Source organism: Rhopalosiphum padi, chromosome 2 (assembly GCF_020882245.1).
Source record: "Rhopalosiphum padi isolate XX-2018 chromosome 2, ASM2088224v1, whole genome shotgun sequence".
Classification (NCBI taxonomy): domain Eukaryota; kingdom Metazoa; phylum Arthropoda; class Insecta; order Hemiptera; family Aphididae; genus Rhopalosiphum; species Rhopalosiphum padi.
Window position 1 is genome coordinate 83,601,379 of NC_083598.1, and position 288,358 is coordinate 83,889,736.

General features: G+C 28.3%; 18 protein-coding genes, 2 long non-coding RNA genes and 1 other non-coding gene across 30 annotated transcripts; 11 read left to right on the forward strand and 10 right to left on the reverse strand.

Moving 5' to 3' along the window:
- Positions 1–4,167: 4,167 nt before the first annotated feature.
- On the reverse strand, positions 4,168–17,289 carry LOC132921835 (uncharacterized). The gene is given in 22 exon segments (XM_060985063.1): positions 4,168–4,797; positions 5,616–5,798; positions 5,899–6,136; positions 6,741–6,893; positions 7,463–7,480; positions 7,482–7,640; positions 9,039–9,209; positions 9,298–9,465; positions 10,098–10,250; positions 10,341–10,573; positions 10,634–10,760; positions 10,846–11,002; positions 11,081–11,259; positions 11,523–11,620; positions 11,688–11,966; positions 12,074–12,277; positions 12,365–12,515; positions 12,720–12,943; positions 13,947–14,080; positions 14,265–16,819; positions 16,896–17,090; positions 17,163–17,289. Coding segments are annotated over 22 exon segments (5,955 nt in total). The 5' UTR covers positions 17,220–17,289; the 3' UTR covers positions 4,168–4,678.
- A 169-nt stretch (positions 17,290–17,458) lies between these two features.
- On the reverse strand, positions 17,459–19,501 carry LOC132921836 (cytochrome c oxidase assembly protein COX18, mitochondrial). The gene is given in 7 exon segments (XM_060985064.1): positions 17,459–17,680; positions 17,760–17,870; positions 17,972–18,093; positions 18,171–18,318; positions 18,460–18,597; positions 18,908–19,135; positions 19,137–19,501. Coding segments are annotated over 7 exon segments (1,029 nt in total). The 5' UTR covers positions 19,248–19,501; the 3' UTR covers positions 17,459–17,509.
- A 214-nt stretch (positions 19,502–19,715) lies between these two features.
- LOC132921837 (viral IAP-associated factor homolog) lies at positions 19,716–22,136 on the forward strand. The gene is made up of 5 exons (XM_060985065.1): positions 19,716–19,903; positions 19,988–20,120; positions 20,581–20,812; positions 20,880–21,085; positions 21,830–22,136. Exons 1-5 carry the CDS (start codon positions 19,898–19,900, stop codon positions 21,937–21,939), a joined length of 687 nt encoding a protein of 228 aa, XP_060841048.1. The 5' UTR covers positions 19,716–19,897; the 3' UTR covers positions 21,940–22,136.
- Positions 22,137–30,593: 8,457 nt separating this feature from the next.
- On the forward strand, positions 30,594–41,072 carry LOC132921073 (chorion peroxidase-like). The gene is made up of 15 exons (XM_060983903.1): positions 30,594–30,678; positions 33,935–34,081; positions 34,747–34,823; positions 35,360–35,453; positions 35,543–35,934; positions 36,478–36,651; positions 36,911–36,989; positions 37,152–37,297; positions 37,428–37,669; positions 37,985–38,117; positions 38,213–38,450; positions 39,930–40,022; positions 40,082–40,251; positions 40,338–40,446; positions 40,604–41,072. The coding sequence occupies exons 1-15, from the start codon at positions 30,671–30,673 to the stop codon at positions 40,680–40,682; spliced, it is 2,181 nt and encodes a 726-aa protein (XP_060839886.1). The 5' UTR covers positions 30,594–30,670; the 3' UTR covers positions 40,683–41,072.
- Positions 41,073–42,811: 1,739 nt separating this feature from the next.
- On the forward strand, positions 42,812–57,672 carry LOC132921072 (chorion peroxidase-like). The gene is made up of 15 exons (XM_060983902.1): positions 42,812–42,883; positions 48,218–48,364; positions 48,837–48,913; positions 50,693–50,786; positions 50,876–51,267; positions 51,441–51,614; positions 51,983–52,061; positions 53,147–53,292; positions 53,422–53,663; positions 54,448–54,580; positions 54,668–54,905; positions 55,811–55,903; positions 55,963–56,132; positions 56,219–56,327; positions 57,128–57,672. The coding sequence occupies exons 1-15, from the start codon at positions 42,876–42,878 to the stop codon at positions 57,207–57,209; spliced, it is 2,184 nt and encodes a 727-aa protein (XP_060839885.1). The 5' UTR covers positions 42,812–42,875; the 3' UTR covers positions 57,210–57,672.
- A 907-nt stretch (positions 57,673–58,579) lies between these two features.
- Positions 58,580–93,461, forward strand: LOC132920220 (uncharacterized). Of its 5 annotated transcripts, none has more exons than XM_060982440.1 (10): positions 58,580–58,658; positions 81,068–81,294; positions 84,939–85,389; positions 89,842–90,318; positions 91,511–91,634; positions 91,749–91,963; positions 92,056–92,248; positions 92,336–92,548; positions 92,638–92,856; positions 92,937–93,461. In XM_060982440.1, the coding sequence occupies exons 3-10, from the start codon at positions 85,054–85,056 to the stop codon at positions 93,311–93,313; spliced, it is 2,154 nt and encodes a 717-aa protein (XP_060838423.1). In that variant the 5' UTR covers positions 58,580–58,658; positions 81,068–81,294; positions 84,939–85,053; the 3' UTR covers positions 93,314–93,461. The 5 variants fall into 5 exon arrangements, with proteins under 5 accessions (XP_060838423.1, XP_060838426.1, XP_060838422.1 ...); XM_060982439.1 differs by lacking the exon at positions 58,580–58,658 and adding an exon at positions 67,457–67,576; XM_060982443.1 differs by lacking the exon at positions 81,068–81,294 and having other exon boundaries at positions 58,600–58,658.
- On the reverse strand, positions 68,209–69,195 carry LOC132920223 (uncharacterized). The gene has a single exon (XM_060982446.1). The coding sequence runs from the start codon at positions 69,111–69,113 to the stop codon at positions 68,439–68,441; it is 675 nt and encodes a 224-aa protein (XP_060838429.1). The 5' UTR covers positions 69,114–69,195; the 3' UTR covers positions 68,209–68,438.
- A 1,043-nt stretch (positions 93,462–94,504) lies between the features above and the next one.
- Positions 94,505–98,849, reverse strand: LOC132920222 (RPII140-upstream gene protein). 3 transcript variants are annotated; one of them, XR_009660710.1, is made up of 8 exons: positions 98,516–98,848; positions 98,271–98,436; positions 97,946–98,034; positions 96,530–96,663; positions 95,903–96,017; positions 95,705–95,835; positions 95,033–95,162; positions 94,505–94,834 (listed from the first exon to the last, which is right to left on the reverse strand). XR_009660710.1 is itself a non-coding variant. In XM_060982445.1 (7 exons), the coding sequence occupies exons 1-6, from the start codon at positions 98,665–98,667 to the stop codon at positions 95,727–95,729; spliced, it is 765 nt and encodes a 254-aa protein (XP_060838428.1). In that variant the 5' UTR covers positions 98,668–98,849; the 3' UTR covers positions 94,505–94,834; positions 95,705–95,726. The 3 variants fall into 3 exon arrangements, 2 of the variants coding, with proteins under 2 accessions (XP_060838428.1, XP_060838427.1); XM_060982445.1 differs by lacking the exon at positions 95,033–95,162 and having other exon boundaries at positions 98,516–98,849; XM_060982444.1 differs by lacking the exon at positions 94,505–94,834 and having other exon boundaries at positions 94,880–95,162.
- Positions 98,850–100,238: 1,389 nt separating this feature from the next.
- Positions 100,239–103,225, reverse strand: LOC132921027 (pre-mRNA-splicing factor syf1 homolog). Its single transcript, XM_060983833.1, has 2 exons — positions 103,025–103,225; positions 100,239–102,950 (listed from the first exon to the last, which is right to left on the reverse strand). Exon 2 carries the CDS (start codon positions 102,936–102,938, stop codon positions 100,365–100,367), a length of 2,574 nt encoding a protein of 857 aa, XP_060839816.1. The 5' UTR covers positions 102,939–102,950; positions 103,025–103,225; the 3' UTR covers positions 100,239–100,364.
- Positions 103,226–103,337: 112 nt separating this feature from the next.
- LOC132922680 (large ribosomal subunit protein uL16m) lies at positions 103,338–104,834 on the forward strand. Its single transcript, XM_060986324.1, has 6 exons — positions 103,338–103,496; positions 103,575–103,646; positions 103,730–103,890; positions 104,021–104,152; positions 104,216–104,326; positions 104,516–104,834. Exons 1-6 carry the CDS (start codon positions 103,451–103,453, stop codon positions 104,729–104,731), a joined length of 738 nt encoding a protein of 245 aa, XP_060842307.1. The 5' UTR covers positions 103,338–103,450; the 3' UTR covers positions 104,732–104,834.
- A 3,314-nt stretch (positions 104,835–108,148) lies between these two features.
- Positions 108,149–108,359, forward strand: LOC132923549 (small nucleolar RNA U3). Its single transcript, XR_009661204.1, has one exon. It is a non-coding gene; the product is annotated as a small nucleolar RNA U3 (small nucleolar RNA).
- Positions 108,360–112,565: 4,206 nt separating this feature from the next.
- Positions 112,566–117,202, reverse strand: LOC132920435 (facilitated trehalose transporter Tret1-like). The gene is made up of 3 exons (XM_060982834.1): positions 116,729–117,202; positions 116,338–116,452; positions 112,566–114,190 (listed from the first exon to the last, which is right to left on the reverse strand). Exons 1-3 carry the CDS (start codon positions 116,819–116,821, stop codon positions 113,010–113,012), a joined length of 1,389 nt encoding a protein of 462 aa, XP_060838817.1. The 5' UTR covers positions 116,822–117,202; the 3' UTR covers positions 112,566–113,009.
- Positions 117,203–117,606: 404 nt separating this feature from the next.
- LOC132920438 (transcription factor 15-like) lies at positions 117,607–119,407 on the forward strand. The gene is made up of 4 exons (XM_060982836.1): positions 117,607–117,984; positions 118,057–118,132; positions 118,211–118,341; positions 118,970–119,407. Exons 1-4 carry the CDS (start codon positions 117,942–117,944, stop codon positions 119,041–119,043), a joined length of 324 nt encoding a protein of 107 aa, XP_060838819.1. The 5' UTR covers positions 117,607–117,941; the 3' UTR covers positions 119,044–119,407.
- Positions 119,408–120,577: 1,170 nt separating this feature from the next.
- Positions 120,578–135,239, reverse strand: LOC132920434 (arginine-glutamic acid dipeptide repeats protein). The gene is given in 22 exon segments (XM_060982833.1): positions 120,578–120,838; positions 121,718–121,806; positions 121,940–122,082; positions 123,169–123,444; positions 123,510–123,784; positions 123,844–123,972; positions 124,082–124,263; positions 124,327–124,483; positions 124,551–124,743; positions 127,062–127,163; positions 127,221–128,961; positions 129,076–129,198; positions 129,274–129,479; positions 129,542–129,649; positions 129,716–129,754; positions 129,950–130,067; positions 130,069–130,098; positions 130,163–130,243; positions 130,301–130,399; positions 130,498–130,728; positions 130,818–130,959; positions 134,956–135,239. Coding segments are annotated over 21 exon segments (4,437 nt in total). The 5' UTR covers positions 130,863–130,959; positions 134,956–135,239; the 3' UTR covers positions 120,578–120,768.
- A 223-nt stretch (positions 135,240–135,462) lies between these two features.
- LOC132920436 (isocitrate dehydrogenase [NADP] cytoplasmic) lies at positions 135,463–137,527 on the forward strand. Its single transcript, XM_060982835.1, has 2 exons — positions 135,463–136,282; positions 136,381–137,527. Exons 1-2 carry the CDS (start codon positions 135,805–135,807, stop codon positions 137,139–137,141), a joined length of 1,239 nt encoding a protein of 412 aa, XP_060838818.1. The 5' UTR covers positions 135,463–135,804; the 3' UTR covers positions 137,142–137,527.
- Positions 137,528–146,631: 9,104 nt separating this feature from the next.
- On the forward strand, positions 146,632–147,654 carry LOC132920250 (leucine repeat adapter protein 25-like). The gene is made up of 3 exons (XM_060982492.1): positions 146,632–146,751; positions 146,824–147,226; positions 147,290–147,654. Exons 2-3 carry the CDS (start codon positions 146,870–146,872, stop codon positions 147,521–147,523), a joined length of 591 nt encoding a protein of 196 aa, XP_060838475.1. The 5' UTR covers positions 146,632–146,751; positions 146,824–146,869; the 3' UTR covers positions 147,524–147,654.
- A 1,090-nt stretch (positions 147,655–148,744) lies between these two features.
- Positions 148,745–153,967, reverse strand: LOC132920249 (Krueppel homolog 2). Its single transcript, XM_060982491.1, has 5 exons — positions 153,583–153,967; positions 153,306–153,492; positions 150,531–150,712; positions 150,356–150,423; positions 148,745–150,283 (listed from the first exon to the last, which is right to left on the reverse strand). Exons 2-5 carry the CDS (start codon positions 153,461–153,463, stop codon positions 149,930–149,932), a joined length of 762 nt encoding a protein of 253 aa, XP_060838474.1. The 5' UTR covers positions 153,464–153,492; positions 153,583–153,967; the 3' UTR covers positions 148,745–149,929.
- A 6,008-nt stretch (positions 153,968–159,975) lies between these two features.
- LOC132921444 (uncharacterized) lies at positions 159,976–162,386 on the reverse strand. The gene is made up of 3 exons (XR_009660869.1): positions 162,283–162,386; positions 161,971–162,157; positions 159,976–160,439 (listed from the first exon to the last, which is right to left on the reverse strand). It is a non-coding gene; the product is annotated as an uncharacterized LOC132921444 (long non-coding RNA).
- A 4,163-nt stretch (positions 162,387–166,549) lies between these two features.
- LOC132920204 (uncharacterized) lies at positions 166,550–175,297 on the reverse strand. Of its 4 annotated transcripts, none has more exons than XR_009660708.1 (11): positions 174,797–175,297; positions 173,450–173,643; positions 171,159–171,262; positions 170,844–171,035; positions 170,640–170,782; positions 170,422–170,566; positions 168,992–170,351; positions 168,739–168,930; positions 167,819–168,383; positions 166,819–167,732; positions 166,550–166,751 (listed from the first exon to the last, which is right to left on the reverse strand). XR_009660708.1 is itself a non-coding variant. In XM_060982393.1 (10 exons), the coding sequence occupies exons 2-10, from the start codon at positions 173,610–173,612 to the stop codon at positions 166,880–166,882; spliced, it is 3,720 nt and encodes a 1,239-aa protein (XP_060838376.1). In that variant the 5' UTR covers positions 173,613–173,643; positions 174,797–175,297; the 3' UTR covers positions 166,550–166,879. The 4 variants fall into 4 exon arrangements, 1 of the variants encoding a protein (XP_060838376.1); XR_009660706.1 differs by having other exon boundaries at positions 168,992–170,354; XR_009660707.1 differs by having other exon boundaries at positions 168,992–170,354; positions 173,450–174,101.
- Positions 175,298–208,567: 33,270 nt separating this feature from the next.
- On the forward strand, positions 208,568–232,914 carry LOC132919760 (alpha-N-acetylgalactosaminidase). The gene is made up of 10 exons (XM_060981582.1): positions 208,568–209,134; positions 212,257–212,428; positions 217,040–217,214; positions 223,381–223,555; positions 224,312–224,406; positions 227,282–227,443; positions 228,383–228,580; positions 230,022–230,186; positions 230,270–230,342; positions 232,532–232,914. Exons 2-10 carry the CDS (start codon positions 212,265–212,267, stop codon positions 232,651–232,653), a joined length of 1,329 nt encoding a protein of 442 aa, XP_060837565.1. The 5' UTR covers positions 208,568–209,134; positions 212,257–212,264; the 3' UTR covers positions 232,654–232,914.
- Positions 232,915–240,393: 7,479 nt separating this feature from the next.
- Positions 240,394–284,230, forward strand: LOC132921255 (uncharacterized). The gene is made up of 4 exons (XR_009660846.1): positions 240,394–240,863; positions 268,950–269,077; positions 275,820–275,923; positions 283,967–284,230. It is a non-coding gene; the product is annotated as an uncharacterized LOC132921255 (long non-coding RNA).
- The last annotated feature ends 4,128 nt before the right edge of the window (positions 284,231–288,358 follow it).

The window sequence follows — 288,358 nt, forward strand, 5'->3', positions numbered from 1 at the left end:
TTAGTATTATACTATTAGGTAGGTACCTACTTACGGGTTACTAGTAGTTATTAAATACAGAGTGAAAGAATGAAGAATGACTTGAAAAATACAAGTAAATTAACTGAACAATACTGTGTTTTATACTTTTATACTTTTATTAATACGTTATGGTTTAGTTTGATAGTTAGCTTAAAAATTATATTTATGGTTTTTATAAATTTAAATTGTTTTAACAGCTGTAGCATATCTTTCATATTCTATACGATATTTATGATTTATTATTATTTATTTATTTATTTATACTTTTAATATTTTAATTTGATAATTAACTTAATTATAAATTAATTATGTGATTTTTATGTAAAACATATTTGATGTTTTTACCGTGTCATTTTTTCCGTATCTATCGTTTTTTTAGGTTTATAATATCTATATTTAGTTAGTGAATACTGGATAGTTGATACACATAAACAATAAACATATAAAAATATGATATTGTTCACAAAAATGTATATTACTAGTAAGTAACTAATTACAGTGAAAATTGACCATTGTGTCCCTACCTAATCTACGATAAACAAAAGAGTTTATTTACTACGATTACTTATTACAAATTAAAATAAAACACAGGTACTGAGCGTCCTAGACACGAGGTATATATCAAGATTGCGAACCTAAACATTTCTAAAAATATATTTTGCTATTTTCATCGTTATCGTTAGTTAATGACAATGTGTCTTAAGGCAGAATATTTTTTAAAATACTTTGATAGTTCGATGTATACAAATCGAATTTTGGTCAAGTAATTTTTGAGATAAAAAATATTAAAACATAAAATTCTTTTCTTTAAAAATGTTATTTTGCAACGACTTAAAATTATCTATGTTAAATAAATATTTTTCATACGTTAGTGTTTTCTGATATAATGAGTGTTACGTTATTATCACCCCATGTCCTACATTATTATTTAATAACTTTAAAATTAAAATAGAAAATTCAACAGGCTGCAGCAAATTAATTTTGACGTTTATGTTTATTTATGATATTAATTTACAATTGCCATTAAACGTCGTCTATAATCTGTACCTGGTAACCGTCTGGTTATCTTACCATGTACATATATTATTATTTATTTATTACGCGTGTCTGGCATTTTATGGTTAGCGATGGCCGATGACGGCGGGCATCATATAGACGTTTAAGCATACTATTATTAAGTATACTCAGTGTAGACCACTGTATGTGTTTAATCGAGCAGTATGATTTGTTGATTTTATTTGTAACAAAATTTGGTTAACGTTCATTATTATACTGTACCTACCCAAAAGTTGAAAATATTCAACTATCTCACCGAATGTTTGAAAAGAGTTATAGATACCTACCGATAACTTTGAAAAATAACAAAATTATTTTATTAAATTTATTAATCATATTAATCATAATAATTTGTAATATGAGAAAATGGTTTCAAAAAAAAATTCTAATACAAACTACATAGTCTAGTGTACGGAACTCTGGTGCAAATGGTGCAATATTAGTATTACTGCATCCAATAAGTTGTTATTTTCATATTAAATTTATAAAGAAAGATGATTGTCGGATTACTCGGATTTCATTGGAAGCGTGGACTTATGTATATGATATTGTTGGAGGGAAGATTCGAAGATTCCAAAGATGTATCACTAATTCTCAGATTGTCTTTGCTTTGATTATAATGTTAATGGATATAAGGGTAGGAAACACGTTCAAGGATTTGGGTATAGTATTTTAACTATATTAACGTTGCCCCTCAGATAGAATCTTCTAATAGTTGTAAAGCTAAAAGCATTAAAAATGTTTGGGTGTGTCAAACGTATTTGTACTCAGTTCAAATTGGTCGCACGTTGCACTAATCAAATTATTATGCTGTGTGACTGTGACTTTGTACAATTTATGCTTGAATACTGATCTGTATTGTGGAATCCGCATGCAATTAATCATAGCTGTCTCGGGGAACGTGCACTGCGTATATTTTTGTACGTAGCTGGGTATGTATTAAAAATTAACCATTAACCACATGATTAACTATTATCCAGCCATTTATTCTCTGCAATTATCCACGTTGGCTGATAGGAAAATACAAGTGAATTTAACTTTACTTTAAAATGTACTCTCAGGTGAAACTGACTACTCAATTATCTTCCCTTACATTAATTTCAAAATCTTTACTTTGGCCACACGTTAATAACTATCCGTTTGTAACACAAACTATGCTGCTAATGAGCCACTTGTATAAGAATGATGAGGATTTTATAGCCAATATTGGACGGAGTATCTATCATGAAAAGACAATTTAAAATTTTAATAACTCTTATTATTATTGGACCTTATTTTCTAAATATAATAGCCAAAAACGATAAACTCACTAGATGAGAACTTTTAATTCAGGTAAAATTAACCTTTTAAATTTTGATATTGGTGTCGTGATCTATTGGATGATTGATGGTTCATTCCATTTAATTTAAATTTAATTTATATCAAGTCAATAATTAATAAATAATTAAAATTAAAAAAATTAATTAAAAAAAATTAAAATAACGTTGGGTTCTATCACTGGATGGCCTCCCTCCTCATGTGTTCATGTTGTAAATAAAATTGTACGTATGTGTGCTCAAATTTGCTTATTATGCCTTATTGTAGCATAGATTGTAAATATTCTAATATAATAATAAAAAAAAAAAAAAAAAAAAATTTTGATATACATTCATCCAGCAGCTTTACAATTCGTTTATAATAACAGAATAACTCTTCATTATTAAGTTGTAATATACACATAATAGTTAAAAATGTGGTAATCAGGGCAAGCTATCACTATAAACAATTAGGTATATTATGTTCTATGTATAGGTATATCTAACTGTCTAAAATAACATTTATATTTTGGGAATTTTGAAATGTGGAGATTATTAAAATTAGAAAATATATATAACCTAACTCAACTATAGTTGTATGAGATTTTATTTTTATCGATTATAATAATGTGCATTGTTAATATTTATTACCTACCTTGATAATTGATAATTTGATATCGTAATTTGTGAATCATAAATAGTCACATCATCTATAATGCTTTAAAAATATATATTTTTTGACATAGCTATGTAAAAGTAAAATACATTTTTAATTTGTTTTATTAATCATATTATGTAAGATCTGACTAATGACATTAATTTTCCACATCACACATAATATAACACATTTACAATCCATATACAGTGCATATTTTAAATATATTGTAATATGTTATTGTAATATTATAGGTATCTATCGGTTATTTTTCAATCATTTTTAATATAAGACAAAAGTTCGGAGATCTCTTAGTTATTTATTTCTAGGTGATTGTGATCCGTACAAATTATAAATAATGTATTTTCAATTCATTTTATCAATTATTGAATTATATATTATACTTCATTCCATTATGTATTTATATTTATTAAACATATTTTGATATTTTATATTATAACAAATAATACTGTATTAGTTTCTTAATAACTAGGTACCAATTTATTGTATGAATCGAGTTTCAGTACCTAATATTTAATTAACAATTAACATTTAATATAATATAATTGTCATGATTTGACAAATAATTAATAACTTCAATAGTTATAGTACTATAGTAGATATATAGACATATAGTACTTACCTATTTTCATATAACAACGATTTCAATGAACATGTTTTACCGAATCTAGTGTCAGTTATGTTTTGATGAGATGTCTATAAACGCGTGGTAATGTGATATGTGTATTATAGTCGAACTGTTTAAGTAAATAACATATCAATATCATAATTCATAACATAACCCTCAAGTATTTATAAATTATATATATATATATAAAACAACCTCAAGCTTTTTTATATGTACCACTTTGATGACGACAGTACGACACTATTTAACTTTTTTTTCCATAGAGTTGTTCTAACTACTCCCACGACGCCCATTTTTTCGAATAGCATTCAGCTATCGATGCCGAAGGGCTTCAATAGTTCAATGTACCTTAAGTGTCCCGTTCACTGCAATTGTGTCACTACTTAAGAAAATACAAAATATGTTGTTTAGTATTTGAGAAGCTGAGATTTTCCGGTTAAATTCAAAATGGTTAGGTTCCCAATAAAAGATTGTTTTGCAATAAACAATAGTCAATAACACAAAACGCAAATTTATTATTATATATTTTAAATAATGTTAGCGGATTCTGAATTATATTGCGTTAACATTTTTGTAATATTGTGTTATATGTACATGACAAAAAACGCAGGATGATATTATGTATCGCTTCAGAATAAAGTTTTTTATCTTTATAAGACTGGACTCCTTAAAAAAAACAAAATAGTTTTTATTTTATAAATTGTTATATGATATAAAATAGTCATTACCGACATGACCTATTTTTTAATTAGTCAAATAGGTAATATAAAATATATTGTAAAAATAAATTAAAATATTAATATTATTAACTTATAATTAGTGTAACATGTAACATTAACTTATTCGTATTGTTTTACAACATAATTTTGGAATATTAAATATATTTAATATTAATTATAATATAGGTCAAAGCCCAAAACCCAAAGGTATTTATTTATGTGATTAAGATTAATATTTGTTATTTTATTTCATTTTAAATTTTACTATATTAGAGATCCTAACTTATTTCAATAATGTTTTTGACAGCCATTCTTCGTAAAACAGGACATTGGTATACACTCCTGGCTTGTTGGCTCGTCCGCAGCCATAACCCCAACTCGTTATACCCATAACAGTTTCACCTGAATAAAAACACGTAGAGAATAAATATATATAAGATATTATTAAAACACAGATATCTAAAACATAAGAACATATCTATACCATAACCATAAGTATAATAATAGTAATAATAGTATATAAACATAAAACATTTAAATGATTTATAAAATACGAATAATTAATATTAATTTGTTTATGAATAACTCATTAAAATATACGAAAATTACGTTAGCTATCGTCCTATCGATATACCAAATAATTATATTATAATGTACACACATTACACGATTGTTAATTTTTATACAGGTAGCAAGCAGTATATTTGTCCCCTAATTTTTGAAAAATAAATATTACTACCACATTTACTATGTATACATACTACTATATTATATCTATCCATTAATTAGCTAATGTTGAATGGATAAACTTTTTCCAATGATTTAAAATTTAAAATTACACATATTTTTAAGTTCGTAATATGCATTAGTAATATGCATTATGCACTTATGTATTTTTTTCGTATCGCACACACAAATTAGAATGATATGGTTACAATAGTAAATGCAATAACATGATGTACACATAGCAATAGTGATATAAACTTTTAATTTTTAAATTTTTAATAAAATATGTATATTTATCATCATCACTCGAGTAATAGGTACTCAGTAGTCAGTAGTTGACACATATTATTATAAATTCTAATGTTTTAATATTATTAAAAAAAAAAAACTCGTTTTAAACTAAATCAAATAGCCAATAGGTATACATAGCGATTAGCTTAATGTCATTAGGTATAGGTTTTATTTTCAATTTATTTATTGTTTTAAACTTTTACCTAATTCTGTAGAGCACACCATAGGGCCGCCGGAATCGCCTTGACAAGCATCGGCTCCGCCGTCTAAGTTTCCCGCACAAAACATCCCGCTGCTAATTGTCGTTTTTCCGTACACATAAGCAGCTTTACATATTTTCATGTCTATTATTGGCACTGATGCTGATCTCAAAGTGTTGGCGAAACCTGTTAAAATTAAATCAACCAAAATAAAAACTGTATACATCGATTGTTGTTATACCATATTATTATTTATCATAGCTGGTATTTATTGTGGTAAACATACTCGAACTGATGGAACCGTCTGATCCCCATCCGGTGATGGTACAGTTCATATTAGAATTTAATTTGATGATTTCCGTTGGCAAACAAATTGGCTGAACGTATTGATTGAACTTGATTCCCGCGCCGCTAGTTTTCAATTTGATTACGGCTATATCGTTGTTCAATTTAACGGTTACCTCGAAATTCTCGTGAATGTAAATTTCATCGATGTAAATATCTTGTTCGGAGTCTTCGGGCGTCTAAATCAAATATATGAATTCGTTTAGGCGCATGTACCATGTTTGGTAGTTATTTGATTAATTTATTCTATTTTGAAGTCAGAGTGAAATGTGGAGTTTGATACAAAATTATAAACCAAGGTGCAGAGGTTTTCATACGGAGAGCGATCGATTGGAAGCTTTGATTTTAAAATTGAACGAAGTAGATGTAGTCTGCTGTTAAGGGGTTTTCTTTTCAGTTTCAGGTGGGGCCCCCGATTTATTCTTTTATCAAGGATGATTCTGAGATATTTTATACTAGAATATGATACAATATTTGAGTACCTTGAAAGTGAATAGGTGTAGGGTTGGCTCTTTTTAACGTAAATGGTAGAGGTTGCTGCTTTGGCGTATACCAGCTTTTCACATTATTATAAATATATGTTATTGTCCAATTTAAGAACAATAAGTGAATTTTTATTTTTAAAATCTAATTTTTTCATTTTTAAACAAAGTATAGGGAGGTGAGTTTATGCATTATATTGTTATATTGGTAATTATATCCCTTAAATAATTCTCCTATTTTATAATATAATATGATAGGTATATAGTTCCTATACTGCAGGTAACTAAGGTAAGTACTTACCCCCATGTTGTAGTCACCAATCCTAACGAAGTAGAAGTCTTTATCCAAATCACGTACGCAATGCGCCGCTGTCAATACGTGGTACTTGGAAATGATTACCGCTCCGCAAACGTGTTCCGTTTGACCGGCTGGTGTTCTCGATCTAATACTAGCCTATAAAACACGGTTTAGCCGACGATCAAGAATAAGTAAACGAGAATAATTATATATAAGATATAACCACTGGTTAAATGCAATCCAAGCCAATTATCCAGGATGGCCTATAAAATATGAATTACCGTATTTTACTATTGTCTAATAGGTGTATTTATATTAAATGGTAAAAAAATTCCATTCTACCAAAAATGATGTAAGTACTAAGTAGTACCAACTATAATATATAATTTGAATTCACAAAAAAGTAAACGATAACTTATTTTATAATGGTTTTGGAAATTGTATTTGGTCTCAATTGTTTCGAGGTCCGATACTTCATGAAATTCCATAAATTTTATTTTTTATCGTGAATATTGCAAAATTTAATTGTTGAATCATATTTAAATTGTTCCACTGAACAATATTAGTATAAGTACCTACCAACGTAGATTTAGTCAGATTATCTGATTTTATATTATTATTATTATTTAACTATACAGGTAACGGCGCAGATCAAACAATATTATTTTATTCGAAAACACATATATTATATTTTACTTCACTCAAATTAATTATAATGCACTGACCTGCCAAGGATGGTCCCCCTCTTTCGGTCTTAAATCCCGACGCAATTCTCTGTTGCACCATACTCATAGACTTTGGCACTGTCACTAACCGCCTTCCACACTGATTGGACAACAGTTCTTTCAGGTTCTTTTTCTTCGGCAATGTACTTTTCGTCGTCGTTTCCTGTGTGTCGTTCGTCTTAGCGATTAACAATGAAATAAAAAATGGAAAATTTCAGTATAGTTTACAAAACTCTAATACACAGTATGGCAATAAAATGCGTCACATAAGTAAATATCTAATATTTGTGAATAGACCATTATGATGATTCTTTTTATTTCATACCTATTCCAAAGCAAAATATTCTTTTGAGAATTTAAACATATAAAAACCGAATTTTATATAAGTATCTATAATATTAGTATAACTACCGTATGTCATATATATACCTAGTTAGTTATAAGTTTATATATTATATTATAAGTTATTATAAGTATTTTAAATTTATTATATGATGTGTGAGATTAGCACAGAGATACCGGGTGGCGGGTAGGTAGCTATTTCGCAAAATGTTTGTCTACAACGCTCTGTGGGCTCTGACTTCTCATCAGAACTTTTAACTTTTCGAGAAAACAATAGTTAACCTTTTAAAAGTATCACCTTATATACATGGGACCAATGTCGTAACCACGGATAGATGCAAGAGGATGGAATACAATGCTTTATAAATATACAAACATTTGAGAAATTATTTACTAAAAATGTAAATATGGCCTAGTTTATAATCAATCATGTAAGTAGTTATCAGCTCTATATTTTTAGTCACTTTAAATAAATAAATACTGTAGATATAGCCGTAGGCTTAGATCATATATATATGATCTAAGGCCGTAGGTATCTTTTTATCGATATTATAGTTTAATGGCAATTGGCAGTATAGGTACTCTGATACCAGTGATACCCATGCGATTATGGGAATGAGTAACAGTAGCGGGTATTCAGGTACCTTTAATATGCAACGTTGAATACTATTATACCTATTATTAGAGTAACACACGTAGAGACTGTTTACAAGGTTTAATATTACACTGTTTTTTTTTTATTGTTTGTGGTCAACATATAATTTTATCATAATATACATGGACGGACATTTGGTTGATTTTTTTTTAGAGGTGAGGGGATTAGTAATATCCAAAGTAAATTGGCCCGCACCTAGAGATTATTAACATAGTCCATTAATGACGGATGTACCACGAACATATGAGGATAGGCTATTGAAGTAGTTGTAAGGGCGGAACCCCTTTTTTCTTTGGCCACCTAATATAATGAGTAGGTATATTTCAATTTATAAATTTATAATATTTGTATTTTTATGTACACAACTACGCAAGTAGGTACGTATATAGATATCAGTAGGTAGGTAGGTAGGTATATCACCGTATACGTCCAAGTTAAAAGTTAAAATTTGCATTTAATCAAAAACATAATTAGAAGTTTTTCACGTCCCGGCCTTATTATTTTCATCGTACAAGATTTAAAATACCTCAATATATTTTCAGCAATGTTTTTACAAAGCTGAATTTTAAATTTAATTACTTTTTTAGAATCCGAATGGCAAATAACAGACACGTCTTCGCTGTGTTTACAATTGTGTTGTCCCCATTTCTCATGCAAACAATGTTCCAAAGATGTTTCGTTGCCCACGCACCGCAATTGATCTAACCAGATCAGTCCATTTCCGGGACCAAAAGCTGCTTCTTTTTTAAACTAAATATATTTTACACAGAAGAAAAATGAAAATAATGTATCTTGCACATCCTTAAACAGTACAAATTAATTGAAATATAACGCTCACTTCTGCAGTTCCCTTAAAACCTAGACCGTTACAAATGACCAGTGCTTCGTTCGTACCAAAATCATCATCACACACCGTTCCCCATACACCAAACTGACGTACTTCGACCCTGCCTTCCATACCTGCTCGACGTTCGTTACCACCGACTAAACGTATCTCTAAAGGCGACTGCACCATAGAAAATTAATATTAAAGTAGGTTAGGTTAGGTTAGATGAAAAGTACAAACATTTTAGTGGAAGTAGATCAGAAGAAAAAAATAAAGGAATTGAAAGTCGAAAGTTGAAACTCAACACATTTGTTTACAAATATGTAAACACATTTTTTTTTGATAATTAAAATTCCACATTAAAATGCTGGCATCAATAATTATTAAGCTCTATTAATTCAAATGCCAGCGTTTTAACTTGGTTTTTTTCATTTACATAAAAATAAAAACACATTAAAATAAATTATTTATATTTAAAAATTCTCCATTAAGGAATATTCTTCAATTTCATTAAGCTATTAATCTATATATCACATTCAATTATTGTATAATTTGTATGTGTAACAGATTTAAAAAATAAAAATATTTGATTCAAAATTAATACATAAAAACAGTTTAAACAAATACATCAAACTCTGGCATATGAATTAACATAATATATTATAATAATTAATAATAGCTACAAATATTAATGCACAAAATTATCCTTTTTTCTTAGGAGCTATTTTCTGAATAAATTTTTTTGGAGCCTTAGTTGTTGTACTAGTTGTTGGAATTATCGGTGTAGTAGCCTTAGAAGTAGTGACACTCACATTACAACGTTCTGGTGATTCGTCCGATCCATCAGTACAATCTGTGTATGAATCGCATAAGAAACGTACTGGAACACATTCTCCAGATTTACACTCAAATTCATCATTTGAACAAGCTTTTCCACCAGCAACTCTACACACTACACCAGCTGACTATAACACAGGAAAAAAAAAATTAATTAATATCAAATATTAATATAGTATTTAGAACAATAAAAATAAATTTTCCATTTAAAAAACTACCTCTTGAGCATTGCAATCATGAACTCCCCACTCTTTAAATTGACAAGAGTATAGTGAATTTTCAGTTCCATTGCAATCTAGATCATCCAATACAAATCTTGTTTTGTTAGGCACTCCATAATAGGAATTTGGTTTTACAGCAACAGGATTTAGAAAACCAAGTTCTCGACAGATGACATTAGCTTCTCGTAAATCAAATTTATCATCACATATAACTCCCCATTCACCTAAGACTATAATAATAAATTAGTATTTAAATTAAAATTAATCTAAAAATTTTTTTTTTGTAATACTTTTGACTTCAACACGTCCTTCATTAGTGGTATTTCCACCCATCAGCCTAATCTCATATCCCATCATATCTTTAGTACATTTAGTTTCATCACTACGATCTCCACAATCATTATGTCCATCACATTCCTGAAGAAATGTTTAAATAATCATTAAATGATATTTACTAGTTTTGTTAAATATTAAAAGTTATAAATACAAATTTAAAATGTACTTTTGATTTATCAACACAATTTCCATTTTCACAAATAAATTTTCCTATACAAAGAGCTTTATCAGTTTCGTAGTAATCCCAATCTTTATCAGATTCTAAAACTGTTGTAGTATCAACTTTTGTTTTTTCATTTAATATACAAGTTTGTTCATTTTTACTGAAAATAATACAATATTAATGAAAAACAAATTATTTAACTAGTATAAAATTTAACAATTAGATAAATTTAACTAACTTATGAGAAAATGATTGACAAACAAAACCATCTGCTTGCATGCAACGGTTAGCACAAGTATTAACGGTAGTATGAAGCCATTTTTCAGCTTCATGGCTTGTTAATCGAGCTTCTGGAGTTTTAATAAAATTGTCCAAAATATTAGAACAATTTTTTTCATCCATACCGTTACTACAATCCTAATAGATAAAAATAAAATGACATTATAATTACTTGAAAAATACTTTCAACTAAAAAAATATATGAATACAAGATATCAGCTAATTTGACTAGAAGATAAAATGTAGATTGCATTCATTATTTAAATTGTAGAGATATTTAAGAAAAATGTTTTTCTAAGTAAAACAGTTCAAAAAGAAACCAATACATTTTTAATCATCCTAAATTGTATTTATATTTTAATAAATAACTATTATTTAACACAATAATTTATTCAACTTACTGCTTGATTATCACAGACCCAGGCTTGAGTAATACATTCATTAGGTTGGCATTCAAAAAATCCTGCGTCACATTTTGGTTCTTCGATCATTCGACTGACTAGAATTTAAAACATATTAATATATAAAAACTATTTTAAATATTGTAAAAATATTTTCTATACAACCTTTTGGCGATTTAGTGGCAGCATTACAAACTGGTATATCGCAAAATTCACTTCGCACTATTCCATTTGATGTTTGTACATAGCACCATGGCAGCAAATCAGTACCGTCAGGATTTCTACATTTGTTATGTTTGACTAATAATGATCTTCGAGTTTTTTCTGATACTCTGTACTTCATAGCTACTAAAACTTGCTGATCTTCCCAGAATAAACAGGCATTACCAGATGAAGTCGTATTTGCAGAACCAATGTAATCTGAACCAGCCCCATTCACACAACCTAGTAATTTTATTTGTCAAATTAATATTATTTATTAGTTTTGATAAGCATATTATTAGTTCATACAATAGATTATTGAATTATCATCTTTAATGAAAAAACCTTACCAATGTCATCAACATCTCGTTCGCAAACGTAAGGTAGTCTATCAGTCTTTGTTCCACAATCAATGGCTTCCCAGTAATAGTACTCAGAGTCACACAATTTTGTGCTGTTCGGATTAGAAGGACAAGGGAATGATTTTTGTAAGACAATACATAGTGCACGGTTTGTTTTGATATTGGGCGAAAGAACTTTTTTAAATTCCCAACCTATAAGCATAATATATAATTACTTATTAGTATTGCATATTAAACTACATGTTAACAATACATAACACAACTAATCATGTTTATCACCTGGCCACCAATTGTGGTACACAAATGGATTTTCAGTGCCTTCCCAAATCCATATGGGACTTCCTAATAATGATACACCAACTCCTGAAGTCAGGATAGGACTTTCTGTTTTTTGTCTAGATAACCATTCAGATATGAAATCATTTTCTTTCTAAAACAAATAAAATAGTCCGCTATAATAATAGAATAGTTGATGATAAATGTATAATTATAATTATATACTGACTATTAATAGTAAATATATTTTGATTGAAACTTAGTAAGTATGAAAAAAAAAGTTTGAATTCAATAAAAACAAGTAATTTTTACAAATGAATGTTTTTACTTTTTATTATAAATATTTTAGAATATTTACTTGTGAGCTAATATCTAAAAGTTTTCCTCCACGTTTAAGACAGTGTTCCAATGCTTCAGCTTTGCTATAGCCAATGTCTTGAACTTTACTTTGTTTTTCTGGTACAGGAATAAATAGTTTATAACATTTTCCATCATATGACACCTCTTCTGGTTGACATTCAGAGCCTGAATTCGATCGACATTTTACCCAGACTGCATCTCTTTCAACATTACAAGTTTTATCTATTAAAATGAAAAAATAAAGTAATAAATTAATATACAATTAAGTTAAATATCTTATCGATTTATATATTTATAGTCTTGTATAATTTAAAAAGAACAAAATTATAAATATTTTATATTCTATTAAATTTTAATGAGTTGTTTGTGTTTACATATCATTGAAAAATATATTTAAAACTAAAATTTTTAGGAACTATTTTAGGATACAATTTTCATGACATTAGGATAAAGTTATAGAATATATAACGCCTAAAACATCACTTTGTCTGACCAATCATAATTAAAAAATGAAAAGAACATGATTTATCAATTTATAAAAAGAACTATATAATATATTGTTTTTAGGTTTAATATAAAAAAAGTCTACTTTTTCCATAAATATTAAACAACAATGCAACAGATACTATTATATTTAATATGTTGTTTATAGAAGTATTGTATAAATGTTGTATGGTAAGATTTATAAATTTTGATCAATGGATAATGTTTATGGTAATAATAATAATAATAATACAAATATTATATATTTTTTATTATAGTAGGGATCACCAATTCATATTTTAAGGAGGTACTTTTAGATTCAGGGGCCATCAACATTGAATGTACAAGTTTATTCAAAATTAAAAGCAAGATCAAAAAAATCAAATAAAAACTAATAAAAATCTCTTTCAATTCATCAAAAAAAAAAAATAATAAATAAATAATTAAATAAAAATGATCTTCTTGTTTGCAAACTTGATAAAGTTTGTACACATTCCACGCGAGGAATACAGACTGCTATTTAGTAATATAGTTATAATTAATTAATATTTCAGTTTTGAATTATGATTTAATATTAATGGGTTCAGATGAATAGATTATACTTGGTAAGGCAGTAAAAATAATTTTGTATATTTAATGTTTATAAATGTATAATTCTTTTATTTATGTAATATAAAATTAATTGTTATAACTATTAACTAAATAATATTTAGTTTTTGTAAAGTACTTATACCAAACTTACCATTTTGGAGTTTGCAATTATGAAATACACTTTCTTGACCATTACATGTTACTTTGGTAACACCTATATTTCTTAATAATCTAGTAGGATTATCAGTAGTCACAGTTAAACCTTGCCATGTTTGTTCTGCTCCTCTAATAAAAGTAAATAATAAATTACCATATTGATTGTTAATTATTTTAAAGAAAAATTATGTAATTTCATGAAGCTCAAAATATAAATACAATATTTTACATTAAATTAAGTTACTAATATTCTAAAAATATACTATTTAGTTATTGTTTAAAAAAATTATAATGATAAATTAATATGAGGTACCTTTTAAATCCAAGTTGTTTACAAACAATATCTGCTTTATCAATTGTCCATGAGTTGAGTTCATCACAAACTACACCCCATTGAAAAGGCTTTTCTTGAACTTGTAAAAATCCTTCAGAACTTTTTGGACCACCACGTAACCGAATTGACTGAGTACTATTTGGTTTCAAATCAATTCTCACTACTACATTGTTGTTTAAAATTTTAGGGGGTGTATAAATTATAGAAGAGTTTGGTAAAAAGTTATCTGGTAAATCAATAGATGTAGGGTTTCTTAAGATTTTTGACTGTTTATTTTCAATTAGTAAAGTTTCTACCACGGCTTGATTATGATTTTCTAAAGGTTCAGTTTTAGTTACTACATTACTATTACTAGTTTCTTGATCAAAGTCTCGTCTCACATCAATGAGTGGAGTATAATCTTCTTGTATCGATGTTGGTGTAGTGTATATAATATAATCATTTTCTTCTGTGGTTGATGTAGTTCTTACAAATTGATTACATTCTACATTATATGGGTAATCACAGACAGATATAGTAGGGTTAAATAATGTTCCAGGGCCACAGTCCATTTCAAATGTTCTACCATTTGCACAGCTCAGAAATTTGGAACATTCTGTAGGATGTGGTTTAATACCATTGAAGCCATTTGGACACTTAGAATTGGTAGCTGATGATGAGTACACCGGAGATTCTTGTGAAGGAGATTGAATATTATCCGTATAGCTAGGATTTTGAATTTTACCTAAATTTTCTTTTTGTTTAGGGTATTGTACACCATTGTAATTATTTGATAATTTTTTACCAGAAGCATCTCTATTAAAAATCAATTCTGTGTTTTGTCTTGACTGTTCTGTATTATCAATAGGCTTGGAAATATTTGAAACAACTATTCTAAATTGTTTATTTGTTCTTGAATCTCCATTAGTTCGTCTATCTTGTGGTATTGGATTCAAATATTGTTGTTGTTCAGTTTCACTAACCTTAGGATGATCTAAATAATCAGGTGAAGATTTTGAGTTATAACCTTGACCATTTGGAATAGAAGATTGTTGCCCATAATTTATGTTAGTTTGACTTGCATATCCCGATGAATCATAATTATTTGGTTTATTATAATCTATTTGTTGTTTGTTACCTAGATCAAAAGCCGATGCTGGCTTGTTGAATTGATTATTAGGTGTTTGAAATTCTTCATATTCTGGTTCTTCATTTGTGCTAGGATAAGAACTTAGACTAGAACCTTGTTTCACTTTAAGCTGTCCTCGAATCCAAGAATTTGGATTAACAGTAGAAGGATTTGAAATTGGTTTTTGATTTCCGTTATAACCGTTTTGTGAATAAGGTTGATATGGAGATGGAAATCGTATGTTATTTTTTTGTTGATTAATTTGTTCTTGTTCAGATAAATAAGTATTCTGAGTTTCTTGAACATTACCATAATTATTGGGTGTCCTATAGTTATTTTGATTTGGTAAAAATTGATGGCCTTCAACAATTGACTGACCTTTTGAAAATAGTATAGTTCCTTGTTCTGGATTCACATATCCATTGGGATTGGTCATTGATGGATTTGTATTAAAATTTTGTTGATTAGAAAATTTCTCTTGAGTGGGTGTAGGATAGTTTGAATTACTATTAATTGGCTCAGGTTTTGATTGTGGAGTAGGATACAAATTGTTTTTAGTAGGGAATTGCTGTTGAATAGGTCCTTGATAATTTGGGTTTCTATTTACTGGCTCTAATTTTGTTGGTGCATTTTGAATAAAGTTTTGTCTGTTAGGTTGTTGCTGTTGAATTTGTCCTGGATAATTTGTGTTACTAGTAGGTAGTTCTGATCTTGGAGGGATTCTTGATATAAATTCTTGTTTTCCAAGTGTATTTTGCGGAGCAAAATTATGATTTTGTTCATTTGGATAAAACTGCTGTGATTGTTCTTCAGTGTTTTGTTGAGTATATCCATTAACAATAAAATTAGATCCATAGAGTGGTTTGGACTCTCCAGTTTGTAATCCATAATCTGTAGTCACGGCTGAACCAAAGTGTTGTAAAGTATCTGTATTCAAATTTTGACCTTCAACAATAAATTGTGTTCCAACTAATGGATTATTTGATTGAGGCTGATATTGATTAGTTGATTGAGGCTGATATTGATTATTTGATTGAGGTTGATATTGATTAGTTGATTGAGGTTGATATTGATTAGTTGATTGAGGCTGATATTGATTAGTTGATTGAGGTTGGTATTCATTGGCGTTGTTAATAAATACTTGATCTTGATTAGAAGTTTCAGCATTTAAATCAAAATTCTGACTAGGATTTCTATTTATGAATGATGAATCAATTTTTGATGGATTTCCATCTAGACATTGTACTTTAGCAGGAAAATCACATTCTAAAGTATTGGGATTAAATAAAGTTCCTGGTCCACATGACTGGACATAACCACGGCCTTTAAAGCAATTTAAAAATTTTTGGCAATCTGATTGAATAGGGAATAAGCCAGTTGTTTTAGAAGGACAATTTTTTCCATCCGATGATATAACTGCATTATTCTACAATAGTAAATGTAATAACAAAATAAATACACCTACTTTGTTGAATAAAATAATAATTTTATAAAATTCTTACCTCATTGTTTATATCTTGGGGACTCTGTGTCTGTTGTTTATAAATTGAAGAAGCAATAGGTTTGATTTCAGGTTTATTGTTTTCTCTGGGACCTCCATTTTTTACTCCAGAGTTAGCATTTCCATTAAATGCATTCCAGTTCAAATGTTCCTCAGTAAGTGACGGTCTAGTCACTGCATTTGCGAAGTGAATAGTCTGATAATCCGATTTACAAAAATTAATTAATACATAAAATAATACTTCTTTTTTTATACCTAAAATACTTACATACAATGCTTCATTATGTAAAAAAAGTAAAATTACAAAAATGGTGCAACTCTTCATGTTGATGCGCACATTTAAACTGAAAATATTATCATTTTACTTGGGTTTTCTAATACTTATCTAGGTCCAAGAGATCAAAGGTTGAAAAACATTTACAGAAAAACAAGGCTATTCTATAGGCTTATCTGTATACAACACAAGTAAAATGGACCTTGCCAATATGTCCGGTTAGATAACCCTTTCTTGATCCACAAACAATAGAAAATATGTATTTATATTATAAAAATAATACTAATTACTTACTAATAAATAATAACTTTATTTCCAGAAAATAATTACAATAACAGCAATCAAGACATTTTTAACTTAGATTTAGTTTTATGTAATATATATTCGTATGGATGTTCATTGTTGTAAGGCGTTGTTGGTATTCCAAAACATTTACGTACTTGTGGAGACAATAAGAATAAGTTTTGAGAAAGACCATAAATACTAGATGCCGTCCAATATAAGCTCACACCCTAAAAAAAAAAAAAAATAATTTACATCGATCATAATAAATAAATTTATTTTTAAAACAAAATATACAAATATACATACTGATGGCAGAAAACATGAAAGTGGCATCATAATAATAGTGAGACCTCGAAAGACGTTAGTTATAATTTTTTGATTGCGTGTTGGTTCTTTGTTTCGGGATTGTGTTTGAACCTATAAATATATAAATAAGATTTGTATAGTTAAAGAAATATGTTTTTTATATAAATATAAACAAACAGTACTAAATAATTTGTTTATTTAAATTAAATTACCTCAATAATTAAAAGATTTGATAGACACATAATTAGAGGTAAACACAAAGTTGGGTCTATGGCAGTTAAGTTTGTAAACCATAAAATTCCACCATCAGTTAGTTCATAAAACCTGGCAACAGCTTTTAAAAATGTGGATCTTTTATAACAAAACTTGAAAAAAATATGATATAGTATTAGGTATATTAGTAAATTTTACCATCATCACTTGGTGGTAACATTAATGTGAGATTACGAGTTGCTATCGACATACAAATCCATAATGGTAATTGTACCCAAACTACAATTGTTGACTTTGCAGGATGACAGTTTTCTTTTACTATTAATTCATTCCAATACTTTTTTACCTACAATAATAACCAAAATGTAGACAAATATATTAAACATGGAAATATTGTTTATTAAATGAGATATTTTATTTTAATAATAATTTATATCAAAGAGTTCTAAAAAATAATAATAAGATACCTAATCATTTATATACTTACAGCTTTGTTATAAACACGTTTAGCTTTATTTTCTGGCCATTTATTCAATTTTAATGACTTAACTACTTCTTTTTGTATTTCTTTTACTGTTGATTGAAATTCAATAGAAAGATTTTCCAATTTTGAATTATTATAATGCTGAAATAAAAAATAAAATATTTTATTAAGTACCAAATACCAATCTAAACCTAAATATAGAATAAATTTTTCTCGAGTTTCTATTTAAATATTATTTATTTTATTATTTATACACAAAGCTTACAAGTAGTGAAGTATTATTGGAGAATTAAGCTATAGAAATATTATATTATCACTTAATTTGAAATATCACATTTTTTATAAGTACAAACCTTATTTAAAAATAAACTTTATAACATTCAACTTTGTATATAAATATTTTAATTTTAATTTTTTAGGAATAAGATTACACTAATGGAATTTTACCTACTTGATACACTGTCAGTGGTAGAGTTATCACTAATCTCAGAGTTACAGCACTAAGTATTATTGTAGCCCACCAAGGCGTACCGGTAAATTCATGAAATGAAATTATAAATTGTTGGGCATAAGCTACCGGTGTACTGTTTGACAATGCCATAAACCAAGAAGGAAATGTTACTGAGGAAACAGATGTAACATTTCTGTTCAATGAATGTAAATAATAATCGTTTTTTTTTACTATGATGTGATGAACATGGATTTGGTCTTTTCATATAATAGCTCAAATATCGGCAATCGATGAATTTTCTTAGGTTTGTTTGACGAGTGCATAATGTCTGCAAAATCATTTTATAATTTGCAGTTTTCAAATGCTATATAAAATAGAATAATTTGCAATTATGAAAAATAAATAAAGTGTTTTAAAACTTTAATAACATAACATAGTGGATTCTATGATAATGTGACACATGGTCAAATAGTCCAAATGTTTAGCGATTTATTTAGTTTGCGATTATAAAAATAATAATTAAAAAAAATATTAAAAATAATAAACTACAAATTAAAATTAAACCCTAGTTATATTATTATATGGATTTTTATACGGTACCGACAGTCCGATATTTAACCGGACAATTGTATATTTTGTATAATATTATATGATAAATGATAAATGATAATATTGTTGTTGTTATTATCTTTAATAATATATGCACAAATTTATCTATGGTATACTTTTGGATCCACGGTGCTTGGATCACAATATAAATATTCCAAGTTACTATCACAGGATATTTGATATCCAGATAAATTATCATTATAACCTCAAAGATCTATATTCTTGTTTCCCATACCTAAAAAGTAAATACTAAATAGTATTTCGTAGTTAAGATAATCCTTAAATCTTTCACCCCATTTATGGAATAAGACGAATAAATAGTAGTAATTTATTTAATACCATTATAGCCTACAGAACTTAGAGAAAAAAAAGAAATCAATAATGCAGGTAAATATGATATATAATTCCTATTTTCAATAAAATAATAATGTTGTTAAGTAAACAATTTATGCAACTTATTCCTAATTACAGAACCCCAATGAAGACACTGAATGGAATGATATATTGCGTGCTAAAGGAATACTTCCACCTAAAAAAGAAAAAGAAATAACAGAAGAAGATGTCATTAATCTTGTAGAGCAGACAGTCCGTGAAAAACAAAATGGTAAGCTTGAGATTAATTTTCCTTTGTGTAGAAATTTTAGATTATATATTATTGGATTTTAAATAATTATTTGTTTATGATAATTTTTGACACAATTTATATTATTTCTTTAATAAATAAACTGATAGACAATAATAAACAGTTGTCAATGAACAGTGGCTTTTCAAAATGTCATGTTGTGAAAGGATTTTTAATTTTTTTATGTTTAATAATTGTAGGTAATATGTATATATTTTATTTTTTTATGTATTTTAGCTTTAAATTTAATATTCTAACGTTATATTGTTAAGTACCTATAGCTTTAAAATTGAGTTATATTTATGTAATGTGCTACATTTAATGTATTGATTTTATATGGGTCAATGTGATTCCAGGTCTCTTATGTAGTAGAAATTCTTCATACATTTAGAATTATATGTTTATTGAAAATTATGAAATTAATATTTTTTTTTACGCCTAGGAGAAAAAAAAGATATGGTTGATATGTCATTGGACGAATTGGATGAATTAGAAGATGATGAAGATGAACGGATACTAGAAGAGTATCGTAGACGTAGAATTGCAGAGTTAAAAGAACAAGCACGGAAAGACGTTTTTGGTGAAGTGATAGAAATAAGTGGTCAAGATTTTGTAAATCAAATCAATAAAGCAGGACCTGGAATTTGGGTGGTTTTACTGTTACATAAACAAGGGTAATTCTTTTAATTCTATAACATTTTATATTTTATTCACTATATTACCTACTTTTCCTTTTTACAGCATTCCAATTTGTGCATTATTGACTGAATATTTAAATCATTTGGCAAGAAAATTTCCTGCTACAAAATTTGTTAAAAGTATTTCAACAACTTGCATCCCAAATTATCCAGATAGTAATTTGCCCACTATTTTCATATATTATGAAGGTGATCTAAAACAGCAATTTGCTGGACCAAGATTATTTTCATTAACAACTACTCAAGATGGTAAGTGTTAAATTTTTATTAATATTAGATTTTTAGAATTTAAAGTAGTGGTCTTAAACTATGTCATGACAAAAGGAGGTTCATAATTAATTAATTGTACTAATAATTAATAGTATGCACTATCTAAATATTTTATGATTCATACATATACATTTTATCTAAATAAACTAATAGAGATTAAATACATAGGCTTTTATATTTGAGAATTATAGATTATAGGCCATAAGCATATTTTAACTTATGCGGGCTATTTCACAACATTTTTGGAGATCTGTCTGTTATGATGTACCTATGTAAGCAAGTTGAATACATATATTTTGGAAAATATTAGTCAGCTGTATTAAAATCAATCTTGAATCTATATGACTCATTCAATGATGTCATCAAATCGACCATTAAATAATTTAAAATATATATTATGTTGTCATCAACACAAAATTTATAAAATACTTACTCAACATTTATGTATATTTTTATGTGTATAATATTATGTTAAGAGGATGCTACTGTCGCATGTGTTTTCTCTGTCTTACAAATAGATAAGTAAAATTAATTTTGTGTCATTTAATATTAGAGTAAATAGAGCAAATTTAAAGATGGCTTTTTTAATATTCTAATTTTTAAGTAAGATATGGGTATTTTTAACTTAAAAAATATGTACAATACTCATATCTTATGTTATGCTATATTCTTAGATAATATTATATACTTTCTTTTTATCTAATTGATTTTTATTAATTTTAGAGTTTGAGTGGATGTTGGGACAAACTGGCGCTGTAAAAACAAAATTGAAAGATAATCCCAGACCAAAAACTAGAGATGTATTATTTGACAATTTACTCACTAATATGTGAAGAAAAGAAGCTCAATATGTTCTTAAGTTATATTTATATTGTTCTTCCTTACTGTTTTATGTTTGTCAATTTTTTTTTTATAACTAATCATCTTGTGTTTGTTTTTATTTTTTTTTTATTATTATTATTTTTAATAACAAAATAAATAATGTAGCAATATTAAAATGAAAAAAAATTAAATCTTTACTGTACTTTTATACAGATTTTTTTTTGCTTTTTAGAAATTAATTACTTTTATTTTGAATAATAATATCTAAATATTGTTTTCTATTGTTACTACAAGAATCAAAACTATTAGTTTTATCACTTATTTGTACTGATTTTTTTTTCAAAAAATATTTTCAGTTTATACAAAGAGTATCAGGCTCTTTATAACACAGATAAACTGATATTATATTAAAAAATAAATATTATGTACAACAAAAAATACTTTTTTTTGTGACTTCAATAGTTCCATAGTCCATAATTATACTCTTCTTGCACAGAACATATAATTAACTAAATTTTATAACGGATCATATCACTTAAAATATAGTTAAATAGATTCATGGATATGTTTTATCTTATGATATTGCAGTTAAATTAATTTTAATAAAAATAATTTTTTGTTATAGTACCTTTTAACTAATTTATGAGATATTTACTTAAAAGAAGTATATAGTTATATATAAATTCAACTACTTTATTACTTATTAATTTAGATTTTGTTTTTTGTAGGAATTACATAATGTAAAATGTAGTAACATATATTGACATATGAAATAGTATATTATTTCATCAAAAAATTTGAATGTACTTATTATTAATAGATAAGTACTATTATTATTGTACTACTCATATACTTTATTAACAATAAACAATTACATTTATTTTCAATTCTAAAGCAAAGCCAGTTATTTTATAAGTTTTGCATCGTGTTTTTGAATAATTATTTTATTTCTTACATATAATAATAATAATAATAATAATAAACGTGAAAATACTGGAATATAATGTAAAAACTATAAAAATTTGGGTTTATAAAATTTGGTGTAAAAGTAATAGGTAACTACAAATATTTTTATTGAACACATCGTATTAGATAATGTATATTAATACAAGAACCAAATGTATTATTTTATACTATATACATAATAATATTGATTATATTTTGTTGGGCGAGTGCCGAGTTGTGATTGATATGATACGTACAGAAATAGGCGATTATAAATGTTTGGACTGCAAATAACGTTGAAAATGCTCATTATTTTGTTCATTTATTGCGATTTACGGACATAATTCCTATTAACCTATTTCTGTGCATTGTGCATTCAATAATGTTTTAGTAAAATAAACATGCAGTGATCACTGATCAGTGGTTACCAAGATATATTTTGATATTTAACGACTGTACTAATTATAGCAATAACACTTCTATGCGTATTTGTAATTTAATTGGATGATACCAAAGTGATAGTCTTTTTTATATAGCACTTTAACTTTCATCGTTAAACATCAATAATAATTTACTGAATGAATTTAATATGCACACTGTGTAGTGTAAAGAAAGAATACCTAACATTAATTAAGTAGGACGACGTCCGGAATCCATCACGTGTATGAACAATTACTAGTAAATCATTAAGTAAGTATTATTTAGTAGGTATTATCTACTATAAATAAACAGCGAAAAAAAATAAAAATAAATTAATAACATTCCTTAGTTATATTATTACGATAAGTACAACTGTACAAGGTAATACTACTACTACTATGTTTATCATAATTCAATAGGTACGCAGATAAATTTACTACGGCGCGTTAAGTAGGCAATTTAAGATCATTTTTGTAACTTAATGTTCATAAAACATTATACATATTAACAACATTATATAGATAAGGCAAGTGCTGAAGTGTTAATCATAAAAAACAAACAGAATAATGTGTAAAATGTGTAAGTCAGCTAATAGTAATTCAGCTTATGATTTACCTCAGAACCGGGGCGGTTGTTTTAAAGGATCAAGTCTTAAAGCTTAAGGAATTTTTCATAACGTGTCCATCTATGAATATTAATTATTAATGTTTTTATAATTAATATTAATCAACTAATTAATTAATTATTAGTTAAAATGTTAATTTTTTTATTTAACTAATTAGTATATTGAATTAGTTATGTCGTATCTGTAATACATGTAAAAATAATAACCTAATAAGTGATCAAATATTTAAAACACTAAAATCAGGAAGTCATATATTAAAACAGGATTAAATTATACTTATCTAATAGTGTTCTACAAAACATATTAAACTGTAAACTCGTTAGAACTACAGTGGTCGCCGCTTATTAGACTCACTTTGAGACCAGACCTTTGAGTCCATTAATCGAATGAGTCAATAAGGTGAAAGGTGAATGGTCCCCAAAAAATAATAACAATATTTGTTTACTTAAAAATATTTATTGAAATTTAAGCTATTACGTATGTAACATTCTGTTTAAATAAAAATAAAATATTGTAATAACCTAAGACCTAAGTAGGTACTTAATTTTTCTACCATACTAAAATCACGGAGTTTGTTCATTATAACACAAACAAAATGTCAAATGACAAAGAAAACAGATTTAAATTTGCACATAGAATATTTAAAAATGTAATCACAGGCAATTACGCAGCATATACACCGAACACGACCACGTTTATTCGTACGCTACATCGCTACTTATCGTACTAACATTTGCTTCTGGCTTCTGCTTGGTTTATCGTGAAAAGGTAATTTGATTTATCTCCACAATAAAAACAAAATACCTCAGTACCGATTTATATTGTAAACTTTTACGTAAACCGTAAAAACACGTTTTTTCAATGTATGTACATATTTTCTTTATTTATCTAATTTTCAAATGACCCCATTAACCGGTGTGTGAGTCGAATATTATTGGGCCAAAATATTTGTAAATATTTTATATTATTTCATGTTTGCATAATTGTATATTTATACTATTGTATTAATATTGTACTTTACATCAATACGTGATGTATTAAATTGTTTTCTTTCCTTTTTGGGCAATAAATTATTATTTTATCTTGGTTAATTTTTTAATTAACTTCAGAAGTTAACTAGTTTGTCAGCAGACAAGAAATTACTGATGAAATAACTCAGCTTTTATGAGTTGATTTAAAAATAATACCAAATTAAAATTAAAAAGCTTTTTGACATTTTTGATTTTAATAGTTTTATATATTAATAATCTGTATAACTAAACGGTTTTAAATAACAACAATCTAATGTACTATAATTTCTGTTAGGTTTCTTGAAAAAATAATATTATACATATTTTTACGCAAATGTATTACACTTTATGTGATCCACATATATTAATTATTAAAAAAGTAGATTAACTTTATTTAAATAAGTTAAGTTAGGTATTTTAGGCTTAAAGGATAATTTTTTTATTTATTAACTACTAACTTTGATAACGTGTCCTCGTATGCACCTTATTTAACTTAAGTTAATTATTTTCGCTTGTACGCCTCTGATAATAATACATATTCTGATTGTGTAGATACTGAAGTTGCATCAAGTTGCAACATCTGTTTAGCTAGTATCTAGCAGCTGGAGGGTCAATACTCTCTTATTCCAGTTCATCATAATGTTGAATGGTTGTGCGAACCAAGCGTGATTCGCTTTTTATAACAATATTTATTCTTCAGTAAAATTATTTATTTATTATTTAAAAATTAGTCAACGCATGATACTATTATTACTTATTTTGATTCTATAAAGTTATCTAATGTAATAATTGAAAAGATTAGATTAGATAAAAATATAGGTATATGTATAGCCATATAGGCACCTAATAGCTAATAGCTATAGCTTATATATATATATTGGCATATAAAAATAATATATACTATTATATTACAGTACAGTTTTTTAAAACATTTTCATTGCTACTTAATACGATCACTAAAGAATAATGAGAATTATTTTCGTTTAGACGATTTATCTACAATCCGTAAATAATTCGATTTTATTTTTTTTAACAAACGGTACACTACCTATTTATATGACTACATGAATAACAAAATTAGTTATACTTATATGTATATATCATTATTTTTCAAAAATTATCTAGAACTAACGGAAGGTGTTTTGTTTTTTATGTAATACGTTTTGTGTGAATTGGTAGGCATAAAGGTAACGGATTTTTCAATAAAAGTGTAGACATAATATGTATATTGTCTGGACATTATCGTACCTACTAACCGATTTTGATGGACAATTTTAACAAAATTATACATTGTTCGGACTTAACTATAGAATTTCCTTGTAGTGGTCGAGGTAAAATAATAATTAAAATAGTTTTTTTGTTACATTATATAATTATAAATAAAACCTAGTTATGTAGTTAAATCTTTAAACTAATAATAAACTAGTTTAATTCTATAATATGTATTTTAACTATGGTTATAAATTACAATCACAGAAGGTAAAATGATTGTTTTTATTATATAATAACATTAAAAAAAAAAAACATACTATAATATCTAAATAAAAAAAAATGTATATAAAAATAAAAATTATTACATAGTTGCTCAGCATCATCCTATCCAGTTAAATTTTCTCAGGTTGGTTATTATTATCACCCTTCCCATCATTTATAGACCCTTTACACAGTGAAAATACCAGTACACAAAAACACATGTTTTAAAATATGAAGCAATATAGGTATACAATTTTATATCTAATTATTTAATATAATAAAATCAATGATAAAATGATAAAGAATTCATTATTATGTACTTTATACAGTATATTTTTTATTTTGCGGACCGGTTTTCGTTATTATCTGACAAGTAATACGATATTGTATGACTACTATGACTATCATCTAAAGTTAAGACTATGATAATAATATCTTCTGACGTTATTTCTATTACATCAATATGGATTTCTTAGTACCACTGAGAGTGTGAAAATCTGAAAATTAAATAATGTGTCATCACTCATCAGTCATCACTTATCACCATTTCCCAGTTGCTATAGGCTACTAGAAGAAATACTGTTAACAATAATTATGAAACATTCGTCAAGCTGGTCTAATCGAATTTAATATTTTTACAAAATACAAATGAACCTATATAATAAAATAGTTTATAATTCGTTTTTTTGAATAATTATGTACCATTGATCTAAAATATTTTCTAATCAGTTAACAAATATAAACATAAATATAATATAATTTATTTATAGATAGGTGGTATATGTGATTTCATTCCATTTTAGTGTTTGAAAGAAAACCAATTAAATATATATTTTGTAAATAAACTTGGAATTTTAACATCTATTAATAATTATATGATATATATTATATATATTATATAGCTTTACTATAAATAAATCGTAATTTCACACTTTTTAAGTGTTAAAAAATAATAATAAATCTAGCTATTCGAGGCAATAATAATAAATTAATAACACGTAAGAGTGTCATACTTATTCAATATATTATGTAAACGCCAAATTCACTAACTGTAAAATGTAAATTGGCGACGTACAATTCACATTGTAGAATAACATAATGATTAATATCATATACATTATCTATTTAATTATATAGTATTATTTAGTTTATTATACTAAAGTATAGTAGTAATATATTATATTATACACGATACACCAATTGAAAAGTTGCGAGAATATATGCTAAAGAATTATAAAATTAGCGAAGTATATATTATATTAAATATACCTTTTTAAGGTGATTCACCAAGTATGGTCATCATCTTTTTTTCAATTTTGATTTTTGAAATATTTACGATACAAACTTTTATTTTTCAAAGAGAAATTCTTCTTCTTTTTACTGTTAATTATTTAGTGGATAAAATTGTTTTAATAATATACTTATTTCAAATTTCAATATATTTTTTCAGTTATTAAAATGTAATATATATACTGAGCATAAGAATTCTTAAAATAGATATAATATTGAATGTAGTGATTAGGTATTATTATTAATTTATTATTTCTAACATCAGATTTGGTAATTCGTTTAGTATGTGACCTACCGAGCGAAAATCGAGTCTAGTATGTGACCTATCTGTATTACACCGAGTTTAGTATTAAATCAAATAGAAATTATGGTCGCAGACTAGAAGGACTTCGGATACTCGGAACATGTAGTAAAATTTGAGATAATTCGGAACGAAGGTTTTTTTATTGTGAGAGAGAAAGAGTAAGTTAGAGAAACTTTAATTTTGATTATCGAAAATTAAATATTACCCGGTTCTATTATAATATCAGACGAATGAAGATCATATTCTTATTTAAAAAATAGAGGGTATGATCATAGAACAGTAAACAAACCAAAGCATTTTGTTGATCTAACTGCTATTGAAGAAAAAATGGGTGAATAATGCGCAGTAAACGAATTGCGTCCCGATAATATTTAACAACTACACTAATTACTTCCGATGTCAGTACATTATTTTCTTTCCCATTTAAGACAGACTCAGAACTGTCAATAGCAACATTAAATATTATATTGCTAATGGTAGGTTAAAAATATTGTTTTTCATTGTTTCGTAATTATGTACATCGGAAGTATTGTTTTCGTCGTTGATTCGTTAAACTAATAAAAATGTATTATTAAAAAAATACAAGTAATGATAGGTTATTGTATTATTATACCTATTAAAATGCTATTATAATATTATTTATGGATTGGTTAAAATTTTAATGATACAGTTTTGATATAATCTAAAATTCAAAACGTGTTATTTCGTTCACGTCATTATTCATTAATATTTTTTTTATACATTCTGAATTCAGGGACGTAAATAGATGAGAGTGTGTCACTAATCTCAATTTTTATATCGGGACACAATTCGTATGTAGCCGAATAATGAATATGCTTGATGAATCACCCTGTATAGAATAAATATGGCATAGGTAGGTCGTACTACAGGTAATTCAAAATTGAATTATTTTAAAATTACATAAATATTTTTTTCGAAATAATAAAACAAAGATGATGATTTCTAAGCTAAGAATTTCATAGACTATTGATATATACATAAAAAAAAACATTTTAGAATATAATGTGCATCATTATGGTAATAATTATTAATTGTTCTTAAAAACTAAAACAATTTGCACCCAGTTTAAATTATCGTAATCAAGTTTTGTATGGAAGTTTTGTGAGTACTGTTACATAATGTTTTAATTGATACATTTTTGAAACAATAGAAAAACACATGGCGCACGATGTACTTAAATATGACGATATTATATTATTACGTAATATTGGGAAAGTTAAATAGTCTTACGAAAAAAATAAAATATACAAATTAAATCACTAAAAATCTTGTGTCTTTTTAATGAACTGTGAATTATATTAATACCATTAATAATACATTTATGGTGATTTAGTTTGTATTTAATTATTGGTAAAGCTAATATAATCCGCAAAGTATATTTGTAGAAACAATAATAGTTCAAAGTTCAAACACCGTTAAGATTTAAATAATACTATAATAGGTATTGCTGTAAAATACTACCTATTTGTTAAATTTTTTACTTAAAATAAATGTATAATGATTAATTAGTAATTATTTATTATTCATATTGCGTAAAATAATTTCATATTGTTTTATTTTGTGAAAAAAATTATTAACTAAAGATAGTAACTTTTTGACCTAGAAGGATATAATTTATTAATTTTATTAGAATATTTTCTAAAAAAATATGTGTATTTAAATGCCTGGTCGCATCACTCGCAATACATTATACATATATACTACTTTCTTCGAATACTTTTTGTCAGGAATAACATATTACGTATTATGTAGTCTTTCAAAGACGCGAAATCATATATTTTCCGAATTGTCCTCAACTATGTACAGTGAAAGGGTATCTTTTATTTTTAGTCATAAATAATATATTTATATCGCTGCTAAATATGGTTTCAAAGATTTTAGTACCTAGAGGTTAAGAGAGTGTATTGTATAATAATATAATAACGTTATTCGCTATATAACTGGATAACTCAAAGAAAAAAACATATACTTTCTCCGCTGACTACTAATTGAATAGCAATATAATATTATACTATATTATTATGCACCCATATTGAACAATGTATCTATCTTTATTGTTAAAAATATAATTAAATATATTACATATATTTTTTTTTCTCGGTATTTGAACGATGCGAGAATATATTTTTAAATTATAGTTATTAGATACAACTCATAGCAGTTGTATAATAAGTGTAATTTTTCACATGTTATGCCTCTTATATAAATTTGTATTTGCGTGCGTTGTTTGTTAGACTTTTATTTTTCCAGACTATTTTTAATAGATGATTAAGTATATTGTCAGTTTATATTCCAAATTAATGATCGGGAAAGTTGAAGTCAGTAGATATCATAAGATTTATATTTGTATCGTTTAAAATAACTGTAATACCTAGTACCTACTTGTATATGGAACAATCTGCTTTGACTGATGCGATTTCCGAGTGTGATTTTTTTACTAAGATTATGCACTTTACCGGTGTGACGCCATACATTTTCCGAGTTGTCCTTGACTATAGTGAAAGGCATCTTGTATTTTTACAGTCATATGTAAATTTGGTAGGGGAAATTTTTGTGAAAAAAGGGGTCATCGAGACTGTTTCTAGTAGTGTACTCACATGTTCCTTATGCGTAATAGTAAATACACGTGCAGAGTGCAGTAGGAAATCGCTTTGATGGATAGGTAAGTTCAAGTACCAAATTTGTATTAATAATAATAAAAATAATGAAGCATGAAATATTCAAACATACAGTTCATAATTAAACTTTAACGTTCTAAAAAATAAAACCGGATAGTTTTTTAGAAAAATGTTATTGCATCGATAACGATTATTTTTGAAATTGAAATTTTATTTGTATTAATTAATCCAAAAAAAGTATTGGTATAGGTATATAATATATGATAATGATTTTGGATTTTGATGAAAAATTATATGGCTTAATCATAGGCGAATGACTTTTTATCATTAACTCAATTGTTTAAATTAAAAAAAAAAAAATTATACATACGTGATATTTTGCTCATATTATGTACATTGAAGTAAAAATATAGTTATAAATGTTTATAAAAAGTTATTGTAAAATCTAGAGTTATGTGTATTATATAATTTTAACTACATCTCTATTCCCTGTTTATGTTCGTTAGATATTTTTAAATTCATATTTATACGTAGATAAATGTATCAGAATGAAATATGAAATCTTAACAATTATTCGATACAATTCTGATAAAAATATATAATAATAATACTATGATAATCGTTTTTATATAAACGTAAAATTATTTTTTATTTAGTGCATTTTACCCTAATATAAGATACAACATAGGTATAAATAACTTATGGAGAAGTATGAAAGCATCAATTGTATTTTTGTATACTTATTTTTTTTGAAATTGTAGCTATAGATTTTTGTATATATTAAATATAAAAAAAAACCTTAAAATATTAAATGTATATTGCTTTATAGCTAAAGGTAAGTTATAGAATTTTAATAACGAATTACTAATCATAGAGTTTGATACATATTTATTGAATACCGGGTTTGAAATATAAAACATTAAAAGAATAAAAAATTTTTTTTGGTGTATGAAATTCATATATGTATTATGAAATATTTTTCAATAGGGTGTATGTAAGTATTTATAGTATCTAAATATTATAAATTCTGAAAAAATTAGAATATTTGCGCGTAACTTTACAAGTAGGTAATGGCATAATTATTTACCAACGTTCAGTTTACTGACATAATATGAAGGGGTTTCGTGTGAAAACAAATTTTAGGAAAGCTAAAAATTGGTATGTTATTAAAAGAATACCATACAATATGATATAGAATAAAGTATTTCACCATAAAACTCTGTGATAATAAAAAATATAATTTCTATTGGGTGCCTACTTTCTCTGCTGATGGTCAATTACATTTGGCATGGCTGGCATTGTGTATTTTTATTTTTATACTAATACGTTTAAAATCCGTTTTCATCTATTGATTAAATTATATTATCGCTCAGCAAACAAGAATTATATAAAATATTATTCTAAAGCTATTATTTTTTTTAATGTTTCACCAATTACGTATAAAATGTGAAGGTTTATTATTTATAATTTGCAACATAAGTTTAAAAAATTATCAGAAACAGTAAGTCGTGATTTTGCTAATAATAATTAAGAAATCTTTTGCCAATCATTTATTCATTTTTACTATTATGTAATAAAGTATTTAATGTAATCATTTTTATGGAAATTATTATTGATAATGATATAATGGCACAGTACATAATCACGTTCGTTTTAGTAGAATTGTATTTCGCTTGAACTAGTAACATTTCAACACTCGATTTGTTTACTGTAAAACGTTTATATTCTTTATTATTAAATTACTCATCATTAAATGCTTAATGCACATGAAATTATATGCTATAGAAATTGTGACCATGATATTTAAAGTCCCGCATAATGGCAAGCATAATATTAATATTGTTCAGATGTTAGTGAAAGTGTGGGTGAGCCAAAAACACAATATAATGGTTTATATTAATATATTCTAGCTACGTAAATCTGTTGTATAAAATCTTGATAACAAATTTAATCTAATCATTTACGTAATTTTTGTTTTGTAGTTTTCTCTAAAACCATTTATTCAAACTAGGTATATCGTTAACGGTTTATATCTAAAAATCTAAGTTAACCTATTGGATGACGACGTACCTACATAATTGGTAACGGAAGACGTGTAAGCAGTAGGTACTATAGTTAGATTTAATTGATGTCAATAAATATATAACGCTAGGTATATAATAAGGCACCACACATAGATACAACACGTATTTACAAATTAAAATTTTTGAAACCGACATTTATTTTTTACAAAAACATATTCTCCACAGGAAATTCTTTTAAATTAAAATATTTGATAATTTTTAAAAGCCGAGGCCTTGGAAGGTCTATTTAACCTATTTTTCTGAAGTCTTGAATTAGTGAAATCTTTCAAAGGATATTATATATTATATATTAATTATGTTGTAAATTAAAAATGAATTGCGTTGAAAACTAATTAAATGAAACAGTAGAAATAAAAAAAAAGTAGGTACTTGCACAATATATACATCACATATAAATTATAAATTATATTAAACCATAAAATTTAATCTTATACTTTTATAATGTACATATTTTATAGAATATTAATTATTAGATTGGTTATTCTGGATAAATTAATTATATATAGAGATGTGGCATGTATGGCTATTTTATGATTAAAGCCTTAAAGTCATTACTTTAATCTCAAAATAAGATGATTACTTTAGAAAATGAATAAAACAAATCATGCTCGTTTCAAAAAATATTCCCCCCCCCTCGTTCACTGTAATTGCGTCACTAAAGAGAAGTAAAATGGCTGGTTCAAATAGAATAAATTGAATTAAATTAATTTAAGGTGCAACTATATTGTTCTGGACTATGAATATAATACAGTAATATATATTACAGTATATTTATAAATATATATATATATATATGTGTATAATATTAAAATTGTCTTGCTTTTAATTATTAGCCGTTGTGGTCACTGGTCATTCTTCGAATTATAAAAATGTAATACTTAGGCAATGTTTGATTGTGACATTTTTGTATTTCAAAATTAATAGCTTATCTTATTTGCAGCGTATAAATAATTAATTATTTTAAGTTAAAAAACAAAATTAATGTATAAAAATAAAGTTTTATATAAATATTATACAACCATTACGTATAATTTATTTTATTAAATTAATAAAAGTTCTATACTTAAATGTATTAACACGCATAGTCCATAATATATTAAGAAATTATAGTGCACATATTAAGAAATATTTATATTATATATTTCATAACAAAGATAATAAAAAAATTTAATTTCAGAAATTTTAGAAATTTTCATAATGATTTGTTTCTTTTCAGAGTATTTATAATTGTCAGTTCAATACTGACGATATGCACTTTTGGAAAAACTCAATCTATAGATGGCGAATGTGCACTTCAACTAACTGGTTCGGGAAGGACTAGTTTTTTTGATTTTAATACTAACACATTAAGAGGTGGTCCACTGTAAGTATAAACATTTACGACTATAAACTATTTATTAATCAAAAATTAGCCAAATTAAATCTATATCTGTTTTCTGCTTATTTTGTTCTATTAGAAATTTAGGAAACTCGATTCAATATATATTTTAGTCTGTATATGTAAAATATACGTGTAGATTTTAAATATAATACAATTCTTCAGCTAACATTAATACAATTTTTTTTTTTTTAAATAATGATTTTTATTAATAACAATTTAAATATTTTTGAAGCTCAATTTTTAAAATACGTATAATAAGCACAAACAAATATATAAGTACATAGTTCATTATTGATGTATTAGTGTATAGTGTATATTACTAATAAGTTATAATATTTAAGATACCATAGCTACAGAAGTATTATATATCCCGTTCATAAGTAATTAATTTAATTTATAATATATTGAAATACAAATTTATAATTAATAAATAATCATAAAATACTAATTATTTAAATAAATCAAAATTAAAAAACGAAAATAGGTACAAAATGTACATTAACTATAATCATATTAACAAGCTATTAGTTTTCATTAAAAAAATATGAATATAATAATTTTGTAGAACTATGAATATTATAAATTATAACATATTAGGAAAATACAAATTAATGATCTGTAATATATTTATTTTTTTAATATTCAAGTGGTTTTGGTCTACCAGGTCAATGTATCACATACGAAGCAGTCAACCAAGCATATATAGATGCCAGAAAGAGAATAAGTAAGTATAAACACAACTTGAGTAAAAATCCATGTTTAGATACCTGCTCCGAAAATAATATTGATTTATAGTGGTGAAATAAAATGTATTTATAAAAATAATTTTCTAGAAGTTCTTAACAACGTATGCATTTCACTTTATATGAACTCTACCATGTAAAAGTTATTTTAATCAATTTTAAGTGTAAAATTCATGAATACAAATATAAATATTATATAAATAAAATCGCAAAAAAAAAGTTAAATACTCCAGCTGTACAGAATGAAGACGAATGATAATCAGTATCGGTGAAAGGATTTACAGTTTTCACAACCGGTTTTACTGGATCATTGTTGTTGGAGGATCCGAATACTTTTTGTATCCATTTAAATATTGCAAAATAGTAAATACTAGCTATTGCTTATAGAAAGGAGATAAAATAATAGACAAATGTAATTTACATCCCGTGACCTCTAATATACAATTACAACTTACATTAACAATAATTACAATGTATTATTGCGAAGGATGATTTATATAAATATTCAATTTTTCAGATGTGGCACAAACAAATAAAGATAAGTGGACAGCTCAAGAATTGGCATCTGTTGGCGAACTATTGTTGGATATATCCATACAATTGACTAAAAAGTAAGGTGTACTCGCATACCCGCGCGCGAACACATTGCAATGATTATCGAGGCATTCATAAACATCATATTATGTTTACAATATTATAGCTATGGACTTTCTTATGAAGAAGTAGAAAAGGGATTGCCTCAAATAGATACGTCGAGAACTTTGATCAGAGAGATATGTCCGGCGTTCTTGTCCAACGTCGAGTGCAGACCGGGAAAGTACAGGAGATATGATGGTCTATGTAATAACGTTAAGCACCCGACGTGGGGCGCTACCAATACACCATTTTCGAGACTAGTTGGACCGTTGTTTTCGGACGGCATGAGTGGACCAAAAGTCAGCAGCCTCAATAATCGAGATCTACCGACAGCTAGAGTAGTGTCCAGAACAATGCACCCCGACGAAGGGTACCACGAACACGCGGCTACCGTTATGTTGGTCGCTTTTGGTCAGTTTATGGATCACGATTTCACACTCATGGGAACGCCTGCTGGTAAGGATTAGCTTAAAAATATTTTACACGGAATATATTATAATTATATTATATTGACCGTTTATCAATGAGGTATATTTTGTATTGTTTTTTATATTGATTATCAGGTAAAGAAACTTAAATGCTTAAATAATGTAAAATAAGATATTCTTATCATATAAGTTATCTGCTATAACATTTAAGGTTAACTTTAATTCTTAGTGAATCATTATGAATATAATAATATAAGTTATATAGCGATAGTTATACGTAAGTTATATAAATAATATTAATAGACAGGCAAGCACACAAAAAAAAATTAAGGAGGTTCATACAAATTTTTTAAATAACCACTATTACATCGTACGAACGGTAAGTAACTATACGTATAAATGGCGTTGAAAACAAAAAATAAAGTATACCTAATGATTTAAATATTGATCAGCAGATTGATAATTATAACAAATTATGTTCTCGTAATTATAAATATACTTTTGTTCTGCGATTATTAAAAGAAATTTCAAAAAAGAGCTTTATTTTAATGAATATATATATTTTTTTTAGATCCAATTACTAAGAACGAACCAGAAGAATGCTGTAATAGACCTCCACATTTAAAACATCCATACTGCAATGAAATTCCTGTTCCTGATGATGATTACTTTTATAGTAAATTCAATGTAAAATGTATCGATTTTGTAAGAGCTTTTCCATCTGTACGACCAGGGTGTCGCTTAGGTAAGGAACTATGTTGCATCTTTACGATTTTGTAGATATATAGGTAATTTTATGTTTTTAAAAATAGTATACAAAATACTTATTAGTAATATTTTTTTAAGCGCATGCATTCATAAAAAAAACAAAAATAATATTATAATAAATGTGTAATTAATGTTATTATATTTTGGAGTATTTTTATTAAATAATAACTACTTACCCAGTATAATATTTTTTTGTTATATTAAAACAATACAAATTATGTCTTATGTTATTTTAGGTTCAAGAGTACCATTCAATACTTTGACTGGTGTAATTGATGCAAATACAGTTTACAGCGTAACCGAAGATTATGCCAGGTATTTTAAAAAGTTAAAAATGTTGATGCACTTTATATTAATTTTAAGGGGATACTAGTTCATATTTATTAAATTAATATTATAGTTTAAAATATTATATCGAATAACTATTTCGAATCTTTGACTATAATTAACAAATATATAATGTTTAATTACATATAGACATTTAAGAACCGGTTATGGAGGTTTACTTCGTATGAACCCAGCGTTTGTTGATCATGGATTAAAAGATTTATTGCCATTGAGACTTAAAGATCCCGATGAAGGATGTACTAGATTGAACCGTTCACAATATTGTTTTGATGCTGGTATATTAAATTATATTAATTTATATTATTAAATAATAGTTTTATATTTAAATATTTTACATATCATACCTACCATTTATATAAGCTATTTTAAAAAAAAATATATACATATATAATATTTAATTTACAGGAGAAGTTCGAGTAAACGAACAACTCGTACTTGCTACTATGCATATAATATGGGCAAGAGAGCATAATAGAATAGCTAAAGAGTTTGGTAGAATTAATCCACATTGGGATGACGAAACTGTTTTTCAAGAAGCGAGACGAATCGTTATAGCAGAAATTCAGCACATAGCTTATAACGAGTTTTTGCCTACATTACTTGGAAAAGGAGTTATGGAAAAATTTGGACTACTTTTACAAAAAGAAGTAATTTAAATAATTCGTAATACTATTGATTCAAAATTTAAATAAAAAATCTTATAATACTAGGTTTATTTTAATTGTTAAAATAATATTAAAAATGTATTATCACTTTGACACACATTTGAAGTATTAAAATATACTTTTAAATTATAATGTGTTTTAATATTAGTTTTATTAAATTATTGTCATAATAATATGTTTTAGATACGTTTATATTTTCCTGTGTGGTTATCACTTATTAATATCTAATATGAATGTATAACTTACTAATTTTTCATCATAGTAAATATTTATTAAGTAACATATGTTTATATTTAGGGTTATTGGGATGGCTATGACTCGAATGTTAACCCCAACATTCTATCCGAATTTTCAGCAGCAGCTCTCAGAATTGGTCACACATTTTTACCTACTTCGATTGAAAGATGGAGCAAAGCTCACAAATTCATAGGTAAATTAGAATAAATTAATATGCATTTATATATATATATATATATTGTAAAATAAGTAAAAATATTAAACAATTTTTAATTCACCTTAATTTAGCATCTAAAAAATTGTCGGATCTCATCCGCCGTCCATACGATTTGTACAGAGCTGGAGTTCTCGATGAGTATATAATGGGCTTAACTAATCAAGTGGCTCAGGCTATGGACGATTCAGTAACACAGGAAGTCACAAATACGTTGTTCAAGAAACCAGGTAATCGGTTTGGAGTGGATTTAGTAGCATTTAATATTCAAAGAGGTAGAGATTTTGGATTACCTGGATTTATGGAATATAGGTAAGTGATCACCTAGTCTTTGTAATACGACGAAATTTACATCAATATTTATTTAAAATAAACTATGAATTTTAAAATATTTAATTATTAGGCAATAGCTTTGTGGCTTTGTTGTTACTCTAAATATAATACAAATTAAAAAATGAGTAGTTTTCAAGATCATATCATGTAATTAATTATTCAAAAATAAATAACCGTAGATACAAATCATTTTAATTAAGTATTTAAATTAGTGTTTTTCAGACATTATATTTTAAACAATGTTTGTTATTTTTGAACTATTTAAAGATATTTTAAACGTTCTAATTAATTTTCTTGGTAAAAAAAACTTGATAATATATCACGAGGTTCCTATAAAATTTTAATTCCATATATTCAACATCAATTACATACTAACATTTTAGTATAAGTGCTTCAAATACATTATTTAAAAATTTATTCAAATCACAAAAATATAAAACATATTTTTTAGTAAAAAGTTCACCAAATTTAAAATATTAATGGTTTAGACTTGAAAATGTAATAAAGTGATCGTAGTAAGATGATCTTACATCAATATATTAATATCTAAAATAAAGTAGCACAATATTTTTAGTAGAAACTTAAAGTTAAACTTTAAATTTTGATGAAATCGGATCTTTAAACAAAAAATAATAATTAAATTTTTTTTATTTCAATTCAAAAAATATTAATCAATAATCATAAAGCATTAAACTTTTTGCCATTATATAAATTATTATTTTCTACACACAAAAGTATAAAATAAAATAATTTCAAAAATATTTAGACTGGCTTTAGGCTACTCTATATTATCATATAATATATAACAAAATCATATTCACACCGTTTCATGATACATTTTTATTGACTTATATTATAGTTTATAGTTAAAAACACGATATGTCGTCTACCAAAAATATGCAATCAAATAAATTATTATTTTTTGATTCTTGTAGTATGTTAAAATATATTATATATACTATAATGTATGTATTTATAATTTAACTAATGTATATTTTTTATTTGATAATTAGTAGTCCTCACTTACTACTTACTGCACTCTTGCCCTTTAGGGGTTAGTTATTAATTGATTTATTTTAACAATAACTAAACTATTATTAATTATTATTATTATTAATATTATATAATATAATATTATGTTATGTTCTTGGAAAAAATAGTTCAAACGTTGTTTATAGAATAGAAACCTATTTAATACTTACATAAATAAATTGTAAAATTTCTTTAAAAATCGAAACTTATTTCTTCGCTTAGAATCTTTTAAATTATTTATTTTATTTTATGATCTATTAGATTATCAACGGTTTCTTACTGAATTAAAATTTAACATATCCATTAAGGTGACCTACTTCATTTAATAATTTCATTCAAAAACAGCAGAGTAACATGAAAATATTTGAATACAAATGATATTAGTGAAATAAATTTTATATTAATTTAATTATATGTTTGTGTTAGAAAATTTTGTGGATTACCAGCATCTGACTTATTCCAAAGTTTGTCCGGAGATATGCCTAACTCTACTATTCATCGATATTCAACAATATACGAGTAAGTAAACAATTACAGGCTTAAAGATATTATTTATAAAATTAATTTCATTCTTACAGCTCTCCAGAAGACGTAGATTTATGGTCTGGTGGTGTATCCGAAAAACCATTACCAGGAAGCATGGCAGGTCCAGTTTTTTCTTGTATTTTGGCTACTCAATTCAGTTATGCCAGAAGAGGTGATCGTTTTTGGTATGAATTGCCAAATCAACCATCTTCGTTCTCTCCAGGTATTTAAGAATATAAATATAAATTATCCACTTAGAATCTAAAAAATAATCATTACAAATACGATTTTTCATAATATTTACTTTAGATCAACTTCGTGAAATCCGAAAAGCTAGATTAGCCCGAGTGTTGTGTGACAATACTGATTTGATCGACACTATTCAGTTATGGCCAATCGTTCTTCCTGATCATGAAATGTAAGAAATACGTTTATACGTTTATAATATATAATGCAATTTATATTTCAGTTTTTAAATTAATGATTTATTAAAAAAAATTTTAATAAACATTATGCACATATTAAATATGTGATATAATAAATATCTCGATTACTATAATAATATCTTTGTTTAGAAACCCTCGAGTACCATGCCGCAGTGGAATTATTCCATCAGTTAACCTGAACAAATGGGCTGATTTTCCGACGTCGTGAAATCTGAGTTCATTCACTTCTGTTTAAATACCACCTATTATATTATACATAAAATGACATAATTTTACAATTATTGACTTTTGAATTGACGACATATTACAGAGATTATTTACTGTATAATGTATTGGTAATTTTATAAACACACAAGCATTCATTTTTTTTTTTTTTTTACTATTATTTTGTTATTATTTTTTTATTACATAAATAAGTGATGTAAAATTCAATAGAGTATATTTTTATTAAATTAAATTCAAGTACCATATCATTCAAAAGTACTTAATTTTGATATCTTAATATAAATGATTGACTGTCGGGTTCCTTATTCTCGTTTTACTCAATGTTAACCAATCAAAGTATTAAATATAATACCAATTTTTTATTTTTGTACAATTGTTTTTTTTTTATAATTATATATATATTTTTTAAATTGATTATTTATTGCAGATTATAATATTACTATGAAAACTTAGGTATATTATTATGAATTTAGTGTGTAAAAAAACCAAAAAAAAAAAAAACAGTTAAATATAGTAGCTAATAAAAAAGTCAAATATGTATGTATTTAAATAAATTATGTTGATATTTATTATTTTCATATGATATTTTTTTAAGCTTAACTATATTACAATGAAAGTATAGAATTGTCAATCATATTGCTTATGAGAAATGACTTGATAAGGTAACTAGATTATTTTTATAGTATTATGAAAATAATAAACAATCTTACGTATCTAAAAATATTACCGTAGCGCAAAGGCATCACTAAAAATGTCATGAATCAAGTTCGATCAACAGTGTTTAAACAGTAAAGAAGCACCAGACAAAATTAAAACATATAATCTTACTTATATGAGAAAGTTAATCTAGAATCTTTAATCGCAATTGTTGTGTGATTTACTTGTTTAACTATATTTCATTTATAACAACTGGATATCCCGATAAATTCTTGTACTTTGGCAATCACTTTTACCAAACATTTTTTTATAATAATATGAAAAAGCGGAAACATAGTCCCACGCAGTAGTGTAGCGAAATAGCCTATCTAAAACGCCGTGTCATCAACTTTTTACGGGTGGAAATAAATTAACATTATTTTATCATATTATTCACTACATGATACTTGTGTGATACCAGAAACGTTAGACCTACGATATCGGTGTATCCGGAGTTTCCACTCATTTTTTTTTTAACTAAAATCAAAATTTAGTCAATCAAGTATAATATTATCGTACTTCTATTTTTGCTTTAAATAATTCTAATTGCTTATATTTATTGTTCATTTAAGTACATTAAACAAAAATATGTATGATGATAATAAAAACTGTTTATACAATGTGGTTTACGTCACATTTTTTAGACAAGTGAATTATTCAATATTGATTTGATGAGTGATGATCACGTTATTGAAAAAAAGCAAACATCTAGACAGAGCCTTTGATGGAACACCAATTGTTGTTATACGAACCCAATAAACGTACACAATAAAATGGGGACTCATTTTTGTCTTTAAAATTTTTAATAGATTATAAACAAATAATGCACATAACGTAAACATTCATACCAACGATTGCTGATTGAAATGTTATATGTTTATATCATTCAGAAAACAATTTATATCATGTATTATTGCAATTAAACCAGTAATAACTAATAAATAATTTTTACAGAAAATAATTTGATTTTCAAAACATTGTATTTATTGAATTATAATACTTCTTTGATCTTTCTTCAAAAAAATTTTTCATGTTTTTGTATAATGAATACTCTAAATATAACATAAATACTATTCTCAATTTAACGAACAAATCATTTGGTATTAGTATAATTAGTATTAATGCAAATTATACAAGTGTTCGAAATAATATAAGATTACACTAATGCTTTAAATTAATAATGATTTTGAATATAAATATGGTATAATTGATAATGGTGCTAATTTTAATAATAACATTGGGAATGACAATTTTCTTTCACATTTTACATATACTAATTTTATGTCATTCATTTTCCGAGGTATCCTTGACCAATAGTGAAAGGTATTTAGTAATTTTGTCATATAAAAAAAGTGGTGGAAATTTTTCGTGGGAAAGATGTTGGTCTTTCAGATTGTCTCTTTATCTGTGCACATATGCATCTGATACGTAACAGACAACATTGAATACATTTTGTTGAGCGATATTCATAAAAACTTTGATGGACAGGTAAGTTCTGGCAATAATTTTGTATCAATAATATAATTAGGAGTTTAATGTATAAGTAATACACTTGTATGTTTTATACGATAATGTTAAAAATATAATTAGAAAGAATATACGCATGTGGTACTGCAAAAAAAAAAATGTTATCCGCTTTGATAAATTGAATTATTTTTTAAGTAGGAAATTAGGAAATATTTTATACTATTATTTAAAAATAGGTATATATTATATTGATTCACATGTTAATTATTTTTTATAACATACACGAATACATGATCACGATACATCACACTTATTTTAAGTACTTATTTACTATGTATGTCATATAATTGAGGTATATCTATTCATATATTTAAAATTAATATTTATTTTATATAAGACTATAAACTCAAAATTGACTCAACCGTTATGATCAAGAGTTGTATGAATTAAGAGGACACTGCTCCAGTATATGTTGTTTCCATCTTATAAACATGTAAATATAACACGGCCAATTTTCGTTCAGTAGAACCAAATTCCATATTATTTTTTTTTTATTATTAGTGTTAATTGATCCATTATCAAAGTTAAAGATAAGAAAATTATCTGTGCTTAAGCGTTGGATTTTTTTAATAATTTAATTTAAAAACTAGATATGAGCATCTTTATCTTATAATATTTGCAATACTCATATCTTATTAAACAATTAAAATATCAAAAAAAAACCTTAAGCACAGATAATATTTCTTAACTTTGATAATAGATCGATAATTTGCATAAATATTAAAGTTAATAAAACAAAATTCATTCAACTGAACGCAATCTTGCTATATTCTAAAATATCTAAATTTATAATACCAAGACATATATATTTTCAATACATGCAGGGATAATGTCTTATTAATTTTACGAGATTCGAATGGTGTTTATAGTTTTTTTCAATCTGTATGTAGGTCGTTATAGTTGTTAATGAATTTAGTTAAGGTTCACAAAAATAGAATATTTTTTTTTGTTTATTTAAATGGTTGCCATTGATTATATAGTATATATTATTATTATTATTGTTATTATTATTATTATTATTATCATTATTTAGTAGAAATATGGCATATAATATAAATATTTTTACAAAGTTAGAAAAAAAAAACAAATCTTAGAATCTTACATTTATGATCAAAATTATATTGGTAATGATTACTTTGACTGATACTAATATCTTTGAATAATTTATATCTACGTTTTGCGATAAACATTATAACAATTTATAAAATCTTTATTTTATAAAGATAATAAAATACAATTTAATAAATTAATTTGAAAATATAGCAAGGGCCAGATAAAAAAAGGTACACAGACTGCAAGTTGCCCATTCCTGATATATCAACTGAAACAAAACAGAGAACGATAGAAATATATATTAGTTTTAACCTGTGAAAAATACCGAACTTTAAAGCTAATAATAATATAAAAACTATCAATTTTACTTGTATTTTATGTGTATTTCATACACAATTTTTATTTGGTTTATTATATCTTTTTTAACTTATTAGTAATTTCTTCCAAAAGAATCATTATACGATTTAGATTTAGGACATTCTACTTGATAATTGTATTTATATTATATATAGACACCCGTTAACTCTTTTATGAATTGATTACCAAAACTGCATATACTTAAGTTAAACTATCTGATTAAATAAACATAAAAAAATCAAAAGTAAATAAAATGTACAATATATTTCATATATTAAACAAGTACTTCCGGATTTTATTCTCGGTTCTCAAACGTCATGCTTCATAATGATCTTTCTTTAATACAGTGCAGGAGAAAAATAGGACTTGTCGTCATACCATAATGTCCTATCAACATGTTTTCAGGTAATTCATGCTGCAGGTTAAAGCATAATTATTGCCAATTGACATTATGAATCGTGACCAGTTTTAGAAAATTATTATTAAACTGAAAGTAAATTGTCGTTATAATTAATAAATGGCCTCTTTCTAAAAATAAATTTGTATCACTATAATTTTACTATACTATACCTGTTAACTGTTATAATTTTAATAAAAATATAAGTTTACTAAAGGAATTACAGTAATATAATAGAAAACCATAATTTACCATTACTGCTATTTATACAATACTAAAATATATTATTCCTTTCTATATTGGTACCCACTTTCTCTGTAGATGGTCAATTACTTACAATTATTATAACAATATAATTATATAATTAAAGTTAAAAAGTAAATTAAATTCTTCTTTATTGAGTATTGACATACAGTACCTCTTACACAGAAATATTTTTATGTATTTTGCAAATCGTGAAATCTCACCCAAGTAAAACATTGATAAATATTTATAACTATTTTTAATATATAATAATAATTAATTTACAATATGTAAAACAGCCCAAGTTTAGCGTGAGTTATTAAAATAACAATTGTATGGTTACATACTTTAGTATAGTTTAAATTTATTATTATCATAGTTTTGAAGAATTAAATAATCTAAATATATTTTATTCTATAGTGTTATCTGGTATGTAGTACTTAATTTATTTATTATTTTGAAAATTGACAACATCTTAGTTTTTATTCTTATTATTTTCATTAAAACACAATGCTTTATAGTACAATTTAAAACATTATAAATTTATTATTACAATATTATTAGTCAATAGTGGCTTTTTGTGGTAAATTAAAAAACTAATTCTCCTAACTAAATATTACTAATTAGTAATTACGATTTAATTTCATAGATCCTTATTATTTAATTGTAATCTTATTATATCTTCGAATTAAATTATACAACATGCATAATAATTAACAAAATATGTCTATAGTAGTATATAATTTTATACTTACAGCACATATACTTTATATTCGATACGTTTTTTGTTGAAAAACACTGCTATTTTTCATATTATTCATTCATTATTAGTATTTGTTACGTATTAATACGCACGTCGTATTAATAGCAGTTTTACGCAATGTTTAATTAATATAATTTATATTATTATTTCTTATTGTAGATAGTAGCTAGACTGCCAGACATATTAATCATTATAATTAGGTACTTCTCACAAGTACGATGCAAAACATTAAAAAAAAAAAAAAAAAATTAAGACAATGGATATTGATATTACTAATCTTGGTTCTTGTACAAGCGTTTCATTTTATATTACATGCATGCATGGCTATAAAGATTAATATTAATTACTGAGCATTTGTGGAGATGAGCGCTTAATGGTCACAGGGTAATAGTTACAGTCTTTAAATGACGTAATACTTGTGATTTTTTTGTATTTAATATAAATCGCCGATAATACGTAAATATTTCAAGAACAATATGGAATTTATTTTGGTGTGTATTTTTTAGATAATTTTATTATTATTATTATAGCTAACGTCAAGTTTATTTAATTTCAGTTATGTTTAACATTTCGCATTATAAGCCGTGGTATATTTTTGTATTTAAATATGTGGGTACACTTAAGATAATATGAAATAGTATGGTGCAGTTATAGTCATAATAAACCACACACCCATCGTAACCTACCTTGAACTTTGAGTAACAATTATGATTATACCTATATGTACTTAATGATGGTCTGTTTGAGTTTAGCACCACTTTTTGTAAGGCGAATTTCCATTATATATATGTATATTGTATAGAATCCTATAAGTTATAGTGGTTATTATGATTTGTCAGCATCCTATTCAAATATAGCCCGCATTATTATAAACATAATAATGATGAGTAATGTAATTGGATGTGTGGATGAACCCAAAATATAGTATTTAAAATAGTTGAATCAATTGAAACGTTCTTACGATTTTGGCTTACTGTTAAATATACAGACAAGAATTTAAAGTTGCTACATAAAAAACTACGATGTATCAATAATTTGTAACAAATATTAGGAATTAATTAACTTATATTTTAGTAAAATGTAATGCGTAAAATATGTAATTATGAGTTATGACTGCAGTCATACTAATTTAAAATTTCTGTTTATATGTTTTCAAAATTGACTTCATTTCTATACCATAAAATTTTATGAAATGATGTTTTTGCTATACCTTAAATAGTTAGTGAATATATATATTTATTATAATAACAGTGTTCGTGAAATTCCCAATTACTATTAGGTTATAAATAACAGCAGGTCATAGAGTTCATTTGGATTTAAGATGTTGATATTCTCAATAATCGTGTCTATAATAGGTTGGTCATAACATGTGTTTTTGCTAGATGCTATGCAAATATATTATAGGTATGATGAAAATAAATGTTATATTATTTATTGCTTTAAAAAAGTTAATTAATTAATTTAAAGATGAACTATTTACTATTTATTCAAATCAAGTTCTTTTTTCTTATCAAAACATTGTCGTGCTATCAATAATTACGATATTAAAATTAAAAGCAGTATAGAATATAAATTATTATTAATTTATTTAAATATTTTAAAAAACTATTTAAAACCGTCATTTATTTGATACAAAAATATTTTCTTTTTTGTATAGATTCTTGTTATAAAAACCATAGCAAACTGAATTATATTCAATTCTTTGTTTAAGATTTTACAAAAATTTGAGTTGTTAATAGCTTATTGTTGTATAATATATTTAACTACATTATTATTACTATAATATATTTTATATAAATAAATTAATAAGGATATTATACAATGTAAATTATAGATAAAAAATGTATGAGGATTCTAAAAAATAGATAATTAAAATGCTCATACTAATTAAATATTTAATTACTAATATGTAATTAACGAGTTACAACTTGTAAGGTATGATAATTTGAGAATAAAATAAATTATGTGATTTAAACTTTGCAAAATTTAAGCTATTTATATAACTATAAGTATAAAATTTCATTATAGTACCTACTGAAAAAAGTAAACAAAATTACTAATTTTGTAATAAATTGTGTAAATAAGAACGTTTGGCTTATGCTTAAGAACTAAACATCGTTATTAAATATTTTTAAAAATTAAATTGGTTAATACACAGTAAATAACTTTAATTATTTGAAATGCAAAAACGTAGTACTTTAAATTAATCCTTGATTGTGCCTTTATTACCTACAAATATTCTTAAACAGTCCTTGATAATATTATATACTTTATGGATAAGCATAGTTTATATACACAGGCATACACAAGAGTATTTAGAACACTAGTGTTCATAAACATTTTATTCTTAAGAACTTTGCCTTGTAAAAAATAAAGTTAAAGTCTATTAGAGATATGATTACCTTAAATATAATACGCATTTATAATAATAGATGATTAAAAATGTTTTAGTACTCGAGATCATTATTATAATTTGTTTCAGAGTATTTATAACTGTCAGTTTAGTACTGACACTATGTACTTTTGGAACAACTCAATCTTTGGATGGCGAATGTGCACTACATTTAACTGGTTCAGGAAGGACTAGTTTTTTTGATTTCAATTCTAATACATTAAGAGGGGGCCCACTGTAAGTATCTAGATTTTTAATTTTTCAGTATATGTATTTTTAAGGTTGTAAATATTAACTAAAACTATTATGGTAAAAATTCACATGTTTTAATTTAAATTAATCACGATTATTTTTAACCATTAATAGCTTATTTAAAAATGAAAATATAAAAAAATCTCTCTGATCAATGCACAGGAAATATTCTTCTTTATAAAATATATACTATAGGTACTATTGTCTTAAACCGAATCAGAGATTTGTAACCGTGAAAATACGGAATCTCCTTGTTCCTATATTATGTGTAATGTAGACAGAGAAATTAAATGTAGGTGTGGCTGCCCCTTAATCATGAATGTGTTTTATTGTTATACTAATATATAAAAACTATACCTAATATTTATAGGTAAAAATTAACTGTATTATAATACCACCACGTTTGAAGATGTAACATTATTGTATCATACTATATTTATTATTTTTTATTCATTAGAGGCATGGGTCAACCAGGACAATGTATCACTTATGAAGCAGTCAACCAAGCATACATAGATGCCAGAAAAAGAATTAGTAAGTATTTGAATACAAAAAAATTACAAGAAACTGCTGAATAAAAATTAGCTTTGTATTTACTAATAAATAGATTAAAAATTGTAATGTTTTCAAAAAAAGAAAATATATAAAAACTGACCATAAATTTAACTTTTAATACTACAATATTATTAGTTACAATTTTGCTCTTTCCGATATTTATACAAATAAAATTGAAGTCCCTGTCTGTTAGTTATTAATCTGTCCGGGGTAATACATGAAACAATCGAACTAATTCAACGATATTTTACCAGGACCAGGAGAACATAGTAACTAATGTTTATCCCAAAACTCAACCCCCAAATGTTGACACAAAGACAATTGTTGTCCTTAAACTACGAGAGCTTAGTTTTTGGTTCACTTTATGATTGCCATTTGTTACGCGGAAGAAAAAATAATTGTCTTGTTTTTACAGGTATTAAAAAAAAAATGTCTATAGAATAACTAAAATCGCCGATATGAAAATCATTGTTATTTACATTTATTGTAAGATTAGGCATATTTATTTTATTTAGGTAAACCTAAATAATAAACAAAATCGATTTCTTATGAAATAATTACACTCAACCAATCGATAAACGTCGTAGTTAATAATAGATAATTTTTATCCGGTTGCAGTTGGGTTATAGTATAGATACAGTATAGTATATTAATAAAAAGCTTAAAGCTATCGTAATATTTTCCATTCCGCATACAAGCAGAATAAATGATACTATTTATGAACTCTATACACTATTACTAGTGAAAGGTGTATGCAATTTTCACAACCGGTTTAACTCGATAGTTGATATTTATGATTGAAGAATCTGATTATTAATTTGCATTTGCTTAGATATTGTAATGCCTATAATGATTGATAAATAGGTATTTAATTGATAGCCAAAAATAGATGGAATTGCAATAAAAACTTTTATGATAATTGAAATCAACCTCGGATAAATTCTATTATGGATATAAAACATCCTAAGTAAATAGAGAGTATTATATAATATTGTATGATGAAAATAAAATTAAAAAAATGTATATTTAAAACTCGAAAAAAAAAATAATAGATGAATGATATTTTTAATCGCGTATTGTAAGATAAGGGTAACTTTTAATTCAAATTTTAAATCAATTCAGCACTAATGGGCACTATTAAATGTTCAATATTCAATATCCACATAAGGTTTATACACTCGATATTCCTTAAAGACTTAAATGTAAAAATTTACCACATCTCATTATTAAAGATTAATAAATATATAACTTTTTTTAGGAAATATTTAAGTTACATAATCTGGAATATATCATAATATAATAGTATTAACTATATATTTGTAATATAATATTAATAAATAATTAATTTAATAATATTTATAATACGTGTTACGTCAAAATTATATAGATAGTGTAATGAATACAGTAACAATATAAATGATAAAAATGTATGAAAAGGTATATACTTTATACTTATATTTAATTAGGTACAAAAAACTCATAATATATATTTTTATAGTACTCAAACATGTAATATAAGAGAAAAATAGAGCCTCAAACATATTATTATTTTGTGCTCAAATGTGTCGCGTTATTAGATGACATTAAAAAACATACTGCAGCCGTTATATATGATGACTCAGATTTTCGAACCATATGATATACTTACATGTGTAATAACTCTAAGTTCTATCACAGTCACAAATTACATTGGCAAATTAGCAATGGTAACATTGAATTATTGTGAAGGATGATTGATACCAATACTCAATTTTTCAGATGTGGCACAAACAAATAAAGATAAGTGGACAGCTCAAGAATTGGCATCTGTTGGCGAACTATTGTTGGATATATCCATACAATTGACTAAAAAGTAAGGTGTACTCGCATACCCGCGCGCGAACACATTGCAATGATTATCGAGGCATTCATAAACATCATATTATGTTTACAATATTACAGCTATGGACTTTCTTACGAAGAAGTAGAAAAGGGATTGCCTCAAATAGATACGTCGAGAACTTTGATCGGAGAGGTGTGTCCGACGTTCTTGTCCAACGTCGAGTGCAGACCGGGAAAGTACAGGAGATATGATGGTCTATGTAATAACGTTAAGCATCCGACGTGGGGCGCTACCAATACACCATTTTCGAGACTAGTTGGACCGTTGTTTTCGGACGGCATGAGTGGACCAAAAGTCAGCAGCCTCAATAATCGAGATCTACCGACAGCTAGAGTAGTGTCCAGAACAATGCATCCCGACGAGGGATACCACGAACATGCGGCTACCGTTATGTTGGTCGCTTTTGGCCAGTTTATGGATCACGATTTCACACTCACGGGAACGCCTGCTGGTAAAATCTTAGCTTAAAAAGGTTTTAAGCGATAAATTAAATTAATTTAAAGTACAATAACGATTACCTGCAATATATGAGTTGTTTGGTAATCAACTACAGGAAACAATCATTTTTTAAAACAATTAATTAATAAATAGCCAAATTTGAATAAATACCATGTTTTTTTATAGACCCAATTACAAAGAATGAACCAGAAGAATGCTGTAATCGACCTCCGCACTTAAAAAATCCTTACTGCAACGAAATACCTGTTCCTGATGATGATTACTTTTATAGTAAATTTAATGTAAAATGTATCGATTTTGTCAGAGCTTTTCCATCAGTTAGACCAGGATGTCGTTTAGGTAAGAGAGTATGTCCATAGTTTTATTTAACTTCTTATTGGAACATTAAGTAAAATAATATATAGATATTTAAAAATTGAATATTTTTATCTTTTTTAGCACTGTTTCTAAGAACCAAAAAAATAAATAAAAATAGAAAATAGAATGTATAAGCGATGCAAAATAAATATTTTCTTTGCTCAGGATCTAAATTAATATTTGATTAGTTATTATAAATCAGCATGACGTAAATAATGTTAGATAAATAGACGTTAAAAAATAGTGTTTATAGAATTTGTTAACCGAGTTATATAGTATTGTATTATTCCGTCGTAATATAGTAATATTGTAAACTAATGCAATTTAAAAATTTACATTGTTATTTTTAGGTTCAAGGTTACCGTTCAACACATTGACAGGAGTAATAGACGCAAATACAGTTTATAGTGTGACTGAAGATTATGCTAGGTAATGAACTTCTTATTAACATTAATATAATTTTTACTCAAATCCAATTTTTAACAATTTCGATTTTGTTTTTTTTTATGTAAATCAAAAACGAATAACCGTAGATACTTAAATTTTCACCAAATGTTTATATTATTGTTTTTTATTTATGATAAAATTATTAAAATATTTAAACTATCTTTGAACTATTTACAGACATAAAAATGTTTTTTTTTTTTTTTTTTTTTTTTAAATGTCAATTAAAGTTATTTGTTGTGTAGAAACGCTTGAAAAATAAATACAAAGTTCGTCATGAGTTATTAATTTCTTAATTGAAAAATATCAAAGATCGAAAGTTACAACATCTTTTTTGTAAGCGTAGTTAGAATTTTAATGAAAATCATAGTAATGGCGAAAATTAATAAATTATTTTGTAATAAGAATTCATAAACATTTTAGTTCTTATATCTATAAGACTTAAAAATTAAAAGAAGGTTCTTTAAATACTTAGCTAAATTAATTTTGTATGAGCATTTTAAGTTCAAATGTTCACAACATTTAATATTCAGACATAAAATAATTATTTCTCTTTAAACAATTTTTAGTAACTTATTGTATTTCAAAAAAAATAATTACAATAGATATTTGAAATTTTTACCAAATGCTAGATTATCATTTTCATTGAACGATACAATTTAAAACATGTAATTTAGAATTATTTCTCTATAAATGTCAATAAAAAAATTATTCACTATTTTAACCTATAGGTTAAAATTCTTGAAAATTTAATACAAGTTTCCACAAAAGTTATTCTTATATTTACATAAAAGATAAAAATATTAAAAATACATACCTAGTTATAGTTTTATTTTTATAATCATTTAAAGTTAGGAATTTGTCGAAATTCTTTTATAGGTATATAGTTTAGGCATGTTTTCGACTTTCAAATATTGAAATAAAGCGATACCCCCATTAGAATAATTATGCCAAAATCAAATTTAATAAAACAATGTATTGTAATGTTGTGGTATACTATTGTTCTTAGCTTCAAAATGTAAACTATAATTATTATTGAACAATTTGTAACTGTCTTTGATTTTTTATAGGCATTTAAGATCCGGTTATGGAGGCTTACTTCGTATGAACCCAGCGTTTATTGATTACGGATTAAAAGATTTGTTGCCATTGAGACTTAAAGATCCTGATGAAGGATGTACTAGATTGAACCGTTCACAATATTGTTTTGATGCTGGTACAATAAATTATCTTAATTTCTATAATTAAATAATAGTTTTATATTTAAATATTTTACATATCATACCTACCATTTATATTAGTATTTAAAAAAAAAATGTATACCTATATAATTTTTAATTTACAGGAGAAGTTCGAGTAAATGAACAACTCGTGCTTGCTACTATGCATATAATATGGGCAAGAGAGCATAATAGAATAGCAAAAGAGTTTGGTAGAATTAATCCACATTGGGATGACGAAACTGTTTTTCAAGAAGCGAGACGAATCGTTATAGCAGAAATTCAGCACATAGCTTATAACGAGTTTTTGCCTATATTACTTGGAAAAGGAGTTATGGAAAAATTTGGACTACTGTTACAAAAAGAAGTAATTTAAATAACTTAATATAATATTAATTTTAAACAAATTAAATTTTTATAATTCAGGATTTATTATTTTAAGGACTAAAATAATAATTTAATAACATGTTAAATACATTTTGAATGAAACTATATTATTTATAAATAAATAAAATAATGTTTAAACTTAATATAAGAGTTAAAAATAATTTTAATTCGAACGATGTTAGTTTGTTAAACTGCATAAACCCACATATCTAGCAATAATATGTAAAAGTACTTGTATAGACTGTACATGCTATATTTAAATTAAATTTGAGTGTCAATGATTGGTAAATTGGTAATGTTTATACTTACATAAATAACTCATAATTATACAAAATGTCTATTTAAATTTAAAATAAATATATTACATTCATTTACACAAATCCATATCAAGATATACAAGTTTTGTAAATATTTTAAAATTTTTCACTTTTTAATTGTTATTTGTTTAACTACAAGCTGAATGTTTTTGTGTTTCTGAAAATAATTACAGATTATTTAGTACATTCAATATATAAATTACATAATTTGGCACACTATCGAATTTTTTGGAGTACCTACTAATTATTGTTTAATATAAATTAAATTTATCGTATATTATTTATATATAGTTAAATCACTGTAATAATATTTAGTTTTAGTTATATTAATATTTTTTTGTGTGGGTGTATCACTGGTTATCAGCTAATATCAAACTAAATTATAAATAATTATCTTAACTAATACTAATAAAATAATTACAAAAGTAAATATACATTTTTATTTAGGGCTATTGGGATGGTTATGACCCGAATGTTAACCCCAACATCTTATCCGAATTTTCAGCAGCAGCTCTCAGAATTGGTCACACATTTTTACCGACTTCAATTGAAAGATGGAGCAGAGCTCATAAATTTATCGGTAAATAAGTATAAATCAAAATGAATATATATATATATTATAAGATAAATAAAAATACTAAACAATTTTTAATTCATCTTAATTTAGCTTCTAAAAAATTGTCTGATCTTATCCGCCGTCCATACGATTTGTATAGAGTTGGAGTTCTTGATGAGTATATAATGGGGTTAACTAATCAAGTGGCTCAGGCTATGGACGATTCAATAACTCAGGAGGTAACGAATGCGTTGTTCAAGAAACCTGGTAATAGGTTTGGAGTAGACTTAGTAGCATTTAATATCCAGAGAGGCAGAGACTTCGGTTTACCCGGCTACATGGAATACAGGTAAAATATTGTTTTATGATTAATTGATTATAGTGTAAAATGTTTTCTATACATAATTATTCTAAGAAATGTAATATAATAATACTTCATTAATTGTTGTTAAATACTGTTGTTAGATATCTTACATTTTATAATTCTAAGTTAAAGAATTCCTAAATAGATGCGAACATCAACTGATTCAAATTATAATTGTTAAGTTTATAAACAATATTAGTGGGAACTGAGAGATCGTTATAATTGATTATTTACATTATAATCAATTTAAAATACAACAGTAAAGCTCAGATTGGTAACCTGCAAGTCATAATGTATTAAAAATCGACATAATTTATTCTTTTTAAATATATCTATTTTGGTTTTTTCGAAAAATTTCACCCTTATAAAATAAAATAAGCATTATGACTTTAAAAATATTTTAATTACTCATAAAATTTAATATGCACATATATTCATATTGTAAGGTCTTAGAGGACTTAAAAATTAGAAAAAAACTTTTATTATCTCGAAAAAAAAATTAATTAAAAAAATATCTTGTCTGTTTGTAAAAATGAAAAATGTTTTGGATTTTCTCTTTATTCATTTAAATAATATTAGTACAAAAATTGAATAAATCTATAATTAGCTAATGGTTCCTTTTATAAACATATAGAAAACCACGATTGGTCAATCAACTTAAATTAAGTTGTATCATTTTTTTCTATTACGAAGTTAATGATGTTTATTGTTTATACTTGATTTTAGGTCTAGTTGAAATTATTCTATACTATATTATATTGTCGTGGTGAATGCCATTATATAAAATCTATTAATCATATAAATTTACACTTAATAAACCAAAATTAATTTTGAATTTAAATATTTAAACTATACTATTTTTACTGAAATACAAATTGTATTTGTATTAGAAAATTTTGTGGCTTACCGGCGTCTAATTTATTTCAAACTTTGTCTGGAGATATGCCTAACTCTACTATTCATCGATATTCAACAATTTACGAGTAAGTAAAAAATTACAAGCTAAAAGATATCATTTATAAAATTAATTTAATTCTAACAGATCTCCAGAAGATGTAGATTTATGGTCTGGTGGTGTATCCGAAAAACCATTACCAGGAAGCATGGCAGGTCCAGTTTTTTCTTGTATTTTGGCTACTCAATTTAGCTATGCCAGAAGAGGTGATCGTTTTTGGTACGAACTGCCAAATCAACCATCTTCGTTTACTCCAGGTATTTAAGAATATAAATACAAATTATCCACTTAGAATTTAAAAAATAATCATTACAAATACGATTTTTCATAATATTTACTTTAGATCAATTACATGAAATCCGAAAAACAAGATTAGCCCGAGTATTATGCGATAACACTGATTTAATCGACACTATTCAGCTATGGCCAATCGTTCTTCCTGATCATGAAATGTAAGAAATATTTAGATACACTTTAATTTTAAATTTTATATTATCAAAATATCAACCACAAGTCTACAATATTAAATTATTTCTAATAAAATAACTCAACTCTAACTTTTTTAATATCTAACATAAATAACATTTAATATTATTTATATCATTATATGATTTTAAATGATTTAAAATAAATTTATAATCAACAACAAAAAATTATACTGTTATACATTATAATTTTATTGTTTTGTTTTTAAATTGAATAATATAGTAGGTAAAATTAAATGTTTTAATAAATTATGAAGAATTTGAATTTTTCAATTCTGTAATAAAAATAATAATATGTGTTTAATTTACATATCTTGCATTTTAAAATCTGAAAAAATATCAAGAAATTATTCATTTAAGTGTTTAATATATTAGTTAATATAATATAGTATTCTGTATGTGTTTTACATTTCGTTAGAAAAATAATTATAAAAAAAATGTGACCTTCAATAGTTACTAATTAATAATTAGTTAAAAAATTTAATAATTTTAATTTAAATTACATTAAAATGAGAAATATTTTTCTGATCTCTCTCAATTCGCAGTTATTTAAAAACTATATAATCCCATTTAATTAAATACAAAACGGTAATTAATTTAAAATAAATTAGAACGATTAGTCCGATTAAAATATCGTACATTTAGTAACATAATTTTTATTTTGGAAAGTAATTCACATGAAAATATAATTCAATACTATATTAGGTTTTGGAATTTTTATAATTTCATTAAATAATAACTATTTTAATTAACCTGTCTTCTTACAGAAATCCTAGAGTACCCTGTCGTAGCGGAATTATTCCACCATTAAACTTAAACAAATGGGCTGATTTCCCAAAGACCTCGTGAAACATATAACCATATGTATTTTAGTTCAAGCACCACCTATATAAAACGATATTTTAATGATATTTTTTCTTAAACGAAGAGAGAGTTTTGTAATTATTGTATTTATTGTAATAGAATATATATAATTTTATAGTTAATATTTACATACTGATCCACTTATTTTTCTATTAATTTGTTGATGTATTAAATTAATTTTGTTGTAGTTAAATGTAAAAAACGAAAATAACCTACGCAGTATTTTTTTCAGGAATAAGATTTGTGATACTTTTGCATTTTTTTTTTATAACTGCTATTCCTGCAATGTTAACCTGTAACGAAGCTACAAATTTGTTTCATTGTCAAACATTGTATAATATGATTTTTTTTTTGAAAAATATTTTTTGTATTTTTATGGATATTGCCTTACGCATCTAAGATATTTTTCATTTTTTTTACATAAACACGTTTATTTTAAATTAAAAATATATGATTATTGTTACTTAAAAGAGCTATTGTCATTTAATGTTTAAACCCAACAATTAAAATATAAAATATTATGTAAATTTTGTAAATTTTAACTTTGAAAATGGTCATAAAACCATTTTTATCGTAGTTCACCATCTGGTAGAAGAATATGACGTATAAAAAATTAAATTAAATCAAAAAACTTATATTTTAACTTTTATACTTGTATATCTATGTAGGTATTGATAAACTTTATTAGCAATTTAAATCTATCCATTTATGTTTTTTAATTTTTTTAAATACAAAGTTAATTTTATATTTTTTTTTTGGAGTTTTAAAATCATTTTTACATTTTTTTAAACTAGTTCATCTATAACCTATTTATAATTGTTTTTCTTTTTTAGTATTATATACTTGAAGATTAAAGATACATATTAATTATACAGATAGGTAATAAAAATGTAACAGTTAATATAATTCATATATTTATGACCATTAAGCATAGTTTAAAAATAGCAATATTACATTTCAATAAATTTATAGCTTAAATTTCGAGGTTTTACTTTTTAACGTAAACAATCAAAACATTAAATACAAATACTTAAATTGTTCTGACTTTGTGTACTATTATTTTCTATTAAAAAACTATATATATTTATTTTATTTTATTGTTTATATCAGACATTCTATATTTTTCTATCGGGTTATCATAGGACAGCGATGTTTCAGTAAAACAAACGGAAGATCTTTTTAAAACATAATTCGATTAACTGTTTGCTATACCGATCTAGATATTATAATTTATAATCTATCCAAGGTTAATCATTGTCTAACAAGATATCTTTACGTAACTGTATGATCTTGGTATAGGGATGAGAGAGGTAGGGCAAAACAACCTTGACAAAAGTATAGAAGCACCCAACATATTTATTACTATATTAGTGTACCGACGGTATCAGTGCTAGTTTGTAGAAGTCATCAGTGATAGTGAAATTTTCAATAAGGGTAAGTACATTGTTATATATTTTGCTTTTTTGTGGTACTTTTTCTTACATCGATAGGTATATCAAATATTTAAGCAAATTAAAAATGTATATTATATAATTATAATAAATATTATAACAATTTTGAAGTGACAATATCATAATCAAATCTTAAATATAATAATAATAAAAATCTACAATAACTGCAGTTGAGCAACAATAAGTGAAATCTTGAAAGTTATGTTCTTGTATAATGTATGTTTAGGCCAATATTATTTTGTTGTCTAGAATTTTAAATTGCCATTTTCAGTGCGTATAATACGAACAAGACTTGATTCTTTAATTATTTTTACACTCAACATTTTTAAGTTTTGTCCACGTACCTAATGTATACACATTATTATATACTATCTATATAACGTTATATATAACGTATTTACTCTTTAGATATTTATTTTTTTTATTTAACTGTTATGCACGTGAATTCAATATTTTCGATTTTCGTACTTATTTTAGTTTAATTAAAAGTTAAGATATAATATTAATTTGTTCTTAAAATAGCATATTATAATTTATTGTATTTTATGCATAGTGTCATTACATAATCATTCATAAATAAATACCTGTTAAAATTATAAACGTGGAAAATGATTTACGGTTTAAGGAATATTTAATAAACAACATCAACCGTCGCGTCCTTCGTAATAATCCGAGGCAATAACCCATTTCATATGACATTATATATTTATGAAAAAACGTCTTTTCTAATTAATATGAATCAAGTGCCCGTTAAACAAACATGTCTTTATCACTATTACACAAATATTTGTTAATGCGTCTTTTACTATATACGTGCTACTGTATACTAGGCGATCAACACTAGTTGTTACGACTGTCAAATTCGTCTAACTATAGGATTTCAAGGTTTCTAGATTTATAATTATACATACATGTAATAATGCAATTGGGTTTAATTTAGAATGTATAAAGGTGTCAAGCGTTATTATATTTGAAGTTCGATCGTATCGAACAGGTTTTCAATATAAATATATATCGTTCATAATATATCTACGTAGTATGGCGAATATGTCAAAAAAAAAAAAAATATATAACGTTATTGTTATTATTGAATAGCTATATGCAATAATAATATTTAATATAAACTATAATATTGTTATTGTTATGTTTGTGGTCGACTTTAACCTTACCTTAAAATTGCATACACAAAACGCCGTCTTATAAAAAATAATAGGTAAAGATTTATTCGATTTTTGTTGTGTATATTACATTATACCATTCTCACGTGTAACGATGTGTACCCATCAATGGAAATAATAACCAAAATATCAAGTACTCGCGGTTTATACGGTAATTTGAATCTTTAATTGCGACTTTTCGTGAACAGTCTAACAAAGCTCCAGTTTATCCGGTCGTGGTTGATGGTCACCGTTGATAGTGAAAGTGAAACATCTTTAAAAAAAAAAAAAAACAAATAATAGTTACAATAATAATGATAATAATAATAAAATGACCTCCAAGGACGCGGTACGTCCAGTTGCCAACGACGTTGCATAATCGCGATCACAATAAAATAATGTCCATTAAAAATTAAATATACTCATATACTCTGCGCATTGCCCGGCACATGACCCCTAGTCACGTATTGTGAGAAAAACACGATCGTAAACTCGGAATATAAGCTCTCAAGCGAACCGTTTTACCTGCCTACATGTGTACAGAAATGTAATGGGTGGGTATATTTTAATATGTTAAATATTATTATATTTATATAGTTGCATAAGATATTTTATGTCAAGTAGTCAGCGAGCACACTATTAAACATGGGGGTAGGACTTGTCAGCTGGCACCTCTGCCGGGAACTGTGAAAGTTTGCATTCCGTTTTGCATTTGCATGGTGGGTCACTCTTGTAGTACCGTCGAGACGGTTTAATAACAATAATAAAAGAGATTAAAAAATAAATATAAAAATAAAAAATAAATTATTTATACGCGTACGATGTTTTTGTAGTATTCTACTTTCCAAGGACTTTTAGTCCGGTTTCGAATATTTGTTACAAAGTTATAAATCCCTCTAAAAATATTTCCGATTACGAATTGTATCGTAACTGCATTCTTCGATTTCCATATTATTAAGTATTATTATTAGTAGTAACTGCCTAAAATATTGCTATTAAAATTGTGAAATATAGTGATCTTGATTGTTTGAATAAAAAAAAATAACATTAAATTTAATATTTTAAATAATAATAAATTGACCGTAATGCGGACCAGTTTAAACATAGCTAAAATCGAATGACTTACTATAATATTATATTATTCTATGAGAAAATCGCGGAAGGTAATTAAATTAACACTGTGTTAATTATATTACTGTTATCTGCAAAGTTTTTTTTTTTTTAGGTTAAGGACTGAATATGCTTATTGAAAAGTTTTTAGTTATAAAAGAGTTAAATATTACGTAATAAAACTCAATTTTATTTTGTATTAGTTAAGTTTGACAAATTGTAGCATTCGGCTTAACGATATTATCGTATATAACACATATTATCTACATTTATATGCAGCCATGCAGGTATTCTATTCTATTATATTTTGAACAGTAAATTTATAAATATGTGATAAAATCTTTAAACGAACGTACAATAAAAATCAAAACATTTGTTAAATTGTGAATTATTTAGATGATGCAATAATTTATAGTTTTTTGTAAATATTATTATCATAACATCAACATTTTATAATGGATTTTATATTTTTTTAAATAGTGATGTGCGATGTATATCTCTATTTTTTTAATTATCTACTCACATTCTATTAGAATGTTTAAATACAAATTAGATGCCTACGTCCTACATATTTATATTTTTATTTATACACTCATACTTATAAATTTTTTATTGGAACCTCGTAAATTGTAATTTAATTATGTTCCTATACTATATAGCTTTACGAGATATAGATTGATATTACACAATAGACGCAATTATAACTATAATATTAATTAGTTTACTTCGCAGTAACTTAAGTCACTTTATATAAATGTATATATTGTTATTATAAAAGTATTACACAGTATAAACTATGCGTTTAAATCATTTTAGCTAATTAGGAATTATTCATTGCAATGCGTTATTATTTATGCTATTTTAAAATCATCTAGTATTTTATATGCATGATAGGACACTGAGAGGGGGTACAATAGATCAACGCTATGGATGTAAATTCGATCGTAACGCGATTACCTTCAATAAAATGGATTGTATTCGTAAACCTGGAGAAAAAAAATTATAACAATAATAACCTAGACCTTAAACTTGCGTGTGGCCGTAGGATGATCTTTGAAAAACTTACGTAAGAAAAAAATACTTGCAATTTATTGCATCACTTATTTCTATTCGTATATAATAGTCATGGCATTGAAATAATCGAACATGTAAGAAATAATTAACATATGAAAAATGTTGATACTATTTTTATTAGAGTATCGTGTGGAAATACGGATGAATGAATGATTGTGACCTTCTGACAAATCAGATGCATACCCAAAACCAATACTGAATTCAAAAAATATCAACGTATAAAAATAATATTATAACTGATCTTTTGTTTTTTATATGTTATTATACATAGTACCCACCTACCAATCATTATTCATTACAATTAGTTAACTAAATTTGTATACCGCGAGCTATAAATACGAGTTAGTAGCCTTTAAATATTATAATTTATGTTTCAATCGATAATTATCATCAAAATATATTGAGCAACTACATACATTATATGTATACATATATATATATATATATATATATTGTATTTTGTACTTTGTTGAAATGGATTTGGATAAACATTAAATTTTTAAAAAGACATGGAACTATGAAAGGTATATTCATAGGTAATATAAGACAATAACATACGTACAACCAACCAGCCAGTTAAAACAAAAATAACTAATAAACAATATAAAATAAATATCTATGTATAAATTTATAAGCTAAAACTATATGCCATAAGGTTAGATTTTGAACTAAAAAACCTAGATTATATTTAAAAATTCCTAAAAATAAGAAAAATTAAAAATGAAATAAGTATCATTTTAAAATTATTGGATGCACATAACACATTTTGTACATGAAAAGCAATGCTTTAGGACATTCAGAAAATTTTTAATTTATTTAAGTATATAAAATCTGTTAAACATTAAAAAAAATAGGTGATTATTTAACTTTTTGTCTATATATTTTGGTAGCACATCAAAAGAAAGGATTTAGGTTATCTAGTAAAAATATTAAAATTTCGTTTATGATATCGGAAATGACTTTTATCCTCTTTAATTGACCATACTACAATAAATTATCATATTGTTTCTGCGCTACTAGGCCGTAGATATTTTGAATAAAAGCTTACTTAATTATCTAGTAAAATCGAAAGGAAATTCAATAAGTAAAAGTGTAAGTGTAGTGTGTACAATGTACGTAAGTCTGTAACATATTTGAATGATATAATCTAATATAGGTAAATAATACATATTAATAATATACTAATGTATTAAACTAAGATTGCATTTTATGTATATCAATATTTATATCGAAGTATGAATTTATGATTGAGAAATGAACACCCATCATAAAAATAAAATATTTTTAAAAAAATCGACGTATTTTACAAGTACGAGTAAATATCAAAATATGATACTTTGATCATTTTTTAATTTACTTTTACCTATAAAAAAAAATGTTCTCTTTAAAATTTTCTTTTTCAATATTTGTACGTATTTAATTCAAGGGTAACCTATTTTATTCATTGAAAAAAATACGTGGTTATGATTTAAATCATAGATAAATTGCGTTTTCATATTTTTAAAAACAGGTAGTTACAGTATATGCATTAAAAATAAATTAATTGTTACAATCGTTTCATATAGACAAAACTATCTATATCGAAATGCTCAAAATATTAAATTATGAAAAATAAATATAACACATGTTATAAAAATATTTTAATAAAATTATAAACAATTTTTTTTTATCACCGTCATTTATGGCTTTTCGAATATTATTTTTCTTCGTAGAACCTTTATTACCCATTAATCTATATCTTAAGCCTTAACCAAAAAACAGTACTTCCTATAACTACTAATATTAATATAGAGTTTATAATAAAAAGCGAATAATTGTTATAGTATAAAAGTTTTATATTGAGATAAAATTATGATAATTAGTGATAATTTTACAATAAAACGAATAAGCGATTGAAATAATAATGTCAAATTATTAAAAATACATTATTTATTATTTATCTTGATACAAAAATCAAAATAAATTAAAGTGTGATCATTTATAGTTTATGCTGTATTGTATATACTTACCTAACCTTAATATAATTAATTTTAATTAAAAAAAATATATATATGACGTAGTTCACCATAAATTTATTAAATTAACAAAAATGTATTTACATTTTTGTAAACTCGGGTTATCTATCGGGACATCCGGAGTCGTTATTATTATAACACTTGGCGTTAATTAACTACATGTACTACTTGGTATAATAAATATTATATGCTACTTCATACTGTGATTTTTACATTTGCATATCGTATAAGAGGTACAGTCAAACAGTTATTAAATGTAATTAAAAACATTATTCATAGACCAGTAATTAAAAATTTAAACTTTACTTTTTATACACCATATTATAAGAACAATATTAGTGTTGATAGTATATTAAAAATTAAAATAATTTTTATTATTATTTATTTCAATTACCAAAAAAGCATGGAAAATCTCAAATTTATTGCACGAGTTTTTGAAATGTATTTTTTTATACGCTGCACGTATTACATTGCGTACCTACTTATTGCTAATGAACTTAGATTGGACGGATATAAATATGTATATAACCTTACAAACTACCTAACGTTGTTAGTAATAATACAAATATACAATATAATACATAATTTGTACGTTATTATTATAATTGCAAACGTTGATTTAAATTTAAATAATATATATCTCACGTACTTTGATATAAACACATCAACAGGTTGTTACAACCGATAATATTTCTTGGTTTACCTAATTAACCGAGTCAAGAAACTCAACGTTGGTTTTTTAATAACGGATGTAGTAAACTAAACGACTAAATGTTTTTTTTTTCAAACATGGCTAATTTAATAGTGTAATTATACTGAAATATATTTTTTTTTTTTAAATGCAAATGATATTGTATAACAGTCTGTTATTAACAGACATTTTAGCATCACAAGCATTTTAGAATTTCCATACAATTTTTATCGAATTTGACCTTAATACATATTTGTACAAAACAATCATATTCGTAAAAAAATATGCATAATATATTATTATTTATTATTATTAAAACAGGGTAATTTGTAAATCGTACACGTTATGTGTGATGGTGACATTTACATTGGAAAGCATTTGCAATTTGATATCCTACGCGTGTAGGTAGCTACACGCTACAGTATAGTTACCTATATTTATATACCTATACACTTTTGCCATGGAAACGGATGTTTTAAGAATAATTTACTAACCTAATTTTACGAAAAAGAAACGCAACAATTAAACATGAACCTTGTGTATTCCATTGTAGATGTATGTTATGTATGTTTTTTTAAAGTTTTTTTTTCATATTAATATTATTATCATTTATTTATTAAAGTTACGTTAGGTAGGGTCATCAGATAGAAGTACACAGCCTTGTGTCTATTTTATTTATTATAATACATTATGCACATATTTTTTCTCTTTACCATCACTGTTATTACTTTTGATACGCAATGTAGGTACTGTCCTCAATGTTCAGCAACCGTGAACCAAAAACCGGAATAAATCGTTGCCGCCGAACTCTGTGCGCGTTTTTTATTCCGACGATGACCCTATAGAATCGTTGTACCTGGGTACGATCACAATAACATTATTATGATATTTACATAATTATAACGCCTACTATATCTTATATAATAATAAATTCGCTCAAACATTCGACATCTATTGATCTGTGGAAGAAACCATCTACGAAGAGTAATATTGGAACAATTTTATTATTATATTGTGATGTTTAAATATTACGAGGACCGATAACATAATAATACGGCGATGACGTATACAAGGTCCGGCATGTATTAAACATAATATATAATATTAACATTGAGAAATTAGCTGCAAAAGAACGGACATAACTTATGATTTGAAAATAACCGCCGTTGGAAGACGTCGACCTTGAATCGAATAATAATAGTTATTTAATCTAAAAAAAAAATCTCTTACGACAAAAGATGATAATGTATAAGAAAGCCGCGCCGTAGAGATACACTTGTATTGTATATTAAGTGATTCTCCGAGATATTCGTTAATTGGTAAACATATATGTATTTTTTTAACCAATAATAAGAGACGACTTACCTCTACACAGTTTCTAATTATAGAGTTTGATAGGCTGCAAATTTTTATTAATAAAAGTAGGTATGTTTCTCGTATCTTGTGTACCAGATAAGCTGATAAATAATAAAAAATAATTATTACAAATGGATTTCTCAATAATAATCATATCTAAATATAGAAATATAGAATACAAAATATAATAAGGTACCTGCAGCATAAACTTTAAAATAATCTACTCGGTAAAATATTTAATTCACAATTTTACTATATAGGTAGGTAATTATGACTTAGAAATCACGTCACCTAATAGAATCGTAAATATCGTAACATATATGTATAATATTACTACTCAAGGGTGGCTACTACTGCCGAGAGTTTATTTAAATTAAATTAAATTATATAATAATACTATTAAATATTCGAATAAAAAATTATTATTCATCATTGTTATTAGTTCAATTCTAACCTAACCTTTTTTTACTATTATTATTATTTTTTATATTTTTTTTCACCCCCCTCCCCTCCCGTGGAATTGACCTCTTGTAATAACGCTCTTGTATAGTATTATAGTGTAATATAAAGAGTTAAAATGATGATTAGCATTTAAATCATTATTGGGAGGTATAAAATGAACTGCTTAATTATTTTTTTTTTTTTGTTCAAACATCATCAATATAATGACGGCATTATTATTAATACAACAAATAGGTACCTATACTGCAGTTGAACGTTCATAATATTATTTAATGTAATAGGAAACCACGGGCTAATTTATACTATTGTAATAGTGCATTTTGTTTGAAAACGGAAATTAAACGTATTATTAATCACTCCAAAGTGTTAAGAGTTATCGTTTTATTGTCCATATCTTAGTTTTCTCCGGCAGTGTACCTGCGGGAGATCGCCCTTGATGAATGATGATTACCCATATATCCTATAGGTACACTACATTTTATAATATTATGATTTATAATATATCATGCACAATATCCGGCCAATAATAATCGTTATTATTAGCGCTATTAGTTATTGCTTAGTAGTTAAACATACAATAATATATTATGTAGAAAACCTCGACGTTGCTTGTGACGCATTCATTTTGTGATATCGCGGCGTCGACGATTGAAGCGTCATCAATTCGGTCAACAGTAGACAACAATATATATAGGTAATATTATCATATTGACTACCAATAAGTGTTATACAATATTTAAATAATCAATGGAAATATAATAATATGTATTAAGTAATACATAACACAATATAATTAAATTACATTTTACGATAATAATCACGAATGGTATTTAGATCCAAAAAATTACAATCTACGTCATATCCAACACACAAGCATGTATATATAGGTCTTTTCCGTACATTTGCATGCTGTTTATTCGATCGCCGACATCGGTCCGAAACGTTTAAGTAACTGCAAAAATCACTTTCGCGCAGAACAAACTTTATAATACCCTCATCGCAAATCGTCGTAGACTCAATACAAGTCGATATAAAGGTAAGTCATTTGTGTCGTGCATATGCGCTGAAGTATATTATGATAAAATTTAGTTGCATATTTATAATGGGGCCGGTTAGGGCCCCACAGGTACTTCGAAATTGAGGAGGGGGAGGACACAATACTTTTATCTTTTAATTTTAGTGTTATTACTTTAAATAAATATTAAGGGTTAATTAGATTTTAGCATTAGATCCATTTTAGCATCACTATTAATAATTTAATTTCCATTTTTAAGTGAGCCTTTATCTTCTAAAGACCTTAGGAACACTATAAATTTCATGTTACGCCACTGATAATATTATCAAATTTCCATAACGGATTCGTATTTTCATGTCATAAAGATTTATACATCAGAGATGGGTTTGAAAGTGAGTTGTCGAATGATGAGGCCACCCCCTATGCGGTATAATATATACAAAAAAAAAATTATTGAAAAAAATCCCAATAATATATGATAATATAATATTATCATATCATACTATTTAACCTAGTCAATTTTAGTGGGGCTCCCTCTTTTTGCTGCTACCTGTACAGTTTTCACGTTAAGTCATTTGTTAGACGAAAAAATAATGTAATATAAAGCCGAAAATGAGAACTTAGCCGAATTTATTTTACCAACCAGTATACAATTCTAAACGTGACCCTGATTTTAGCCCAAATTTTAATCCCGATACGCACCCCCTTCTATCTGGCTATTATCTATCGTGAGCAATAAAACCCACCGCTGATGATGTATTTGTTCGTTGCTATTACACATATATAGTATCAGTGCAGGTGGTCGTAAATTACAGTTTTTAATATAATCATCAGGCGTGTCCACTGTCCATAACTCGCGCGCGTTATCGTCCCTGCGATATCCTCAGACTCGCGCGTATCCGTCGTCGTCGTCGTCGTTGTCGTCGTAGTCATCGCGATCGTAGTGGTCGTAGTCTTCGTCGAACAGAGGCGGCAGGCGATTGCCGCCCGATTGTCTGATCGCGTCGAAACACTCGTGGTCGCAAGCTTCGAGTGCCGTCGGCCTGGCGGACGGGTCGAACCGGAGCGTGGCCGTTACCAGCTGAACCGCGTCGGCCGGTGCCCAACTCGGGAATTCCGGTGGTCGCGTGACCAACGCTCGCTGATGCTGGGTGCTTGTGCCAGGGAACAGAGAAACGCCCGCCATGAGTTCGGCGTATACACAACCCGCGCTCCACACGTCCACCGCGGTGGTGTAGTCGGGCGCGTCGAGCGGTTGGTCGAACAGCAGCTCGGGCGCCCGGTATCGACGGGAACAAGCGTAACGAGAGTTTGGCCGGCCGTCCGACAGGTCCTTGGCGCTGCCGAAATCGCACAGCTTGAGCACGCCCGTGGACGGGTACAGCAACAGGTTGCTAGGTTTCACGTCCCGGTGGCACAGGCCCGCCGTCCAGTGCACGTACCCCAGGCCCCTGAACATCTGGTACGCGTACAGCTTGCCGTGGCCGGTGCTCGCGGTCCGACCGGCTGCGGCCAACCGCCGGATCGCGCGGTCCAAGTTGGTCGGCGCCAATTCCATTACCAAATTAAGTCGACTGCCGCCGTCGTCCGTGCCGTCTGGCCCTGCACCGCACACATAACGTCACATAATATACACTGTTGTGCTCTGATCGATAGGACGTCGTGTGTTGGCTTAACGCAAAACGTAGCGAATTAAGAAAATAATAATCATAATAATTGATTTATTCCGATATTATTAATCATTTTAAATGAATCGATAGCGTATGATTGGAGCGTTTTAAAATGTATTGTACAAACTCAGAACGTTATCTGAGATTTTTTGATATATTATTATAATATAATGACAGAGTGTCTAATATTAATTCTTGAAAAAAAAATTCACTATTGGTATGCCTATATATTATGTCACGCGTTAGTCTGCGGCACGAGTTAGCATGACATGATGAGGATATGAATATTATCTGAACTGTGTATATCGATTTTCATTTATCGATCCCATACGTTAGGTTAGGTTACGTTTTATATTGTAATAGGTAAACTTAACTTCGTGCGCGCTGTATTTTTCTTAAATTGTTTGTAATTGGGTTAGTAATACAGTTATTCCGTTTAAGGTTATGGCACGCATTTCACTATACATATAATTATTACTTATACACGTTTTAACAATTTTTAAGCAGTTGAAAAATTACATACATTCCTTCACAAGCATTCAGTGTCATGATCTCGGTCCGAGTTTGATGAATCATACAATAATTATAACAATATTTTATAATTTAGTATAGGTAGGTATTTTCAAAGTCAATGAAATTGTTATTTATACTATACACCTACGTATAAATGTATAATGTTACATCACTGAACTCATACATTACACATACAACCATTTTTCGTTATTCCGATAAAAAAAATGAATAATAATAATAATTTAATATTGGTTACCTCCACAGGTAAGGTATACAAATAAAATGGTAAAAGTAAAATTTGGTATTGTGGTATTTTGATTATAGGTCGATAAGGGTCGATTGTCTTGTCGATATTTTAGCCGTTGGTGAATCGTTCGTCTCATTAATATAATTTATTGCGTGCAGAAGACTGACAAGCGATTATTTCGACAATTCCCGACTTCTTCAATCACTTGTTGCGAAAATGTTACTTATAACCAGTTCCTGTCAAATTTGATGTAAATCGATGAATGAATACGATCAATAAACACGAGAAAAAACTCTAAACGAATTTAATGCAACCAAATCAAATACGATAATCTTACTTATATAATATTATATTAATATATTATTATTATCAATATAGTAATTAATAATTATTTTGAAGCATGATAATTAAAAATAATATAAAGCTAATGTGAAAAAACATATTATATTAATATAGGCCTAGTTTCAATTTGTATCGCAGCGATCTATGCAATATGTATATATTGTTTATTCGTTATTTAATATGCATATACTAATAAACAGACATCAGTCCGATAACATCGCTAATAAGACGTCATAGTTGTTTATTCGTATGAAAATCTTTGATCACATGTTTATTAAGTTTTGTTTAAGACGTCCTATCCCCTTACCATATGACTTTGTAACCAAACCAGCTAATTTGAATTTTGAATAAGAACTCATCTTATAACTACACTTATCTATACTTAATTCTATACTTATATCTATTACGTTATCTGTGTCCCATGAGTAGAGCTGCGAGTTAAATATACTATATACATAGTATATAGTATATATGTATAAAATATTTAAATATGCCCTTAAAATTCCTAAACGCAATTTGAAATACGCTAAAAAAAATATATATAAATAATCAAGTGCCAAAAAATACAAGTTTCAAAAGTATTTTTGTATAGTCATATAATTCAAACAATCTGTAAAAAAAATCTAAAAATAAAACTGTAAAAAAATTCACAAACATATATATATATATATATATATATATATATATATTATAATAAATAAGTGAAATAAGTGTGACGTATTTAACTACGAACCATGTAAATTAAAAAATAATAATTCATAACATTTACTAAAAAAAATTTGATATTTGGAAATTAAAAAAAAATATTTTTAAGTGCAATAAAAAAAAAAAACATTAAACTATAAAAAATAATTAAGATATACAATTAATTACCCAAAATTCTTAAAGAATTGTAAAGCCAAAAGAAGAAGAATTAATTACCCAAGCAATTAAAAATATCAACAAATGCGTATTAATAAAAGTTAAAATTGTAATTTATCCGTTATACGATTCAAACTTTTCTTTAACTTTCTATCAAGAATGTCACATTTTACATTTTAAATAAATGCACTTTTCTGCATATTTACAGTCCTGCCCTTAAGTAATACCCTCTATAGCTACAATATGGTCCGGAATACGAATCCAAAAGCAAATAATTGTCATACGTGTTGGCGCAAATAGGTTGGGAAAGGACTTTGAGGAACTTAAATTCACCAAAGCTCGATATATAATATCCCCCAAAATAAAGTGCTTATCAATTATAAATATAAAGTCAATTATTATAATTAATTTTATAAATTATTTTCTACAGTTTTAAAATCAAATCTGATAAATATCATTGAAAAATAAAAAGTTTGTTTTCGCAGTAGAAGTATAATATTACTGATGAGTGGTGATAAAACACAGGCGATAAGAATTGTTGATTTTCTTAAAAAAATTGGGGTGTGAGGATATATACGAACAGATGGTGTTTCACCACTATCTGTATTTTTCTGTAACTGATTAAAAAATATGGATTTAAAATTATGTCGAATATATATAAATAATGATAATAATAATAATATTTGTACGTCAATATTGCTATATTCGTGTTGTGTTAGGGCCGATAGAGGGGTGTAGGGCCCCATGTTTTTTAAAATCTATATCGAGTGTGTGAAATCCGCCTCGAAATAAATGGTCTACTTGGAAACCGGTGGCGATGCCACTTTGTGGACTGTATAATAAAATGACGTCGCGCGCACACGACGATGGTGTACCGTATACCTATTTTTTTTTTTTTTTTCGTTACCGGAATAAAAGTGGAACAGCAGTCTGACGACGTTCGGGTGCTGTAGCCGTCTGTGCACGTCCAGTTCGTGACGGCCGCCGCCCGGCGACCGAATGCGCTTGACGGCCACTGTACGCGCCGTCCCACCGCCACTGGCGGCCGACAACACCGCGCGGTAAACGGTGCCGAACGTGCCGCCGTCCAAGACGGTGACGTAGGAGAGTTGTAATAATCGGCCGCCGCCGCCGCCGTCGTCGTCGTTGTCGTCGGCGGCGGCATTACCAAACGCCGTCATCGGCGTCATCGCCGTGACGTCGTCGCACCACCGACGGACAGTGACGAGTAGGCTTCAACGGTGGCGGTAGGGGCGGGCGCGGCGGCGCATATAACGATGATGATGTACCGCACGATTGATGAATTATTATGTTATAACTATTTATCGTCTTATGTAATGAAACGCACAAGGCATAACCATAATAATAATAACTATACGCAACGAATCGCAAATATAATAATAATATCGTTTACAGTAGGTACATACGCGATTGTTTACAAATTCAACAAACTTTTATTAATTGTTAATACCTACGATATTAGCATATAATATTACCGAGCCGCTCGCGGGTACGCGCAAAAAATAAAATTATTATGTAACGTATTTTAATATTGACCTATAATATTATAGTTTAAATATTATAGCATTGAAAATCGATTTTAATTTTCTTCATAATATAAATAATAAAATCTTCTTTTATTTATAAAAGTTTGAAATTTGTTATATTTTTAAATTTTTAGCATAGATAACATTTTTTTATGAAATACCCAGGTAGTTAAGTACCTCCTATAATATCTACTTGGTGGATGTACATCACTATACAATATATTATTATCTTAATACATTATAATATGACTTTAACCAGTCCCGTTTTTTTTTTTTAGGAAGAGTAATGAATTGTAATTAATATGGAAGTTTTGGCCCAAAAATTTAAAATATATCATAGGGTATTTTGGTATTACTTTTAATTCGATTCGCGGCAGGCGTCAAATATTTGGTATAAGTGCGTATTTAAATCGGTCTCGTACTCATTGACCTATTTTTGTTGATAATCGTTTCTATTATTCTGTACTGATTAAGTTGTTGAATGGTTAGGTCAATAAACGATATTACTTTTTATTTAATTTAATCTATTTTTTTTATTTTGACCAATGTATTTACCAGGATTATATTTATATAGCCTACCTAGTATTTAGTGTTGTTATTCCGACTTATTCGTTTATTACCATTATGAGATAGGTATAATGAATGGAATATTTTCTGCGATGATCGAGGAACAGTATTTCAATATAATATTATTTTGGTTTATTTAAAGTGCGGCTTAGTGCTTTGTTTCAAAAAGTTTTAATTTTTTGGAAATTATTATTTTTCTATGGTTTGATGTCGTTGCGAAACAACAATTATTGTTCATCTTAAAATTTTATATTTTTTTTAAGGGATAATAGGTGTATTTCATATTTTGAAGATATTTTCGGAGGTCCGAAGTACCTTATTTTGAATTACATAAAAATCGGATTTTGAATGAATATAATTAATTTATTTATAAATACTTGAAGTTTAAATGGGCAGGAATTGGATTATTATTTTATATCAAAATAATAGGTAGGTAGATACTCTAAAAAATGTTCTGCCTAGAAAAATGAATTAAAAAATGTATGTTATCATTCGAAAAACTAAAAAACGATAACAATAAAAAAGTGATTTTTTATTTTACATTAAACTACATCTATGTATGTAAAAAAAATTGTAACAATAAATGCAGACACTTAAATGATCACCTTGTATTGTTCTATTATAATAATATACTCAATGAAACCGTTTTTGTTGTTGTTTTTGAAGTGCAATAATATTATCGTTACATCCGCCGATACCGTTTGTTGTTTTTATAATTTTATATTATAATATAATTATATTACATTATTCAATGTTATTACTTATTATCGCGACGAATACCCTAGATATTCGCGGGTCGCACCGTTGGCCGACCGATCACGAAACACGTTGTTAATCGAGCGCATTAACCTTCACAGCTATAGGTATATATTATTATTACATTTTTGCGTAAATATATCCATACGAATATAACATATTTTAAATTGCCGCGGTGGGGGTATTAAATATTATATTATGTTAAACAGAAGTGGCGATAACTAATATTATAATAACGTTTGTCGCGAAAGCGATAATTTATGCAAACGCCATTTCCTATGTACTTTACGTACTATATGTGACGTAGTGGCCGTAGTGCAATACCTATGTTTGTCGTCGTCGTCGTCGTCGTTTATTTACTTAGGTCGGTGCGGCGCCGTACGAGTGAGTACGATTGTACAACTGCGGTGAAGGCAGATACTCAACGCGATATTTGTAAGTTATTATAGATGGCGACCAGTGCAGTCTACCTACCTACGTATTTGGATAATCCGTGTCTTCGGGTTTTTTTTTCCATTCTCGCCAACGGGTATTTGTAAATTGGCAGACCACGTTGTAATATTATGTTTATGTAGAACTACGAGTATAAAATGTTATTCAGTTATTGATAGATATCTATATGAGGAATATGTGATGTAAATATTTAAAAAAAAAAATAACTACGATATGTATATTATATTATTAATTAAATACATAAAAAACCCAATCATCGTGGGCGTTATTCTATGAGAAAAATCGACGTGTTATTTGATTACGTGTATAATATAAAAAATTACATTGTTTACGTAGTTTTAACAAATTGTCAATACTCCAAATGTTCTTTTGAGTGCTTAAATACGATTAGAATTCATTAATTTTTGCTTATGTGCGTGGCTATTAAAAAAAAAACACGTACTTAACTACTATCTTTAATATGTAATAATATTATATTATAATATTGCCTAAATGCTAAATACACAAATATGAAAATACCCGTAACTTAAAATATTTATAATAATTTAAGGCCATCCTCCATCCACTGGTAGTTTAAGGTATCTTTAAAAATCTAAGAACTAGAAGACATTACTGGTAATTTAGCGGAAAGCGCTAAAATGCAATATTTAAACATGGTATCAAATAAAATACGATTGACAATAAAATTTATCTGTGTAAAATTATTCTGCTTATTATTAGGGAAAGCAGTAGAACCACGAAAGGCTTGATTGAAATTTGGGTTCGACTGACATAAAAAAAAATATTATGTTTTGTATCCAGTTTGCTAAATAAAAAGAAAAAACCTGTCTAAATAAATATTTACTCAGATAATAATATATTGAATAATGTTGGGGGCTTCAGTTTCACCCACCAATCCCCTTAGATTTTGTCAACCCCTTAAAAATGTTCATAAAAATTATTATAGTAATAAAGTTACCATGGTAATTATTATAAGATACTGAATACAATTTTTAAACATTTTTTATATACCGAATACAGTGATTATATTTAAAGGATCTAACAAATTGTTAAATTATATAGATATTTGTTTAGATTAAACATTTTTTGTTTCTATAAAAACAGGATATTGTTCTATGATAGTTCTGAGTGGCATTAGTGTATGTGTATTACTAATTACTATAATTATATAAAACAATATATAAATAATTTAATTATTTGTAACATCTAGTGACTTCAGAATAACCTATGTAAAAGCACAGTTAAATGATAGCTTTAGCCTTTAGATATTATAGCTACCAGTCTGTATGAATTAATTATAATGTTTAATATCCTAAATTGTATTCAAATATTCAATTATCTTAAGACAATAATGCTTATAATAACAACATACTTAAGACATTCGCACATAATTGTTTATAACCTACAAGAACAGCAAATGTCCCTGAACTAAACTTAAATAAATGTTCATTATAATATGTATGTATACGGAATATACCTAAATAGATAGATAATATGTTTTAAGAGATTGTTTATTGCACGTTGTGAAATTAAAAAAAACTGATTAAAATCTAAATTCTGCTTAAATTCACAGTCGTTTCAATTATAATACACACCAATTCCAAGTAAATTTTATTCTACAATAAACTTGTAGGTAGATACTAGATATATAATAATATCTATATTATAGTTAATAACTTTTAAATATATATTTAATATATTATATCATATAATATTATGTAATGTAATTATTAGTCAAATAAATGGCTATCGATATTTTAACTTTAAATCTTACAATTAAAATATTTCTTAATAACGAATGATTAGGGCTGAATAAAAATAGAAAGTCTATCTTTCAAAAAAAAAAAATTAGAAATTTATTTCATTTTAACAAATTGAGAAACAACATATTGAATTATGTTAATATATATTTATTAATTTATTCGTTTGGTGGAAAGGTATATACATACTTGATGATTCACAATTTACCTTACATATTATTTACCCACATTTTTTCCTTTAAAAATAAATTTATTGAAATTCAGATTTTTAGAAATTTCAAATAAACTTACCTATAGAATATATTTTAAAGTACTTTCATTTTTTTTTTCATGTCTTTTAAGGAGTGTAGTACTGTAACGAAACAAACTTTATTCTTTTAAATTAAAAATGCCTTTCTTACTGTAAATTTTAAGTTGATGATTTTTTTTTAATGCGTATATATATGTACCTATAAATTAAAATCCATACGAGTTTATTTATTATATATTATGTACTGAGAATCATAGTCTAGGTTTAAATATCTTATAATGATTTGAAAACCATAGTACTAATAATTATTAATTAATAAAAATATACTATAATTTGTTAAAAATGTCTGAACATAATAATTATTATGTACTTAAGTACAAAATAATTTAGAGATTAGAGTACTAGAATAAATATATTACATCACTTTTATATTTAAATATATATAACTATAATTACTATGAACTATGTATCCTTGGAAGTTAGTGTAAAAAGCTTAAATACTCAAAAACTACTTTTTTAAATTTCGCAAAGGTTGCATCAAAGTTTTCTTTAACAATTTATGTAGTAAAAAACTGATGATTCTCGTTTAAAGTTAGTATATCATTTCAAGTCCGCAATAAACATTCCATAAATAGTATAAAAGTTCTGTAGACAGAAATAAAATTCAACAATTATAAAATATACTAAAAAATTCCAAAAATTAGAATTTGAACAATTGCATTATATTAATATTATTAAAAGGATAAATGGGGCGATCATGCTTATTGGCGAATCTCCCTGTACATATTACACTAAATTGACTGTAACAGTATACACATTTTTTAGACTTTTCTTAATAATAATTTTTAAATTTCTCTTGGTCCGTTTAATTTATTGTTATTCTTATTATTACAAATAACAATTAACGTACTAAAAATAAGATATTAATATTAATAACCATAAAGCAAAAAAATGATAATAATATGTTTTTGTGTAATTCATTTATAGTTGACATCGGCACCAAAAACAGAATTTTTTAATGACGTGATCATAAAGTATATTTATTAATAAATACAATATAAGATAAAAAAAATGTCACAAAATAATATTTTACGCTTTGCAATGCCTATTAACAGTATTGATTTTATTTATATATATATAAGTAATATACAATCTATACTAAAATAATATGACATAAGATAAATAAATAAAAAATCATGATACGAAAAAAACTATATGATGAAAGAAGCCACCTATTGCTGATACTTTCTTTTCTATGTAATACCTACTTATATTATGTTTATTAATCATTATTGTAAGAGATCACGATACCATTTACACGCTAAGGTGTCTCGAGGATTACCGATAATTGATAACCACTAACCAGTAACTAATATAAAATAAATAAATTCTGTTGTAGTGTTTTTAAGATGATAATTTATGCAATAATAATAATGACTAACTATCAAAGATAAAGATGTGTGTTGGCTATCGGACACTAGCAGAGCTTTCCGTAATTTAGAATTGTCAAATTTCTTTCATGTGTCTATACCTAAATGTTTATAACCTGATAATTTAGATTTTATTTATAAATAAAAATAAAATTTGTTTCTTGGTGTACCTATCTGTAGATAAAGTAAATAAGTTGAGTTTTTTTCCACGGTCGTTTAAACGATAATTGAGTGGAACATTTTATTTGTATTAGTAGTTGTAGTATTCTATTAATAATATTATAATAATATGTATACATGTAAGCGAATTATTAATCGCTTCATATTTTTTTACTCAAGAAATTAATAGACAAGAATAATAATTATATTGAACGGTTTGTAAAGGTCTCAATTGATATTAAAATTGTACGTGTATTGCTCCAGGCAAACATATATCTCTATGAATTATTTAAAGGTAGTATAGAATAAAATATGTTCCAATAATGCAGTGGCAAATATTTATCGCAATGATTCATATACACTCTAAACTACAGTGATTCTCAGAACCTAGATAGCTACTCATATATTATACTTCCTGTACCGGTCAAATGCGGAACAATATAATTAATCTTCATCGTGCACTGTAGTTGAAAACTTAATAAATCAATGCGTACCACATAGAGTCTATACGATATATTATTAAAGTATGTAATTATTCTTTAACAGCTGTTAATTGTTTGGTGTCTTAATTATTCGATATAATAAATTCATTATATTCGTGTAAATACTCTCGTCCAACCGATTTTAATATGTATTCATATAATATTATACTATATAAGTATTATTATTAATGGCCAAACAGAACCACGTGACTAACTGCACGGGGAATGTAACAATTACCCTTGAAAAACCCAGGACAGACTTGCTCATTGCCGTTGTTCTGACACGCGTTGACATCAGGTTTTGTAGGTATATTATATGCTATATGTATAGTATTTTATTTTTATTTATTATGTTTATAACACCCGTAGTGCGTATGTGTTTATTCATCATCGTTTACGGGGAATTTTATTATACTCGTCGAAGAGTTCATTTGAAGCTGGGTTGTTGACGTCCTCGAATATTTTCAAAATCCATTTGGAAAAATAATAAAAAAAAATTTTAAAAAAAATTATAATTAATAATAAACGTTAAAAAATGTCACGGTCTCGATAATTTTAGCGTGGTCGTGAATATGTATTTTTGTTTAATGACAGTATCTTAAAACTATAATACTTACTGCAGTATAGAAACACGTTTTGTTTTGACCATCGTTGTATAAGCAAACTGTTATAATAATAATTGTAATTTAATACATATTACATAGAATAATATACAATCATATTTCTATATTCACGTGTAGTTGACAAAATAAAATACAAGTGAAAGGAAAAGATCCACGATTTTATATAATAACTATATAAGTATAGAACATACCAACATTCCTAATAAATGATTTATAACTATAACGTTTGTTTATAATTATTTAGCTATCTAACCGCAATACCGAATTTTGATTTTAATAAAAAATTACTGTTTACTGTTTACTTAACATAACATGTTATTCATTAAAATACATAATATACATTACTTTATTCTTCGACTTCATCTTATTATTAATAATATTAATCATAATTTATTTACCTTAGAAGTTAGAACGCAATATACATAATAAGATTACAGTAAAATTTAAAAACAAAATACGCGCGCTGATTGTCTTTAAGCAAAATTATAGTAAGGTGTCTTTAAATGTTGAAAGTTAGAACTTAACACAAATTAACGATTATACAAAAAACAAAAATAATAATTAATATATTGATTGAATATATTTCATCAATATTTAATAATTAATATTATTATTATTCAATGATTTAAAATAATTTTGATAAGAAAATTAAATACCTATAATATATTATTGTAGTCATATTTGTTTTGTATATATTTTATATTTTTATATAGTACTATAGTGTTCATTTACAAACATAACATGAAGTACCTAACTCTTCCAATAACAGATAGATAAGTAGATAAAAAATATTAACATAGTTATTATGTAGAGTATAAACAAAAATATATATGAATATAATTATCTAATAAATAATAATATAAAGCATCAAATTGTTAAAAGTAGGTTCCTAAAGTATTATTTAAATACATTTTGCCCACTCGTTAAAAACTATGATATTTAATAATTGATGAAATTCTGCCAACTCTGAATCATGCAAGTAGAAAAATTAAATCTTATTATCTGTGGAAAATAAAGTGTTAGTTTTTAAATTTTACAACAAGTAATAATTATACAATATAGGTATATTATAGTCTAAAACGTTAAAACGATATTGTTTATATAGTTCTGCAGGTTATTAGTTGTTACACGCATGAAGAATGTGATTTCGTAATGATGATTGAATGTACTACTATGTATATTATTATATTTTCTCGTAAGTATATAGGCATAATATGTAAAGAAATATGTTACAAACCAAAAATCAATTACTGTAGTGATACATATTTTGTAAACAAAAACTACTTACCTATTGCCTTATTGAGCATTGGGTTTTTTCGAGAAGTTTTCGATTGATGACGTTGAAACAATATAATATAATGATATAGTGTGTGTATACATATACGAAACACAGATCGTACATATTTCTATATACATACCGTGCATACAGTATATGTGGTAGTATAGGTATATATAATTATTATAATAAACAATAATATAATTTGTATTAACTACAGTAATAAGTAATAACACAGCGTAGTGGTTTATCTTTACAGAAGATTTGTACGATTTTAATGATAATAATAACAATAATATAATGGCATGTTGGATATGCTAATTTCAACGTGTGTCTACGTCACAAGACCGTATTTAATACCCACCTGGGACTGTAATAATATAATGATTTCCCCTTCCCCTAAAAACAAAAAAATAATAATAATAATAAAACGTGTACGCACACACACAGACGGAGACGTTTCAATAACCTATACTATATGGTGTAGGTAATATATTTTATGTATGTGTGTGTGTGTGTGTGTGCATATCATGTACCTACCTAAATATATATATGCTTCTTTTTCTTATTTAACAGGTACACTTGCGTCAAGGGCATCCCTAACAGCATAGTATCTCGCGAGACCGTTCGCGTATCACGTATTCCGAAAACGATAATCGTTGATCGTTGACCGGCACGTCGTCGTGAGGTATAACGCCTGTACCGTGGACGCGCGCTCCTCTGTCCGCGTAAAATACACTGTGCGCCCGCGTGTTGGAAAGTTCGACTTCGCCGGATAACCGTAGCACGACCACGGGTTACAGGTAAATCATACAGCGATAATTAAATAAATATTATTATTACGCTGCAGCTTTACGCACGCGACAACAGTTTTACAACAACGCGTAATATATTATATTATTATACTTTGAGTGGACAGGTGTTTTATTATTTCGTCTCGACGAAGATTTTTTTTTATTTGAAATTTGCTATTATTAAAACCGTCACGATTGATGATCTGTTATTAAATCGTTAGCTAAAAAATAATATATTTTAATGATCGCGATATCGTTTCGTTTTGGATATGCAATTTTGTGTCGATAATATTCGTACAGTACATCTTCTAATATTTTAATTTCGTTGTTTCAATATTTCATTAAAATTTATTGCTCGTCCTAAAGCATCTCATGTAGGTAATATTGTATAGTTATATATTTAGATTGGCTATTATTATAATATGATGCCACACTTTATAGTACCTATTGCGAATCGCCACGGTGCGTTACGATAATTATTGTATAAATGTACTTTGAGACCTTATAAGCGCGTGTACATGGGACAGCGATTAATTTGAAAGACCTTCAAGCTCTATATAGTTTTAGTGAAGTAAAACATCCATTTATTGTTATTTATAATATTATTATTTATTATTATTATCGAAAAGTAAATAGGAAAACTTTACTCGAATAATTCAAGGATGATCGTTAATAAATTATTAGCGTAAATTTAATACACCATTCGTGTATAAGTCTCTTGGTAATATCTGAGGTTTAAAATGTCTCAAACGTTTTAGCGGTAAATACCTATATGTTAACTTTTCTATTATTATTATTTGTTACGGCATTTAGGTATGGTTTTTTTCTCCTTGCCCTCAATAGTTAAAGAAATTTTATATACCTAGGACTTTAACCCGTCGTTAGTCATTAGTCGCTTTGAAATACGTATGTATATATTATATTACGCATTTACTCCGTTAATCATATATTGGTCTGTTCGACCACTATGATTTTATGGTGCAATAATCATATAAACTAAAAACACAAAATATTTTATCTTATTCAAAATTATAAATTTTAATAAAACAAAACAAATTTATAATCAAATTTGTAAAACCTTATAAAAAAAAAAAAAATCAAGTGATAATTTAAGATATTAGATAAGTTAGATTTTACATACACGATTAATCGTATACTCGTATTTTATTGATCGATTTGATTGCAATATAATATTATGGATATCAACTATAAAGTATTAGTTTTATTTTTTCCTGTAAAATAATTTAGATATAAATTTCTAATAAAATTTAATTAATTTTAAATTTTAATTACTTGATTAAAAGGCATGTTTAGTTTTAAACACCTATAGACATAAAAATAAATGTTTATTAGAATATATTTAATTAAATGCGGTGATTTCGACCATAGTGTGACAAACTTCTAGTAGGACGGTAATTCCGTGTATGTAAATTACAGTCAGCTTTATAACGAGGAAAACATATTATTCGAGAGGTCAAATATCAAATATCCATTGTACTTGTAGGGTGAAAATTTTAAACATTTTAAATTTAACTACTTACTATATAATTTATCATTTTTTAAATGCTTCAATTATAAAGATAAATTAAACATATACATACATTATTAATTGTAAACTCATTAAGTCATAACAATTTTTTTTTGGTGTAGAATATGACCTTATAAGTTTTAACCATCTAATTTTTTTTTATCAAGATTCTCAATAACTGTAGTATATATAAAAAACAAGATAATATCATAATAATAATAATCTGAATATAAGATAATTAAGAAGTATTTAAACAAAAGAAACTCTGATGTGATATAACGTGCAATTTTAAAACATATTAAATAAACAGAGAAAAATTAATGTTAAAAAAGATAAGATAGATACATTCGAATAATGTACGTATATTATTGTTTTAATAAACGTATTAATTAGGTAGGTACTTTGATAACGATGTTAATAAACAATCGTTTAAAAAATAATTAATTATTAATATAATAAATTCCAAAAAATATCAAAATTAAAATAGTGACTGAGTGTTTCTATGGACAATGTTTTTTTTTTTTAATTATTTGGTTGATTGCACGAAACAAATGTAATGTCAACATTCAATCATCAGCTTATGTTTTACACGTTATTTTTCATACTTAAATATCCCTCAGGCCACTTTTAGAAACGCCAAGTACTAACAAGCGTTTCAAATTGTGTCTATTGCCGTGTATACATTGAATATATTATTATTATTGTTATGTTATTATATTTGATTTATTGATTGTCTCATTGTTACTATTATTATTTAAATCTAGTCTAATGATTAATATTTTGTATCTGTTATTTTCACGGTTAATTTTTATTTGATTGTCTTATAATTTAGTTTAATTTAAAATTTTACTAAAATTCTAATATTATTGTTTATTCACGCTTACTGAATTTCACAACAATATTTTTACCTATTTATTATATATAAATAAATAAATTTACCGAGTGACGATGGTTCCTTGTTTTCACATGTTTATAAGTTATAAAAAGTTATAACGTATAATTTCAACAATATAGTTTGATTTCCGTATAACTTGTATTGTAGAACCTGTTTGTACGGGGTTTAGTATAATTATTATTTGCAGACGTCGATAAAATTAAAATGAGTATAAAATTAAATTATTATAATAATATCTTATAAACATTTTATGTTGGAATAATACACACAAAAACAAATGTAAAAATATGTAAAAATTGGAGAAATTAATTTATATTAATATTTAATAAATATGTGACAGAGAACTGCAGGTTGGAATAAAAAAAAAATATTAACAATTTAAAAAAATACTATAAAAAGTAATCTTGTACAACAAATTTATAAACAATTAAACAATAAATAGATTTATGATAAGATAATGTTTTGGCATATTAGTACAATACAGATTAAATTCACGTTGCACCGTTGTTGTCAAATTAATATTCGAATGCGATAATGAAGATAAACACTTACGTAAAATGATATTGAGTTTTATACTAAATTAAATAAACCGAGAGCCTATAGAACAATATACAACTCCGATCCCTTCATTGTCATACCTACTATTTAACACTCCCTATATAGATTATAGACTTCTTTAAAATAATAATAATAAATCAATATATCTATGTAGCATACAAAGTATGTAATACATACAGCTTACAAAGATTATTAATATTTTGTTATTGAATCTGCTAAATACTATACGTGCAAGTATATAAACTATAAACGATTACAATACTATTAAAATGTTGTGAAAACAATACACAGTCAAGGGTAAATCCCCCGAAATTCGTTCCGTGATTTGAAGTTCTATTAAATAACAAACTGTGAGGGGGTGGGAGAAACTGCAACTTGCATGGTGATAAATGTTGGAATTTTAAAAATCCGGTTTCCGATTGGCAAAACAAAATTACAATACATTCTTCTTCTCGACGCCGCTGAAGCAGCAGCACGGCGTCTGTGCGACCGAGTAACTAAAGTACTGAATCTGTGTAATATAGGTATTAAAATTATTAATATACGTTTACCTACATAGGTAGTATTATAATAGCTTGTCTACCTATATGTGTATGTAATAATAATAATAATAATATCATAAATGTAGGTTCACAATACAAATAATAATATTATGTACGTTTGCTTTTTCAGACGCATAAAATCCTGTTCAGAGTTTATCGTACACGCGTACCTACATCGTCGTTTTACCGATATAATATTGTTTACACATTATATTATTTGCATATGAGATGAAAACGTAAGAAAAATGAAAGCACAGTGCTCTACCATCGTATTGTTTTATTACTGCTGCTGTACTATCGCGGTCCTGCGTCTGACGGGAGCTGTGTCGACGCGACATGAACGCGATCAGGACGACGACGCCGTCACCGTCCATCCTTGCCAGAGAGAATGTCGCGTGGACGAACCGCCAAAAACGTGCGAGTACCGTTTCAAAGTGGAATGGTACTACACAATGAGCAAGGCTTGCTACGACTGTCCGTACAACATGACCGATTGTTACAGACCTGACTGTGTGCCAGCCGACGGCGTTGCAAAGCCCATTATCGTCATCAATAGAAGTCTGCCAGGACCTTCCATACAAGTAATAATAATGTTGTATTATAATGCGATATATAAATCGACCTATGCAATTATCAAAAAATAATATATATATATATGTGTGTGTGTGTATGTATAGTACCTACAGACTACAGGATCGCATGTTCTATATATATTATATATGTGTATATTGTATATATTATGCGTATTATAATAATGATAATGTCATTATTCAATTATTGAGCACCCTCCTGAACTTACTTTCCCAGCCCGCGTCGTACTTGAAATGATATTATCATTATGTAGGAGGTATATACTTATTGTGTTGTTCACGCGCGCGCCCTCCAATAAGCGACAGAAAAGTATAATAATTTTTACGGCTAAGTAAGTTCGCTCGGCCAAACGTGCAGCGTTCACAACGCACGGTGTACAACAGTAGTTGGCAGTCGTCCGTTGTTTTCAATTTTTACAATGGTATGATGTAGCAATAGGGAATTTTTTTTCGTGGACCTCGTCGTCACATAGCGGAAAAAACAACGAGAAAAGAAAAGATTTACGTTTACGTCCTTGGGCCGCCTGCAGGTATATATTATATTATATTTATGTCGAGCACGCGTACCATAAATATATTGTTATAAATAATTATATTATTTTCCATTTACGAGTAGACACGATGAGAATATTGTCAGTCTAAAATTGTTATAATATGTGAAGATGGTGGAGTAGAAGAAAATAACTTTAAACGTGTTTTCGTGCATTTCGTTGACATTATCTATAATACTACTATTATAATTTAATTATATATAAGTATATAAGTAAAAATATTCACCTAGTACGTTCATCCCCCTTTTATCCTTAAATAATAAATAAACTTAACTTTTTTACTATTTAAGAAGTATAGTGACAAACTGACAATACATAATATTGCTTTTTTAAATGATGACAGATAAAATCCAGTGTTTTGTATATTTTTAAGCAGAAGATTTTTTTAAATTCCTATGTACTCATTTATCTAAATAAATTAGTTGTTTTGAAGTATTAAAATGTATCTACTAAGGGATAGTTCTCAATCTTATTATAAAATTAAAATGTATATGTATCTATATAAATAATATTTAGTCTATATTATACTCATTGAACTTCTGCAGATCTTATAATATAGTTAAAAAAAAATTATAGAATGCTGTGAATAAATCAATATTAATAATGGTTTTCGAATCAAAATTATACCTTATATTTTAACTATTTTAAATAAGCCAATTATTATATAAAATATTATTTATAAAGTTAAAAAACTCAAAAACTACACATATTAAAATTTCAATTTTGATAGGAATATCAACATTTTCAAAACAAATCATCTGCTTAACAAATATGGTTCTTGTTTGAAAAAAAAGATGTTTGTATTACCACAGAACACTATTTATTATCATAAACTCATTAAAATCCTTAAAATATGAAATACAACTACCTTATATTTAAGAACCATATTTTCCAAATTTATATAATGTATATCATTTATTCATTTATGGTGTGGTGTTCTGTGGTGAACCAACATTATTTTTTAAAAAGAATCGTCCTTTTTCTTGTAAATTATTTATCAAATTACTTTTTTGAAAATTTTAAGGTACTTGAATCAAAATTTGAACGAGTAATTTTTACCTTTGCGTATTTAAGAAGATAATGTTAATATATCCTAAATAATTTAATTAAAACATATAATGGATTATGAAAACTATAATGATTTGAAAATGTTACCTAGTTTTTAATGTTAAAGTCTTATAATTTTTAAAATATGAAAAATAAAAATTACTTACACTAAAATGCTAGATCCATTATCCAATATTAAACTACATATTATTTATTTTTGTTAAACCATTTTTAACGATTATTATATTTAGTATATACATTTTAATAACTCAGAAAAATAACTAGTTCAAATTTTGTTTTAGATAGATCAATATTTAAAAAAAAATCATTCGGTAAACAGTTTACTGTAAAACAAGTATAAAGGTTCATATTTGAAACTTATAATTTTGAGTCACCACAAGACATAGTATAAAATCTCTAAAAAATTTAAAATACGACCCAACCTTATAAATAACCTACTTAAAATAATTCAAAATTCAGGGTTTGAATAAATTCATTATTGAAGAAAAAATAAGGATGATCATACTTGGTGCTTGTCGCTTGGTAAATTACCCTTAGCTGATAGTTACAATTGTAGATCTTAGTTTACATATTATTATAATTTAGACAAGCAATTTAATTGAGCTTTATAGCACAGGGTGTAACTTTTGCCCAACCGGCAATCTGCAGTATATACTTATTACTTTTGATTATATATTAATTGAGCACCATCGAGAATTTTTTTCCAAACTGCAGTGCTTTTTACTTGTATTATTATTTATACAGAGGCGCGTACTAGTTCTTAGAAATGACTGATGGCCAAATGACCAATGTATATTTAAATTTATATTTTTTAACGTTAATCATTGTATTGCATGCTGTAATGCTGTAGGTATTATTATTTGTGCATGGACGATTTGTTTAATAATTACAATTTTAAACACGTATTTTAGTATTTACACGTTTAAATATGGAAACAGCATTGAATTATTTCGAACAATTTAAATGGCAAAATATCGAAATCGTATAATATAATTTATACTGGTATATCTATTAAATTGCACAGATGGCAATTAGAGAATTGAGATGGCGAAACGGTGATTATTTTTAATTTTCGTTGATGTTCTCCAATACTGGCAATATTATTGCAACATAATATTATGTATAACACATTATGTCTGTAATTAAATCCACGTGTAAATACCTATGATGTACATTTATACAAATATATTTATATATGTCTTACGAACACTAGTCTTTATTATAGGTACAAGTAGTACAACAACAAATATATAACATATAGGCTATTAAAATAAGGTATGTTAACGAAACAGCGATTAATTGACTTAACGGGTGTAGAAATAAGAGTTAAGTGAGACAAGTTACTATAACAGGAGTCGATAACTATACATATGATTCATTATTTTCTTATTATCTCCGAGCAAAAAAATTTTTATTCCACTAATGAAGAAAACAAAACGAAACGCTTTTCATTGATGACGAATATTATAATATTATTGTCATTTATTTCATTATTTGTACAACACATTATGTTACACCAACCGGCAACCAGCCATCAACTGTAGAATTGTTTATGAATTTTAAAGTAATTATTTACTATATAATAGCATTGATTAAAAATACAAATGTATTGATGTATATGTTAATGTATAATTTAATCAATGATAATAATACACAAATATGTAATCACGATTTTATTTTTATTTACAAAAATTTAGTTTTAAGAGTATAAATAATACTAAGTGTCTTACTATTAATAAGCTCTGCTGGCTATCCAATAATTAAGACATTTACGTTATTTCGTTTGACATTTAAAAAAAATTACAGTTACTTACTTATAATGAACTTTACAAAAACCTATTTTCAACATTCTTAAGTAGTTAAAAATAAAATTTATAGAAACAAATTATTAAAAGTATACCTAAAAATTAACATTTTCAAAAACCGATAAATTTAATAAAATATTTTATTTGTAATAGATCTTATTTTAAAAGTTTTTAAAATAAAAATCTAACAAGAAACAGATAAAACAAAGTAATAGAAATAATAAATAAAGGTTCATATCCTACATTCGGAATTGTTATGAGATAAAATTATAAAATGGAACTTACAAAACAGTTACATTTAATCCTCGGAAAGAGCTGTTTCATTAATGTTAATGCAATTTGTCCATATTACAGTTGAAAGTAGAAAATCTTAAATTATACTATTTTGCAGCAAATATTTTAGCCGGAAAATGAAGTAAAGTATTTAAAAATCGATGGCTTTTATTTTGTTTGCCCAAACACTGCAACTGTATTGTACGGTAGAAAACTTATATCAGATTCTCATTATCCCTGTTTCATTTTGTTTTCCATATTGTATTTGATACCCATATATATATCAAAACGTTCATAACCTACGAACTACGAAGGTATTCACTAAAAATAAAATCTCGATAACAAGTAGGTACAGGATACTAGGACTAGGTGTATAAGTATAATACCTGTATAGAAAATACTTATACATCGCGAATAATGAGAAGAAATCAACTAGTATATCTACAAAATATTATCGCATGCCCACAAACATTTAGTATAATAAATGAATTATTATCTTGTCAATCGCGTAAAAATCTTGAATTTTTTGTCATCTAATTGTTTGTATTTTCCGTTCTCCTCGAGATATTTGCGACATAACCCGATAGTTAAGTTTAGCGCGTGTATACAGATACAAATATTATTATAATTATAAAATAGTTACGCCGAACGCTTGCAAACGGAATTAGCGCGCGCGAAATGTTATAATATAATAAACACGTGCTTACCAATATACTAACGATCGACGTGTGTGTCACGTTCCACAGGTGTGCTTGGGTGACACGGTCATGGTGGACGTGGAGAACGCCATGATGGAGGAGTCGACGTCCGTCCACTGGCACGGGCACCATCAGCGCAACTCGCCGTACATGGACGGCGTGCCGTACGTGACGCAGTGTCCGGTGCCGCCGCACAGTTCGTTCCGGTACGTGTACCTGGCCGACAACGAGGGCACGCACTTCTGGCACTCGCATTCCGGCTGCCAGCGGGGTGACGGAGCGTTCGGGTCGTTCGTGGTGCGAGCCCCGAAGTCGCGGGACGTGCACCGCGACATGTACGACGTGGACGTACACGTCATCACGGTTACCGACTGGCTGCATGAGCTTGGCATCCGCAAGTTCCTCGCCCACTACCACGGTTCGGGCAACAATAAGCCCGAGACCATTCTGGTAAACGGCCGCGGCCGTTACAAAGTGTTCGACGGCGGTTACCGCACGCCCCTGACGCAGTTCAACGTGACCAGAGTGAGTATATTGTAATAACCTAACCGTCTGCTATAAACAATATAGGAAAATATAAACATAATTACCACTGCGCTGTTGTACGAGTCAGTGGCGCAGATGTCATTTAAAATATTCGTAACCGATTTATTTGTATAGCAGTATACTTATACCACCCAACCCGATCTACCAGAGGCTTAATAACTCTATTTTATAATTAATTATAAGCAAACTTTCGAGTGTCTCTTGAGTCTCTTGAGACATAGCGATTCGCGAAGTCTAATTTGTACCAATTTCGTGCCCAAGGTGTCTATATCCACCCGGCCCACCCACTTAAATTAGGTATGGCATTTGTCACAGTGAAACCATATTATAGAATCGGCGCCACTAGTACGATTTCATGTTTTAAAACTCTTGAAACCCAGGTGATTTGTTGGTTTGGGCAGTAGGTACTTAGTATACTAGTCCATCCACCGTCATCGCGTTTAATATACATAAAGGACCTATCCCTTTCCGCGAAAATTTGATCTAATGCACTGCAAGTTCAAAAAAAATGTGAATGAATAAAATAATAAATGGTTGCCACAAAAAATTAGGTACTCAAAACTCACAATAAATTTATATTTGATGAAGTATGATAATTTATAAATTTAAATGATTGTTAAGATGTACCATATTTGATAAAAATCTGAGTAGAATCTTTATACTTACAGACGTCTAATAACAATATTCAGCGTAATATATATATATAGCGCGATCTATGAACAGCGTTTATAATTATTATACGTGTGTAATTTTTTTAGTTTGTTACACAAATTACAATATAATTATAATAATATGGTTCAGTGACTTGAATAATCTTCAATTTTTCATAAAATATGGAAATAATAAATATATTTTTATGTGAGAAAAATATAATAACGACTAAGTACCTAGGCTTAATAATATTAAATGTAGATATTAATATCAAATTAAATCCGTTTGTTGTTTACTTAATACGAAAAAAATTTAATTTCCTATTTGTATAAGTCGATATTTTTAATTATTTAATTTATAATGAATATTCGACACAAAATAGGATTAGGAAGTATTTATCAGTTAATAAATGCATTAATTTAAATTTAATCGATCTTTTGTTACTCTTATATCTATATAAATGGAAATCAATTTTAATTAACTTCAATATTAAATATTTTAATGTTTTTATATTGTTTAGGGTAAACGATATAGGTTTAGACTGATTAACGCTGGATTCCTAAATTGTCCAATTTCAATGAGTATCGATAATCATACGTTTACTATGATTGCAACAGATGGATATAATGTTCAGCCAGTAGTAGGTAAATAATAATATAGTTATACTTAAAAAATAACCAAAATAATAACGTTATTAGATTCCATATATATATTATAACAACGATAATAATATGACGGATATGTAAACATGTTTACAGTCGATTCATTTGTAAGTTATGCTGGTGAACGTTGGGATTTTGTAGTGGAAGCAACAGCTAATGTTGGCAATTATTGGATGCGATTTAGAGGATTAATGGACTGCGATGAAAGATTTACTAAGGCCTTTGAAGTATCAATTTTGCACTACGATGGAGCAAGTGACGAAGAACCAGAGGGCACACCAACATATGACAATACACTTCATTCCGGAATTGTAAATATAATGCACAATTACAAAATAATATCAATAATTTTTTGTTTTATGATTATATTTAATTAATGCATTTAAATACACAATAATTACAGCAATTGAATGCACTGAATAAAGGATCGGGACTAATGGACACAGCCACTGTATCAGAATTAGAAGACGCAACACCTCCAAAACACGATCTTCGTTTAGCAAAAAAACCAGATGTAACGTTATTTATGTCTTATGATTTTTATTCTTTAGATAATCCACATTTCCATAAACCTATGTTATATGGATTCAAACAAGGTAATAATAATTTTATTTTAAGAATTAATGGAATACGATTATGAAATCGGTTTAGTGAATAAATATTTTTATATTTATATGTTATAGTATCGCATAAGTCTGAACGTGTTTATACACCACAAATTAACAAAATGTCTTTCAAGCTTCCATCATTTCCATTATTATCTCAAAGAGAAATGATAGAACCTTGGATGAGTTGTGATCATATAAAGAAAGATTGTTCAAAAGAATTTTGTGAGTGTACAAATATTATAAGAGTTCCTCTGGGGTCAGTCGTTGAACTATTTCTCATTGATAAAGGTAAATAAAAATATTGGAAAAAATAGAACGTATACCTACCTATAGGTAAAAGTAATTGACTATACAAACATATCCTTATTAATTTTAAGGTGTAACATACAACGCAAATCATCCATTCCATTTGCATGGACATCCATTTAGGGTAGTTGCGATGGAAAGAGTAGGAAACCATACTACTGTAGAAGAGATAGAACAAATGGACAGAGATGGGCGTATCGAAAGAAATTTACGAACTGCGCCTCTTAAAGACACCGTAACTGTACCAGATGGTGGATTTACAATATTACGTTTTATAGCCGATAATCCTGGTAAGGCAGAAATTCAGCATGAACAATATTTTTAAAACTTCAAAAATATACAATAAGTACCTATTGATTTTATATAACAGGTTATTGGCTATTTCATTGTCATATCGAGTTCCATGTTGAAGTGGGCATGGCAACTGTGTTCAAAATCGGCGAAGACTGGGACATGCCACCATCACCTCCAGGTTTTCCGAAATGTGGAAACTATAACGGTAAAGGATTAGTGTCAATACTAAATCCCGAAGACATGGATTCGATGTACGTGAAAAAAAATGAATCCAGTCAGAGTGATGGTTTAGACGTAGATATCGAAAGTCGTACAAATATGATATCCACATTAGGCAAATGGTGGCCATTCGTCGGAGGCGCACATCCTTATGTAGCATCTGCTGCTAGTATCAACTCTTCGTATTTCTCAATTTTATTATGTATTATAATAAGCTTTTTAATTATTAAATAACGTGAAGTTATAATAAATAAAAAGCTTATTGTTTATTAAAATGTGTATTATAAAATTTATAGTTATAAGTAATTGTATATTTAAATTTACTGTGAATTGTGATATGTATATATTATATAGTTATAAATAAAATAAATGTTTACTTTGATCGTTGTGAGTCATTATGTCTTATTCAAATTGGTTGATGGGTTACCAATACTGATTACAAATTACAATGTGGGAAATTGGGAACGGCAGTCCCCATGAATGTTTTTACACCACACTACCTAAAACAGTTACCGAAAAAATTTTCTTATATCAGAATTGATATACACATATTGATTTTAAATGTATTATTATAATAAAAAAAAACATATTATAATTGAAGATTCTTGATTATTTATTTAATGATTACTTATTTACTTACATGTAGACCTATAGTTACTAGTAAGGACAGTAGGGCTAGGGATTTTATGCCCTAAAAAATCTTATAATATACATACATTTATGCCCTAAAGAAGCAATAAATATGCATTTAAAAAAAATTATAGTATTAAATGAAAACCTTTTATTTTAATACCTAGATGATATTTGCAAAATTGCCAAAATTATAAATTGTTTATTACCAATTATTTTTCATTTACGATTTATTTTCTTTGAATCACAAAAAAAATCTAAAATTACTATATAACAGACAAAACAATAATATTAAGATTTAAAAAATCTTATTATGTTGTAGGTATGGGTACCAGTTTTAATTGATCATAGACCATGGTACAATTGGTATATATAAAAAAATCTCAAAAATATACTTAAAAAAAAATATAAAACGTTTACCGTGATTCAACTAATGAAAAAACTCATTAATTATGTACACCTATAGAGTATAGAGTATAGTATAATATTAATTTAATTAATACTAATAATAATAATTAATATACATAATAACCATTCAAGTACTTGCGGTAATTTGGTATGGTATTACTATTTTCATTCAAATCTCAAAATAGTTGATAAAATATAATATAAATAATGGTACCTACTCATTTTTATTTTTATTTTTATTATATAATATGGAGGAGCGCAATTTCAATGAAAAAACTGAGGGTTCTAAAGCGCCTAAAGCTCCTCTATCTTTTTTTTATAATGTTATCTTGAGGTTATGGATACCTGATACCTATTACTATTAAAATCTAAATTAACATGAAACAATTTGCATTTTTAAATTGTTGATTATTGAAATGACATTCCAGTATAATGCTATGTTTTTAATGCACACACAATAATTAAAGATGTTTTAATATTATTCAGGAAAAACAATATAGATTTAGGTAGATTGATGAACCTGGGATTTTTAAATTTTTCAATATCAATTATCATTTATCATCATTCTGTAAATTTTAACCAGTCATATACTCTGTCCAGAAATCTATGGCCCGACAAAAATCAGTTTTTCTGTGCATTCTCACGCATCTCTATAGTGAAACTGGTCTCAATGGCAGGTTGTTGCATGGAGATGCGCAGAATTGGTGTGTTCTATTGCTGAACAAAATACAATAAGGAATAATTTAGTTACACATATAGATATACTAAAATAATAACACTATTTACTTCAATACAAATTACTAACAATCATAACAATATGTACAAGTTAACAGTTCATTAATTTAAAAGTAATGTATGTAAACATTGGGATTTTGTAATAGAAGTAAAAACTTATATTAGAAAATTATTGGATACAATTTAAAGGATTAGTAGACTGCAATAAAAGATTCTCCAAGATCTTTGAAACATCAATTTTTCACTATGACGAAGGCTGGTAATGAAGAACTATATGGAGTGCTCCCAACATATGACAATACACTTCATTCTAAAATTGTAATAAATTATAATGTACAATTAATAAATAGTATTAAAACTTTTTTATTTTAAGTTTTACACATGTGAAGTAGTATTGTTTGGATACCCCCTTCAATCAATCTGTCCAACCCTGTACAAATTATCTATATTATAGATATTTATACTTGTTATATAAATTAATACAGATTGTATATATTCTTGTTTGCTGTTAATAAAAAAAAAAGTTATACACAATGATTACAGTAATAGAATACACCGAAAAAAAGATCAAGATTAACCAATACTATCACTGTATCAAAATAAGAAAATGCAACATTTCAAAGAAACAAGATGCACATTGATATATAACATCCAACCCTTATATTTATATACCATGTTTTTGAGTGTTATTATATAAAGTGATAAGCTTTAAGGCTAAAAGTTTAATAAGTTTAAGTTATTATTTGATATTAATTAATAGTTAATACACACACATATATATATATATATATATATTATATTTTAACTAATAGCTTATTGCCATATATGAACATTAATAAAATAGGTGTTTACCATAAATTATAATAGCAATTCTTTATTCTGAAATTGTTTCTGACGGTTGTAATCTTTTTTCATGTGCTTGTAGCTCAGGTGTATTATCATATTTGAATATCCGAGATGTTTTTTGTTCTTTGATAAAATACCTGCAATAAACAAAAACATGGTTGACTATTTGTTTTTCAATTTATATTTAAATGTGATATAACATACAGGTCTCTTTCTATTTGACTTTGATTTTGCCATTCTTTTACTTCATCCATAGTTAAAGAAGAAAACCTTAATATTAATAATGTAAAGCCTCCAACAATGATACCTAAAACACCTCCTAAAATAAACATACAAAGATTAAAGAACAAGTTCGTTATATTTTTAAAACTAAGAAATTTAATTTTAAAAATAAATAAATTTAGCTTTTTAAAATAAAATAATATAGTAAGTTGGACAATTTTTCTCCGTGTTTTCTTATTTAAACTAAGTATAAACTTTGTTTTTTTTTTGTGTGTGTTTGTTTATATTATGTATTAATACTTAATAATGTTTTAATGGTAATAGATTTAAATTATTAACATATTTCTTTTTTCAATAATAGATTAAAAATAATAAATAGTACCTAGTTAGTTAATTGAAAAATGGATTTTTTCTAATTTTGAAATACTACATTAACAAGTGATATCATATTTTCACTGTTTAAAATATTAATAACATTATGAAATAGATAAGTAAAGGCTAGAAGTAAATGTTATACACAGTCCAGAGTGTTTATATCTAGGTATTTATATTTACATAGTTTATATTATGATTTATTAATTATGTTACATTATATTAAAAAATACTTACCCAATGTAGATCCAACAATAAAACCTTTCATACCAAAACTTATTCTTGAAATTCCACCTACTATAAGACCACCTAATGCATAACTAAATACAGTAACGTTTTGTGTATATGCATTAACAGCTGTTACTACAGTTCTGAAAAGAAAAATAATGAATTATACTTTAACTTTGCAAATACACCTTAATATAAGTTATTTTTCAATTATAATTATAATAAGTATTAACCCACCATTATTTTTTTTTGTTTTTTGTTCTAAAATGATATTCTAATAGCTATAATATCTAATATATTATTTTTCTACTATCATGATTATAACTTTTATATTTTGTTCATTCATAGACTACATAAACATAATAAATGTACTATACAATATGTAATACATTGCGTTGTAAAGTAATGATAAAAACAGTTTGTATTATGTTAGAGTAGCATTTTTTTTTTCTTAAAAAAATTAACTTTTGTTGATTGCTTCAATCAAACTTCTGCCATATATTTTCTGACTTTGATTTTCAATTTACTAAGTATAGACTTTCCTTTAAAATGTTTTCCAGTCAACGACAACTTAATTTTTAACAAAAATTTCAGAAATTAATTGAGATAATTTATGTTTAACAGTAAAGTTTATGAAATGAACAATAGTTACCAATGATTAGGTTAAGTAATTATTTCATTTAAGCTAGTTATTTTCTAACTACATATTATATAATATACATATATTCTAACTTTTCCAATTTATTCTTTGCACTTATACTAACAAAATCACTATCATCCACTTGCTGTTAATGTTTTTCCATTACAATCTACACACATTTCTGATTTAATGTAATTTGTTCAAATTCAAACACTGATTTATAATAACTAGAAATTTCTTTGGAATTTATCTTTCAATTTATAAAAGGTTCTATGTTAATTTATAATTTATGAAATATTTAAACAAAATTTATAATATATCAACTTATGACCAATATTTATAAGTTACCGAGGATAGCCCATACAGTATGATTGAATTTTGGCATTTTATGGGCATGGATAACAAAATTTGTTTAATATTGTATAGTACAATAATAATAATAACACCTAAAATAATATACTTCAATATAATAGTATTGAACTTAGACCAATAAAAATCTTATACTGTATGTATAAAAAAAATAGCATGGTTATTATTTTGTGTGCTTATAATAAATATTTACTAACTTACTGTCAATACATATATATTTAAGATATTAAATTTATTAACAATTATAATTTATTATAATTAGAAAATAGGTTATTATCACCTTTGCATTATTAATTCAATAAATATAAAAAAAATAGGTAGACACACATATTTTTGTACAGTATTATCAATAATTTTGCTTCTCTCAGATATAAATCCAAAACATAATATATATTACATAAACCATAAAAACTTACGAAAAACAACCGCAGAACAGTGCTACTCTGGTTCCCCATTTAAAAACGCCTCTTGCCATTGCCAATGTTACTTGAGATTGTAGTTTAGCCTAAAAGGTCATTCATGCATGTTTGATATCAAAATTTAGATCTAGATTATATTATATAACAGCAATTCCCAAACTAAAAGCACTAAACAAAGGAGGTGAGATGTCAATATTGATATTGTGTGTACACTATACACTAAGTCATTTGTTCAAAGGAGGAGCAATTTTTTATTTTTAGGAATACGTGAACCAAAAAAGTTTGAGAACCGTTGGTATAAAATATGAATTTAATCGCATACTTTGGCTTCAAACTGATTTTGAAACAGTGTTGATTGGTTTTTCTGAAAAAAATCTTCATAAGCTCGTTTACTGTAGGATAAACTACCATACACACCACCCATCAAACTGCTGTAACATATTGTTGAAAATATAGCTCTTACATCTGCAGATGGATTACCATCTTCGCTGAAAGCAAATACAAATTTAAATAACCCCAAATGGTTCAATTTAAGTTAATTTTAATTTATTAAACATTTAGACCTACTCTGTAGCAAATGCGTTCAAAACACCTTGCCAACCACCGACTTTTTTTACAACCAAGACTTCTGTTCCTTCTATATCGTGTTCATTTTTATTTAAAAAAAACGCCGGTAAAAAACACCTTGTGTGAGATAGTTTTAATCGTCTAAAAAACATAGTTTTAGCACATTTATACTACACAATTACTTTAAACAATAAAGTGTTGGATGGAAGATCTATTTAAAATTTAAATTTAAAAACTATAAATTACAAGCATGTATATAAACATTAATTTACAAATAGGCTTATTAATAATTTGATTTTTGCAAAAATAATAATAAAGCACACTTAATTCATGAGTAAGTTATCACATATTCACTTTTTATCATTATTCACTTGATAAGCTTATCATCATGAACCAATCTTAGTTTATCATCCATCGTATAGGGCACAGCAAGGTCTTAGAAGATATTATTTTCTATATTTCTATAGGATAGTGGTATGGGCCCTATATCATAGGGTGACATAATGACATCAAACATATTTATTTAATGAATCAAATTTCTTTTGACTAAATAATATGTTCTGAAACAAATATAAAATTTAGAATTTAATATGATTGGAAAAAAAAATTATAGAGCAAAAGATAGTGGTCCAAATTATTTCATTTGTTCTGTGCACAGACATCTACAATATCGTTTTTACGGACCACTATCTCTTGTTCTACAATTGTTTTGTTTATGTTAACACAAAATAAATTTATTCTTCTGTGATGTACTGATGTCTGATGTGCATAGTAACTGAATTACTGCATATTATATAAAAAAAAAAATAATATATTTTCATGAAGATATGAATTTCCAAAACCAATCATTAGAGCCTTGAAATGTTTATTTTGTCATGATTTGAACGCCAAGACGGCTAAATTGTGAACCCCGGTAATGCTCAAAATTAAATCGATAACCATTTGTTAAATTTTTTTAATTAATTTTTTATATTTAATTTATTTCCCCTAATAAATCACATTGACCGTCGTCGACAATAATCTTATGTATTTTCATGGCTCTTCTAAAGAAAAAATATATTCTTAGACCTCAGTAGATCTTTATTAAAAAAAAATGTTTGCCACCCACTCAATTGAGTACTTACTAAAATACTAAAGAGTACAATTCTATCTAGAATTTCATCAACACAAACAATTAGTGTACCTATTTTATACTTGTATTGGTTAATGTTAAGAAATTTCTTGCATATTATTGAGTCTTTATGAATATAACATAGTTTCTTATGTATACACTCAATTAAAACATTCTTAACGTTGAGCAATTGAAGTATCAAATATTTTAAAGTATAAGTCTAAATGACTTGAGAGACAAGAGTACACGACTAATAACTAGTAAATAACTTAACAAAAAAGTAGTACATTTATATTTATATCTTTATTATTTGTACTTCTACAATTTTATACTTTTCTTTCCCATACCTAGTATAACTATCTATTTTTAGTTTTCCTAATTACTTTATAACATTATATAATGTAAAATATAGGCCCAGTTCACTTTACTGTTTACTATGATGAGTGGAATCTACTTTTCATTGTTCAGCCAAGATATTTAAAAATTATGTACTGCTTGTATTTCCTGTAGTGTTTTAATATTTGATGCCCAATATCTCGTTTAATCTATATATTGATGGATCATTGATAATGAATAATGATTTTAATATAATTTCATGCTAAAAATAAATAATTTAATGTTTAAAAAATTTATTAAAAATTGTATGACATAAAATACATTTTATACTCTTAAAAATAATTATTAACTATTTACATATATAAAAAAAGGGGAAATAGACAATAGTATAATATATGATAGCTATTCAGTATTTTTTTCTGTAAATGCTCCTAAGTTACCAAATAATTCAGCAGGCACATCTTTTTTAGTAGGCATATCTTCGTCATCGTTTTCTTCATTTTCTTTGTCACCATCGACTTCATTTTCATCGTCACTGAATTCAATTTCATCTGGATTAGTAACTTTTTCATTCGGTAAACGGTCTTGTTCACTACCCAAAACAAATTTGATAGGTTCCAATGGTTTTTCTTTGTTTTCTAATGCTTTTTCTTCTAACAACTTCATTCCACTCTTTTCTGGTTCAACTGAAATAACAGACATCATTTGTGCTGACATCATGTTCACTTGAATATTGTACATTGCTTGTACACTTCGTTTAATTCTTAACATTTCACGGAGAGTATCTTCATTACCATGAGCAACTTCAAATGAGGTCCATGTCTGCCAAAATTCTTCAGTTACTCTTGGGTCACAAATTTGACTACAATGTGAGTATATGGCTCTAGCACGATCAATTTCACCTAATTTTGTTTCAAGTTCAGCAAATCTTAGATACATTGTACGAGCATTATTGTTTGTTAAAACTTCCAAGGCTTTCATATAAATTTCTCTAGTCTTTGGTATACCAGATATTTCTGCTGCTTTTTTAATGTAAATATTAAACATTTCAAACTTCTCTTCAGGTAGAACAGCTTCAGTGGCTCTTTCATAGACGGCCATTGCTCGTCGACCTAAACCATGTTTCTCTTCAAGCTTTGCGTATAATAAATAAATACACTTAGCAAATTGTGGTGGGCAACTTTCTAGACATTCCTCAAAAAGATCACGAGCACGTTCAAGTTTTGTACCACCATAACGATCCAAAAATTTTGTTAAATATGTATTCCATATATCAAAAACATTTGGCCACTTAAATAACGCTACTCCTTTTTCATAAGCTTTAAACATTTCTTCAAAATAGTTATTTTCTTCTAAAAATAATCCATAATTAATTATAGTTTGTGGAGTTGCAATTCTTAAATCTATTACTCGATCATAACAAGCCATTGTTGACTTAACTGTTCCAAAACTCTCTTCCATATCCAAATATAATGACCATAATTTTAATGATTTATGTAATCGTATTTGAACAGTTTCTGTATCATCGTGATAGGCTACTTTCCGAGAAGGTATTGAAGTTGCTTGTCGCATAAGTCTCATTGCTTCATTAAAGTTCTCATGTCTTAATTCCATTTCTACCCATTCACACCAAACACTGGCTAAATGCTCGACTTTAATGTATGACACTAAAACAGCTTTTTTAAATACTAAACGTGCTTCTTCAACTTGTTTGGCTTTTTCATAAAACTTAGCAAATTCAACCCAAAGTGTATGCAATCTACCAACAGCTTTTTGAGGATCAACTGTTTCCACAGCTTCAGTAAAAGTATTTATTACCTGAACATCATTTCCTTCATAGAGCTGTACACGTTTTAACCATTCTTTAACATTGTGGGGGTTTTGTCTTAACAGTACTGAGTTTAAAAGTAATAATCGTCTTTCAATCAGGTTTTCCAATCTTGCCATACGTAAGTCAATTTCACTATCATCTTTCTCAGTACTATTTTGATTAGCATGAACAACTTCCATTCGTTTTTGTAAGCTTAATTCTTCAAATTGTGCATAAGCATCATAAACTTGTGTAAAATCACGAACCGTTGTAACAGTTTGAATAGCCTCTTCATATATATCTCTTGCTCTTTCAAATAATCCGCTACGTATGTAATAATCAGCTAACGAATTCCACAAATGACCAAGCTGATCAGTGTAACGTCTTAAACCACTACGTATAATGGCATCAACATTTAATGATTTAATTTCTAAAGGATTTTTTGATATTAAATTGCATAGTTCATTCCAAAGTTGATGCTTAGATTTACCATGTTTGGATACAAAACTGTCATTATTTACAATTTCAGACAAGCGTACAGCAGCTTCATCAAGTCGTCCAGATGTGGTCAAGTATTCAATATAATCTTCTGAATCTTCTGGAAATAATTTTAAATATCTCCTATATATTTTAACAGCAACTTCTGGGTCATGACTTTCTTTTATGAATTTTAAATATAACGGCCATATTCGGACATGTTGAGTGATTGGTAAGGCTCTAAGGGCCCTGTCAAATAGACGACGAGCGACCGTGAGTTTAGGTTGTTTCAACATAAATGTGCAGAACTCAATCCAGATGCGAGGCATCTTGTTCATATATACCAATGCTCGCTCATAAACATTGTTCACTTCTTCATAGTCTGGATTGTCTGTTGTTTTTAAATACTTGCGACGTATTTTTAAGTAACAGTGCCACAATTTGTAACTGCCCGGTAGTTGTTTCAAGGCGCGTTCATACAGTACACAAACTTTTTTGTATGGCCCCAGTTTATAATTGTCTATGTACCGCATCCAACACTTGACAGAATTTGGATTTCTTAATATGTCTTGTTCAAATTCTACATCTCTCTTATTCAGCCAGTACGTCTGGAAGATCACAGCATCTGACATGTCATTACCTACATTTTCTCGTACCACATTGACGTTGCTCTCGAGTTCCATTTTCATTGGATCAATATTCTATAAACAAGCATTATACATTGTAATTATTAATTCATAAAATTCAACACAAAATTCACAGCACATTTACTTACCAGACGATCGACCGTTCACGGTGTCGCATTAACGTCAGCGTCTCGGCGGTGAGCGAAGAGAATTAGAGAACAACTTCAACAACTATAAACAGTATGAACTAATCAGTAATCGCACCAAAACGTTAAATTGTAAAAATTTTATTAAAATTCTGCAAGTAGTGCATGTAAATGTAGCATGTACACGATTGATAACGTTTTGTGTTCTGTTGCGTTTTTAACCGCATTGTTTTTATATCAGAAGTGAGGAACGTTTTGATAACGGTAATGCCCATTGGCGACTGCAGACCTTATCAGTAAAATTAAAAACTATATAATTTTTTTCGTTCAAGACTTCAAGAATCAAAAATTCAAGATAATTGTAATTTTGATTTTCAACTTCTAAGTTCTAAAAGTCTACGATTTTTTTATTATAGTCAACTCTAGAAAATGACGTTACATAAAATGTTAAGGTTTTCGACAAACCAATTGTCTTGTAAGTATGAAGAAATGTATTCAAAAATATAAAAATTAAATAATTTTAATGTTTACACATTTAATATCTGTGTTTTAGGTACTGCTTTGCTACCACAAGTCAACAATGTTCGAGGCATTAAAAACTTTAAACCTCCAATTTTATATGATCGTAAGAAATAAAGAAGATTTCTCAATAACTACAGAATTGTTGTGATGTATAATATGTTTACTGTATACTTACACTTGTTTCAGATATTCAGATGCCAGAAAGACCTAAACTCCATTACATCGATAGGGTACCAAATTATAGTAATTCTCAAATGAGGCCTCCTAAAATGCATAAAATGTTGGGTTTGATGAGAGGCCCTGAAACAGTTCACAACAAACTTATACATAAACAGTATGGTATACAGGTAAGTTTTTGAAATTTAATTTAATTTTTAATAGTAAACATTATAATTTGAACATAACTGCATTCAAGTATATTTTAGTTATGCAGTTACAAAATAATTATGCTTACATTTAATTTAATTATTTCTATAGGCAACCGGTGGTGGCCGAATGAGGTTTATACACTTTGAAGTTATCCGTATGGGTTTATTAAGAAAATTAGACTGGTCCAGAATGTTTGCTATTTGGAGAATTGATTCGCCATGGCAAGCTGTTACTAAAAAGGTTAATTATTCTTATAAGTTTAGAATACAAACAAATTAAGAACATATATGTTTAATGTTACAGGGCCAAGGACAAAGAATGGGTGGTGGCAAAGGTAGCATAGATCATTATGTAACTCCGATTAGATCAGGCAGAATTATTATTGAAATCGCAGGTCATTGTGAATACCTAGAGGTATGTTTGAGCTTTTTCAGTTTTTCAATTATGTGTACGGTTAGAGGGCGATAGTGTTGTTGACCAATAACCTGTTTTTAATATTTAATATTATTTTTATTTTTTAAAACCTACATTGTCTATAATTTTATTACATTATTTCTTTAATTGTCCAAATCAGTTATTAACTAACAACTTTATATATTATAGGTAAAAGATATTTTAAGTAAAATATCAGCTAAACTTCCATTTAAAGCCAAAGCTGTTAGTCAAGAAATTTTAGAGTGGGATTTAGCCAAAGAAAAGTGGCAAACTGAAAATAATCAGAATAAATATACAATGGAGTATTTAATTAAAAACAACATGGATGATTTACAGCGAAAAATTAAAAAAATTGATCATTTATATTTTGGAAAATATGTATAAGATACTGTTGTTAATAATAAGTCTAGATAGTTGAAACTTAAATATATAATTTTGATTTGTATAAATAAAATAATTTGTATTAAAATTGAATTATTACATATAATCCTTTATTTGTATGATTAAGTTATAACTTATGAAAATTGTAGACTATTGATGAGTGGATTTACTGGCACTGGCTAACTAATAACTATGATATGATTTCTTTAAATATCAAGAAATTTGCAATAAAAATAATGTATTTCAGTAGTAATGGTCAAGTCTGCTTGACTAATAATGATGAATTAGATAGTGAATTGTGTGTAGTATGAGTATGTTAAGTAATATCATTGATTATAAATAAGTATTTATAATCAATGGTAATATGTAAGACAGCAACATGATAGTATTTTTTGTGTAGTTATTTTTGTAATACATTGAAACCTGAAATCTCTAAGTACTGTAAATAAAAAAATTAACTTCAAAATATAATTTAAAAAAACACAATAAACCTAGAGACCTACTAAGAAAAAAAACACTAAAGTGCCATTTTATAGATACATTTCATAGTGTAATTTTTGTCTATGTATTATAATATACGTTTAGTATCGATATCTATATTAAAATTAAATATTATTTATTAAACTTATAAATAACAATCAATCATTATATATGATACTTATAAAAATTATTTATTAAAAAAAAAAAAAGGGACTAAGTGAGGTTTATTCATTACTCGAATAGGACTAATAAGAGGTTAAAAGACTGACGACCTTTATAATTAGGCAGTGATATTTTGTCCAGAACAGAGTAACAGACTGAACATTTTGGAAGATTGTTATTGATATCAATAAGTTATTTTATACATTAAATTATTACTTTTTAAAATACATTTTTATTTTGTGTTTGGCCATATAGAAATTAACAAACTACTAGTCTACATACATTTATAGTAGTAGTCATAACTCATAATCAATAAATTTAAATATTAAATATTAGTTTAATAGTTTGTTGTAATTTTTCATAGTTGTTCATATCTTGATAAATTATTAAAAATCAATCAAAATGAAAAGAATATCAATAAAAAATATGTATGTAATTATAAAAAACTACAGAACATCTGCTATAAGTAATAAGAGGAATTGTGAAGACATTGAACCAAAAGTCAAGTCCGAAAATGAAATAAAGAAAATTATTTATGATAAACGAGAAGAATATATACAACTAATGATGACTCAGTCACAAGAATGTATTGATTTGTGCAATGAAATCAATAAATTAGAAAAAAGACTTAGAGCATCGTATGGGTTTAGTGTAAACGAAGATTTAACTCGTTTTCCTACTATCACGTTTAAAGAAGAAAAAATCGATAATCAACTTGATTAGATCCAGTCGTGATGACAGAAAAGATTGAACAAACATTGGGATAGGTACCTATCTACTGTTATATGATCCGGTCGTTCAGATATTATAATTTGGGCAGGTCAGATGTCATATAGGTCGTGTATACTCGTGTCACCTGGCTAAAATCCGGTCCGGTGGATCACCCGTCACCCTATTTGGCAGATCACTCAGGCTATTTGTCGAATCTACAGGATCATATTGTCTATAGTTACCTTTACAAGTAAATAATTTTTCTTACTGTAGATGTTTTGTTGATAATTTAAGTACATGTATTATTTTTTTCAGAAAAATTTTTTACCCGCAATGCTTGTACAATCTTTTCAAAGGAATTCTGAAAATCTGAAGCATATGGATGTTCATGTTTAACAGATATGTTGACCATTTTTCTTTCTTGAATAAATCTATCATCACTATTTTTACATTTTATTTAATCTATTTGACTATCGAATTTTGGTTATTCAAGTCTATTAATAAGAAAACGAGTTAAGTCGTCGTTTAAGCCCCGGTTCTCTGTCCTCTGATATCACGAGGTACCTGTATTTTTTTTTTAATGCGTGGTCTACGATGCGCGATACGTGATCACATAAAAGTTGAAATACCGAAAAATTTCCTGCAGTCACTACTGGCCTACTAGTCACTAGAGCAACATTTCACGCATTTAAAGGACGAATATAAAATATATTACTATTATTACTCCATTCTTTATATTGGAATGAATAAATATTTATTTATAAAATAAAATATTTTTTAATTTTTATTTATAGTGATTTATATAACTCAACAGTGGGTACCTAAGTGGCTAAGTATCAATTTCATATCTTTTATTTCACAAGCATGTAAATCATTGAAAATGTAATACAATTTTAAATTAGTTTTCGGAAAACTGTGTATAGAACTGTAGACCACGTCAATTTGATTTTCGAATCGTTTAATGCTGTGCATCGTCATCGTGCATGACGAATTTACGAAAAACGTATTGAATGTAGGTAAGCAGAATCATCCTGATTAGTGATTTGTATAAAATAAGTAACAGAAACGTTAAGATGATTGCGTCAAAGACAACGTCTGGGAAGAAATAAAATTGTAATTAGGTATACCATTAGAGAAAAATTAGAGCGGTAGACAGCAGTACCTATTACAATAAACAGTATTTTAACAATTTGATATTATCCAGTGTTTCTATAATCTATATGTGTTAAAAATTTCTAAACAAGGTTTAGGATATACTATCATTACTATTTCAAATTCAATAACTTATCTGTAATTACCTTTCTAATAGGTGATACAAATGTTTCAGTTAAAAAATAGTTTGTTCAACATTAACATTTGAAATAATTTATTCTATTGAAAATAAATAATTTTGAATGGAAAATTGTAATGTTCCATACTTTCTTAGTTATTAGTTATTACGAACTATTTACACACTTTTGTTTTAGTGCGTGCTCAATGAATGGGATAATAATAATTTAAAAATGCGTACTTGAATCGTTCTTTTTAGCGTGTGGTCGCATATACTTATATTGTTATATAGTATCCTATATTTGGGAGTTTTAAAGATAATTTGTTTGTATCTAATTGAACGTCAATTTAGACGATATATTATGTACATGGATTAAAACGGCAAACGCACGATTTGAGATAAATTCAAACTTGGTGCAAGTGAAATGGTTCAAACGCTGGCATATAGGTTTTCGGTAACAGCAGCGAGATCTATCGGTGAGAATTCTCGTTAAAACTGTCGACAATTCGTTAGTGGAGCGCCAAACGGACGACGGTAGATGGCACTGACGCGGGACGTTCACTGAGACGCGACAATTGAACGCAGCACATTGACGTTTTCCGGAAGGACGAAACGTTTTTCCGGTACTGATATTACACCGGCAATGCATTGAACCGGAAAACGCGTGCAATCCATCGCTCTGGTCATTTGAATGCGGTACCGCGACACCGCTACCTCGTGTTTCGTAGTGACGAGCCTACCACTTTTTACCGGTCTCAGGACTGCACATATATGGGTTGATTTGCAGTTGAAAATTTAAGATCATACTTCACAGGATCATTTCTGTAGTATGCATCGTCCCCTCCAGGTGCAAATCTGGAGTCGTCATTGGCCACGATGATGAGACTTAGTCCATGTATCGGAGCGTGAGGCGGCTGGCGGGGTCTTAGCTTTATGAGTCTAGACCTCCCAGCAACGATGATCGCAACTAGCTCTCGAGCTAGGAGGTACGTGGACAGTCTGAGTGGTTCACTTTTATCAATTAATATTTTTCCCTTAATTAAATATCCCGTAACCGTCATGGTTATTTTTCAATAGTTTAATTAAACTAAAAAAAAATTTTTGCCATCGTTAAATGTATTACGATATTATTGAAATCTTAAATTAGAATTGATATTGCATAATTTAATGTTATTAGTAATTACGTAGTTCCTGTTTAATATAATATAAAATACTTCATATAATAATTATTATTTTTGACTTAGTTGATTCTTAGTCGTAATCTTAATTATAGAAAGGTACGTATATATTTACTAATACGTATAAATTATGTTGGTATTCCACGAAAAATTATTATTTACGAATTTGTTACAAACGTATTTGAAACGCATGTTGTTAATTTGCAACCGGTGATTTCAGGGTCTAATTAGATTAGGTCATTAAATGACTAATAAAACAATATGCCTTGGTTGATGAAATATTTTAATTTTATTAAATACAATTAACAATGAGGAATACCATGTTTGTATTGACATGTTATGCTAGGTACTTACAATGGATTGTTAGTTTTTTAGATTTGTTACTCTGGTTATTTAACGGAGAGTCAAAAAATTGATTCTTTTTACGTTTTCTTGGTTTTTTATTATCTTCTATCTCAGCGCTGATATTACAAAAAAGTGATATTTTTTCTTTGACTCAGCATAGGATTCTGATAAATAAATTATATACATACATTGTCTTGTGAATTTAAATTAAAATAATTAAATACATTTACATTCTATAGGTAATACAAATATTATATTATATTACTAATATTATAGACTATAGTATTATACTATTCTAATACATAGTTGTTGCAAATGTATTTGAAATCAATATTTAGAAAATAGAATTACAAACCACAAAATGTTCTAGGAATACAATCAAATTGTTCCCACGAATCAATTGGAAGTTTTTGAGAAGCTGTAAATCGGGTACTTCCAGGCCAAAGACAAATACATTTTTCAATACATGATCTGCCTTGATCCAATCCTACATGGAATACTTTCGTACATTCGTATATAAGTCATCATTCAAAAATTAAATTATAACAAATTGTTTTTGATTTAAATTATCAACCATATAACTATAAAATTAGCTGATAAATATGAATCCTATATAGGTAACCGCGAATCAAAAATAACTCCCATAATAATACTCTTAGACTAGTTCTATTACGTAAGGTACGTGTGGTACCTACGTCAAAGTATCAACGTCATTCTCGCAGTTTCGCGCATCTGTTGGGATTTGGGAATCATTCGAGTAAAACAAGTTCGATACAAGTGCGAAGTGCATTGTATAACAATAATATAAATTATAACCAATAATATTTGATATTTTATAAATAATTGAAATTTGAAACATACATAGAAAAAAAGGACCTAAATGACCTAGTTCTCTAATCTAGTTTTTACAACAATGCTAAAATAAAATAAAAGTATTTTTTTGGAGAATCGTGGCTATACTTTTTATTGGTGACTCGATTCTAATTTTCATTTATCGTACTTACATATTTTTTGTTGTTTTTTTTTTCAATTCTTTATTCTCAATTCTCTATTTAAAGACCTTAATTAATATATCTTTATTTATTTAGAATTATGTATTACTTTGATTTGATTAATACTTTGAATCGTTAATATAAGGATTATTTATATAAATATTTTGTCTCCTACATATATTTCCTGAAGCAATATGGTAGGTACCTAATTAATAGGCTAATAAAATACAAAAAAAATATGTACAATTTCAGAATTACTTTTCCATTGCATTCCCTGGCAAAATGTATTTTCTACTATAAATAGAAGACGTAATAATGACGATTATCACTTTATCAGTATTCAGTTACCTTGAATTCATTGCAGTGTTCATCAATTGCGTCGATTTTTCTAGACTATACCTGAAATATATACATCTATTACGCCAGAAAAATATTTTTTTTTTTTTTTTTTTTTTCTTTATTAATATATATACAATCTGTACACAAGGCACAATAAGAATATAGGCTATAATATTACAGGAGGAAAATCTTGAGTGAAGAAGCCACCCACTGATGACACTTCGTCAACCAGAAAAATATAATAAAAATATTCATTAGAATATTATTAGATATTTTGTAATAATTTAATTAATAAAATATACCGAAAAATACAAATAATAAAATGCAAAATATATCTTGTTATAAATAGGATAAATTGTTATTTATATACGTAATAAATAGGGAACGGATTTGAATGCAAATTTTTGAATGTCCGAAAACATTGCTTTCTACGCCCAAAGTTTATTTCATACATCAAGGAATTAAAAAATGTAATTTTTATTTTGCATTTTAAGTGCATTTTAGATGTTTTTAAGTCATTTTTATATAGTAATGGATAAAATTCTAAAAAATGTATGAACATTTATTCTAAACATACAAAAATAAAAATTTATTATGTTTTTACCATCAGATAAAGCCAAACGAAATTATTGTTGACATGTGTAGACACACGTATATACATGCATACAACTTACAATATATTATTACACGCAATTAGGTAAAGATAAGCTAGATAAGCTATTTATCTAAAAGTTCAAAATTGTGTTTTTATTGAATTTATAAATACAATTTTAAAGTTTTTTAGGGCATTATTTTGGTATTAAAGCATTTTTTTAAGGCATTAAGTCGTATTTTTTTAGGACATTTTTCTTATTTTTTATGGCATTAAAGTTCGTTCACTAGTTATAAACCTACGATAGTACGATGTCTACGATGCACTAGCGTAATTGACATATATACCCGAACGTACCCATATGTTTTTATTATTTTTATCTGATATAAATTCTTTTACTGAAAAAGTGAAAACAGGACATTTTCAAACCGTTTTGATATATATATTTTTTTTAAAAGGTTGCTAACATTATTCATGCAATTTTTATATTATGTACATCGAATGCATGTAGTTTAAGTGTTATAAATTCATTTGTTTTAACGAATTAAACAAATTGGTAATTGCCAATTGGAAATAGTTTTTGTCAGTTATATATTTATTATTTATATACATCCATAAATTTACCTATTATAAAATATACATGATTTCCGCATATATTATATTTTAATCGTATGCATTGGCAATCGGCCATTTTATATATTTTATGGCAGGCCAATGACAATAATAAGCTGTCAAAAAAATAAATATGTATTTGTCTAATTACACCCTAATGACTAATATAATATAATAAATATACTATATTATATCATTAATTTAAGTGTCTGCACTCTGCATGTGTCTATTATTGTAATACTTACAAAACGTTAGACAGTGATGGATTTGTAAAAACAGTACAGTAACTTCGAAATAAGTATTAAAGTATCTATACTAATGAATTCAATTTTAAAAGAATCATTTTATATTTTAGGTAATTTTCGTAGGTTCTTATATATTTTAAATTATGATTCATTAGTTAATTTTTGAGGTTTATATGCAGCAGTTAATGCGCATTGAGTTAGTCCAAGAGTGCATATAAACGCATTTTTAATTCGCATTAAACTGATGCGATTTTATTATTTAATTCGATTCGTCGAATCAAATTAACTCTTACTCCGGGATTAAGAAATGCATGTAAACGTTTTAATGCGAATTAATATTTTTGCAGAATTTTTAAATATCAAATTATAAAATAATATAATTATTTTGGTCATAGAATCCAAAGTATAAAGCATGGACTAAAAAGCATTCGCAATTTTGCATTAACTTTAAATTGCACTCGACATCTAATCTTGATATTTTTGGTGCATATAAATCCGCTTCCTAATGCGCATTAACTCAATGCATATTAATTATTAACTACTGCATATAAACGTGGTATTAAATTATTTTAAAATAAATATTAATTAGTGAGTCATTTTTGGCAGTTTGAAATTGCCAAATCCACCTGAATTGTATAAATGTATATAAAACACTGTATCTTAATTTAGATGAATAATAATAAAATACACTACAAATACTTTACTCGTATCGATTGACCAACACCAATGCATAATAATGTAAACTTTTCGCAATGTATTTTTAATATATTATAACATTATTTTTGCATTGGCTAATCATTGCACTAAAGGATCTTAATCGTCATCACATAAGAAAAATAATGCACAGCGCCATATAGCCACGGTATTATAATATAATAATATGTTATTATGTTTTTCATATAAAAATTCCGTTTGGCTATAATATAATATAATATATATTTATAAAGTCATACACGTAATAAATAGTAATAAAATATAATGTACAATATATAAAATCGTTCTTTTGAATAAAATATAAGTACAGTAGTAGTACAATACGTAAAAAAAATGAGGAGGAAGTGAAGGCGCATATAAGCACATTTTATATAATATAAAATAAATTTTTAGAGAGTCAGTGACACTTCCATAATAATAATTACTGTATATAATAAATTCTAATAAAATCCTAAACATTATCTATGCGTGTGTGTGTGTGTGTGAGTGTTAACTGCTCTATAAAATAATATTGTTCTCTCATGTCGTACTTAAATCTCGTGTTCGAGAGTACGGAAAAATGTAATAGCATAAAATATTATTTAAACGGCGTATATAATATACGGATCATAGCAGTATATATATATGTATATAGTATATAGTTAAACAGCCGGTCCGACCGATGATCGTTTGGTTGCTGCGGTGTTTCGCTGCTGTTTGGAGGACTCCGGTTCGGAAAACATCAGGACGCCGTAAACGATGTTCAGTGCAGACGCGACCGCGAAAACTGCGAACACCCACCAGCCGACGGCGGCGTGCACGTATGGATAGCACTTGATGACGGCGAAGGCGACGGTGTACGCGAACGCTAAGGCCACGTGCTCGCCGACGGCATAGCGCACGACGGGCGAGTGGGGCACTATGCCGACGCTGCTGGACATGGAGAACACGATCAGGCCCAACAACGGGATGAAGCTCAACAGCTGCGAACCAAGCCGGTTGAGGAACAGACGGCGGGCGAGGTTGTAGATGGCGATGACGACGCCGGCCGTCAGCGTGCCGGCGGCCGCGAGCGTGGCCGACGATTCCCGGTGGTTCATGGCGGTGGACACGAGGGCGCCGGCCACTAGGAACGCGGCCAACACTGCGGCTACAAAGTGGCTGTTGAGCACGCGCACGCCCGAGTCGTCCACCATTGCCGTGGCGTACGACACCAACACCAACGGGCCGGACATTTGCTGGAGGGCCAGGTGCAGGCCCAGCGCCAGTAGCGGCCGGTAGACGTCCGGATGGTGGAGGCGCCGGTAGATGGCATCGGCCGCCGCGGATCTGTCTCCGGTCGAGGGTTCCACGCCGTCTTCCACCGATCGGGGGTCCGCCGGCCGCTGGACCCTTAACTTGAGTCTGGAGTATTCGGCGTCGCCGGTGCGGCCACGGGACTCCAGCCAGGCCGGACTCTCGGGCACAAACGTCCGGACGACAATGAACGACACGATGGTGGCCACCGTGAACACGACAGCCGTCTGCGCGTAGCTGAGCAGCGACCCGCTCAGGTACACGCACAACACGCCGATGGCGGTGTAGACGACCGGCCGGGCAGCGGGCCGCGATGGGAAACACTCGGAGCTGTGCGCGGTGGCCGCCACCGACACGACGCCCACAAACACGCCGGTGAGAGTGCGGCCCACCAGCAGGTTAGAGGTGGTCCAACTGCTGAACGTCAACATCCAACCTATGGCGCAGACCACGTGACTGAGCAGCACCGATCCTCGGGGCCCGAACGCGTTCATCAAGCTGTGCGAGATCAGGCATCCCACTGCCGCGCCCAAAGCGGCCAGACTAGCTGCGAACACGATCAATGTATACCGTTTATTAGAAAAAATACAAATAAACAGTTATACGATACATAATAATATAATAATATATTTTATGGGATTGAAGCTAAAGCTCATAAATATTGGTTTATTATTTTTACTGCAGCCTCAGAGCCAAAATAACAATATGTTATCATCACATTTTATTCACAAAACAAAGTACAATAATATCTTTAGATCAAAAATTCATTGCTGAACAATCGTAATTTTTCGCTATTTGAATAAATAAAGTAAATAGTTATAATTTGAAAAATGTATATTAATTTAACTTCCAGAAATATTAGTTTTTTCTTCGTTCTTTGCAAGTAAATGATATGGTACCGTAGCATTTTATAGTATAACTAGTATAAGATACAGTGTTACAACTTACAATTACTTTAAGCTATGTAAAGAATATATTTGCCGTGTACCGTGTACCGATTTCACATTTTATGCAATGTACAACAGGTATATAATTATTAGCAATATATATGCATACGAAATTAATGTTGATTGCCGATTCATGTAAACTAGTAAGCACCAAAAAGTAATAATTCAAAATACCAACATAGTAAATAAAGTTTCGTTACGGTGAATGGTAATAACGTAATACATACTGAATAAATTATTTTCTGTCATTCATGAAGTAATGAATAACGAAAAACTCGATAAAAAGTAGTATCTATTATTTGATTAATTTCCTCAAACAACGTTTTATTGATGAAAAAACTCGTATGAGATTTTGTGGTATTTTAAAATAAAATAAAAATTTGTCAACGACAATAATTATAATTTAAACGTTAATAATGGTAATAAATTATTAATTAATTTCTAATTAATAATAATGGTTGACATAGACATTCAGTTTATTGCAGATTTTTTTAAAAGATAATAATAATATCGGGAAATAAATTAATGAATTGTAAATAATTAAGTATATATTTTAAAGCAGTTTTTTCGTAGAATAAAATATATTTTTATGAATTTTTTCTCAGCTATATTTCTTAGAATCTTAGATGGTACTATAATATATTGATATGCTATACCTATATGTTTTTTATATTTATTACCTACTAGTAATTTATTGTCTGCACAGTCTACACTACATTTTTGCAAATTGTAGGTGTATGGTGTATACTGTATATTTTTATATACTACATTGAAATTTTATATTATAGACGTATAACTACATTTTAATTAAAAGTGTTTCCATAACACATAAATAATAACTAATTATCAATAATATTGTAACGACTAGCGATCAATAAAATATGACAACAATATTATTGTCGTGATGTAATATATTGTTATGCAATCAGATGATAGAGTGAGGGGGATATTAATGTTTCATACGCAGGAGTTACGGCCATCAGTGCATCACATAATTAGTTTTTAATTTTGTTAACTTGTATAGACTCAGGTTATATTTTTTATGGCTCGTAAAAATGATCAAAAAATCAATATTTTGAAAATCATCTGCAAATATACTGTACTGCCTGTAATATCTATAATCTATAGTCCTATAAATAATCTAAATTGGCTAATAAATTTAATTTAATATTTTTTAATTATTTACACTTTTTAAGAGGTATAAAAGTTACAGACGTTACAGTGTTTTCGGTAACATTTATTATTTAAAAAATATTTCCTACAGTATTATGGATAGTAATTCTATACGCTATATTTTACTATAATACCTATAATTAAATTAAAGCGGAATATCACAAAATGACGACCCACGCATTACGTAATACAGATGTACTTCAACACGTATAACTCACAAACCAAGTTTGAATAAATTCCTATACATATATTATATATATATGTGTTTTTATATTTCTAGTATTTCTACGAAGGATAACTAGTACCAGTTAATAAATAAAAATAAACAAATAAAAGCGTGGAAAAATAATGATGTATAGGTAAGTCAATGATATTGATGCATATTCTTATAATAAATTTACATACCGATCGGCTGTTTGTAAATAAAATCGATGTTATAATAAACAATAACTCCGATTGAGTCATGAGCATCCCACTCATTATTATAGATAATATTACACTATATTATTACATAAATTTTAATTTTTAATAATAAACTAATGTATATTATAAATTATAATTTAGTAAAACTTACCAAACCAAGTTGAATTTCTATACGACAGAGGCAAATTCCACATCGACACGCCAGTAAATCCCAAAATGGCCCCGGAAATCACGCACGGAAGCAGCGATATTACGGCTATAAATCCCTGTAAATAAAAAACAAAATCATCGCATGTCCGTTGTCATATTATATAAATATATAATCTAGAAAGGCTTAATACATATCAAATCTCTCTAATATTAGGCACATATATAAATATATATTTATTAGATAATATTTATTTTTATCGTTAAATATTTAATATATGATATTATAGAAAACAAAATACACGTGAATCGCGAACACGGAGGGTGATGGTAACAAGAGTTCGTAGGTACCTATATTGGCTATTATGAAAATATTAAGTAGGCATGTATATTACCTGCGTCACTGAAGAATTATTCAACGGTTTTTGGACGTTTATTACGACGGGCGGTTCGGGTGGCGTACTCGGGCCCGCCGCGTTCTCGTCCATCGTGAAAAAAATAAAAAAATTAACAGCGGGTAGTTAATAAAGTTAATATAATTTAGGGTCTTATGATCGTATATATATTATATAAAATAAAAGCTCGTCGGCATCACTGTATACGGCACGGGTTTTACGCATATATTACACTCGTATGGTATAGGTATTAAGAGCTGCAGTGTTATTGTATGTTATTACGACGGATGACAACGATTCCGATGAACAGGTATAATATTTATTTATACAAACGTAACGCGTTCCAACGATATTAACGGCGCACGGAAGTTCGAACGCTACTACAGTAAGTTGTGTACTGTACTGCGACGATTGCTACGGTTCTCTCCAGAAATCCTACGTCATTTGGACGGCTTCAAACCGGTGTCCGATGACTGTACACATTATTATCATCATATTATATTATATAGGGTGCACTCGATACGCAACGACGTCGGGAACTTAAATATATATATATATATATACCTACATGTATAGGTATACTGAATTATAATACATTATTAATATGTTTCCGCCGCCACTCGTTCCGCGCCCGAACTACAGCTAGAGATCCAAATCGACGCCTAATCATCTTAGTATTTTATGTAATCGAAACGGAATATGGAACGTATATTATCATATTAATTAATATTAATATATTATATACTCGCCGCAGGAGGATTATATTAAAAATTTAAAACCAATCATTTTCTCTCATATTTTTATTAATATATATATATATTATATGACGAGTATAATAATATACATTATTAATATATTATGATGCGCGCACAGCGCACACGTGTTGTCCGTGTAGATACATTTATACGCCGGAATATAGATCATATTTTTCTGGCCCTTCGTTATTGTTTAATCTCGTCGACCAAGACAGTTTGCCTGGATAACATGGGCCGGGGGTCACGTCTATTTAAATGCGTTTTCACAGCATCGTTTGGACCACACCTAATGCACAGAATATTTCTCGATTACTCACAGTTTAGAGTACCATATCGTATTATTATTATTTATTTTTATGACCGAACAAATCGGTTTGTTCATCATTCGAGTTCAAAGTGTGTAGACAAAACATAACAAAATAATATAATATTATAATTGTTTTTTACCCAATAACAACATGGAATTCGATAATGGTTCAAATGACTTTCAGATACAATCGAGTGATTAAACATAACTACACTAAAACATATTGCGGTTGATTATACATTAATAGATGTATTTTTTTTTTTAAGATCAATTAAATGAAGTGCCTTCGAAGAAAAGAATCAGATCGGGTGCCAATGCTAGAGAACGAGACCGAACCCAAAGGTAAGAAATGTTTAATTAGTAGTTAGTATTAATTATTGATAACACAATATTGTTCATATTTGAATTTTTGTAATTTAGTGTTAACTCAGCATTTGATGTACTACGTGGTATGATACCCATTGATCCTCCAGACCGCAAGCTATCTAAAATAGAAACATTGCAGTTAGCCACAAAATACATTAGTCATCTGTCCCAGATCCTAACTCCTGGTAAATATGTCTTAAATGTCATGATTTATTATCCTTAGGAACACAAAAAATATTGATAAATTATCATAAAAAAATATATCGAAAACATTTTTCTTTATAGATAACTGTAATAAAAAGTATATTAATAACTATGACAGATATATAATACATTGTTATATAATTATGGTTAATGTGTACTGTACAAATAAGGTTTATTTACTTTATGTAATAATTAGTTTTGTTTTTGATAGATCTAATACTTAGACATTATTATACGAGTATAACTATATTGTCATTTTGACAATTCTGAATTAGGTTATTAAGTAATTTTTACTCAATATATGTATATCTCTGTTAAAAAATAAAGAACTTGGGTATTTGAATTGCTGGCTGCTGCCATTGAACACAACAATATATCCCTAAAAAACAGTATAACACCTAGTACGTGTTATAATTCTGATCAGATATTTTTTACCAAATCACTAATTACTCTGTAGAATACTTTAAGAAAATCGATCGCTTAACTTTTGTTTATTATAAATAATTATAACATTAATCACTACTGTCTACTATAGCATATGTGTGATTTTAAAACATTAATATATATATATAGGTTTATTACTTTTGTAACATTATCATTTTTGTTTAGGGGGAGATAGTGAACAAGAACACAGCTTCTACGATGTATGTATATTTTGTTTAACAAATAAAATTAATTCTTGAATAGTATACAAAAACAAACTCCTTACAGATTTCACCAATATGTATTTATTATTTTATTATAATCTATATTATATTATGTATATTTATTAATAATTTTTTTTTTTTTATTTATAAATTATGTGAATAATATAGTTAAAGCTAAGTGTATTTACATTAACATTAAAATAAAAAAAAATATACTATAAATTATCATATATACATATATTTCGTGCACAGTAATATAAAGCACAAACTAAAATAAATCAAACAGGAACACTAAAAAATAAAACAAAATCGAATATAATCTGTTACTGTAAAAAAGCATGTAACATTTGGTTGATGACTTAAATCTCCAGAAAATAAATTTAATTTAAACACTACTTGACATTTTATGTACTATACTTTATTATATTAAAGACAAATTACTTATGTAATATTTATATATATATATATTATTAGTATTTAAACTAATTAAAGTTAACAAGAAAAATTATTTTTGCTACTTTAAAATAGCACCATATTTTTGGTAAACATTTCTATATTACATTTGATTAATAATTTAGAATAAAAAAAAAAGTTTTTGATAATGCATTTTTCAATGCAAGAAAAGTATGTTAATAAAATGTGTAATTTATAACTGATATTAATAATTTAATGATAATAATAATAATTATTATTAAAAATGGTTATTGATAAATAATAAATAATTATAGTATGATTTGAGCAGTAAAATGTACTTTAATAGTTCAGTAATTACATTATATTTTTACTATTATACAAGGATTATAAATGTTGATGGAAATAAATTAAATTTAATAGTTCTAATAATAATTGTAGTTTGTTTATCATTTTTTTTTTCAAAATTATAACAAGTTGTTAATCATTAACTATTTTATTACAAAAGATTTTAATTAATAGATTATCATATCAGAAGAACTCAATTTGTGCATTGAGGTTAATTAAAAATTTATATGCATTAATTTAAAGAGGCTAGTATTAAGCTAATCCCTAGAAGTGTGACGGATTGATTTTGATAAGGGTGCTGCAAATACAAAAATATACTTGCACTTTTTTTTTTAACTAGTTGCTAATTATTTTATATTAAGTACTTATAAGTACAATATTAATAAATTGTTTTTAATAAAAACAATTTAATATAAGCATATATCTTAATTTAAAAAAAAATTTCAAGTTACTATATTTAAATACGATATAAATTTTTCAAAATTAAACATTAATTTAAAATTTTATTGCATTTTGTTTTTACATTCAATTAAGTGCATAATTTAATTTTCACTTGAAATCTCTATAAATAAAATAAAAATATTCAATAGATAACATAAAAAATATGTACCAAAAATTGCATACACTCAATATTTAGTTATATAATAACTAATATTAAATATTACTTGTGCTACTACACTTATGACTTTTGTTAAATTACCAATCGCCTTATAATTGTGTAAGCATAAATTAAATATTTACAGTAAAAAAAAAAATATATATATATATTATATTATATAGTATAAATATAAATAATAATAATAAAAAAAAATATAATTTTTCTTCTTTTATTATATTAAATAAAACAAATTAGTACAACTTTAAAAATTAAACTTATTCATACTATAGATATCATTAATAATTGTTAATTTACATAAATTACCCTTCTGGTTATTACATAATTTTTTTTACAAAATTAATTATTTAATATTTTACCCGTGTGTTGTAAACAAACTGAAAAAGTTATGGCCTTCCTCGTGCAGCTTCTTCAAGTGCACGAACTTTCATTTCTCGCTCTCTTTGTTGTTGTTGCCTAAAATATTACCAAATAAAAGTATTATTGAGTACAACTAATACTGTTTACAATGTCTGATCTTAAAATCAAATATCCATACAAAAATGTCAAACAAATAAATCAATTTCTCAAATGTATTTGTCATAGACCTATAGGACTTGGTTTATAGGAATATAGTATTTATGTGGGATAGGAGAGAGTATTTTTATGTACTCTTTACTAGTATGAAAAACAATACATTAATCAAATTTATAACGCAATTAAAAATTATTATTTAAATAGTTCAATAGGATAGAGAAACTAAATTTATCACATTCACCACGTGGATTGTTTCTATCATGTACATAAAAATTTATTTTTAGAAAACCAATCAATTGTTGTTAGTTTTGATATTAAAAGTAATTATCCTCTATTATCAAAATATAAAGGTTAAGTATGTACATCAGTTATATGATATTTAAATATTTAAATTGCAAAATTTTATATACTCATAATTTTTTTTTCCTAGATTATAAATATAATAGATTCAAAGGTTTAATCAGAAAATGTATTCACAAAAATAACAATTAGATCACTTGAAGTATTTAAGCTTTACTATTTCACTATCTTATACTGGGTACCAAATGGATACTCCAATTTTTTACTTCTTTTTAGAAGTAAAATATCAATTGATTGTAAATTAATAATTAATCTTAAATCAATACTATATATATATGTATATAAAATTAAAACTTATTTTAGTAAGCTCAATAATTCTTTATCATATAGAACTTAGTATTAAAAATTAAGAGTATGGGAAATTAATATTTATGATTATGTTTTTTTAAACAATGTTCTAGAATTATATATAGATAATGCTCATTAAAACTATATAATTTGTAGCAAACTCAAACATACCTAATAAATTCTTCATGAGCCATTAAAGCTGGATGTGGAAAACGTTCACGTTCCATCATCATTTGTCTTTGAAAATGTTCATGTGCGACCTATTTTTATAAATAGAATATACAAATTTACAAATATTACAAATTATAACTAATTTTGTACAGTCTTAATCTATTAAAGTAAAAAAATATCAGTTATATTTTAAACTTTGAACTCAATATTAAATGGTCTTACTTGATCAGGAAATGGTCTAACTTGATCTGGAAACGGTCTTACTTGATCTGCAAATGGCCTGGCTAAAACATCACTGGGATGATGAAGTCCTAAAGTAGGATCACGACCAGGCATAAGATTTGGACGAGGATAACCGCCAGAAGCTAAAATTTATTTTAATTTAACTTATATTAATAATAAATTACAATAAACAGTTAAAATATTCAAATCAACCAAAATTTTATATTGTTGTGCACCAAAATCAATAATTTTATGAAAACACTGACTAATTAAAATCAGTTTTATAAACAAATATGGCAATATAATCATACAAATAGAATTCACATTTTATATGTTTAAATATGTAAACTATAATTCAGTTAAACAAATATTGGTATAAAAAATTATTTAAATTATTATTCCAGAAATGAAAATAGTTTTAAATTGAATATAAATAGTAATTTTTTATGTTAATGCAATTTAAATTTATGTTATTCCCACTTGTAATTGTAACTGTTTTCTTACAGATGCATAACATACCAACATATATGTTCAAACATTTTAATTTTATGTTGTAATCTTAAATATTAAAGTGAACTGACCTATCATAAAACTTTTAAATCTTAACTTTATTATAAAATTTTAAACTTATAAGTATATAAAATATTGAAATTTAAAAATTCTCATAATACGTTTTGAAATTAAATAAGAATATTGTAAAAAACCAATGAAAACCCACGGATAATGGTCTTACCTGTAAGTTTAATCATAGGCCAATTAAATTAAATAGTAAAGCTAACAATAAAAAATTGGAACTACAGAGTGTAAATTTGCAATGTTTATTTGTAAGATAAAGACAAACAAATGAGGGTATGATATATTCTTGATAGAATAGATCAAATATATATTTGTTCTGAGGTTTCCTAAAAGATAATTATCTATAAAAAAATGTATTTGTTTTATTATGTAAATAGGTTATGTTATAATTATTTACCCTTAAATATATGTTGGTAAATCTTCTTTTTTATTTCACCTGTATTATATATAAATTATAAGTTTATTTGATAATATTTTTACTTTATAATGTTTAGTAAAACAGTTGAAACAATTAAGCTAATGAGTTACAATTGACACAATTTAGTTTAACTTAATAAAAATAAATATCTTTTTAGATTTAATAAAAAAATAATTGATCAAGCTATACTATTCTTATATCTATAAAACACAAATAAAAATATAATATTACTCACAACCAAGTGGATAAACTGAAGGTGAAGAAGCAGAAGCTGAGCTATCAGCAGCTGCAGCTGCAGCAGCAGCAGCAGCTGCTTGTTGTCCTGGATGTAAATGTAGATGAGTATGAGAGTGTGCATGTGTATGTGCATGGTATTCGGGTGAAATTCCAGCCAACTGCAATCTGACCATAGGATCTGTTGCTAATGCTAGACGATTTGCTTCTTCAGCAGATGGGCCAGGAGGACCGCCACTAGAATTATTTTGGTTTGAATTTCCATTTGGCCCACCAGCTATAAATATTAATAATTTTTAATTAAATTAATTTTAATAAGCTTGAGTTGATTTATAATTTTACCTAGTCTATCCATACGTTCTCGATCTAATGGATTCATGTTACTAGGAGTACTAGGCTGACTAGGAGCTCCAGGGGAAGTATACAAACCAAATGGATGCATACCAGGTGTTCCCCCATAGCGACGCTGAAGTTCAATCCAATGTGGGTCAATTCTGGGAGGACCAGATGATCCAGACTTTAAAAATTCATCTTTAAGTCTATCATTCAATTCTTTTTCACGAAGTTCTCTCAATTCCCTTTCACGTTTTTCACGTTCCATTTGTTCATATTCAAATCTAAAAAATAATAGGTATTAATGAACTGAACTTAACAATTTAGTTTTTATTTAACTTACCTGTCTCGTGGATACATGTTAAATTGATAATGTAACATTGGATCAATGCAATGTGGTGGCAAACCTAATCCTGGCGCTGACCGTGGTATGGACACTGGTGAAAAACCAGCATGTGGCCGTGCATATTCACTAAATCAAAAATAACATAAACATAAAAATAATGACTTTAACTGAAAAACTTAATTTTTAAGAATACAAATTATAAATTGGCTGATAAGATATAATATAAAATATTTACCTTAACTGTCGTAATGCAGGAGTGTCTGGATACATTGGAGTGTTTGCTGGTGCACCTCTGTGTTGATAACTATTAACCCTATCATATGGTGATTGAAGTGCTTCAATGCTACCACGAGAAGGTGGCTTAGTTATCTGTTCATTAGGGGCTTGCATATGTTTATCATTGTTTGAATTTTTCCTCTAAAAATATTTTAATTATATTTATTAGAAGAAAAAAAACAACTAGAAATTTGAAATAATTACTGAATGAGATTTATCTCGTTCATCACGTTCCTTCTCAGCTTGTCGCCTAGTTCGTTCTTCACGCTTTCTACTTAGTTTGGACTCAGGAACTGGTTTAAATGTAAGATCAGTACGGCAACAGGAATTATAATCACCTCTGTTCCAATGCCTCAAAAATCTAAATTAAAATATTTAATATTAAGTACTTTAAATAAAGAAAAAAAAATTATAAAATAGTTTTTTACATTGCACTTTGACTACGATGACATTCACTATCATCAGTTTTAGGTTCAGGAGTATGTCCATGTAAATTAGGACTTGGTGAACTCTCTTCTTCATTGTTACCATCATCGGTACTTTGACTCATCATTTGATCAGGTTTTATCATTTCCATTCCAGGTGGCATTCCTGTTGCTAATTCCATAGCTCCCATATAACCTGTAATCATAAATAATAATTTAAAAACTACTTTTTTAAAGAACGCATTCAAAAAATGTTAAAATTCAAATTTTATAATATTTGTTTTTATTCAACAAATTATTTACATTAAAGGAGCACAAAATACTAAAACCAAGATTGATTGGGTAAAGAGGATGTCATATTTAGATGAAGTATTGTCTATGTCCTACAGATGATTTTGTATTCAGTAGAACTAAATTTGTGTTATTAGCCTTAATAATTTAATAGAGCAAATTGAACAATTATCAAACTTAAAAGTAAGAATATTATCTGTGTATGTAAATACTGCATTGTTTTTTTTTTAAGTTATCATAAATTACAACACTTATTATTTTAAAAAAAACATCATAAAAATCAACGTACAAACACAGATAATAGTTTTTACATTGGAATTTGATGATAGTTCAATCCATTTCTTTATTAAAGCAAATAATAAAAATTGGTTGTTTCTAAAAACAAATTGTCTTTGTTGTATATTTGTAAGACAATAAGACAAGAATAATAAATGCTCACATGCATACAAGTGATATCCTCTTAAATAAAAATGATATCATTTAACTTTTAATTTTTTGCCTTGAATATTTATGTATTATACATAGATACAGAGAATGAAATGTTAAGTGAATTAAATAGCAAACGTTCAATTGACACATTTGCAAGAATTGAATTTTTACATTAATCAATCGAATAATTAATAATTATTATGATTAAATGTATACTGACGTTTTATTAAACTAATTAATACATATATTTTCTAACTCTTAGGTTTTAAGTTTTTGTATTTAAATTAAATGTGTTTGGCATACCTATTAAATTATACTTTATTCTTTGTAGTAAGTAAAGATGACAATTTTTTTGTCAATTGAGCCAGTGCATTATATTTTAGTTATTTACAAAGGTTTTATTTACAATTTTTCATAAACCTACAAGCAGTATATATATACAGTGTGTCCCGTTTTAAATGTACCACTAAATATCTCAGCCCGATAATCTTAGATTGAAATACGGTTTGCTGCAATAGCTAAGGGGTACTGAAGTACACATTTAAGGACAAATTTCAAATTTTTAACTCTTGTAGTATGCGCATGCGCAACACAAATTTTTTTTTATAAATTGCAACACCTATTTATGTCACCGGATATGGATAGATTATTTTATTCTAAATAATTTTGATTCATTGACCATAGTTCTAAACCAAAAATTGAATGAGTTACACTTTTTGAAAATTTTAAAATAATTAAATTTTTTCGATTTTACCAAAAACATTACACGCTTGAATTAGATACAAAAGTAAGTCATTTTTGAACTAAAATGAAATACATTTAAATAATTTAATACAAAATTACCAAAAAAAAATGTATAGCCAAATTAAATTTAATTAATTTAAAAATAAATTTACCAACTAAATTGACAATGACGTTGTAATTTGCGTTATTATTGTGCGATAAAAGTTATTTAATTATTTCCAGTTTTATTATTAGTAGTTTGATAATAGTAAATTATTTCTAATTTTATTCTTAGTACTTCGATAATTATTGTAGATATTGTTTGATTATTGGCCCCCACGGTCACCTGATCTAACACCATTAGATTTTTTTTTATGGGGTCATTTAAAGACTGTTGTTTATGCAGATCCACCAGCAAACTTACAGGATTTAAAAAATAAAATAACGGTAGCGTGCAGACAATTAACAAAAGAACAAATTTTGGCAGCAACCTTTAGAGAAGTAAGTCGTCGATTGGAAATGTGTTTAGAAAAAAACGGAGGAAATTTTGAACATTTTATTAGATAAAAAAAATAAACATAAGTCAAAACAATGTAACGGAGTATTTTTTATTTAATTTCCTACTTCACATTCTTTATAAAAATCTATGAAAAAATCACCCAATTCAAATTTAAAACAATAAATGTTTTTTGGTAAAATCGAAAAAATTTAATTATTTTAAAATTTTCAAAAAGTGTAACTCATTCAATTTTTGGTTTAGAACTATGGTCAATGGATCAAAATTACTTAGAATAAAATAATCTATCCATATCCGGTGACAAAAATAGGTGTTGCAATTTATAAAAAAAAATTTGTGTTGCACATGCGCATACTACAAGAGTTAAAAATTTGAAATTTGTCCTTAAATGTGTACTTCAGTACCCCTTAGCTATTGCAGCAAACCGTATTTCAATCTAAGATTATCGGGCTGAGATATTTAGTGGTACATTTAAAACGGGACACACTGTATATGTGTGTGTATGTATGTGATACAATCCTATAGACCTACATAAATGTAATTTAAATTCTTACCATGTATTGCTGTATGAGCTCTCAAAGCTTCCAAAGATAATGGTGTGTGATGTGGCATACCTTTAATAGCACTTGGTTGGGGAGGTAAACTTCGACTTGATCCTAAATATGTTATTATATGTAGATATATAAAAAAAAAAATGATTTATAATAATTTACCATGAACAGATGATGACGCATGTTGATGGTGATGAGTATGCTGATGATGATGTGTATGACTACCATTTCCTGTATTACCAGCGCCACCATGAGTAGATAATGATGAAGACGTAGTGTGTGATAGAGTTGCTGATATATGACTTGAGCCCGATTGAGGACTATTTCCTCTTTTTAACTTGTGTTGTACCAACTGAGAAGATGAAGTGGTTGAATGGGATAAAGTATGTTTATCTGTAGAACTTGAAAGATGTTGAACTGATGTTGAGCTAGAATGATGAGTAATTTCTTCATCTAGGCGACTGCTGGTACTAACTGAATGGTGATGATGAGCTGTCATTGTTGTCGTTTCATCAGGACCTCGCTTGCTTGGTGGAGGAATAGGATAAGGTGCATATGGAAACCCATATGGTGGATATCCCGCATACGCAGGATGAGCATGAGGATGATAAGGATTATGCAGAACTGCATGTGCTGCTGCAGCAGCTGCAAATATTGAATGAGGGTGTAATAAAGGATGGTGTGGATGCATAGCAGCAAAAGGATGATGGGGTGGGACTCCACCCGCAGGAGATATTCGACTTAATTGTGACATTTGTTGTGAAGGATGCATTACGGGTTGAGGAATAGATGATGGTGGAGCAAATATTGGTGCTGATGAGGTTTGGGTATGTGTTTTGACTTGCAATGGAGATTTTAGTTCTGGTTCCTTTTTAATAGTTTCAACTGACATATTAGCTAAATCTGTATTAACAGTAATTGCAGAGCTTGTTGCTTGTAATGGTTGTGAAACTGCACCAGGACCATTGTAACCTGGTACTTTTACTTCTTTTAAAGATTGTAAAGGATCTGATATTTCTTGTTTTATTTTTAAATTTTGAGGTTCCAACTGTGTTTCATACACAGGCATATGTATTTTATCTGCTATTTGATTATTGTTATATGGATAAAATGGAGTAGTAAAAGATTGTGTCACAGGTGTAGGAACAGAAGGCACATTTAACGTTGACTTATCTCCAATTCTTTCTTGATCGTTAAAAGAGTTTTGAAAATTAGGTACAAGTATTTGAGATTGGTTAGGAGTGGGTGGTTTTATTGCTTCAGAACGTCTAGGTGAATAAGAAGTTAAAGCAATTGGTGAAGTCATACATTCTTCTTGAATTGGCTGTTCAACATGTGATTGAGAAATCTCTTCTGAAGTAGTTGTAGTAGTAGTTAATTCTTCTTTGACTTCAACATCGGTATCTGAAGGTGCTACATTTTCAGTGCCAAACTGAGAATTTTGCAACGAGTATGAAGATAGTTTTTCTACAGATTCTTTTTCCGCTTCATCAGTTGAATTTATTGACACTTGAGATTCTTCTGGCACATCAACATTCATGGGCTCATCATTGGTTTCATTTTTAACGTATACATTTTCACTACTATTATTATCAGCTGAAATCATCATTATATCATCAGGTTGAGATTCTGTGTTTTGTTCTTGAATAGGTTCCTCTTTAGGAATAACAACAGGAGTAAATTCAGATTCAGGTTGTGTTTCTGTTTGCATTATGTCAGGTACTTCTGTTTCTTGATTTATAGATTCGCTTGATGCTACAGTAGCAACTTGAGCTTCATCATCATTACCAGAATATCCATCTGAACTAGTGCTTTCAGAATTGTTTGATTCACGTTTCAGTGGACTTTCTTCTTCACCATCAGTATCTAAAGATCGTTTTTTTGGAGTATCACTCAAATTTCCCTAAAAGCATACAATTTTCAAATTAATAATTAAAATACATGGGCACATGGTTATATTAAATCTTACTTAAATTTTAAATTTATTTAAAACAACTTAAAAATTAATTCTATTCACCTTAGATTTAGATTTATCAGTTGAGGGAGATGCCACAGACATTTCTTTTTTTTCAATATCTTGACTGATTTCTGGTGTATTTGCTCTGCTACGTTTTGATCTACTTTGAATACTTTTCGTAGGCTAAACATTAAAGTCACTCATTAAAATTAAATTATAATGAGATATTTTTGAGCTACTTTATTTATTATAATATACCGTTTCTTTTGATTTATTACGAGTACGCATTCTACTTGGCGATTCAGCTGTAACAGTAACATCAGAAGTAGTTGGACTAGGACACTCGGCAGGTGATTGAGGTGTAGGTGGTAATTCGCCATATTTTTTGTTGTAACTTCGACATTCAAAACACAATAAATTGCCTTGTTTAGGTCCAATAGCTGCATTTTGCCAATCTCTAGTGCCTATAACATTTATTAACGATATATAAAACATGAATATTTAAAAATTTGTTATTTAAACTTACTTGTGGCAAAACAATGATGGCATCTAAATAATGTAGTATTATCCCTGGAATCAGAGTCATCTTCTGTATTACCACCATCATCTTCACTTACACCAGAACTTCCATCACCTGTACATAAAATAATCAATTATTAAATAGAATTTATTCAAACATTCAATGGTTATAGTTACTAACCAGTTTCTTTTGAAATAGGAGAAGGACGAGAACCTGTACCTAAAAAAAAAAATATTTAACTATTTAAATAGCAAGAAAAAAATTTAACTTTAATAATATAAAAAATAATAATAACTTAAACTGTTCATTTGTTATTTAACAAAAAAAATATATATATATAAATACATGTAAATGTGAATTTCATGGATTTTATTTTATTTAAAACTTATAATAATAAATTAATTTGTAAATTACTAGTTTCGTCTTTTTGAGCACTTGATGGTCTGGTAGCTCTAGTAGTCCTAATTCTCCTTAATGATCCTTGTCGTCTTCTTCTATGTGGTCTATTATTGTTTGCACCTGGTGTTTTTTTTCCATAAATAATAATACTCAACTAATTCCGGCTAAAATACAATAATTGTTTTATACAACAGTTATTTTAGAAAAAACTTAAATTCTAATAATTACAGTATCTTTATGGGGTAGTAAATCTTTTCTAATTCTATGGAAATTTTTTCCATATTGCCTTAATCCTTTTACAAATTTTTTCTAGAACATAAATAATAATTAAAACATATTTTAAATAACTTTAAGAACTTTTACTACCGTTTCCTCTTCAGACCACTTTTTATCAATTCCTTTAGGCATTGGACACTTAACTAGTGCCTGTAATGCTTTACCTGGATCATAACCAGAATCGTGTAGCTAAAAATTATATCAACATAAAAAGTTTAATTAACTTCAATTTAATTATAACAATAAAATTTTGGACAATATTTTGTATTAGTTTTCAATTTACTTACAATATGAAAAGCATTGATTGTAGTATCATCACGTGATGCGGCAATACAACCTTCATCGGCTGATCCCCCATCACACATACCAGCATAAGCAGCCATGGAACGAGCTGCACGTAAATAAACTAATAAATCACGATCCCTCACTGTACCAGATACCCAACGAGCTTCTTCTCTATCCTCTCCAACTATTCCATTTAAATTGTTAACAGCTGTTCGAAAATCTGGTAATCTAGCCTATGATTAAAATATGATTGATGTATAATATTTTTTTACTGTTAATTAAATATTAAATATCATTAATAAAAATGTAAATAATAAATTACCTGATGAGATGGCCCAACTCTAATCTCCCCTTGGGTTGAACCCATTGTTCATTCGGGTTCTTTATGATTATCACTTCTTAATCATTTTAGTTAATTTTTCTTCTATTACATATAAATTTTATCAAAAATTAAAAAACTGCACCTAAAAATGTAATAAAAAGTAAGTTAATATATTGTAATATTTAAGGAGTTAGGTGTACCTACTTAATTTAAAAAATATTAAGGCTATTTAGATAGGTAAATACTTTAAATGTATTTAGGGATCTAATACAAACAAATATAGATTGATAAAACTAATGCTTTAAGTGATTGTAATTATTCAATATTATCTAACTTATTAGATAGGGATTAATGTTGAAGTATTCAATTTAAGTGTTACTAATAATACATTGAAAATATCTGCTTAACTATGCTACTTAAGAGAATATTCTTAATATTACTATAACCTATAGATATTAAACAAAGTAAATCAATATAAGCGAATAAAATTAAATTTAAAACAATAGATGATTCACAACTTTAAAAATATATCTAGTATCCAAATAATAAAAAATGTAACAGAGTTGTTATAGAAATATAAAATTTAAATTAGCTAGTGGATAAGTACTCTATTTCAAAATGTTTTAAAAATACATAGATAAATAAAAAGTAAAAAAGGTAAAATTTACTATTATCCAAATAATTTTTTTTATTATTTTGATTTAAAAAGTAGAAATGATTAATATATACCAAATGTCCCCAAAAACAGGGTACATTTTATCACTCATTACCCTGTAAATATTTTCAATTCTGTTTGCGAGACGTTAAACTAGACTAATGGATCATAAATTCCTATGACTTATAATTTTTTAACCTATGTTTTTTGCGCATGTGCAACACAACTTCATTTTTTTAAATGGCAACCCTTATTGTGAATTAATCAATTTTATCCAAGCAATTTTGATCTATCACAACATGTATTCTAAACCCAAAATTGGCCAAATTAGAGCTAGGTTTAACTAAATTTAAAAAAAACGTATTAAATTAATTTTTTTTAGTTAACATATTTTCTTGTTTTAAACACCATATAAGATACATTATACATTTATTATTACAGTAATAAATTATTTACCATATATATATATTTATATATTGTAGAATCCGTCAGATTAGATAGTAAAATATGTAGATTAAAAAAAATGTATTAATTAATTCCCGAGGAGATTAGTGGATTTAAACCAAAAAATAATGTTTTAAAGAATCATATAATCACTAAATAAATATTTTCAAGAAAAAATACATGAATATAAATTTAAATAAATACCTATTATAGGTTTGATGTTTACAATTAATTTAACAAGAAGTAACTAAAACCAACTCAACCAGAGATGAGCAACTTGTGGCCCAAGGGCTGCTTTTTTATCTAGCCTGTGCAACATTAGCAAATTACTTTATAAAATTCTTTTGTTTATCTGTATTTTATTAGATTAAACTTTGTAAACATAAAAACATATTTTAAATATAAAAAGTAAATGCTAGTTTTAAATTTTATTGACTTATTTTTATTTTGGCTTTCTATATTTTCTGGCTCACTAGATTTTAAAATGTAGCTCTCTAATAACTTTGAATTGCTCACCCCAGTTCAAAATTATACTTCTGAAAATATGTGAAAATAACAAAACAACAAAATATTAGTACAGCTTAATTTCTGTTTTATGTTTTTAATTTCTCTATTTCCTATGATAATGAATTATTAAATTGTAAACACTTAATATAGTTTATAATTTATTAAATTTAGAAGCTTACCTAAAATCTTTAATTAAGATAAATTTAAAAGAAAAATTAATAAAATTATAAATCAGTGATAAATGATGATACATAGTAGAGTGGAAATTGTATATTTCTCATACCAATAGTAAAACACTTTTAAGGATACTATACATAAACTTTTATTGTTTCTATGTATGTAAATAAATACTCCAAAATACTGTATAAATGTATTACATACATTGTATATATTATTATATTATTTCATTCAATAAGTCCAATTTGATATTTCTTTAATTTTATAAGTAAAAATATTGAATAAACACAACATATTAGATAATTGCAAATTTTAACAAATTTAATCATCTGACTTCCAGTAGTTCACTATTTAGTTAATTAGCTTTTATTATTGATCAATTAATTATAGAAACTAGATAAAAAAAAAATAAATAAATTCTATTTATTTTATTCTATTTAAATCATTAAATCCTATTAAAATATTAACATAGAAAATTATTCTTTTATTTGATATAGAACTTAACGAAACCTGAAGGATAAAATTTTGTTTTATAATAAAATATTTGGTTCTATTTTATTTTCAATCTATAACAATTTACTACATTTAAATATAGATGATACAGTATTAGCTTTAGTAAATACTATACTATTATTTATAATTACTAATTGTGATAATTGGACTGAGATTGAAATAAATGCTATTTTAAGGCTACCAATGGTCAATAAATGGTTTTCTAAAAATAGTTTTATGCTAAATAAAAAAAAAAAAGAATTTTTATACTTTTAATTGTAACAACGAGTACTTAATTACATAGAAACAAGTGTGCCTATATAAAAGTATGATTAAAATTAATATAATTTATGTTTGTAATGATTTATTTATAGATATACTATCTGGTATAATAGTATAAATCTCAGCCTAATACTTAAGTGTAATATTCTATAAATATTTAAGCAAATAAAAGTATAATTTTAGCAATAAACATTTTCAACTTATTGAAATGTATCAGATTTATTAAATATAACTCATAAAGTAATAATAAAAATGTATTATAATTATTATCTTAAGACAGTAAAACTATTTCAATAACTAAAAATGTTTAGATTACAAGAATCATACAACAAATTATTTAGTATAAATATGTAAATGAATAAAAAAAAATCCATAGAACGTAAGAAGGGATGAATATAGCAACTTAGGGTTAATTAAAAAAAACCCTTTTTGATGGAAAAAAATTATATAAATAAAGAAATATAATTATTTAGTTGACTACTTACCTAATAATACGGAATTAATCAACTCTTATAATATTAAATAATAAAAAAATTATGAAAAATATAATATAACAATTTATAATATGACAATTTCATTAGTTTCTCATTATTATTACTATTGTTAAAAATTAACTATTGAAAATGTATTTACAATTGTGTTAATCAACTATTGTAGACAACTAACGCAACATGCTGCTTTACAGACTAGGAAATAGGTATCAACTTGTAAATGTAAAGTATAGTGTACCATGTATAAGAAACAATAATATCAAGTTGAAATAAAAATAAATAAATTATATCATTATTTATAAAAATAAATTTATATTATTTTTAATACTTATACAGAATCAATAAGTAAAGAATTGTATCTACTATATTTTTCAAGGTATTTTCTTATAATAAATCAAAATAATCTTATCAAAATTAATTGTACAGATTTAATACGTCAGACATTAATTATCATAATTAAAGTAGGTAATCTAATACCTATCATTTTCCAAAGATTTATTGTAGATTGAGTTATTGATGTATAATTAATGTTTCAAATAAATTGTGTATAAGATTATCTATTGCGTTTAATTTGACATTTAATCTGAATTAATTTTATGAAGTATTAGCAACCAACTTTAAATTGATTGGTTTTCTGTGTCAAAGGTGTCCATCATGAATGAAGCACAATTAATAAAACATTTAATTCTACATTTAGCATTACAATCAAATTATTGAGATACTGTAAACAATATTTAAAGATTTAAGAGAGAATTAGATTCTGGTATGCCGTTATAAACAGAATTCTGACGGAACAAGCTAATAAAATACCTATTTGATACTACATAAAGATTTTTCGGTAACGTCTTAGTCGTTTAGTGTTTATAAGGCGACAATAAAAACACAAGTTCTTCAATCGCTGTAATGACGGGAACCCCCAAAACAAACGATCGATTTGTGATCCAGTTTCCCCCTAAAACAGCATCAAACCCCATATACCACGGAAACGAGTTTGACATTCATATTGCCTACACTAGCTCGTTTGTTCTCGGTCATCGATCGAATCTTACTATAGTAACAATAAAACAGTAATAATAATAAAATGACATACCCAATCGAGCTGTCATTGTTCTGTACGGGACGACGGTGTACAGGATAGACGACGCGCACTCGGATGACATTATTAATTATTATTACTATTACTTATTTATAAATATTAATCACTGTAGACAGAGTTGAATCGGATCCGACGGACGAAGATCGTCGGGCCGCGAGTATAACAATATTATCGTGGTACTAAACTACTAAAATACTACACGAATTAAAGAATTCTTAGAGATTTTCCGACTCAACTAACACTAGTACCTACACCAAATCACACTAGTGTGAAAAAAAATAATAATAAAAATAATAATAATAATAATAATATTAATCACTTAGACGCCATTTTAAATTAAAAACAGACGGTGCCGGATCGCCGGGGAAAAACTATCGGGCGTGGTGTATAAACAGAGCGCCACTGTACGATTTTCCCGTATCACAGAAATAATAATAGTGATTATAATTGAATGTTGATTAAATTCAAACATATGATCAGTGATCAGTCCTTAATCAAAATATTGTTCCACGTATGCTGCCTACACCATTCATTTTATGTAACCGAACTTTACCCCCATAATAAATTATCATTCTTCCGTATACATTATAATATATAATTAATTTATGCAATTATTATTTACTACGTCAGACCGAGGATAATTCAAATAGTCCGGAATCGAACACTGAATCATTTTATTTTAATTCAACCGTTTAGTTCGACGCTCACTCCGGTTTCTCGCGCATCGAATATCAACCTAACTTATTCTACCTCTCTAAAGTAATTAATAATTAATAAAAAATTAATCGTGTTACGATTATTGTCTAAATAAATTAGCCGTATTATTTTTAACGTTCGACGACAATGGCGAAAATCAGTGCTGGACCTGTTGTTGACATTTTGGGCGATGAGATGACCCGTATCATCTGGGATTTGATCAAGGAAAAACTCATCCTGCCATTTTTGGACATCGAACTCCATGTTTATGACTTGGGCATGGAAAACCGAGACTTAACTAATGATCAAGTGACATTAGACTGTGCTGAAGCCATTAAGAAATATAATGTCGGAATTAAATGCGCTACAATCACGCCCGACGAAAAACGAGTCGAAGAATTCAAGCTGAAGAAAATGTGGAAAAGCCCCAACGGTACAATTAGGAACGTTCTTGGTGGTACAGTATTCAGGGAAGCCATAATATGCAAGAACATTCCTAGGCTGGTTACTGGATGGGAAAAACCAATTATAATCGGAAGACATGCTCATGCTGACCAATATAAGGCTACAGATTTCATTGTTCCTGGAGCTGGCAAACTTACATTGACATGGACCTCTAATGATGGTAAGTCGATATTTACCTACTTATTTAATTTTTTATATTACCTTGGTGTTATACTATGCATATATATATATATATAATTTATTTTTCTTGGTTCATAGGTAAAGATAAAATTGAAGAAGTCGTCAACGATTTCAAAGGTGCGGGAGTAGCATTAGGAATGTTTAACACAGATGCATCTATTATTGATTTTGCACATTCTTCTTTCAAGTTTGCTTTATCAAGGGAACTTCCATTATATTTGAGTACTAAAAATACCATCTTAAAAAAATATGATGGTCGTTTTAAAGACATTTTCCAAGAAATTTATGATACACAATACAAACCATTGTATGAAGCTAAAGGTATTTGGTATGAACATAGATTAATTGACGACATGGTGGCCTATGCTATGAAATCTGAAGGAGGATTTGTGTGGGCGTGTAAAAATTATGATGGTGATGTTCAATCTGATTCTATTGCCCAGGGTTATGGATCATTGGGTTTAATGACATCTGTGTTGATTTGCCCTGATGGTAAAACTGTTGAATCAGAAGCTGCTCATGGCACTGTCACAAGACATTATCGTATGCATCAACAAGGTAAAGAAACGTCTACTAATCCAATTGCATCCATCTTTGCATGGACAAGAGGATTGTTGCATAGAGCTAAATTGGATAACAATCAAAAATTGGAAAATTTTGCCAACAAATTGGAAGAAGTTTGCATTGAAACAATGGAAGCAGGATTCATGACTAAAGATTTGGCCATTTGCATTAAAGGAATGAATGGTGTTCAAAGATCTGATTATCTGAACACATTTGAATTTTTGGACAAATTGGCTGAAAATTTGAAACTTAAATTAAATCTCTCATGCAAATAGTAATTACTAGAAATATCTAAGCTTAAATTTTTGGCTATGTTTTATTTTATTTATATTTAATAATAATCATTTATTTATTCTTTTTTTTAAGATTCTATCATTGTGCCATAGTTAAATCAGAAAATGTCATGTCTTTTTTTTTTTGATCGGTGGTAGTAATTCATTTTTACATTATTAGTCAAATAAAATTAGGTGTAGGTTGCATATTATGGGAACTACTTTAATTTAATGAGACTGATGATAAATTTTATCAAAACACAAAAATGTATTTCTTACAAACTTATTATGCCGTGTTGTCATTATTACTAAAAATAAAACTTGCATGTTATATTATCTTAAAATTTTACTATCTTATTATTTTATTAAAATTCATTAAAATTGAAAAAGTGTGTTTTATTTATGATTATAGTGTATCTTTGAGTATTGGTTGTACCTTAGAACATGTTAAAATTATCTTAAAGTTAAATGCATACATAATTGTATAGGAATAGTTGTGTGTATTAGTCATTTATATTTTTTAGGTTTTAAACCTAAAAAATATATATGAGTTATTTTATAACATAGTTTTAATCATATATATGATACTAATTTTGGACCCATCTTAATAAGCTTAAACTGTGATAACACTGATAATCATTCTTCCTGAAAATATTAATTACAATAGTTAAAAAAATAATTTCTTTTCCTTATAGTTAATTGATTAAATATTACACAATTGCTGACATAATCATTATCTTTTTTTTTTATGACTTGCATAGTTATTTATTTAGATAGGTACTTATATCTAAGTATGGGTGGAGCTCTAATAAATAAAGTTGCATAACAATTATTATGAATAGTAATAGAATACAATTATATAAATCGATCGAATGATTTCATACACTGTTTATTTTTTCATTCAATATTTATAATTTATATAACTAAATATTTATTAAATGAGTATAATTCAAAGTAATAATTTTATGCACAGCAGATACCTGTTGACTTCTATAAAGTTGAATAAAATATTATATTGTCCATACGTTTAACTAGAACTTATTGTGTTAATTATACCAACAAAATCAAAATTTATTTCTAACAGAATAGAACTAAATGTCTTAAAAACAGTTGAAAATATGATTTAAACAAATAATATTATATTTGTTGCATGTTGGCATATTGCATCTTCTAATTCAAGATAAATAATACCTACAAAAATGTATTATTTTACGAGTCAATTTACTAATGTTTATTACTTATATTTATTTACTCGACATACTATAGTTGCATAAAATAGATATAAGTAATATTGGCTATTTAACTACAAGGACATCCACTATTTTCAGTATTTTATTTAATATATAGGATATTGCTACATGAATTGTTCAATGATTAACAACATTTTTTTTCTATCCACATACAACTGTCCTATTTTATTTATATACACATAATGTATAAACACTGTGTTCAATGATAAAGGTAGGTAACACGAACAATTTCACACTGACGACCCTGAATTAATTCTGTTTTTTATTTTTACAGCGTGAAGAACATAATATAAAACTTATTTGCATGCGCAGAAAAACAAAGTTTTTTTAAATTTTAACCCTAATTTTTAAGTTAGAATTTGAGATAAATTAAACTTTTTAAATAACTAACTTAAAAAGGGATTCGATACGGACCGTTTTTGTCTTTGTCTAACATACACTGACCATACGTGCTTTTTTGAAAAACGTACCAATTGATCTACAGAAGCGATAAGAATTTGAAAACATTAGAATTTTTCGTTAAGTCTACTGATTACTTGATATCGAATTTCCCAAATTTTTGACTCTATCATCTTAAATCCAAAAAAAATTATATTAAAAGAGTAGAAATTAAAATTTGTCATATTTCAATTTTTGAAGAAATTATAAACGAAAAAAAAAATTTGGGAAAGTTGATCTCAAGGTAAACCTAACAAAAAATTCAAATCCGTTTTAAAAATTGACTTATTGAAAACGAATTAAAGTTTCGATGTATTCATGTAACATGTTATTATGTGTAACGTGTAACGTATTTTTTAACAGTTTATCTACATTTTTAAAAGTTGCATGTGATTTCGTATAATTTTTTTGTCAATTTTTATTGTAGTTTCGAAAATGAGAAATGACGTGGAACTTATTTTTATTAAATTTTAGATAGAATGTTAAAAATAATAAAATATGATAAATATAAAATAGGTACCTACCTACAGCATACGTACATAAATCAAAAATTTAATCCACTCTCTGCAAAAAGTAAATTTTTATGATAGTAAAAAACGTAATAAATTAGTTGTTAAAAGAAGAAATCAATTTAATTCAAATTCAGAATTAGAAATAGTGTAACATTAAAAAATAATTGATTTACTGTGTACAAGCAAAAAATATTTTTAAAATAATTGGAATATGAAGTCCTTTATGCTGTTAAAAAAAAACCTGAATGATGTATTCAGGGTCATGGATTCAAATATTTTATGTTAGGTAGGTAGTATGTTAGGTACCTTTATTATTGAACATACTGTATGTTTGTATGTATACCAATAATAAGGTAAGCACCTATATTATCCTAATAATTTATGTTAAAATATTTGGAATTAAAATCACATTTCAAATAATATGTTAATTCATATGAAATGCAAAAATAGGTAGCTTTGATGGTCTGACTGTCTGAGTTTCTATCAATGAACTTGTATGATTCATTAATCATATAACCTATTTAACAAGTTATGTTGGGCCTATACAAATTTAAACGACAGGAAATAATAATTAAATACGCCCATTTTCATTGAAACTAAATAAGCGCTCTACGCTTAAGTTTAAACTTTAGACCATATAATATTATAGATTATAGAGAATTTAAATTACGATAATGTTTCACAGTACATTATATAGATAACGTCGATAACGATATTATTTTTTGTCGAAAAAAATAAAACTTCTCAATTCCCAAGACTCAAACTCAGCTAAGTACATGAATGTAGCGGGTGTCATAAATATATTAGTAAAACTGGATAACGATTCTCAGTCTACGGTTTTTAAATAAAAAAATATTATAAAGTACCTATAAATAATATAACACCTAAATTAATACGTAGCATTACATACTCTTATATTGTTTGTACTTAGATATCTATAAGTTATCATATATTATATAACTATATAAGTTGTAAGTATAAATGTATAAATAATATAGACTCATTTAAAATCAGTACCTACCTGGGTCATTCAAAGGGAAGGGAATTAAAAAAATATATTTACCCTTTACCCGTTTACCTACACCTATCTGTAGTACCTAATGTTTTATACTTATGGAGGATTTGTATTTAATACATGAATACGTGCAATTAAATTTTTCCGGTAAACAAGATTATAATAATGTATTAATGTATGATGTATGAATGTATCTATGTAAACAATTTTAGAATATTACAATAAATTACGAAAAAAAAACACGGTCAAAGGGGGGCTATTTATTAACTGTTGATATCACCTTATTGCCTTCCCTTACTTTCGTCACTGTTTAAAATGTAAGTAAAAGAAATATCTCTGTAACATAATAGTACATATATTAATTATAATGTACACATAAGTCATAAATACATAATAATGACATAATTTGATATACTTAGCTGATATAGACATAGACGCACGCGCATATTATAAACTATAATAAGAAGGTTCATGTGGACTATAAAATTATTATAATTTATTATTTATAGTAGGTACACTAATGCTACTACGGCTGATTTAATAGGGTAATAACAAGTTGAGAGGTTATCAACAATTTAAATAATTAATAGGTACCTATATAATATGTCCCATATAGTTTATATCTATAGTTGTTTAAAGGTTATAAAAATATTAATGATTTAATATTTTAAGACACATATTAAAATGCCAATAAAATAACATGTTTTTTTAATTTTAATTAGCTTTTGCCAATAAGTATTACAGCTCAGCAATTACATATTTACATAATATAGCGTAACAAGCACACAAGCCACACTACAGCCTACCTACATAATACATATAGATAACGATTACAGCTTCCAATTAGGTAGTATACATAGATCTATATTGTATAGTAGATTGAATGAAATTAACAAATGTTTAAAAAAAATAAATTAAGAGTATAATATTTAAATATAGTTTCTGGATATTAATAGATTTCGAATTTTCGAATGAGCTTTAATATGTGCCTATATTGTACGCGTAGTACCTATCTAAGTAAGTAGGTACCTAACTTTAGTGTGTATGCCTTATTGTCTTTAATAGATACGTAGACTATAGAACATTAGAAATAAAGAAAGATAAATAAAATTATTATTATAATTATTTTTTAAATAACTAATGTCTATTAAGGTTTAATGCCTTTGGCAAGAACTGTAAGTACCTACCGTATCTATTAAAATATTTTAACTATTAAGTGAATTAGCGGACTATTGATGAAAAATAATAAATGGTAGAATGAAAAATTCTGAAATTCATGGGATTATAACATAACGTATTTAGAAAAGGAGCTATAGGCTATATTATAATTATATTTTTCAGCAGCATAAATAATAAATTATTGTTATAGTGACTTTAGAAGGATTTTCACCACAACCTCACCCCCTCCCCCCCAAAAAAAGCACCTATACTCATACGAAAATATATATTTAAATTAATTATTTAAAGCGCGTACTATTCTAAATACTAAATAGTAATATTTTATAGCGTTACTAATAGTAGTATTTTCATTTTTAAGTTATGACTTGTCAGTTGTCAGCATGGATTTTAAATAAACTGACCGATGAATTATATACTTATACCTACTATTGTTATAATTTATAATAGTCTATATTTAATATAATATTGAATAAACATTTTAGTACCTTTAAGTTTATTTTTATTTTAGAGATTATCTTGTTTTTTTACAATTACTATACCAAATAGGTCTAATACAACAAAGTTACTTCTTATTTTCTTAATATTATATTATATATTTTTCAAGTACACATTTTCGTTTGGTCAACAGCATATTTTTTATTCATAATTAACGATCAAATAACCAAGTGACATCATAATTTACCTAGTACCTAAGGTCCTAAGGTTTACATAATCTAATTATATATATGATATAGATATACTATATAGCCCGATGAAATATTTATAAAATCATATGAATATATATATTTTTTATATTGCTTATGAGACGACACTTGTGTTATACAATCTACATTTGAAGTTTTCGACTTTTTTTAAATGTCATATGTTGATAAGATGTTTTTTTTAATAAATAATTTCAGGTATAAATATAATTTTAAATTTTAAAATACTCATAACTCGCTGGTATTAAAATATAAAAATAACCCCATAAGATTTAATAGATAAAATTGTACAAAAAAAGTATATAATACCGTCTAAGTTTGATATAAAAATTTGAAAGTGGCAGTGCTGCGGCCTGCGAAACGGACCTTAGATATTATTATTATTTTCAAATTTGATAAAATGTCAATTCACTCTATAGTTACTAATATATTTATATACAGTGTCCCGTGAGGATTTACCCATTGCGAAATCTCCTGAAATAATGGAGATATCATAATTATGGTTTTTTAATAAAATTGACAGGGACAAGAACTCCAAATATTTCATGTTTTAATTTATTTTAATGTTTTGGTAAAAAAGTTAAAAAATATTATTTTTTTTCAAAAAATGTAAGATACCTATCCATTTCGTAGAGTTCATTTTTTTGAAAATATTGACGTTTCAATATTTTAATTTCATTAATCTTTTGATTTTTCTAGTTTTGAAAAAAACTGCGAATTATTAACGATTGTCGAATAATGGTATAAATGTATAATTGTATCAAACATGTAGCCCGCGTGCTAGTGCGGTCGGTGAACTAACCGTTTTTGATTTTACAATTGATTTTTGTTTTTTGTGTCTGTAAACACTTTTTGGAACAAAAATACTTCGATCTTCAAAAATGGGAATGGTTTCTGGTAATAAATATTTTAAGAAAAATATATTTATTAACCTACTGTAATTTTAAAAGTAAAATAAATTATTTTAATACCTATAATAAAAACATATCACGAAATATACTTTTTAGTGACATACATAGGATTTCTTTAGCTATAACTTATAGCTTATAAGTGATATATAACTAAACATATTAGTATATTATAGCTTATATTAAATATACTATATTAATATAGTATATTTAATCTATGCCTATACACACATTATAATATATTATATTTATAAAACAATTAATTAATTAATGTATTATAATGCACATATAATTAACGCTATATTATCTATCATATAGAAGTTTTTTTTAATTGTGAAAAGTATGTTTGATCATATAGATATGCGCACGGGTAGGGGTGGATGGGATGAGCCATGGCCTTCCCCTACAGTCCATGGCTTTTTATAATTAAATACATGAATAAATGATTATAATATTTGCTTATTTGCTAATTCAATAGTTTAAATCTACAACAATAGTACAACAACTAAAGATATAGTACTATTATCAATTATATATTAAATGGGAAAATGAAGTTTCAGTTTGTTTTGATGGAGTGTCAGCGTTGTCTGAAAGTATAGTGAGAGTACTGGAGAACAAGCAAGTAAAGTGTAAAGAAAAAAATAACCATTTATTTTTTGTTCATTGTTAAGAGTTATTCTGTATAAATCTTGTTTTAATAAGCTTTTTGGTAGACACGGCAGTCTTTTTTTATTTTTTCAGTAACATATGTACATCATAAAAATATTTAATTTATAATTGTATTGAAGATACCCATCATGCGATTTTGAAAAAAAATGCCAAATTAACAAACACCAGTTAAGAACTTTAAAACCAATATTTGCTACAATGGGCTTGTGATTCAGAAGCAATATGTGTGGTAAAAGAAAATTATTCCTCTACTAGCTGTCATTAAAGAAATTTTAAATACTACAAAATACAAATCAATATTAGATGTTCGTGCTAAAGACTTGTAAATTATCCATTATATGAAAACATTTAAATCAATTTTTGCCATGTATCTAAATATCTAATAATAAATCATATTCATTTTTCAATATTAAAAACAAATGCTTATCTTCAGGAATAATATAAACGAATGAACTGTTGTAGGCGTCATTAAAAAATGTTCTAGCTAAAATTGGTAATATTTTCAAGAGAATTGGAATTTTTGCGGCTATTATGGACGCAAGTACAATATGCATGCAGTTGTTCGATGTTAGTATCAATTAACACTTATTTTTAAAAATATTTTGAGCTATTTAAGGTAATTTAAAAATAATTACTTTTATTATCTTTAAGATTCTAAGCGGAATGATTAATGTATATTGGTACATGGGTCTAGTCCACTTGCCCTCCAGGTCGACGCAACTTTACTGTTATACTTGTGTAGTTATGTTTGCTCTATACTTTTCAATATTCAAAGGTTCTTATATGGTAATATTATGACAAATTACAATGTACACCGCCTTTTATTTATTTAGGTATACTATTGAGTTAAAATGCTTCAACATCTGAGGTCATTAGCCTGTAATAATTACCTACATATATTCATATACATATATATAATAATTATATATATTGATCTTAACATAATGGGAGTACATATGTTGAATAGTTTAAGGAAGTTTGTGAAGTATATTATGTACTTTTTTTCTGTAGTCATTTTGCTTAGCCTATGCATGTGCGCTTTTTATTATTACAGAAAATATTGTGTTTATTGTTATATTATATGTATTTTATTTTATTTTCATTATTTAATATTATAACATTTATAACACTGTCTCCACTATACGTTATACTGCTATCATTTATCTCTCATATTTTACACAATGTGTGAAATTGTGGTCGTGTATATAATATGTTGAGTTAAATTGGTGCATTTTTCTATAATTAGTTTGGGGAAAATTGGTATAAAAAAAGGTAATTTTGAGTGAAATATTTACATGCTCCCTAAGTTGGCTCCCCGGGGATTGTGAACTGCTAAATCTTTTGTAGAATATCTTGAATATCTTCTTCATATTTTAAGAATCTAAAAAAAACTTATAGTTAAGATTCTTCCATCATTCCATTTTTTATAATAAATAATCATCAATATCTTATTGTATTAACAATATACATTTATGTATTATGTATTATGCAAGTAAATTGATATCTGATTTGTTGTTATAAAACCTTTGGCGTTTGACTTCTTTCGCGAGGAGGAAGTGATGAAAAACAGTTTTATGAAAACCTGAACATTTGATGATAGCAGTTATATATTGACATATTTATTGAAACATATAACTAGGTAATAACTAGTGTGACCGCCAGACCGCGTGAGTTAATTTTCTATTAACAGGATTGACGACTAATGACTAGTGACAACTCAGTTAGTACACTCATCACACGAACACAACGCAAAGTGCTTACTGCTTAGTACACACTGATGCCGGTGCACGGGTGCACTGATGGGCCGATGGGCGACGGTTCGTAGGCGAGTGGTTGTTACTCGTTTTATGTCGACAGAGTTCGCGCAAGTCGTTTATTATCTATGAAAAAACCAATAGCCCAAGAATAAAAATTGATAATGATAAGGAAATTCTGCCGTCAAATCAAAGTCGATTTTGTGTCGGCCATCCGAATCCGGTTCTTAAGTTTTATTATTTTTATTTACCTACTATAGGTAAGCGGTGAACCGTAGTATACATTTTTTGAAACTCGCTAAACTTCGATGTGTGCCGAATGCCGGAAACACCAAAGAAATTAAAAGTAGTGGTCAAAGGTAAAGAAATAACATCAATCGCTAAAATGTGGTTACAAATAATTTTGATTACTAATACCTCATACGTAGTTCATTTGTAAATTTCAGTGGGCTACCATCAATTATTATAATATAAAAAAATAGTTTTTTGATAATCTTATGTGTTATGTTATGGTGTATAAGCGTGAATTATTGCCCAGAGATCGATTTTATTTTATCACAAGTCTTAATTTAAGTTGAATGATTCAATTTAAAAGATCACTCCAGTATGACGAATCTCCTCAATCACTCGTGTGGATTTTCCGGATTTTCTCATTAGGCTATTTAATTCGTTTTTATGATAATAATCAATACAATTTTTTGATTAAATTATATTTCATAATTGTTCTACAATCTACATACTTTATTACAATTTAATATTTTTCATATTGTCATTGTTATACAGTAACTTTAAAATAAGTTTTGAATGTGAAATTAGTAAGATATAATAATGATAAAATTACAGAACAAAATTAAAAACAAACTAAAAACAAATATAGGCATTTGTTTGATTTTATTTTATTTACCTGTCAGAACATACATTTTTACACAGAATTTGAATTTTACCCTAAAATATATTGTTTATTTAATTTTAGATCAGGTCTTATTTACTGCCTAAAATTAGTACATAATATATGTTGTTCATTATTTATAAATTATACTATTTAATTGTTTTATATTATATTTTAGACGTACTCGGCGTTGCACAATGGCGCTGGGTAGCCAATGACGATACCTGTGGTATTTGTCGAGTGGCGTTTGAAGCTTGCTGTCCTGACTGCAAGTTTGCTGGTGACGATTGTCCTTTAGGTAGATTAATAAATAAATATGATAAATCAAGTAAATGTTCACACTAATTCAATTCTTATTATTTTGTTTTAGTGTGGGGTCAGTGTTCACATTGCTTCCACATTCATTGCATAATGAAATGGCTCAACGCCCAGTCCGTACACCATCAGTGCCCGATGTGTCGTCAGGAGTGGAAGTTTCGAGAGTAGACTCAGATTTATTATCACCTTTATCGTTGTCTTATGATTCCGAACTACCACCTTTACCTGAAAGCCTTAGTCGTTTAAGCCTGTATGATGTACCACCACGTTCTAAACCTGAACCTGCTAGACGTCATTCGCCTAAACCAACGGAACTCGTTGGCTCACCTAAACAAACACGTCAGTCACCAATACCATCTGAACATTCTGATAAACGTCCAACTGAAAAACCACCAGTTCCCCCCAGGAAACCATCATCTGTTGACCTGAAACTCGCACATCTCCGAAATGAAATGGTATATACTGTAATATTAGATTTATTTAGTTTTATATTTTCTGTTATTATTTATATGTTTTAGGCAAGTCTACGTCAAATGGATTTACAACTTCTATCCCAGTTACGGCAGCTCAATGATTCTATTAGTTCTTATAGACAAGAATTGATTATGAACATGGACTCTTATTCATCATCAGACACTGATGGCTCGGATACTACATCAGTTTATTCAAATGTAACTCCCAGTAGTTTTGATTTATCTCGTTCCTCAACACAGTCAACTCCCAAACGTCCACCAACATCAACAGATTTATGAAAATATGGTATTAAACACAAACTGGGCTGTCTTTTTATAAATATTTTTTACTAATAATTATTATACAACTCATTTGTATTATATAATGTAATTACAATTTAAGACAATAAAATTTACTTACTTTCCTGAAAGTGTATAGCTTTTATTAAGTGTTCCTTGTTCATCATGATACATCACTAATTAGTAATTTTTACCAACAAATATGTATTTTATAAAATTACAAGTTAATACGTATTTAAGAGATTAAAATATTTGTTATGTTTTTATTGGTAAGTATTGGAGTTTAAATTTGAAGAAAATTATTAAATTTTATTTAGTTTAAATTTAAAATTTTGATTACAATATGGTGGACAATAGTGTTTTAACAATTGATAACTCTGTGAAACAGTTGTTACTTGTTTTATCAATTTTAGTAGTAAAAACAATGTATTTTTTATACTGTAGATGACGAGTTTCAATTACAATTTAATCTACTAAATAAATCATAAAAAATGTTCTAGTTTAATGTCAAACAACCTTCGCCAGTGAGTCATTAGCATGATTATGTTGTTGAATTTATTATCACCTGAGAAATGTAATAGATTGTTAAAATCTTTTATGTTGATGACATACACTAGTTACCTATAATGGAGAAAAAAATTGTGTATGATGTATGGAGATTTATTTATAAAGAATAATATAATTTTGTTAGTTTTGATATTGGAACAATTGTCTTTGACAGAGTTGATATTACAAAATTGTAAAAATATTTGAAAAGAATATTGTCATATATAGGTCTGTTAAAAATTATTGAAAACGATGTAAAAAAATATTAGTATTAATATAGTAAATATTAGTCTCTGTCCAGCGAGAGAACACGCCGCAAACCGACCAAAATCAGTTTTTCTGCGCATTCCCAATGATACCCAGCCATAAGCGAACTAGTTTTGATAGCATGGTGATGTGGGGGGATGCACAGAATCTCACGTTCTCTCTCTGGATAGATTATAGTAATTTTAAAATGATACATTTTCTTTTAATTTTTCACAATAATTCATTAGAATCAAAATATTTAATTATGTTATGTGTATAATATAAATAACTGTTGATTTCTAAAAGGATTAAAATTATTCATAAAACTACAGACAATTTTTTTCTTTTTAAGTATGAGTTGTTTCCATACTTACACACTACACACTCCATAAATGAACGGTTACACATTAAAAAAAAAAAAAAACATAATATTAACCAAAACCTTAATTTTATTCAGGCAAAATTTTGTATTTACAAAAGAATAAAAACAATGATTTATATAAAATTAATCTATTACTGTTTGTGAGTTTAAAGATTAAAATATAAATACAGTAAACTTAAGTGCTTATAACATAATTTTATCAAATAACTGCTTAATATTGCATCTAACATGAAATATTAGTCAAGTACCTATAATCACCTTATAGTAGATACCTACTGTGTATACATATAATAAACTTAATTAACAAAAATTATATTTCAATACATGGTTTATACACGACTACACAAGTAAGTATTTATGTTATATTTGGCAACGTTGTAGGTATAAAGAATATATTTTTTTAGTAGATTGATTAATTTTAGAATTTTATTTTCAAGGCAATAAAATGGCATTTTTATGGAATATTAAATAAAAATGCCATCTAAAATAATTGTAAATAGAATATAAAGTTCCAGAAAATTAAATAAATTTTTTTATGTTCTAAAACAATATTGAATGTTGTACTTGTGTCAGTCAAACTTAAATGCATTTTTTTATACGTTCTATTCGATGAATTTATATTTTATTTATTTGGTGAATACATTTATAATTTATAAATTATAATACTATGTTCATAAAAAAAAGAATAATATATATATATTTTTTTTTTTAAATCACAGAACACTTAAAAATTAAGAAACAATAATAGTTTTAATTTTAATATGGTTAGTTTTTAATTTATAAAAGGTATAATATACTGTTTAGTCTTTATGCACGCATAAAATTAAACTTATTTTAAAGTAATTCAAATTAAATTTGTTCAAATGTGTTTTTTTTAAACAAAATGGCAAACATTCAAACCCTTGTGAAAATTATTTAAAATAAAATTATATAGAATTACTTTAGTCCACAAAGAAAATACTATCAACACAAATTTCTGAATACAAATAATATGTACTAAAATATAATTTGAATATTCATTTTATTTTAAATAGAAGAACCGGAACCAAATAAAATAAAATAATAATAATAAATAAACATAAAAATCCAAGCAATAATTCTTATACATTTAGTATGTATGTCCAAATGGCATTCTATATCTCTAAGACTAATGATTAATGAAACATGTGTTAGATAAATCCCACCAACATGCACTTAAATAAAAATAATGACAATGAATAAGTCAAAGATTATTAATTTTGCGGTACTGCGGGAGCCATCCGACTAATGGTAGCAATACCCGATAAAATAGCAGATCGCAAAAAAGATGGTGTGCCTGATTTGTTTGCAAAGTTTTCAGCTGCTATACGAAGGTCAGTAAACATGAGTCTTGTATGTGGATTACGTTGTGAAGCATATCGTAATGTGAGGAAATGATAGTAGAACACAATAGATAACAATCCAGAGCGGCCAAAGAATGACATGAATAATGTGAGTGGCATAACTAAGATTTCAGAGAAGGCAATTAGGCGTAAGATACTTCGTGATTGGAACTCAACCAAAGATATCAATAGCCGAGCACCCCACCATGCATTTTGACCAAGAAGCTGAAAAATAAATTTAACATGTTTAATGATTTTTCATTACAATGTTTATAATTAAATAAATATTACACTTACATCAAGTAAAGTTAGAGAATAGCTGGCAAAGTGCACCGTTGAAAATAAAAACACTGGCAGGATTACAACTGAAATAAATCTATGTTAAGGAAAACATTAAATTGCAATGTAAATTCAAATCAAAAATAATATATTTATTGATCTTAAATAAAATATGTTAATATTTAAAGGATACGGATATTAGGTGACACATATAAAAATATCACTGAGTACAATAGGTAATGACAACTGTCTTCTTTGAATAATTGTGTCAGGAACTGTAAAGAAATTTGCATGGCTGGCAAACGTTGGTGAAGACGTAATGCACTTGTAGCTGCATTTGCCAATAAAATTCTATAATATGCACTAGCTGGATTCCTAAAAAATTAAAAATTTACATAAATGTATTTATTTATATAAAAAACAAAACATATTAATTACATTTATTCTATCTCACACCAACTCTTGTAACCTAACTATTATAAAATTTCTTATCCAATTTAAAATCTATTTATTTTTTAACTTTCAATATTGCCGTTTCCATAAATTTAATTGTAAAGAAAATTATAATAAAAATCCTTTTTATTGAGTTCTATTACTGCTCTAATAGGCAATAATGAATAAAAAAAAATTACATTTTAATATGTTTTAAATTAATTAAATTAGGGAAGTGTTGACACTTGCAGGTATAATAAATAAAATGTAGGTATAGTTATCATAACTAAGAAAGTTAGTTTAGGGATGTTATGAGTAGGATGAATAAAGTTAATGTGGATTGTGAGTGTACACCCTGCCAAGATTCATAATTTTTTTAATGCTTAAAAATAATACTATACCGTGTGTCTAATTTTAAAGGTAACAGTAAATATTTTGAACACAAGACTTAGTTTGATTCGGAGTTTTTTTACTGTGTACAGGACATATTATAAATACATCTGTTTTTGATAAATTTTGCGCAGATAAAATAAAAATTTCTTAAATAGGAACCACTATTTTTGATATTTGATTTGGATTGATTTATTTTTTTTAAGTAACTTTTTACAGGTTTTTTGATATCTTCAAAATTGACAGTATTAAGATTGTTGAAATTTTGAAATTATGTAATTTGTAATTATCGCATTTTTAACGCTCTATCTTAATCACATATTTATATGTATAATTTATCGATAAATTCCAATGATATTTTTTTTATAAATTTGATGTAATAATAAATACACCTTGTAGATTTAATCAAAATAAATTATTATGATACCTAAAATTTACGAATTAGTTAATTTAAAACTTTCGACTGTCCTAAAAATGACAATTTAGAAGATATTCAATAACTATAAAGATCAGTTGCTAAAAAAAAAAAAAAAAAAATAAAGCAATCAAAATCAGTATCAAAAAAAATGATTTTTATTTAAGAAATTTTTATTGTACTGTGTATACACATTACGCAGATAAAAATAGTTAAAAATTTAAATTTAACAAAAACAGATATATTTATATGTCTTGTACGCAAAAAAAAAACTCGGAATCAAACTCAAAGTCATGCATTTGAAATATTTCTTTTTACCTTTAAAATTGAACACACGGTATTCATTGAATATTACAATATTGAAGAATAATTGTAAATTTATGAATATTAATAAATAATAGATTATTTAATGTAGGTTTATTGTTAATTTTAGATTTAATAGGACCTATTCATAATTACAATTAGGTAGGTACCTAAGTAGCATACATTATTTAGTATATATAGGTAAAATAATAACATTTTAGAATAAGTAATTAAATTTGAGGTCATATTATGATTATACCATACTGGCCTTGTACAATACTATGACATGTTCAGTAAGACAAAATATCTAATTAACATAATTAATACTTTTCAGATATATATTTCTTATTAAGTAATACAAAATATAGTTCAATTTACCAAAAAAGTTTAAATTATTATTTATATTAAAATTTTAAATTTTATAATAACAGAAAAAAATGAATACACATTTTCAATGAGCTAAATAAAAAAATGTAAATTTACAGTTTATAAAACATATGGGTACTGTAGACCATATTAAAGTATCAACACCAATTTAATCACCAATTGTATTCCAAAGACAAATATTAATTTTATAGGGACTGAAATTAAGATTGTTTGAATTTTATGTGGTATACAATTGATAAAATTTAAATATTAAGTAATCTATTATGTCTTATATCATTATTTTTCAATTGCATACTGTTTAATGTCAAAAAATAATTTAATTTTAAAAAATTACATTTTTATTTTATTACTATAATAGCGTAAAATTTAGTTAAGGGTAGACACAAATGAGTTACGAGGCTGCGAGCTGCTTCTTTCATTATTGAATATTTTAAAGATTCCTTTTATTTAATTTATTTGGTCATAAATACTAATATAACACAATGCTTATTTGTCTCTAAATACCTAAACCATTTCATAGTTTCATACTTTGTTAGCGGTTATTACTATTTTTAAAAACTATGAGTATTTAATTCATATTATTTATAATTACAAGTCTATGACTAATATAGGTGTATAATGTATATTTTGTCTTTTTAAAATTGTTTTTCATTATTAGATCTACTTCTGGGTTTACTCAATCTATCATAATATAATTATATTTTATAGCTTCACTTTCAGACATAAATAAGAATATAATTAAATATCTTACAGCACATTGAAAAAAACATTTATTAACAAAAGTATCAAAAATTGAGTAAAATAAGTGTTTACTATTTTAATAAAAATATTAGAAGACAGGCTATCTTTATTAATCAAAAGAAATACCTAATATAGCAGAACATTAATTTAAAATGATGATAATATCTATAATAGAAAGTTATTTATTTAGTATGTACCTAGGTATTATAATTTTTAAGTAACTTGTATTTTATATCTGAAACACAAGCGGGCAGCAAGGTTAGGTGTACATATAAATTGAAAAAAGAAAATTAATCTTACCAGAAAAGTGGCAGAATGTATGCAAACGTAAAAATAATTGTTGCTAATCTTGTACACCAAAGAGATACTTCCACTTTATGGGAGACAACATGTTGTTTAAGAGCTTCAATGCCCTTTGGTCTAGTTTCACTATCCGTACCGGCTTCGCCTTCAGACATGATGGATTGGGTGAATTTAAAACTATTACCTATTGGAGAAAAAATGAAAAATATAACTATTATAGATGATATAAAAATTCTAATCCACTGAAAAGTCCGAGATTTAAAATTGCACTTACCTTTCTCTACTGACTTCAACAAGTTAGGGAAAAACTGAGTAATTAACTAATAAAAATGAAATAGTAATAACAACGAATCTGGATTCGCAGACTTTAAAAAGAGTGAACGACGATGATTATTGATTCGATAAATTGGATATGTTATCAGAAAAATGGTGACAAAAAAATGGATAATACGATTTTCAGTATTTTTAATAAAAATATTTTAGAACAGCACTTAAAGAAGATGAAGAACCCACGAAATGACCACGAACGGTGGGCAAGTCTTGTGCAATTTGTGCATCAAGAAAATACGTAAAAGCGATGACAATCAGAACGACAGAACTTGCGGAGGTCGGACTGTCGGAGAAACGATGATAACCTGTTTTTTTTTTAAGGACAGCAAGTGAATAGTGACTATAGTGGCTGTTATGTCGTTTATTCACCGATTACGACGACCACAGTTTAACCATTTTGGGACGCGTTAAAATTCCCTACAATGACTACGTGTCTCTGAATGATGTCTGATGTGCCAAAACTTTGCAGTAACAACAGACTAGTAATAGGTAATTTTTTATGAATGGTATATTTGGTATGAGTGTATGACGGGAGTTATACGGACACGGGATTTATCTGCAATCTGCATACTTATAAAAAATAGTAGGAAATAGTAATTAGTAGGAAATCAGGTACCTAATACCTACGTATAAGTAATAAGTGGCAGTGGCATTACTATTGGAGAGGTTAACTACTACTAAAATACGATGAAAACATTTTTCTGGCTTTACTAGAAATAGTATCTTTATTAAACATTTTTTTTTATAGATAATGTAATGAAAATATTTAGTTTTCAATTATGTATTCAAAACCCGAAAATTAAAAAAGATATGAAAATATGGCAATTGTGCACTGTCCCTCCAAAGTTGTACTTACTGTACCTAACAATTTAAAAATATAAGACGACATGTATATCTTGCACAATTCTACTTGAAATATTGTGTTTTAAGTTCAAATTGTCCACCTATATTTCGCTTAGAGTTGTTTTTTCGTTTAGATATGTAACTATGCTCGCAAGTTACCTACAATTATTTATTGTCTTATTGAAAAGTTTCCAATTCAAACTGATTATGCAGTAGAAGTAGATTATTAGTTTTTTACAATTTATTCTTAAAATAAAAATTGTGTTTTAGGATATATAATAACTAATAAGGAATTTTTTTTTAGACAGATTATTTACTAATATATAAGGTAGTAAACAGTAGGCAGTAGACACCTAGGTACTAAGAAAATATTCTATAAATATAAATATTGCTTTTTATGGACAATACTTTTTTATAGAAAATAAAATATTTACAATTTGTATACATAATAATACAATGGGTAAATAAATTTATAAGTTTGAAGTTTCTTTTATAGGTATGGCGGCGTGTGGGAAGGGAGCATTTATTATTAACACTATTTCCAAATAATATATGAACTCAATTTTCAATGTTATTCTATTATATATATTTTAGATAATATTAATGAGATCACGAGGCTACTTTCGTTCAAGGTAATGAATGGGGCGGGTTGTCCAAGTATTGCGACAAAAGTTAGCTTGGATATTAGAGGGTTGGAGTACTTGGGGTAGTATTTAAGACGTTTTCTCGGAATTTAATTAACAATTACAGAATATAAGTGTTGGTATTATTGGAGAATATTTATGGAGGAAAATAATATTAAAATTATTTGTATTTGTTTTTATTGGGCTTGAAACTTTGAAAAACTTTGAGAGGGCTAAGCCACCTAAGTTGTTTCACTCGAATTCCTTCAATGAATATATACATATATATACAGTCGACACTCAATAATTCAAACTTTCGATAATTCGAAGTGACTGTTCGTTCTCTTAAAAATCTCGCGGTAATTATAATAATAACAATTTATTTAAGTATCTACTCAGTAGACATCAATTCCAAATCATCACTAAAAATATACCTAACAATCGAAATTTCATTCTTTAAACGCTCGGCAATTTGAATTATATTCATCAAAATATCAAATGTATTTCTTATATTTTCTTATAAGTTTTTCGTTAATAATTTACTATACAATTGTTATTGGCGATTGACCATTGTGTATGTTTAGCTTATTATTATCGGTAATTATAGAATTATTATCGTAATTACTAAGTACTATATCATAATTCATAAGCATTTTATTTCTTAATCGTCTGTTATCAGTCTTATCGTATTTTAACTCGTCGAAAGCCGACTGTATTTTTAATAGTTTTTTTTTAGTTTCGTTTTGTTGGTTGTACACAAGCGCGAATCCAAAATATATTTATGAGGGGGGGAGGCAATACTATGTGCATATTGTATTTTATCGGCTGCCCAAAACAGACATACTAAAATTTACCTGTGTGGCGTTTGTTGGAGTCTACAGAGGGTGGCTTTTTGCCCCTCCCTTGGATTCGCGCCTGGTTGTACAGTAAAGTTAGAAATTACGTAACTTTTCGCACTAGTCAGAAGTCATCGGTGTCGAGGTTTTCGAAGCTTTATTTATTCAAAAAAAATAGTATTGAAAAAATGAAACTAAGTTTAATGAACCAGAAAATGCAATTACTGATTTTTTCAAAAAACAGGTAATAATTTTTTTATAATAATAATTTTATATTTACATTTTAAAACAATAAATATAGCTGTAATACCGTTTAATTTTCTTATATATTTAATAATTATAATAAAAAACCAAAATATTTTTCAAAACTCAGTAATTTGAATTTTTGTTTTTGCAGTCTTAAATATTTCAAACTATTTAGAAATTCGAACTATCGCCTATCGGTAATTCGAAATTTTTCATAAGTGCCAAAGTGCCAACTTCAACTTCAAATTATTGATAATTGACTGTATATTTTATATATAGACGTTGCAACATCGTGATCGCCAAATGTTAACTTACTACAATAATAACAATATTATATATCTAGGATTCTAAAGGTATTATAATGTTTTTGCAGTTGTTTTACAAGTTGCTGGTACTGGATGGTACTCGCCCCTCAGTACTCGGCACGTCGGCACTATTATTGCGACATTGAACTATTAACCCATGCTTGTAACATGGTCAAATACACTGGTATATCGTACATGTTCTCAACTTGGACGAAATATTGTATAGTCGACTCAGTCGAGAGCCGACGCAGGAATGTTTTTATTATTATACTATATTTAATTATGACGTAAGCACGTAAGCTTGTCAGCGTTTTGCAAGCAGACTGCGTGAGTTAGACCACAGGCGCAGAACCAAGTTAAAAACATCCAAGTGTATTTAGCCATCATGCTCAGTAGTCCGCCGTAGTCGATACAATATAGTGAATTGGTAGTTGATATTAAGTTTCCACATGAGATGTTCTTATATCTGTATATGAATTATGAATATTAAAATTCATAGTCTTATACTTGAATGATGGCTATATCCAAGTATACCTGATATATTTAAAATCGTGCACAGAAAATGTATGAGGGACAATAACTGACGAGTTCTTCGGTATACCTAGTGTTTACGAAACAAAATTTAAGTTAAAAATTTAAATCGTCACCTACAAACAGTAAATAGTTGAGACTTGAGTTAGTGGTATCTATTTATATACATTTAAAACGTGTTTTTACAGTCTCGATCGTTATTGAAACGAGTTTTTATTTCGATCTTGTAAATTGTTTTTATTTATTTACTCTCATATTATATGAATTACTAAAAAAAATATCTTACCAGCTATTTCCGGGGGGGGGGGGGAGAGACCTTAGCCCAAAGGCGCACTGCGTTAAATATTTATTGTGATCATTATTATATAGGTATCAGATGTGTACAATAATATTATGGTCATATAGCATATTGTGCATTTGTGCCGGTGCCAACTTGATGGACATCAATTTGGGACCTACACCTAATTTTCAGTATGCCAGTATGGAATATGCAGGTTTAGGTATCTACAATTACTACTTTAGGTACTATACTATTATAAATTATTAGAATATAGTCTATTAGATTAATATTACTACCATTACTGGGTTGATACTATTATTATGAACATTTGACTATATCATCTATTAGAAAGATAACCATAATTTATGTTTCCGTAGAAGTTTATCAACGTTCTTTTCAATTGAAAATTTTATATTTGTGATTTAATTTTTTAAACACACATTTTACGGGATAAAATAATTCCGTTTTTATACTAAATAAAATAAAATATATTTTTATTGTACATTCTACGAATCATAGTATTAATATGAAATATAAGAAAACATATTCGGATATCAAAATTAACTCGAAGCCCGCCATCATACGATATAAATTTTAAATTATATAAATGTGCGTTTAAAATAGTATTGAACTATAAATTGTTAATTTTTTTAATGTTATTATTCATTAATACTTCCTACATTTTGATATTGATCGATTTGAACGTTGAACCCCTTAAAAATCGTTACTTTAGTTCTATACACTTAAAACATAGGTATTTAATTTTCTTCGAATCGCATTAAATATTTAGTAGTGAACTAGTGACTATAGTGGCGTGCTCAGCTTTTTAGTATGGGAAGGGATAAACAATATTATTGTGTACAGACGTACAGTATATACTATACATTATTCAATGACACTATTTTATTTTATTGAGACCTAAACAACTAGTGGTAATAAATAAATAAAAATAAAAATAATGTACCAACTTATTGATAAGCATATTTAATTATTTTAGGAAAAATAAATTAGATCTTTAAGTTAAAAGGTTAAATTTTATACTAACGACTATTATTATAATCTTTTTGCTTTAGTTCGGCCCACAAACAACCACTAATTTAATGTTTATAGTTCGAATTATTAATATTATTAATAAAAATGTTTTTTACTTCCTCGTGGTATTTATTTAATAAAACAAGTTAAACATTCAAATAACTAAATAAAATAATAAGAAAAATATAATTCCCTTTATTTATATTATATAAATTAATAATAAAAATAATTATAGTACAAAATACAAAAATAAATTAGTAGAGTTTAATTTAAAAATTGTAATTATGATTTTCTGATTAAACTGCAGGGCCGAAACTAAGATATGTCTATATAGGTATTTTGTTCGTAAACAAGGTAAGAAATAAAAAATGACAAACACTGTATGCCATGGTAATCGGCTATAATAAAAAACTGTAGTTTGTATTAACCACACTATTGAAAGATATTATAAGATGATATTCTAGAAGTAGTGGAAAAAAAAAGGTACGTACAGTCCGCAAATATTACAAAAAGCATGCAATACTATATAAGTGCAGGGGTCCCCAATTAATATTTTTGAAGGGCCACATTAAGGATCTGAAATTTTTTCACGGGCCATCAAAATTCTAAGTACGTATTTACATTATTTAAAAACCAATAATATTTAACAAAAATAATAATTTACAATAATACAACATATAATGTTGTCGTAATAATGTGTTATTTATTATTTGTCTGCGGGCCAGATAAAATGTGTTCGGGGGCTGTATGCGGCCCGCGGGCCGCCATTTGGTGACCCATGATATAGTGTATACCTACCTATTTAGTATTTACTCAGGTTAGAGTAACATTCATGTTTTTTTTTATTAAATAGTTCTAGTTAAATTACCTCAACTATAATTAAATTATACAACGAATAACTATGAATTATTTAGATCTACCTATAAAAAATTTAAAATATTCATATTGAAATAGAACTTTTAGGAATCAATAATAATATGCTAAGATAAAAAATATAATATTATTATTAGTATATGTATTAAATTACTATTAATAGTTAATAGTTTATTCCTTAAGTAAATGCACACATGATTATATCATAAATTCCGGGATGATTAGAAACGAGAAATTTATTTTTTAAAACCGATATATATAAAAAAAAAAAACGCATTAGAATAATGGACGATATCAATAATATGGTGCATATATCTCGGCGCGTTTTATTCACATCGGTTTGGTTGAACGAATTTTTTGATAGAATCATTTCTTGTTCTATTTTTGGTGTACCTAGTATAAAAAAAATGTATAATGGGATGACTACAGTGTACACGGGTGAAAGCCCAGAACGTGAATGTTTATATCCGCCTCTTTAAATCTGCTACTGTCTAAATGATATTTGAAGACGGTGATATTTATATCATTCAAAATAATTTATAGTTTTATTCCAATGATGTAATAATTTTTATTTATGTGTACATAGATAATTGCATATTTGCATGTTATAACATGACCTTAAATGGACAATATACTACTGAATAAACCATATACAAAAACCATAGCACAAAATAATAGATAATATACTTATGCAGTATGTATATTTTGACACATTCACGTAATCATATCCGTACACCTTATATGCTATATAGAATGATTAAAGGGCTCGGAAGTTGTCAGAATGGCATATTGTTCTATATGCTTTTGATTTATAGTAGACTAAGCCGACTAAGTTATATTAGATAATAAAAAAAATAAAGTAAAGATTTGTGTTTATAACGTTAAAATATAGTATATACATTTGTAAAAAATATTATAATTTATAGAATATATATTGTAAAAATGAAAAAATTAGATTGATGCAAGGGCATTTTGTGAAGGAAAAAATAAATAGTTTAATTAACAGCAAATTGGCGGCTTAAACTTAATCTAGGTATATTTATTGAATTTTTACTTTCTATATATGTGTACATTTATAATTTATTGAACTTGCCAGGGATATATCACACTGCAGTTATATATATAAATAAGGTACTATATATTATCTTATAGTGACAATTTATGTGTCGGCAGAAATAATTGGGTTTATTGTAAAGTATTGTAATGTGTAAAACACAAAATTAGTCCATCATCTGTAAATAAAAAAAAATTTCATAAATTATATTTATTAAAATATAAAATAAGTACCTATGTTTGTCACTTAAAAAATGAGTAAATAGGTACATATAGAATTTTCAATTTATTTTTTATATCTAGATATTTATTTAATTTTTAAACTGTATTATTTTGATTAATTCCTATTAATTTTAACTATAATTTGAATATTTACTTAAAATGTTAAAAGCTTTATCAGCTATTACAAATTTATATAATATTTGATGGATTTATATTATAGGCCTTTTAATTTATGTCAGTGAATTATTTTATTTCACAAAATATTTAAGTTGTATCAACTATTATTGTAAATCAGTTATTTGTTATATTTACCTGATCTTGTCTAATCAAATTTAAAATATAAAAAAAATATATATAATATCATAAAATAGTGAACAATTCGTGTGGCTATACAATATAATATACCTACACACCCCTGCAGAGCTAGAGTCATCTGAGTCTGTGTCGTCAACATTGATGTTAAAGATGTATTCCAACTACTGACTAACCGACGTAATGACGGTACTATGGGAGAAAATTCACACGAGCTTGTCTAATCGATTTAAAAATATAAATATCATACAATAATATTATCCCTTTGACGAGTATAGACAGTATCATGGGCGTAGCTAGGATTTCAATCAGGGGGGGGGGCAGTGGCGTAGCCAATTTTAAATCATTAAAACTCAATTTATAAGGTGTAAGAAGTATAATTTAGTTTGAAATGCAAGGGGAGGGCACTTGCCCCCCTCCTGCCCTAACCTCGCTACGCCCATGGACGGTATGTATGTTCACTAAAGAGGAACGATTATGTATATTTTCGTCATAATTGTATTTTTGTATTTTTTTTGGTATGATATTTATCAAATTTTAGTGATAGTACACTAGTTTGTACAGATTTTAATCATATAATGAAAAATGTGCTGCTATCTGTGAATAATATTTTGTAATTTATCTAAAAACATTACTAGATTATATAGATTTTTAAAAATAATATCTTTCTATATTCTATGTATAATGCAAGTTGCCTATACTCCACGGTTTATTTTATCTTAAGTCGTGCTATACTCTCATATTAATTCACTCTGTGGATGACTAGAGTAATAAAATAATTCATTCGTCAAACGGCAATAGAACAAAACGAAATGTGTGACCTTAATTTATTAATACTTTTTTTTTTTTGTAGTAATATAATCGGAGGTTTTAATAATACGAAATAATTATTTAATGTCGTTGGCATATACCTAATAATGACATAACTCGTGAGTTGGAAAATTGATTATGAACAAGATAAATAAATGCATTGTAATACGCGACCTCGAGGGACATTGGAAGTTACATCAAAATTTTCGAGTAAAAATGCTGTATTTAACATATTTGTTTTCCTATTTTATGTAAAAGTGACTAACCATGAATGCATTGGTTTAAGAAAATTGTACAATATATGTTTTAAATAAACATACTTAGGTATTATTATTAATAAAATATAAGAATTTTATAGTTACGCACAATGGTAATTACGTCATCGTCCATTGTAAGATCTATTATGATGCCAATATCATCACCTGGGACAACACATTCTTCATTATTCAAACATTATTATAAGGAATCGCCGGAGCACAATTCTAAGCGATCAAATTTTCCAAATATCCACCATACTATATTCGGTTAAATAATGTTTAAAGTATTTTGTGATCTTGTTAAAAAATAAATATATTGAAGATTAGGAAAAAAAAATCATATAATGTAATAGCCAAGTTAGTGACTGTCTATAGTAGTATATAATACTGTATATTAGTACTATTATAGTACTGTATTTACTTCGTCTACGACGTTTGCTGCGTAAATTAACTCATCGTTCGGAACTTCAACAAAATAATCCCGAGGAAGTTTTCTAGAGAATCCAAATCGTAATAGATCTTCACTACCGATTCATCGCCTTCGTTATTACCTTCGTTATATTGGCCCGATAATGTACCATCGTCTGGATTTCCTGACATATGAGGAGCACCTACGCTCACAAAATCAAATGCATCGACCTTAAGTAAGTTCAGATAGATTTTTATTAAGTAAAAGAAAACAAATAGTCAGTGGATTTAATAGGGTCTTTGAATTTTCTTATGCCGTAATATTAAAAAAAAAAAAATTTTAAATGTAAGTCGTTAAAAAATATATTTCACGACAAAATCAATTAAACAATATTTTTCGAAAATTGTATTTAATAACTAGGTTATGTATAATACGATCGGAAGAAATTGATACATTTGAAAAAAAAAAAAAACAAAACAATTAATATTAGTGTAATTCATAATTGAATAATTAAATTTTAAATTATTTTGGACGTTTTAACACATTTTTGTAAAAATGTTAATTGTTTTTTAATTTTTTTTAGTAAAAACAATTTTAACTGCACGAACTGGACATTGGTACTTACTTCTTGGTATGCGAAGTCGTCAAGCGGTGCCACAGGATCGTGATGAGTGACGAGGTCTGCAGAGAACTAATTCTACTACCTAGCGGCGTATTCATCGATTACTATGACTGAACCATTATCAACGATGTCGCGAGACAACGTATCATCATCGTGCTAAATTTCTGTAGCATAGAACAAAATAATTTTATTAATACTGATTAAAACTGAAAGAAAACGTGTACCTTCGACAACAAGGGGTTTTAACTTTTTTTGGATGTGGTTTTCATCATTATTATAATAAATTATCGTGCGCTTACGCTTATTCTTCATTTCGTAGCTAAAGTGTAGGCACGAAATTCAAAAATTATTGACAACCGCATTTTATTTATTATTGAAATAGAATCGATTTTATATACAAATATAATCATGCTAATCTGCAGTCTGCAGATTATGTGTTTATTTTTACGTCGAAACCAACCGATCGGCTGTCGCATTGGTTACGCGTTATTTTGTTTTCAGCTATTCACAAAATAAACAATTATGATTATAATAAATATTATTTATTTTATTATATTATTTTTACATAGATTTACGCTTAAAAAAAAATATTATATTTGAACCACAAACGAATAGACGAATATCTGTAATTTATAAATTATATTTAACAGCATGTATAAGCATTTGCATTATAATTTTGTATGCCAGACATAGGGTATAACTGGACTTTAAAGTTAGGGAGGGGGGGCCTTCAGCCCTAGAATTTTTTTAATAAGTAAATTAATTTAGATATTATTATAATTACTTAAAGAAAAATATATAATATTGCAATAGATACTTCAATAGATGCAGCACGCAACGGGACAGTAAAAGAAAATTCATAAAAAAAATATATTGCTATAACAGTAGTGTGAATAGTGTGATACATGTACATAAATCAACTTTTGAAATCACAGCTAATTTTGTTTTAAATTCGTTACTCATTAAAAAATATAACTGTGAATAATTACAATAATTAAATAAACTAAATTAATTACAGTCATTACAGAATTGCTTTTATTATATGAATTATATGAATATTTTATATCATAACATAAATTATGGTTATATAAGCTTCGCAGTTATGTATAATATCTATAATGTTCATAACTGATTACTATGTAGTATGTACGTATATAATCTAAACTAAACACTGAGGTTCTTACAAATTCTATATAGACTGCACAAGCCGACACTCATAACAGTAATAACGAAGTTGTTAAGATTAGACTAAAATACTTAAATACTTAATAGTTTGGTGCTTGGTTTTTAATTAATGGTTAGCCATTTTCAATTAATTTTTTTTATTGATCACCACTCAACAATCAATACTTTATTGTAAAGTAGTCATTGGCGATAGACAATCTATCGTGAAATAATATAAATTATAATAAAGAGATAGCGGGTTATAAAGACGCGTACTAATTTTTCTCTGACGATTATTCGACTTGGTTTTTTAAAACTATTTCATGAAACATACCTAGATACTCGTTTCAAGCGAACAGAATAAAAACACATTTAATAGTATATATATTCATACAATTTCAAGTATAATAGATTAATTATAATTAATATTTATTAATTTAATGTAATTAGTAAATAACTAGGAACACAATCAACATGAAAAAAATGCAGACACTGTACGTTTTATCTTTTGGTTTATTGTATATTAAAAACATGATTCAATATTACAATAGATTTAAAGTTAAAATGCAGTCCAAAGGTATAAATTCGTTCACATATAGATATTAATAATAATAATAATAATAATAATAATAATAATAATAAATATATTATTAAATTAATAATCCTAAGTCATAATCACAGTAGATAAACAATTAATAAAGAAACATTTTGAGAATAAGTTAATGTCCGAAAAAAATTCAAACATTTATACCATGTACTCTTAACATGTAATAATTCAAGTACAATGTTTAAACTATACATTCTTCTAAATAATAGTTGTTTTTTTATCTCTTCGAAGGCCTAATACATCCTGTATCTACTATACCTATATTCTTCTTACATTTATATATTTATATTTAATATAATATCATAATAATAATTAGTCACAGTATATATTTATAATTATCTTATATCTAGTAACAACTATAAATTAATGGCAGTATAAGTCTGAATCAAAGAGCCCGGTATTCAATTCACAATAACATCACTCAAATTATGTTATAGGCACAAAATATGTAAAACGATCAAATTTGTTTTGCATATTTTTTTGTACGTTAACTATATAGGTTAATGACTGTCACTATAAGAATAAAATGAATATTTATATAGCTGGAAGACAGATATAAAATTAAAATGATTATTAAAATGTTTAACATGTAGTTTATGGATATTATTAATATGATTTAGGCCGTTTTATTGACAATAAAAATATAACGATAATAACAATAAATTAATAACACCGTTCTTCTCAGTCATTTGTCAAAGAATTAAATTATAAATAATTAATTCATTTTTAGTGTTTAATAAGTGCAATTACTTTGACAATATTAATTAAGTACCTAATTAAATTTATTTGTATGTGTATACAATGTTGATTGTTATAAGAAATTAATTTCATAGAAAGTGGTGCTGGCGTAGTTAATTTTAAAAATATGGTGTTTGTAATGTTTACTTTATATTTTATTTTAAATTAAATGATAATAAGTATGACACAATAAGATACCTAATAAATATTAGGCAGCTACACAGAAATATCGAATATTTGTTGCGTATAATATACTCAACTTTTTTCGACGACTAGACGAAAAATAGAAACATTATTAAATTTAATTAAAAATTTTTTTTAATCGTTTTGAATTATTTGGAAATATTTTGATTTAACACTTTAATCAGTTTGATTTATGATATGATCTTATATATTATTAGGTACTATTTAATAATTTGTATTTTTAAATAAAATTAGTATTATTAATTCTTATTTATGTGTAGTGACATGATTATGTACTTTAAAATTGAGACAAATTTAAAACAGGCACTTATTTTAATTTCAAATTTTTCTAATTAATTAATGGTAAAAAAGTAGTTATAATTGCTACAAAGTAAATTGTTTAATATTTTTCTATATACTTATTAGTTATTATATAAATTATGCGTCATATTAGATTGTATTAGCAAAAAGACAAACAATTTAACATCATTGTCTATTCGTTAGGATTAGGTACATTCAGAATTAACTGCAGGAACGGAACATCAACTATAATATTAAAGGGGTGTTATAATAGGCAATAAACTCAAAGATTTATGACTAATTAATAATAATAATGTTACAATAAATACCTATGACACATAATCGAATGGTGGAGAGGATGTCATGTCCTCATATCCTCAGAAAATAGTCAAGTATAGAACTACTAATATACCTATAGTTATAGTTAAGCAATAGTGGCTTAGAAAAATTGCTTTAAATTTATCTGTCATATAGGTCCGAATAAAAATTTTATTTGTACATTGTGATTCAATTTTTAACATGGAAACTAGACATAATTATATCTATTTAAATAAAGCTAAGCAGCTTATGTAACGTAGTTATAGGGATATTATAGTTGGATATCGAAAATTAATTATTATAATATATTATATGTAAATAATGAGCTAAAAAACACCACAACAATATGAAATGAAAATTGTATTTTCGTACAATTGTCATCCAAAAACAGTATATATTATATATGTGAATACATGTAATATATACACACATCAGCGGTATAATTACACATAAGGGCGCACCTACAAATATTTTTGCCTCAAAAAAATGTTTACGCCCCGAGGCAGCTGCATCTGTTGCCCCTTTGGTAGCCACGCCACTGACATACATCTATAACAATATTATTATTGGATACATGTGTCTTAAAGCCAAGTAGGTTTTATTTTTAAATACCCACCTAGACGGTTTTGAAATTATTTTAAAAATCTTAGTGAAAAATGTTCTTTTCAAACGCATCACTAAATAGTCCACACCTGTACTTTTTCGGCGATAACGCACCAATTTGATTGGTCATAATACGAAGAAATAATGTGTAAATTATCAGCATGTTTCTCTATCAGCTGGTCGAGTTCACCCTCTCTAAACACGTGGTAGTATCTGTGGAACGTTATAGATCCACCACCGTGTTCAGACAGAGATTCTTGTGAGGTGGATAAGCTGCACGTGTCGTCGCTCTTGGACGTTTCCTGGATCTCGACGGCTGCGTGCTGACGGACCAGGACGGCGGCCCGCCTAGGATCTGTTTCCTCCGACGACGATCGGCCATCGCACCGCGCCTGTCTCCGATCCGCGAACCTTGTGTCCTTACTACAGTCACTCCACGATGTCAGTGAAGTCGTACTCTGCGTAGTGGTGTGTGTGTCTGCAGTATCGTTAGATTCAAGTGAGTTACCAGGTCGAAGAAGCGATACCTGGCTACTGGAAACCGTGTCGCGCCTCGAGTCACACTCTAGCTCCAGGGACGCGTGCCGGTCTTCGGCTGACTCCACTGACTTACGATAGAGCCGCGACCGGAACCCTTCACGGCTCCGTAGGACCTTGTCTACAGAGTCTTGTGTCTCAACGGAAATGCTGGGCCGGCGAGGCGCCTCGGATCCGGCCAGTATTTCGATTCGGTGGTAGTCCAGTGGTTCTTCCTCTGGCTGTCCGTCGGAAGATGACGGGTCCGACAATATTTCGTCGGGTCGCATAAGTTGGTGCAGATATTGCATCAGCTCAACTTTTTCAGGTTTATCTACTACATCATCGCGTGCCTTCTTTGGTTCTTCTGTTGGCTCCATTCCTATTGCCGCACGCAGTTCTTTGTTTAATCTTTTATTTTAAACATAACAAATCGTTTGCGTTTCAATCAATCACTTTGATATAATATATAACAGTAGAAAATCATAAAAACTTACCTTTCAGCAAAGTCCACGAGATGCTTTTGACATTCCTCGTCCCACGTTTCAGGCAAATCTGAAAGCTCGTCTTTAGAACACTTACTAGCCCTTTTATGTTTTGGTATTGAACCGAGACTTGGACTGTTTCGAACTGCCGTGCCTTTGTTTGGATGCTCTTGCAGACTCCACCGGTTAGTATGATTTGGTTGATCATCTTTAAGGTTATGGTCTTCATTTGGATTAGGACTTTCTGTTAAGTTGTGATCTTCTTTTGGACTAGGATCTTTTTTGGGGCTAGGATTTTCTTTCGGGCAGGGATCTTCTTTCGGGTTGAGATCTTCTTTCGGTCTGGGATCTTCTTTTGGACTGATGTTTTCTTTCGGACTGGTATCTACTTTAGGGCTGGGATTTTCTTTAGGGTTGGGATCTTTTTTAGGGTTAAGATCTTCTTTATTGTTCGAATCTTTTGTAATTACGGCAGATTCTAAAGAACATGCTTGTTCTAAATTACTACATTCCGTTGGAATTTCATACTCAGTTCTTGTAGGTGTTTTTACGTCAAAAGATTCTTCTAACTCGATGTCTACAAAAAAGTCAGAGGTTATGTACTTTCAATATAATAATTATGTATCAAACTTTTCAGACAATAGAATACGACATGGAAAAAATTATATGATAGGCATTGTTATTAAAAATGATTTTATAAGAAAAAGACGCCAAGAAAAGTTATGAATTAGATATGAAGAAAATTGCAAAATAAAGTATTTTTAAACCAGAAATATAGCAGTAAACAAGAAATAGAAAAATAAACAGATAGGGGTGTATTTATTTGGGTGGGGGAGGCGATCTTAACAATTTTAAAAATGTGTATGAAATTACTGTTATAAAAATAAGACTGTTTTAAAAACAATTTTTAAAACTTGTTTTAAATTAATCACCTGTAATTTTGCGTTCATCTTCCACTACTACACTTATAACACTGCTAACAGAATCAGAGGATGATGATTCAGCATCACTATCTACATCGTCTATTTCTGGATGAAATGTTTCTTCAACTGTTTTAATGAAGTGTCTCCCTCGTAAACCAGAAAAAGTTCGATCTGCTTTTGGTAGACGATTACGTCCAGTTACTAAATAATAACAATTTATTTTAAATTAATTATGACCAAAATGTATTTGATTAGTATATACCTGGTTTAGTATTTAAAAGAAGATCTTGAATTTGTTTAAGCTTTTCTGCACTAATTCTTTCTTTAGGCCGTGCATTATGATCTCCACCTTCACAAACATGATCTCTACGTTCTAATTCTTGATCTTTTTCTTGTTCTCTTTTAAGCTTCATTTCAATAGCTGTTTTCACAGGTGATAATTTGATTGGTTTCAAAATATCGTCAACTTGTTGTTCTGCTGATAAATTTAACTGATACGGTTCATTTCCATTTTGAGAGTTGAACCTAGCTGGTAATTTAAAATGAGATGGGTGTATAGGCGCTGTTTTTGGCGTGTTTGGGTGTGAAGATGACCTGTATTGACTTTGAGATTTAGCAGTGGGTGTGCACGGAGCTGTTCGTGCTTGTTGTTCGACTAATGGTGGAGAACATGTCTTGTCAGATCCACCGGTGGCATTAACAAATATAACAGATGCTAAACTACTCAGACTGTCCTCAGAGTCAACACTAGCATCACTCTGTAGACTATCTTTTGATGAATCTTCCGAAGACCCATCTTCACGGGAACTTCTACGTCCGTCACAACACGTTGTTGTTACCAATGCGGGAACTGGCATTTCTATTTTTTTTTCATCACTAACCTTTTCCTCACAACCTTCCTTATACCCTAGCATTCTACTAAGTCCACTTTTAATGTTGTCAGATACCTGACTGGATGGATTTTTAAACGTTTTTGTGAATCCTGTTTTGAGCAATTGTAATGTATCTTTAATAGATTCCAAAGTGCGTGTGCTATACATAAGCTCTTCATTTAACGATGCTTGCCTCTGGATGTTCTTTTGTACGATTTCTTTTTCTTTGAGCCTTTCTACTGACATAAGTTCTTCATTCATAGATCTTTGTTTGATTTCATTACTTTTATATCTATATCTTCTTGAACCACTGCAAACATCAAATTGAGGTAACTTATTAACCAAATCTTTCATGTCAGTAGCTTTATCTCTATCTTCTTCTGCATCTTCATCACATAACGATTGTTTTTGTTTTACTAATTTAGGCTTTGAATGTGTTAGTGGCATTGATTTTTCCAATTCCGGTATACTTGACCTCGATCGTACCATCCGTTTTTCCGCTGTGTTTTTGATATCGCTTAAACTCTTTGACTTGTGCGTAGGAGTTCGATTGAATAGCGGTATCGAGTCTGGTGAATCTTCCATTCGTCTAAGTTCTATAGGAACATTTAGTACGTCTTCGTTACAAGTCTCACATCCTTCGGGATCCGAACGCAGTACTGGCGGCATTTCAGTACCATAAAGTGAAGTCCAAGAACTAACAAACCAAGGTTTTGATGATACTTTACCTCGCTTAGTTGAACCGGCAAGCTTCTGTAACAAAGCGAGTCCATGTTAAACGCATACACGATATTTTAAAATCAGCATAATAACAATTAACCTGTATTGCTTTCCGAACAAAGCTATAACAAGTTTCAGTCCCTGGACTTGATAAACTAGAACTACTCGGGGAACTCGTTATTCCTTTTCTCAAATTTGATTGTTCTTTACGCTTATTTTTTCTTTCACAACACATTTTGGTACTCCTATTTATTAATGATGTTTAAATTTATTTTGTTCCAATTATAATAATTACAATATTAATAATTATATACTAACGTTGTTGAATCGGAATTGGATTTTTTTCTCGTACTAATGTATTCTTCATCAGACGTGGTTGTGGTTGTAGAAAATTCTGTCGATTCACTTTCTAAATTTCTACAGGGTTTATGCCAAGGCATTAGAACATCTTGAGATTCAAACTACGAAAACGAGATATTATTTCTTGCAATAATCAAAATTAACAATATTTATTTGTAATACTTTTCTATGGCGTCGTTCCATGGCCCACACTGTAATTATTATACGACCACCAATTCTAAGTACCCTGGCTAGTTCTCGTAAAGCACACACACGTCTTTCTGTTGTCGAAAAGTGATGAATAACAGCTATAGATAATACCGCATCTAAACTACAGTCTTTGAAAGGCAAGGTTAGATTGTCACACACCAATACCTAAATTTGAATTAATTTACAATTTAGAATTTAGAATTTATTGTTTTTAAATAAAATAAAATATTACAATGATTCAATCATTTTTTTAAGTGTATATATGACGTGTAAGAATAAAATATTTACTTCGCTGTCTCGACTTCTAGCTATTTCAGTTAACCTCAGGCAACGATCAACCCCTACTTTGAACACATGCGGGTTGGTCGACAAATATTTTCCTGTACCACAACCTAAAATTTAAAACAATATTTACAACTTATTTATTAGTTTGATATTAATAAATATTGTATTCAATATGTATCTTGGAATAGGCGTGCAAAAAAAGTACTAATATTAAATATTTTTCATAGTTATTTATTTCTATGACTAATTAATTATTTGCTAGCAATAATTGGTGATGACAAACACCCAAAGAATACCAAAAATATGAAAGAAAACAATGATAGTCGCCCTAAAGAAACCAGGGAAAGAGCCGTTAAGTCTAAAAAATTACCGGTCAGGAATAGAGCAAAACTTTATCATACATTAAATAATCAGTGCAAGCAGATTAGGAAAGAACAGAAATTAAAATAGACACCCTTCATGTTATGCGTGGACTTTAAATCCCTAAACATCGGCTTTCGCTAAAGTTTCGTAATAGTTTCTTAAAAGGAACTATTAAGCTAAACAAAACACCAAGTGAATTCAGACAAGAGAAATGGAAAGTGAAAACACTGAAAACTAATTTAGAAGATCAATAAATAAACTAAGAAAAACTATACTAGATACAGAAGCCTATTTATGATTTTAGCACCATTTTTTCCTTTAAAAAAACTTAAACCCTAAAAATTTAACTTCTAGCGCGGCGTCCCTTTAAGAGACTTACATTTTGCCGCCTGGAGCGATTGCCCCCCCTTCGCCTCCCCTAAATACGCCTCTGACTAGATGTATATGAGAATTAATAGTAAATCTGGAAATCTATGATAACTAATAACTGTTGTAGGATGATATAATATAAAATTAATTATAAATTAAGAAACAGAGAATACTAGGTGATGAGAATACAATATTCTCATCTGGCCATGAGCACATGTTTGAGTGTACGGATACTTACTCCAAAAAGAATCTTATGCTGAAAAATCAAAAGGCTATTGACGTAACTCAATACTGGACAATGTATGATATACAACTTACTGTGATTTTATATCAAACAATATCATATTACTCATATTATCACAAGTATTATTATTTATTTTAGTATTTATTATTATTTTATAATTATTTATTTGTTGTTTTGACATACTACATAGAATCAATGAAATTAAGATTAGGTAATTAAAAATATAAGGACATTAATATCATAATAATTTACCTATTAAGTATTAACTACATATTGGTGGAAGAAAGTTATTATTACTAATAAACATTAAAATTGTATGTATTTCGTGGTATAAATATACAAAGGTATTGAAAATTCCCCATTCTTCAGTCTCCAGGGTCGCCATTGTCACAAAAGATAATTTCATCTGTTCACTGTGCAGGTAGGTATATGACGTAGTTTTTTGTTATATAATATTCGTCGAAACTCAAATTAACTAACTCTATATAACAATGAATCGTATTTTCTCGATTATTAAATACAATTTATACATTTTAACTTCGAGTTAAAAGACACGTCGTTTTAAAATTTAATATTTTTGACACCACAAGTTAAGCAAAATCACGTCTCACAACTCGCGTGATCCTATAGGCTATAATATGTATATATGAATACATTATAACTTTTAAATGTTAGCGTTAGGATTTGCATAGTATTCTAGTTAATTTAATCTCAGAAGTTAATTAAATTTATCGTTAACACAAGCTCGGCTTATATAATATTAATCCTATTAATCTTGAACTACCTATATATACTATAATATATAGTGTTTGTAGGTCGTACGAAACGTAAGTATTTTTTCCAGTCGCTCAGCAATACCGTAGGCGAATGCTCAAGCGGAATCAAATTTGAATTAATTGAAAGTGCATAATACTAAAGAAATATTTTGATAATTTTTAATCTCGATGCGCATATATGCGGCACACGAAGTGTAAGCAAGTACTTATATGTGATACATATTATAAATAATTTGACTTTGATATCTCTAAATCGTGATGTATCTCGCTCGAAAACAATAGAATTACACACGTAGGTATGCACGAAATTGGCCAGCAAAAAGCAATGCAGAAAAAATACCCCCGTCACGTATATTATAAGCACTCCGGAATTCCGGTGCAGTTTACAACGTTTAGGTACATTATAATATTATTGACAATAATAAACGTTTGGCTGAACAATGTCATTTACATAACGACTTATTTTGTCGGTCGCAGAGAGTATAGTACCTATGGGCATAGATATCCTATATTACGATATATTAATTTATCATCATGCTCACCGATGTCGCACACCAGTGAACCGGGCTCCAAGTCGTGCAGGAACTGCGTCACCTTCGGCCACGGTTTGGTCTTGTGCGCGGGCTGGTACATCTCCTGGTATGTGTCGTGCACGTAGGCCTTCTCCAACTCCAAGCTCCGGGCTAGCCGGTCGGCCCTGTCCATGGCCCCGGCCCGGCTCGCCACCGAACCACGTCTGCAACCGCGCGTGGCGAGACGATAACGTTATTATTATCATATACACGGTATGCGGTATGCTATTACGCTGCAGAGGCCAACGGCCGAGCGGCGGCGGCGGCGGCGGCGGCGAACAACGGCGCCCGCGACTTTACCCGACATTTGAAGCGTCTATAGGTAGGTATAGGTGTATGACAGTGTACACGCACGTACGGTAAAACGGCCGTCGTCTGCGCCGATCATTATTCATCCCGGTGACCCGGTCACGGCGGCGTCGGTATCATGACGTCACGGGAAGCGCGTGACTTGACGTCACCGCCGCCGGTCCCCTCTTCGCACGTATTGATCCCTCCCTCTAGCCCGCCGGTCTCGCACGCCACGGATACCACGGAAATCCCTTCGCACGCGATTCCGCCGCCGCCGCCGTCGCCCGTCCGCACCACGCACCGTGTGTGTGTGTGTGTGTGTGTGTGTGCTCTAAAATAACACCCACGAAACGCTTACGTAATAATAACTTGTTACACCGTAATAAAATGGATATAATTTTTTAATTTACAAAACGTCACGTTAAGTATGGTCGCGTTATATCATTATATAGTATCGTTTATATTGTTATCGCCCGTCGTATACGCGGACGCGGACGTTTACGCGTTTTTGGCGCACCTCCCCTGCTAACAGACCGTCGCACGCGATACGACCCGGCGGCCCGTGGATTTTCACGACCAAACCGAAAACCGACACGATAAACGTCGTTTACGTTACTGCAGCAATCGAATTGAACGGGCGCCCCCCCCGGAAATCCGTGTCGATTCGATCGTGTTTTTATCGCCGTCTGGTGCAGCAGCAGCGGTTTGCAGTCTGCACACCGCGATATCGACCAAGCCCCACACATCGAAGATACCCAAAACCGATATTGTATTTCGCGTGAAAATATCGATTTATATTAAATACGATTGCGAGCGAATGACGAGGAGAATATTTGACGGTAACATCATATAATAAAAAATCGCATTCAAATCGTTACACTGTAAATAATAATGATTTAAACATTTTAAACGTATAACAGGTAATATGATTGTTGTTTGCAGAACGATATACCAAACATGCATATCCACACAGCCACATAATATAATAATAATATATAGTTCATGTAATAATAATATGTTACTCACTTAAAGTTATAATGACGCTTTTCGTTTCACTGTCGTCATGATCACATCGCGACGTATATATGTGGGTGTTAGATGACAATGCGAAGTTATCGCATGAACATATACATATATATGGTATATATTTATTGATATATCCCGGCCGACTTACCTATATATACTTCTTAAAAAACATTCACACACGCGCGCGTGCCCGCGGTAAATTGACTATATTATGAAGTTATCAGTTCCGGTAGTTAATAACAATGTTATAATATCACATATAAAACAATAGTAGAAATATTCCTGTTTCCTGTATGGCGATCGAACGATTTTTTGAATTGTCTAGATTTTTTTATCAATTTATTTGTTTTTTTTTTTTTTTTTGGAATTATTTAAACTTATTTTTACGACGGGGAAAGAAAAAATGTAAAAAAAAAAAACGAAAAAATAAACAAACGAGAGAGCTCCGAGGCGAACGTCGGACGCCTCGTCTCGGAGGAAATACGGAAACAAACGGGCACCGCTGCGGCGAACGTATAGTATGCAGGGGAGTGATAGAGAGCACATGCGCCGTATCCGTGGCGTACGGCCAGGCGCAATGATGATGTCGATCAGGCGCGCGGCGTGTTTCGACTTTTACAGAGGTACACGCGCGCGTAAATGACTGACCGCACGCGACTCCTGCTGCAATAATAATAATATGTAATAACAAGACATCAAAATATGTGAAAATAATGATAACATTTTATGCCTTTGAAATGTGTGTAACTAATTATTTTAATTTTCCCGTATTGTGAGCCACAAGCCCACAAATGTGTAATATTGTGTTAAAAAAACTATGAATATTGTATTCTCGACTTCAAAAAAATACAAATTAAGCAAAATGCCTATTCATTCTTCTATTATAATTGTTTATAATATTTAATATCAACGAATAACATGTAATTAATAATATTAAAACTGTGTATTAATTGATATGAATATTATAATATGTTGGTCGTTTTTTAAGAATATTAAGGTAATATTATATTCAAAACACTAATAATATTAAACCACATCTATAATATTATGCGTGTAATTTAAAAAAAAAGACTAAAAATATTAAAAATATAAAATAAAGTATATGGTACTCGTATATTTGAAGTCTCTGTTGTTGGTACAAATCAGGTTGTGTGAGATGAAAAATCATTGTATCGAAGCCGCCTTAGAGGAAAAAATCGTAGTACAGTAGAACCTCGATTATCCGAACCTCCGTTATACGAACCCTCTATTATCCGAACTGCAATTAGCGTATCCGAACGTTCTGTTATCCGAACGCTCGTATCCGCGATTTGTCTGCAGAAAAGTGTTGCATCAGCTCATCGTAAAATAAAAATTGATAATTTTGTCAAAAAAATATAACAAACATTATATTATGTTCCTATATGTATGTAATGTATTTCTAATGAAATACCTATTAATAATAATAATAAAATAAATATTATGTATGTACATAATATAAAATATTTAACTGTTTAAAAAAATTTTTTTTTTTAATTTCCAATATCCGAATGTTTGGGTATTCAAACTAGGTGCGGTCACAATTAGTTCGGATAATCGAGGTTCTACTGTACATCTAAATCGTATATAGCCCCTTCTATTATAATGATACTATATTATAATTTATAATGTACAGGTGGAGCGACGAGAGTATATTATATCTAAAGATTTCTTCAATTGACGTTACGGAGATCAAAAAGTTGAAATGGCCGTGAGTCGTGTTTTCTATATGTATCTAGTATCTACACATATATATATATATATCGTGTTATTATACATACAATTCAAATGTAATAATCGTATGGGTACGAATAAATAGGACGTACAATATATCATATATCCAATATAATATTATATATACAAAAATACGTTTCGTGATGAAATCTCAAAAATCGTGAAACGAAATATTGCCGCAAACTCGTGGTGTATACGCATCCAATATACGTAGGTATTTACACGACGTGTTGGTACTTATATTTATTTTACGCGAACGTTTTATTGGTTTACCTAATGCCCAATTATTATATGACATTATGACCTCGCCATCGCATTGTAACCGTTTGTATACAATATGAATTTGTTATGATAATATTATTTTGTTTTGTTTTTTCAAATCCCTAGTTAAATGAATTATAATATGTGAATTTGTCGCCACTATCATGCTAGTGGTATATCGCATATACTTATTAAGTCGTACATTTTACGAAGTATTTATCTTTTATCTAAGGTACCTATTAAATTCTAATATTTACAATCTACTTTTGTCGTATTTAGTGACGATTATGCTTTGATAATAATTTATAAAGTTTTCACTAAATAATTTTCTGAGAAACTGAAATTATAGTGACAAAGACAATAGCAATATATTTTTTTAATAATTATATAAACACCTAACGCATTAAATTGCGCTTTGCGTTTCGTAACAATAAATATTACAAATTCAATATTATTTATGTTACACTGTTCTTGATAGTTATAAGTTATAACTTTATAAGTGATGAAATTTAAATTTACAGGAACCTATACAAATTAATTTAAAATATTTATAATAAAATATATAGATACAATTCCGTCAAATTAAGAAGTCGGACGAAGGTATCATTATATTATGGTTATTTATTATTACTAAGAAAATAATGGACGAAATCACGGCTTCAGAATATAGGGTAAGGAGTTCAAGAGTGACGACGATTTGTTTGGACCTGGGACGACGCGATGCAGTTAAACATATTATGTACTTGCGCAGTATTCCATCTGCAACACGCGCAGGCTCTAATCGTCGCTGCAGCATAGAAAATGAAGTGACCCAAATTTATTATCACCGGCCAATATTTTATAAACCAGATAAGATGTATTTTTAACGAAAATTATCGATTTTACATTATACAAATCCCAAGTTATTACTAGTGAACATATTGTCGAATGAGACAAGTGAGATATAATGTTATAGTAATCTATCATTCACGACATATACTTATAAAATGGTAAAATATTGGGCTATATACTTTTTTTTAAAATCTAATTTAGATTGTTGTAATTTTAACGGCCAGTTGATCACCACCCGTCAACGTAAACTTTTACTAAGTCATTAAGTGAAAAAGGACAACAACAAGTGTGTGTTGTTCTCAACAAACTGTAGTGTATTTCGCCTTTGCTTTTTAAAATCAAATGTAAATAGATACCTATTATAATAATATATGATTAAATAAAAGATCCCTCAAAAGAAAAATTGCTATAACAATATATATTTTTATTTTTCTTATTCCAAACTAGAATATTTTTTTGAGTATTTTGATATACAAAAATCGATTTTGAACGAGTAGTTTATTAATTATAGGTATTTAAAGTTTTTATGAATATATAGTGAGCAGCATAGGAGTATGTCACAAATTTTTGATCTACAGTGGTGTAGGTACTCGTCTAAACTTTAATCACTTTTAACTAATTGTGGTGTAGGTACTCATCTAAACTTTAGTCACTTTTAACTAATTTATTATTTGTCTAAAACTTGATTTGAATTTGATGTATTAATATATTTCAAATAGTTTTTTGCTTCGGAAAATAAAATTAATTTTAATTTAAAACAGTAAAACTTAAAAAAATATTTTCATTAACGTTAATACTCTTTGAAAAAAATAATTTTCTTCGATAGATAAATCACTTGCTATTATGTAATATATACTATGTACCTATTGTAAAGTAAATATTGTAATAATATTTCTCCTATTTCTTAGATTATTATTTCCTACTTTCCTAGTGTTTTGCTGTAGCTCGATTTTCACACCATATTTAATTAATTTCATGTACGTTACTATAATAACTTACTAGTAGATTATTGATTTTCGACTCGGAACGGGTGTTTAATAGTGTGTGGGATGACATTATAAACGCCACCACGGGATGTTTATATTAATATATTATTATGTACACTGAGCGGTTAAGCACATATACTGCAACAATCGAACTGTTATAAAAAAAAAAATGTGACTGATAATTTAATTGTTTAATATTAATATGTACTAACCACGCTAAAAAATATTAAATTTAATATGTCATGTCATACCCATGTACGAATTACCTTTTTGGCTTTTAGATAAATTGTTTTTTTTAGATAAAAATAAGTATTCAACAGTACCCATAAAATATAATAAATATTAATTTACGTGGAAATAAAATGACCTCTACACAAATGGCATACCTACCGGTATCCCACATTCAAATTGATGTATTCTCAACGCCTATATAAATGTACACAGTTTACTCACTCCGTATTCAAGGAGTTTTAAATTAAACTTAACCTTAAAAACTTCGGAAGTTTTCTTGTCTTTACTAGTTTAGAAGACGTATATTGTATATTATTATCGCATTAAAACTATTATATTTATATAGCATTTACTATTACATGTGGTAGAACTACAAACTACATTTGATATTATAAAGTATTAATACATTTATATTTTATATTGTGATTATCGTAGAACATATTATAATTTGTAACTAATAATAAAAGTTATAATTATCAGTAAAATATAGTTTTTTATTCGGCTATACACCACTTAATACATAGAATATCGTGAACATCACTTCCCCCAAAATAAAATGTAGTAATATCTAATATGTTATTTTACCTAATATTAAAGAAAATAAATATATATAGAATGGATTATGTTAAAACTGTGAGTACATGTAATAGGTATGTATAATATTTTATATTATAGATAAATGCATATTGAATATTATTACATTAAAACTTAGTATTAAACCAATACTTATAGTAATTTGGTTTTGTTTGTAATTGAGTAATTTTAACATAAGTCATAACTTCTCGTATTAAATATAATGTTGGTTATTACTTATTATTATCGATGATTATGATATATTTAGTTATTAGTTAGGTTATATCACATTTATAAATGTTAATGTGTCCAAATAATAGATACTATGTACTTCAATTGTACAGTCTTTTACTGGTGTATTTGTACATTATAATTTATAATTTTCATGATGGTCGATTGTGGGCCGCGGGGCCCTAAAATTCGCTTGAGCTCTAGGGGTTAAGACTAATGTCCCAGTTGACCTATCCCATAAAGAGTGAAGTAGCTACCTAGAGATCGCCTCTGGACACAACGCTTTCATTACATTTCAATTACATAGAATATTGAAATATTTATAATATATTATTATTATACACATAATGTTCACTATACAAATATAATTAAATTATTCGATATGACGATGCATCAATTAAATTTCAAACCTTTCGAAATATGAACTTGAATCATGCTAATTATGGAGAAGTAAAATCTCAGATTTGAGAAGTATTGTTTTAAAAAATACATATTTTATCGTCTTTATACTATATTAATACATATTATTATATGATAATGTTTTATTTGCGCTTTTGAAAATAGTTTCATCATATATAGCTTAATTATTTTTTATGCATAAAACCATACATTTTAATATTTTTTTCTTATCGTAGTGATTGGTAAGATTTTATCTTTTTTCAGTGGTTTTAAATATTCACCGATATGTAGGTGTATTTTATTTCATAATATTCTGAAGAAGAATATATTCTGTAATCCTGCTGTACGTAACTACCTATATATTTTAAACTAATTCCATCAGTAAGTTCGTGACAATTATTAATTTAATGTTTGTTAAAGGTTAAATATGCCAGAAAATTAAAAAAAAAGTTTTGAAGGGTTCTTGAAGCAAAAATACATATCATTATGCATCATTATTATGTTGCATATTCGTAGATTATTGTGATTTCGGGTGCGATTTTATGCACATTTTTCAACTGCATTCGTCCTTCGTCTTCGGGTTTTAAACGTATAGCTATTATACTATTTATTTACTACGTGCTTACTAAACTATATAGGTACATTATTCTAACCGTACATAACGACAACCTATAACCAACACACGGCTAACTATATACTAGGTATATAAATATATCTATCACCTATTACCCAGTAAACTATACTGTTTATATATATAAATATTGTACAGACAGCCTCTCGCGTCACTCTGTCCAATTTGCGATACTCGAAAAGCTGTTACGGTCGATTCGTAACACTGCAGCAGCACCACCGACGACGGCGGCTTGCATGACGCGCCTGCAAGCGTTTCCGCGCAACTTCAAATCGTAACCATAAAAAATTTATCCACTATCAAACACCGCCGCGGTTCAACAAAAGTAGCGTACACAGTCTGTTTCTGTTTCTCTCTCTCTCTCTCTCTCTATCTATCTATCTATCTGAATAATTACGTATCTCTCGCTCTTTTTCACTTATAGGTGCTTACCTATAGCTGCAGTTACCTAATTTAATAAAACAAATTTAACAACGAAAGAAACTGTGTTAATATGTGTACATATATATGTATATGTGAGTGTGATAAGTACTTAATGCATGCCAACAAAGCAGATCGTGTTGTAACTATATATTAATATATATGAATATACATTGGTATACCGAAATGCTATATGTATGTGTATATAAATATGTGTAATACGAAATGTAGCGTTGATGGGTATAAATTATTCACGAGGGTTTTCCGGACGGAGTGTAAATGATAAATTAGATTTCGGGTTTCTATGTAATATACTTACAGGTACGTAGGTATAATAAGAATACATACCTCTCTTATATAGCTGTACGCCTGTGTCGCCCGTCCTGTCCTAATGTTATATAACCATAAATCTTTTTGTTTTTATAGAAATATTATTTTACATGAAATTATAGTTATTATTGGTCAAAGTAGTAAACGAGGCATTTGCACGCGAGTATACATATACTTATCATGAAATAGGTACCTACGATAGCTCCAAAATGTAGAAATGTGAGAATAATTTGTAAATGTTTAATGTTTATATTCTAAAATTAATTGAATAATTCTAGCACAAATATATATAATAGGTGAATTTTTTTAAAATAATTAAGCATTTTTTTTCCCAGAAAAGTATTATGTATAATTTTTGTAAATTTTCTTTTTATGCATTATTAAAGATCATTATATAAAACGAAATTTTTGAAAAAAAATATTTTTTTATTATTTTTTTGAACGAAAATTAGATTTTTGTCTTCCGCTACTCCACCCAAAAAAAACTACCTAGACCAACTTTACTATGATTAAATCTATACAATTATTTTATTAAAATATGTTTCCGTGTAGTGTATGTTTTTATTTTAAATTAGTTAAATACGATTTTGAAGCTGTATATACGAACAAATTGTATTCAATTTATAATTTTATCTAAAAAATACATTTTTCCGCTTATTATCTGCACCAGCGTTGTCAGATTGCAGGGTAATACAATTCCGCATGGTTGTCTTTTTTTCGGCCACTAACTACAGTTGCATATGTGTTCAATGTTTAAAAGAATAACAAAAACCTAAGTTTATTGAACTATGAAGTATGAATTATATATTATGTCCATATATCAACATACTATTATAACTAATATTACTAAATATTTAATGACATAAAAAAAACCTAAGTTCATTACCATAAATAAGTGCGACTAAAAAATTGTATTGGTTACATACAGTTTTAAACATTTTTTTAATATATATATTATAATATGAATAACATGATGACCACTTACGCTAATGCCTAATATATATCATATATTCATATTATTTTAAAGTTGACATTGACACTCTGCGTGTGCTACTAAATTTGTTGTTAACAAAAACAATAATTCGCCGTAAAAGAACCAACAACATCTCTCCTCACAACTTTTCGTGAAATAATATGTCAGTTATAATAGCAACAGCAATTATAGTAAACGAATTATTATTTTTTTGTTTTTCACAAGACTAAATAAGAGTATAGTTGAAAAATTGAGGAGTTACTAGGTATGTCTCATGCCCCAAAACTATGACATTAATTTAAAAAAACTAGAGGCCATCTCAGATTCTAAGTATAGAGTGATTATAATGTAATGAGTCAACAATGACATGTTTTTTTTTTCGGATAACACTTACGTATTATACTTGGATTTATAATTGGATCTAGCTGGTACTTTGGGTAGAGGGGAGATCAAAAGTAAAAAAAATACTCATATACTTTTTATTTATTTTTATTTCAATATTGTCTTTTTTTAAATAATAAAGAAAAACTAATACTTGGAGTTTGCAAAAAATCTATTTTTCATTAGTGTTTCATGTCATAGTACAATTTTCAAAATATTTTATATCTTTTGATTTACTTATAGAAATTAAATTTTTTTTAGTTTTCTTACATAAAAAATGTTGATATACACTTTTATGTTCGGTAAAAAAGGTTGATAAACATTTTTATGTTCGGTAAAAAAGGTTGATAATTTAACGATCTAAGTATCTAACATAACATAACACGATATCTTATAAATTGCCAATGTATAAAATTAAAAATATTAAAATACAGGCATAATTTTTTTAATAATGGTCATCACATAATGGTTATATCAATGTATTAAAGTATATAACTTCAAAAAATATTATTCGCAAGGACATGACGATATTTGTTATTCCCTATAATATTATTAGCTATACAGTTAGGTTTTAGTATACATAGTATACACAAATATTTTCATAATATTTATATTGATTTTAAGCTATTTGTACCACCTATATAATATGAATAATATGATATACCACATAGTTTATAGTAAATATTGATACCTATTGCTGCAGATATAATAATACGCTTTTACTTAACTAGTTGTTAGAATTGTACTCATTGTATAGAGTATAGACTATAGATGTATTTAATAATTATTCTTGAATTTAAATTTAACACATCCATTTTATTGACCTATATCATATACTCAATGACGAGGTACACTCAACACCTACTATATACAGCAACAGTAGAGTGATTTCACCGGGTTTTTTTTATGTATTGCTGGTATGGCTTTATATACAATTATCTTGATTCGGCTTTTTTTAAAATATAATTACAATCTTTACATAAATAAGTAAAATCAGAAATTTTGTTTGGTGACGAGAATAAAAGGTAGCTCAATAGTGCCACCCAATAGGTATTACATTAAGCAATCTCTTGGCAACAGTTTCGTTTTAGATGTCACGTTCTGTAGGTAGAGGTTTTCGAGGATGGTGGGTGCGACAGGAAAGTCGGTTTATTACCAGATTTATATGATGGGATAACTGAATAATTTTGAATGACAAACGATATATTAGATTTGATTAATTTTGTGAGGCTTTTATTTTTGATGAATAACGAAGTAAAGACTATTCGCCGAAGGCAGATTGAACAGCTTGGATTGATTGTAAGTCGAAAAGTTTGGTAAAACTCCATATTTGAATGTCAATAATGTAATAATATAAACTTGTCTTGATGATCGCTGTATAAATTAATAATTTTTTTCTGATGAATATATCTTAGATCGGAGGAGTGAGCGTAGCGAGTGGAGTCTGGAGTTGACTGATTAGACTTAAATCGTTATTTTGATAATAACATGGCAGCATTTATTTGAAATTATTCAGAAAATCAGGGCCGTGTGGTTATATTGGCTTTTTCATAACAAACATCACATGATATTCCGTCGTTTTCAATAATAAAAAACATCTTTTAGACAATGAACTCATAATTATATATTTAGGTATATAATTCTCATGTTACTATACCGTATTGTGCTATCCAAGGCTAAGGAATAGTTTTAGGTACCCCCGCAGCCCCCGCTCAGCACTTGTTTACTGCACTGCTGCAGTATACATACAAAACAAACACAAGCTAGATAATTAAACTTGAGAAATTCAACGGTAATAATATAATTATGTACATAATATGTGGTAAATTAAAAAATAAGTTCACTATTAAATATAGTTGTGTATGTTTATTATGGACCACACGTTAAAATTAATACTAAGAAAAAGCGGAGGTCGTGAAAATAAATACTACTGAATTTGAGCAAGGATGTTAATGAGTGGTAACGAATTTTACGAATGAAAAATTCAGTATATGAGGATTAGAGGGGCGCTAAGTCATCTGAATCTGAACAATCTAAAGGTCCCTTGAAAGGCAAGAGCCTAAATTACGTTTATGTTAATGTATTATGCAATATTATTTAAAAATGTATTTTTAAATTGTTTTCCTATTTTGTGAACATAATTTGTCAAAATGGATCATATGTTTAAGTTAGTGAAATATTTAATACATTTTTTTGCCAATACATGAATATTAGATGCGTAATTGTTATTAATTTTTAATATTTTTATTTTGGACAAGGGCCCAATCTCAAATTTATTGTATGGTTAATAATATTGTCATATATTACTGTACACGACGTCATGTAAGTACCTAGTAGCCGTGGCGTCGACACACTGCGATAAAAGTCATTTTTATAGGGTATTGATTTAAAACAGAATGGAATTATACTACTGCGTTCTGTAATAAATTTTGTATTTTAATAGCTATAACCTACGCTGCTATTTCAAGTATGAGTTTATATCATGCATACGTGTATAATTCATCGCTGTGTGCTTGTGTTACATAATATTATACATTTATACAAATGAACATTGTATAACTTAAATGCGCTGCAATGATAAATAATAAATATTAATAATATGTGCACTTATATATTATATTTAAAAAAACACTATTAATATTATTTTAATTATTGACCGTATAAAGTTGGAATATTTGAAAATATAAATAAATATAATAATTATTTATATATATACTTGAATATTAGTTTTTTTAATTAAATATATATTTAACATTGAAATATAAAGTATGTTTCCTTTTTTTCTAGGTATTGTAATTAATCGTTGTTTGCTAATATAATACGTGATAATAATATATAAATATAATTGTATTAAAAATTAATAGGAAGTTATTAATAATTATAAACATATTTTATTCACGGTAAAAATAATACATAATTTCATAACGTTGGTTATTTAAACAACTATTTAAATTATTAAATTAAATTTATAGAATGTAATATTTCAAAGTACATAGAAAATACATTTTTTAGTAAAGTTAAAGTTTGGGTTAGGTTTTTTGAGTAACTTATTCAATTTATTATTTGTATAGTTATTTAAGTTGTTTTATTTTTTATTGAGGTACAGTTTGAACTATATATTTAAAGTTATAATTTATAACGCATTGCACATTTCTATTTCAAGTTTTATTACAAAAAAATGTAAAACTTAACTTGGTCATCAGATCATCCAAATCTTACATAGGCCAAGGTCTTCCACAAAAATATATGATTTCAGCTCAGTTCATGCTAACCGGTTCGATTTACAATTTTCATAAATTTGGATTACAATATCTAGTTATTCAAAGCAATCTTTTGTGTTATATAATTTTAAATATTCAGACTTCTATTTACATTGTAGTATTTTCAAACGAAAATACAGATGTAGTGAATTCGTTGTCAACTATTTCATATAATCCATGACGATTTAAAATTCTTATTTAATTTTTAACGTTAAAAAAGTAGGTAGAGAGACCACGTAGGTGTTATAAGCATCGGTAATGAAGCATTTATTATTTGAAGTAACATTTTTAAGATAATGTGTGATGATAAATTATGACTGAATTAGAAAAAAAAACCATTCTATTTGCAGTATTTGGTAATTATACTTATTTCTGTGTATTATATTGTATTTAAAATTTAAAATGCTTATTATTAAAAAATATTATGATTTAATTATTTCGATATTTATTTAATAAAGTAAGTGATTCATTTACTATGATACGGTTGATACGAAAAACCTTGGATTTAATTTTTTAGTAATTATAGTTAATATAATATTTTCATAGTGTAAATAATAGGATCGTGGTATAAATAGCTTAAAAATAATTCAAATAATTTGAAAATGCCATTGACTATAGTAAATATTAATAGATCTAAATATATAATGTTGATAAATATCAAGTTCTTGAGAATAATATTTTTTAAATTACCATAATAATATTTTAATTCATGAAAATTTCAGTTTTAATAGCAAAAACTTGAACATTTTTAAAAATGTCCTTTAGAGAAACCTAAAAACCTCATAAATATAAGTAAACAATTTTTTTATCAAATATTAAGAATTATTGTTCATTAATAATTATATTGAAAATAAAAAAAAACCAAAGTTAATAATTAATAATTATATATACATTGACTTAAATATGAGGAGGGAACTTCGGGGACTTTGACCCCTCACAACCATACGACATTTTTATCAAGTAAATACTAATGGAAAATAAACCCCAAAAGAATATAAATAAATATAATTTAAAACTTTGTTACAACATGCAGTATATATTACTAATAATCTAATTGATGATATTAATATTGGATGATAAGAATTGTTATTTGTTAATTTATCCGTAGAAAACGTGGGAAGAGAATAATAATATTATTCAACCATGTATTAATTTACTATTGATGAAGGAATGTGTGTTTATCAGCTTCTTCGTTTACTTAACAGATGCAAACTATAATAATATATTGAACGTAAATTATGTAAATAATAATTTCTATTTGTATTCGATAACTATCGTTGTGGGGAGGGGTAAGGGCTTCGTCCCTCGTTTAATTTAATCCATATTATATGTACATATAAACTAAAATAAACATATCATTGTAAAATGCTTGTCTCAGAACTTCTGAAAATACAACTATGCATATATTGTAGCCAGTAGCCACTACAATCTACTACTACTACTATTAATAATAATAATAATAATAATAAGCATTTTAACCACGTAATTATCCCTCTGTTTTTGTTGTTGATATTACTGTTATTTTAATAACTATATTATTATTAACATAAAAGACTATTTCTGTGAAATATTTACACTTGCTTGTTTTTATAAAATACATTTTATCGAAAAAAAGGAACTAAACTTTTAGTCCTACCAATAAATACATTTCTTTCAGATAATATTTCCAACTGCTAGTATCTCCTACATTAAATAAGAAACGAATAAATAATATGATAAAATAAAAGAAGTACATAAACATAAAAAACTGATGTTCATATGCTGAAAAACAATTTTTTTTTGTAAGGTCCAGTATTTTTCTGTAAGGAAATAAATAAACAAATAATATTTCACATTGATATTACGTCCCAAAGGCAATCTATATATAACCATAACTTTAGTTAATACATATATGATATGTTATATGGGTACAGAAGATTAAGAATTAAAACCACTTTAAACTGAACAATGCAAAAAAAATATAAAACGAATATTGAGCGATTTGAGTGGTAAAATCAAATCTCTATGAATTAGTTGACTTGATACTTGCAGTGATTAAAAAATAGTACTTTTTATAATTGATAGGTTGATATAACTTAATTTTTTAAAATATACGATTTCGTATGATATAAAAAGTGTATGAGAAATGTTGATGAGTATTTTAATAATTCATTTGATTACTTGAAGTGTGTAATGACGTAGGTATGAATCCGGTTTAACATACCTATAGGTTGTATACGCAATTGTGTAAGAATTAAAATAGCAATATTATACTGACCTATCCTCTAAGTTTTCATAATAAGAATTACGATTTTTATTTGTTTATTACTTTTAAATACTGATACATTATCTTAACATATTTAATTAATACTTACACATAATTAATAGAAAGTATGCAATGTATATAACAGCCCTGTAAAATAATTTTTAACTTATATTTATTGCATCAGCTTATAATAGAAACAATAGAATAAGTATAATTTCCGTGGCATAATTTGTTTATTATTTCTAAAAAATCGTTGAAACTATTTTATTTATTAAACATTTGGAAATTTTATTTGATATAATTTTAATTATCATTAAATTTATTATTAAATATGCTCTTATTTATACTGATTTATATACATTTAAATATTTAGAGATTTAGACAAATTTACAAAATAAATCTGATTTATTGGTTAAATTAATTTTGTAAAATACAGATCATGATGGGAGGTATCCTTAGTATATTATTCTTATAGAAGTATAGATATTTGTTTTTATCGTACTTGTATAACTCACTATAAAAGTTTTTTTAAAGAATTTCTTTCTATAACTATATGTCTAAATAGTTCTTACTTATTACTTATTCACCTGAGCGTCACTTAAAATATTACTAATAATTAGACACAAACAAAAGGAAAATATAATCATACTTAAGAAAATATACATTGGTATATATTTTTAGTCTTATCGGCGACATTATCTGCTTCATAATTTAAAAGTTGGAATAACATTTTTAGAAATAATAAATATATTTTATCGTAAATTTAGCCCTTTTTGTCACTTTTTACGATTTTGTCGTAAATAAAACGAAACGATGACTGAAACTATATACGATTGACTATTACGTTACGCAAAAGAGTCGAAGTGTATTTATTATTAAAAAACCAAAAAAAGTATATTGACTTAATAAAAAAATAAAATAACGTTTCAATCCAATCATGGTATACAACCTTGAGAATATATATATTTAATATGTATATCTATTGCCTATTACCCACACGCTACAACCCACATATAATAATATAATCTAAAACTAACTTATTATTAAAATGTTTGTAACTTTTGGTAAGTGTAACTTTTTCCTTGTTGTCAATTGATTTCCTTCGAGTACCTACAGTATAACGAATGAAGTGTATTGTTTTTGTTAGGACTCGTTAAAAGTGGCATGAGAATATCGTGCAATATATATCTATATATAGTCTATACAAAACGACAATTGAACATTAATAAACAATTATGAAGTTTCCAATTGTTAAACTTACATGCTATGAAATGGTCAATACTGTTGTTTGTAGTTAAGTGTTTGTATGATATTAAGTCTAGAGGGCGAATGTGCACGGTTGTTTTAAATTTTAATATTATTTATACGTAGGTATACACTATACATTATTGAGCAAGACCCCATATTGAAACAATAAATGATCAGTAATCACCAATGAACGGGGACGAAGTAGAGAAATTTACAGAACTCTAGAAAGCTTGAAATGTATAGAAATGTTATACATTATAATTAATAGCGAATAATATTCAACTTTTACTGATATTTATTTTAATGTGGTTAAGAAATGTATGAACTATTTATGTCAATAATAATTGTAAACTATAATAATTAATAGCAATAAATCTATTGAATATCACCCCGAATTATAACTGACCTCGATTACTATGTGTATTTGTACTATGACAACATTATTACAAGGCATATGTCACAAAGTCTAATATTGTTGGGTGTATAGACGTATATAACGTGCAACTGCGTATAATAACTACAATAAAGTAGTTGTTGGCCCAGAAGTAATTTAATTGGGGGGAGGGAAAGGTTTAATTTGTGTTTTGGTTCAAAATTTAAAATATAAAATATTTCATATTATCATCAATAGGTACCATAGGTACTCTACTAAAGATTAAAAATAATAAGGTCACGGGGAGGGAGATTATAACACTCTAAATTTGCTTCTCTCCTCAAAGAACCCACTGATAATGATATTTTTTAAGACACTTTAAAAAAAAATCCTCTACAATTTGGTTAACATTTTTTTTTTTAATGAAATAAATAATTATACATAGATTAAAGTAAAATAAATATTATGATAATACATTTTCAATAATGTATTAATGTATCACTAAACTAATCAATTCAATAACAATATAAGTATTTGGAGGAATGAGAATATTCTTTTTAATGATTATTTATTTTGGCTCGTGTGACAATTTTCAATTACCTATTATAATGTTATTAGTTTTATAATGATTACAATTGACAATGCGTAAGTATTATTGTACAGCGGGTAGCGAATGTACGCATTTCGAAATTTCATCACGCATTGATATTTTATAGATAATGCTCGTCATTCAATGGAAAAATATGACGTTTACATTATATAACAATCCGTTCGAATTCAAAAAGGTTTTGCAAAATCAAAAACGATAACAGAATTGGACTTAAATAGAAATCGACTTGCGCCTACAACATTGTCTATATTATTATTTATTAATACTAATTACATAAGTGAGGAAGGGGATTTTTGTAATACGAGATAACATCAGACGTAACTTTATTGATGAGTGTAATTCAATGCCGTCCTCCGATCAAATTTTCTGGGGGGAGGGGTCCTTTAACTTCCTGCCACCAGTTATGGCCTAGGCATATATAAAATATCTTTCTGTGTTCTATCTATATAATGTATATATAAACAGGATGATTTACCCAGGATGTCCACCTCAAATTATTCAATTAATAATGAACTTATTTACCTAACCTTGGAATTTTTAAGCATGACTTCAGATTCAATTACTCAGATTTTTGAGTTATTTAACTTTTGTACTTATTTCAAAAAAATCATTTGCTTCATAATTTACTTTGAAAAAAGAACAAGTTCGGATGGGTACAACACATTCATTAAATAGTGTATAAGTATTCGAAAATATACTACTTAAGTAATTTTAAAAATTCCAAAAGTAAGAAAATTCATCATTAAAGAAAAAATGGGGGTGAGTATAAGTGGTTAATTATCCATCCTGTATATCGATATACTCGTACACTTCAATAATCATAAATAATAATAATAAGTGATTCCGAGCATGACCAAAGCGCACTACGTTGGGGCCGGAGAAAAACGAAAACGGCACGGCATTATAGATGTGGCGCGGTATATACTTATACGCTCTTTATACATTTATATATAAACCTGCCTACTATTCTAGTACACATTATATACTTATAATATTACATACTTTCACTCGCCGTATTCTAATCGATACATCTCGACGGACTAGTAATATAGGTAATTAATAACGAAAGCAGCAAGTAACGACGACCAACAAATAAACAATGGTCTTGTATAAATTATGGCATGTACCTAAATATATCAGCTGCGGCATAAACCCGTGCTGCACTGTGTAGGTACGGTATAATATTATTATTGCACAAGACCGCCGCCGCCGCCGCCGCCACCGTCGAGTTTGTTGTTGTTATTATTGTACACACGTCCAGCTGTGCTATATTATTCGTTCCGGGCAATCGACCGACAATATACAATTTAGGTATCATTATAATATTATAGCTGGTGACTTCACCGAGAGAAGTAATTAAGTACTCTATTAAAGTCTACAACCGAGAAATTTTTTTCAATTCATTTTCGGATAAAGAGTAGAAGCCAAAACGAACATAATAGTTTTTACTTTTTAGAGAATGTCTGCATTTATTATTTGAAATGACTATGTGGTGGTCAAGTCAACGAGTCTGACAAAGATTTGTCGCGTGGCTCTAGTTATGCCCGAGAAAAACTTTTGAATCATCGAATGAATAAAAGAGGTAAATAACTAAATAAGTGACATTATTGGAAGTTTTTGAGGTAATGTAGATACAAGAACCCATATCCATGTTGCAGCCTTGCAAGTAACATGCATATGTAATGGTAACTTAATCAACTGCGTGTATCTCTGAAAAAAAAAATAATTCTACTCACTCAATATTTTGCTTTAATATATATTGTGCAACATTTATTTCATCAATACAATAAAAAATGTCTTTTATCATCCTTTATAAATCTTTCATGGTTTGTTTTTTATTTTTTACACATACCTATATAGTATACACATTAATTGTATATGTATAAATTATCAGACACACAGTTTTGAGTATACATTTGCTTGATCGAAGTGTATAAGTTTTTATTGCCATAGCGTGTTTTGAGTATTGACCACCTGTAGCAATTATTAAATACGTAAGAGATATTGCATAACTAACAAGATCGAAAAAAAAAAACAAAACAAAAACTGCCAATTGATAAACGAATATCAACTATTATCATCATCGTCTTTGCGTGTTAGTTCAACGGTCTGATGATCCGTTCGTGTATACCTAAGTTTTGCATTATAGTTAAGTACACTATTTCGAACGACGAAATAAATTGGGCTTTTTCGTTAAAATATATAGTGCGTACATAATATATAGTCATTAATTTTTCAATTGAACGACATGCATAAACTTGGTTTCAGCCCAAAGTGGTTGTTTGGCAAACGTCCCATCCATCACGAAGTTCTACATATATACATCGCACGAAATGTGTTCAATATATTTTACATTTTTACAGGGCGTTTCTACAAATAATGTCACGACATCAGAATAGAATGAACGCACTTGGTGAAGTGTTTCAAAACAGACATTTTCAAAAATTTCTACTTAGATCTACTTATGCGGTACTTACTGTCCACATATAGTTTTTCCAATTGACATACCCTCTAATACCTGCTGATCCCTGTCGAAAAGTTTGTTATAAAGAATCATTTTTAGTCATAATTTATTTTGTTCATTACTTATTCCACACTCCTCTTCATCTACGAAAATTGAAATGATTTTCTGTGTACGTGCCTGCTGGCAGCTCCATTTGTTACGGTGTTTATCGAACGATATTAGGTCACATCATTTTTTGATTATGACATACTGGTACCAAATGGTACCCATCATGTTGAAAAATGGGGCAAGAATCACGTGACATATTATTTCACTTATTATGGACCATGCAATAGAAATATCATGGAAGATTTATTTTTAGTTTAAAAATGATTAACTAATAAAAGTAAAAATTCGTGTTTTTAAATGGAAAAAAAATGCTTGCAATTTCGTTTTTACGCCATTCATAGAATATTTTTGTCTTAACACAACAATATTCGTTGTAGAAACTCGCTGTATATATAACAGGTACAGGACCATTAAAATGTTATCGTTCCAAATAATATAAATTAGCCATTAGGTATTATATATATATATATATATTAGAGAATGACGATGATGGTCGTCTAATTTCTTATAATAGCAGTCACATCAAAACAAAAAAAAAAACTCAACGATAATCGCCGTCGAGAAGATGGATGACAAAAAAAAACGAGTGTGGCGAGTTCTTCTATCGTGTGGTCGCTGGTCAGTGGTGTAGTTAAGCGAGCAGGCAGGTAAGTAGGTATGAAGGTGTATGTACAAAAAAAAAAAGAGCGGCCTTGACCGATTTTCATGGTTCGCGACCGTATACCGAGCACCGAGACATAATTGCATTTATTGTTGCCGTCGGTTACGAATAAAACCACAATTTCACGTGTGTACTCGGATTGACCGACCATTTAACGCGATACGTGTATTATATGTAGTACTTATATGTATACAGACTACAGATATTATACATTTAATGAAAATGCATTTTACATACAGACCATAGTCCATAATGCTATAAATCATTATTATATTTTATTTTGTATATTTTTTTCTTCGTCGTTTTCGCGCGTATTTATACTGCACGTCGAATTGGCCACGAACGACCCGAAGACAATATAAGTAATATAAGCACGTTATACTCACGAGTTTGTTTCAATGAGGCCCAGTAATCTCAAAAACATTTTAAATCAAATTAATACCATAGCTACGTATAATAACACTATTATAAATATTTAAAGGATTTTTCTGGTGTACTAAAGTAGGATGTTTTAATTCTTATAAATATGATGGCCTATAGGAGGTTATGTTTTTTAGGGATGCATTTTAAATTCCACAAGTACCTAATATATTGTTTTAATGTTTTATTTCGATAATATTATGATAGTATTGTGGTAAACAGTTCCCACCCGTTCTTTGTTTTCGATAAATAAAAATAAAAAAAGAAGGTGATATTATGATATTCTAGAACGGGATAACACTTGCGAGAATGTTTGATTGAAAATACTGTTATTTATTATTCTAATCATATTTTATGATGTATTACCATAATCTGCACTTATAATATTTACACTCACTCATTTCGGGTTTTATTTAAGATTCATTGATATAAGACCTAAGCGTGATCATTACAGTTTTGTGTGTTGACGTAGGTACCTATAAAGATGTGATTGATTGATCGAATATTCACTCTTCACGCCTTTGTACGGATACCATTGATACATAATATACATTAATACATTATATTATATGCGCATTTAGACTCTTTACGAACGCGTCTAGTCACGGAGTAAAAATATATATAAGTAATAAGCGTTATTTTCGGAACACATTATTATTTCGAAAACCCACTGCGTTTGATGATATATTTTACACGGGGGCGTTTATCGGTCGAAGTGATTGACGAAAATCGTCAAGTGGTGGCACCAAGCTTACCCAATATATTTTAATATGCTGGATTAATAAATATATTACGTAATATATAAATGGACGCCTTTCTGCAGTAAGAAACACGTCATTATACCTTCTTCGGTCCTATAAAAGTAATTACCTAATCATGTCGAGATAATGCAAATATCTAATATCCATAAAAAATGCAACAATTTAAAAAAAATATTATACACATAAATGTATACAATATTACTCATTTATAAGTAACAACGAATTAGAAACAAGTGTATATAGGTTGAAAAAGTAGCTAAAATATAAACACAAACACGACAATTTGATAATTCGTTGGAAATTACCCGATGTAGATATGTAGTTACCAATTTGCATACACCCATGAGCATTGATTGTTAATCATACATCAAATTTATTATAAAATATTCCCTAGAAATGTTTTCAATGAATACGGAATAACTATTTTCATTATGTAGGAATTGTCGATATTCACAATTGCGTTCGAAACTCATTTTCTGGTTGAAAATTAATGTAAAAAGATATACAATGTAACATTAAAACACGTTATTATAACATTTTGTTCTTTTGGTAAATGTTAAATCAAATATTATGCAAATTTTAAGAAATATGATTTGCGTTATACACTTATAGACGTATCATATTATATATTGCAATTACATTATATTTCTACTTGATATTAATTTAAATATTTAACCTCGAAATTCTTTACGAAATCTAATAAATTTAATATTTAAATCTAAGAAACAAATCAGAAATATACTCTATAATAACACTGTATATCTATGTAAAATTAGAATAATTTTTAACCTTGAAATAAGGTTTTCATATATTAATCAGTATTTAAAAGAACGCCCACGCCTATATACTGCTTTATCATTGTCATTGATCTATTATGGGTTTACTTTTCAATTTTATGATTGATGTTTAAGACAATAATTAATCTATAATTGAATTTTGATAATAATATAGCTAATATTTCAAATTTTTTACATATTACTGGAGGCGATAAGTTTAAGCAAAAAATTATACACTGTAGAAAAACCAATCCATTATTTACTATAAAAAAAAAAACAAAAAAAACGAGAATAACATTTACGTATAATTCCATTAAAGATTGATAAGCACTAATATTAAGTTAGAAAGTCTACGGTTTTGTTTTTACGAACTACGGTTTTAATATGTTACACATGTAGAGAGACTATGAAATTTTTGGAGTTATCTTATTAACAATTCTGTCGGTGTATATTTTAGCTATAATAGAATATGTGTGATTTACAATCGTGTTCTTAAGACATACAATGGTTGTTGACTTATTGTATATACATACGCAATACATAGCTATACGCAATAAATTAATATTAATATTTTTTTAATTCATAAAGTTGGCCTTATTGTTTCGGTTTGCTTTAGTAAAATTAAACAAAATATTTATTAGGTATAATTAATTTAAGACAACGACTTATGAAAATTGTATAGAACGTAATCATAATGATACAATGTAAGACTAAGAATAAATAATTCTCAAAAATATTTACAGTATAAAATGTAACGTTTGTTCATTTCCATTTCCCTTGTTAGTTTTAATAGTAACATATTTCTCACGACTCGCGAACTTATAATTTTAAGTGTTGTACTGTTGTATACATTCTACTTGTACAATGAGGTATTGAGATAATTAATAACGAAAGAATATTTTCTGTCAGAGAAACGCTTAATTATTATTTATGACGCAATCGAATAGTTTAAACATATCAATACGATATTCAGCTGGTTAGTGGTTAACTAGTATATTCTATTTTTTATCCTCTCGTTAATACTGAAGTATCGTCTAGTGTTGTTGACATTTTGATTCTAAAATATTTACGGAATATCGACTCACATTTTATGAGTATTATATTATTATTACAATTCAAATGTCGAGGACATCGTATTTCGTTAATTTTATCATTTTTTTGAGTTGTATCATAATATAAGAAGGTATTGCAATAAAAATGGATGACTAATATAATTATAGTGATTTTTGTGGACGTTCGAATTTAAATGAATATTTATATGGTTCCAATACATAATGTACAAAATTATTTTTAGTTTTTAACACAAATTATAATTTAAATATATAAATATAAATTAAATAAAGGTGTTTAAGGAAAAATAAATTATATGCAATCAAATTGAAAATTAGTAAAAAAAAACATATTACCTAAATAATATGAAATGAAAATATTTAATATTTACCAAAAATTTAAAATACTAAATTGTTTATTTTCATAATTAAGAAACTGTCAAAATAATTTTTTATAGAAATAAACATAATACTGTATACTTGAGTTTGTATACTATTATTTACATACACCAACATTCCGAATTATATATATTTATACGTGAATATTTTAATCGGACGAATGATTGTTACAACTCGTTAAATGTATAATGATGTTTATTTTATATACACTATACAGGTATAAAAATTATAAACATTTTTAATGATAGTTTTCTTTCTAATTGTCCGCTAATACTACGAGTTTATATAACTTGGTTTATCTAACTACCGACTGATTATATATTTTCCGTGAAAAATATTAAAATTATAGTTTTACAAGAAGAATAAAATAAATATATATATACATTGATATTCAAGAAATTGAAAATACTATTTTAGCAATAACAATATTGTAAATTATTAACTAAAAAAGAAAAGAGAAAATAATTAATCGGTATTTTTTATAAAAAAGATTATTTTATGTATACCAAAAGATTATCTTAAGACCATTAAAATTAAATTTACCTTAACTAATACTGCGTTACAAATGTACCTAAACTATATTAGATTTTTTAATTTTAAGATATAATTTTCTCAATTACTTACGTTCTTTAAACTTATAAAATATTTAGGGCATTTTATCCGAAGGTCCAAATGGTCCAATTACAAATGAGAAATATAAGTTTGTGCAGTATTGTCTGTAATGATAAAAAAAAGTTATTAAATATTTCATTTTTATTTTAGTCTTGTTTTTATGTTAAGCTTTAAAATATACTATATTTGCAGCTAATATTTTTTGCTTTGTAAATAAGTCATTCAAGGAGTAAAATAACAGAAAATTAAATTAAAATATTAATTTAATCATTTATGAATAATGGAGAAGACGGTAATATACATTTTAAGTTCTAAGTGGAACGTGAGAGCTATACCTACATGTCATAAAGTTTCCATCTCATAAGTAATCAATTCTAATATTGATGAAATTAATTCATATATATATATATTTATAAGTATTATAACATATTTAATGTATCAAATTTTAAAAATCCTTTTAATCAATGTAATACTTAACATGATACTTAAATCTGATAAATCTGAATAATCACCAACCGACACTTAAGATACGAATATATTTTTTTTAATTAAGTGGGTATAATACATTGTATACCCAATTGCTGAATAATTACACCTATGTATGGTATAAATCATTAACTTAGAAACATTTATGTTAAAGGTGTTCTAAGAGATCACATAAAGTCCTTGGGTCATTAACAATATGACTGATCATATAGGTAGGTAATTGTTAGATTTGAAAATTCAGAGCGAGGTCTCCACTGATATTACAAGCGCCTTGTGTTCAAGCACAGAAAGCTTATACATTACATAAATCACCGGACCGTTAACCTCTAGAATAACATTTGATATTTTTTCCTTTTATTGAATTACAAAAAGAAACCAAACATCGCTATTTGTTTAGTATAAAGCAGGCTTGAAATTCATAAATCTCACTGTAAAATATATTCTTGTAAAAAGCTGCGTCACCGTTATCCTCTCGGACGCATGTGATCAAATTATTTTACAAAAATCTTATCAATAACTTTTTTACATTGTGCGTTCAAACATTTTCCAATAAAACTTTGTCTTAATGCTTCTTATACCTACTATATATATTTTACGGTATATAATAATTCATAACAAAAACAATGGAGAAAAAAGTTCTGATAGTTGCCAGAATTGAGTGATTGTCTGTCAATGTCTATTTCTTTTTCAATGATAAATCATTTTATTCCAACAACGATAAGACTTTAATGAGAGTATTGAGAGTAAAGTTTGGAAAAAACGACCAAGAATTGTTTATGATATACGTACTTTGCTACATTTCTTAGAAAACAGCCGTGGTGCTGTCAATTTATTTATTTTTGATTTTGGTACACGAACAATACTAACAATACTATGAATGAAAAAAAAAACAGTAAGGTATTCGTTTAAACATTATATAATAATATTATGCACTACAATTTATAGTCAATTCTATTATTCCAGTTAATATTTCAAAATAACTGCTTGCGATTTAATATAACTAGATTTATAACAATACTAAATTTCACGTAATACGTGTAATGTTTTCATGTAAAGTAAACATTACGCGAAAAAGTGAACTTTTATGTTACTTATCGTAGGAAGTAGGTACATTAATTCATATGATGCATATACTAACATAATTTAAATTGTATGCATATTGTTATAACACAGAACGTATAATATTAGTAACTGTAGTAATTTTTATATTCAAATAATAAATATTGAAAAATTAATGTTAAGTTAGGTACAACAAAATAAATGTACCTATCAAAAATATTTTTCCTTAAAAATTTAAAAATATACGATAAAATAAGCTATATAATTAATACTCAAATAGGTATTCATTATGCTTATAGCTATTGCTTATTTGTAACTTTGATGATTGGTACGTTCAATATTATTTGTTTTTTTTTTTTTTTTTAAGGAATGTTTATATTGTGAATATTGATGCGATTTTCTGTTTATCATGATAGTACTCACCTAAAATTGATAAATATTACAATCGTGCTTTTTAAAAATATATATAAGTAGGTATTGGAGATTTTTTTTACTTGTTTGTTTTTTCACGGACAATTTTACTCGATCGCGTGTTAATGGTCGTCGGATAATATTATTTGGTATATACAATACAACTTCCGACATCGTTGCTTTCTTGTATTGTTATATAATTTGTTATTTTGTTTTTTAAGTAATATTTATCGAGGTATGATCCGTTGATAATATATGGATATAATATGGAAAATACGTATCATAGGCAATAGCAGGCACACATAGTGATAACATAATTACGAAATGCCTCAGTTTACTATACCAAGTACGTATACAGGTTTCGATGATAATCAATTTACATAACCGAAAAACAAAGTAGGTAATATTATAGGTTTAATTATATAAAAATAAAAAACTTGTCCACTAGTAGTGTTTTCATACATAGCTGCGTTAACTATGGTATTCGTTATATCTGATGATGATATTCTGATCGTTATTGTCAATTTATGAATTTGCATTTTTTCCACACTTATAACCCGAATTTATTAGTGTTTCAGAATATTTTGAGAATACTTCATAATATACGCAATAAAAAAAAAAAATGTCAATATTAAATAATGTACAAAAATAATTATTAATTTATGATTTGTTTATTCAATTACATAAACTGTGACACGATGTAAACATTTTGTTTACCAGTAGTACGAAAGTGACCCAATTCCATAAATTGTATGTTATTTTAATTAGTTCATCATCTATTTAGTATTTATTAACAATTAACACTCTAAAAATATAGATTATAATATTATAGTTATAGGATGATATTTTGTTTTATTTTTTTTTTAAATACTATAGCCTACGTAATATTTTGTTAAATATTATAAGTCTCAATATCAATAGTATTCATAGTCTTTAACCAATTTTATGAATTCTATTATAACGATAATTTAAGCAGCTCGTACATTTAGATATAAATATATAATTATGTTATTAAAGCTAAAAATAGTTTCTTGTATTACAAGTTACAACACCATTGTCTGTAATGTGCAGAACAATTATTATTAACAATGCTCGATCAAAAAATAATAATTATTCTAATTCGAAAATCGGATAAAATATGCTTACTACTACAACATATTTTATTTTTTATTAATATATTATACTTTCAAACAAGAAGAATCTCGGGTTAGCGGAAGGAAACCGACGTCAGTTCAAGAGTCAGTGTTGGAGACAAATTCAAGGATTATTAATTATAGTGTTCTATGCAAAATTATGATCAGGGTCACCAATTATAACTACTTCTAATATAATTTACATTATACCGATGTATTATTCAATTAAATAATAGGCCATCCTGCAACAGTAAACACGGTTAGTTGCACTTTGCTCGTTTTCCCGCACACAAACTTCTGTATAGTTACGTATATATTTTAATCATTGAGCATAATTTTTTCCGCCAATTTTGAGTCAGCGTCGGCATCGCGCGGTGTCGTATACGAATACGACTCTTCTATATACATCATAATTCATAACAAACACCTGCACCAAATACACACTATAATAATTGTGATTATTTTTCTACTGAATAACAATTCCAAATTTGTTCGTACCCATAACCGGTCAGAAGGAAGGCAGAATAAAAACGACAATTTTATTCAGGTCGTGGCGACTAAAGTGAAAGTGGTCTTAAAACCGTCCCACGAGTCTGTTTAATAATATAATGACGTAAAATATATAACACAAATACTAACGCAAAGATGTAAATTAATTTTTTTCACTTATTATAATTTGTTTCTATCGTCTAAGTAATAAAGACACACATAGATAAATATTTTCGCGGAGTCGGTTGATTAATTTCTCTATTCAACTCTAAAAACGAGTCTTTATTTTCCACATCATAATGCTGCGGTAAGTAATGATAATATATATCTGGTATAGCCTACGCCCTGTGTATTATATTAATATATAATAATATGTTTTTATAAATCATAATAATTTTATTTCCAAATAATTGTACCGCGTTGTAAATAATTTTTTTTTTGCTGGACTAAAATAATCTATATTGGATAATCGCCAAAATTCACAACATTTTGTCATTATAGCCTTTTTGTTGGCGAACACTCGATATTCGAGGCTAAAGTAGTGAACGTGTTTAATATTATGATGGCACGTTTAATGATATATATCATATATACATTAAGACAAACCAGTTTTTACTTTTTCAAACTCAGCTGGTTACGCTGTATATTGTCCCATGTTATACATATATATATATAATATATATATTTATTTAACATCATATATATACACAGTATACTTAATAATATTATTACTCCATTATTATTACAAATTGAATTTATAATATATATATACATATAATATGATCACAGACATTTTTCAGACAACTTTGAGATTACTGCAGAAACAAAATGTAAATTCAACTGTAAAATAAAATATTTTATTAGTAATCACGTTTTTTTTTTAATTTGTATAAATCATACATTTTTCTCAAATACCAATCATAAAAGTATAGACCTTGAATATGATTTTTTTAAATGTCACATATATTAAGTAATGTGATCCATAATAATAATATTTGTAAGTGACTTCAATCTTACAAAATAATGGACTATTTTATACGATATAGGCATATAGCTATACGGACAAATGTCAGGTATATAAACTATACTATATTATAGGTATACTAGGCACTCGATTAATTTGTATCGTCATTGAACCTTCTTCGTTGATTGAAAAGTGCCATATTAAATAATATTTTTTTCTCGTTTATTAATAATCTTATAAGTAAGGCAATAATTATCTGTGTTGAAATAAATTCAATCATTTTTCATGTTCCTGTCATAATGTATAACATTATTGACGTGATATGATAGGTATAGTCATTATGTTATTATTTTTTTAGTGGCCGCTTCTGTTCATCAACTGTCACTGATCAGATAAACATGAATGATGCATGAGGTCAGTCTTTTATTTATTCAAAATTTAAGCTATTAATTATGTTCAATATTAATTTTGTACAGACTTTAAAATCAATAAACACGCGTATATACATATAAATATATAAAATAGGTATAATATTCGTGATTTATCATCAAACGTCTGTGTTACACCATATTTAATCAAAATCGGTTTACGTGTATCTATACTTAGAGAGAATGTTTTACTTTAAATATTGGACTAAAATAGTTACTTTCTTGCGAGTAAATATTGAGATACTATAACAGTATCAGTTTGTTTTAAGTTAGCGTACTAAAGAGGAAAATATTATAAATCACAAAACTCGTTTAAGTCGTTGTATAATATATGTAACATAGCTATAACATATCACGTCATGTAAATGTAAACGAAAGGAGTTTAAGTAGTAGATGAGTGAAATTTAAAATCAAAGTCAAACGAATTCATCTATATCTTAGGTAGTTAATATAATATACTATATCGATTGAACAGCTGACTTTACGCGCACAATTATAATGTATATTATTGAAGAAAAAAATCCGATCGTTGTCCCCGTTTGTACATTGAATAACTGAGTCGGGCAATATCATTACATAATATTGCAGTACGACATAGAGCTTTTATCTCGTCGGACGTTGCGCAAATATGGTATAGGAAACTATTTGATCTGTGTCGTGTTAGAATTGTTGTGATAATAGTAGGTATAAGTTCCTATTCTCGACGTCTCGTCGTGGTTTTTCGCATAGCGAATAGTGCGATATTTTCGGTCTGAGTTTTAAAGCAGGCAAGTGCCCTGCAACAGTGTTGTTGTATAGAAAAATTAAAGTGACTTTAATGATTATAATATGATACATTAATTACATTATCATTTAAATGAAAAATCGTGTGTACCTCGAATTTTTTCCAGTGTTTAGGGAATAATTTACGCGAACTTACGTTGTCAGAATCTTACTTGGAGCGCGTTTGAGCTAATGTAATATTGGCAAAATAAGCTCAACAATAAGCTACTTGCGGATTGATCTGAAATCGAACGAAAAATTTACTTTAATGTCATAAAAATAATGTTCAATATTTTCAAATTCTATGTCCGAAAATTTTCATTTTAATATTTTTAAAATTTTAATTCAAATGGATTACGCGTCATGTGCACGCCTTTACCCGCGACATCTGAGAAGCTCTTATATCATGTGGACACCCATAGGAATATCTATATGGCATTAAATATTCTCTTGTCGGGTTTCACGAAAACCGCGGTCGCCTGGTCGTTATTATGCCTGTCGGCTGCAGTGCTCGAAAGTATGATAATAATTTATTATTAATTTTGAACGATATAGGTATATACTGTGTACGGTTTTTATTCTCTATACATCACCTGCGTCCCGCGACGTTTAATAATATGTACGAAACTACGAAAGTACGCGTATATATAACTCTTAATAGTTGATTCTTTTTATTACGTTCTCTCCGTGGCCGGGATACCTTATATATATATTCACTATTTAGGTATATGTAATATTATATCGTCAATATTATGATAATAACCGACGAATGGCGACGAACAATACGCGCGGGTACCTTACAAACAGTCAACGATTCGTATACCCATTATACTCTATTATTGTTATTATTGTTTAACACGCGTATTTTATTATTATTATTTTTTTTTTTTTGTTCACGTGCGATTCGTCATGATTCACAATGATAGACGCAACGATATGTTATTAATACTATTATTATTATTATTATTATCGTCATTATTATATGGTACAGCGTTATTGAAACACGCGAATAACCAACTTGTACCAATCTAGTTTAAAAACGAATCGGATAAAAGAGAATGTGCAATTATTTAACGATGACCGACAGGTGGACGCGATAGCGCACACGGATTTTTTTTACCCGTCTTCTTCCCATGCCGCGTGTTTATGTTAATCCGACGAGTTTTCGAGTCAAATGCGAGGGATTCCAAGGTCGCGACACGACGCGGGCGATGTACCGATGTTCAATATTGTGTATATTATAATAATATATAATATTTTACAATACGTGTAGTAGGTATACACGTTATTTAAATACCTAATTAAATAATCATTCAAATATAATTCGAAAACACACTCACGTGCGAGTCTAAGAATAATCGTGTTAATAAAAAAAAAAAAAAAACAAATAAAAAACTAAGACTGTATAGTTATTTGTAATATGTATAACATATATACACGGTACATTTGAGAGACGTATACGCCACAGCTGGTGTTATTTACCATATTTATTTACGGTCGTCGGCGACATAATATAATAGCGTATATATTTTGTATTTAATATAATATTGTGGTCATTAAAATAGTCCCACACCGCGGTGATGATAATAATATATTGTTCCGGGATACCCATCAAATCGTCGTTTGAGTTTTTATTTTTTTGCGAAATCCGACGAAACAACGAAGCAGTTTTCTAGTAGGACCATTGCCGGAAGACGGTTATTTTTTCTATAGCGACTTCTTGTAATAATTTTACACAATTTATAAATCACCACCTACGTTAAGATATAATATATAGTCAGCTTGGTGGATGAGGGTGACTGTCAGCGATCGACCTCCTTCCCAATTTTTCCTTCATCTTTTCTAATAATTTTGCTCATCATAGTCATCATGCGTAATATTATATTGAAAAATAGCTATATTCGTTTTACAATGACGATTTTTTTTTCTCATTTGGGTCATTTAAAAAAGGTACTGCACGTTTGGTCCATATATAAATCGCAATAGATCGTACATAGTACATATTGTAGTACTCACGTATTCTACTTATTATACAAAGAGCCTCTTTGAAAGAGGTCGCTTTCCTAATTTTTGAAAAAATCGCCCAAACTACAAAAAATGTAGGCAGATAATTGTTTTCAATCAACCTCATTATCAAAAAAAAAAAAGGTATTTTACTAAAATATTAATACAACTCTTGTTTAATCGTTATTATTATTTATTGTTTAATCTCTTTTATTCGACTTTAGATGTCGCTATTACTCTTCTATAGAAGACTCTATAGAGTCTCAATTTGTGCGGTACTTACTACATATATTTACATGGTACTACACTACAGTTATTAGTGTTATTACTTATTATAAATCATGCAGTGGGCAGTTGCATGCTCTAAATATGATGCAATATGTTCTCGCACTCTCCCGATGCTAATTCTAAATATTTTTTTTTTAAATAAAAAGCCAGCACTAAAAAAAAATCGTGATTACACAACTTCTATTTTATACTTTAATATTTATACATCCATAAATAAAATTCATGAAAATTATATATTATATCATTCCCTATGCCCTAACCTAACTGTACCTATATATTAAAATCTAATACACTAGCAGACAAAAAGAAGAAACGAAAGTTGTCATCCAGCAATGTTATCGATGTCTGTTTCTTATTTTACATGATATACCTTAATACCTATGTTTGTATTCAGTAATCATAATATATATTATATATATACATAAACTATTATAGTTTATTCAATATTATAATATTGTATATTAATGCAATGTAAGAAACCAAGAAAAGCATATATTATGTTAGGTCAAGTGATATAGGTACGCCGTTCAACGATTATAAACTTTTTTTTTGCAAACCTATATAATAATATATAATTTAAGTATTATAATATTATGTTTCAAAACGCAATGGTCGTATTAACCGTATACACTTTTAATATACCGTATTTATCGTGTCTATAATATTTTATCACAATACATTGTACTTACTACTGAATTGTTTTTATTATAAATACTATTTCACGATCATGTGGATGTAATGTTGATATTATGCATTTGTTTGGCATTTTTAACTTGGGATAAATATGTACCATAACTTGGAAATTAAAATTATTTAAAACCTTTTTACGGCTTATAATTATTTAAAGCTGATTGTGTGAAATAATTATGACGTACCTACCTACGATTTGAGTTTACGTACGTAAGTAGACACTCACGTATATTATGTAAATTGTGTCTTGAAAACAAAGTGATGCACTTATTATTTGTCCCTTTATAGTTAAACAATGAGCACTCAAGTCTAAGTCAATTAGAATTTTAACAAAATTGTAACGGAGACGCGAAAATTACGCGACTATATTTTTAGTCCGTGATTGAGCAGAATACCTACTGCAGTATACTACAAAACGTAGTAATGTAATATTGCAGAATCGTTAAACATATTTTATACTTCAAAGAAAAAGGACCTATGAAGTATATCAATATTTTATTATAAGAAACTATAGTAATATATACTATATCAGTTATCAGGAAACATTTTACTTTTAATTGTGATGCATACAACGTCACGGAATACATAACGCGGAACTTTCTAACTTTTAATTATGTAGCATTCATATTTTTTACTCGAGCCATTAGAAGTTATGTCATATTAATTCGTATTTCACTGCTCGCCTCGTGTCTTTGATAATTTATTAAAATAATATCTAATTATTATGATAATAATTCTATGATGGAGAAAAAAATTTCCTGTTATACGATTAGCGGCAATCGTTACTAGGTAAAAATTAAAATCTAAACGATGAAATTAGCATATTTTTCGTAACATATAACGGTATTATTATTTTTTGCAGTTATAATTTCTAAGGTGTGTATATTGTCGAATAATGATAAAAAAAAAAATAGCAAAAATTGTCATTTTTGTTTTTTGCATTATCCATACATTATTTGTAAAACTAACTTAGACACGTAGGTCGTAGGTATAATAATTAGAGGCAGTTTTTAAAGAAACTATACGTTTAAAAAAGTACACATCATGCCTACAAGGTATTCGCGATTGGTTCGGGCTGTATGTGTAGGTAGACGTATAGAGTAATAATGGGTAAGGAGTACACACTCACACACATGCACATAACATTAACGATGGGCCCGTGATGATATTGTATTATATTAAATGAATACAAGTATAACACACGATCTCTCTCGTTGCTTCGGGGTAGGCGAAACGAAATGATTGTTTTCCGGATATAATGACGACGACGACGACGACAACGACGACGCGACGACTGTTAAACTCATAATAAATATGTATATATTATATATACCTATACAAGAGCAATGAGTAATTTACGGGCATTAAATTAAAAAATAAATAAAAAAAACGTATAATCATAGCAATTTAAAATTTAAAATCCAAGGATATACGTCTGTTGGCGAGAAAGGTAAATATAAAATATATAATATAAGTACACAACTATTTGTAACTCTACCCATATAGATCGGGTACCCTTGCGTAAAACATATATATATATATATATATATATACATGTATACATGCACACGGCGAGTTACACGCAAATATCAAGTACCTATATACTTGTAATACGTCCTGTGCGTAAAAAATAATATATTATAAAAAATAAAATATATATTATTATCGTATGATTCGTATGTACATATTAAATATGCGCCAGAGATGCGATTAAGTTATTACTCATTATTGTTCGTCGAGATTAGAATGCATTTTTTTCTTATTTTCGACACATTAAAATAATATCCTCTTCTCGAACGTATTTTAAATGGAAACCGGTCGTCGGTGAACGGCACCGATATTGAATAAAAATCTAAGAAAAAAACAGATAGGTTAAAAAAAACCCGCGTACGTGTGTCGGTGGCTGCAAAATAAAAAAAAAATGTGGGATTGTCCAAGGACTTTGGTTTTTAGGAGTTTTCGCGCAGAAAACTCATCTATACGATGCGGTGGCGGTGGCGGCGGTTCGTCTCCCCGCCGCGCCGCCGAGCGGGTCCTCGAACCAGTCCGGCGAACGCGCGCGCGCCACAGTCGCCACCGCACGCATCACACTACAGCTCGTTGGCGAACCGACACGACAGTCGTCGCGAAAGCACACACGCCGTCAGACGTCTCTCCTCTTGCAACAGCCTGACATAATAATATATTATATATAATTAAAAACAATAATACGATAACGCGATCGCGCAGAAACCGACGACGACGACACAATTTTTAATATCGCGACACGGCGTCTCGTATACACCGGCGAGAGGAGAGAAGGAATACACTGTTTATACATACAACACACACACACACACGGAGCGGAAACTGCAGGACGACCGCGACGCCGGAAGACGATGTGCGTGGACATTGGTGAATTATAGTGTGATCGATATATCATTATAAGACGGTATACCGCTCGATATATGGAACCGGGAGTATCGTCGAACCACCGAAGACATTATCCAGAACGTTTCTTTTGGCGGACATGAGCGGTTGAACTTGGACACTATACACTCACAAACACGCACACGTCCCGTGCCGGATAGAACACGATTCGCGCACCCGACTGTAAGAGGAGCAGCGACAGCCGACTTCTCCGCACGATCACGTGACAGGTAAAAACCGTACCTATATATAGATGCCATGCGTGTATATCATGTATTATAATAATATTTACAAACGCGCTGCAGACGACATTTTACGCGACGGTGTATCGGTATTGTATCGTATAAACTACGTCGAACGGATCTGACCTAATCTCGTTATAGATTGATTTCCATTTCTAATAACCTTTGCATTTGAAACACGACGTTTCTTTCTACATTGCTATTCCTGACAACCCACCCCGACGACTCTAGCGCAACTCGAATCACGATCTACCTATTAAAATAAATTAATACCTACGAAAACGACATCGAGTCAATCATTATCTAGAGCGATTTATTCCTCACGCCCATTAATGTGATTGTCGCTATAATCTCTCATAATAGTATAAACATTTAGTGCAGATATGCTTTTAATATTTTTCAATAGGTAACATTTAATTTGATATCAGTTAACATATACGTATATTTATTATTCTATTATACGTTTCGTAGTGCTATTGCAAATATACACTATATTTTATTAGAGGTTACTTCCTATCATTTATTGGAAATATGTATATGCTTTATCGAAAAACCCGTCTTCAATGATCATAACTACGAATGAAAATATTACAACGGCTCATTTTATATTATCCTATAGTTCACCTTGTAGTTAGAATTTTTCCGCCCTAGGGCAACACAACTTTTTCCCCCTCCCCTCCGCCCATATAATATTAACACGTTTTTTATGTGTCAAATAAAAATAAGAAATGTAAAAAACTGTTGATGTTTTTCATTTTCATACGTTCAATTAACTAAACAAAACATACAATTTATTTTTATATATATTGGGTAAAAAGTATGAAATTTTTCGGGCCACTTAGGTTTAGCCACTTCTTTAACATTGCCAGAATGTGATAAGAAGAGCATTGTCTTTTTAAGTTTTGCCCTATATATTTTAGTTTATCTTCACAAACCAAGTGCTATAACTACTATAACACTGCTATTATAATTTTAGATTAAAAAAAAACCATCCTCTGTAAATGAATTAGTTTTAGAATATTAATGCTCGCACCGTTCGAGTCTCTGCATTCTATAAACCTACATAATAACTATATATAATTTATACGATACAAGCACCACATGGTATAACTAATACGCTTTGATGTGTGTGAAAATGACCGAAATTTAACAAAATAATATGTGTTACACTTATCGTATAATGCTCGATATAATATTATACTCAGAATTTGTCTGAGCCCAATCTATAAATAGAGAAAGTTTCATGTCCAGAAAGTTTTACACTTCAAAACTTTGACAAGCGTCAAAAATAAAACATTTGTTCTAGTCAGACATTGTTTTATTTATATTAGCTTTATGCAGGTATATCGTTTGTATTGCCATTGATTTAAAAAAAAAAAAAAACATGTGATCGATGACCGCGTTTGACCGAAAACGTTTCCATTATGCTACATTTTTTTTTTTTTGAAAATATTTTTACATTTTTTCCTTAGCTATATTTTAATGGGATGCAGGAAATATTCAGTAAAAACGTGTCGGCTGCGACTATAAACGACGTCACCTGTCACCATGGGAAAAATGATTTTCACGTTAGTTCAACTTTTTCTGTAAACCACGTCTAATCGTCGTCTTTATTCCTGAGGATATCATCGCACCAGATGCTCAATAGCTATAGTCGATTAGGTTTAAGAACAATAAGAAACGATTTTCACCAAAATGTGGTTTACAGCTGGTTTGTTTACCTATATAATAACAAAGCGTATTATAATTTTACCAAAATTCACATTTCCCATACCCATTAACTATACAAAGTTGTTACACGTAACTCTAAAAGATTAAATCTATCTTTGAAGCAAATAATTATCAAAATATGTATATGATGTTTTATGACTAAAATGTCAATGTCCTTATCTATAGTTATCTATTAAGTTGGTATATAGCTATAGTTTAAAGTCTAAAGCATATTATAATAATCGTACACTTTTAATATTTGTAAATATTTATTTAAGACATACGTACCTAAAATTAACATTAATCACTTTATGAGTAATCAGAAATCGTATTTATATTTCTAAACTAGGTATATATAATATGCCTATTTTCAAATCATTTTAAACGTTATCAAACGATTGACTGATGATTAATTTGTAACCTTCAAATGTGATATAACCGGTTAAGTGTAGTCGATTGGTCTAGTGAACATATATTACTTCATTAGTATTTATTTTATTACATAATAAAATTAACATCGAATTAATGTTATTGATTTTTTTTACTAAATAATTTTTCTATTTCAAACTTTTTACATATATTTGAATATTAATTTTAATAAAATTTTATAATTTATTCTTACACTGCATATTATAAACATTTTATAGATTTGCAGATTTTTTCGAAATATTTTAAAAGTATCAGTTATTAATATAATCAGTATAATCAGTAACTATACTTATTAGTTAATCATAAATCATAAGTTGATTCCATTTAAATATGTGGTTTATTTGCACGTAATTAGGTTATAATAATGCTACAATTTAAAGTTCGATCAATATTAAATATTAAATTATTATTTACAAAAACAATATTATAACAAAATTAATTTAAAAATATTTTTTTATCTTTTTCCAAACTTTTAAAGTTTATTTATCATATATTTAGCTTTCTATTCAAATTTCATAATCAAATAAATCTCGTAATTCATGTAATGAATTCTACAATACAACCTAAGAATGCCTATTAAAAATGTATAGTCGTTGAGTGATTAAATAGTACGAAATAAGTTTATTGAGCATAGTACCTATATTATAATATAATGATATTTTATTTTAATACACCTTTCCTTAAGAAGATAATTGATTTATCATAATTTAGTATTGTAGTAACATTGTAATAATATACGCAATGTAATAAACTCTTATATATTTATATATACCTATTATAGTATTATACAGTTAAATTATTGAGACTGTTTTAGCATTAGCACCCTAAACTCTAGATTTTTGAGTAAATATTATCTAGACATATATTTTATATATTAAAATTATACTTATTCGACGTGACAACATTATAAAATATTTTTAATACAAAAAAAAATATGTAATTAATAGTACATAATTTTGTTATATTCGCAGATAACAATATGGCAGCTTTTCAATGGATAACAGCCTTAACGGTGTTCCAACTGCTGACAAGCAGTTTTTGCCTGGAAAATGGTTTAGCCAGGACACCTCCGATGGGATGGTTAGCGTGGGAAAGATTTAGATGCAATACCGATTGCAAAAACGATCCTGACAATTGTATAAGGTAATATTAATAGTTCTTCCATAATATAAATATATAAGAACTATAAATGATATTTAGATTTTATAAGACACGAATAAAAAATAAGTTTGTTATTATGTTTGTAGACCAAATCGTAATGCAAATACCTACTTAGTTTCTTATTATTTATAATGATTGATAATGTTTATTTTTGCTGGTAAATAGAATAAACAATATTTTATAATAATTTAAATATTAGATTTATTTCCGGATATTAATTATCATTATGTAAAGTGAATTTAATATAGTTCGAAAAGCTATTAAAATATTATTATTTTAAATTGAATACTATATAATAATAATTTATTATATAGTAGGTATACTTAAACAAAATGTAATTTAATATTACGTTCCACGATCGACGTAAATAGGCAATTTAATTTTGTCAACTGCGTGCTCAGATGTCATTGATGATATTATTGTTAGCTTTTTTTCTAAAATTTCTTTTTTTTATTTTCGGGTTTGCCAACATTATAATTTTTGGTACTTTCCAAACAGAAATTTCTCATTAGAAACCAATACCATATTTATTGTGGTGATCTACGTCAACTGACGGAAACAAACCACGAAATCAATGAGAAGTGACAATCAGTCGCTATTGCATTAATATAATATTATGCACGTTAAATGTCGACCACAAATTATTAGTCATTATATTATGCATTATGCACAGTTTCACGTAAACGGTAATAGAACGGGCGACTCCTGTCTACTGCAGATGACAGTAGCCGAAAACACCTATAGCACAACAAAATACTCCATGCGCAACCTCGTCAAATTGTAAACCAGTTAAAAATCAGACGTAACAAAAGTCAAGGGCAGATGCATATTGTGTTAGATGCGCATGCATAATAATGCCTACAGTAGTTATTATATATCCGAGTGAGGATGAACCAAGTACAAATAATGTATCAAGTACAAGAACACGTTATAACAACGATAACAATGCGTTCATGACATTCGTCCTCGGAATTCGGTAAAAACTGCTAATTAATAATCACGGGTTGAAGATAATTTGAATTAATGAGTCAAAAGCACGTTTTTAATCACAATATCCTCGTCGTCCGCGTGGAGGCTAAAAAAGTATATTAATAATAATTATGTATAGTGCACTCAACTCAACAACAATGATGCCCCGAAACTCTAAACTATAGGTCCAGCCTGCATGCCACAGTTCAAGTATATTATCTAGACGTTGTATAAACCTATAACTACCTGTTTATATTTATAAATAATTGAGAATAAATGATGTCGTTTATTTTTTTGTTGTAATAATTAGCCTAGATTTTGTCATCAGATTTTTTTCCCATCTACCGAATTTGTCAAGGTACGCAAATCGTCGTGTAACGATTACTGATAAAGGAAACAATCGCGATCTGCTAAATGTTATTCGGTTACGCAACGCGCCGATACCGACAGGCTGCAATATATATATATATATATCATTATGTTTAAGACATAAACAAGGAATCGATTGTTCTGCCGTACGATCTGGCCCAGAAAACTGGTATTGCAGCTGATATTGCATATTTCCACCTACATACAATACGTACATATCCCTCCTGTGGCTTACCGATAGCAAAAATATCTATAATTATTTCTATCTCTGCGTTCGTATAGGTACGTAACAAATAATAATAACACATCGACTGGCTCGACGTCACGATTTTAAGTAAAAAAAAAAAAGAGATCACGACAAAAACGTGCGTGGGTTGGTATGTATGCTATGTATAGATTTATAATATATATTGTACACGATGTATGTGCGTTTTATAGTTCGCCCCCTTAAAACCATTCTGTTTATGTGGATATAAACCGTTTTACACAATTAATGGCGAGTGTGGTAAAAGTTATCACGTGGATGTCAGCAAAAAGCAACATGTAGTGTAGTGCTACGCTGAGCTGTTATACAATATTTATTATACGGCTAAAAAATAAAAAAATTCTACAGTTATTGATGAGTTTTAAAATATCTTTTTTTTAAATTGATGCGTACAATAAAAGAATAACAACGACTCAATGGAGCCAAGAAGAGACCCTCGGTATCCGCGGTGATGGCCTGCACATTTTCAACGAGGCGGATGATTGATTACCATGGTCGGTCATCATAATTTTGTTTACATCCATTTTTGAGGGTACGAGTAGTTATGGACTGTTACGATACTGAACAAGTAGAGACAATTATTTTTATGCTACTGTTTAGTTAAACAATATAGTAAATCAAAAACCAAAATCAAATGTTGTTTCCGTTATTTAAAGGTTAACACTGAAACACTGAATACTTACGTATTATTCGTACTATTTCGGATCCCATAAAATTTTAAATCCACTGCGGAAATCAGAATATTTTAAACAATATAATATGCCATCTGCGGCGTATTCGTATATAGTAAATAGCTGCCTATATTATTATGATGCAGTCGGAGAACTCTTTGATAATATGGAATAGTATTCCTTTTGTTTTCGTATTTTTTTTTTTAATTTTACGTTCAGGTTTTACGCATGTTCCGCCGTAATGATCATTTTGGACGGGGACTTCTTCGATTGGAATTAGGCAAAAAAAAAATGCATATACATTATATATACTGCAGTCACGATTCGGTACCACACGCCGCGGCCGGTTGAACTCTATTCCTGAACATTCCTAGAAAACCTAGTTTTTGTTGTTTTTTTTTTCGGCACGAAAAGGGCATGGAAAGAACGCACCGTGGCGGACTATTATGTCGCACATAATCGCGTCGTAGGGTCGAACTCAGACCTTGAACCTAAGTGGATAAATATATAATAACATTATAGACGTCATACACAGTGTTGGAATACTCCTTTTATACAACTATAATAATAACAACAACAACAACTCTCGTGTGTCCTCCTTATCGATTATTGTTACAGTGACAGGAAAATGGTATGCGTACACATTATTTGAATTATTATTACAGACAGATTATTATTATTATTATTATTATTTTGAGGGTTTTGTGGCGGTTCTAGGTCGCTATACACACTAGATTAATTTTGTTTATCCGTATACTACGGAAACGGCGGACACATCCAGCAGTATAGTGACAAACACTCGCTCTCGCACTTGATTATGTCAGTGTTGACGACGATAATACGTTTATAAAAAATAACAAAATTATTAAAATGATTACAGCATATTTTCGAATGAAGTTATAGTAAGTAGTAACCATTCAGATCACAATGAAAAAGTGTCTTCTAGTTCTTTATTTATTTATTTAAAAGTTTGTTTTACAATTTATTCAAGTATGCACATTGCACAGTGTTTATTTATCATTTGTTATTAATTGACACTGATGTTTTGTTAAAATACGTTATATACTCGAGACCGTGTCTATTAACTATTATTTCCGCGATAAACGAAATTGAATTTTGTTTCATGGATACACTGTAGAGTATAGATTTAATAAATAATATGGTTAATTTTAACTCTGACATTTTAAATTGATCCAGTAATATACGGTGGAATTCCTGACTTGGTGAACAGAAAACGGTCATACGGAAGTAATTCGAAATAAACTACGAATAATCAATTTCGACCGTGCTTTGTATACCTACATGTATAGTCTACGCAATACATTACCGTTTTTGGGAAACCAATTACTACTCTAGTACAAAATTGGTGACGGATTATTAATTATATTTATCTATAGTGTATAATATAATCTTGTGGGACGAATTCGGTGCAAATAACGTCATTACACTCAATTAAGTGCTTCGGTTGGAACGTAAAGATCTATATGAAATAGCGTATATATTATACTATATATATATATATATATACACGTACACCCGCTGCGTACAATGTACACACTTGTTATTTCGTTGATTGAGTGTTGAAACTTTTAAATATCACGTTGCTCAGTTTTTATCCAAAGAGTCAAATTATGAGACTGTGAACTCAAAAAAAAAAAAAAATTGTAAATCGATTTCATCAAGACGACTGAGAACAAAGTGCTATTATGTATATTGTACAGAACGTTATAATAATATACAACAGTAAGGTTGCCCGCGTAATTATATGTAGCTTGGTAAATAGCAGAAATTACGATGAACTTCATTGTCTATATTATAAAATATATTTTACGTATATATTATGCGTTAATGCCGATATAATTAATACTTGCCTAGAAAATAATCTTATTAGACAATCTACAACCTATGATATGTTTTTATGTTTAAAAGTTAATTCATTCAATAATTACTCGAAGGCAATTAGACTACATTGCAGTTAGTCAAGTTCATTTACGAAATGTATTCAAAAATTATGAAAACCTTGGTATAATTGCAAAAACGATGACGTATATGGAGTTTTCCAAATTCTTAAATACACTTAGTATTTTATTACGATGAACATTTTTCGTTTTCACAAAAAATATGTATACTGTAAGTGCATGTAAGATTTGAAAGCACAAAATGTATTGCTGTTAATTATAAAAATTATATCATGCGTGTATTCATTATAATATTATTATATTTTCGTATAATAAATATTAATAATATAGCAAATAATAATAATAACGAGTCGAAGTCACATATTATATTGTCATTGTCTGTTTTGTGTTATGTATACAGCGAGAAACTCTTTAGGACCATGACAGACCTTGTGATATCCGAAGGGTACGCTGCTGTCGGCTACGAGTACATAAACGTGGACGACTGTTGGTTAGACTTTGCAAGGTCGTACGATGGTAGGCTACAACCTGATGCCAAACGGTTCCCCAGAGGAATGGCTGATCTATCCGAATACGTGAGTACCTATAGTCTATACCTACCTATAAAATATATATATATACTTATTATTCTATTAAATAGTGATCATTTACGATTTATGTGCAATAAATGTAATAAAAAGTTTTGTATAATAATATTATGTATGGGTACGCCCACAAATCCAGAAAACGAGAGTATATACCTACCTATATAAAAATATTATAATATCGTAAATATCGTAAATATAAATCATTGATGTAGGGTAAAAAATAGAGATTTAATACTGAACAGTCATAACCTACAAGTATGATGACATAATATATAGGTAATGTGTCATCTTAATATCTTATTCGATTAAAAATTAAAAAGATTTAGCAGTTGCAGTGAAATGAAATGTTTCATTTTCTTAATATAGCTTAAATGTATACCTATACTAAAGATACATAAAAATATAACCATTGCGCTACCAAATATAGAAATTGAAAATAAGAACAAAAATTCATAAAAGTAAGTCGAACGTCTTTTTTTATTTGAGATTTTATTATATTTGTAATTATTTATTTTGCGTCTATTTCTACTGTTATATTTGAAGTAATAAAAATTCGTCAACCTATATATTATTATACTTATTGTCACATGTATCGTATACGCTATTTCGGTTTCATAAAATTGCTTCCAGGTCCCCGATAAATCTAAACTATTCGACGTTTTAGTATATATGGTCCAATATCGGTCACACATATTTCATTAGTGACGATAATATTATCTAATATTGTTTAGAGTAAAAAATAAAAATCAATAATATTATAGTGCTACGTTTTTATTGTTCTCAGTTTTGAACGAAATTTTCAAATTAAAAACCATTTATGAAAAATAATTGCACAAAGTATTAAAGTCTCATAGTTTTCAACGACGCTGCTGATTATTATGTATTATATACGGAGAGGATAAAGTTCGTATTGTATTTTTTTTTATTATATATAATATAACTTAAACTTTTACGCGAGAGCGGATAAAAAGAAGATAATACTTACTATTACATATTAATCTATCTAAAAATATTATGTCAAGCTTTTGAACATAACATATAAGACGTGTAATTTAAAATTCAACATTTTTTGGCCACTGGCCGCGGTAATACACCGATGAAATGCAATTAATGCATTTTTTAAAGAGTGAAACCCGTGTACGAACGAATGTCTCTATACATTATTAAAATTTAGGTTACGATAATATGTTTGTGGTTTATTATTATTTTTTTTTTTTTTGCAATCTTCAAATATTGCAATCTGTCGAATAACTTTTTTGACCATTCTTATAATAAGTACAAGGCGTGTAATAATACATTCTAATTATCATTAATTTCGCGACGTGTTTGTTATACATGCAAGTGTACATTAATTATAATTTTTTATTTTTATGGCTCGATCGCTATTCTTTAGTAATTATACCACTTAATAAAACGTGTTTAACGGTTCACGAGTTGAAAAAATCCTTCTTCGGGTGATTTTAATATTATCTCATTTAAAATTATGTGTATACATTAACATTATTATAGAATATTGTCTTGCATAATATTTGAAACGTTAACGCACGAATAGAATGAAAAAAAAAAATTCCATTACATATGTTATTGTATTTCTCAACTTCCACGTTGAATTATTAAAAATAATATAGCTGCAAAGATCTAACTCACGTTCGCCCTTATTATCAATTAGCCGAGTGTTATGTGTGTGTGTATATATTATTTGTACACATAAATGTTATATGCATTAATTACTCGAGACAGTGTTATTATATTATCTAGTGCACTAATTACAAACCGTGATGTGTATATACCTAAACCTAATATAGTTTGAAAACCAAATTACGCTGTTCGAATGTATATGGTGTACATACAATGTACATGTATAATATATGTTATAAAACAATGGGGAATGTCAATTTTTAACCGAAAAAAATAATGAAAAATTATTAACAATAAGAGAAAAAAAATGGTTTTAACCAGGGCGTGACAATGATGCGACTAATTTGAAAAAAAAAATCTGTTACGGCGACAGGACGTGTGATGTGCGTTGGTACATCTTATTCGAAATATTCGTCATTCTTTATGCAATATTTTTTTAACGATTAATAGTAACGATTTGTTTCAGCCTTAAACTATATAATGTATACAACAGCAAGTATAATTATAATAACATAATCTCAAATAAATTATATATAGTTATATGCTAAATGTATATATAGTAATACAGTGACAACCACACGCAAATCGATCATTTAACCGATGAACCTCGAGTCACGTATGTCGTATATTAATTATTACATTTTCAGTAATTATTGAATTGTGCAAACCAATAGTACTTCAGCAATAACAAAATTTCGTTCATATAACACGGTCGTTATAGTACTTAATCTTTTTACTCGCCGAATTGCTCAACGACCATTATATTAATAATAATTCATAATACTTAATTTATCGTAATAACAATAATAATAATAACGATAACAACAACAATAATAATAATAATAATAATAATAATAGTAACGACGACAAATGCAACAGTAACAGCATATACGTACGCGTACATGGGTTTGAGGTAAAATTAAAGTAATATATAAAATATGTGAACACAGCCACACAGGTCTATGATATTATATGATTTATATAATATTATGTTTATAAGTATATCACTTATAATTTTAATAGTGTGGACAAGTGACTGTCATTTCTAACGTAGAAAGGTATAGAATATAAAATATCATTTTTTCGTATCTTTTACTTTCGGTACACACATTTTTTTTCCAATAACAAAAATCCGATATCGCCCGATTCACACGCGCAACACACGATCGTCGTAGAATACTTGTAGCCGTATAATTATTATGCGTTTGAAGTATCAGATTAATTTGATGGTCTCCTGCATAATATTATACGGAATTATATTCATGATGACAAACAAACGAATTCCGCTTGTTAATTATCTTTCTTTTCGATACAAGTACCTAACTATGTTATTATACTTACACTAGTTACACTCAATGAATCATAATCGTGAACTTTAAATTTTTGTATTCGATTTCATTGCGCGTGTATAATATAGTAATAAATGTATAATATATGTATAGCTCATCTTATCTCGACTGGAGATATAGTAGACGTGGTTCGTTTGAGCTGCGTTTTTACAGCTGACAGCACTATAATTGTCACAGAATATAGTAATTGAGCAAATAAAATATTTATAAGTCAACACTTAAACTTGTGGATTTTAATCATTTTTCAAAACACCTACTCGAGGAACTTAACCCCCTTCCTTGTCTGCGCGTTTACATGTACAACTTTTGAAATGCTTTTAGCCATGAAGCTCTTAACATTTGACAAGTCCTTTTACATATTTTAAACTTAACCTTACAATTCTGGCTAATGATTATTTACAATCTATATAAGCAATATCGTCTTTCAACTTTTGTTTTTATATGTCATTAAATTTTCAAACGTTAATCGAACTTTAATTTTGCTCAATAAATATTATAACAGAATTCGTGTATATTTAATAATGATATAATATTCCAAAAGCGTTTCGACGCTCGTTATTGTAACGCTGTGTTTGTTTATCTCATGTGTTGTTTATAAATGCGCAATAGTGATGATAATAATAATAATGATTATTATTAATTATACGTATAGACTCTGTTATGAAAACATTATTGACTCGGTTAAAATCAACGTGCATTCTTATGATAATTAAACAGAATACAGATAATGGATGAAGATAATTTAACACTTAAATTATTTCATTAGGTCATCTGGGTCAATAGGCGTATATATAAATATAAATACGCATAATATACGTTTTAAAATCTTAACAATGGTTATCCGTTAGAAAAATAAAAACAAATAATTATCTCGAGTTTAATTAGGTACCTACTCTTAAAAGCGTTTAAATGTTTTTAAGCGTATTATTAATAATTTAATATGAGATCTGCAGTCACTACATATAACATTATCATTATAATATTGTATTAATTTACAATGGTGAATAATTGACGACACGATTCGCATGTAAATCATGATTTTAAAACTACGAATATTTAAATATACACATTATTCGATAACTAACAACTAACAAGATACCTAGGTACCTATTTAATAATATGTAAGTTATATGTGTAAATAAGAAAGAAATTATACTATGCTAATTGCTAGTAGCTATAGTTATTATACGAGTATGTTATATCAAAGTGAACCATAACGTAATTTCTCATAACTTTCGTTTTCAAAACTAATTCTCTTAATATACATATTTTTTGCATCGATGTACGAGTATAAACTATCTATAAGAAATTAAACTACGCTGTTCGTAATAATAAAAAAATAAATATTATTATTTTATATTGTCGTTATGATAGTGTTTCGTTACGTTGGGTATTAAAAATCAAAATAAAATAACTCGACTCGTTTTTCACTGCGTTTCACACAATAATGTAATTATAAATATTATTATGATTTTCGTTGTGAGTTTTATAAATTTAAAGTTTTCCATTGATTAAACATTTGTCACTTACACACAAACTATTATTCTATTGTGTGGATTTTAAACGCATTATAATTTGGATGACTATAATTACGGCCTGTATCTGAAATCAGTAGCAAACTAGTAACCTAAATCCAAAAGTAGGTAGGTTCATAACAATATAATTATTTACTAAGTATATACAGACAAAGTAATAAAGAAACAAAAAAAATGTGCCAAATCGTCATTGTCTCTGTTAATAACTGTTTCCTATAATTAATACTTTTGAAATCAAATTTCGGAAAATTATTATTGTATTTTAGTCCCAAATATATCCACATAACATTTTATGGTTTACATAAGCTCAAAATTAAAATATTTTAATTATTGTTTGCTATTGGTCCTGATATATTAATCTTTGATAGCTAATTTATGGAAATCGATGTAAATGTCTTAAAAGTTTGATAATTTATGCCATCTACTAACAAGTATTCAAATGCGTAGTTATCTAATTCGTAGGGTTTCGATTGCATGATGCATAAAGCTAGTATAGAAGAGTAAGTTTACATTATATATTTATTTGAGTGGGCGGATGCAGTGTAATACGAGGTCATATTCGACGAGACACCCTGCATATTATAATATATATATTAGGATTTAAGTGCTACGTGTATGTGCTAGTTATTTATATATATATAGGCGGTAATGAAGTTTATTATATCATACAACAGGACATTTCTATCAGTACCATTGTGAGTAACAAAACGAAAGTCTTTTATAGGTAGCTGTTAGATTCATTATATGTACCTGCGTAATATATAAAATACACATATTTCGTTTATTTATAAAGTATTACTCTATTTTGGGTCGACGAAGACCCTCCCCTCACCCACACATATCATACGCGATGTGCAATATCAATAAAAGTCTGCATTACAGATAATATTCATGACAATGATTTCGGTGAAAGTTTCGTCATAATATACTTAATGACATTTTAATGTTCACAGTTTACCGCACAGTTCACACACGTCATAATATTACGCATCTCAATATTTTCAATTTCTTTATAAACTGTTTTATATTACATATACATTATCATTCCTATACACATAATAATATAAATAATATATACTTAGATAGTCCGGAAATAGTATATTAGAGTATAGTATAATAAATACTAATATGTATATAAGGTTATATATACACTGCAATATGTCAGTGCCCTGCAGTGTTGTTTTAGAATAAGAGAAATAGATTTATTTATTTATTTTGAAAAAAAAAACATTGCTTCGAGTATCACATAATTGCACTATATTATTCCAATAACAATAGAGTGGCAAATAACGACTTTCGAAAAACTTTAAGTACTAAGACTAAAACGATGTCGAATCTTTTTTATTATCACTGCAGATCTATTGCGTTTCAGTCGGTGTTGCGTATTATATAGTTATTACATTATATATATAATATATATCTATATTATCTCAAGTCTAATATATTATATTCGATTTTAATTTAAATCACAATAATATAATAATATTATAAGACATGATAAACGTATGTGTGTGTGTGTTATCGGAGAGGGGGGACGCGGTAGGGCGTCAAATCTGCAATGATTCCAAACACCGATACCGATCCGTCGATACATAATGTAATAATATATTTTTGGCTTTTGTTTGTATATAGATCCATTCGCGAGGACTGAAGTTCGGCATTTATGAAGACTACGGTAACTTCACGTGTGCCGGCTACCCGGGAATCTTGGGATCTCTCGAAGTGGACGCGTTCACGTTCGCTGAATGGAACGTGGATTTCGTCAAACTGGACGGCTGTTATTCGCTACCCAAAGACATGGACCAAGGTATATATAACATAATGATGTTAAATTATATAACCATAATTATTGCTGTGGCGCCGAATCTTGTTCGCTTAAACTGGGTTATAATTATGGTGACCAGATATAAAAATTTAAAAAAAGTACATTTGTTTGGGTAAAAATACCATGTATAAAATTTGAATAAATAAATACAAAACTTTGTATATAGGAAGCATATTAATAGGTACAAATTAAATTTACTATGCCATATTAGATTGCATTAGCTCGAATCATAAAATATAAATTAATACCAAATTATAATAAAAATCATAAACATGTATTAGCCCATAATATTTTCAAAAAAAGAGTACAATTGTATGTACTTAACACTATTGTTAAGGACACTAGGATATGCATCAAAAAAGAATACTGTCCTACGAAAAATAGTACGTCTGGTCACCATAGTTATAATATATCACATCGTCTATAACAACTTGTCATGTTTGAAAGGGGAGAGCCGAGAGATTCCATCTTAGGGATTGAGCCTTGTTTGTTTTTATGTATTTATAATATTGTTTTTACGTACCTATTATAAAAAAATCACCAATTAACATCGGATAAAAATATAAAATAAATGTAAGAATTATTGATTAATTTGGGTATTGAAGGCCGAAGGGAACCCTCCGTATCTGCAAGAGTTGTATACTGAAGTATGTTATTTCTCCGTCAACGGAGATTCGACCGTGGATGACATCAGATACGTTGTTTTTTGCACATCGCTTATATTTTTGTCTTGTACAGGTTATAGTGAATTCGGCTACCACCTGAACAAAACTGGCAGAGCCATGGTGTACTCGTGCAGTTGGCCAGTTTACCAGACCTACGCGGGATTACAAGTGAGTAGCAGGCATACTGCAGCATGTTATATCGTATATTCATAATATTTATACATTCATAATCAGTGGAGTGCCAAACCGTTTTCGAAGGGATCGAGCGAGCGAAAATATTTTCGTTTTGTTTCATCAGTCCTCACCGGCACGTCACACTAAATTGGATAGCAATATTATAAATAACTTGTAGAACCTGGATGTCGATGACGTTATCCTTATTTTTTGAGATTTTTATTTTACGTGAAATGCCGAAAAATTTGATTTTTTTCCGAAATAATTCAGTGTGCCTACTGAATCATATTTACAGGCAACACCTGCATGTTGTTGCACGTACGTATATTGAAATATATATCATGTATTTACATGTCCACACCTATAACCTACTCGGAAAGGGACACGTGCCCGACAAAATTATAAATATTTTGTTGATACGATAATATATATACGATGACCATATCGAGACCGCGAGTGCTATACTATGTTTAAATAGAGTTACTACGATTTCGTTATAATTATTATTTATTATTATATATTATGACGGACGGGCGGATCGCATATTATTATTATTTATTATTTAACGTCGGTTGACAAAGGGAGACGACTGTTTCGTGTGACTGGCGGCGGTTCATTACGGTAATACGCCAACTATCGGGCGACCCGTCCGCGTGTCATATAATATATAATTCTATAATAGTTCGTAATCGCACACTAACAGTTTTTAGTCGTTCTTTCCGGCAACACACATGCATATAATATAATGATAATAATAATATTATTATCGTTGTTATTATATTGTCGTATCCCTCCGGGTATCCGCACACGATGCAAGTGGTTTGGGGGGGAAGGGGGGCAACGGTCGATATACGAATAACGAACACCGCCTGGCCTCCGAGCGGTTAATACTCGACACTCGTCTAAAAATTATATAGAAAGTGTGTTCGAGACATGTCGTCGTGTCATATATATATATATATATATATATATATATATATATTTATTTATTATATATGTATACAGGTAAACGTGTAGTTGGGTAACCGTGAAAATTGTCTGAAATCGCGGTACAAAGCCCCCCCGGACGACCGACGAGAGTAGTCTTAGCCAAACGCACAAAAATCATTATTGTGATTATCGTTATGTGTAACGTGCAGTCTGTTTGTTGTTGTGGTATATATAAAACACATAATAATATATAGTGTCAGGCGTGGTATGTTTATGTAATTTCGTTTGCCAGTCACATGTTCGATTCCGCGTTATTACCTATTTATGGCTACAGAGGTATTACACTACACCTTTAAATTATCAGCTATACGTTATGTGTATTATTTTTACACATTTACGCGTATATGAGATAATATGTGACGCTAAAGCCGAGCGGAATCAAACTATAGACCGCATATCGGCATGTACTCGTTCTTCGTTTGCAAGTGCAACATAATATTACCTATAATAAAGTCGCGTGCAAACGTTTGCACTGTGCCGTGTCTGCATAAATGTCCTCCGATAAACGATTGGAAACGGTCTTGAAACATAGTTTCTGTACAAATAATATTTTGGCATAAATGCCGAAAGATTTTTAAATAGGAAACACGTAAGTCGTTTCACATATCTCAGTGTCTTTATAATATAGAATTGGTTCCGATTTCCGAACTCTCTGCCATCACGCTGTATGTTGTGTATTCAATTTGTTACAAACATTTTACCTAGAACAATACTTAGACATTTTTATTGTCTCGTAAATCGTGATCAAACATCACGATCGTTAGAGTTGTTCGCACAAACTGTGAACAGACATTGTGCATTTCAATTAAAATCTTACATTTTGATAATGTCGAACAGGCAACTGCAAATACAGGCTTTAAATTTTAACGTTAAAAAACAACGAGAAATAAAACAATTATCCGTACCGAATACCGATTACCAAGACCCAACTATATAATTGTGCGTTAATATAATAATTTGTTAATTATATAATGTTGCACTCAAATTTCACAGACAATCGAATGTTCTCACAATTTCACAGTTACAAACACCTTTTTTAATGATAAAACCTATAATTTTAAACCGTGGCATCTTATTATTATTATTACTATTATTTTCAAATATTTATGATAATATTATAAACTTACTTTATAGTATATTCGCATATACTTAGAACGAACGCAATTTTGTTGCAAGTCCTTCTTGCGTACAGTTTTATTAAATTAATTATACTATTTCCGAAAACTATATATTATATTATTAATATAAATTGTTAGAAATAATTTATTGCTAATAAATGAGTAATGACTATAATATTTCTTACGATATTGTATCATAATTTATAGTAAATTCGTAGCGTTTTGTGACAAATCGAATAATTTTCTGGTGCGTTCTCCGCCCTCTATAAATACGTACGAGGTATTCAGCAAAAGTTGAAAGTCTTCCGTAGATGGCGCTACGTTTACAGCGATAATACACAGGGACGAAATTAAAAGAGGGATTGATTGGGACAGATCCCTGAGAGCTTTTATACAATGTATGATTTTTAAGAATACATTAACAAAATGATAATATTGTTAATAGCTAATATCATTAAAATTGTATTGTTATTAGTTATTACTTGTAAGTATTATTATTATTATTATTATTATTATTATCCTTAATATTAATAAACGCATTCATCATATTATTCAAATATATTTATGGTCACTGGGCGATTCTGTATAACTGTGCATCAGATTTCTAATTGAATAGAATTAAATACGTAAATGCTTCTCGTTTCATAACAAATATTTAATTTCGCTAATGATATTCTACGGCAGCTGTAAAATAATAATTACCATTATGACAACGTAATATTCAAATAAACGTCATTATTATTTGTTTATCGTGTGTTTAGCCCAATTATTCGGCTATAACATCGAGATGCAACTTGTGGAGAAACTTTGACGATATCCAAGACTCGTGGGCTAGCGTGGAGAGCATCATTGACTACTACGGCGACAACCAAGACGTCATCGCTGCCAATGCAGCCCCCGGACATTGGAACGATCCAGACATGGTAATATTTCTTTAAAATCTTAAATTTTATAAATTTATGTGTATTATACATAAATTAAGCATTTCAAATACTATATTATACTATATTCGCTTAAGACGAACTTACACAGTTATATATTAAATATATAGGACACAAGGCCGTAGCCAAAAAAAAATGTTGGGGGGGGGTTTAGAGTATAAATATGTTATATTATACAAGTTTTAAATGTAATAGGCATTTAAACTTATTCAATCTTATTTCAAGAAAAAAATTCGGGGGGGAGGGTGTCTTCCAAAGGTTGATCAAATTTCAATGGCACGTGAAAAAATTGAAATTATTAAAATGTATGCTATTTATAAAATTTTGATTATATCTGTTATAAGAAATTCGAAGAAACAAATTATATACATTTAAAAAATTAAAATTACAAAAAAAAATGTGTGCTTACTTAATAAAATAATACATAATAAATCAGTAACTTTATTTTTATCCTTAGAAAATTTAATTTTCTTTGGACACGTGAAAAATTTTCAAATCCTTGGTTGGAAAAATTTGGCATTTGGTCACAAAAAGGTTTGCCACCCCTGGGCTATATAGTCTCTCATACTAAACTTTGCCATTGAAAAATAGCTACTACATTAATGTATAACAATTAATTTTGTTTTTTTAATCTGCTACTTTTGTAGACTAGGAACTGCTGTTTATTTACGGTAAAGAATAGAATAGAATAAAGACTGATACATAGCTGACTATATTTGTCGAACTGAAAGTTCACTGTGGTGTAAAGGGGTAGCTATTGCCTATTAGCGAAGTAGCGATTACCCCTATATTATGTAGTTTATCACCGTGTTTGTCTTCGTGCCCTCTATGCATAATATTATATAAATAGGCATATTCTGTACGAAAAATTGTGTATAAATTTAACAAACTAAAGTGTCTTTCTTCGTCTTCGTAATGTAGTTGATCATTGGAAACTTTGGATTGAGCTACGAACAGAGCAAGGTACAGATGGCCATATGGGCTATACTCGCCGCTCCGCTTCTCATGTCAGTCGACTTGAGGACCATTAGACCCGAATACAAAGCGATTTTACAAAACAAAAAAATCATAGCCATCGATCAAGACAAATTGGGAATTCAGGGCCGCAGGATTTACAAGGTCAGTATACAAATATTTTGCCAAAATCTTGTATTTCTCATACCTACGCAATTAGTTTATTCTTTAAACTCAGAGATTTAGTTCAAAAGGGAAAACGTCGTTTTTGTTTTTGTTTTTGTAAAAATACCTACTCCGTACGGTACTTTTGTTAAATTATACTATTTACTTATAAACTCATCGGTGATTGCATAATACATATAATTATAATTATTTATAACGTTTACGTATTAAACTACATATGTGGCGTAATAATATATATATATATATATGTGTGTGTGTGTGTGTTTAGATGGTTATGCATGAGTATTTGTTATACATTGTAAAAAATGGTTATTCTCACGGTATCGTATATTTTGACCACGATGAGGTGAAAGCCTATATAAAAAATATTCTAAATTTCACTTCCCTAAAAACTAAATAAACAATAAAAATATGCACCGATACGACTATTATATATAGGTAGGTATTTTATCTTATTTAAATTTTCATAATATCAAAATATGAACAATGTACATCACATTTATTTTTATCTATTATTAATTAAAAATAATTGTATATTTTCATTTAGTTTTTGATTAAGTAATAATTTGATTTATAATTTGTTAATATATTAAAATATATAATACAGTAAAATTACTTTAGTTTGGTGTACATAAATATAAAACATTCGGTTGTAGAATTTTAATGAAATAAAATAAGAGGTACATATATAATAAACTTATAACGAGAAAAATAAACTTTTTCTAAGTGTGGAAAAAATTGAAATTTGTACCGTTTTGCTAAATAATAAATATCCATTTAGCATTAGATAGATTGTATTTGTATTAAATTAAATTTTTAAATTAAAATTACGACGTAAAATCATTCTTGAGCTAATGTTCAATAATTTTACAATAACGGTACCTAGGTACTCAGAAAAAGCATATTTTAAAATATATATTATATACGTATACATGCAATTCAATTATTATAAAATAATAATTTTATAAATAATTATCCGATGAAACGTTTTTTACCGCACGATACACTGCAGACACACAGTATAAGAAGTAATTTTAAATTTGTTCAGAAAATAAAATTAATAAAAATTGATTAATTTAGCATATTCTATAATACTGTATAATAGATACACACATATGATTTCGACGTAAGTGAAAACTATCATTATCGAACAGCTTAAGTACCTACGTAATTAAACTTCAAAAAACATAATTTTCAATAAATTATATAATATAATATGCAGATGTCTATAGGTATTGTTATGCGCCGTTGAATTAAACAAAGCGTGATAGATAGCTCATTGAAATCTTATCAATAATGATTTTCAATTATACATAATACGCTATACACAAATGGGGAGGGGTAAAACGACTTTTACACAACATATTGTTATAATTATCTAAATCAATAACAATGACGGCGATTATTATTATTATTGCAGCACAAAGGCATCGAAATATGGGCCCGGCCGGTTACACCAATTTTCGAGAACTACTTCTCTTACGCACTCGCCTTCGTCAACCGCAGGACTGACGGTACGCCGTCCGACGTGGCTGTGGCGTTGCATGAAATGGGTCTGCTGTCACCCACAGGATACAGAATACAAGTAAAACGCACTTTTAAAACCATTTCCACAGCCCTCTTATTATTATTACTATTATTTTTACACGATATTTTTGTCGTCCGCAGGATTTGTACGAAGACGTCGACTACGGAGTACTGTCTCCACAGACAAAGATCAAGGTCAAAGTGAATCCCACCGGTAAGCTCGTTAAAACTGAACTACTGTGTCATATTTTTTATGACTCACATTGTCATAAAACCATACCTATACTACTGTTTGACACGAAACATCTTACCCGATTTAATGCCGATATTTTTAACCCATATTATATAATATATTTATACCGACTATACATAATAAAAAAAAACAAGTTACGAAAAACCAAACGCGATATGCATTTAGATATATAATATTTTATACGTAGATACCGTAACATCAAATTTTACGACGTTACCGAAATGCAATTCAATTTTCTACTCGATAAAACGATCTAAATTTTGAAAAAAAAAAATAATAAAATAAAAATAACGACCTTACAACACGAAATAAGAATATCCTATATGAATATGGTTCACCGTGCATTTTTCTAAGCTACACACCTATAATCACCCGCCTCCGTCGTATGATTCGAATTTTACTCGTCGTCTAGACTGGCAATTCTATAACGCGGATGGTATATATTTTATTATAATTTATAACAATAACAATCATCACGGCGAAATCGCAAAAACAAATAATTTATTGTTTTTAGTATTATACTTCGCTAACATTGCGCAATATAAATTTCAATTATTACGGATTACTTATATAACCATAAGACTCGAAACGTTAAAATGAATCTGTAACTAAAAGCGTACACTATAATAATATAACTAAGTCAATATCACAACAATCTGCAAGTACTAGAGCGTACTATATATATATACAGAGCGACAGAGAGAGATTAAACGATTGTACACTGTAAAAACATTTCGTTGAAGGTAATCAAAAATGAAAATAAAACAACATTTTCAAACAATTTGTAGCCATCAAACCGGGACCTAACACCTACGCGTATATACACATAATATACAGAGATCGTCCCGAGGATATTGTAGTCGAACTTCTATTGTACCGACTACCAGCTATATATATATATCTATATATATATATTGTGATATTATCGCGGTCGTCGTCGAATAATCACGTAAAACTGTTGTAACGCGTGATAGGCTACGAGCGGTCTCTCTCTCTCTCTCTCTCTCCAGCAACTTTGAGTGTATAAAAATATTTAGAAGTATCTCTTCTGTTATCGACTGTACGCCATCTCGGACCAATGCGGTCGCGGAAATCGCTATTCTCGCCGATACAAATCGCACGTGCACCGTCGCAGTTATTATTGCGTATCCTCCTGGAACACGTTATGGGTGTATATATCACCAATCTATATACGTACGCCACATCATCTATCCGTGCATCTGTCTTTACGTGTCTCTCTGTCTCTGTTGATGACATTGTTTTCTCTTTTGGGGACGGTTCCAAAATGGATTCGGATAGTCATCGTCGTCGTTTGACAGAAAAAAAAAAAACAACAACAAAATAATAAATATTTCTCTTTATTGTTATCATCGCAGTTTGTCGCATAAGTGAGATTATATACCGTATATATTATTCTAGTGTAACGAGTATACGCATGGGTTATGGCGTGTGCATAGAATCCAGGCCGGGACGACGACGATGACTTAGAAGTTAGAGCAAAACGCCTCAGTTCGTAATAATATAGTTTAGTCGTGTTAGGTTGTTATATACATATTTTGATATATTTGTCCCGTGGGTTTATGATTACTGATATTTCATTTAGAGTTCGGATGAATTACTAGAAAATATATTTATTTTTTTTTTCAATTCTACTTTACGCGTGACTTATGCGACTGTTATCACATAGTCGTTTTCCATACACTAACTACACTCCCCCTGAGATCACATGCGGTCGTACTTTATCCTCACTCCTTCGAGCCACAGTCACCAGTACATCCAACGCCACACGCGTTTGCACGTCCCTAACAAACACAATTTTCAAAAGTCTAAGCCCGCGTCATAGGCACAACTAGACCTCTAAAACGTGGGGTGCTAAAACTATTGTCAGTTTACCAATTAATGATGGTATTTCACTAAAATAATAATAGTAAAGTACAAAAAACAAGGGTCAGTAAATTAGAACTTGGGAGTGCTAAAGACTTTTTTACACCCCCTAATTGCGCCACTGGCTGGCGTTATATCGTTCAGTATTTGAAATATTTTCTAATACAATAACACTGACAAATAATAATATAATATATTATATTTATCGGTTAATAATTCTGGGATCTTTTATACATATATATTAATATTTCTTTGATCATTCACAGGTGTGGTCATATTGAAAGCGGACGTCCAACAGAACTTGATAAAGCAAAACTTCTACAAACCTTACAATCCGTTTACGCAAGTATATCCACAAAGGACGATCAACGATTTTGTGAAAAAATGAAACCCGAATCATACCGACGTGACACGCTGATTCAGCAATAATATCAAAAACAAAAAAATAAAAATAAAATAAAAAAATATCATCGCTGACGTAAGAATAAGAATATACGGATTGAGGAATGGAGTATAAAATTCATCGGACACGTGCAATTTTCAAACCACTGTAAATTGTTGTTGCTGCAGTCCGCGGGTGTACACTGTACATGTTAATATAATTTTATTGTAAAAACAAAAAAATAAAAAATTATATATATTTATGAAACTGACATTTTTTTTTTATATAAACCAACAATTTATATCTAGACGTATCAAATAATTTCACGTTTTTAGTTCGTGTGTATTTTTCATATATAAGCAGACAAAATGTACAATAATATATTATGCATAATATATATATATATGTGCGTAATTAGGTAACCTTCGATTATCCGGTAGTATAGTATTCGCGATAGCTATTGTGTTTTCATTCTCGTCCCGTGAGCACGAAATATAGGTAATATAACTATAATATTGAAAAGATATAAAAAACAAACTATTCGGCATTTCCGTTTTAGCAAAACGATAAGAATCAAACGTTTTTTAACATCATGGTCGTTTTGTTATATTTTGACATTAATTTTTTTTTATTTGCATATCAATATACTCGTATATCATCATGTATTATATATTTATACTATATCACGTACAGTTTACCTTCTCCCCGTCTGCAGACTCTACTAACACACATACCTATCTGACCTTCTAAATATTCGTATTTGTATGATACACATTATAATAGTTATAAATGTTATATTGTTTAATCGACAATTAATGTAAAAATACGTGTTAAAAATTCAATTAATATTCACTGTAGACACCCATGATGTCAGATTAATTTTAAAACACTGTAATTAATTTGATAATTTCCACGAGAAAAAGATATTAAAATCCACGTAAACAACATTTCTATAATATTTTCACATGGTATAGCAAATGAAAAAACTGTAGTTGAAAAGTTGAACCCGAACTTTTCATACGTTTTCCTAGTTATACACTTATTATACGTTACATACACGAAACGAATAAAGGATTATAATATATAATAGAAAATAATACAATCATTATTTTTGGTAGAAAAATATCAACAAAAAATGGCTATTGTAATATTATTTTAGACACATATAATTGATAATAGAATTATAACTGTATAATTATATGCGAATACCGATAAATATATATTTATATTTTATTTAAAATACAGCGGACTTGAACCCAATTTAACGTGTAGAATGTGTATATTTTTAATTAATTTAAATTATTATATGATATATTGATATGTTAAGTATATTTAAAACGTTAATAATGTTGAGAGAAGGAGAGGGTCTTCATTATACGGTTAAGTGGTTCATTTACTACATGTAGGTAGTGTGTTGAGATGTACGAAATGAGAAATTACGTGCGTTGACGAGTGGATCGTGAGGGTACTTTTAAATTGGTGAAAAGGGAAGGAGAATCAATTTAATTACAAAATTTAAGAACTTTCTTTGATCCCGTTCAAATTGACGGCACCGTGTGGATCCTAAAACATCGAAATATCGAACGTATTCAAGTATATTGTTCTAACTAGAACACAATAGAGGGACTTTAGTGAGTTTATCAATTTGAATTCATTAATTTTATTCTCTGAACAAACTTTAGCATTTTGTAAGCTTTGCATATTACGTGAATGATATAAGAACGAAGAGAATGAGAGTAACAAAGATAAATTCAAAGTCCTAATGAATTGAAGGAAATCCCGAGTCTTGTTAATAAAGAAAGTATATACTGATGATAATGTTTCAAAGAAATCAGAAGATCACATCGACTTACGAACCAACAGCGAATACACTAAATGCATAATTACTGCAGAACGAGATATTCCGTGTTTTCGTTTAACGATCCTACCGAAAGCCGTGTGGTTTATCAATGATTAAAATGAATTATTCACAGAAATTTAAGTGGCGCTTAGTACTATTGGTTTTGTAGACGCGTATATCCACACATTTGTACGACGGTTTTTGTAAGTTGTCTAATTGAATATAATACATGCAGACCAGGTACGGCACGACAAAACAACCACGTTATAATATTATATAAAATAATAATACAAATATTCCTTACCGGGTCGACCCACTCTAATGTAATATAATATATTAATATTTAATACTAATACATAGTTGATGATTTATAATAAATATATACATACATGACAAATATAGAATTAAGTCTGACCTGATCAGCGACAGGAAAGAAAACACCCGAAACGCATCAAAACCGGATATAATGTGTGATAATATAATAACCGAATATTAATGTACTACGTAACACCGCGTACAACACGAATAAAAAATAATAATTAAATGGCGTCGGAACGACAATAAATCGACGGCGACGCATCGATGCCACGGATGATCGGTCCTGTGCGTTGTCGTAGTATTGCTCAGGCGGCCGGTGGAAGCACCGTCAGTTCATCAAGTCATCGATGTCATGTTAGGTTTTAAGATTTTAAAGACGAGGCTAAATATAGTTAGGGATCTGTAATAAGTAATTTGGATTGAATTTCCGAATTTAAGGATAGGCGTTAGCGAAATCATTTTTAAGATCTCAGGGAAGACTACTTCATCGTCGATACCGTAAAAGTATCCATAACTTGAAGAAGATTGTATAATAAAATTGAGGTGTACAATAAATCGCCTGATAATCCATCTGGACCAATAGAGATGTTATTACGGAGGGTAGTTAATTTAATAAATAATTGTTTGTGTATACAGCTACAGTTCTATATAATATATTTACCTGCTATAATATAAATTATAAATAAATAAACGGTTATCATTATTTTATTTTAAAAATATCCGATAATTTTCGTCGTTCACCCGATTTTTAAGGGGCTTTAGATAGGCAATTTAAGATGTATGTAATTATTTATAAATGCATAAAATATCGACACGGGTCGTGAGCGCAATGTCTATATTGTGTGACGCGATGGTCAATTATTATTACTTTGTACACGCCAATGCACAAGTCATATTACACTAAGCACGATGATTTGCCTGAACAATCCTCCTAAAAAACGACAGACTAAAGAACCGTCTATATACCACGATTAAATATTACATATTATTATACCTAATATTTAATGTCCTATGCCTCTGTGGTGTATGGAAGTTATAATTCGTAATGTTTTTGTACTCACTACTTCTCGCAATATGGCGGTAACCGTACAAGATCGCGACGTCACTGGAATTAATAATAATTTTTAACATATAAATTCATAACTCAAACACACAACACAGCAGCATTTATACACGAGCACTCACCCCTTCGCGGCAACATTTATTTACGTTTTCGGGTGAGAAAATCGGACGACTACAGGATTTTATTTATATGTATAATACGCGTATATACACTCGGCAGAGGACATATCTCTTGGAGCGTGGCCACTATATTCGTATACATGTATATACGTATAATAATATATGTACATTTAAATTTGACTGTCGGACATCTCAAAAGAATTACAATATGAAAGTCAATGCGCCCGTTTCATGTGGTATTATACGCGCTGAAATTCATCTATATTGAAATTACCACGTCTGGTGTGAAATTTACATTTGATACTGTGTTCCGGGAAAAAGAAAGTTCATTATTGTAACAAAAATAAATAATCCTGCGGGTAATCAGCGGTCTCGGGTTGAATACGTTTTTTTCGTTTTATTTTATTTAACTTTTTTTTTTTTTGTGTACGCTTATTGCGGTGTATATTATGCAGTAAGAGTGAATACTAATCGTTAACGTTTATTTAAATTTGTGGATTCGAGATGACTTGCAAATAACTATGTACACTTACTATAATAATTTGTATAAAAGATGAAAATAAAATATTGTTATCTCGAATCGAGTATATAATATATTATATATATGTATTTTCATGTACCTATATCTGACTATATAATATTCTTCAAAACTGTCTTTTTTAGTTTGATGAAAATTGAATAACTACAATATTATGTACCGTGAGTAATTTTGATTACATGTAAACATAATATAGCGACGTGAATAATAGAATGGGAGAGCACTCATCAGTAGTGACTGCTAAATATTAAAATCTTAAATTTTATATTCTATCGCAGTTACACGAATGCAATGCCTAATTGAATGTTGAACATTAAAAATAATCTACTTGCATAAAATAGGTAAAAAATTTACATTTAATCAATAAACTATATCAAATTGATTTATTATCATTATACAACCTAACTTAACCAAATATTTTTTACACAAATTTCCGATTTCAATTTTAAAATATTTGGTCCGCGTGTAACGCGATGTTTTTAACAGAGTTTTACTTGAATAAACAAGCCACCCATTAACACAATCCTGTGAATAATATATTCGGTAGATAAAATGTTCGTGTGAGTTAGACGTGCCGCAGCTGCACTCGACGCACGGTCCTTGGAACACGGCTGATGCGTTCCGCGGGGCGTTAAAAAAAACACTTATGAAACTATAATTTTGTTGGATTTTTGACACATGCACATTGCTGTAATAAGATATTTTCAATTAGTTTATTATCTAAATTAAATAAATATTTTTTATATTTAAAATACTTTAGTTTTTATGTCAATCATTGAATATAATTTTACACCTACAATAGGTTCATTGTCAACCGATAATAACAATTTAAATATAATTAATAATTAAAAAGTGATTATAACTGTATGAAGAATCATAGTTTAGCAAATTAAATTAAAATATAGGTTTAATAGATAAATATAAAATAAGTAATTAACGTATATAATTGGTATACCTTTAGTAGTAAATGGGAAATTCATATTATTAGTACATTTTTTTAAGCTAATATAATATTAATTGTATCTTAAAATAGTATCTTAGAAACTGCTATCAAGACACACAAGACACAATATTTTTTATCTTACAAAGGTAAAGCGGTACAAATACAGATTAATTTTTTTCAGAACGTATCAAGATTCAAGATACTGCATCTTAAATACATTTCAACATTGACTGGTGACTACGTAATACCATTAATTTTTAAAAGTATTGCGATTTAATAGTATTATTTAAATGTATTAAGAAAAAATATTTTGACGACCATTTAAAAATTAAAATACCATTTATAATCAATGGTATGTGATAAAATACGCACTCGCAGACAGCAACACAATTCGATTGATCGCTGAGCAAACAACAGCGAACTGACGTAAAATATCACTCGCAAATACCGCGGTTTATGGTTATTCGACGTCCGTCGTACACTCGTACATATTACGATTGCTGTTGTCAATGAAACTCGACGAGGGTTGCGAACGCTTTCGTGCGTACGAAAAGTTACTGTCAATAATTCTATACAAAGAATTTGTAAGTTACACGTGAAAATATCTTAAATATCATATAATTACTTTTCAAAACTAACAAATGTCCTAGAAATTCTAAACAATTCTAAAAAAATGCAAAATAAAATTTAGTGTATTCATCTAACAAAAGATAAGTAGGTACACGGATTTATATTAAAACGACCATCGTACACCATTAAAATTGTAACTACTCACAAGCCAAAATTTAAAGTGCATACGAATCTCAGCCCTACAGTCGTCACATCTACTAATGACGCCATTCGTACAGGTACGTAGTAAATAAAAATGTAAAATAAATAAAAATGTAAATAATGTGTCTGTTATGTTAAAAAAAAAATCAAAACCATCCCGCAGTATGTAATTTAAACTGTAACACGGGTATCAGAGACGCGTACTTAGGGGAGTGCTAATGTTGGGGCGATCGCCCTAGGCGGCACTTTCTATACGGGCATAGTTGGGCTTATAAATGTTTGTAATCCTGTCGCAAGTCAAAATTGGTATCATACACCAATACGAGTCATGCGTTTAACGACAAGCAGTAAACCCCCGTAACTGCGGAGTCGTATTTTCATCATACGTTGTTCCTTTGTGGTATAGTATGTTGACGTAGTTATGGTAGGGGAACAAATGAAATAGGACAGGGACGCCAAAATTCGAAATAGTTCCCCAAAAGCTCCATAATATATTTCAAGTTAAATATGTTCGAGTTTACATTATCGGGACAACATTTTAAATATTATATTATGCTATTAATTTATCAAATATTTTATTATAATAATTCTTAACGAATAATTGTACACCGTGAATTTTAGCGGACGTATACGAAATAAATATTGTGTATAAATAATTGTGAGTATGAAACATTGTGCGTTCCGAAATATGAAAACAGCAACATAATAAGCTACGGAGGGAGAAACGTGTCGTTGGTGGCTTGCAGCAATAATCGATGCGCGGCTGCCTATCGGTACACTCTCACTGTCGTAGGAACGTTATTGAAATCGACTTTTAGTAGTTATCGAGTGAAGAGTATTGAAGATTGAACACAACTGAGGCGGCGGTGGGACCGCATCACAACCAAACTCAAAATATACTGTAAATAATGTGACAATTGTGTTAAAAATTATTTGTGTATTTCGAATTGACATATAAACGTCGTGTGGTACCAATTGAACGGAAAAGGCGAGTCTGTTACGAATTCGTATAAAAATTGATCTCTATGAAATCACTGTACTCGTACCATACGAATACACACGAGTCATAGCATTTAATAACAATAATATTACAGGACTTTTAGGGTTGTATATGATTTATTATTTGGTAGACACACACTTTTAATCACTTTTTAAGATACTATTAAATATACTTATGAATTATATATTATATTAAATAAAAAACGAGGGTTTAGTAAATACATACATTTTGTGGACCGACTGCATTTTAGTCTAGCCTATAGCTATATTATAATATTGTAAATAATTAAGTCAAAAAAAATAAATACTTGTTGAAGCAAAATTAAAAATCAATTCAAAGTATATCGTTTCAATTGAATAGCCTGCACGATGAGTACTTGAAATCATTAACCATAAACACATAACATCGATAATAAAAAATGCGATTTTGGATTTTGTTTGATACTCGATAAAATACATAATGGGTATTTCTCACGAAACGTATTGACAATAAAATAAAATACATAATAATATGTAACTACCAATTATTTCTCTGTATACACACTTTTTTGAAAAAACCAAAATCGATCACCAAAAAAAGAGATTTTAATATTCACTATTATCACTGTACATTTAAAATTGTTTAAAAAATCGCAATAAACAGTTACAAATCTAAAAAAAAAAGCGCGCGCGTCGACGTTATATGTTCATTCCTTCCTTTCTTCCTTCTTTTAAATTTCAGATCAAATGCTAAATCGATTCGATGACTTTTCCACAGACACATTTATCGTGCGACTATCGTTTTGATTTTGAAAAACATATTTGTCTATATTAAACATTCCCCCGAAGATATAAGAAACGTCACACACTGTTATTCAAAACTCTATTTTAAACACAACGATAATAATATATTGTGTATCCATCTCAAATCTGCTCATCTCAAGTCTCGACCGATTCCGATGCTTAGCTGTGGCCGCTGCTGATGTGTAGCGGACGAACGTCAAAAAGCCGTGTCCATTGATCTGCGGAGCGCGGTAAAGGGCGGCGCGTCGCGTGCCGCCCGTTAGCTAACCGGATCGTGGGTGCGCGGTGGGTCGCGAGACGGCGGATGGGCCGGGGCGCGCGCGTCCCTTCGCCAACGCCGCGCCAGTGACGCTCACACGTCGCGCCGGGCGGCCCGCACACACACGCACACACACACACACACACACACCTGGTATTTCCAAACCGTACGCGGAATTTGCGCACACCGACGACGACGTAGCAGTAGGTATATACATACGCTCCGACACCACGTACGCTCACGTTTACATCTATACGATATATATATATATATACGCACACGTCACGTACGCCCGCGTGATGTGTCGCCCCGGCGGTCAGTAGTCGGCGGCGCGCCACGTGCTCTCTACACACGACGCTCTGCGCTCCGTCATACGCGTCCACCGCCTGGACGTGCGACCGCATTACGCGCTCGCGCGCCGTGCACACCACGTGCTGCACGCCATTCACGCGATCGCGCGCGCGCCCACTCGCACACGCGCACTGGTACGCTCACTCGCCCGCGCATATTGTACACATACACACACGCGTGCGCGCGTTCAACGCATCGGCCATCACACTGGTGTTTCGTGACGTCTTTATCGGTAAGTTATCATACGACCTTATCAGTGTTACTGTGTTATGATTATAATTATTTGTTGTTGTTATTGTTGTTGTTGCTGCTGTAGTTAATGTAATATAATAGCTCGTACAAGCTGCAAAAAGGAGCAAAAACTGTAGGGATGGGTCAAATAAATTTTTGAGTTCGATGATCGAGTTCTGATTTTTTTCTCAAATCGTTCGAGATTGAGTTTGAATCCATATTTTATTTTCGACTTTTTTTCGAATTGTTCAAACAATTCATACTTCCGAATTTAAAATTTAATTTATCAATCCATTTTGATTTTAAACAAACGTTACGAAAATATACTAGTATACAATGTTCTAACTGATATAAAGACTATATACATCAGGGAATACCTGATGTACAAATAGTATGCTGAGATATACGGCATTATTTATATTTTAGAAGATAAAAATTATATTTATAATAGTAAATCGATATGGAACTTGATACCTTCGAACTGCTCGGAATGTTCCAAGTGCAGAGTATTCGATTTCAAGTAATAATTCTCGACGAATTTCCAACTTTTTGAATTTCTTGAAATTTGATGTTCACGAATTCGATAAGTTCGTTAACCCTATCTTAGCAAAAAGTAATACAACAGGCAACAGATTAGATTTTAAAAATATCTGCAGTAATAGAAGAATAGGTCTTATAAGTTTAAACACAGTGTATAATGTATATAATAGGATGCGTACAATTGTTTAATCCAGGAAATGAAATTATTTTTTTTAAATCTTTTGTGGGATGTACCGTTTTGTAGGTATAGGTACAGCCGTACAGGTTAATACAAAGCAATGTAAACGTATACTATGTGCATGAATTAAATATAATATATCGGAATTATTTTTAACGGCTGATTGTATTTTTCAAATTATTAGTTATAACTTATAACTTATAAGATATTACAATGTATATTTAAAAAGTTAAAACAAGTCAACTATATAAAATATAAATTAACTTTCAACTGCAGGTAATCCCCCACCTTTGCATACTCATAATGTACTATATTAATAAATTATAGTTATTTTAGATTATAACATGATTTAATATACTTATCACTTATCAGTTATCATGTATCTATTGATATTCATTTTTTTCAAGCTTAATTTTTATAAGCCAATTTATTTTTTAATTTATGAAATTCTGTAAAAAGATTTCTTTGATTATACCGTTACCTTCGCATTGTTTTCATAGTACATATTTAGTTGCAGTGGCATAAATATCAAAATTACGCCCCCCCTCTCCACATAAATTGTTTCAACACTAAATTAATACAATATATATATAATATATTTTTATACATATTTATTTCTATAAATGTTTTTGAAATGTCTTCTTTAGTTAATAAATGTCAATTTTAAATAATTATTATAAATTTAAAAATACATAATATTAATATAAGTACATGAATATTAAAATGTTTTTTCATGTCTTTGCTTTAGAAGATTGATCTATAGGAACATAAAAATCTATTGTTGATACTTCATTATGTTCAATACTTAAAACTAATAAATAATTTTTAGGCTTTGTTGTAACTATTATTAGAGCTACTGAGATATGATTTTATAATTTTTTAAATGAGTAATGACCATTCTATCGCTGCTGTCGGGAAAAGTTAAAAAGATTTGCATAGCTATACAAATATTAGGAAAACTGGATGATATGGTATAATTGTCACAAATAAATTTACTTAGAAACTGCAGGCAGCGGTGCTGCGTAATGTATTCGTTCGACATATCAAATGAACGTTGCTATTATCATAATTATCCATTCCATCACGATATTACATTTTTGCCTTTTGGCTTTTGACACCCCTTTAAACATTAGAATTTACGCCCTCCTCTGCGAGGATTGAGGGTACGGATGTGTATGAGTTGTGGCCCGAGTAATTATCATTATCCATGTATCTGCAGGTGGATGCGATGGTGACTACGTAGCGGTAATCGATAAACGAAATATTCGACACACGTGAACAGTTTTATCTTTGTATAATATGATAAAGATAAGGCCGATCGTTTTATCGTATTATCTGCCGTAGGTGCGACTTGCATTAACTACGATAATTGAATAATTTAAAATTATAAAATTAATATTGTCGATGCGTATTCAGTCCGAAACAATTTTTGTCCATATAAACTTGTATTAATTTATACATATTTGAATATAATTCATCGCGGAGTTTGCATATAGTAAAAAATCGAAGCCACTTATTATCTACGAAGGCTACGAATTTCGTTTTCACAAAACACTTAAAGATGATGTACAGTGGCGTAACAGCGGCCTTGCTGTGTCAAAAATTGTTAGTGCTTTATTAAATTATCGCCTTCAAATATAATCATTGAGAATAACACCAATCACAACCACAGTACAACTGACGAAAAAGTCCTAAATAGGCAAATAACAAGTAATTCTCCGAAAATAATAGCTTTAGTAGACATTTCATGCAAACCGTCAAAACTTATTCGCTCGAAATTGAAATAAGGTGGTATACCGATTTTCACTAACAATTATTTATCATTAATTTGACATAATATTCATCTCTCTCGTACATCTATATTCTGTACAGTGTGTTCCCTCTCTACCAAGTCGCATTGAGGAAATACATCATACTGCTTTGGCATACATGGGAATTAAAACCAACATGGGTGAACAATTTTTGTTTGTAAACGTAAACTAAATAAAGTAAACTCGGTAGTTGGTTTTTCTATATGCACAAAACATAAAAGTGTTATGTGACATAAAAAATATATAATACGTCGAAAGGATGTTCAAAAGCTATCCAAAGAACTTTACTCAACTTTTTACCATCCACGGCCTTTAAAATGATGTGTATTTACCTCTTGTGTTTTTTTTTTACTACTCAACTAGTTTAATACTATACGTATGTCATGTGCGTGCATTTCAACATGTAATTCGTCAGTCCATATCCGTTGGTATATCGTTCTCTCCTACTGACAATTTTATAGATTTTAAACTAGCAATACACAGTTCTATATAGAGGACATCTTCCCTAATACATAAATAAGAGGATGTCGATTTGATTTGGCGCAAAGTTTGTGGAGAAAAATCCAAAGTTTAGGACCTAAAAAACATTATAATGATAAGTGATAACACAGATTATTGTCGTTATTTAAAATAATTTTTGGATTGCCCTTTTTTGTGCCTGAAAATATCATAGACTGCTTGGTTGACAACTTATTGGCAATACAGCCTGTTGAAAATGACCGGATTGCGTATATTGTATATGGATTGACTGTATTTTTATTTTTTGAAAACTATATTTTACCAGACGCTTTATGTTCCCCCCTAATATTTGGGCACAATTTTCTATTAGCTGCAACCGTTATATACTAACAGTTGTGAAATTTTTCACTCAAAACTAAGTATGTCGTTTTACACTAGCTATCCAAACATACATAATTCGAAAAGAGGTTCAATTTGAAACGTACATAAAATTCAGAAGTAAAGGTGTAAAAACAAAGAAACTGTGTAAAAAAAAATAGCGTTGATTAGAGGACAGACGACAAAGCTCGAGCTAAAGTAAACAAAAAATTTAAAAAAACAACAAAAGAATATTATTTATATGAATACTTTTATTTTACTAATATTATATTCTAAAGCCGACAAAACAATATTATTTATACGAAATATTGGTGCTTAGTATTTTAGCCATTACTGTAGCAAAAGTTAACAGAGAAGAAATTATAATTATTATTTGAAAAGTTAAATTGTTATTATTATTTTTTAGTGGTGCTACCCCCTCCCCCCGTAATCATCAGGAATCATTGATTAATGCTTACGTAATATTATAGTATATATAGTGTGTACAGAATAGTAAACTCTATTATATTATTAATATGATATAGATACGTGCGTCTTATAAGTTACGACTCTTCAGACGATTAATAAGCTGGCACGTGTACACCATAAACTATTTAGTATTTATAGAATTTATCTGAAATGACTTTTATTCGTAAATCATGACATAACAATATAACGTGTAATTGTATAACACAACATTACACGTGTTTATGAACAAAATCGTTTGAAATTCGCCTGGTTATAGTACGATCAAATTAAAAGCTGTCCGGTTAACGATTCCCTTTATTGGGCATTCGTCTCGACTAGCTCACCTCGGCGCGGGGCATAACGTAATATTATATAGCGAATACTGAAAAGTGATGGTACAACTATAAAAAATGTATATTTAATGGTTAATATCAATCATAATATTAGGTACCTATCCTGCAGTATATTATATACCTAATATTTTATTCACACGTAACAATAACATCTCCCATATAAGCTTCATAAAATTGCGAAACGGTGAAATTTATGACGATAAACCCAGTTTTTATCCGCTTGGATGTCGGAATTGTTATTTTTTTTACGAAAGCGATGATTGATCAGCTGATTTCAAATAATAATAATAATAATGTGTAACGCGCTGGATTGCACAAAGTTGGGCGAGTCACCACCACGTAACTGCAATATACACTGCAGTCGTACAAAGATGTATCCTAACTTTTTTTTATATACATTATAACTATTTAGGGTATTATTTAAAAGCAATCCAAAATACTCTGAAATTTTTTATTAATAAATACGTTCGAAGGGAAATGTTGAGCAATATTTTGAATAAGTCCAAGTAGTGTGACTTATCATTATTTATGTGCATTGTGCACCAATTACATTTTATGTGTATTATTTACTACGAATGAATTAAATACAAAATCGCATAATATTGTTATAATAACTTCGATCATATATTTTTTTTAAATATATATATATATACAATATACGACGATGAAGGAAAGACCATCCTGCAGTGATTGAACCACATGTTTTTATTTCATATTATTATATTAACATATTATGATAAGATATTGTATTAACGGTCAGTCGTGTCTGTGTGTTCTGCGAGTCCGTGACTAGTGTATTATTGTATATTCCAACTAATGCGTGGAAAATCTGTGTACATGCTGTATCTACACGGAAATCCTGTCCATAAATAGACAATTTTCCAAGAAAAGATTCGATCGACATATTGCGAGACGTTTTTCGCAGACGTTTTTTTTTATTGCAATGCCAATATATTATTATGTGGGGCCCACATTTTTATACATTTCACAAATCGAAAACAAAATCATCACAGATTGATTTTATTTTTTAGTTAGTGAGTTCAGTTGATGCGTGTAAATAAGCAAAAAAAAATTGTTGGGGGCTTGGGTATGTTTGGCACCCCTGGTTTAGCACCCTCATCATTTGCGCACCTGGTTTGTTAGCTTTTATTTCTAATGGGTACTTTCTTATGTTTATGTTTTTTGCTCCTAATTAATAAACCAAAAACGGTACAAATATACTTAATATTATATTAATTATACACATTTTAAATATTCATTTGTTAAAATCATATTATGCCTTATCTCAATCTACAATAGAATATGGTTTGAGAAGAAGCTGTGCAAACTGCATACTAGTAACACAGGCACACAGCACACCTCTATAAAAAAAATAATATATTCAAACTGACTTTTTCAAGCAAACGAATAATCCAAAAATAAAATACAAATAGTAAAATAATTATATTATAAAAATAAATATTATTATCTTTATTATTTATTTTCATTATTTCAACTTTCTAGTAGATATTGTATGATTTGTAAACTAATTGTAATATATGTATTAAATTAAAGATTATCTATTCTATTTTTTTTTTTAAAAGTCATCAATCAAACAAAGATATTATCCTTATAGTGATACAATAGTCAATAATAACGTGCATATACACTATATCATAAATAACTCAACACTGCTAAATAAATAAAAAGTATTATCATGATAATTTTATAACAAATTATTAGGTACCTATCTAACATTTTTCATTAATAATACAATACAAACAACAAAAAGTTAAAAAAGTAAAAACAATCGGAAAATTTACCGTTTATTGAACCTTTTCTTTGCCATATGTATACCGTTTCAATATTCGTTTGGCCACGTGATTCTTTTTTTACGATGGGATTTGCCTCGAAGAAATTGGACTCGAATATTCAGTTGTCCAGCAGATATTATATAATAATAATATCATATCATGATTATGGCCGTTGCTTGTTATGCACAGCAGTCAATATTCATGAGTCGCATTTTTTCCCGTGTCGGTATTGTACGTGGATTATGATGCCGAATGCCGACACGGTGGAGCGTATTTTAGTGCAGGCCAGTTACTCCAATAACCCTTTTATATAAACGACATTCACGGTCGTTGTTGCTATATCATCCCACAACAAAGCTGCAAATATGACTGCAGAAAACTAATAAACACAAAAATATAAAATAAAATAAACGCCAACTTATAAAATTATTGTACTCGTTAAATAATATAATATTATATTGTTCTCAAAACAGGAAATGATTAATGAGTCGTTAACAATGACTATAATATTATCAGAAAATCAGGTTGATTATCGTATCGCAAGACAGTCATATTCCTTGACGCCCTTGTCTGCTGTGGAATGCCTATGATCTAACCCTAACCTCAACTAACGTATAATTTAGGTTGAGAACATGGTAGAGAGCATTTGGGTGGTACCAAAAAAGTTGCAGAATGTACTGTCACGCTTAACGTAAAAAAAAGGTAGGATTTTTACCGTTTAACCAAAATAATAGGACATTAGATTTTATGCGTCACGTTATTTTTTTTTTCGCTTAGTGATTACGCATAATAGTCAATAAAAGATGATGATCTAGTTAATGTCAGCTACAGTAACAATACATCGCATAAACTGTGGCATCTGTTAATAGCTACTTAACTTCTTCAGTTACCAAGGTTATAAATTGTATACTGAAAAATTGTTCCATCGTAGAATTAGTTGTTTTTATTGTCTGTTATATGTAGGGAAGAAATAATCTTTTAAGAATGTTTGCACCTCCTGGACAAGAGGGGTGAAATAGTAGAAAGTATTCTACGAAAAGGGAATTTTTATATTTTATATATTTTCTTATAAGTACACGAGACAGACGATTAACTCGAAAAATGTTTACGCATTAGGTACTACACTTATTAATGTCTAAAATTAGTATGACAATCTTAGCTTTCATAGATTAGCATTCATTTCAGCATCCGCACATCATAGAGGTACTTAATCTCCAATTGCGGTTGTAAAAAGAAAAACGATATCGGTCGTTCTGCAGCTGGATTACACGTTAAAAATTCAAAACATTAGCCCTAGTTCGAGTGCCATAAATTATAAATTTCAACGGTACATCATTTATAATTTAAAATGTTTATTTCACATTCAACGCATACAGCATTTTTGTTGAATATTTATTTTTTTAATCACATTAAAAATGGTCTTACGATAAAACTCACAAACTATGGCAGATTAAACAATTAAATAAGATTTCGTTTATATGTATTTATTATATAAAAACTAAACAATTCAATACATTATATTTTACTAGAAAGAAATAGGAAAATAATATTATTGAATTCAAGTGACATCAGCCACTTTTCAGGATATATTTTAACGAGTTCTAAAACGATCGGCACTGTATATATACGCATAAATTTAACGTCACCGATTACACAATATCATTAAGTTAATATGTAATCATAAATCTGCATAATTTACTATAATATAATATTATATTTGGATTAATTCATTACTTTTCACCGCGATTCCTAGGTAAATTCACCACCTGCCTTTAGAATAGTACCTAACGAATACAAATATTATATATATTATATGTACGACGATAACGACGCACCACAAGGGACGCTTTAGAATTTTAATTACAAAATAAATAATAGAATATGTGTATAGATGTGATTTCATCATTCATTTTTATTCTTATAATTATTCGTTTTATTATAATATTACGTTGTTGCGATTGTTTATCGTTTTAAAAGGCCACTGTCCCTCACTGAACTTTATAACTACAATATGACCACGGTATATGGTATAAAACTATAAAAGTATATTATATATTAATATATATACATTCAGTTAATACATAAGCTAAAATATATAATTTATTTAAGCAATATATATAATATATATATATATTATACTTATGTATAATGTATATACTATTGCACTATGTACTCGTCGCTTGGTAATAGCAGGGCTATTATACTATTATGTTCATTAAAAAGTCACATTTCTAATAATTACCTATGTTTGATTCATCAATGAAATCATCATTTTGTGAATTTAGTATTCAGTATAATATAATATACCGTGTCGAGTTTTAATACTGCTCGTGATTTTCCAAAACAAACGCGCCGAAGCTCTTAATGATCTAATCGTCATCATATGTATTACATAATGTATAATAATTGTACCTACTTATAATTTATTATACAAACATGATATGCGAGTAGTAGTAAATGTATATCGCTTACATTTTGAAATAAATAATATTCAAAACACTTTGATGGTAATACGAAATCATTTATTTCACGCAGTCGTACCATAGATATGTAAGTATATAACTATTTGCTAAAAAAATCAAGTGAAATCACCACCTATACATATAATAGGTTGTGAGTATATGAGTGATGACAGACCATTATAATAACGATCATCGCTTCTTAAATTATTATGACGTTAGAATATCAATGTCGATTAATCTTAATCAATTTTGTACCTTGTTTGTATTGGTCATTAAAAATTCATAAACGTTGCAAAAATAAAATGTACCTACTACTTAATATTATCGAAAGAAATCGGAATTTACATTAAAAAATGTGCCAATATATACTTAGCGGCGTAGTTTATCATATTGTGTTGGAAGTAGATAACTTCTAAACGCGGTATTCTATGAAATCACGAAAACCTATTTATAAACGATTATTATAATTTATATAAGTACGCGTATGACACGCGTGAGAGAACCACGCGATTCGTCTTTGATGATTGTCGATAGCATATTATTGTAATATTTTATCGCAATAATGTAATATTCCAACTTCGTTTATCCACCTATTATTATTATCATTATTATTATTACATATAGATTAAAGTGTATTAACAATAAGTCACCGAGTAGGAATCGATGTGCGCTCGGTGACCACTTTTTTTTTTTTTATAATGTATACGCTATATACACATACAGGTGTAATAGGTAGGTACGTATAAATAATAATATATTATAGGCACGCGAATACGTGATGACGATGACGATGATACGAGAGACATAGGTATAGCAGATCACGAACTCGTTTTGGTATGCCTGCGTGTCTTTCGGTTTGATGGAACGTCGGAAAACGTATATAAAGAAGAGAAATCTGTCTTAAAAAGTAATGAGTGCGAGATACAAGGAGCGTAAGACCGCGATGTCGGTGCGGGGAGTTTTATTTTCTTTTTTAGGATTGAGGGGGGGGCAATGTACGGTGTGGCAGTGGTGGCGGTCGGATCGATATTTCGGCTGCATTACGAGGCAATCTTGAAGGAAAACGCGCGAGTAATGAAAAAAACTAACAGCGATAGGGAGGAAAAAAACGACAACGATGAAAGGGAACCCTTTTTTTTTTTTTACTGCGTTCGGCGCTTCAACCCTCTCGTTTTGGCACGGGCGATTTTTTGTATTTTATTTTTTTTTATACACATCGCAACCCCTTTTCTTGCGCGTGGGGGAGAGGTAAAAGAAAAAAAATCAATACCGCCGCAACCCCATCGTCAGCAGCGGCGAAGAACCCGTGCGGCTGCAGCAGCAGAGTTTATATTCATTCTTATTTTATTTTTTTATTTTATTCATATAACACTTATATATATATATATATATTCACGTTATACTCGCCACCCGGCGGAAACAAACAAAAAAAAACCCGCCTCACCCCTCCGCGGGTCCGTTTTAATTGCACCCTCCACCGAGCGCCTCGGCCGGTTTCCGGGGTTTAATTAGACCGCGCCACGGCTAGAGCCATCGTCCGCGGGGGTGAGGTTCTCAAACCCGCGGGGGTGAGATCCACCGGCCCGTGTCTCACGGGTCCCCGCTCCACCCCTGTCGTCCCCGCGCCCCGTCACGGTCGCTTCTCCGCTGCAGGAGAGAGGACGTGCCGCGCACCCCTTTGCCGCGCACGAGCACTCGTAATATATATATATTATAATAATGGAAATTATATAATTCCCCTTCCCCTGCGCACCACCCCCCGAACGACTTCTATGACAATAATAAAGGCGAACGCGCGCGCGCCCGCGCACATTTGCATGCGACCGAGCGGACGATTTATGGTCGGAATTAAAACGTGACGGTTCGAGGGTATAGCGCGCGCGGGGGCGCGTCGGCGTGGCGGTACTACGGCGGCATTGCCGTGCGCTGAATGGATAAACGCCACCGCCGCCGTTAATGGCTATAAATTTGAGCGCTGCCGAGGTAAACGCGCGCGAAACACGCGAAAAAAAAATACTTACGTGTAGAGGTGTATTAATATTATATTAGTATATTATACCGCGCTTTATACGTATATGTATATACAGGTGTACTCTTCTTTCCGCCCCGAGCCCGACAACAATAATTATTATTACACCGCGTCGTTCGCGCAAATTTGTATAATATCTTCCCTCGTTATAATATCTCGTCCCGTTCTCGTTGGGCCCCTCGGGGTGTTTTTTTTATTTTTTTATTTCGTTTATATATTATTCGTCTCCGGTGTGTACTACGCGCGTATATTACAATAGGTATTTAGTAAGTATGACTTACTATATATTATTATAATATGTGTCTTTCAGGCACCGCACCACAGCTATATAGGATTTGTTTTCATTTCGACACGCCGTCCTAGCCGCCCAGTAACGTGAGAAGTCTAGCTCGTTAGCGCCCATGGCGATCTCAGAAAAAAGCGCCTTTTTACCAATTAAAAAAAAAAAATGTACCTAACGTACGCGTTAATAACAATAATATTTATAGTGACGGAACAGTTTGGGATTTTCCTTATACTGTTATCATAAGTTCGTCATTAAATTCACGCGTATCGGGTGTAAATAAACAAAATCATACACATTTCAAAATGAAATAAAATGTCGTTCTGAAGGTAGAATAAAAATACTAGTTTCAAAGTAGAATTTTGCGCCCCTTCAACACTTTGCCTTGTCCTTATTGCTACGCCACTGGTCCTGCCGTCAAAATATGTGAACCGCGTCGTAACGAAAGGATTCGTGTACTTATATATATTATGCTTTGTATAGACTGTACAATAACGTCTATGTATGGTGTGAAATAATATTAGCAAATATAGCAATGTCAAATCGTTTTGAGAGGCGATAATTTATCGTATAAACTCGATCGATGAAATCGCATAATCATATATTATGTATTATGTCTCGTGAAAAATATGAAATCCCCGAACATTACAACAGTATTACTACAATGCCCGGGCATTCTGGGATACGTAAAAACGATCATTATATATAATATTCTAACTTTTCCTATATATTGGCCGGACTAGTACGCTAGTGTCCGACCTGCCCGGAACCAAGTGGACAAAACGACTTAAATACAGCGCACACTTATGTCAAATATCAATAATACGTTTTTTGTTTGATACAAATATGCAAGGAAGTTGTTTATCCAAGTAAATGATTAATGAGGCACTACCAGTATAATTATCTCTAAAAAAAGTGATGAGAATATTTTTTGATTTCGTAGACCGAAAGTACGATATAGATACTTGCAATGCATTATGCAAAATCCACTGATGAAAATGTAAAAATCTGGTCGACTTTGATCGACTTAAAATGTCATAGTTGTGCAGGTATCTAAAAAAAAATACACTATTATGTATTATTAGTATTTATTACATTTTATAAGTAATTAATTAAAATAACCATAATTTAACGATAATTAATATTCATTTGATCCGTGTCAAACCGCTTTTAATTAATAATATTAAATATTTTAAATATTCATTAGTAGACGGTAACAAAAATTCAACGTATAGTATTATATTTAAAAACTTATAATAGGTAACCAATATTCGAGGCGTCTGTTTAAAAGTTATAAGATGCTTAATTTTCAATATTTAAGATATACAATACCCGAACAATCTAAACTTTTTCATACTTTGTCCTCAAAAATCGGGCATTGTGCACCGTACCCGTGATATAATACTTCCTATTTTGCTCGTAATAGATATAATATTACAAAAGAATTATATTTACGCGTATTGCACGTATCTAATTAGTCTTTCCGTGGGACGCAGGTTTTTATTTTTTTTTAATTTACGTTGACTGCGATACGATATAAGTCAAGAGTAATTTTTTCTTCGTTCTTTCTTTTTAAAAATCCACTTCTAACTAGCACTTATAACTGTATGACTTCTTTCTATTATAAAGTTTCTGGAAATATCTTTAAATCACGTTTGTCAGTTAAGTGTAGCTGATGTAATATTGGAATTAATAAGTCGGTTTTTTTTATCCCGTATCCACCGCATGTCATCTTGCAAAGCGATGAAAAAAAAAAAACACTATGTATTTACGCGGGAGAAATTACGTGTAAGTATGAACTTACTAATAATCCTCTAATTCCTCAAACAAAATGTATGTACATCATCAATATATTTTGAACAAAAAACATTATCTTAATTAAATCTTCATGACTGTTAAATATAAAAAAAAAAATTATTCAAATACATCTTAAAACTCATACACTCATATTTTTTTGTATATGTATTGTTGAGAGTTTGCGACATAATTTTCCTACCGTACCTACTACTTTTGATAAAAAATATTATAATAAAACATTTTGAATTATTACATCAGCATGGTCAGTGTACAACACTGTAGCAAGATGTAAATTGTATATACCTATCTGCGAACTAAGTCTGCTATTACTAAGTTAATTTTTTTTTTGTTTCTTAACCGTTTGAACACAAAAGAAGTAATTTACGTAAAAAATAAATATAATACGTTTTTATAGTACCTATAGTCTATACATAAGAAGCCGTAAGCAATATCCTGATATATATAATAAAAACAAATCCTTTGATACGTTCGCCGAAAAATACGCTGTAGTCTTGTAGTGTCTCGTCTTCATAAAAAAAATACTTAGACATTAGACAATAATCTTATTTAATATTATACTTAAAATTAGAAAAACTAAAAGAATTTCTGCAGCTGAAAACAAATTTTGTTCAAAATTCAAATAATAAACTTCTATCAAGAGATAAATCGCTGAAATAGTAAAATGAGAATGTAATTTATTTAACATGCAAATGATTACAATTTTTTTTCTCCCATAACATGTATAATATACATTGTATATAATATTGAACAACGATTTCGTCTCATTAAATCAGGACCATAAACTCAAAATATTCAAAACACCTGTGTAAAAAATATTGTGAAAATATTGTGGGCCACAAAAAAAATTGATTCTATAAATAATTGGATTTATAAGCAATTAAATCATTTAAATTTTTTTCAATGTACGAGACCACTTAAAAATAAGTCGCTGGCGGCGTGTTTGACATATGCTTGCCATAAATCAATTTTACGAGTATAGTTTTTGTATTGTAATGTACGTAATATATTTATTTTATAATATAATATTATGATATTATAATATACACTTATCTGGATTTTTTTAACATTGTATCTTTAAAGGTGTACAGATGATCACAAGTCTGATGAATGTCCATTAAACATGGTCTATATTATATTTTTCACGTTTTTCAATTTTAAACATTCTGTTTTTATAAAATATCTACTTAGAAATTATAAAATGTAAGATTGCAAGAGATTTTATTAACTTTACAATGACATTTAAATAAGACGTATACTTAATTTGATATATAGATATCTCAACTAATATTTGATAGATGGAAATAATTTCTTCAAATTTAACGTTAAATCAAACAAAACTATTGTTTTAAAACTTACAGACTTTGAAGATCTCGTCCTCGTGAACTTGAGTAGTTTTATTGATAATTTGTAAACCACTTTGTATAAATTGTTTTATTCGTCTACTCGTTACTGCAACCTAAAAAAAAAAAAAATATTTGAAAGAAAATTAAAAATTATACATGAATACAAAAGAAATATTATTGTGCGTTGTGTAGTGTGTTTAAGTTTTGGATAAGAGTGTGTCCTTTTGTCTATAGGAATAACTTCCGTCGCTTTTTTGATACTTGTCTGTGTATATTTAATGTGTAAGTATAATATATAGCCGTATAGTAGTTATTCCGTATAAGAAAATTTAAAAATAAAATAAAAATTGCCTAACCTTATCTATTTATTTTATTAATATATTGTTTAATGATAAAAGGTACTATATGTATAATAAAATAAAATTGTATACAAATATCAATAAATTTATTTAAAGTATTTTATTTATTGCTATTATCTAATTTAAAAATATATTACTTATGAATTGATTTACCATATTTTTGCCTGTTAAGAATTTTAAAATGCACGTTTTTGAATAGTTCTGAATTTTAGAGAATATAATATTATATACCTATAACTATTTTATTAAATTTTATATTTATTGATTCATTTATAAATGGATGGTTCTATAAAAGTCATATAATCAATTCGGGGACCTAAATTTACTAGGTACTTAGTACAAACCATGCTTTTTCAATCAGTAAAATATTCAGTAATTTATTAAACGTTGCATAACCACATATAATTCTCGAAAGTATAAGAATCAACTATACCAAGTTAACGAAGCCGACAAGCACCATTTTTCCCTTTCCCCTCAAACAAACCCCTCACAGACCCATAACTTCGCTAAAAGCTTTTTGTTGGAATTGTCGTACGTACATTGCAGTCATGATGCTGTAATAATAATATGACGATTATTCCTGCAGTCAACTCGTCTGGCGCCACCGAAGCCGCCGCCTATAATTAAGCATTTTTTTTTTTTTATTAGATTACGCATTTTTAAACACACACACAGTCACATTAATATTCATGCACTGTCCTGATATGGCCCAAGACCAAAAGTGTATCATCAGAAGTATGATATCTTAATTTGTTAATCGATAACAATATTATATACAACGATTATTATACAGAAATATATAATCATAATACAATACTTCGAACTCGGTCGTAATATTGTAACCGCGTTAACATGTTTAATTTGTCTACGTGATTAATTAAAAATCATTTTTAAAATCTATAATTATTATATAATAATATATTATACATAGACTATTTAGTGTAAATGTATAAATGCATTGTGGTTCGCTATTGATGAAAAAAATGTAGAAAACATATTTTTTACTAAAACATATTTTATATCAATTTATTCAAGCTTTTATAAATAATAATGTAGAATTTTACAACCTTAAATATCTGTTAAAGGTATAGTATACTTCACTACTTTCGTGACACTATTAATTTTTATTTGAAGTTTTAACTTTTATTGCATTTTTACAAATTTAGATTGCATCATTTTTCTATTCCTGTTGAGTGCTGATATTATATAATAATTAATAACTAATGATACATAATATTTATTCGTTTGTATAATAAACTTCACTATTATAGTATATATTTATAAATAATGAATAAAATCATTATGTACATTTTTTTTTTTGGTAACTTTCGATAAAAGGTAATATACAATATATATATACATAAATATTATAATAAGTATATATATGAAATAAAAACGTAATTAAAATTATATTGATATTTCAAGTATATAATTTATTATTTCTTATGCAATTAAAACACTGGTCTTTGGTTATTATTATTTTTTTTTTTTATTAAAATTTAATTTTTATAAATCGTTTCATTATTATGTTTTCATTTTAATTAATTGTGATACAGTTCATTATTCTTGAATTAAAAAGAAAAATATTAATTAGCATAATATCGTGCATAAAAAAATCCAATAATCTACCTTATTGTTTTGTAAAATACTCAATTAAAGCGTTTAAGTTTAAAAAAACACATATTTTTAAGATTTCCGTGAAACCATTTTAATACAAATTGGTAACCAATACCATGAGTTTTAATATATTTTTTTTAATTAAATTGTGTGTTTTTTATTATTTTTAATTAGTTTAACGAACAAACTTTAATAAAATATAATTAAGAAATATTAATTATAAAAATCTAAAGCATTTATAAGACAATCATAGAATTAATGTAAACTCAATGTAGAGCATGAATATTTATTATTAATACTAATGTATAAATAAAAATGATTTCAAAATGCATTAATTTTAATCTGATATTAATTATATTAAAATGATTAAACTTAAATTATAAATATATGTATCTTCCAATCTGTAAATTGTGAGGAAATTACTTTATTTATTTGATGATATATTATTATACTTCGTGATTAATATCATATAATTACATAATTACTTTATTTGTTCTAATTTCGTTTAGTGTTTATAACAATTTTGTTTCAGAGAAAAAATATTATGAACATTTGATAATTTATAAATTATTATTAATAATAAAAGAAAAAACGATTTCTCCTTAAATCAAAGTAGTCTTGCAACCAAACAAACACGGCTGAAATATGCGGAACCCTAAATTAAGGCGCCATATTTCGGTCTTACATAATATTATACACGCCCATTAGCCACATTTCAATTAAATATAATATAATGTGTAAACGTACTCTACCGGCACAAACAAATAAATTAACGAACAAAAATATATGTTAATTGGCTTTCAAAAATGTGTAATTGACAAAAACCAGTTTTCAAAAATAATTAATTAAAATAATAATTGTCCGCTGCGCAATAAATGCATTTGACTAGAACATAATTGTGTTTAAAATGAAAACAATACGTATTTGATTTTTTTACCTTGAACCAATTACTGTTCTCGTAATTAATTATACTTGTTTGTTTAGTTTTCTAATCAATGTACCTCATGACAACTAATATCGTCTGTCATGTGCTATATTTCTGCCGACGACGAATATTATTACACGTGTGCGACAGGTACATGTTTAGCTGGCAGGTATTAACCTTGTTATCAGTTCGCTAATAAACAATTACCGTCTTCCCCAATAATAGGTATCGTATATATTTTCGCTATGTGTTTGTTACAATTTGATAAAAATATAAGACGCACACGGTATAGGTACTTCCTGCTTTCGGTGCTGTAAATCATATAAATTTAAAATTTAAATTTTTTCCGCCTCGAACAAGACGCCTCTTGAACAAACAAAGAATGAAACTGGGTCGTCAAAAACATTGGTACCTACTCGAAGTATTTCAGAACAATACAACGGTTGTTGGCTATAAATATATATATAAAAAAATATGACATACCAATACCACAAAAATAAAAAATAAAACCCTCACTTAAAATTAATTGTTCTATTATATATGAAAACAAAAGTGTTTTAAAAATAAATTTATTATTAAATTAGTTTTGCTTGAACTCATTAGTCATTACAATATTTAATATTACGTATATTATACGATTGGTCGATATTATACGCATTTCTGTTACTCATTATTGGATACTTTTTGTATATTTCTGTTTCTGAATTATAAATGTAACTACATTGTATTTACAGCTGATTTTAAATTAAAAAAAAAAATCAATTTATAGTATGTGTTGTCATGAAAAAATAATTAAGATAAAATTTAAATAATACAAAAAAAGTTAAATTTTAAAAGTATTAATTATTTATATTATACGTGACTGTTTATATGACGTATATGTCGTATATATATTATGATATATGAAAAATATTATATAAAAACAATATGTAAATAAAGTTGGTGATAGATTATTCTCTAATAACCGTTTTCCTATAAAAAATTGTCAATATTAATAAATAATAAGTTAAAGTTTGAATAATTTAAAAATTAATTTTAGGTTATAAATCTTATAAGTAGGGTAGTCGGAAAAAATGACCACGAAATAAAACTATACAAGTGCCATATAATAATTGTAATATTTTAAAATATTTGTTGATTACTTAAGTCTTAAACTGTAACAAAAAATGAACCATAAAAGATTAGAATGACAAATCGATTTATAGCGAATCTCTCTATATACCTCCAAGTTATTTTGGATTTTCCAACAGTATATGCTTTATATTATAAAGTTATAAAGTTAATAACATACGTATTATAACCGTTATAAATTAAATGTACTTTGCTTATACGACTATAAAATACCATCATATTCATCAATAGTCGGGTAATAAAAATTCAACTTATTAAAAGGTATATTGTATGTATATCCATTTCACTTGTATCTAAAGCATTACAATTCATAAGTTTAAACTTCAACAACTAAAAAAATAAACAAATAAAAACACAAACGAAGTCTAAAGCTCATATAATTTATAGGATGAAGGATGAAATGGAGAATTATTATTATAATAATATGTTATAATTTGTAAATTTTTCTCGGTGAATTTATTATCCGTGAGCTTTTTTCCTTGGGTTTTTTTTTACGTGAGTTTTATATCCGTGGATTTTTTTACCCGAAGGTTTTTCTCGTGGCTTATTTTTCCGCGATTAAATAAGTAGGTAATTTTCAATTATATTTATAGTTGTTGTAGATACATCAAAAGTACGGCAGATATTTGCGTTATATACAGTATACACCAAAGATTTTAAATTATGTTAAGCTAAACGTTTAAACTACAATAATTTGTATTAGGTTTTACTGTTATAGCAGTAACAGTTTTAATTATTTTACTATTATAATATACCTACTGGATTACAGACTACAGTTGATATATCATTAAGTATGTATTACATAATAATGTACATTACATCGTTATTAAAATCTCAATAGTCAGTACCACTATTCACTGTATCGGCCATCAGACATCTATGGTTCAACAAATATTAACAGTACCTACACTGAAAACAGACAATAATATTAAAATAATTAAAAATAACTAACTGCTAATAGACTATTTGCCATTAATGTGACAAAATAAATAACAAAGTAAAAAAAACACGGCAATAAAAATCCATTAGTGGATTAATGATTAATAGCGTGTAAATTAATTAAAATGAAATAAGCATTCGTTTTAGTTTTAATATCATCGATAATATTACGTATTATACGTCGTACTAAGTCTATATATAGTTGCACTTGTAGTTAATAAATATGTAGATAGTTAAGTAAATTAAATACTCCACAACAATAAAACAATATTTATATTGAAAATACCCGATAATTTTTAATGGAGTTATATTGTATATTATTGGTTTATTGGTTTAATGGACTATGCAGTCACTTAGTGGTTATTTATTCGAAATCGTCAGTCAGCACCGTTTAGACACCTCTTGCGTTAATCTTAATTCGTATGCGTTTAATATCGAGGTTTATTTCATTGTCAGTTTGGTTTATAACAATAATAATATAATAAAATATTGTTATTCGGAAAAATAAACGAAGAATTTTAGTGATTTACGCGCATATAAAAAGCGAACCATGGCATTTAAATTCAGCGATTGATTATAACACGATTTTAACTGTGCCATATGCTATAGGATTGGACAAAGAGCTGCGGACGGTAGGCCTTCCTGTAACGAATTTCGAATCGAACATACCGATTGAAAATACTTATTAGTACATAAAATATTATAGAATCGTTAGTAAAGGGTCCTGTCCTTTCAGTCGAATTCGAAATATCACTATATATATATATGTAATCGTAATCTTATAATATATATTATTATTGATCTTTGTTTATCACAATATTGTGAGTTGAAAAATATTTGTCACAGAAATTCTCATGCGTCAATATCGTGCACTATATGCTTTTAAGTTTTCAACCAAATTAACTATATATTATCGAAAACATTCATTTTGTTGAATTCTGTAGGGAAATTACATTCAAGTCGTGGTCCTATACTCCTACAATATAGTGTGGAAGGAAATCGCGTAAGTGAAGACAGCTACTATAGAGCGCAGACAATAATACGCGTGTATTATACTGCAAAGGTTTTACGGTGAAATACGAGCTCACAAAAACTCCCGAATAAAATATACCTACAATAATTCGACGTAGGTATTACACAGACTAAAATTCGTAAATAAAAAAAATTCGCAGTTTCTCCGCAGCGTATATTATTATATAATCTTACATGTATACGCATTCTGCTGGTTTCTGAAGGTCTGTACCTTTTCGGACACACATGCACAGGCACACCCACCCACCCCCACACACACATACATAAGACAAAACGTATTTTGCGCGATTCCTTTCGGTAAAACCCCACGACAACCCACGCACCCCCTCCGGCGTCCACCATCGGTCCGTTGATGGTCAGGTGATTTATGTGCTCGGTATTTTTTTTTCTTTTTTTTTTTATATTAACTGCCAGCGCGGAGCCCTTTCGCCCCTTTTTGACCAGGCCGATACGCCGACACGGCGTGGCGACTGCTAGTACGGCGGTTGCCACACCGCGGTAACGCCCAACCACCGCCGCCCTCGAACACCCCGTAGAATATACACATGATGTATACCTATAGTTATTACTTATTACTTATATATATATATATATATATATATATATATATATACATATTATATATAAAATCGCCATATATATATATATATATATACCATTTATTCGTCTTCTCCCTTTTCTCCGTACCAACGTCAAAGTATGGTATTCGTCGATGTCGTTGGAATTTCGTCCAATTTCGTATTGAATGCCAATTTAAAGTACTAGCTATACGACTTATTAGCTATATTATATTATATGTACGTTATAATACATGCAAAGAGAAACAAACGAATGTAAATGATTAACTCAAGTTAAGTTAAGTGAACACAAAATTGTTAATTTAGAAGTTAATTGTTAATAAATATGAATTTAAATTGCTAAGTATAAAGTTAATGTGGAAAAATATAATATTAACTATCAACTCAGCTTAAAATAAACAACCTAATCTGTTTTTTTAATTAATACGCAGACCACATAAATAGTATTTTATGCCCATCTATTTATATAGCTAATATTATTTTATCCAGAAGTATATCCGACATTAATAGTACGTAATATACGTTGCACGTATTACATATAATAATTACTATTATTATATAGTATTCGATTGTATTTTTTTATTTAAACCTATAGTCATTAATATAAAATAAAACCATTAAAACCAAAAATGTCAAAAACATTTTTAATTTTAACTTAATAGATTATTTTAAAATCAACTGAAAAAAATTAAGTTATTTCAACAGTAATTTAAATTAGATAAATTCTCAAAATAATTAGAAAATTTTATAAAGTTAATTAATATGTTAAATTTAAATAATTAGCTTTTTTACTAGTTACTGCCAATCTTTTTGTATATACCTACACATAATATATGTGTAAAAATACCGCAACACTTCAAAACTATAAAATAATTAGAGTAAATACGTGTAAAAACCATACCTATTTATGTCACTGCGCAGCTATCGATGCATATAGGTGTAAATAGCTACGAATTATTCAATAAGTATTTGAGAAAATAAATTTATATACCATTTTACGAGTCATTTATGAAAATTATTTGATAATGTATCGGTAAGCACATCGCCTGTAGGTATAAATATGCCTAAAATCTGATATACCTACCCAGTTTTCGACAAACTTAATAACATAAAAACAAATACCTATACTACCTTCTACAATGGGCCTACTGAGTATACTGATGCTCAATCCATATTTAATATGCTTATTCGTAATTATTTAAAAAGGAATTTTTGTTTATAAAAAGATAACATTTATCTTCATTTTTATAAAATCTACAGAAATTATTAATAATACAAGTAGAGATAATGAAAAATTATAAATATTAATCATAATCATAACATTATACAATTATATTTGTAATAGGTACATCTAAGACGTTTTTATTTAATTATTTAGCCTATTATTATTAATTATCGACGTTATGTCACCTTGCCAAATCGTGTACTAATATTTTTAGTCATAAATTATGCCCATATCGTTCAAAATTAAATATTAGGATACGAAATAGATGAAATTAAAAATATATTTTAAGTAGATTGTAGATACCTATACCTTTCCCATAAGTTTACTCTAAACGACACCGCTAATATTTCCGAACGTTTTTTTATTGACTAAACGTTTTATTTGTTACCGGTCGTATGATTCGATATTAGTTTATCACACTGCGCTGATGCAGAACAAAAAACGGATTCTGCAAAAGAAATATCGTAAAAAAAATCGTAATTCTCCTCCCTATTTTAAGCCAATATATACAGTCAACCAACAGGTATTCTTACGGTGCCATTTACTCCGTTCGTCGTGTATGTAGTATATATATATATATATATATACTTAATGTATAATGTGTGTGTCGGCAAATGTCTATTATTATATAATATAATATATATGTGTGTGTGTGTGTGTGTATTTTTTTTTTTTGAAAAGGGTATATTCGCGCTCAGACACCGCAGCAGTCGGACGACAAGTGCATTCCCTTCGATTGTTCTGCAGCCTGTAGATTTTTAAACCCTTTTTCCTTCGCGTACACCAACCCCTTTTTCAGCATTCGCATTGTATGTGTGCAAACGTGTATATTTATATATATATATAGATACGTGTTTAGTGTGTGTGCGTGTGTAATGCGTACATATAATATATCATATAGGATTCGCATTATATGGCCATTATTATTACACGTGTCTCGTTTTCATCGTATTTACCTGGTCCCCGGGTATAACAAATTTAACTCACCTGACAAAAATGTCCGTGTTGACTTTTAGAATCCACCGACCGAACATCTCGCTGCTCACGTGTGTGTATTTTTAAAGACGGTTCGACAGGATACGTTTATTTTGTTAATCAAATCAGATACTGTCGTTGAAATGGATATTGTGAAATTTCTAGTTTGCTTTCTGTCTGATGTTTAAATCATTTCGACCTGCAAAATAATGTTTTATGTATCTTGTTTAATTTTTAATACCTAGTTCAAATCATGTTTAAATCATCGTTATTTTACGCTAATGAAATTACAACACACCTCCCGTATACGATATTATAGTATAAAATATCGTCGTGAATTATACTGTTAGTTTAATAATAAACATATACAATCCATATGTATATGGAGATATTACTTAGCCAGTGCTCGTATTAGATAATATTCTTGAAATTTGTTGTCCTTTACAAGCCTAGGAGAATATTATAGTTGTATAAAATATTGTGTATTTCAGCACCTACTATTGTATATGACTGATTGACAATCTAAAATAAGTCTAATATAACTATTAGGTAATTATACTGAACCACAGTTGACCTATACGAGAAAAATAAAATTTTGTAAATGTCGTATTTGAATAAGATCGATAATGTAAATAAATCGATAGAGAAGTGGAATGTAACGCGCGATTCAAGTGAAATTGTAGGAAATATTGAAAACGGAATCTGAACAAACGCGTACCCATTGCGAAGATTGAATATTTTTCCACTTCACTGAAACACGCATAATACTATTTAAACCAATGCACATATTATCCATATCGAACGTTTTTACGTCATATTTGTCCCGTGCGTATACAGCAGCTGAAAAAAACTACGCGTTTTTTTTATTTTCTAAGTGACTGCGTGCGGTTGTCCCGACACGTCCTTTTTACGCGCTAAATCGAATCGTCATGCTCCAGGGCGAATCGTGAAAGATAGTTAGTTAAGTTTTGAAGGACAACCGTCACATGCCAAAAACGTTTGATTGTATTATCGACGAATAATTTCGGTCTATATTATGGTGTTTATATTTCACACGATTTATATTGTTCCATATTATTATACGCGACCGTTTTTTTTTCATTAAACATTTAACAGTGTTCCTTAATATACCATTACATATAGAGTCAATCCTCCGCATAGTCTTTATAGCCAATAGCCAATATAGGTATGTGCATAGTACTATATAGTACGTATAAACAACAATCGAAGGAAACATTAAGTTAACGATTTTATACAAACAATGGTGTTAAAATTGCTTATTGTCATAGATTTTAACGTAAATGTCTTAACCGTCAATACGCGCTTCCGATATTACTATATTGGACTAATTTCTTTGTATATAATAATATAGTAATATGAAATGACAAGTACCTATATCATCATCATACCAATTGCTGTAGTTTTCATGAATGGGTTTATTAGCTCTACATATCGATTGCCGGCGTTTTCGGTACAAGGCGGTGTGTAAAAAAAAATTACCGACATTTGTGACACGTTCCGTTATCCGTCGCTCTATATAAAATATAGAGTAATATTATTCACTTCCGACGCCGAACACGACGGCTTCCTCGCTCCGCCGAAGTCAAGGTATACCTAGAACTTATCCCAGAGGCGGAAGTATATCTGACACACGGATTATTGTGTTTTTTATATATATATATGCAAAAAAATGTACAACCGTCGTCGCGGTGTTGTCATCGCCGAAAATGCCGACTAAAAAATACATAAAAAAAAAAAATGTAGTGTTAACCGCGCGCAACAACAGTCGAGATCGGCAGCGAGTATCGATGTATATTATGTACGAGAAAAAAAAGCCGGATATCGGTAAGATCTAGTACTTGACGTATATATATCGGATGACGATATTATTGTTCGTATTAAAAACGAAAAACATCGTGTTTTTTTGAAGGCCTATCCGCAATACGATTGTCTCTGCGGTGTTACCCGTTCACGACGATGGTCTGCTGCTGCCGTACAGCATCACAGGTCGCGTCATCTCTCGTTCATTATTATATAATAGCTGGTAATATTATTATGTTGTAACGACCGCGCCGTCCGATCCGTAACCCGCCTATGTACGGACACGTACGCGTCGTATTTACATTTCTCGGAAACGTCGTTTTTCGTTTTTCGACGGAACGGCCGCGGCGTTTCGTATACATAATACATGATAACATATATTATACGTTGTGCCTTGTGCACCCATATACGTATATAATATTATATAATACTCCGGTGCGTATATATGGGTAATATAATATAATAACATATTATATTGTATATGTATTATTATTATTATTATGTATAGGCAAGAAGAGCGAGCGCGCGGTGAAAAGAATGCAGTGAGGAGAGGGCGAAGAAAAAAACCGAAATAAAGTACCCGGTAGCCCGTAAACCCGGTGACACCGGTCGCACCCGAAGGCAGCCGATATATGTATATAATATACGATGCGAGTGTATATACCACCACGCGGCTGGCCATTGTCCACCGGCGGCGGCGGCGGCGGCGGTTCACGCAACCCTATATTATTATTATTATTATTATTATTATTATTATCATTATTATTATTGCAATGCGCGTACGGACTGCCACTCGTAATGTTGATATACGGGCATTCCGTCGCGTACACGGCTGCGTACCGCCCGACGACCGATGATTTTTCGGCATCGACGAACGACGACGGGTGGCCCCCGAGAAAGGGATGATATGCGCGTGATGTATACACATGGACATGAACCCGAACACAATAATATGCGTGCGCGTGTAATAATAATAATAATAATAACGACCGCCACTGCAGCGGTTCAGATAATAATATTACGTCGGACCGTCCGGCGGCGGTCAAACGAACGTAACCCAAAAGCAGCGTGAAGTCGCCGTCTCGCAGGACGGGTTGCATATTATTATTATTACTGTAGATCTCTGCTACCGTGTTACACGTGCGTCTCGACGGCCGTCGCCGCCGCCCCCGCCGTCCTGTCGTGCGGGACGGTCGATCGGCCGGAGAAATCCGAGAAAACCGTCGGACACGACATCTACACGACGGCAAGGCGATCTCGCGTATGGCTCCGAAGGGTGGAAAACATCCAAAACCCATTTAATATTATATACCGCGGTATTGTTAAAATACCGATTTTTCTGTACCTCCTCTACGACTATATAACCGATATAAATCGACTGAAGCCCAATAACATAATATGTTAAGGTATAGTGAGATGTAAAGATTTAAAATGTACAATATATATATATATATATATTATTTTTAAGTACCTATACAGTTCATATTATATGTTGGTAATTTAAAATTTACAACGATCCATAACGCATTATTTTTATTGCTTTGGATTAACTATATGTCGTTTCTCTTAATCTACAACACGGGGAAATATAGTATGTTTTGGTACATAGTTAATCATTGGCAACAGTATGTTTTGGCCTGACCTAACCTACTGATTATTCAAACTTATATTTCCATGTACGGCAATGGTTCGTTTTAGATGTACCAGTATATTTTTAATGCTAAGGTAACTATGAAATTGTATTTTTGATATATTCTGATATAATATGACCATGTGATCGATTTCTTTTCGAGTTTTTCATAAGATCCTACGTATGTCTAACACGATTTCCTAATTTTAAAAATATTATGACGTATTACATTTTTAGAGTCTTTCAAAGTCTATTTATTATATTATTCGAATTATTTTCGACGCGGCACTGTGTGCTTATTTAAAATATTGATGCTATAAACATTATAAAGCAAACGAAGAATTTAGAATAGAATCAAGGCAAAAATAAGTTTATAGTTGATAAATAATATAGTATGTATAATATAATATTATAATATTACACTAATTAATTGCAAAAATAATAGCATAATATTAGAATACATGTAGTACATGATAAAATTAAAAACAACTCAATCACACCTTTTTTTAAACTATGACTTATTACGTTATTCATTAAACAATACGTTCATATCACGATTGTGAGTTGCCGAGCAAGGGAATTTCTAGTGCATAGACTATGATATAACCATATGATAGATAATGGTTGACGAGTAGACGACAAATTATCTACCTACCTCTGCGTACTTGCATTTTACATTACACTCGCACACTAATCTAACAATTTCTATCAAATAATAATAATAGTAATAATAAGACACGAAAAAGGTACAATACTGCATGTACAAAAATAAGTATTTCGAGACTTTTTTTCCACATACAATCATATTAAACCGAATACGATTGTCGCGATTATCGTAGCGAATCGCGCACGTACTATATGCATATCGAATATCGATATATACCGGCATTGAAATCCAGTAGCATTTATTAACATTTCGAACAGATTTGATTTCGAGAATGTGCCGCAGAAATACCGCAGCAGTATACAATGATGACGGGGATAGAATGCGATAGTACGTCATACAAGATCTGTGTTTCTGGAAACTGCATATAAATGCGAAGAAATCGGACAGTGGCGGTGGCGTGTTTACCGTGGATTTCTGTGCAAAAAAATAATAAATAAGAAAATAAGTAAAACGCGTGTATTATTTAAGGTTCGTATTACGTATAAAGACGAATTGTTAGGAACACGACCCTTTTGCCGGCCGTTCGGTCCACCTTTTGTTCGCGGGGGAGAGAATATTGCCCCCGTCGACGCCGCCGGTCCGTGCTAGTATTTTGCACAAAGGGAACCCAAAAATCCAACACAATTATCTGAAAGATGCATCTTTAAGACATTTTTGGTAGTGTTTTCTACTTTTTATTTATTTATTTCGAAGGGGAGTACGTGTATACGCTATATGAATGCTATGATGCGGACTTTTGGTCATTTCACCCGTTTCCAACCATACATATTATATACGAGTATACATTGTAATCTCTATACAAAAACCTGTGTTCAGAAAATTATAAAAAAAATAACACTATTCTCAAAAACGATTTCTAATGACTACGTGCCACAAAAATACATATCACTACAGATGTTGTATGGTTGATCTTTAAATACAATGTGACAACAACTATCGTACAATTAGTTCACTAAAGAAAAGGAATTTAAATATTTTAAATCATTATTATTATAATATATGTATTATAATTATTTTAGATCGTATAACATACATGTATTACAATTGTGTTCTGCACTATGGTTGTCAATTTGTCATATACATAATAATAATGTATGTAATATATTTACAAAATAATATGTACATTTTTATAATATACTAATATAGTAATATGTTATATTGTTGAGTAGATTTAAAAACATGAACATTTTCATCTCAAAAATGATAGTGGTTTTTATAATTATTTGTTAACTACTTATTATTTAATTACATGTATTATTTAGTGCTGTACTTATTATTTTTTTTTTTTTAATAGATCGTGATGAATTATTTATTGACATTATCTTTAATGGAGTTGAAACAATATGGAATAGGAAGTTCCGGATAGCTTTCCATTATCTATATAAAATATTCAAAAAAACATACGCGGTCAACTGTTTTTATGTAAGTAATATGAATATTATATAACATTTCTTCCTAAATAATATGTTATTTTAATTATAATATTATATACTACACACTGTATAGTATACAGTATACACTATACACATATAAATGTCATAAATAGTAAATACACACTGTTGTAATCATATATATGATAAAATTACAGTTATAACATTTTTATTAGCTTTAAATTAAATGAACTATTTGTATGTATATTAACTATTAAAGTTGCATCAATAAATTACTTATACAGGGGTACCAAATTTTAATTTAAAAAATTATAAGACCTGTAAACTAGCTTCTAATCTGTTTTATTGTTGTACGATTAGTTCAATAAGTAGGTCACTATAATGGACATATTAAATTTTAATTCAATAATAAATAATTGTACACGAAAAACCGATACTTTACGAAGGAAAAAAGTCCTTCAAACTCTATAGATTATCATTATATAAATATAGAGGTGTAGTTTTGTAATTACTTAATTTGATATAGGTTAAACTAATTTTTGTCAATAATATTGCATTTAAGTCAATACCGATTTACGCTGTGTAATGGTAAGAATAGGCTCAGTGGTAAATAATCGTATAAATAGCTTAAAATTATTTTTAAGTATTTTTTTAAAATTAGTAAATCGTGTAGCTTGAATAACATAATATGATGGTATAAACTATAAGATATTATAAAGTTTCAAGTTTTTACGAATTACTATAATTAATATTATTTGATTAACAACAAAATAACTAACAGCATTTAATATAAAATTATTATTTTTCATTTAAATATACACATTTTTTGAATAACAATAAAATAATTAAAAGCAATATTTATTGGTTTAAATGTTTAAAACAATTAAAACCCGTTCAAATTGTTTTATGCAAATATTTGGTAAATATATCAAGTCACTAAAATCTCTACTCATTTATTTATTTTTTTTTTTTATTAATTACAAAAAAATTAATTTTGTTCAAAACTGGTTTTACTTAAAAATTCCGTTCTACCCTTTTTATTTATTTTTTTCTGATTACCTTGAAAATAATTGAAAATCTATTAAAAGTACCAACAAGATAAAATTTTGTACAATAAACAATTTTAAAATTTTAATATTCATGTAAACAGATAAAAAAAAATACACACACACATTCAAAATGTAAAATAAATACATTTTTAATGCTCATCTTTATAGAAGAGTAATCAAATATTTAAATATCTGCAATTAATAATAATAAAAATAAAAAAATTATAAATTATATACAAATTTACGAGTATATTATAATTTAAAATTATATACATTTTAATATCTTTAACTTTTAAATTAAAACTTGAAACGACAAATCTAATTTACTACATTTGATATAAAATGGCCCATTATTTTACCACTAATTTTCGAATATATATTAATATTATTTTACATTTTTCTTTTTATTATATTTACTTAAGTCTAAAGCTATAATAGTGCCAAACATCTAATTTAAAAGTTTATTAATTTAAAATTAATATTCTTTATTCAAGCTAAAAATATAAAATTAATACAAAACTAGAATATAATGCCAAAGTATATAATACATGCAATTCATTTTTATATTGTAAAAGATTGGGTATGAGCCAAACTTTGAATGGGTGTTTCGAGGATAACTTTTAATCGGTACTTGCTATTCACTTTATTTATGGATTCTAGAAATGTCAAGAAGTTTTACTATTGTTTGCTCATTTCAGTTATTCTTTAAAAAGTAATATCATTCAAAATGCATTATTAAACACAATATAGGAGACAGAAGTTGTCTAAATAATTAAAAATTATTTTGAAGGAATCTTAAAGATATCATGACACTTATTTCCTTAAAATATTCAATAGTTAAACACCTAAGTTATCCAGTTAATCCATTTATAAGTAAATTGATATTTTTAAATAAAAGGTTAGTATGATTATTATTTATTTATTTATTTATTATGTATTATTATTATGTTCGTATATTTAGAAATAATATATATTGGTACTTAAAATTAAACAAAAAAGTATTATTAATGATGATATAGTTAAAGCTATAGTTAAAAATTATGGTATTTTTGAAAAAATACATATCTGTAAGTAAATATAATATATGAAATATACATGATTAATTCTAATGGCCGATTGAACTTACTAACTTAGTAATACTCATTTCAATAAATGAATAAAATATATTATGAAATAAAAATAAGTACACAGATTACCTAAAAAATAAATGGTTATTAGTACATTGAAAGCAATTGGCGATGAGCAATACTTATCGATTTGATAAATTGACTTATTCATCATTTATATATTCAATAAAAATGTTGTGTAACCGATCATTAGTAAGTTTTGACAATGTTACTTATAAACCTAACCTATAAGACAATAAGTAATGTTATAGTTAGAATCTTACATTATTCAATTGTATAAATAATTTATACTGTTTTCGAATCTATACTGCAACAGTGTATAATACTGAACATTTTTAAAGAAAAGAAAAGCAATACGACATTACGTCTATATTTATTAGTTTGTAATACATATATACATATATAAAGAAGAGCTATTGAAATAAATATACACGAAAGTGGATTTCGTCGTTCCAAATAAAGAATTTGTCATTTGTTGATTTTGATTTGTATTTATACATAAAGTATTTAAACATTTCATTGTTATTATAAAAACTTGAAGTATTTTATTGAAAAAATAAAAAAAAAAAACAGTAAGAAAATTGAAATGGACATTAATAAATTGTCGCAATACAATGACACATAATAATTATTAATAACTAATATTGTCAAATAGTCGTGCTTAACTAAGATTACATAAATACAGGTACATCCTGTACAAAATAAAATTTAAAAAAAAAACACTGACATATTATACAATTGAAGTGTACTGGATCAACCGATACGCCATAATAAATCATCATTATTTTATAATAATTGTCGTTTAACATTGTAAATACTTTGGTATTATTCGGCACGCTCGCGGAAATACAGCCGTACGGGACCCTAAATGTATATATAATATATTATGTATGTAATATGTACCAACATTTTATACCAGCTAAATGCTAATATATAATATGTTAGCGTTCAGAGTCCTGTGTATTATAATATTATATAGAATGAGCACAACAATAACGGTTAACCCGACACAAGACTTATTGTAATGAGAATGAAAGGACACGAAGGTATATAATATGTGTACACGTCACATTATGGAAACAAAATTGTGTGCGACCGATCAAATCAAATAACAACGAAACGTTGACCGTTCGGACGTCTCGGGCTCAACCCTCAGCGGCGTATTATAGGTAGGTAGGTACCTATACTATTACACTGTGTTGTTGTCCGGGTTGGCGCCGACTGTTCATTGTAACCGCGCGCATTTTGATCCAGATCGATCGTTTCTTTCCGCTACACAGAATTTCCGTTTTTCATTCTTCCTGATACGCGGGCCGGCCAAAAGAAATACCTCACCGCCGCCGCCGCCGCCGCTGTATCATACATATAATTGGAACTTAATGGATTACAAACATCGATTTCGATTTTTCTGTTGTCCGCATTGTGTCCGTTTAACTCTGTGTCCGTTTGTACGTCCATTGTTGTGCGGGACCGATTGCTACAAACACGGCTCGCCTTCGTCTCCGTCGCGCACGCATTCACTCCTCCTCTGCCACTCGCCCTTCACCATAATCGTCATCTCCTACTCCTTCTTCTTCTTCTCGTGCCTACACGCGGAGGTCCTTTATGTATACATGCGTATGCATATATATATATATTGTATGTATACGGTAATACGTTTTCCTCCTTTTTTTTGGAAACGGGTGCTCTTTTATGTTGTAAGAGACTGGGCCGCTGCAAACCCCGAGCGCACACGTTTAAAAGACGGTTTTCGGAGAGGAGATGACCTCTGTGACACAACGTTTAGCCCTTTTGTCGGGTAAATAATATGCGCAACCCCGCCGAAACATCTGCATCCGTTCGTTGTCCCCGCCGTCGCAGACCTGCAGCAGCAGGCACAATCGACTGCACGCGGGATCGGCTTTTTTTTTATTTTTATTATTATCATTTTATTCGTATATATACATTTGTGCGTGCGCTCATATCGGACAATATATATGTATATATTTATACATGACATTACGGCATAAATCAACGGCGTGTCCGAGACCACGCACGCGAAACCCGATCCGACTCGCCACTGACGACCTATTGAAGTCTTCGTCGAATAGGCGTAACAGACGCACGCGGACAACGGAGACGTCCCCCTCATTTATTCGTTGGTCGTAAAAACTCGTATAAAATAATGTGTATACCACTCTGAACGTTCAAAAGTATGATGGCCCCCGAAGAGAGGTGAAATTTATTAGTACAGAAAAAACATTTTCTCGGAATTTTGCACTACAACACGTCATATACTATATCACTTATTTTTGGATTGTGCATTTTTATTCGAATATGATTATTGAATAATATTTTTGTATGTTTCTGTAATTACAAATAGTCGTATGCAGGCACGCAGCCATACATATCAAACAAGTCTTAAATTGTAAATACCCAGTGGCGCTGACGTCAGCTGAAATACCTTTGACGAATTTTTATTTAGTAATATATTTACTACCCACCCAAACCCACCTAAGGTTTATTTTGGGTTCATCACAAACATTTTTGATAATATCATCCTTTACAACTTCAAATCCCTTTTACAACTAAATATAAAGATATTTTCGAGGTTTTCTTGAGACATGAGTCTGGAGTGTCTACACCACACCACACCCACCCACCAACCCACTTAAATTATCTATGATATTTGTCACACATTTGAATCACATGATTAACAACACTGTAAAAATACCGTGTAAAAGAGATAACAAATGTAAATCAACGTTTTTATTTCTACATAAATCTCATAAAGATAATACAAAAAGTGCATGACAAAATAACCAATTCTTTAAAAAATAATAAAATATATTATATAATAATTATCTACTTTACCTAAGTAGGTAAAATAGCTACATATTATATTATTTCAATATCTTATGTACATCGTTAAAATTCTTCTGAAATCTACTCATAAAAATGTATTATTATAAGAAATGTAAAAAAATACGTCTAAAAGTATTGATGGCTCATAAACACGTAAAACTGTAGAAGTATGCTATATTATATAATATATGTTATATGACCATTTAGATTATCCATAAAAGCGAACGTTCGAAAAGAAAATACTTAAGCAATAAGCAGTTTAAATTGTTAACTTCTTATTGAGAGACAAGAAATGTCGAGTAATTCTATTTTATTAAACGGATGACCCCGCACTTATCTTCATCTTCAGTACTTCAGAGATAATAATATACTGACATCTTACAACATTGTATTAAAATAATAGTGCGATAGTACACCTTATAATGTAAGCTACTTCACAAATTCAATATGTAATTATTATTAATTTCTCAAAATAAGTTATTATATTAAATTTATAACGATACGGTTTTTGATTTAGTATAAAATTCGTTAATTAAATGCACAATTATTATAATATATTATATAGAATAATAAAAATAATAAATTATAATTTTCGAATGCAATCTATTATTGAAGTTATAAAAAAACTCAATATAGAATTAAAATTAAATAAATCGATTCGAGCATCATTGGCTTATTTCATAGTTCTATTTACAGGTGATGAAAGGGTGCTAGAGTATAATAATATAATTTTTTTGTGTTGAAATATAAAAAAATTTAGTACGTATTATACGTAGTACGTAACTAGGTGTTCGACAATGAAAGACGTAAAATTAAAACTATTCGGTACTTATGGACAGATAATATTAATAATATATTTGGACCAATTTTTACGATAACTATTGATTAATTAGATTTTAACTAGATAGATTTATGTGTCTATCAATAGCTAATACTGTGAATGAGATAAACTGATTTTAGTATACCTGTAGGGACGCGCTACTTTGACACGCGTCTTAAAATATTATAAACCCGATATCTCGTACCTAAAATCAAAATAGATATCTACTGTAGTATATTATTACAAAATCCACTGTTTCGCTGAACGGGTCGTGAGCACAGTCTCAATTGCCGAGTTTACACAACAACACAAAATAATAATACGGTGCAACGGTAAAGAGTTTTTCTTTCGTTTCAACAATGGTTAACAAGGCGTCATATGTTTGTACGGGGTTATGTTGTGCTATGTGACACGGTGGTATGATTAAAAAAAAAAAAAAAAAAAAACGATGAGCCATCTGCCGTAGCAGCAACAACGGTGTTGTTTTTTTTTTTTTTTTTGGCGCGTGCTTCTCTTACTTGCCGTTTTTTACCAAGAGGATAATGGGTGTTGCAGGCGAGATTGCGTTTCGACGCCGCTGCCGATTGTTTTCGGGAAAAAAAAATGGAGAAGAAACACACCTGTCCCACGCGCCTTTGTGCAAATTATTTGGGTCAGGAATAGGCGCCTAGCTACGTATGCGCAGCAGCAATAATTCGATATTTTATATATCTTTGGTTTTTATTTAATATCTTTTTGTGTGATATTAAACGAAACCTCATGATGTATACGCATGCGGTGTAATTTTTAATTGGTGTCAAGGACCACCTGTTCGGCACCCCGCCAAGAGTCGCGGAAAATTAGGCCTTTTCCCCTTGATGTACCGCACACTTCAAACGGTACATACCTATGTATATAAATTGAAAAACCTAACGGCTGCCGTAATAATTACAGGTTTTCGGGTCCACAGCCGTCAGATGGTCGCGAACGATATACTTCCGGAGGTTCGATTTGCAAACCGTGTTCATCTGGATTGGAGACCTAAGCTACCCATATATGTATGTATATAACTCTAATGATTAATGTTTAAACAATGCGTTACCTGAAAAAGATAATTATCATTAAAAGTAATTTATAGTTTATTATCTATTAATTCATCAGACATGAACTACAGTTTATAATATATATGATTAAAGATAATACAACGGTAGAACGGCGAGGTAAAATAAATTATAACAATATAATATGATATATTGAATATTTTAAAACACGGTTTGTTCGATTTAAATTTTCCAACCACTCCCACTACGAAGTTAAAAATCGAAATTCGCTATATGGGCTAAAATAGCACCGCTTCGATAAATAAATTAAATCAAAATTCGCAATCGTGTACTCGAATAATTAAATTAATTATGTACTTTATACGAAGTATAAGTATAACTATAAGTACTTCAACTAATATTGTATTCACTATAGCATGGTTTATAAATAAATATGTTTTATTTATACTTTGATGACTTTTAAGTTCCATTCTGTAAATTTTTCTGTAGAGTACAGAAACTTAGCCTTATTAGTAACCTATAAAAATGACACTTGACATTATCCAGATATTGTTGAAGAGCAAGTTGTTAATTATTATAATTCATAATGGCTAAAAATAGACTGCTACCTTTACATACAAACCTTTACATAATATCTTGTTTATAATTATTATTTCTAAAGTACTTATTTGGGTTTTTTTTTTAATTTTGTATAAGATTATAAACATCATTTATTGATATTTTGAAGTAAGCAATGAACATCCACTACAATTATTTTTCTTCAGAATATAAATAATTATGTAATATGTGTTCTTCAATTTTGTTATTTTTGTGCATAACAGCTTTTTCTTGTAACTGTATACAAAAATATGATTGAAAATACCTATATTATTAGCTTTATTAGCTTATTTAAATTTTTTTTTTTTTAGTGGTATAAAAGTATAATAATTATACAGAGTGTGTATTAATTTTCATCATTAAATAACCTTTATGGAATTTGATTGCAAATGTATACACTATACAACCAGGAAACGTTAAAGTTTTGTACGTATGAAAAAGCATAGTACAGTCATTTGAAAAATTGAAAAATAATAGTTACATTACACATACACCTGCATAAACGTTTATAATATTGTAATGATTGTTGATTGTTTATATAGCTAATAGAATATTATAATAAATAATCGGGAATAAAAAGATGAGAAATGGTGATAAGCTATTTGGATTAAATATGTCTATTAAGTTAAAACTTCAAATGCAATATCTACCAAAGTTAAATTATTTATTGTATATTTTATTAAAATCTTAACATAAGTTTTTTTTTTAAATTAAATCAAAGTTATTAAATTATCCGTATTTATTATTATAGAATCTATAATAATAGTTCAAATTATGTCTAATATACATAAATATGATATTTACTGTATTAAATTATTAACTTAATTTATGCAATAAAGAATCTTATCATTAATTAATCGAAATAAAATATAAAATTTATATTGTTAGATTTTGAATGGAGCGATGTATAGTTTTTAAAATGATATGTTTTTATTTTGTATGCCTGAAGAAACTTTTTATAGTAAAAAACAAAACTCATTTTCTAGGAAGGATTCTGGTAGCAAATTGGATTTAGTTTGTACTTACTATGACTTATAAGGGGTCAAAAGTATAAATTTCCCAATACTTAACAAAATAATCGAAGAAAACGGGTTTATTTATGTAAATTCAATTTTCTATAAAATCGATTTTTTTTTAAAGTACAACAAAAAAAATAAAAAAAACAAAAATAACCGAACTTTAAATAAAACCTAATACTTTTATAATATAATTTTGAATACATTGCTAAATTAAAAAATATATATTTTGGCACTTTTTGAGCTATTTATAGACATTTTAAAAGTTCGAATTTTTAGTTTTTATTCGTCTTATGTGTAATAAAGTGTTTGTTGCAAGTAAAAACTTTGGAAATGTAATACAAGATTTCTCATTGTTTACCTTATAAGAGAATAAAAAAAAAGTTTAACGCGAAACCTGCATACTTTTATGGGTGTTTGAATTTCATATTTTGTCTTCGCTCAGAGTCGTTTTTCATCGTACACAATACCTACGATACCTTTACAACGATTTATCATTAAATTCAAATTTAACATCCATTGCAGTGACTTATCAATGATGAAGTAACACTCTACACTCTTTAAATAGCTGAGAAACTTTTCCGGTTTTAAATTATGTGTAATATATAAAATAATTTTATATTAATTATCAAATCAAATAAACTATTAAACGCAAGGCTTAAAACCATACAAATTGTGTGTATTTACCAACCTAATTTATTTAACGGCTTAAACAAATATTGTTTCATCATTGAGAAACTAAGCTCGTCGTGTGGCCGGTCGAAGTACTCAGCAGTACGTGAGTGCTTGTATAGGACTGAAATTCAGGACTCGTAATTGCCGTAGGTCATCCAACTGATTGTATGTATACTTAAAAAATATACCCGAAAAGACAACGAAAATGGAATTCTACGTTGAAGAGGGTCTGTGTAGTGTGTAGTACCGACTTCAGACACACCTACTACACAAAAACCCTTTCGCACCTGCAGTATACGTGCAGTGGTAAAGGGTAATTTGCGACTGTAACCTTTTCTTTATTGAATTCAATTTATGAACAACCATAAACTACGAATTATCATGTACAAAAAATTTAAAATTATTTTATAAAAAATGATAAGTAGTTTCCTTTACAATATAATACAGTGTTAAATGTCAAATTATTTCCATTATTCTGGATATTCTATAGCGTTTATTTAAGAACCTACATTTAAAATTGAAATTAAATAAATAGTTAATATAACAGATACGCCTGTAAGTTGCTACAACAAAATTTCTATATTTTATATCGGTAAATATTCAATAAGTTAGCAATATGTTTAATAAATTAAAATCAGAAATAATATATCTGATTATAATATTATAATAAAATATAAAATAAACTTTATTATTTGTATTACTTTGCGAGGAAAACAATTTATTGAAACCACACACAATTTGAAATTTTCAAATTTAGAATGACGATGATTAGATCAGATGATAAGTATTGCTTTATATATAACGATTGAATGATATCCATTTTAAATGTAATTCCACTGAAATAATAGATATTTGTTTTATGTACATTAATACTGTCAGATTTAATTCAATCTTTAAATTGTTTAAAAGTATATTCGCATTTAATCCTGTTTATTAACATTTTGTAATATTTTTATTCTAATATCTCTAACTTCTAGGAATATTATATATGTTTCAAATGCATTATGCCATTATTGACTATTATAAGACTCTCAGTTAATGGCATTTTATAAAATATAAATTTCAAATGATATCAACTAAAAATCCCAAGTAAATTAAATTATTACTTTCCATGAGAACAATTTAATTTTTATTGCAATAGCAACATCGGAATATAAATTTTAAACATTATTATTTTGATATTTCTTAACTTATTACGTACTAATAATAAACTAATAGCTAATAAATAGTAATTACCAAATATTTTATAAGATCATAAGAAGTATAAAACTATTATAATTCTTAAATTAAAAACCACCCAACAGTAAACTTTTTTGGCCACAATGTTTACGCATTAGAGTTCTTGGACGGTCATGGGCGGGTGTAGTGTATAAATTGTAGTTTACTTGTATTACTAATTACTATTTTTATTTTTTAATACCTAAATACTTTTTGGAGTAAATATCAATACATAAATAAATGTTAAATTATAAAATAGTTAAATTTAATGAATTAACTTGTCAAATTTCTCTTCTTGTAATCGATTTGCATGGAAGTAGCCATGTTAAATAGGTTCGCAGAGTAAACATGCAAGTAAACATAAAATACAATAATTATGTTCTCCGAGATTACCTATATATTTTCTATAGAAGGTCAAATATATAATTTCATTTCATTCCATCACCAAAACTTAATATAATTATAATTATATATTATTATTTATTTAAAAGTAATTATATAATGTTTTTGAGATACTCTTCAACTTCTTACATATATATAAACACAATAAACAATACACACAAATGTAATTTAACTACATTATTACTTATTAGGTACCAAACATCAAGTCAGAGTTCAGTTACTAATTTAGTTTTATAAGGTCAATAGCTATAGTACCGTATTTTAAAATATTGCTTACTGAAACTTAAACGAATATTACTGATCCTATAACTATTTATCAATCACAAATATTTACATTCAGTTTTTCCAATATTGACCAAACTATCAATTTTCTGAAAATTAAACTTCTTATTAGTTAGGTACCTATTAGTTGATTAAATAAACAATGGTCATGTTCAGCTTTCAGCGGGGTCCATAATTTTCTCGTAGAAGAAAACAAAATAATAAAATTGTGTTAATCTATTGACTATTCTAAAAAACAAACTAATTTTCAACTTTTAATTTTTGCCATTCAGTTTAAAAATATTAATAATAAAAACCCGCATCTATAATTTATAAAATAATAAATGGATTTATTTGTTTCGCTATTTTTCAATCGATGTAATTATTATTTATTACTATTGATTTTAATTTTTCGATTTTTAAGTATAAATTACAAGTTATGTATGAGTTAATTATGAATTATACATCAAACAAGTTCATAATTTATTTTGACCAAAATACGGAGACAAAAATTCAAAACATTTTAAGCACATTATATAATACTATGCATTTATAATAATTAACAGTTAAAAGCTAAATAAATAATAATTGAGTAAAGATAATTTATAACTACATACATTAAAACTAAGAAATAAGTTCTATAAAATATCTGATATATATATATATCCAGCTAACTCGTTATCATTGATTATTAATTCACGTCATTGCCTTTTATTTTATTGAATTAATAAATCTTAAAACTCTTATAACGGTTGACGTTAAAATCTAAAAACTGTAGCTATATGTATAACAGTTAATAAAATGTTTGTTTGTGTATATAATGCAGTATAATATATATATATTATCTGAAAAAATTATATTTAAAGATAAACTAATTTTACATACCATGTCGAGAGATTAATTATAATTTCCAAAAACAAAAAAATTTACTAATCAAATATTTGTTAATTATATAATGAATAGTAGCTATCTAATCAGTATGTATTAATATTATTATATTCTGGTGTATATATATATACATATATATATATGGATGGAATAGTTGCTAGATGGCTTCAATAATGCTTCATATAATTTTTTATAGATATAAGTACACGTCAGTACTGCAATGCTTGGCACATACCTAAAAAAAAAAAACATAAAACGTCCAAAAACGAATTATATTATTAATTTTTATTACAATTTATATTCATTCAAATATCGAAAGTCTAAATCCAATGATAAAAAAAATGACATAATATAATATCACATTTTATATTACCTATACTACTTTCAGTTATTATTTATTGAATATCGCGTGTACTTATATATAGCTATATATATTGTTTCACGAACGTGTTTTGAACGGTTTTTTGTCCAAATAAATGTGGCATTGTCTCGGTCGTACACAAAACCTTTACCGTTTGTCGGCTCGAATAAGACTTTCTTCTCGGGTGACAAGCCGCGAAGACACCTTATATAGTGGTGCCAAATATTTACACTCGGGCGTAATCCTCCGGGCAGGGGTGCGCCATTGTACCTATATACGAAACGAAGGATTTACCCTTTTCGCGCGATGAACGCGAAAATAAATAATAATAATAATCGGCGGCGGCGGCGTGTTATGGTGTGATATAAGAGAGAAAGAATATTATGAAAAAAAGGGTTCCGCCATTATATTTCTAGTCTACCGCCGTCGCTACGGGTTAAATCGACCGGAATAATTTTGCAAAGTCTGCGTGCGCGAAATCCTTCACCCCCAGGGCGCGTTTTTCAATAGAGAGCTTAGGTGTCATAATCTTTCACGCATGCCTTGACCGCTAATCGACACTGTTCGAAATAATATGAACGTGTTAGCGTGTGTCTGTGTAAAAAGATCGGTGGAAAAATGAAACGTAACAAATCGAGGCGACTGCAGCAGTGTTCAAGTCTAATAAAAACGTTTTTATATTTTATTCTATCCGACACGCAGGTATCGACGGTGGAAACCGGCCATCGATGGACATGTGCTTATTGGCCGCGGGGAAAAAAGTGCATAATATTATTATATCGGTACGCGATACATGAATGTTGCACTCTGCGATATTATATTTTATCAGTCTTTAATAAAAAATAAATCAGTAGCGATTAGGCTTTACAATCCAGCAACGTTGCTATCTAAAATATGCATCTAATTAAAGACTTTATGTTTTTGTACCTAAATTGTAAGTGAACAATAATACAGTCTACTGCGCGAAGAATTCCCGAGGCTATATTATAATACGCAGCACCTACAATAGTTATAGTATAATCGTATATTCGTATAGCTCGTTTAAGAGTCGTTGTCAAATACAAAAAGGAACCATTTATAGTTTACATTTTATTTAATAGAAACTGATTTATTTTGGCCATAAGTATTAATCGACATCAAGGTTGAACATAGAAAGAGACTTTAGGTGTCTTATTATTAGACGTATTTTAATTGCACGTCTGTGACATTCATTTCCTTCGTTGTCTGCTGTTAGTAAATACCAAGAAAATGTAACCCTTAGAAATGTACGGTTTTTAGTCCAAACACATAAAGGAACTTGGGACAAATAGGGCAAATGTGGAAATAATAAAAAGGAGGAAACTCGTTTGCCGGTCAAAGGTGATGTTGACAACATATGGCGGGTTCTTTTTTGCGTCCTAGTTTCTTAACTACAGTGTGTTTTAAACACATATTCATTTATAATGATCTCCGTTAACGGCTTTAACCACATAATATGCGACGGAAACTTAGCTGCAGACACGATTTGTTCAATTTCAGATATTTAAAAAAAAAACATTTTCTATAAAACTAATTGTTTACATAAATTTAATGATATATATTTTTTGTATTTAATAGTTACGTTAACACTAATCAACTTATTTTAAATTCGTTTTAAATACCAATCGAAAGTAGGTTTACAATTACCAACATTAATATCAAAAGTTAAAATTACCAATATTTTGATTTAAAAAAAATTTTTTAATTTTTGATTCTTATTTAGGTATATACTTTCTATTTTTTCTATTATTAAACATTTACTGCATTTGTAAATATAAATTTTTAACATTAGTTAGGTATATATATTTTTAGCAATTAGCATGTTACTATAGTTAACAACTATATATTAGTATGCATATTATAATTTTAATTTTAATTACGTATACTACATACAGCATGTATACGTCACACACATATAATAATAATATATAAAATTACTTAAATTGCTAATATTTTTCATGAATGTAATTTGAGAAATTTTGCAGTATAATATCTATACAATTAAATACATTAGAATAACGATGACTTCGAAACAATGATAAAGTTAAAAATAAATTACAACAATTCTTTCAAAGTTTTCACAAACTAATTCACTGTAATTCTCTTACTATATTATATAATTTTGTTAAAAGTTTAGTTTTCACGTATGTTTATTGTATTTATCTTTTGCCCGTATAAATAATGTTGTACACTAAAAAGTTTTGCATGATGATTGAAGAACATTTTTCATCAAAAAATAAGCACAATAAACAACATTAATTGGTTTTCTTTTTCACAAAGTTTTTTTATACGGCTCTGTTAGCCAAATAGCTCAAAGATAAACATCTGTTAATACGTGTAGTTGAATATTCAAAAATAAAAATATTGCCCGACAAAATAAAAACTATTATTTATTATACGCTTTAACTTATTTGAAATGATGAGAATAAATTACATTTAAAATGTTTATCTGATGCCACTTAATGTGTAACGCGGTATTATACCGTTGTTAAAACATTAAATATATATTTGTCTAAAACATATCTCAAATCATTGTGTTTAATTTATATAGCTATACGTTATACAAACAGTATGAGTATCTTATTGCGTCTCGAAATTTTGCAGACTACGACATTGTCCTGGTCCAGACCGGACGTGCAGTTTATGTGGTCCATAAATCTTTGTCAATAAAGTCATAATATATAAAGGAAAAACCTTTTCAACACTTCATCATGAACGTTGGAAAAAAAGGTTAATCCCGGTTTCATTCACGGATCTCGGAGGCGCCTTCGGTGGTCTCAACCAGATTACGGGCACTGACTAGAGTATATTATATTGTAAGAGTTACGAAATAAACGTCCCCTGGAGGGACATATATATATATAGGTAGCTGTGCGTTTATATATTATTATATAACACCCAAAACGCTACTGTGCAAGACTTTCACCCTGCAAACTGGGCAAGACCTAGACATCCTTTGTGTGTGGGTACATGGGGCTTCGACTGATGTCTATTATCCTGTTCACGGTATACCCATAATATACGTACATTTGAATTCTTCTGTAAGGATGTGTCGTTCGAGTATTGTACCAAACTGATATGTTTTTATACAGTAACAATAAAATAAGTCATATAATCGCCGTTTACACTATGGCGTAGTATATTACTCGCTATACGATAGAGTGTTACCTGTATAGTGTATAATGGAAAATATGTGTACTTGTTGAATTCTAATTTACAGCGTAAACTATAAATGTGTGTTATTTACGGTTTTGTTTGACAGATGCGTAAAGATTTAAGATTCATATGACCTAAAAAAAAAATATAGAAATAAAACGAGAAAGTGAACAATATAGTAAACACTATTTTAAGTGAGTAATTATTTTTTTTTCGAGACTAAGGGTGTCGTCTCGTTAGCCTTTTTGAAATAGTTTTTATTCGCTGTGGAAATAAGCAAACACCCCCACATGTGTGCGGCGGAAACACGAGATCCCGCATCCGGGTCAACCCTTCGGCCTTGTGTTTTGCGTTAATTAACGACGTCTTACTATACGTCACAACCGGTTACTATCGAACATAACCTAACCTAACAAAGTCGGTGTAAAGCCATTCAATAGATATATCATAATTAACAATTATTAACGATAGTAAAATATCGGAATATTTAAAACATATTGTGATAAAATTGTATTTTTTATTATCGCCTTAAAATTCAGAATTACATATTACGTGATGCTTTCTAACGTTATCTGAGTGTTACATAATATACAAAATATTACTACGTACCTATAATAAGAATAATATTTTTTTCTTACAATTTATAATTACAAGTATATTTATAAAACCATTTTAGGCTTTACTGCTATTTAGCCATTAAATCATACACAATTTATTTGAGTTTAGAGTTTAAACTCCACAGTTTTATTTATGATTTATACACAACTTATGACACAAAATTAATTAAGCTATTTTCGCTAAGTGTTTTTATACTGATAAAATGTTAAGAATTATAAATACAAGAAACATTTTTAAATAAATATGATCTTGTTTGTCATAAAAGAAACTTAGTTATCGAACAAATAATATTGAAAGAATGTTAACTGATTTATATAGATAGGTAGTTAAAATATAATTATATTTTATCATATTTTTTACACAACACACGCGGGTGTGGCATCCTCTTATTAAATTAACTTTATATAATAATTATAATCTCAAATGTATCCATACACAAAAGTGCCACTCGCCCCGATAGCTCTAATCACGCCCTCCCAATAGGGCACCACAATAGGTACATCACTGGGTTTGTTATAGTAAATGTCTATAATGCTATTAATACTTTTGTTAACAACTGAAAAGACCGTTAAAAACTGAAATGAATATGGCCAATCTAAAACCAGAAGATTAAATTTCATGTTATTATATAAAATATATACTTAGGTATAGGTAATACTACTTCTACTTATAGGTAATTGTTTATTGGATTTATTGTATTTTAACCGTTTATTTAGTAATCATCTTACATTGAGAATTAAGAAAACAAAATTTATTGACCTTATTCAGATACTTATATTATTTAATATGTTTATAGTTAAAAGTTCAAAAATTAATTGGTAAATGTTATTATCTAATAGTACGCTATATTATACGTAGTAACAAAACACGTATTTTTATTTTTTTATTTAACAACGCTATAATAAATCGATGAATCTATTCAGTCATCAAACGACAAAAATCTTATGATATCTCGTTCACGAGTAATCGATAAACAATATCATTATGGTTATTAGCTTAAAAAGTGAAAAACGATCTATACCTACGTATAACGGCATTATAATGTAACCGAACTATTATTCGTCGCCGACAAACGCGTCAAACAGATAAAAACGATTAACAGCAAATGCGTACAAGAACTTGTGCGCGGCCGTAATTCAACGAAAATAAAGATGTACAATATTATTATAATACGTAGTAGTAGTAGTATTATATTATAGCGGGCAAACCGTGTCGCTCGGCGCTCGCACACATTGATAATATTATAATAGTGTATCGCACGTGTATTATTGTAATGTTTACCGTGCGTAGAGGTACAGTAGGCGCGTATACACAACGAAAGTGAACACGAGGAATTCTGAGGGGCAAATATTCGTCAAACCGTCGTTTTTGCTTTACACCTGCAACGCATTGAAACATTATAGTCACGTTTTGTCTAAGGCGCGAGTCCATTAATCTTGCTGCGCAGGCTACTGCACGGACAGTTTGCATCTGTTTGCCCCGAACGTCATATAATATGAAAGGAGTAAACATTACACGTGTAATGAGAACGTCCAGCAGCATTTAATAAAGTCAAGACGTTTCATTTTTCACTCTTCTCTCGCCGCGGTGCCGCGTCGTATAATAATATAATACAAACGTATTATATTATACGAACGCATGTATACGCGCGCGCATGTGTGTGTGTGTGTATACGAAACGATAACGACGTGAGTTCGTCCAAAGGGACCGGTTCTGCGCTTGTGTGCGTGTGCAGAGCCGCGGGGGTGCGGGATGTGCGAGCCAAAAGGGTTTTTAAATGGTCATCGTCGAGTGTGTTGACACTGCTGCAGTGCGAAACGGACGGTCGAAATTAATGATTCGCGGAGAATTTCATTTATTATTTTCGGTGTATTTTATTTCTCTTTTCCTTTCAATGCGACATTGTACCGTGTACGCCGAAGGATACCCTCCCGCTGCGGCTACCGTTTCCAGCCCGAAATCTGCAGTCACGTTGATCGCTGCAGGCCGTGTACGACCAGTATAATGATAATAATAACAACAACAATAATTATAATATTATATAGGTAGGTAGCTGCTGCTGTCGACGTTCAGAGCAAACACAGACAGACCATCACCAATCGTCGTGCCGTCTATTATAATGTTCGTTATTGCATTATGCAAACATCGTCACATCGGCGATTAAAGCTAAACGACTCGCTATTGTATTTATTTAATCTTTATTGGATTCGGAGTTCAAAAATAATGTGTGTAAATATGATTAAATATCTACAATTATCTGTTGACCGTTGTCTGTTGTTTTAGCGGAACTCGTTAACGTGACGATTCCGAATTAATAACCGCGTAGAGAGTGCTATTGATTTACAATTTCGTATCGACTTAACTGATACAATAAATATATAATATATTATAATTACCTAAATTGTATACGAAAAAATACTTACAGTTCAAAGTTTGAGTTATTTTACGGTACGACAAACGAGTAAAATATAATGCGTACCTACATGTAATAAATGCATATTATATGTTTTCAATGCAAAACGATTATCTAAACGTTATCATCGGGAAATTCGTCATGAACGTCTTTTTTCCTCCGTGTAGGTTTGTTATCGTTCATTGCACGTGCATTTTATTTTTGACGGGTGACCCGACACCTTTTATTATTATTATGATTTACTATAAAAGAGAGAAATAGAAGAGAGGGTGATAAGGGTGGCTGAGATGAGTTGTATAAAAATAAAGAATAAGAAGAAGAAATTATCTGTTGATGAATTGACAAAAGTATTCCGGGAACGGCAAATACGATTTTTGGCGAAAAAATATATACGGTCGTGTGCGATGTTTATAATATAAGTAATATAACAATGGGTGTTTTCGCAGCCTCGCAATTTTTACCCAGTCATTCAGTGGCCAACAAGAATAATGTTTTTAACATTTTGACGAGATATTTAAAAAGGGTTTCTACCTTCTCTGCGTTTCACCCTTCAAGAATATACTGCCTCGTTAAAACGTCTGAAAATTCGGCCGCCGGTAGCCGTCTAAGAAGGGAAAAAAAAATAAAACACAAAGTACGTAATACCATAGCCCTTTGTAATTCTGTGTGGGCGACTCGGAGGGGAACCCTTTCGGGCAGAAGCCGAAAGGAGATATTATTTTTAAAAAGGCGAAGAAAAAAAATATATATATATAACATATACCCAACGTATCTCTATACATGTATATATACGTATATAAATATATATA

Excerpts from the sequence above, each read along its gene's own strand:
- LOC132921072 (XM_060983902.1), top strand. Across the intron at positions 53,293-53,421 it reads ACAATATTGTTTTGATGCTG|GAGAAGTTCGAGTAAATGAA; the intron begins GTACAATAAATT and ends TTTAATTTACAG. Across the intron at positions 56,133-56,218 it reads ACCATCTTCGTTTACTCCAG|ATCAATTACATGAAATCCGA; the intron begins GTATTTAAGAAT and ends TATTTACTTTAG.
- LOC132920438 (XM_060982836.1), top strand. The coding sequence starts at position 117,942 with ATGGAATTCGATAATGGTTCAAATGACTTTCAGATACAATCGA. Across the intron at positions 118,133-118,210 it reads GAACGAGACCGAACCCAAAG|TGTTAACTCAGCATTTGATG; the intron begins GTAAGAAATGTT and ends TTTGTAATTTAG. Across the intron at positions 118,342-118,969 it reads GTCCCAGATCCTAACTCCTG|GGGGAGATAGTGAACAAGAA; the intron begins GTAAATATGTCT and ends ATTTTTGTTTAG.
- LOC132920250 (XM_060982492.1), top strand. The coding sequence starts at position 146,870 with ATGGCTCAACGCCCAGTCCGTACACCATCAGTGCCCGATGTGTCGTCA. Across the intron at positions 147,227-147,289 it reads CACATCTCCGAAATGAAATG|GCAAGTCTACGTCAAATGGA; the intron begins GTATATACTGTA and ends TATATGTTTTAG.
- LOC132920436 (XM_060982835.1), top strand. The coding sequence starts at position 135,805 with ATGGCGAAAATCAGTGCTGGACCTGTTGTTGACATTTTGGGCGATGAG. Across the intron at positions 136,283-136,380 it reads GACATGGACCTCTAATGATG|GTAAAGATAAAATTGAAGAA; the intron begins GTAAGTCGATAT and ends CTTGGTTCATAG.
- LOC132921027 (XM_060983833.1), bottom strand. The coding sequence starts at position 102,938 with ATGAAAATGGAACTCGAGAGCAACGTCAATGTGGTACGAGAAAATGTA.
- LOC132920222 (XM_060982445.1), bottom strand. The coding sequence starts at position 98,667 with ATGTTTTTTAGACGATTAAAACTATCTCACACAAGGTGTTTTTTACCG. Across the intron at positions 98,437-98,515 it reads TTGAACGCATTTGCTACAGA|CGAAGATGGTAATCCATCTG; the intron begins GTAGGTCTAAAT and ends ATTTGCTTTCAG. Across the intron at positions 95,836-95,902 it reads AGTCAAATAGAAAGAGACCT|GTATTTTATCAAAGAACAAA; the intron begins GTATGTTATATC and ends TGTTTATTGCAG.
- LOC132920249 (XM_060982491.1), bottom strand. The coding sequence starts at position 153,463 with ATGTCTGAAGGCGAAGCCGGTACGGATAGTGAAACTAGACCAAAGGGC. Across the intron at positions 150,713-153,305 it reads TACATTCTGCCACTTTTCTG|GAATCCAGCTAGTGCATATT; the intron begins GTAAGATTAATT and ends TTAATTTTTTAG. Across the intron at positions 150,284-150,355 it reads ATTCTCTAACTTTACTTGAT|CTTCTTGGTCAAAATGCATG; the intron begins GTAAGTGTAATA and ends TTTATTTTTCAG.
- LOC132922680 (XM_060986324.1), top strand. The coding sequence starts at position 103,451 with ATGACGTTACATAAAATGTTAAGGTTTTCGACAAACCAATTGTCTT. Across the intron at positions 103,647-103,729 it reads ACCTCCAATTTTATATGATC|ATATTCAGATGCCAGAAAGA; the intron begins GTAAGAAATAAA and ends CACTTGTTTCAG. Across the intron at positions 104,327-104,515 it reads GTCATTGTGAATACCTAGAG|GTAAAAGATATTTTAAGTAA; the intron begins GTATGTTTGAGC and ends TATATATTATAG.
- LOC132921073 (XM_060983903.1), top strand. Across the intron at positions 36,990-37,151 it reads GTAACCGAAGATTATGCCAG|ACATTTAAGAACCGGTTATG; the intron begins GTATTTTAAAAA and ends AATTACATATAG. Across the intron at positions 40,252-40,337 it reads ACCATCTTCGTTCTCTCCAG|ATCAACTTCGTGAAATCCGA; the intron begins GTATTTAAGAAT and ends TATTTACTTTAG.
- LOC132920220 (XM_060982440.1), top strand. The coding sequence starts at position 85,054 with ATGAAAGCACAGTGCTCTACCATCGTATTGTTTTATTACTGCTGCTGT. Across the intron at positions 91,964-92,055 it reads ATACACTTCATTCCGGAATT|CAATTGAATGCACTGAATAA; the intron begins GTAAATATAATG and ends CAATAATTACAG. Across the intron at positions 92,857-92,936 it reads TTTTATAGCCGATAATCCTG|GTTATTGGCTATTTCATTGT; the intron begins GTAAGGCAGAAA and ends TTTATATAACAG.
- LOC132919760 (XM_060981582.1), top strand. The coding sequence starts at position 212,265 with ATGGCAGCTTTTCAATGGATAACAGCCTTAACGGTGTTCCAACTGCTG. Across the intron at positions 212,429-217,039 it reads GATCCTGACAATTGTATAAG|CGAGAAACTCTTTAGGACCA; the intron begins GTAATATTAATA and ends TTATGTATACAG. Across the intron at positions 217,215-223,380 it reads TGGCTGATCTATCCGAATAC|ATCCATTCGCGAGGACTGAA; the intron begins GTGAGTACCTAT and ends GTTTGTATATAG.
- LOC132920223 (XM_060982446.1), bottom strand. The coding sequence starts at position 69,113 with ATGGAATTGGCGCCGACCAACTTGGACCGCGCGATCCGGCGGTTGGCC.
- LOC132921837 (XM_060985065.1), top strand. Across the intron at positions 20,813-20,879 it reads TTACTGTTACATAAACAAGG|CATTCCAATTTGTGCATTAT; the intron begins GTAATTCTTTTA and ends TCCTTTTTACAG. Across the intron at positions 21,086-21,829 it reads ATTAACAACTACTCAAGATG|AGTTTGAGTGGATGTTGGGA; the intron begins GTAAGTGTTAAA and ends TATTAATTTTAG.
- LOC132920204 (XM_060982393.1), bottom strand. The coding sequence starts at position 173,612 with ATGGACAGGGCCGACCGGCTAGCCCGGAGCTTGGAGTTGGAGAAGGCC. Across the intron at positions 171,036-171,158 it reads CTAGAAGTCGAGACAGCGAA|GTATTGGTGTGTGACAATCT; the intron begins GTAAATATTTTA and ends ATTCAAATTTAG. Across the intron at positions 170,783-170,843 it reads TGGAACGACGCCATAGAAAA|TTTGAATCTCAAGATGTTCT; the intron begins GTATTACAAATA and ends TCGTTTTCGTAG.
- LOC132920435 (XM_060982834.1), bottom strand. The coding sequence starts at position 116,821 with ATGGACGAGAACGCGGCGGGCCCGAGTACGCCACCCGAACCGCCCGTC. Across the intron at positions 116,453-116,728 it reads ATAATTCTTCAGTGACGCAG|GGATTTATAGCCGTAATATC; the intron begins GTAATATACATG and ends TTTTATTTACAG. Across the intron at positions 114,191-116,337 it reads TAGAAATTCAACTTGGTTTG|CTAGTCTGGCCGCTTTGGGC; the intron begins GTAAGTTTTACT and ends TCGTGTTCGCAG.